We start from the raw sequence: 287,456 nt of genomic DNA on the forward strand, positions 1-287,456 counted from the left end.
CCAGGTGAGCTTGCCAAGGCCAAGAGCAGACTCTAACTGTTTGTGGGAGTAAGAGTAGGTTAGGAGAATATGTTATAGTGATTATATTAATGAATCAGTCCCTGGCTCGCAGGTCAGCAGAACTCCAAGGCTCTGAGGAGGTAACTTTCAAACTACAGCAAAACGTTGTTAGGCTATTTTCCCCTCATTTTGTGGTGCTCCTTCTGGCTGATCCTTGTCTTGAAGAGAGAAGGTGAAAATCATCTTCCAGGCCAAAATGAGAAAGATGTGGAGCTTTGAACTTGCTGGATCAAAAACCCAAACAAGTAATGAATACCACTAAAATAGCTTTTACTTGCAAACTAAACTACTTTGTAAGTGGCAGATCATAGTTGTTTTGAGCAGAAATTTTGTGCAGGCTAACATTTCACTACTACTACTAATAGTAGTATCTCAATGTGTGCCATTGTCCATTAGGGCAGAGTTTGGAAGGGAAATTCCCAAGGGTGAGGACAGTCCGATATGCAGATCGTATGTGTTAGAGAGTGGGCTGTCTCCTTTGGCGTCTCCAGTAGCTCTAAGTCAAAGGCTACGTACCCACAGCTGATGGGCATTCCGCTGCTTCGGCCAGTATAAGCGGTATTACTTTTCAGTGGAGGAAAAAATACAGGATCCATTGCTTTCATTAAGACTTCATTGGTAGGGAGGCTTAATTGTTTGGAAACAAGGAGATTGCTGATAACTAAAATATCAAGATAGAAGATAAATCTTCCTTTTAGTGCTTCTAATGATCAGGAGAAGTGGGAACTGCTGTTTGGTACACGATCGCCTGCCAAACATTCTTTCCAGTTTGGATGGTTTCCATTTCTTTTTTTTTAAGCCAGAGATTCCCTGGGCAGTGGACTTTGCTTCCACCGAGCTTTTAACAGCAGACAGGCAAGACAGGAGATGGTTCTGCTGTGATGGAGATGACACATTTGGGTGGAGAAGCAGAGGAGAGCAAAGGAGGAGGCAGGCTGCTTTTGTGAAATTGAGGCTGAAAGATGGTACTACAGCTTCCAGAAGAACATGTCAAACCCTTTGGTAGAAAGATTTAGTTCTTTCACTAAGATTGGAGAGTTTAGAGAAAAAGAACATGCATGGGACTGCAAGGAGCTGCTCAAGATGGGAAGCAGGGAGGGAATTCCAGGCATCTGCCCAGCTGGGGAGGGCCTGAGGTCAAGGAGCTGCCGGGCTTGCCAGAGTGCCCTCTCCTGACCTGCCACCGAAATCATCCTTTGTACACGACCATGTTGATACCTTTTCTTTGCAGCAGAGAAAAGCTAAAGCTAAACAGCTTTCCTCTGTTCACATGCACAGAGGTGAACAGAGAAATGCAAAGCTCTTAGGGCATGTGCAGGAGGGAAGAGAGAAGATGACCATCCCCTCCCTCTGCAGTAGGCCGCAGATTGTCTGAACACTCTTGGGTCTGAGTGGCAGAAGATAGTTTGGGTGTGCACACCTGCATCTTTAAACTCCTGTGTGGCCTAATGTTTTTATTCGTCCAGGATGAGCTTCGTTGCAGCTCCTCAGAGAAGGTATGTTTCGTGGCTGCCTCTTTGTTTGGGGTCTTGAGGTGACAAGATCTGTCCTTGGCATAAGGTCTTTCCCTACTGTGGTATTTCTTCGTGTCCTTCTGGCTTCTGGGCTACTAGTGCTGTAAAGGCTGTCTTTCCACGTGTATATGGTGAAAACACGGTTTAAGCTGGGTTTTTCTTCCAGATCTGAAGCGCAACATCTCTCCCAGTCCTGGGAAGATGGGTTCGTGGCTGGCGTGTGCGGAGGTGTGTGAATGACAATGCGTCTGCTTGCTTCCACCAGAGAGTGCGTGTAGTCATTTCAAATGCCTAATCTATCTCCCCGAGCCTGGCAGTGCCTATGATGTGATCTCATATAGGTGTGTGATGCCCCTCTCCCCGGGTGGTGCTGTATCAGTAGCAGTAGTTGGCAATGGTATTGTCTGGCTAAAAGAGAGAGAGGGGGAGAAACAGCCTTACCTCATTGATTGCAGTTTATTGACATTAGGAAATTCATTGTCTGCGAAAGAAGTTAGTAATAATTAAGTGAGTTAATAAATAAGGAATGTGTGTGTGCAGATTAGACAGTAAATAACTTACTGGCTTCTTGATTGCCCCGGCATTTTGCTTCTCTCTTCCTACAAGGTGTGAAGTGGGCTGATGGTGGGTAGAGCGTAGTAGGGGACTCTCGATACTCACCTGGGGAGGAGACGGTCCCCATGAACCTTGGCTTTCCCTCGGGTGCTGGCGTGTGTGTCTGAGCCTGTCCCCAGGGGCGGGGAGGTTGTTGAATGCTTTTAGTGCCATTTTCCAACAAATGAGGGATGTGTTTAAAAATAGCAACAGCCCTTTGCGCTTGCCTTTTTTTAGGCATTTTAAGAAAGAGCTGCGTCCCTTTGTCTGGGAGGCGGCGAAGGCGACCTGCTCTTCAAGGTCCTCATTAGCTCCTCTGGGACCGTGGAAGGGCTGCTGGTGGCCCCCCTCCCCTCCCCGGCTGCATGTGTTAATTGTCCCCTCTTCACACACTTAGTGGCAAGCGAGGTCGTTTCAGAGATGTGTTTTGCTTAATGGGAGCTGGGAAAGGTGTGGTGCATAAAGGAAATACCTCTCTTGGCCAGATAAACCCCGCATTTGTCAGCAAGACAATTCTCTTTTGTCTGGTTGCTATTGATGCCTGGGTTTGGGGCAGGGGGCTCGGGGGTGCGAGTGTGTGTCTGTGTGTGCCACTGTGCAAGCTCAGATTTAGCCATTTGCGTACAGACTATAGCAGCATTATAATTTTTAATTGCAATTTCATTTGTTATTCTCTCCCTTTCCCCCACCCCTCTCTCTGTATAATCTGGATCATTGCTCTCTGTAGCTGATTCCGTGGGAGACCAAGCAGAGTGCGTGGGTGCAGAATATAGAAAACCAGAGCCATAGAATCTGTTATTTGCGTCATTCTAGGAGACGGGGCTGTTTGCCTGACAAATATACAGAATTAATCCTGGTTTTATCAATATCTGTCTTTTGCTACAGTAGCCAAATACAAGTGTAAGATGGTAGGGGGACTAGCTGCTGCTGTTGTTGGTCGGATTGGGGGGGGGGGGGCAGGGGGAGTGAGAGGGGGAGAGAGAAAGAAAGGATGCTAATATATATTCAGCTACCCCCATGCTGTTTGCCTTAAAAATGTTCAAAAACCTGAGATTTTTGTTCAAACTGCTTTTTGTTAAAATTGCTAACCACGAGAAGGGGATGGGTGGGGAGGGGGGTGAGGTGTTCTTGCAAGGTCTGGCTATGCAGATTGCTCTCCCTGCCTGTGCTTCTGCATGGGATATGTGTGTGTTTTTTAAGAAATATCTCCCTATCCCCAGCGCATATTCTTTTTTTTTCCCCTCTCCCTCTCTTACAAACACACATATGCACACCCCTCAGGATTTTTGTGCAACTGTACAGAGAGCTGCACAACACAAATTATGGGGCTTGCTAATTAACTCTTTTCCTCGAATTGAAGTGCCTTACTGCAAGCACAAAGCTCCAAGCACAGACATCTTTTATGATGAACTAGAGCCTCTGAAGAGGAGAATCTGAACGTGACGTCAATAGCTGATAACTGACGCAGCCTTGCAAAGGAGTCTCAGGCTGGCTCCTTGCAGCCTGCAAGCCCTAATGATTCTATTTTTTCCCCAGTCCCCCCTCGTAGTGAATTACTAGAACGCAAACACACACACACCCTTTTTTTTCGTATATATATTTATAGATACTTTATTCTCCAAACAAAGGATTTTTGAAGGGGGGAATGGCACTGGGCGGGGAGGAGAGAATTTAAAAAAAAAAAAAGACCCTTCTTTGTGCTGGGTGCAATTCACTATATGAAACCATCTCTGTCTCTCGGCAAAGCAAGCATCCCTGCCTGAAATCCACATTTGTGCATGATGGCAAACTGGTGCATGGTGGTTGCTGTGTTTTTTCCAAAGCCCACTTTATAAAGACACTGCAAGAAGACAGACACAATAATGCTTGCAAGGCAACAGGCAGAGAGGCACAGAGACAGACTCAATACAACTGTGGATTAGGGGTTTGTGCAATAGGACAGCATGGAAGGCGGTCAGTTTGGGTTGTTTGGTGTGGGTTTTGTTGCTTGGTTTTTTTTTTTTAATTCTCTGCAATGATGCACCTAAAGCAACTGTGGATGGAGGTGCAGAAAGAAGCTGGGGTAGGGGGGTGCGTGGTTGGGGGTGGTTGTGTTGTAGGGGGGCAGATTTAATGCACATTTAATGTTTTGGACGTAGCGTTCCAGCGAAATGCCTTTGTGTGTGGATTTTTTTCCCCAGTACCTGCTAAAAATAGCATCAGGGTTTTGATCGCGTTCCAGAAATAGACAGAGGGTTGCACTTGTATAAAAAGCGAGCGCGGGTGGAAGGAAACCTGGACATCACCGCAGTATTTTTTTCCAACTCCTGTCTGGAAATTAATTGTTGGATCCCCCCCCCCCCGCCTTTCCTCGCCCCCCCCTCCCCCCTCCCTCCCCTAACCGAGGAGTTCCCGTTCGGGTAAGTAGTGATCTTTCCTGTGCATGGTGCAGAGAGTGGCTGTGAGTCTTGTCTTTATTTTATGCATGCCTGGATTAATTTTTTTCCTTCCTTTCTACTTTTCCTCTAAAGCGAGAGGGGCATACTCGTCTACATAATGAATGTGGTGCATGCACGGAGCCCAGAGACAGGGAATTCTTGCAGAAAGGGGAATCACCCTGTCGGTAAATCTCTGAATCAATAGCGAGCTGCAACTCTCTCTCTCTCTCTGTCGGCGCTATTGAGCCCCTCTCCCTACCCGCCCCCCTCCCTACCTTCGCCTTCCGAGGGGGGGAGGCAGGGCCGGCGGCGGCGGCGGCGGCGGGGCCGGGGGGCGAGGGCCGGGCGCTCCCCGCAGGGCGGCCGCCGGGAGCTGTCCGCGCCCCGGTGCTGAACCCGCCGCCGCCGCCGCCGCCGCCGCGGGCGGGGGTCGGCCCCAGCCCGGTGCCCGCCGGGCGGGGGCCGCGCAGCGCCGCCCGGGAGCGCCTCTCCCGCGGAGGCTTCCCCGCCGCCGCGCCTCCGCGCGGCACCGCCTGCCCTTCCCGCCCGTGCGTTTGAAAGAGCCTGTACCTGATGATGGTGCTCCGCAAAATAAGAGGCTATAGGTTGCTTTATTTGGACTCACCCCTTCTCCTCCCACCTCGTTTCTCCCCTCCAAGTGCTCACACCTTCCGTGTGTGTGCGAGTGCCTGTTTTTATTATTGCCCGTCCTTCGCGTCCTTAGTCATCTCCTCACCAGATGAGTTGGTGGAATGACTGAATTAGAGGCCAAGGAGCGGGGGATTGTTGTGGTGTGTACGGAGTAGATACGCAGGGTTACCTCGGTGCTGCAAATACCCGTCACCCCCTCACCGCTTCTGGGAGTCGGGGAAGTTCTCGCTAGGCTATGAGCATGCAGGTTCGCAGGCATTCCGGCTAGCAAAGGCATGTCATCAGATTGCATTGAAAGAGACACGGCAGCACCGTCCGGCACTCACATGCACACCCCGGTATCCCGCACGATGGTATCCCTCCGAAACTGCCGTGGAGGGGGGCTTAGCCGCAGACTCGGACCTGCAAGGGGTGGAAAATGCACAAGGCAGACAATAGCCAAGGAAGCAGCTTTCCCCTAAGCACGTTTAGCCATAGCCTCGCACTAAAAGCAAGCTTAGAAAATGGTGCACCTACCACACAAAGCCCAGCAACAATTGCGGATCCTGCAGACAATGGCATGATGCAGCCATGAACATCAGTATAGCACAGCACAGTGGGTTGGGGGGTGAGAGCACCTCCGGCCAAGACCGCATGCAATGGCTCTAATCTAGGCGTACAAAAGACATCATTTCTTGCAATTAATCAAACACCAGCGCCTGAATTCACAGCACGGTACTCCACCCACGGCCGCCCTTAATGTCTAAACCGTCCCTTCCCCGAGCTTGCGTGGTCGTATTTACAAGCGGACCCGATATCTAGTTTGTTTGTTTGGTTTTTTAAAGAAAAAAAAAAAACCCTTACAACACGTGTAGCCAATCATTGCAACTCTTAATATATCTCTATAAAAACAGTCATTAGAAACAAGAAATGCCCTCCTTCCTCGCCCCCTCCCTCGCCTTCCCAGCCCTCCCCTCCTAGATCGTTGCCTCTCTTGGCACAATGCATAAGATTACCCTTAACTGGATCCTATTAAATAATTCAATGGTGGCGGTGTAATTTTGGTTGGAAACTGCACGGATTTCCAAGTCGTGACTGTAAAAGTGAGTAATGTGCTCTGGCTGCGTCATGGCTCCAGTCACAGATGGTTCCAAACTGAGGAGAAATCGTGACTTCGACTTGAGACGTCCCCTCTCCATGAAAAGACCATCCAATCACAACGGCGTCGGGGGGCAGCCGGACTCCGCGGAGCTCGCTGTCTCCTTGCTCTCCCGTCCGTGTGTGTGTGTGTGTGCGCGCGTGTGCCCGTGTGTGTGCCTGCGCGCGTGTGTGTATAAAATCCTCAACAAGTTGCAGAAGGGGAAGGGAGAGGAGGGGTTAATCCCGGGGAATCTGCACCTAGTGAGATCGTGACCCTCCCACACAGTACAGTAACTTATATACATACCTGGAGGAAGGGACGCTTTGCTTTTGGGCTTTCTAAAAAAAAAATCAAAACACTCTTGGTGATGGTTGCACCCCGCGCGGGACTCCCCGGAGCGGCCAGGGACGCGCCCCGCCAGGTAAGTGCTGGGGGTTTTCAAACTTCTGCTGCCTGCGCTGCCCCGGCCGCCCTGCCCGCCCTGCCCGCGCCCCGCTCCGCTCCGCCGCGCCGCTGCCGCCGCCGCTGCCGCTGGGCTCGCCGGGGGCTTGGGAGGCGCGGGGCGTCGTGCCGCCCGGCGGGCAGGAGCGTCGGTGCGAGCGAGGGGAGGGAGCCGCGGCGGTGCGGGCTGGGACTCGTGCGGAGGTGTCTCGCGTGGGTTTCCCTCGCCGCTCGCGCGGGACCCTTTGCCGCCGCGGGGCAGCGGTGGACTCGCAAGTTCTGGAGTCTGGGCCGAGGCGCGAGTCTCCTCCGGTCCCCCGCGGGTCTCTGCCCCAACTCGCGCGGGAGCCCGGCGGGCGGGCGGGACGCGGCGTGGACGTGTGTTTGCCTTGCTCCTGCTGCCGCCGGGCGCTGGCGGGGCCGCTGGTTCCCCGCAGGCTGGCAGCAGAAGGCCTCCGGAGTTCAGTGACATGTCCTGGAAACTTTTACCAAGCGGGTGTCCCCGCCGGCGGCGGTGGCCGGGTGGCTCAGCGCCCAGGACGCTGTTACGGCGCTAAGGAGCGGGAGGGGGGCGCGTCCCGCGTCCCCCGCCGCCCCGGGAGGGCCGCCCCTCGGGGCTGGCAGGCTCCCCGCCCTGGGGGGGAAGGCAGCGGCGGGTCCCCCATGTATGTCCCCGGCTGCCCGCCGGGAGGTGGCGGGCGGCCCGGGGCGCCCCCGGCGGGGAGAGCAGCGGCTCCGCGCCCGGGGGCCCCCGCGGCGGGGCTGGTCCTTCGCTTCGCGGCGCCCCTTTGGCAGCGGCGTACCGGAGAGGGGCCTGGGGGGCGGCAGGGGCGAGGAGGGGACTGGGCTGGCCCGGCCGCGCTCTCGGACGTGCTCTTGTCGCGGGTTTGGTGACTAATTAGACGTGGAGAGGGCTTTTCCCCCCCCCCCTTCTTTTGCCTTTTTTTTTCTTCCCCCCTTCCTTCCCTTCTTCCCTCCGTCCTTCCATCCCTCCCGCTCTCCTCTCCTCTCCTCTCCTCTCCTCTCCTCTCCTCTCCTCTCCTCTCCTCTCTCCCCTCCTCTCTCCTCTCTCCTCTCCCCATTTCGGGAAGGAAAAAAAAAAAAAAAGGAAAAAAAAGCCGAACCAGGCACTGTGAGGCGCCGCCTGATTGGTGGGTGACGATTTTAGCCCGCACCAATGAGCTGCCCGCCTGCTCTCTATTTATTTAGCGCTCAGGGGGGAGAGTTTTCTCTTTACGCAGCGCCCGTGCCCAGCGCCGGAGCCTCCGCGCGGAGCGGGGCCGCGGACACGCCGCGCTCCGCCACGCTCCCGCGGCCCCGCGCCGCCGGCCCCGGCCCCGCCGGGGGGGGTGGGGGTGGCGGCGGGACCCCCCCCCCCCCCTCCGCACCGCCGCCTCGCCCTGGCGGGGTCCCGGGTTTTCGGAGCGGGACTTGGTGGGGATGGGGGGTGGGGACCCGGCGTGGCGGGGTATGGCGGAGCCGATCGCCCGTGGGTCCTGTGGATGTTGTGGTGGCAGCCGGATGGATGGATGGATGTAGGAAGCCGCGGGAGACTTTGTCCTTCGCGAATCTTTTTGCGGTCTGGGCTTGCTGTACATAACTACCTACCCGGGAAGCCCTTACCCCAAAAAGCATTCGCGGAGGGCGCATTCGCCGAAGGAGCAGCAGCTGCGATCGCCGAGCCTTGGACTTATCTAGACTCTGTGGGCTTCTATTATTAATTCCTGGCACCTTTCCCTTTCCCCGGCCCAGCCCCCCCCCCCCCCCCCCCCCATGCTGTGAGTGTATATATGTGTCTCTCTAGATGTATATGTAGTGAGAGAAATAAACACCCCTTTCCCCCTTTCCTACTCCGCTTGGTCCCCGAGACGTTCAAATATTCACCGTTGCCTACTAGCCTAACTTTTTAATCGACTTTTGCCTAACGGAGCAGATCAGACGTTTATTCGGATAACTGTATGGTGGTTTTTATTTCATTAATGGAAAAATAAAAATAGAATAAAACTTCCTAAAAGTTCTCCGCCCCTCACCTTTCTCCCCCTCCCCTCCTTCCAGGGCATAGCCGTGTTTAAAAAATATGGGTGTCCTACTTGATCGAGATTAATTCATAAAAAAAAATATCTTCGGAGCGATTCATTAAATGCTCTGTAACCGGGAGCCTCGGCTTATTTCGAGGTGGGGAGGGTGGGATTTACTGGGATCACCCCATAAATAATAGGGAGGGAGGAGGAGGGGGAGGCGCACGGAGCCGCGGCGGTTTGGGGGAGACCCCAGTTAGCAGGAGATGCACCATGGAAGCGTTTGCCAAAGGCGCCTCCCTCCCCCCTGCCCACTTCCAACCTGATTTTAAGCAACTTGCAGTCCAGCGATCTCTCCGATCACTCTTTCCCCAAAAGCTAGTGCCCCCAAAAAGGGTAAAAAAGGCAGAATCCGGGGGAAAACCCAGCCGAGGCGATGCTTTTGGACGAGGTGATTGCAAGCGAGCAAAGCAGCATCAGCACCAGCTCTCTGGTTCTGAAACTGCCTTGTACATGCACACAGCACTGAGAGCATCTCAGGCAGGAGTTGGAGAAGCTGCATTTTCCCTCTCTTTGCAGTAATTACCAGCCCGGATTCCGTGGGCAAGAAATAAATAGCAAAGAGAAATCCTCCCTGCTTGCCGCCCCCCAAAAGAAGGAGCGATTAAGAGCAGATCTGTCCGTGCAGATCAGCCTCGTGAAAGAGACAAGATCTCAGCAGCAAGTTGGTAGCAGAGTGGCCGCTTGACGCAACACAGGGGCCTATGGTTCGCCCGGCTGTAAAATAAAAAGGGAGGGGGGGGGCGATCTGATGTCTCAACTGTTAGAAACTAGAAGGGTTCTCCCTTCTGCTCCCCCGACAGCGGCACGGAGGGAGATCCGGCTGTGAAAGGGCTGATCTTGCATTTCAGGGAAGCCTGCATTGGAGAGATCAGGCGAGGACCACAGTCGAGGCTAAGAGTTAGTATTTCTCGAGAGATAAAAGAGATTTTGAACACCTGCTTGCACTTTAGAAAAGAGTAAAAGGCCGGCTAAGGGATAAGCGAGGAAAGAAGGCAAAGGAAAAGCACCTCGTTGCTCCCCTCCCTCCTTCCCTTCTTGCTCAGGACACGTAGCTTGAGCACTAGCTGGCTTGTTGAAAACAAAGGTGGAAGGGTCACAATATCTTTCAAGTGGACTCGCATTTTCATAATTACTTATCCTCTTCTATTTAGAGAAAAAAAAGTGTTTGTCCTTTCCGGTCGCCAGCAAACCTCTTTACGGGGGTTTTATTCATGTAAGCATATTTTAAAGGGAGAGACAAGGTACTAGAGGGAACTTGGAAAAAAAGAAAAGAGAAGTGATAAGAGGCATCAGCCAAGCTAAGGCTAAAAAAGCATCCTCTCTCTTCCCTGCCTACCGTCGTCCCTCAAGAGGACTGAAACCAGGAGTGATTTGGGGGGGGCAGCTCAGGCGCGAGTGGAAATCCTAGCCACGGTGGTGCAGCTCCACGTCTCTTTACCTTGCCAGCCAACTGTTGCTGCCATGCTAAGGGCTGCTGCTGCTGCGGGCGGGAGCGGGAACCGCTCCTCACTGCTCGGGGGCTACCCCCAGCCGGGCTCCGCAGCCGCTGCAGCTCCACGGGCCATCTCCCACCCCCCCGCCCAGCCCCACTCCGCCCTTCCCCTCTCCCTTCCCTCCGGCCTCAAAGGTTTCTATCCGCAGCAGGAAGGTTAGACACGTCGGGCGATCCGGGCCGCTGCCGCGCCTGCCCCTACCGACGAGGCACCCACCCCCGGCAGCCTCCTCCGGCTCGTCCCGGGGGAGGCCCCGGCCCTCTCCTTGTCCCGCCGGGCCCCCGGCCGGCCCTGCCGGTGCGCGCCCCGGGCTGGCCTCGCCTCGCCTCCCCTGAGGTGCTGGGCCGGGGCCGGGCCGCTCGTCCATCTGCTGCGGGCCTGGGGCAGCTGGGGAGGGGGGGTCCTCCATGCTGGGGCTCTGTGTGTATGCCTGTGTGTCCCCACGGGTGAAGGGACCCCTGGGTGGGGCCGCGGGCAGGTCTCCGCTCTCCTCTAGGCGTCAGGGCAAGCCGCAGCCAGGTGAGTCGGGGAGGAGCGGAGACCCCAGCGGGAGCAGGCAGCGGCTCCGCCACCCCCGACCCGCTTAACCCTCCTTTCCCTCTGCCTTTCCCCTCAGGTGCGGCCGTGCCGTCGAGGCCGGAGGTGCCGCGGGAGCAGCGAGGGCCGCAGCCAGGTGAGAGCAGCGACCCAACGGGCTTCCCCCACGCCCCCGGGGCTCCCTCAGGCTGAGGCGGGTCGTCACACAGACCGGGGAGCCGGGACGGGGGCTGCGGCCCCCGGTAGGGTGCCCGGGGAGGGGGCCGCAGCCCCCGTCCCGGCTCCCTGGCTGCTGCCCTCCCCTTTGACCCCGGCGGTGGCTACAGCCAGGCCCGGCCTAACGCAGCGCTAGGCCGCGGCCGCCCCGGGGCCCCCAGCCCAGGCAGGACCCAGGGTAGCATCTGCCGCCCCCGGGTACAGGCAGCCACCTCTCGTCCACACAGGGGAAAGCCCGGGTTGGCAGAGTGTAGCTCAGGGCATTGGAAGAGGTGGAAAAATCTGCTTAAAGTTTATATAAATTATATATAAATAGGCCATCGCATTGATTTTGAGTGAAACCTGTCGTCGTAAGAAGGTGGGGAAGGAAAATAGTGTGCGTTGCCTAAAAATCTCCTTTACCTCATCTCTCCTTCTTTATTCACTAGTTAACGCTCTCTTCCCCTTAATAGTTAAATGCATTGTCCGACATCTGCAGTTCTTGTAGTTTTTTGTCTCGTAGGTTTCTTTTTTTTTCTTTTTTTTTTTTTTTAGTCCATGATTCTTGAGACAGCTAGTAAAATTTTCTGCCTACCACTGTAATCGTGAGGTAGAAAATTGAGAGGCAAATTAATGAATAGCACGTGTTTTAAAAGTAAAGGACCCCCTCCCAGTAAAACAACAAAGCATATTGTTGTTTTCAGTCATGTTTAGTGATCATCCCCTACTCTGTTTCCAGACCTGTCAGTTTTGGAGAAAGAGGAAATATATTCCAGCTACAAAATTAAAAGTTTATAGATAAGTAACTACAGCAAAGTCCCTTTACGTTTACTGTATTTTGAATTTTAAATTCAATTTATGAGTAAATAAAATACATAGGAAGGCTTTTTGCAAGACGTCCATTTTTGTCCTTTCATTTTGGCATCTAATTTCTTGACGGCCGTTACCTGCTCATGAATTGCTATGTACGATTTGCTGTAAAACAACAAAAACGTCTTCCTTCAGAAAGCTGCCATTACAGGCAGATGTCTTCAGAGGTTAGGGGCTCCGTTGCCACCTGACTTAGGTTAAACACTTTGTTAGGACCCATAAAGCTTAGCAGTGCTTTACTGGTATCAGCTAGTTTACCACCAAAATAGACAAACTCTGTTTATTTAAAGATAGGAAAGAAAAGCAGAACCTTGTAGCCAAAGATGGAAAAGGCCTGTTAGAGCCTCAAGTACATACACCTCCTAGACCAGCGTTTAATCTCCCCCAAAAGAGGACGTATCAAATATTAAACTAGTACTACTCTTGAGGTTTTTTAAAAGGTCAGGGCATACATTGCTAGGAGCATGGGGTCAGTGCATGTTAATTTACGTCTGTTACTGCACTTAATACAATTATATAAAGGCTAAGGGCCTATGAATAGAATTGCTGCTTAAGGCCTCTGAGCCTCCTGTATTCTTGTCAGTTAAGGGCTGAGAAATACCTCCAACCATCTGTAAAAAATTGCTTTGTGAATACGGGCTTCATGAAATAATGATTAACGCTCTTACCCTCCCCTCCTTCTACCCTCCCTCCCCCCAATTTTTATTAGTATTAGAATCTTTTACAGATCATCTGCACATCAGTTCTCATTCTTTCTCTTTTAAATCTGTTACCACAAATACATTTGGCTATAATATTTGCATTAGCTGTGGTATGCTGCCATCTCATTTCTGGCTATAGAGATTGCTCTAATAAAGGACACACCTAAATTAACTCTTATTTTTATGATTATATTTTCAGGCAAGTTTTGTGGTGGTGGTTGTTTGTGTAGCTTTCAATAACTATCAACTCTTGCTGAAATGCTGGTAGTTTTTAAATATACTTTTGGAGGGCCTGTTTCTAGAAATTAAAATAAATACCTTCTGGCTTTTGTACTACTAGATACGCCCCAGGTTCGGGGGGGGCAGGTTAATTTGGTTGTCGTCATGTCGTGTCGTGTTCCCCCCCACCCCCAAAAAAAAAAAAAGGACAAACAGATTATTTGTCTTTCTTTCTCTGAAATATTTTATGGGAACTACTTGGGGAATGATAAGTAGGGTTTGTTGAGTCGCTGGCAGTGTCCACACAAGTCTGTTTTGCCAAAATAGTCCCACTGTTATTATCACCTGTTTAGCATGGTGGAACTGCTCTGATAACCAGTAATGCAGTTAGCAGTTCTTACAGCATGCTTAGCTGCCACTGCATTTATCTAACGTAGGGAGCGTAAGAGTGAAAACCCTGATGAAGCCTAATTAGCAGAAGTGGTAGGAAAGGTTAGCAGATTTATGGTACTGCAGACGTGATAAGCAGTCTGGGGGAAAATACAGTGTGTAGACTTATCAAACTTCAGAGACGAGGACTACAGCAGCCAAACTTTGTCTGAAATGAGACTATGCTGTTTCACTTCAATTTCTGTTTGTAAAAATAATCAATTTCCATTTGTAAATATAACCAGGAAAGAGATGCATTTGGACCTGCAGCAGTGTCCATGGATGCTGTTTGGAGCAGGGAGAAGTTGTTGCACCTTATTTAAATACAGGCAATTTTCTGTATAAGTGACCTAGTATTGTTCAGAACAATACACAGCAGCACAGGGTTGGCTGCACACATGCGTGCACACATGCACACAAAATACTTATGTATGTGAATATAAAGTGGATTTTTTTTTTCTATAATTTTGTTTTAATTCTGGATAGTCAAGCTTCCTAATTTGTAGAAGAGAGTTACAAAACTTGTCCCTGTGAAACTCAAAGTTTCCACTTAAAAATAAGAAGTGACACCTGTGTTTTACAGCATATTCGATGCTGTTGTTCGGATGGGTTTGGAAGGACGATGGATGATGCTTTACTAATTATTATATTTGCACATGGAGAAATGCATCACGGTAGCAGCATGACATGAGTCTCATTTCTAATACAGCCCTAGTCTCTGTAGAACCTCCCCAGGGTTGGTACACACCGTCCACTCCTCATGGCCACAGTACGGCCTCCAGCACAGCTCAGATGCTTTCTGTGACCAGCATTCCTGTCCCTGTGCAGATAGCCACGGGCTGAGCTATAAGCATGGACGAGGGCATGCATTCCTGTACTGATGGTACCCACCCTGGTCACCAGGATGCAGCATTAACCTCCTCAGGAGAAAAGGGACAATTCCCTCAAGTCCAGCCAGAGGCAAAGCGTGACCCCTGTGTATGTGTAATGTTGCTGAGTTGTGACATTATTAGTCCTAACATCTAGGCACCATGTTGTTCTCTCCCAAGCAGGCACAGATGGGAGACATGTGGGAGGAAAAGGGAGGTGAATTTAATTTTCTGTTTATTTTTTTAGAGGATTCCCCCATCCCCAAAGCTCGTTCTCTGAATTTGGCAAATCCCTGTTTTCCTCCTGTTCTCCTTGCTCTGCCATTGCAGCAGCTCTGTCTCCCAGGAGGTGGCCAAACTATCTTCCAAAGTCGTCCCTTTTGCTAGCCAGTTGAGGTACTGAAAGGGTTATTGTCAACTTCTCCCCACAGCTGAAAGTGGCTGCTCCAGTTGGGCATGTTTTTTAAAAAGGGCTTGGAGTAACCTGAGTTTCTAGGCCAAGAATATAGTAAACAATTTACTAAGAATAAAGTCAGGGTGTGCCCAGGAAAATGTGTTCCATCATCCCTTATTTTCAGCTAGCTGTAAGTAAACAGTATGGGATAATGCCATGCTAAATAACTTAAGCTATCATGGGCTTCTGCCCGAGCGGACAAGGTTCAACTGCCTGGGAAACCTGAACATTTTCAGTTTGCGTGCAAACCTTTATGAAAAAGGGAATCTCAAAAAAATTTTCTTCTGAGAATTTGATTGTTTCAAATGATGCATTTTCAAAATGAGTGCATGGTTGAAGGAAAAAAATGGAAAGCAGTGGGAAACTGCCATGGAGAAATTACATCTAGTTTTTAAAGGACGCGATTCTTCCATTTTTCCTCCTTGAATTATCTGCCCTCACGTGAACAGTTCTACCAGATCGGTGTGGGAGGCAGAAAGCACTGCCAAATCAGGGCCCACTGCACTCTTGAGCTTATAGCTTTACTGAAGCAAATTAGGTTATTTTCCAACAGAGGAATCGGGACAAGCACTGAAAAAACATGTGCTGTTGTGCAGCCCGTCGCATTACAGTCCCAACTGTACGGATGTAAGTCAGTGCCCATGTTGGTGTTCACCCTCAGTACAAGCAAAAGGAGGGAAAGGAGGAAGCGGCCTAGAAGAGAGCGCGTTTGTGAACTTGCGCTGAGTGAATGGCACATAGTGTGCACTCTGGAAAAAATGTCAGCATTTCCTGGGAGAGGAGTAAAGATGAAAAAGGCCGGTTAATTAGGAGAAAGGTTGGGGAGAAGTGGCCAGCAGCCATGACACTATCAGTTATTTAACCTCAATATACAGAGTATATAGTCAGCAATATTAATTTAACATAAGTACCGTGAGCTGCGAGCATCCAAAGAAAGACACAAAAGCCAACACAGAAATATCTCAATGCCCTTGCCTTTCTCTGTCTGGAAAGCCTGGCTGGGTGACTTGCTAAAATTCTGCATGTCTGGCATAGCTGCCCATGTCCTTAGTGGCAAGCTGATGCCAGGTCTCTATCACTTTCTGGTTTCCTTTCTAAATCTCTTCAATTATGTTGTTATACTTTAGTTAATTTTCAGCATGTGTTCTTACGCTCTGTTTCGTCCCATTAGAAATGGCCAGTGACCTAAGTGAAAACCGGTAGGAGTGGGGGTGGGGGGAGAGGGGAAATGTGCATAAGCTATTTATTTGCTATGAGAATGTGAAAAATCCTGATATACCTGTTAGAAATTCCTGGCTGTGCCAATACATTTGCCAGTTTTGATGCAAACAGATACTCATTGTTAATTTGCTGTTTGTTGGTACATCTCCAGTGCAGGGATGGTGCAGTGAGGGGTTCCCTGCCTGGGCACAGTTCTCAGCCCTTGCTGTAGATCTGCTCGTGTGGCCTCTTGCTCCTCAGAGAGGCTCCAGCCCATGCATCCCAAACGTAGGGCCAGGTAGAATTCCTGGTTGGAAGAGGAATTGCATTTCCTCTCAAGGAGGAAGAAAGAGAGGGACATCCTAAAGTACGGGGAGAGATGACATGGCTTTGGAGAGTGTTGATTTTTTGGCAATGTATTTGGTAACTTTCTTTTCCTTCCAAATCAGGATGTAAGAAGCCAAAAAAAGAGAAATGAATTAGCAGAGTGACACATAGGCTTTTAAAAAAATCTGTCCACTGTTGCTTCCCCGACTCAACCTCGTCAAAGCAACGCTTCTCAGTCACCCTTCTTACCCTCATGGAAACATCTGCTGGGGAAGTATGATACGGCACAGGTAGAGAAATGACTGAATGCAACTCATGATGTGAACGTGGCAAGACAGTTCCTACTTCTCCTCTTTCAATCCCCCCGCCTTTAAAAAAAAAAAAAAGTCATGTTTTGCCCTTATTTCTGTTTCATTTTTCCTCCTTCTCCTTTGTCCTGACTCAGGCACACGCGCACAGTCTCTCTGTTTTCCTTCCATCGTGTCTCCCAGATTTTCACCCACCTCTATGGACACCTATCTCTGGAAAGGGCCCTCAGCTGATTCCCCTGCTACACTGCTCCTCCCGCCTTGTTTCCTATGATGCACAAGACGAGCGCTCTTGGTGAACACAGGAGTAGAAAACTGGGAGGCAGGGCAGAAGGCAGAGGAGTGAGCCTGAGTCTGAGCAGCCAGTTCAGCAGACATGATCACTAGCTGGGTTAGCCACTGTCTTCTGGCACTTGGACGATCACAAAGTTCATCATGGAGCAGAGGAAGCACACTTATATAGATAAGTGTGAGAAATCTCCCCCTTGGCTGCTGAGTTTGGTGTTAAGGTTCCTTGCCTTAATTGCTTTGTAGGTAAATTAGAGGTGTGTACTGCTGTGCCTGTTGCACAGGGCTGATGTGGATTTTGCAGGCAGTGTGGCTAGATTAGAAATGGATTACCCGTCTGCAGTATGTTGCAGATGATGATGGAAATTGCAAGGCATAGAGGGGAGCATGTGCTCCCTGTTTTATGATAAGTTGAGGCAAGCAAGGTTGGGAAGGAAGAATCTACTACACAAAAATAGGATTTAGTAACATTTATTCCACATTTTTATAGAGAGTTTTGTAAATAATTGGTTTTTGTGTGTGTGTATGTTCATATGCATGCGTTTTTATAACGCAGTTGTAGCAAAAGGCCAACCTAACTGAACTAAATAAGAAAAACAGGAGCAAGAAAAAATTCCCAACTTTATGATACTGATTTGTACGCTGAACTGTTCTAGTCCATATACTGGCAGGTCACCCACACCTTCATCTCTAGGCTTTATTAAGAGGTTGAAGTACTTGGTATAGTGTGACATGAAAGAACAGGGTGCCAATTCACTAAACCAAAACATTTGGGAGCTCTGCTTAGCAGACTTGCAGTATAAGGGATGTTATGTTGAAGTGTGACCCTAAAAGTCATCTTGAAGGACCTATGGCAATGACTTCTTACAGCCCCATGTTTTTCTTAAAAAAAAAAAAAAAAAAGTATGTTTGTGAGAAGGAACAGAAAAAAAAATTATTTCTTGTTTTTAAATTAAATTAAAGACTTTATATTTAATGTCAAAAAGCAAAATGCAACTGATTCGTGTTAGTACATGACAGCAAGGAGGTAAAATGGCTAGGACGGGAAGATAAAAAATTGATTTTTTAGTATTTTTTTTTTTTACTGGCCAAACTGAATGAAATACAACAATAAAGAGCCTATAAAATGGGAAATCAGCATTGCCTGCTCGTTTTATTTTTTTTAGTTTCTCCAAGTGCTTTCTGGTTTTGCTTTTTAAAATAAAATTATTACCAGAAACCATGACATTTTTTACATAATAATTTTAAATTTACGCAATAGTTTTAACTTATCATAACAATTATACAAGGTGCATTTTTTAGTTCTTCTTTAGTTTTTCTTACCCGGTATTTGTGAGTATACAAGCCTTTGTATGTGCGTGCAGACTATTTTATGGGTGCGTGGACGGATGTGTATGTGCACGTGTGAACACATCCACAAATACATGTGCATGCAAATTCATAGTATAAATAATAAAGGCAAAATGTGATCCTTTTCTTGATATGTATAAGTTTTACAAAAATTTAAAGATAGTTTACTGATTCACAGGTTTTACTGTACACTAAGAAAATTATGGTTCATTTCATAAATACTTACTAACTTTTTAAAGGCCTATTAAGTATTAATTATACTGAAGTACAGGGCAGACTATTTTATTGTATCACAGTTTATGGAGTCGAGGACATTTAAAAACAAAATACTTATTGACCTGTGATTGCCTGCATTTCTGCAACTTCCATTCAGTTTTTTAACCATATAGTCAGGAAAATATTTTATGTCTGTCTGTATTCACCAGCAGTCTGTTGTAATGTACAAAGCTTTGTACATTATTTGCAAACCCAGCAGCTATTTCTTGAGTAAAGTAACTACATCCTGATCCAGCAAGGGCTTTCCTCTTCCAAGCAGGCTTCTAACAGGACTTAGCCTGACCACAATAGGGCTCCTCACAGCAGTAAGCGTGGCTCAGAGAAGCAGGTGCTTGCAGGGAAAGGCCTTTTGCCTTGCACTACTGCATCTGAGATTTTTCCCCTTCCGTTTCACATTGGGTAAAAATACCTTGATTGTGTTGAAAATCAAGCTCTTGCTGAATTTTGCTTTACTTTCAGTTGCCTAGTCTCAGAAGTGACATAAAGACCTTACAGCCCTCCCTGAAGAATCCTGGTTTCTGTGAATTTCTATTTGTTGTTACTTTGAACAGTTTCCATAGGATGTGGTTCTGGCACTGTGTGACTGGTTCTCTGTTCACATGCTTAGTAAACCCATTAGCAATAGATATTCTGGCTTTATTAATTCACTGCCCCATGCTACATCTACTCCAGGGCAGAGGGACAATTCAAAGCCTGAGAGGAATATTTGGTTTTCCAGGTCCTCTCTGCTCAGGTTGTCAAAAGATGAGAGTGGGGGTATTTTTTTTTTTTAGCACTAACAATTTTTGCCTGGCAACTGAACAGAGACCTTCCAAATTTGTGTCACACAAACCATTGGTCCCTTGTTTGTTAGCTTGCTTGCTTGTTTCCTTCTCTGATTATTCATAGTCAAACTAGGCCTTTCTCAATGTAATGGGTTTTAAAAATATATGTATAATACAGCTGCCAAAGTGAGAATGGAGATCCTGCAGTTTAGCACTCAGTGAACAAAATGTGACGAAGTACTTCCATGCCAATAGGTTTAAAGATTCCCAAATGAACATGAGTGCTGAAACCCTTGTAACCTGCTATACTATATCTTTTTGCATAAGACCTTCATTTACTCTCCTATATGGTTCATGGGATTATGGAGTCAGTTCTATTCCTACAGTGAGGCCTTCAGCAAAACTCCTTTAGACTTATATACAAAAAGTACTGGTTCAAGAGTGATAATTTTTTATTCTGAAGTTGTTGTTTGACCTCTTCTTTTGAGGCATATTCATCCCTTTCATTTGTTTTGTTCAGTTGATATATATTTATATACAGTAGAAACATCACGATTTAGATATTTTATTTGCTGCCCAAATTTAAGCAGATATTGCATGCAAGAAAACTAATCTTAGAAAAAAATCAGGAAAATCTGATGAGACTGAAATGGAAGAAAACATTGTTCTGCATAAAGTAACATTGCATTTCATCTTTATTTTTTGTTTTCACATTAATTTGTGTATTCTGATCTACAAAAGACCACAGTCTGTCCATCGTGCCTGCCCCCCAATCATGTAACACCCATTAAACACTACTGAACTCACTGGTACCACATAAGCATGCCCCCCTCATATTCCCCACACTCCATATGTGAAATTTTAGCTAACACTGTCCCAATTAAATAATGGTCATTGCTTTTCACTCTTAGTTTAAACTAAATCAGTCTCTTGATTCATTCCCGTTAAGGGAATTTCTTGTATGAATTTGAACTAGTATAGTAGGACCCTCTATGTATGTGGGGGACTGGGTATATGTGCGTATATCCAGGCATATGTGCATTAAAAAACCAGGAAAAGTATAGTAACTGAAAATAATAAATAGAATCAAATGAATCTGTTCTCAGTTCATTTGTTTGTAAGGCATTTGGGTAGATTAATAGAATTTTAAGTTGTTCATGAAACTGCAGTATGGTTCTCCTATACAGTGAAACAGTTATGCTGGAGAGGGATTTCACAAATTCATTGCTGTTCCAATAGTTGCTTTGAAAATGTGTTTGAACATATGTGTCGATAAGGTGCATACTGTTCACCTAGTTTAACCGAATCTGATCCAAACCCCACTGAAATTAAGGGCTATTTTTTCACTGAATAGGAATTATATCAGTCCCTTCAGGAGCCTCATTTATTTGAGGGAAACAGCTGTCATGATTTCTCTGTGTGTGTATGTGTGTACGTGTAGCCATGTATATGTTATCCGTCTATCTGTCCCTATACAAAACGCACATGTTCTGTGTAGTTCTTACTGTGGCTTTGTGCATACATTAGGTAGACACATGTGCGTGAGGTGGTACATGAGAAGAATTGTGTAACAGTGGTCTCCGCTTTATGCACAAGTATATATTTTTTTATATCTAGGGGAATAGGCATCATCTAGACTTCAGTGGGAAAAACAGCAGATTAATTTTTGCTGCTTTTTTCCATTTTAATTTGTCCTTGAAGGTCAAAATTATTTTGGTGATCACTTCATGTCACGATTTTTATTTGGAAACAGACTGTAATGTCTCTGGCACAGGGACTCAGAAGTCATGAACACGTATCATCTGAAGTGTCTAACACACCAAAGGAGATTTTTTTTTTTTCTCCATAGTGATAACACAACTGTGGGCCAAATCCTGCTTACTTTATTACCCAAATTTTCCTAACAAAGTCCACTTACTTAATTACAGAGCTAAAAATACTGGTTGCTTTCATAGGTGGACTTTTGCATCTGTATGTATCATAGACATTACATCAAATAGTTGTTCCTTGATTTAAAATGCTTTTATTTATTGGCTTGCCTTTCCCTGCTGCCTAGTTTAGGAGCCTAACCTCAGACAAGCAAGTTTGAAATTTTAGGCGATTGTTTTTTAACCTTATGGATAGTCTCCAACCTATAAAGCACTTATTTCTGTATCAGCTTTAAGAATAAATGCATATAGAATCTAACAGTTATGAGATATTACTTTCTGGTATCCAAAAGGTAACCACAGTTAGGTCTAATGGAGTTTTGTCAAAAGATGTCAAGAAGTAAACCAGTCAGCTTGCTCTCCGTCATTTCTAGCAGCCCTGAACAGTATGGGATTTGAATAACAGAATTTCAGTGGAGCAAATACAAGATCTTGGATCTAAGGGAATTCTGAAAGGTGCTAATTGTGTTAACAAAGCACGGTGAAACGTGCCCGTTTGGTCATCTGGGCATCAGCCTCGGGTGAAACCGATCTGTTCAGTCAGTCCCCCACCCTCTCAGGCCAGCAGACGCGTAAGGCTGTGGGATCATGTCCTACCGGATGAGTGGGCAGGAGAGGCGACGTGCACCATCATGCCAAGGCCACCTGCTTGCTGTGCGGGCCCTGCTGTAACTGCCACACCAGGTCTACCCACTGCCCTGCCACAACACTAGCTCAGCCTGTTGGAACATCTGGGTCAAAATAAAAATGGAATCTAATTGGTCCTGACCTTTAGTCCCAAATAGTTTTTAACTTTAGTGGGCTTTTGTCTTGTAAACCGGTAGGTCTGTAACATGTGTGAAGTTCCTTGGAGTTGCGGTGGCAGGTACGAATCAGCTGAGCCAGCAGCCTGCCTCAATGCCTGCAGTGTCAAGGCTCGAGCTAATCTGTCTATTGAGGAGGAGCAAAAATGAAGCAAACTGAATGCTAAAAATGTAAGAAGGAAACTTAAACATCAAAAAGTTACCAAAAATAGTTGGGGGCTCTTTTTGAAATTAGAAGTTCTGGATGCACGACGAATGCAGGCTTGGCTTCTTATTTGAAGGAATATTTGTAATAGCTTTGTTTTATTTATTCTAAAGTTAGGCAGCATTGTAATGGAGACCTTGAGGATGTTTTAAAATAGTTGCTTAAGAAGCACATTTGCCTAGTAGAAATAAGCCTTAATGAAAGTTTTAATTTGTATATGCTTATTCAAGGGTCTGGTATGTGAGTAAGAGAATGTTTTGTAAGAAAAAAAAAAAGATAAGTGTGTCTGTTAGGCATGATACAGATTCCAAGCCCATATGTGTAAAGGCCAAATGCAGCTCACTTTCTGTACATTATTTACCATGGTCCTGTTTCCAGTAAATGAAACTATTTATCTGAGTGGCCAGATCAGAAACTGGCATTAAAAATTAGCCATGAGTGTTATTCCTTTGCATCCTGTGGAAAAAAAAATAATCCAAATTTATAATGAAGCAGAGAACAAACAAAAAATTAAAACTTCACTCTGTCGTTCTTGCTATAGCTAGTCAGGGGGCAATTGATATAAAGTGCATAATGACTGCTACAGCTAATAAAACAAAAACTAATTGCATGTGTAGATAACAGTCAAATCCATATTGCTCTGTCCCATGAATCTTAGTATACGTAATACACATATACTAAGAATACACGTAAGCAGGATCTAGCCCATTGGCTTCATAAGGGCAATTCAGATGCATAAAGAAAGCATGTTTTGGCTCCGTCATATGCAAACAAAAGTCTCCTGCACATTTAGAACCAACAAAGCAGGTTTAGGATGAATTTTTTATATGAATGTAACCCAAAGTAGGAAGGAAAAATAATTCCATTGAGGTAGTAGTGGAAGCTAAATGTTAAACAAGCTTGGATCAGAAAAAAAAATTGTCAGAGCAGCATACTGCCATTTTATCACTCTGTCATCTGTTAATATAAATGTTATTAAATAAATATGAATATTAAAAATAAATGTTAATCCTCTTTTCATATTTACTCCATAGTAACAGTAATATTTTCCTTTTTTTTAATTTTGACATTAAAAATATAAAAAATTTTTGCTGTGGAGAACAAAGGCTGGAAATTTTTTTTTTCCCCTCCATTTAAACTACTGATTAACACTTTATTTACTTGTCACTTATTGTAGACCATCCCAGTCATTGCTTTTTATTTGATATTTTACTTGATATTTCTTTCTGGGTGGTATATGAGGCAGGTTTTAATTTCTATATGACTCTAATCCTCTATTTCTACATATATTACTAATATTTTCCTTAGAAATATCTTGTCTTTCAAATGAGAATTTCCCCTCTGTAACTTTACATTTATATTTCAAAATACTAAATACTCTGTACTGAAGTTTTCTTATTTTGAGCAGTCACTGTTTGGGATAGTCTTTCTTGCAAGCTTAGGGATTCAGGTTTGAGGCTATAAACACTTCCGTACGTATGAGTAAGTCTCATTTTGTGAGTAGTCTAGGCCAGCAGGGCTCCTCAAACAAGTACATGTTTGCAGGCTTGGGACCTGCAGATATTTGGATGGAGGAGAGGACAGGGAAGGGCTACATATACTAAGTTTTATTTTTAATTACATATGCCTGCCAGGATCATCAAGAAATATGACTGTATAGTTCATGAAATTGGCTGGATTGTTTGGGACATGTAATGCATAGATGAAACTGTTTGCTTAATTTGGTGCCATAAGATAAAGTTAACTCAAATACCTGATATCTTAATCAAATCTCATCTTTGTGATTGCTGAAACATTTGGTCCTGATTTAGTTAAATTTGTAGGTAACATTGTAACATCTAGAAATCTTCCCATCCGATGATACCTGGTTGAAAAATTTGCAAAAACAGGAATCAGTCTCTAAAATTTGTGGGGGGTCAAAAGGCTTATTGAAGATGCTATTAGATTAACAGCTTTTTATTTTATATATATAAGTTGTTATAGTTGCTGTGTTTTTTCACTAAGAATTTTGTTTGGGTTGGTTAGGCTTTTTTTCCCCTTCACCCCATCCCTTCCAAACTGCAGCCACAAATTTAAAACCAGCTAAGAAAAAGATACATGTCTGGTTCTTGGTACTGCTCCTACTGAATTTAATGGGATCAGTATCAGTTTTAGAGATGAGGGGCATGGTGTAAAAGCAGCAGGACAGAGGTGCATAAAAAGAGTATTTCACAACTCGGAGAATATTTATAACATAGTCAGAAGCTTGTGCAATGAGAGAAAAGGGATCTGAGGAAATAGTCAATGGTAAATAAGGAGGCCAGAAAAATCAATGTTTTAGAAGCCATGTTTGCAAGTGTGACAAATGTACTACCTGGGAAATGGCAATTAAGTTTTTAAACAATACTGTTTTTACAGCAGTGAAAATTAAGGAAAACTATGAGGGTCAAATTCTGCCCTTAGATATACTCATATATTGCCTGTTGACATTGAGAGGGAAGATTTTAACATTTCACATCTGACTTGGAACCAAAACAAAAAGACTATTTTCAGATGACTCTGGAGTGACTTCCAGATCAGAGGATCCCAAATTGATCTGTCGATGTATAGAAATATGATTCCATCAGGCAGTGAGAGCAGTCTCTTTGGAGTCAAATGTGATAGCTATTTAACTGTACATAGCAATGACAAATGGCAATTTTGGCTTTTCCAAGAAAGAGGGAATTTCCTCATATGTAGAGCTTCATACTACAGACGACTGTCTCTGCTAAAAGGAGTGACAGCAATACTGGCCATCAGTCCCTCTTCAAACTACTTCGTAATGGCTTTGCTCCTCCATCCTGTAAATATGACTAGCCCAAATGAATTGCTAGGTTCTGTGATTAAAATAGACCATTAATAAGCAGGACTTCCACATCCTCCTCCAAGCTCCGCCAGCTTTTCAGTATAACCACAGACAGGCATCTGTTTTTCAAATGGTATGTAGTATTTACATGAGACATGTTTCAGCAAAATGGAGGCTTCAACAAGCAGACCCAGTTTTGGGTAGACTGATCCTAGGCAGCTGGTTACTGAACTGCGGAGATTGGTGTACGCTCCTTTATTCTACTTTGTTCACTTCTCTTACGAGTGCAGCTTGGTGGTCCCATCTGAATGGCCTGGTTGCTGATAGTTTCTGAAGGTTCTTGTCTGGAATAGTCATTTGCTCCCTCTCCACTGTTAAAAATGACTCAGAAGAAGAAAGGCGGCAGCCTGCGGTATCGGAAAGCTATGTACAAAGATAGGTAGAAAGGTTTTGGTGCGCCTTCCCAAACCATGCTGAGCAGAAATTAACTGTCCTTGTTATCTGGCAGACCTCAGCAATGTCAATCCTTAGTTTTTCCTAGCTGTCTTTAGAAGACCCAGCTAAGCTGCCTATGATGTTTCTTGGCCCTTTGTTGAAGGCAGTCATCAAATCCTTGATTCTCATTTGTCTTGCCAAACATTTTATTTATGTGGCTATTGACAGATACAAGTCTTAAAAAAATTTCTGAATTAAAAGTTCTTGTCTCCTTGATGTCAATCAGGATCAGCTTCCTGAAGACCATCAATGGGGATTTCCCTGTTAACTCTCACCAGGAAAAATAGGGAAAGGAATGTCGCCTGAATGTCTTGCATATTGTAGCACCAGAACTGACAAAGCTGATTTCCTAAGGTTGTTTCATGCTTTTCTGCAAGTTTTGATGGATGCCTCTCCTGCAGTTGGGACATTCGTAACTGCCCTCTCCTGTGTGAATTCTCCAGTGCCTAATAAGGCATGTATTCACATTGCAGCCTTTCCCTCCAACCTGGGAAATTTACAGGTTTCTGTAGTCTTGGTGGCCACCTGCTTCCACAAACCTTGTAGGAACTTAATTATAATTGAGACCTGTATCTGAGTGCCAGGTCTGACTACAAACTAGCAATGCCTTCAACAGTTATTGAACACCCTGATGGTCACTTTGTGTCTGTCTTTTACATGCACGCATATGCACACATACACATGGACACACAGAGCATGATCACAAGCCTTGTTGCCATAGGAAACCAGGCTAAAAACAAGCAAGGTCAGAAGGCATGAGCTCATTGTTTTTCCTTTGCAGCTCCTTTTTAAAACTGCTAGCACAGGCTTTTTTTCTTGATTAGATCAGATGTGTTCTTGGATGCTAGGTAATGGAAATCATACTTGCTGTATGCTAAGCTCTGTTCTGCATGACACTGTGGTGTCCGCTGTGGAGTTTGTCCGGATGCCATCTTTGTCAGGCCTCAGCTCATTCCCTAGTCATTCTCTACTTGATTTGGTAGTCATACTTAGTGCTTTGGCTTGCAGGTTTCCTTTCTGGTACCCTGCTTATTGTTGAGAATATCTCCCATAAGCACTTTGATCTCACTGCAGAGTCTTGCCCACCTTGAAAAAAGTAGCAGCTTCACAGGAACAAGGAATATTCTCAAATGGATTTCAGTGGGCTGCACATAAAAGTCCAAAGCGGGGTCATCAGTGGTTAAATATTGAGGAAATCTCTAGTCTGTTTAGGACTAACTCAACCACTATCATCTTTGCTTTAGCATAAATATGTATAGTGCATTATGGCTAAGCCTTTATAATACAGAGGTGCTTATGCTGCCTAGCATTTGTGGATGTGAGCCACATTGATCCTGTGACCAAGGTGATGGCCAGCCACCCCTCCAAACTGATGAGTTGGTGACAGATGGAGAAGCAGTCTCTGCTGTCAGTTTGAGCAGCTGCTGTAAGTGCCACCAGCTGGCAAACCCTCCCTTTCCTCACCGTAGACCATGTTCTCTACCTTTGAGGGTATTGTATGCTGCAGAACTAACCCTGGGCAGGAGATCAGATGGATACCAGAGGCCCCTTATCTGCAGACATTAATTACCTTTCTGGTCTTTTATATACATATGGGTACTTTTAACTTCTTGCATGGGTGGGGTGACTGTGACCAGAGGAATGTGAGGGGAGTGAAAACAGAGGCACAGAGCTGCAAAATTTGAAGAACTTCCCTCCATCGGGGACATGAAAGCCATACTTTTGGTAGCTTTTCATGTATAACCCTTCTTTCTTTGGCCCCCCTAGTACAGCAGCACAAATGTCTGCTGTTTTTACCAACATGATTACTTGCGGAGACTTATTTGCCTTTTCAGCATGAATTGTTGCATTCTCTTCCATCTTCTTCTTCTAGCAAATACAATTACAAACTATAAACGATAGGAGCAGGAATTCATCTGGGTATGAATGTGTAAAACAGCTTAATTAGTGATAAAGTGTAGTACATATCCCTCTATCTATCTCATGTAAACATTAAATTAAAGTGCCTACAAATGGGCACAGTTATTTGGACATATATTTATCATGTAAGAATAAATCCAACTTCTTGTTTTCCTTATAACTGTCTTAGAAATTCAGAAACTGTAGACCTATTTGGTTACGTTTCCACACTTTCACCCATACTTGCTTTTGCAGAAGTTCTGTTCTTGGGTAAAATCAGAGAAATTTCAGCCTTGGAAAATACTTCCTCTTGTCCTGTCTGGATGGTCTTTCACTTTGGTGGATGGAAATTATATCTTAACTGTACATATTGTTTATTAGTGATTACTTTGCCTTCCAACTCCTTACTTGGATTGGCTGGCCTTTTGACCTAGTGACGATTAGTAAATCCCAGTGGCACATAGGTCACCCAGATCCTATCTGCATTTCTATGTCTTCTCTCCCTGGGTTTGTCAGTGCTGCAGAGACAGAGTACCTGAAGTCACTCAGCGGCCTCTAACCACCTCAGTTTTGTCAGGCCTTCTAGGGACAAAAGCTCTTCTCAGCAGCAAGGGTTTAATGGGGAGTGGGAAGCCTGCTAGAGTAATGATGGAAATTGTAAAACTTGGAGTACTTCTGGCCACCAACAAGGGCACGAAAAACCTGTTTTCTGAAACTCTCTTTCACCACTCCGTCCCCAACTTCCCTAGAACCATATTGCTGTCTTTACTGGTCGCGTACACGCAGTTTGGGCTGTTCCTGGTGCCAAGCCATGAAACGTTTGTAGTCTGGGAGCTGTGCTGATGTTCTGGTTGATGTTATCGTATCAGCAGAGAAAGGAACTACTAGAATGCAGTTATTTTCAAGAGCCATCTAGGACATTAAAGTTGCCACAGAGTGTGTGCCTGTCTCCCTGCATGTCTCAAATCCTGGGCACATAGCTTTAAAATCCTTAAAGAAAAGGGATCTGGCAGCTCACTGAGAGATATCTCAGAGCTGGCACCACGTATCTTGAGGCTCACATCACTGGCTGTGTCCATGCTAGTAAATTAAATGCATCCTGGACCACTCTCTGGCACCAAATAGCCAGCGTCCATGCTATTAAGCTGTCTTGAACTCCAAGACAGGACAGCCATATGCAAAATGGCTATGGAGAACAGTCCCTGGCTTGTGGTAACTCCCAGCCCACACCCAGGAGCCGTTTGGGAGAGTGCTCTTTGGCCCTGCCTCGGCCATGCCAGGGATCTTCTAGAAACTGGAGAAGAGGTGCCAGTGGTAGTGTCCCTGGCACCATTTAATGTTTCAGAGGAGGTGTAGCTAGCACTTGTGCACGTGACTGAGCCTTTGCCGCAGCAACAAGATGGAAGGGTCGATCCTTTTCACGAGGGCTGCAATTCCCTCTCTTTGTCAATCCCTTTGCCTTCTCTCTCAAACTTGAGATTTTATTCTGATTAATGCTGGAATGGCTTACTATTTTCAGCTGTTTAATAGTTTGCTGTTGTGATTGTATTTGATTGTGTTTGAATTTCTATCTCCCCAAGGATAGGGAAAGGGATTCTATAAATATTATTAATTTAATTAATAAATGTCAGCTTCTTTTGTAATGTAGTAGGGGACTTGAGGATGTACACTGGGAGAATGACCGGTAAGGCAGAAGGGCATTTCTGTTTTTATTCCTGTGCCACCTTCACCATAGTCCCTGTGCCACTGTTGCCAGAAACTCTTAGTGCCACTGCAAAGGACATTATCTATTATAAAAACCCTTGCTAATGCCCCAAAGTATCAAAGGCAGATAATAAATCACTTAATACCTTCTCAGGTATTTCTTTGTAACTCATAGTTTGCTGCCATGATCCGTAGAAACCCCATAGTACAGATCCTACTGAAAGGATGCACGGTCAACATGTTTTTCTTCATTTGGGCATTCAGATTCTTTTGATCTCTTGTAGGCTCTTCAGCAGAAGAAGATCATGATTATTTTGTGTCAGTATAATCTTCCAAGGTACATCTTCTTTCTGAAATGTCCTCTGTAGCCTGATGTAAGCCCTGATTGACTTTGGCCAGGCGTGTTGATAGGACTTCTGCGCACTGAGTCCGACCTTTTGTCGGCAGTGGTCTAGGAGGCATACTGTTAGCCAGGGAGAAGTGGTTTCCTTTTGCTGATTATTTGGTTAACTGAGAAGACTTTAAATTTCTTGTTAATAATATTTTACAAATCTACAGGTAAAACTATAAATTAAAATATTTTAATCAGATGCTGATATGTCTTGGGGCAAATTAGTGACAATACAGTGCCATGTGGATTCATGGTAGTCTATTAAGGTTGTGCTTACATTCTTAAACTGGTGTATCTATTCCTAGAGCTGTGTTGGATAAGTAAATAAAATGTCTTTGGTATTTTTGCTGCTCTGGGGCACTGTTAGACTGATAGTTGGGTGAAATATTCTGTGGGCCAAATGCTGTTTGCTTAACTCATGGGAGCTAGTCTGCTTATTTCAACGAGTTAGCAAAGCAAACTGGCTTTTGCTGTTCGGAAACTATTCAGAAAGCTGCACTATATTTTTACTGAGGATCCTCCACTAGTGTGGATGCCACTATATGCTTAGATCAATGGGAAACCTTTGGGAAGGTCAGAAGGTGTGGCACTGAATTTGCAATGTTTTAGGATTTACAAACAAATCCTTGGTGGGGGGGGCATGCTCGGGGCAGATGAAACCAAAGTCCAATACACTCCAAATGGCATTAAGTAATATCCATGGCTATTTCTTACCCTGTAATGGATATATGGGGCTTCTGTGGATAGAAGGAGTCATGCATATACAGCGCTGGAATTATTATGTTCTAAACTAGGAATTTTAGAGTAGTTTTAACAAATGTTCTATTCAGCTGTAAAATCTGGAAATGTGTTCTGTCAATGGAGGTTAGTACATAAAGACTGATGACTGTTGAAAAAAAATTGTGAACTTTTGTTTGAATATAACTATTTGTTTTGATGGTAATTGAGGCAATTCCTTCACTTTCCACAAACATTCATTAGAGTGATATTCTCTAGAAATGATGCATTTCTGTATCCATATGAATGCCTGAACTGGAAGTCTGTGTGCAGTTCTTAGGGAAGCCTTTGATGGGTTGTAAATTTACCAACCAAGGGTAAAAGAATGATGTCAGGTGATTCGGGTGACCAACAACCCCTTATAAATACTAATCTATGAGTGGTGAATTCCTAAAATACACAAAGCAGTCATTTTAGTGAATAGCTTGTGAGCAATCTCATGGGCAGAAATATGTTGGCAATTACTCATTCAATAATTTGTGAAAAATATGTCTGCTCGTTGACATTTTGGAAAAAAACCCATAAATCTCATAAATGCATTGCAGGAAATATCTTGCCAGCTAACAACACAAAACACATGACTCCACTTACAATATTTAACCTTCTGAACTTCTGATATTCCTTATCGGAAGAGGTCTATCTAGATGTACAGACCCCACCAGTTCCCTAAACAGCAGAAATGTAACCCCAGAGTTGTGACACAATTTGAAAAAAACCCCAAACCTATATGGGTGGCTTGGTCCCACTCTGAAATTTGCAGCTGGCTGGTTTTCGTAAACAAAATTTCAAATTCTTGTACTTAGATATATTAAAAAAATGGATTGCGATTTGAGCTTTGAAACAAAATTCACTTCTAAAGGCTGTTATGCATGTGCGTTAGGGATCCAAGTATGTACTTGAAAAAGCAGTTATTGGCAGTCATTAGTTTAAACACCTCTGCTGACCACGTAAGGCGTGGAGGTAGATCCAGAACAGTTTATAGCTCATGAACTGTGATCTGCTGCGGCTATAACATTTATGAAGGCCCATTCCTGCATCATTCCCTTCTCATGGGCCATCAGGAATATCAGTTCTCCCACACTGCTCCTCTGTGACATGCTTTAGAGGTTCAAAGGAGGTTGATTTTCTGTGGCTCCTTCTTCCTTTTATGTCTTTGCCGAAACTCCCAACAAGGAAGGTCATTTTTAAGGGTGTATTTTTGTCACATGAACATGGGACATGAATTGAGACTGACAGATTCATTTCATGCAGGATACATGAACAGTGCTCGCAACTTGTGGTCCGTATGTGCCTGCACTGATTTCAGATTGGTAGCTTAGCTGGCATAGCTACTTCCAATTTCTTTTTTTCAAGGTTATTTGTAGCATTTCAGCCTTAGCTCAGTAGTGACTGGACAACAGATCCCATTATGTATAGATTTGGAGCTGTTCAGATATTCCTTTTCTGTTTTTTTTAAATATAGTTTGCTGACACAATTGTTTATTTTTTACAATTTTCTAATAAAATCCAGTTCCTAAAGCACTCATATTACTAAAATAATTTCATACTTCACTAAAATTTCTTCTGGTTCTCAAGTATACAACTACCCTAGCATAGTCAAACCAATATCCTTCCATTATAATTTGATGGTACATCAGCATTAAAATGACTTTGTGTTGTCTGCCCATCTATCAAAATATTCCAAAAGCAATTTATGATGTTAAAAAATTTTGGTTTTGTATTTTAGACAGTTAAAAAGTATGGAGAATTTTGAAACCCTTCACATTTAAGGCCAGTTAAACAAAAATACAGCAAAAACCACATTCCACAATAGGTACCTCACAAATAATTTGTTTATCTGTCAGTTGCATCTGTCTTGCCATGGAAATAATAGTTAAAAGGGGCAAATGAATGAAGTTGTTTCTAGTTTTAGATTTTGTTTAGAAATAAAACAACTGAAGATGGGTAGAGATATTTAATTGAACTTTTTCCTGAAATATACAATGCTTTTTTTTATATTTTTAGATTTCAGATTTCCTCTGAATGATTTTCTATCCAAAACCAAAACAGGGCTTTTCTAGTACACAGTAATTAAAAAATGAAAACTAACAAGTACTAGAAAATGAATCTTGTTCATTGTAGATTGCTGACCTGTACTGCAATGCGGAAAGCAGACGATGACCCGAAAGTCAGAGAGACTGAAAAGAGTGACAAAATTTATAACAAAATGATTACTGAAATTACTAAGGAATCTGTGTTTTGAGACAGCCATGTGCCTTTAAGCCTGTCACGATTCAATTCAACTTCTTTTTTTTTTTTAAGCGTTCAGTGATGAGACTGAAGTAAGCATTCCCAGCAACTCTGGTAACGTTGATGTTGCTGGCCTGAAATACCCAACCTTTTGTCCCAGCCCTTCTCCCTGCATGGCATGCGTTAGTACACCTAGCCCTATTATCAAGTGTCCCCCTCGTTCTGGCCCCATTCTTCTTTCAGTCAATGGGAATTACAGTATAGGTTTTTGTGAGAACAGGGGCTGGCCCTCTTTCTCAGGATTTCTTTCCTCAACAAAACAATAACTTTGCACAATGCCTGATTGGTTTGGGGGGGCTGTTTATCGTAACTACTTGAGTTCAACAGTGTTTTTGTATTTTCTTTTATTGTTGCTAATTTGAATTTATTTTAAAAAGGGGAATTAAATTACCCAGACAGGAAGATGTTGATGCAAATTTCCTAGCTGCTAAGATAATAAGATTGAAATTAGGAGCCTGTACATATCTTCAAGAAGCATCAAAAATACATAACTACAATTTAGGGACCTTAGAAAGATTTCAGTTTTAACAGAAAAGTGATTCCTTGACTTGCTTAGTTCAAGTCTGTTTTTTAAATGCCATGGCCAAGACTGAAAAGCTCTTTGCTTCCTCAGTGATTCATCAGGATTGTCGAACCTTTCCCGAGAACAACGTCCTGCAAGAGACTTCTCCCCATTTTCTCCAGATGATCTCAAAGACTCCCCAAACCAAGCACTGTGAGAATTACACTTTACAGTCCATTCCACCATATATCTTCTTTATAATTTTACCTGGAAATTTTGTGGGGGAGTTAAAACAGCAAAACTTATGCTATGGAAGAGTTGTAACATGTACTACCTACCACACACATACATGCGTGCAATTATTTTACAGCTCAAGAAGCCTAAAGTCCATCTCCGAGACTAGCACTTTTTAACCAATCAAATGCTACAAAAATATAGCACATCTATTATTTATTTCTCCTTGTGTGTACAACTAACAGTGCATATTCAACTCAAAGGATCACACAGTGCCTTACAAATGACATATGTACAGGAATTCCTTCCACACTGAAATGCCCAGGCTTAGAGGGTGGGCTGCAGCCAAGAAAATAATCAGCTTATAGCACACTGCATAATGTGTGTGAACTGCACAATGTGTGTAAGGATAATTCTGGCCAAGGGCATATCAGACAGTACATCTCACCAGTCCATCCTACTGGAAAAGACTAATATTTAAAAGCTATATTAAAAATAAAAAAACACCAACAACATTGTTCATTGACAGTCAATATGATCCACTAAGTTTTTATTTACATATGTATATATTTTTTTAATATACATACATAAAATTAAAGTGTTGATTTATCATTGGCATCCCTAAAACTTGTCTGTTTTCACAACTAAGTTTCTTTAAGCACCCGGTTTTAATAACTGATGATAAAGGGAACTAGAAGAAACTTGACTTACACATCTGAGAGGACAGTATACGTCTATATTGACTAATGATATTGATTTACAGCTCAAAGTACCAGCCCATACACAGATTGTCTAGTATAAACTGTGAGCTAGACAGTGAAATGTGTGTGTGCACTTATTTTTTAAATACTACAGCACCTACTGCCTGGTTCTTGTACTTATATGCTGCAGCCAGCTTGGAGATCCCCAAACATTTTACCAAGATTAACTGAGGAATAATCCCATTTAAATGAAAAAAAAGAAGGAAGAGAAACTCTTAACAAAAACCTAAAGCTTTTTTCTCCATTTAACAAATGAGAAGCCATCAAACAGTTATATGATATGGATTTACCAATAATGCATGGTGAGCCATGAGTTAATACTTACTATCAAAACAGAGTGCCATAAGTACATGTGCCAGGCTCTTTCTCTGGCTGGGCTTATCCTTCAGATTGCTTTTGGGGTAGAGGCAGCCAGTTGTTGTGGGACTGTACAACCCTACCACAGTGGGACTAAATGTGGTTGTCCCATAGCACCCGTGGCAGTTTTAGTGTTGGCAAGTAATTATAAGGACAGCAATGCTCATAACCACTCCAGTGGTACCAGTCTTCTATTAGAGAAGTCTTTTCACAGGAGACCTTCAATAAATGTTCCAGTCTCTCGGGGAGAAAAATATGTTGACTGCTACCTTGACCTTCCTACCAGCGTGAGGAGAAGGGCCATTGTTAACCTTCATCTTCACCATAGTTATTGCTTTCTAGATAATTTAAGTTAGCTTCTCTAAGGTGTTTCCCTTGATTTCTCTTCTTCTTTCATTCTCCCCATCTCCACACTGACTCCCAGGATGCCTCTATTCTCAAAATGATTACACCAACTCTCAGTTAATTTTGCTACTCAGGTACTGTCTTTTTCTGCAGATTCCTCAGGACAGATTTCTTCTGCAAGTCCTTTCAGAGGAGATCTACCAGTGAAATGCCAATGATAACAGGTTGAAAAGGATGATAAAATAAAATGGCAAGGAATATGTGGAACCAAACAGCAACCACTGTCAGAAAACCCTTGCACTGCCCAAGCATCCCCACTCTATTTCTCCCTTTTCCTCATGCCTCCTAAGGTATGTTTTGGATTAGTCTGATTTAGAACATTAGCTTCTCAGCAACAGATTTTTTTATATTTTTGCCTGTACTGGGATATATGTATGTATGGCACCGTATCAGTAACAACAGGAAAGGCATCAGCACAGTTCCTTTAGCTCAGATTTGTGCGTACTAACCAAGGGATTCATTATTTCTGCTCCTCCATACTTTGATTTTCAAGTCAGATCATTCATGACAAGGCTGCAGGTGGAAAGCCGTACTTCGGAATGAAACTTGAAGAAGTAGAGTAAAGTGAGTGAAGAAGATCTTTATAAATGTAATCCAAGCAGTTATTATTTAATAGCTGATATTTTTGCTTCTCTACTGCTGAAGAACGCAAGCAGCTCATAAAGAGAAAGAGGCATACTTGATGGGGAAATATAGCTGATTTTTTTTCCTGAAAAGTAGGGACTTCTCTCTGGAATGTACGTAAGTGGTGGTATGTACACATTAAAGTGTGCCTGCATTTATTGTAATTGGTGTGTTGGAAACATTATGTGTACACAGTCTCTCTGTGCAAGAAAAAAAAAGGAAAAAAAAGATAAGTCAAGCTCAAATAAAATTCTAGACTGATTTGGGCAGACAGTAATATCAGAATGTGTACACAAGATGCAAATGCCTACATAATGTATATGCTGAGTGTAACTGTGCACATGTTCTCTCTGTGTGTGTCTGTGCATGTGCACTTAGCTTTTTTAATATTTGCATGTGTTTATGTCAAATAGTTGATTACGTATTTTTGTACTTATTTTTATATGTGTCTGTCTGGACATACATACAATCCATTTTAAAGGTTCTCCCAAGTCAGTATAAGGCATAAGTATATCCATTTAGCTGTGTCTGTCAATGCTGTAATGAAAGGATGAACATACTTGAGTTCACACTGCATATACTAGTCAGGACCTGTGCTCATCCATAATATATGTATGCATGCACTCATGTAGACATGGTTAACCTGGTTTTGCCTGATCTGGAAAGGAAGTATATCTCTGTGCAGTAATGTGTGTGCAAGGGAAGTGCGTTTGTGCTAGTTTGCAGACATTTAACATATTCTCAGTGTAGAGAATGCTGATCACTGAGTACTTATGATAACATCAGGGTCAGTAATAATTGCTAATGTTAAAGATATTTTAATGTATCAAGTCAATAATGTCCATATTCTTGCACAAAACTGACTTTATTTTCTCTCATCCACAAAAAATATTAGATTTACAACACTGTGAGAGAGGTGACCTTTGTTTTTTAAGGGAATGCAGAATATGGCCAAGACTGGTTTTGATAGGTTTTTTGAATTTTTGCCTCATGCTTAGAAATACAAATCTTTAGATTTCTGGTCCCAGGTTTGGAAATTGCATCCCTAGTAAATGTTTTAGAGGCTATCTGTAGCTGTCTGGTGAGCCAAAGCAAAGGACTGTATCCATCAGTTGTTCTGTCTAGTTAATTTGTTAAGTGAAGAAACCTTCCTGAAGATCTCCTTGGGAGAATTTCATACAGTTTTCATACAGAACCAGGAATTATTTTTTTATGGTAACAGAAAAAAAGTATTTCAGTCTCCAGCACCTTGAATAGAAATAAGGACCTGATTTTTCACTGCTTCATCTAATAATTCAAGCCCATACAAAGTAAGTACAACACAGGTGTAGATGCTCTGTTTTGCACTTAGTTTTCTTGAAACATGATTCCCTAATATGACACAGAGTACCAGTGTGGTGAAACAGGTCCACTTTGCTTCTGCAGAACTGAGTATACAAGGGGCAAGACAGCAAAATATTAGGGCATAGGCCTATCCCAATTCCCCTGAAGCAAATGGGAGCTGGATTAAACCTAAATCTCTAATTACATAGGGGTAATAGTCTATCAGAACTCTCACTGAAGCAAAAGGGAGTTGGATCAAGCCCAAGACTCTAATTGCATTTTTCCTTGACATTTTTGTTCATATATTTTGTTTACTCTGGCTCATCATTACATTATTTTGTAATTATTATGATGGGATTAGTGGCCATTAAATATCTGATTTCTGAATGGTATGACTTGTTCCTAGTTACTGATGTCATTGACGTATGTTAGAAAGCTTTGTATATTCTGGTGGGTATGGCAAGAGACAGATGAGTTTATCTAATGATTGAAATGGATCGAGGCTTATACATTTCCTACCAGCACTTCAAAGAGCCATACTACTTTTCTGTGTGCAGAAAACTGTATAGTGCAAGGCCACACCAGGATTTTTTTCTCCCCTTCTTTCATCCTGGTGTTCATACCAATACCTTTGAATTTTGACTGTGAGGACTGGATTTATCTAAGGAATTTGCTAAGAACAGAGCATTACTGACTATGTGATAGATAGCTATTATTTGGGGAAAGTTTCCATGATACCTGTTGTTTTGGAGCGCCCCAGTACATTTGTTCAGTTTGTTCAATAGCAGATTTCCTCCTGCTTTTCTGAGATTAAGTCTGCAGTGGTATCAACATGGCATCTACAGTATAGATGTTTGGGGGTTTTTCTCATCTTGAATCCCATCCCTGAACATCACAGTTCTAGAGTAAGAGAGTTACAATGCATACCAGGCAAGGAGAAGTGTACTCATCCTTCCAGAGGTATACTGACTGCGCTGTACTGGCAGTATTAAAACTAAACGGCTGTATAGAGGCCCTGGTACACGATGGGAATTCTCACTGATGACAGTAGAAACTGCATGCGTCGATCTAGGCAGGACTCCAGGTAGATGACGTCAATGTGGCTTGGAAAACATCAAAGTAGGAAATATATGCTGGAGCAAGGGGCATTTCTGCAGTCATTCTTCACGACATAATTCTACTTAGTCACCCATTAATAATGTCCTGAGACAGATGGGCACTGCTTTATTTTGGAGATTTTCTTGATTTGTCCTAATTTGTACTTCTAATTTGTGACCCTTAAATATAAGCTCAAAATTAGGGAAGGGCTTTACCCAACACAGGTGTAGAGTTCTGGAACAGCTTTCTTACAGGAGCAGTGGAAACAGGCAAGCAAATTAGCTATGGATTTTTATCAATTAATGAAAGGGATTATATAACCAGGTTGTCCAAAATAGGAGGGTTTTACTCATCAACATAGGAGATCCCATGCACTGTAAGCTCCACTGTATCTATCTGGGGAGCTGTGAAGGAGATAATTATCAATACACTGTGGTAGGACATGGTGAATCATTGATACATATATTCATTGCTTTCTGGGACAGAAGGACTTTGACCAATTTGGAGGTGTTTTGTTGCCAATTAATATATTTTTGGCTACAGCAGAGGTACAGAAACTTTGAACCAAATAGTAGAAGACATGTCTGTCAATTAAACTATCCAGGAGATGTATTGGTAAGCGACCTTCAGTTACAGAGATATAAAGTCTAAGTAACCTCAGTCACTTCACTGGAGTCATTCAAGACTAAAACTGACAGAAAAGAGGAAGGAATGTCTTCCTGGTTGCATCCCTTTTATCCTGGTTAGAATAACACAGAGTCAACTTGTATCTCCTATCTGCAGTAGTAAATATGGTTTTCTTTCAAACTGAACAGTGTTTTGGTGTTTAGCTCACTTGACATAGTCTCTGTCAAAGAAGAACATTTTTTCTTTTTGAACTTAGAAGCCTGCTTTGCAATGTTTGCAATATGCACATTAAAATCCATAGGGCCACATCACATTGTAGTCCTAGCATGCCGCGATAATATCGAGAGGGACATTTGCTTAAGAACAAACAGGGTGAAGTAATTCATGATAAACAACAAAATGTTTCAAAATAGATCTGACTGTCTAGCTTAAAACTGATTTGTTTCTTACATTTGTAATGAAGATTAGTTAGAAAAGTTTACATGATTTTTAAAAAATAGTATCGCGAGGCCATTTTGGCCACTCGGTACTTGCTGCCGTGGGCTGTGTAGAGCCTGGGTACTTGAGGAGGCGGAGGAGTAAGCTGGCCACTCCATCTTCACCGTACAACATGACCAAAGTGTGCTGACAAACAGATACTACAAGCTGTGAAATGCAAGTGAACTTGTAAAAATTGCTCTCTTTAGCAGTTCAGTGTGCTATTGGTAACAAAGGTAAGAAGCTATTTAAAACATATACCTTAACTAAAACATTTACCTTAACATTGCTTTTGAAAAAAGCAATATAAAAATACCTGTCAAATCCATTTTAAAAGATAGGTTCTGTTTTGCCATGAGAGAGGAAACCAGGTACTGGATGGGGAGACAGTTTCACCAGTGGGGACTGACACAAAGGTAAGCAGGTCTTCTCTGTATAACTTTAATTACAAGGTTCCCCCCTGCCCATTACCAACAGATGCAAAGGGCGATACACCTCCAACCAGTGAAGTTAGTGGAGTTTTGGGTGGGTTCAGAGGGGCAGAATTCTGCTAGAAAGGGAAAACGTGCAGGTTCTGTGACACAGCTTTTGTAAATAAATACCTAAATTATGTGTAATTAGGCAGCTAAGCATTTCCTTAAACACTAACATCAAGATGCAGGCTAAACAGTAAATAATATGAAAAAATTGTGTTAGTAAAAAACTTCTCTTTCCTAATACAAAAAAATGAAGAAAATCTATTGTAATGTACATGCAAAATGTTTTTTGCTTTTTTCAAGGAAAGAGCGTGTATGAAGAAAACTATTTGACCTAAGTTTAAAAAAAGGATTTCTGAATGTAGTAATGGTCAAAAAAATGACTGTACAAGATTTTGCATACCTCTCTAGTTCATTCTAACTAGGGAAAAACTGATTTCTTCTGCAGAGCGCAGACAGACAGATGGCACTCTGCAGGTTTGGGCTGGGGCTCTGTGTAGGTGACCTACCTGTTGGCCCTCAGCACCGAGAGTGATTTCACAGAGTTAGGTGGTAACTTTTTAAACAGGTTATTACCCACATTTCAGCCCCCAAGATCTGAAAATCAAGGTACATCTTACTGCCTCTCATAATGTTTATTGCAGATCTCTCTGCTCCAGTCGTAAGAGGTCATGATGCATTACCAGGCAGACTGAAGTCCCGCTCCATGTAACCCGTACAGGTAGTTTGGCAGTGTTAGAGTGATAAAAGTACATGCAATGGACCTGAATCCTTACTGGCATACATGAGAGAAACTGCTAAAATTGTTGCAGCTGCAGATGTTCACATCAGTAACTTTGGCTTTGGTTTGTCAGTAAAATGTGGAGATCTTTGCTCTTAAAATGTCTGGAAGTTTTCCACCATGGGTCAGTACTGTGTACCATGTAACTCTAGTTTAACAGATTGCATTTATATGTAGGTAACTGAATGCATGTGCTAGGAAATGGGTGGTTTTTTGCAGTCACTTTTCTGGAAGTCACATGCCATAAACCTGCAGCAAAGAGTTAACAGTACTGGGGGCTAATCACAGAACAGTTGCTGACCTCAGTGGATTTCAATAGATCAGACCCCAAGAGGCTTTTGTGAGCAGACCCCAAGAGGACAGTGCAGACGTCATGCATTGGGGTTTCAGTTGTGTTTTTTTAAAAACTAGTTAACGGCTGTTGACTTTAGTGGAAAAAGCGTAATGAAAAGGATATTTGCTGCTTAGTGCAGAATGTTTTAACTTTTCAGAAGGTAGTTCTTACTCCTCTCTTACCCATCTGGTCCTCTGGGCTGGCCACTTGCATGATAGGCTTTTTTGCAGCTGAGGATGCAAGAGCACAGCAAAGACGACATACCTGAGACTGTGCAGTCAGTGGGAGAGCTAGGCAAAAGAGCCTTGCAACTGGCAGCAGACCAAACTGTGACCATTAGCTTCCAGTTAAGTTACAGACCTTTTAAAAAATAAAATCTGGGATTAAGGTGTTTGGTTAACCCTTTGGAAGTGGGGACTTTTAAAAGGGAGGGTGGTTTGTCTAGGAAAGCACTAATGTAAGATGATCTACCATGAAAGGGCTAATAAAGGGTAAAATCAGTAACTCCATGGGTCCTGTGGAGCAGGCATTCTTTTAAAGCAGACTAACTCTTTTCATAGCTTGTAATAGTTACATTCCATGTATAAAAGCACCTTTTCTAGTTTAAATAATTGTCTTTATTAATGATTAATGGGCTCAGAACTTGAACTTGCTTTGTTTGCAATTACAGAAATATTCAAAATCACCTGAATAGCACTAATTTCTATTTATTAGTAATGCCTTTTTTATTTTTTAGAACTTAAAAATAAGACAACTTACTAATTACATTTTAAGTAAGTTTCATATCTTGTTTAAATAAAAGTTTGTTACACATCCAGACTGAAATTTTAGATGTCCTGTTTTAATTTAGTGAGACAGATTTTGGCTCAAAGAAGGGTAATTCTGAATGGAAATGTTATCAAAGCTTTATTTTTGGCAACAGCTTTACAAAACGACACAAGGTGTAGTGTAGTCTCCTATACCTTGTGTAGTTTCAAGCTCTTTCTCCGCTGAAAGTGCTCCCGATTTCCTTGGATCAGGCCCATAACTATCTTTGTCACCTCAGATGGAGCCATCAGTGTCTCTCCATTACAAAAACCTTGTTAACCCTTCCCTGCCCGGCACTTCCTCAAAGACTTGCTTCAATTCCAGCAATTCGAAGAACCAGCAGTGGAAAGCTTTGCTGCTTGGTTTGGTTAGTCGTTACCAGACCATCCTGATTTAACTCCTTTTTTTTAGAGAAAGTAAAAGAATTTTCACCAATTCTACCTCTCCCCTTCCAGTTCAACACTTTCTGTATTTGCTGGGAAAATCTGTTGCCAGTTTGCTTCTTTTCTGGGGGGGAGAGGGGAAGCCTATGGCTTAACAGCCTATAGACCAGAGACATCAAGATCACAGGTAAAATAGATGGCACTACTAATTTTTCACAACTATATACTAGCAAGAGCGTGCACCACAAAGGCCTGATCCTGACTAACCTTCCGTGCCTTTCTGTTGCCCTCTCTATTTGACACCTGCAGGTTTGTGGATTGGAAGCCGACTTGCAGCCCTGCTTTTGCTAGTGCCCCAAGTCCTGAGCCTGCAGGGGACTTGTGTGCCTGGGACCACACAGGGCTGGGGGGCTTGTGAGTGTCCTGCTCTGTCTCTGCACCATACTCTCCTTCTTGGGTTCAGAGTAATTTTTACATGAGGCTCAACTGCACTGCTTGCTGAAGGAGTTTATAAATCCTGGGGGCTAAATCTAAACAATGATTTCCAAAATTATTTTGTCCTGTTAGAATAGCTTCTATAAACATGAGAACTAAATATGCTTTCTGCTCTTTACTGAAAAAGTAAGGAATCTCTGCTGGCTATTTGGAGGCTAAATCCTACAACCTCTAGTGAATATTCATGCATATTCATGAAAATAATCTCAAGGAACTCAAAAGGAACATTTCTGTGGATCAGGATTATTCCTAGGAGTGCAGGTTAGCATAATACAGCCCCAGTAGAACCTCCAGTTGATAATGCTGCAGTGCTTCCTCTCATAGTACCAGGCTTTTAGAGCTAAGTTTTGAAAGCAGTAAATCAAAAGTAAAAGTTAAAACTTTTTACTGCATGTTTCCAAATGCAGTATACCTCAAACAACATTCAGTATTTCAAATGAATTAAAAAACAAGTAATCAAAAAAGGCCTTTAGCTGTAGTTTTGTTTGAGTTTCTTTTCTTGGACATTTGGGATCTGCTATAATCAGTTCTAAAAAAATTAAAATCTCCAGGACAAGCAGCTTGAATCTTTAACTAAATAAACAAAATGTTGCACAGTACTAGAGTTTTTAAAGGAAAGAAATTGGTGATTAGATTTGTAACAAGAATTTGAAAATTTAACTTGGAAACCAGCTTTTTCTTCCAGATGAGGGAGAACCAGAAGTAGCCAGAACATTCAGAAAAGGTAACTGTATAAGCTTTCAAAACTGCTTTGATACCATACTGTCTACCACAAACGTTATTTTCACATAATCATAAAAAACATATTTTTGATATTAAGAGAAATTTCATACAGGTCTTTTGACCTCCATAGTTAACTTAGGCAAAATACCTACTGCCTTTAAATGTACTCCCTGAAATTACTTTTGTCTGGTGAAAAAAAAAAGGGGGGCTGAGCTTTATAGAGCCTTTGTTTGTATGTATTACATATTGTGAAAGACTGACATATAGAGACAGGTTCTGTTAATTATCTAGAATTCAGACTTGAAGGAAATTAAAAATTAGAATAGATTAAAATTTAGGGAAAACACTATAGGACGACAGCCATCAGCCAGATAATTTCAGTGGGCAGCTTTTTTTTAAGTTAATATTTATACTAAATGGCATCCAGTTGAAAAATCATTTTCAAGGAAGATATTTTCTTTTCTTATATTCTGGGAAGTTAGACTCATAATAGCCAGAGTACTACGCAGTATGCAGCTAAATATAAAACAAAGTAAGCTCAGTTACCTAATATAGATATAAATATAAGTATTTGTGAAATGTATTTAGAGCAAGGGTGGGGTGTTTTGTACCTTAATATACAGAGGCAAAAGCTGAAGTGGGAATACTGTATACTTTAGCCAAAATATCAGCTAAATATTTTTTCGTTTTGCTGGATTTATTTCCTAACAGTTATAAAAAAGTTTTAAATTATCAAATACATTCAAAGAGTAAGCATACCTAATTATTACCAAATTCATATGGTAAAAGTTAGGAGACAGTTGGATTTTAAATTCCTGTGGACTGATCCTGCTCTCCTGAAATCAGTGGTAAAATTCCCTTTGGCTTCAAAGGGAGCTGATTTTCATGTCAGCTTTTTAAATATGGTTTATTAAATCCTCAGTATTTTGCTAAAGAATAAAACTTCACTGTTTCTTTAAAATCAAAGTAACAAAAATTTTAGATTAAAATTAAGCAAACAGGAGTAGCAAATACTGTAAAAAAAGCTTTGAGGTAGTTGCTATTATAAGCCTATCAGCTGATAATTTGATAAAAAGAATTCGGTCTTATTTATTTACTGGTTTTCAGTGTTTTGTAGGACTTAGATGTTTTACATTCTCCATTTAAAATATATAGGGTCCGAAACTTATAAAGCCCTGCCCTTGCAGAATAAAGGCAGAAATATGTTTTGGCAATTAGAACAATTTGATATAGCTGCTGAATCTAAAACTTAGTTACTTAAGTATTGACATTTTAATGTTAACAGTAGAAAATAAAGCAGAGAGTTCTTTGCATCAAGAAAGAACTTCTTTTAATAAAATATAGAAATTTGGTCTTTCAGACATTAAAAAAATCTTTATTTGTATTTGTGAGTTTAAATTGTAGTTTAGTAAATACATTGTTTAAATAGCAGGCAGAGACAACCTTTGAAGAGGGGTAATTGGTAGTATTGAAACTTAGAATTTGTACAAAGACAAAATACTTTGATAAGGGCAGACAATAAACAGAAGTCAGTTTGGGGTTCATTACTATCCTATGGATTCCTATAGTTCATACTAATTCACATGACTTAAAGACTAAAATATTAGAACCATTACTCATCCTTACTGAATATATTTCTGCTAAAAAGATATATTTTTCTTTTGCAAAAATTGCTGTTGACTTTTCTACAGAGAAACAAAAAAAAAAGTCAGTAAATTCGATCATAATTCACAAATGCTCCTTCTCTTGAAGCAGATTTTTTACTTTGAAATGGCTAATAGGAAATTATTTGAACAGTTTTTAAAAGTTAATTTATGTAAGAAGCTTTTTGAAAGTTACAGTATTATCTTTCTTATAACTGACTGCAGCTGGAATACAGCCTTTTTTCAAATTGAATACTGTACTTAATAATTAACAAAACATGTGGATGTAGATACAGTTACAATTATTAGGAACATTAATTTGCATTGTTGAATCTTAGTGGGGGGTTTGTTCTTTCTTAAGGCTTTTAAGCAGTTAGCAATGAAAATAAATTGAGAATAAAAAAATCTGTTTCAAATCTTCCTTAAAACCTTTAAAAATGTTTCTAAACCTTTAAATGTAGTTTGATACATTTTTGCCTATTATGTATAGGTTATTTATAAATCTTCTTACGATAAAAGATTTCTATTTATAGATAGTTCATATCTCATTAAACCAACTGAGCAGACAGGGTTACATCAGACTTGTTTGTAAGTTTAACTGAGACTTATTTAATAGAACAATGAGCTATATAAATATTCTACATGAAGTTTTATCCAAATAAAAGCATTTGTAATAATTAATATATGTCAACAGTCCCATATTGATCATGTGTCTGGAAGCTATCTTTTCAGTTTCTACTTAATATTCTTGGAGTTTTTTTCCTTTTATGGCTTCCAGAATAATAAACACAATATCCCTGTTGTTTTTAAAATTTATAATAAAGAATAAATATTGATTTTGTTTTGACATCGAAAGAAATTACTGACAGAAGGAGATATACAGCAATTTTGCACAAGTAACTTTATGCAATTTAAGTTTTAAAGTCCTTGAAGTAAGGGAAGGAGTTTAAAAGAACAAAAGCAAACAATCCCCCCTCCCCCCCCCATTTGAATAAAAACGTTTTTAAATGTCTGCTGCAATTTTTTTAAGAGGGGAAAACAGCTTTCTCGCTTTGGTAATGTATTCAAATTCAAAGAATGCCATTAAAACTCATGATGAGAGTTCTACCACAGAACTTAGCTTTTCAAAAGACTGGTCAGCTCCTTAAATTTAATTGAAACTACATTAAAAAAATGATGTTTTCATGTCCTAAGTAAATGTAAATGTTTACCTTGGAAAAGAATAACTGCATATGTCTGATCGATGGAGACATGAACACCACAAAAGTGATTTTTTCAAGGAAAATAATTATTTCCACATAACTTTTAAATCAATGGGCATCTGTTTATGGCCATATTAGTGCTATAATCAGTACAATAAGCTAGACTTTACAAACTAAATGGAAGGTAGGAACAGTGTGATCTGAAGTGGGAGCGAGCTCAGAGTCGGCTCAATGTAATGGCAGCACATAAATATAAATGTCAGGAACAAAGTCCAACTTCTTTGACTACAATTTCCAGTGAAATACTACCTTAAATTTGAGTTTGCTAATTGTATGTGCTTCAATGAAAGAATGTGCTTTTAAAAGACATATTAATAAGCTTAAATATGATTATGTTGTTAAATATTTCATTAATTAGAAAGTGAGCTCTGTAAGCCATACTGTAAGCCCAATATGGAAAATAGAATTGATGTATTAGTAATATGCTTTATTCTTTATTTATTAATGAACAGTTTTAGAGGTGAATAGTAAATTCTCCAGAATAAATTCACAAATGCATAACTGTTACTTTTTTTGAAAATGTTTTCTTCTCCTGTCACACAAATTATGTATTCTTTTTGCTCTCTAGAAATAATGCCAAAGTTGCTGAAAGGGTCAAACGTATTACCAGTTTGTTTTAAGTCCCAAAAAAAGTTTTCCAAGATTTTTATATTTCACATTAAAATAAGGCAGATGTGGAAGATGATTCAATGGAATCCATTAATTCAAAAATTCCCAATGATGAAGATTCAGCTATAAATTATTATTACAGTAAACCATTATTATGTAATTTGATATTAATTTCTTCTGTAGGACACCATAAATATAAAACAAAGTCCTGCAGTCAGAACTCCTACTGATGATAGTATAAGATTAGGCAAGGCAGATGCTGCAGGATTTGGAATGCAGTATCCTCATTTGTGTCTGTAATCTTATAACAGAGGAATATCTATATTAGAGGTTCAAATTTCAATCCTTTTTTCTACTACAGCTATCTAGATTTCTATTCTATTTACTAATACTAGTATTTTTGCCACAGTTTTCATTGTTAATGTATTTCAAACAAGAAGACCCAATTGCTTGGTCTCTGGTCTCTAAAAATCCATCCTGTCAGGATGAGAATTAATTAATATAGCTTTAATTAACTTTAAGTTTTCCCTTTCCCTTTTTCTCCCTGATTTATTTGGGAGAGGGGAAAAATAGGACTCAGATTAGTATAATTTCCCAACTCACATCAAATCCTGTGTTTCTATAAGATAAATTCATGGGGTAGTGATGACATGATATTTTTTAACCTAAAATATACCTTTAGTTAGATTTATTTCACTGAAAAAAAAAAGCATTTAATTGGCCTCAATGTTTATCAGAGGTTGCAAATTGTGGCTTTAGTTATTAACTCTTAGTTTTAATGGTCATTATACTTACGATATAGAATGCTATTTAAACAACCAGGCCTCACGCTTTTAAGATTTAAAGCAACTATTCAAATCATCTTCACCACTCTTCTGTACAATAATGCAGCAAATCTGTATTTCATGACATAGGGATATAAGATGAGATGGCACTGTGTGCACAAGGGCATCTAATGGGAACCAAAAGGAAAGCGGTCAGAATACAAGGATGCCTTGTACAAAGTGGGTTAACACCAAACTTCTTTGTAAATTGCTGAACTGAAGATACAGAATTTCAATTCATATAAAATCATAGGTGTGAAGATGTGAAATTATATAGACTACCTGATCTATATAAATCCAGCCAAAAGCTTGTCAGTGATCATTGGGCTTATGTGATAGTAGTGACTAGTTGTACTGCAGTCTGACTCCACATTGAAAATGGAATTTGGACTCATGTGGATGAGTTGGAGGTACAGGCTAAGCTTCATAGCTGGGAGACAGGCCTGCCTACCCTCAGAGCTTCGCAGCTCCGGGACAGGGACCGTTCCAGCTCTGTGGTACCTGACTGCATTTGCTCAGTCCTCCAGAAATTTTGAGTCAGGCCTGTTTTTGTAAAAATTATTTGGCTACATTCTAGTGCACAGTGCAGTTGGTTTTAATCCGGTTGTATTTGTCAGAATATTTCTGTGTATGGTATTCTCTATTTATGGGTTGGACTTTGTGATTATTCTATCTGCTTGCTTAAATAGAACTGAAGCTTTTGGAATAGAGAGCTACTATTTTTTTTCCAAAGAAAAAATATTGTTATGTAGAACAGACTCCATATAAAATAGATGATATGTCACCTAGCTGCTGGTGCATTTATCCCTTACCCATATGAGATGGAAAGTAACACGAAGCTAGAAGGTATTAATGGCTGCCTTAAACTAACAACTGGTAAAAAGCAGGTGGATGCTGAAGGATTCACTTGCCATCCGTGGGGGCTCTACATGTGCCTCATTTTCCAAATTTAATTAAGAATTTTTCCTGTATATGAAGGTCATTCTCTGGAATTTCAGAGTTCACTGGTTGCACACAGATGTGCAGCAATAGTGCAGTATGGGCCATATTCTTCAACTGCATGGTATGTGAGTGATATATAAGCTCTGAAGGTTCAAAAGGGGGAAAAAATCTTAGCTAGGTTGTGTCAATTAAGAGAGTTCTCCCCCTGTTTAGTTTATTTGAGAAGAGTAACAGTGAAGTTTGAATTAGTCTGCTTGAACCTTCTCTTTTGTTTGACTTTATACTCTGGCAGCTAGCTGGGTCCCTTTACAAAACACAGTAAGACCAGCTTCAATACCATTATTGTGAGACACAAAATCTGAGCAGAAGTATCTTACCTTAACCTATATGAAGTGGCCACTTCATACTGCTTTGATCAGGAATAATTACTTGGGCCCACAACCATTGTTTACAGATAGGTCTGTAATTAATTGACAATGTGTGGATAAATATCAGGCCCAAATGTTCTTCTTCTGTGCCCTTGTCAAATTCGTGATTATTTTAACTATGTTTGGGCAGCTGGAGAAGACTAGGTTGCTATTAGCCATGGCTGAAAGCCCTACAGTATTTAGACAAATAATGTAAACCTTTTAATGAAATGTTCAATCATTAATATTGAGGGACTGCAAAATCATATAGGACAGTAAAAAATGTCCATGGGAAAGACTGGCAGGGCCTCATTTTTCATAAACATCTGTAGGATCATTGGTGTAATTTTTATAAAACACGTTAATTTTTTTTTTTTTAAAAAAGATCAAAAGTCACACCCAGAATATTTCTGAAACCAGAACACTTAATTTTCTTTTTATGGAAATCTGTTGGATTTTGTTTCACTCCATTTAAATTGTCATGTCATGCTCATCACTGCACTATTGGAAGGCCCCTCACTTGTTCATTGCTAACAAGTGTGCTTTGCTATTTGGGAATGGCTAGACTTGGTGTCCAGGAAAGGGATGGCTGTACCATATGTCCAAATTTACTTGGTCACAGCTTGGTTTACAACCCATGAATATGCATTCTTGAGGACTAGATATAGTATGCTTTTGGATGGTCCTCCTGAGGATAAAAATGGATGTTCTGGTCATCGTCTGTTAGTAGATGGTTTCTGACCTTCGTTATGATACAAAGCAAAAATTTCTAGCCAACCTTTTTTGACCAGAGGGTGTTATTTATTATGCTAGCTTGTTAAGAGAGCAGGAGAAATAAGGGGTATTTTATCTTTTGCAAGCAGTTTAATTTAATATGGTGAGTTGAATATATGCCATTTGCCTAGGTGCCCTGGAATGTCAAATAAAATGTAGAAATAAGTAAAATATATTATTGTCAGATTTGCTGTAGGAGAAATGGCATACCATCTTCCCCAAGCTACAGTTGGGGAAGGACCTTGGGAGTGTAGAAAACTGGTCTAAGCACAAGAAAATGGAAGGGCTGTTTGGCAATAAGTTGTTTTCATAGCTGAAGCCCTTCAAAAAGGCAGAGGGAAATAAAGCAAGCTCATCAGCTGTCTCCTTACAAGCCAAAATAAATGACAGGTACCAAGGTCACAATACATTTTGAGACAATCGGAGTCCGCAGGATTTTTAGGCATGCTGAGCACTTCTTCCAACTGAGACGAGTGGTGTGTAGTTCCTTCCCATTCTTCCACTAATAACTCATTCAGAAGGACTAATGCTTTTGGACTATGAGGATCATGCCCTGCTTTTTAATTGTAGAAGGATACTGAATATATGGCAAAAAGGTAGTCACTAAATGAAGCGCTGTTAATTGATCAAGCCTGATAAATCTTATGTCAGTCAGCCCATCACTTTTTTAATCTCATAGGGATCAAGTGCTCGGTACCTGTGGTGCGGTTCCTTTTCCCGTTAGCAGGAAATATATGTACTTCCTTTTTTGCTGTCTACTATATGCGATGTCATTATGTCCATTAGTGCAGTATTTATCAAACTTTCTGAATCTGTGACCTCCTTTTGATTCACCTCTCTCCCTGTTATTGTCTTGAATTCTTCCCTTTTTCAGCAATAGAGACTAAGACTGTAATCTCTGCCTGAAAACTCACTCACTGTTCCAGGGAGACTGGACTTGCTGCCAGCAAGCCGAGGTAGTTAGCAGCCTAGTGGCTACCCTAGATACTAGCAGGAACTTCTCAGTCCCCTGCTGTCAAAAACTGAGCTACTGCTGACAAACTTTTTTTTTCTAACACTGTGAATATCGTTATGTCCTTTTGCAACCCATAGTTTGAGAAATGCTTCTTTAGCAGAGGTGAAGTTCCCGTCTAGCGATTAATTCCAGAGCACCACAGTTTTAGGAAGTGACAGAAACCAGGTTTGTTGAACCTGGATGCAGCGAAGGTCTATTGATAGTGGCAGAGGACCTACATAATTCCATGACAGCGCAAAGTCCATACGATCATCTGAGTTACGGCCATCTTTCTCTCATGTTCCTCTTCAAAAAAAATTATTCTTGGTAAAGGGGTATGGGCGAGAGAAAGAGGTTTTGGTGTTGGTATATTTGCTTTAAATTTAAGGAAAAAATGAAAGTAATTTTTTCCCTATGTTGTGTGTATATTGTTTGAGATGTCTAGATCAGCTGGTCTTTAGTTAGAAGTTGGAAAAGATTGTACTGGAAATCTATGGGGTTGCATTACATTGGTTGTTTAAAATAGGGCCAGATGACATTTATAATACCTGTGTTGTAATATTCACTGTATCTCTGTCAACCCCCTTGTGCAAACAGTAAGATGCTGTTCTCAATGCAATTGGGATGCTCTCCACAGGTCCCCATCCCCAGCAGCTAGCCCGGCTATTGCTGTGCTCATCTTGGACTCTCCCGTGTGAATGCCCCATAGAGTTAGGATCAGGGCACTGCTTAAGAGATCCAGAAGAAGTAAAGACAGCTAGCGTCTGGTGTTTTTGAGACTGAACTAGAGTGAAAAAGAGGTGAAAAGTCAGCGATCCTAGGTTGTGCTCTCTACACCTGTCACAGATGCTGTTTGACCTGTTCACATATCTGTTCCTCAGTTTAACCTACCTGTCATGACAGTTACTCTCTGCTACAATTACTATTAATAATGTGACTATTACATAGGACCAGGAGTGACGCCTGATGCCTTCCAAAACAAATACATTAATGAGTATTTGTTAATAGTTGCTCCACTCCTTGTTTCCAGATGGGAAAAGGAGAGAGGAGCAGGCTGCCCCTGTGATAACCTCTTGTACTGCAGCAGGACCTGTCAGGAGAGGGCTGCAGACTATTGGGAACGCCTAGGAGAGACTGCAGAGCCCTTCAAGACTGCTGGCGTGGCTAGGCAAGGCACCTCGTGGGGAGTTCCCTTCTTTGCGCTGCAGGAATTAGTATAACATTAAGTATCTTTGAAAGAACACCAACCCTCTTTCCATTGTCTTTCCCATGTAACTGTCTTCTGCCCCTCTGCCACAGTCATAATATTTCGAAGGGTTCATTGATAATACTTGCTGTGAGGCCTTAATATCCTTAATATCGGAAGACAAAAGACAAATAGCAATTGCACAGCTAAAATTATCTGGTTAGTTTAAGTAACACAAAAATGTATAGTAAATATTTATATACAAACCAGTTAAAATACAGGGCAGAATGCTCCAGAAGGAAATAACTTCGACGAGTGCACCAAGAGCAGCATTTAAGAGCAAGGCTAAGTTATGAAGCACGTCCTTTAAAGGAAACATTTTGAAACAGGCCGTTGTATTTCCCTGTAATTATTTCTCTCATTGGTAATGATCCAACAATATTAATTGATGGATATTTACTGATTTCATGAGTGTCTGCTTAAGTTAAGCTTCATCATATCTTAAAGAAATTGATACAATTCCGGGTCTTTGCCCTAAAAGCTAATGCAGTGAAAGCTAGTGGTAGCAAAGTCCTTCTCCCAGGACACTTTATCACTGGTGGAGATGCAGCCCTGGGTTAAAGCCTGATGCAAAATCTGTGTATCAACAGCTCTGTTGCAAATTAGGAAATTAGGGACAAACAAGTCTTCGACACTGCAGTTAGGAAAGAGTGAATTTCGGCACTTACGAGGAATGTGGCTACACTGGGACATTGAGGTAGCGTGTTGTGAGTCTGTGAAAGTCAGTTTTGTGATCATGCTTTCTGGTAAACAGAGTTTTCTGTGACCCAGGTGATTATAGTGGTCTGTCTTGGTATGGCACTGAAGCACTTTAAGGTGTGGTTGACCTAGGCGAGTGAATAACCCCACTGAACACAGGGGCTGTATTTGTATGCTTGAAATTAAGTGTATGTGTAAGTCTCACGTTGAATTGGCCTTGGAAACACAAAAAATGTCTTCTGGGGAAAGGAGAGGAGAGGTGGAGGTAGAGAAGGAAGGCAGAGAGAAATTCTTTGCGAGAGCAGTTACTCCTCTGCTGTGTGGTGGCATCCAGGAAAAGAGAGAATGGCAACATGTGCTACATCGTGCTGTGGAAGCTGATCGTGTCTAGATGCATGACGTGATAATATAAGTCAAATATATAGTACCACAGTCTACTCAGGTAGAAAAGTGTGTGTCTGTGAAGCGGATGGGTACATGGTCACAGTGCAATTCCCCATTTTTATTCACGTTTCATATGGTGAAATAAAACAGTAGGGTAAATAAAACTGAGATATAAGTATTCTCACAGAAGTTGCGTACGTGAGCTTTTAAGATTTAACTTTTGGTATGTAAACAGGACAATAATTTCTGTAAGCAGCTAGTGACAGTTTCTGTGTGTGCTTGTGGGACACAGAATTTCCAGGAAAGAAGTTGAAGAAGTGAATGTTGCACGGCTCCTATAAACCCTTAAGTCTTTCCATTAAGTCTCAATGTCTCAGAAACCCTTATGTCTACAAAGACAGAAACTGCAGTGCTTTGGTAGCTTGAGGAAGATTTCATTGTATGTATATGCGCCTGCCTACACGTACATGTGAGTTCACGGCTGCATTTTGGAGTCTGCATCATAGAGAGGGCAAGGTAATATAGAAGGGAAGATACAGGTTTTGAAAATGTAAATGGAAGCCATTTTTTTTTCTGCTGTTGATAGTTGTTTCTGAAAACATTGTGGTTTATCCTGAAAAAAATGAGGGTTACACAAGTATATGCTTTGGAAACTGATTAAACAAGGTCCTGGTGCAAGACAGTCATGGTTCTGTATCGGTTGGAATGTTTCATATAGCTTGCGCTCGGCACACGGAGGAGAAATAGTTATTCGCAATTGGTAGCAGGGAGGTACAGTGTTTCCCTCCCCATGCAAACCGAAGTGGATAGATGCCCTCTAATTTCCTCTGGCCTATGTCAAGAACGGTATTTATCACTAATTTAAAAGCATACAGAAAGGTACATGCAAGGGCTGTTTTTTTCCCTTGAGTTTGCATAGGAAAATAATTGAAGGCAAACATTGTATGTTATAAGGAATATATTGGTCTGCATATGGCATTCTTTTGTTGCAGATTATAGACCCAGAGGCCTGATCCTGCTGTCAGTGAAGTTAATGGCACATTTCCTATTGATTTCAGGGAAAGAAGGGGCAGACCACAACCTAACATGAGACAGGTGAAAGCTGCTCCGTTAGAAGGATGCTGCTCATTACATTTAGGCCCCCAAATTATTTTTTCTTAGTGTCCTGGGAAAGAGATGGACATGAATTGTTCATATTATAAGTGTAATGAGGATTGTTTAAAAATGTAAATGTCGTTTTTAACATTGCTGAACCAAAAATATAAAAGATTCTGCCAGTGCATGAAAGTGAAACTGGCTGAGAACAAAAGTGAAACCAACAGGTGACTTTCACTCCCCAGGCTGAGTGAAATGCAGCAAAGTAAATCCTAAACAGGTGATGCTGAAGAGTAAATTTGAATTGTAAAATTTTCTTTACTTTTATTAGCATAGAAAAGTGTTGCTAGTGATCTAGATAAAGATTGCCCCTAAGATAGGTGTTTTCTCTTGATAGTATCTCTTTAAAAAGACAGAATCAGTTAAAAATGTCTATTTTTTTCTTTATGATGTTAAGGGGCATCTCTACATGTTACCCCCTTTTCCTTTTTCATGCTTTGCATCACAGGCTTGCAAGTCACTTACACTTAGTACGCTGACAGGAGCATGTACTAGAGCAGGACTGGGCTCACCTTGCTTTGCAAAAGTATGGGTGACTGTAATTGGCAAGTTCCTAGAGAAGGAAAAAAAAAGTATCTTTAAAAATATATGAAAATGATGGTAGAATGTGTTTAATCTGTAAAACACTAAAAAATGACAGACAGTATAGCAAATGGGGGAGAGAGACATTCAGTTCTTCCTGCCCAGTCTAATAGGATCTGCAGGAGACAAATGTACAGAAAAGTGGGCAAAGACCAAACAAAGCAACAGCAGAGGGTAAAAAAAAGCATAGGGTGCCATGGAGGAAAAGAGAGAATGAAGGAAAGAAATGGTTTAGATCAGTTAACATTGTGCAAAATGCTTCCTTGGCTCACATTTGTCAATGTCTAGGAAATTGGGTGGAAAAATACATGTGCGGCAACAGTCTGCTAGAATCTAAGGAGTATGAGGAGAGTAAAATACGCGGAAGGAGAAGAGTAAAAGATGGAAGACAAGATTTCAACACAGGCAGATCCTTTTTTTTTTCCAAAAAAAAAAAAAAAGGCAGTTTAGTCATAAATACTACACCCTATAGTGCCGAGGCTTTCTGACCATGACTTACATTGATAATGCTTATTAAATGACAAATTGAAACAAGGGTTTTTTTGGAAATGTAGTATACCGTGAATTTGTACTCATTATCTTAACTTTTTTTCCTCTCGCATTTGTTTGAAAAAGTGTAGAGGGAAAGAGGGCATAAAAATGGTGTATAGACAGTGATTTTAGCTGGTATCTTCCTCGCAGGTGAAGGGAAGAGATAGAAGTCTCAAAACTACAGGCCTGTGTAAATTCTGCAGCGTCACAAATAGGTACACAATAACACAAATCACAGAAAAACGGGTAAAGCAAACACCATATTTACCTGAGAAGGTATTCAGCTTTTAAAACGGGGGAGGGAAAAGTTGCCATGGGAAGGAATATCTCAGGACTCTGTCCCTCATGTAAATGGCTTTAAAAAAAAATTAGATTTCAATATATGTAAAATAAATTATTTTTTTCTTTTTTAATATAAGATCATGCCATTTGCAGATTAAATGTTGCTAATGAGATGGAGCATGCAACAGTATATAGGCCTCAGAACTGAAAACCAGGTCTGGAGAATCCTGTACTTCAATTGACCATGTATGGAGCTAATTTTTGACATGTGTACCTGACTTATCAAAAACGATTTTGAGAACTCTAATCAGAATGTAATGGGAGTTTTAAAAATGCTTTTCAGACCAAGAAATACAAAGCCTTGTGAGGGCCAGATAATTTGAATGTGCAGAAATGGATCTAAGCATATAATAATTTTAATCTATTCTCTCTTATGTTACAGGGAGCACGGCACAGCCCCTGTTCTGGACAGGATGGCCGTCCAAGGGAAGCAAGCATCACTTCTCAGGTAACGTGCTGTTACTGATGGCTTTCTACATAGGGAGAAAATAACTTTTCTGCTTGGATTAAATAATACCTGACCTTTTGGCCTTTTCAGTGTTGGAGTTTATTGACATTTCAGACTGAAATATTTTTGTTTTATTTTGAGCGAGGTGAGGAGGCAAAGTGTTGTGAGGGAGGGAAGTTAATGTCAAGTCCTTCTGAAGTCGGGTCGGTTGCAGAACAGCAGTGCTGACAGTAGTATACTGGATTTTCCCATTAAAAGATGCAAATGATAGGATGTTATAGAAAGATAGATGTATTTGTGAGCTGTGGTGTGTGTTTCAGTTCACCTCACTTTAGAACAGCAAATAAATTGGAAGTGGATGCTGTAATTTATGCTTGGTCAAAGACAGGGGTAAAAAAATTAGTTCTTTCTAATTGTATGTGGCTTTATTGTATTGACAAATATATTTGATGTGGTAGCAATTAAAAATAGTCTGTTTTGATTAAGTTGAAGGAATGGTACTTGTTTTTAAAGCATGCTGGTTAATTAAGCAAGAGTCAGTAAATGGCATAAAGCTATAGATAGGATGCTTTTTGAGAAAATGCAATTCCTTGAGGTCAAATTAGTCAATAAGTAAAATTTTCTGATCAGGAAAGAGGCTATATTTCTGAGATATTTTATACTTTGTGTAAGCTTGTTATACACCAATAGAGAGAGGAGCTGTGTTTAAGTGTTGGACTTGCTGTTGTATTATGGTACATCACTTGTTCTTTCTGTTTTGAATTGTTGATTCAACTCTGATAATTTAGACAAGAGAGAAATGTAAATTCCATTTACCAAATGGGATGTTTGTAGCATTTAAAAAAGAGAGAGATTAAAAATGGTTAGAAGTCTCTAAAATCTGTAATGTTGTTCTGTAGCCTTTTAAAAGGCAAAAATCCAAATAATGATATTTCCAGTGGCAAAATAATATACAATATCTAAATCCAATGTAAACTGCTGTTAGAAGAGCTTTGAGATAAACAATATGTGAAGATAGGAAGCTAGGATTTTGCAGTATTTTTCTTCCCCTAGTCTCCCTCCTTTTTGGCAAGGAAAATTGGAAGATTTCTTTTAAATATAAAAGGAATAAACAAAGAAAATTGGAATGAAACATTATGCTTGATATTTGCTGAAATTTGTTGTCTTAGAAGTATTTTGGGTTTTAAATGTAAGTGCTGTGAAATAGTTCAGATCTCAAAGTTTGTGGGGAAAAAATGTTTCAGCATCTTTGTTCATACCTGAGGAATCCATTTTAGAAGTCCATTTTCCCTGTTTGCAAAATACATTTTTATTAGATCTATGTATTTGGGTTAAGACTTACTTAAAATTACTTAATTAGGTTATACTGAAATTCTAAGTGATTTAAAAAGAAGGATTATGGTAATATGACAAAACATAACACTATTTTCATTGAAATCCTTAAATAAAGCCCTTTTAACATGCCAATTTTAAAAATCTATAAATTTGGGGTGTTAAAATAGTACAAAATATAAAAAGGCCAAACTCATAATGGAATGTATAATCCTGTACCAGTGAGCAGGGATTTTGTAGGTACGTCTGGAACATGGGAGGAGGTCATTTACACCTTCAGTTTGTTTTGGAGCAGTTCCCTTGTGATATTGTCCTTTTTAAGACTTCATTATATATATGTAAAATAATTCTAAAATGTTTGTGGTTTATTTGTAAAGAGAAAATATAGAGAAAGAGGTAACAGTGTAGGTGCGCTAAGCTAGATGGCAATTGATTGTGTTTTCCCAGGAAATTTTGAAAAATATACCAAAGTAAAAATTGCCACAGTAAGGAATAAATTCTAAATAATTGTATTTGTGCCGTTTGGAATAGCATGGCTGTGAATTGTCTTTAAAAACCTCCTGTAAGTGTCTGAAAAACAGTACAACATAAAAAGGCTTTCCAATTGTGTTTTCTCTAGATAAAGCTATTGGCTTGTAGGCTGATTTAAGGGACAAGGTATTAAAAAATAAACTTTAAAAAAAGAGCTAGATATGTGCTTTTCTTATCAATAAGTTTTTTTTTTTTAAAAAGGAAAACGTATATGTGTTTCTTTCCTCTGTGTTGTTTATGGTCTGAAATAAATAATACATTTGTAGTGATTTATTTTTTAAAAAGAAGTATTTGTGTGAAAGATCTGGCAGTAGGTTTGTCTTACTTAGTATTTTAATTTTGGAGAAATAGCAGAATGTTTCTGGATATTTGCATTTGTTTCAGAGGTTGGAGCATAAGCCAGATTTCTGTGTAGTCTGTCAGGCAGTTACACGTCTGAGCATGTTACAGTTTGTAGCACTACAAATTAGAGCTATTTGACTTGTATTTGCTGCACAAGGCTTTCATAAAGAATACCGCAAATAAAATATATAGGGGATGAGTTCTGCATGCGCACGGGAGGCATCTCGGGGCACGGATGCTGAGCTGCAGAGGGGGGTCGGGTGAGACCCAGTGAATTTTACTCTGAGGTGCTGCTTCTGCATGAACTTGTGCTATCTGCCCCCATCCCTCACTTACTTTGAAAATGGATTCTGACTCTCTGGGTTATTTTGTAGTTCACAGTGGGTTAGCTGTATGCACATCATTCACTACGTATTTTAAGAGAGGAGCTGAAAAAGTGCTGTATGTGTTAGTCATATGTATACTGAGTGCCTATATGAAGATTATATGGGAAGGAGGACAAAACATGATAACGTGACTTGAGTTTTCACATTACTTTCACTGCAGGGTAACACAGCATTTCCTGGTAACTTTGTCCCAAAGTTTTGGGGTTGTAAGGCTATTTTTGAGTTAATTTACTTACTACAATTTGTATTTTGAAACAAAAATTGAAAAAACCCCAAACAGTTGGAAGAAGGTATTTCACCTGCTTTTTATTAATTGGCAGGGAGCGGGCAAATAATACCACCGCCGCCAGTAAACAAGCAGCAGTAGTTGGGACCAGAAACCACACTGCAGGAGCACAGAGACCTGCCACAGCGGACCGGGGCCAGGGCTGGGGCTGGGCCGGGCCGGGCCGCTCGGAGCAAGCACTGCCGCCGGGCCGGGCCGGCGGCGGCTCTTCTTCCACGGGCCGTGGAGGAGCCGGGCCGAGGCCCCGGGCGGCCTGGCGGCGGAGGGCCCGCCGCGAGGAAGTGGTGGCGACGGGCGGGGGGGAGCCGGGCGGGCGGCGAGGGGCCGGCGGCTTGCGGAGGCGCCTCGGCGCCGCAGAGGGTTAACGGCGGCGGGGCCGGGCAGGCTGGGAGTTGTAGGCGCCGCGGCATGCCGGGAGCTGTCGTAAACGCCGCCGCGGCGCCCGCCCGGCATGGCGGACCAGCTCTCTCCCGCCAGGCGGGAGCGCGGCCGGGCCGGGCGCCCCAGGCCTGCCTGCCCTCAGCCGCCACGCTGGGGCGGCCCGTGCCCGGCCGGCGCCGCTCGAGGAGCGCTGGCTTTATTCCCCGCTCCGTGAGGACCAGCCCCGGGGCGTCGGCACGGCGCGGCCTGGCCCGTGTGCCCGCCTCAGGCGCCGGCAGGTCAGTGGCGGATTTGCCCCTTTCCCCCGGGGCCGGCCAGGCCGGGCGTGTCCGGCCAGCCCTGGCCTGCCCTGGTGCCGGCGGAGGCACTGGCCCGCCGTGCCCGCTGGGGAGCGGGCGGGGGCTGGGGCCGGGGCCTCCTTCTCTCACTTTCTGCCCGCGAGTGAGCTCCCCGCGGCGGTGCCGGCCGTGCGCTGCGGGGCGCCCCGGGGCACGGGCACCGGCCGGGCGGGCGAGGGCCCGTCGGTGGTGGGGGCGGAGGATCAGGCCGAAAGCCGGCCCCGGCGGCCGCGACGCGCTGGGCCTGGCCTGGCTTGGCGGGCAGCCGCACTCCGCCGCGGCGCCGTGCCGCAGGGCGGCGGGGCACTGGCCGGGCCCGGCCCGGCAGGGCCTCCCTGTGGGCTCGCCCAAAGCCTCTTCCAAGCGGGAGGTTGCTTTTTTTAAACAACATGTTGGGCTCATCTGCATGGCTCCCGCTCAGGGCTCTGCGCCCCTGGCGTCCCGCCACACCTGTGGCTGCTCGGGGCCCCGGCCGAGAGGCTGGCTCACAGCGTGTGCTGAGTTTTGCTTCCACTTTCTGGTGAGGTCTGCATCGAAACGAACAGCCCTGCCTTCCTGCGGCCTCCTCCGGGAGTCAGCTTGCTCGGATAGCAAACGCTTGCACGTGGCAGGAGGAGATCTCAGTTTTTATCTACAAGTTTGTTTGTTTTGGGGTTTTTTTAATGTGAAACGGAAGAATTAAGATGCATGAAAGTGCTGAAGTGTGTTGAAGTTATGGAGGGGCAAACCCAGGAAGCAAACAGGACTTGGTCGTCTTCCTGATAGCAAGGTATTTTCTCTGAGGACAAAGCAGGGAGGGAAGAAAAAGAAGGAAAAATATTACATGTTAATTTAATTTATGCTAATAGTGGGCCTAAAGTGCAAAATCAGCTTCTTGTTAAACATTCTGATATTTTAAAGAAATTTGTTGATTAGCTGGAGGTACCTTATTTTATGTATGAAAGGAATGACAAATAGTAGTACGTGAAGTAAATCAGTCTGAAGTGAATTTGGTAAATTTTGTTGTGGGTTGTTTTTTTTTTTTCCCCTCCTTACTTTTTGAAGGCAAATCTTGAAAGATAGTGGTGCCACACATGAGCAGTTAGCTGAACTTCTTGGGGCTGAGCATGCTTAAACTTCTCATGTGAATGGAATGGGAAAGATTCTTGTTAGGTAGTTTCTTTTTCTTGGTAATAGTAATCCTCTTGATATGCAGAAGAAAACAATTTTTTTGTTAACTAATAAATGCAGATGTGCAAAGAAGATAACGCTGTTGAGATCAAACAAAAAAGGGAAATGTGCTGTAATAGCTTTGTTTCCTATTGCACATGTTACACTTCAGTTCTGAGAGGAGGTCTACAAACTTTTTTGTATTTGTGTCAGAAAGCATATCGGATTTTGCCAATGATCATCACCTGAAGTACAGTCCCTGAAGTATATGCAGATGACTGTGATTCTCGGAAGAAAGATAACAAAGAAATTAAATTTATTTTCTTTTTTTTTTAGGGAAGGTGTTGTTCTAGTGGAGGAAAAAAACGTTTTGCTTAGAAGAGAAACTCTTGGGTAGACACAAAAAAGTGATAAGTGTCTAAGTGCCTGCTTTATAACCCCTGGTGGTTTGGACTTAGAGAATTAAGCTGTTGAAGATGACTTGAGATACAAAATCAGCAAGTCCAGAACAAAATAAAATATGAAAGTTCAAGACAGGGAAAATGTGAATAATGTATTGTAATGTGTTTTAAACTTATTAGCGTATGACCCAGTCTATTCCCATCTGAAAAGAGCCATTGCTTTTCTAGTTCTTCAATAGGAAATTAATTTTACTGGATTCTGTGTTCTTATTTCAGCGGTCATGGAAGTGCATTAGCACAATAAATACAATATATCCCCTTTCAAAAAATGTACAATGTAGCTTTAAATACTATGTAAGCAGTGGAAGCTATATGTAAAGGGGGCCAAATAATTGAGGGTACCCAATGGAAAGACAAGATTTGTAATACAGATGATCTAATCTGACAGCCATAGTACACTTGGCTGTAGAACAGTTTTTGAAGGGCAAAATAAAAGACAGAGAAAAATGAAAGGTGGGATGAAATGCAACATATTTTTAGCAAAAACAGACTGTGCCAGACTAACTTGTTACCTTATGCTTGGATTTTCTAGGCGGAGGAAATACACTAGATCTAATACATTTCATTGTCAGGAAAGTATTTAATATTGTACTATGTGAGGAAATTATGTAGAATGGAGAAAATTTGGATTAATAACATTTTAAGGTGACTTGGGAATGCACTGACAGATAATAGGTGGAAAGAGAATGTACGGATGAAAAGGAGGCTGCAAACTGGATTTTTCAAAGACTATATTGGAAATAATTTAATTTTTTCCTTAGTGATACTAGTGAAAACTAGTGAAGACACAGTAGAACTGTGGTGATAAAATCTTACGACACAGAATTGGTGGACTATATCGATAGAGAGGAGGATTGGAATATCCATGTACCAACAAGATCAATCAAAACTGAGATTAATAGAATTAGTTGAGATTTAGTGATGCAAATAGAAGCTAATCACAATTTTTTCTAGAAGAGCTCATCACTTTAGTGGTGAATTGGTAGTCGGTGTAGTCAGCAGCAGAATGATAGCATACTGCTATGTGATGTGGCTGAGAAAATACTTTCTAGGACATAATTTTTTTTTTATTAGGGGAGGGATTTCCTGTATATATAGAAAATATTAATGTCAAATTATATGGCATTAGTGAGACCTTTTCTGGAGCCCAGCTGTCACCCACATTCAGATAAATGGATTCAAACAGACGGATGGAACAGATGCAGAAAAGGACCACATGGATGTTAAGAGGAACAGAGAGACTGTTAATGGAAAGACACAAAAGTGACAATTACACAGTTTTTATACAGGGGAGGAAAATAATTATGTGAGCTCAAGATTAGAGTAAACAAGCCAAACAAATGCGTATAAAGGGGATAATGAGCACAGTTTGCTGGAAACTACAGGAAGAGTTCTAACTATCAGACCACCGATATTCTGGAGCGGTTTCAAATAAGAAGTTTAAATTTCTTTTAAAATGAAGTTTGATAAATCCAGAAAAGAACATCAGCGTTTGGTTCTGCCTGGTAGTGGAGAATTAGACTCGGGAAACCTGGATATTCCCTCCCTTAATTCTGCATTCTTGTGTATCAGTAAAATGGATTCTGAGATTGATATGTACATTTACAGTGGGTCCATTTTGAAAGTGCTGCTGTTTTTTTGTCATCTTAATTTCCTTTTCCATTAATCAAGTTCTTTTCTTTGGGCCCCTTACTAGAAGCAGAGTAGTTTGGTTATATTTGCTATCAACTGCTTATCACCTGCACACTCTGAATTGTGCTGGCAGAAGAGAAGCAATGTTCTTTACCTCACTGACTTCGACACTGGGAGTAGACAAACCGTATGGTTTGGATGCCATGGTTGAAGGTATACTCGCATAGTGCTGCCTGACTTCTTGTCCCTGGATGGGCTATTTGTAGAAGTCTTCATGGAACAATTCTTAGGAAAGTATTTAAATGAAAAACTTAGTCATCTAGGGCAAGACAATACTGCACTCTGAAACGTATGCGTAATCAGCTCCCTTGGGATGTTACCTGAGACCTTGTATCTTTTTTTCTAGCTTTTAGACTGTATTGTTTTTACATACAGCACTTAGTGCAGCACTGAAGAATTAACAGAAGAACCTTAAAATTAAAGAACATTGTTTTTCATCAAGGATACCATACTCTAGGCAGACTTTGTAGGTTTTTACTTGGCATTTTTGCTATTTGGGAAATCTCCACAAAGAGGGAGTTAAGCAATCATTGCTCAGCCATCCATTTTAATTTTATTTTTCAGTCCACAACTGTCGCAGGTAATTCAAAGAGAAATAATTTATTTTAAGGAGGTAACTTCCCATTCAGTGGTCAATAGAAAATTAAATGATGGAATCAATCTAATCATCAGTGTATGCATGAGGTGCTACCAGTGGCACTTCCACTAGTTGTTGAAGCAGAGGAGTGAATGGATTATAAGGATTAAACTTGCTTCATCCCTCTAGAGGTGAACAAGTCGTGAAAATGGAAGGCTCATTTGGTAGGAGACAGTATGAAAGACTTGGAAGACAAAATAGAAATATGTGTTATCTCCAAATGGTTTCTTGCACATTTTTTCTATAATAGGTGGTGGGATGTGAGCTACAGAATCTTGAAGCTTACAGGGCAGAAATGTGACCGTTAAAGTGATTCTATGAGTATGGAATGAAACATGCGTGGTCGTTATTTAACCTGGATTCCTGAATAATATTTTTCTCTTCCATCATAAGTCTGATTCTTTAAAGAAAATTATTCCTATTCATAGCAGATGCTGTCTCTTTTTCTTTTCTTGACCTTTTTGAATTGGAAGGAAGTAATGGACTTTCCCACTGAAATGGTGGGAACACAGTGTTAGGACTACAGCAAAGGAAAATTTTCTGACCTGATTTGCCCATGTCATCAAACAAGGCTTTCCACCACAAAAAGAGGCACTTCCACTAGTGTCACCAGTTTTTTGTTCTCTTGTGCTGTATTACGCCTCTTGAAATACTACTGATTGGAGGAGCACGTTTATGGAAGTGAGAAGCATTCATGTGATAAGGTTGATAATTACATTTGTATGATTCAATAATAAAAGCAAAATAGCTAATATTTTTATATTAAACAAAAATAAGGTGTTAGTGCTGTTATTAAGAGTAGGACAAATCTATTATTTTGCTGGTTTTATATAAAAAGTCTGGGAGGAATGTGTACACGTGTATACTCACAGACACACATATGTATATACCCCTGCTTTGCTGCATATGCTGGCTGATGAGTAAAAATAGCAGAGGATCAATATAGAAAAGTATTGGGAACTTACTGAACAAAATCAAAGTATGCCAGAGCGTGGTTTAGTAGCAGTAGACTGGGAAAGGGATGGCTCATTGCAGCCTGCAACAGTATTTTTGTGGGGTTTTTTATTGTTGTTTGTTTGGTTTAATTATTATTTGTAGGAATGCTTTGGAGCCAGGTCATCGCTGCTGTAAATCTTCAGATTTTCATTGATGTCTCCAGAGGGATAGTGATTTACACCCCTGAATGGGTGGCCTTCTGAGTGGGGACATTACTATGGTGTCTTTGGTCTTACATCATTTACTTTCTCTTATTCCCAGAAAGAAAAAACAGTCAAAGGAGAGGTGATAAGCTCCTCGATAAGCTCCTCCCATAGGGGGGAAAAAAGAAAGCTCAGTACCTCTACAATGGTCATACAGTTGGTACAAAAGCTGTTGGATGTTGTTGTTATAGCAGCATCTGTAGGAATAGAAATAGCAAGAGGAGAAATAGGAATTTTGGCATTCCCCTGGTCTCTCTCCAACTTGTGAAAATCCTGGGATGGAGAGAAATGCCATCTTTTGGAGCTACTTATTTTGTTTTCTGCAGTGCCTTCATATACAGAAACTTCTCTCAAAATTTAATCAAAGCAGAATAGCTAATAAGGAAGTAGGAGAAAGCTCTTGTTGGTATTTGTTTCAGAGTGGCGGTGGTCATTTCTGTCTCAAGTCTTTCTATGGAAAGAGAGTCCAAATAATTGCAACTATTCTTATTGCAGTATTCAGGTAGATGACAGCTTGGTTTAAATTACTAAGGCGAAATGAGTTTTGCTCTCCCACCATCAAGCACAAAGAAGCATCGAGTTAGAGAAGCCAGACCTTACCTGTTTGAGCAAGGCAATATTCTACTACCATAAATTCCCCAACATAATATCGACCTTTAATACTTCTTTTCCTATTACCATCCAGAACACCTAGTTGCCTTCTCGGCATCTAAAGATAAAGCTTAGGCCCCCCAAATCATTTGCTCAGGTGCCATCCAACTGTGAGAGGACCCCAGTTCCTGCCCCTAGATTTCTCTGCCTGCCAAGGTCACAGTGACCTTAGTGCTTGTGAGCAGTGCAGGTGTGCTGGGCTGTACCAGCATGGCACTCCCCCTCCAGTGTTAGCGAGGTCCTGCTTCTGTCCTGCCAGGTCTCCTAAAGCAGGTCTGCTGTGGTTGGGCCTCACAAAGTGAGACACACTGTGCATCAGTGGTCTGCCAGTTCAAGTGTGTGAGACATGGAAGTTCAAATCCCATGCCTACCTCAGCAGATATATCTCCTAAGAGCTCATGCTTTGTTCCCCCCAGGACCTCTGAGGTGTTCAGAGAAGACAGGTATGGGATGAGTGTGCATGTTGGAAGAACTGTTACTATTTGGGCAGGAGAGAGTGCAGTGCCAAATCGCTGAAGCCGATGGTTAGGGCAACCATCTGCAATGATGTATACTTGGGATCCAAATCTGTGTTGTAATGGGGAGCAGTATACAATCCTGGGAATGACTGAATCTCCCAGGGTATTTTTAAAATGCCAGCTTTAATAGTTAAAACTTCAATGGTAGAACTCTTTAGGAAGTCTGGAAGCTGGACATTTTAAAGAATTATGGAGAATTTGAAGAATAAAATACAGAAGCATAATTGGATGTTAAAGATAGGAAACAGATTTTTTTGCTCTCAACTTCTGTCCCTGGTAGGGGGGGACAGCTAGTTCCTGGTTGAAGTCTCTGCCCCCACGTTTCCTCATGTGCAAACTAGGAGTGATACATAGTACTTAACAGGCATTCTTCAAAGCGTAATTCATGTTCGTGAAATACTGGGAGCGGCCAAGACAAAGTCTTCTAGAAGTACCAGGTTATGGCAGGGGCACCAGAACTGTCTGGCAAGTGGATCTTTAAGGAGATGCTCAAGGAAGATGGATTTTTTTTAAAGGATATGATGGCAAAGCTAGTCACCTGGGATATGGAAGGGGTGAAGTAGTTATGTGGAAGAGAGGAAATTTCACATAATTCTCTGCTATGGATATGAACCAGCTCGTGCTAGGCAGACTCTCTCAGGGACAATAGATGCATTGGGGGGGGTGTGTGGAGGGAGGGCTAGAGACACAATCTCACATTCGATATACTCCAGAAAAGGATTCAGTGAAAGAGGGTTCAGTGTATATAATACAGTGCAGGGGATGAACAGTAGGTTATAGATGAGGAGACAAAGGTTTATTATCCAATGTAGTCCATCATCTGGGTCTGAAAGTGAATGCATCATGCAAGGTGACACTGTGAGTTGGCAGTGGCGTGAGGAACATGCATTCCTGAACTTTGTTCATTTTATGTGGACAAGTATCTGTATCGCTTATCTACAGTTACGAAACTAGGTAGCAGAGACATCAAGGATTAAACAATGAGAACACAGTATTTCATTTCTACAGATGATATTTTCAGCTCAAAAGCAATACATTTCAGTGGGCTTTAGGATTGAAGAAGGTTAATCTTCTGTTGCCACGGCCCCATATTATGTCTCTCCACTAAACACATGCTGCAGTTGGATTTGCAGCATGCACAAATACTAGAATTTTTTTGGAGAAGTACTTGATTCCCAGCGTTGCTGGGGATTAAAAAAAACCCCAAACTTTATATGCATGTCCTACTTGAGCCTTTCCTTGGTTTGCGTGATGAGAGGATCTGGAGCTCCCCATTGTAATCACTTCTGAGAACTCTAAATGGGGAATGGCAACAAAAAGAGGAATTTTGAGATTTTACAAGAGACTGGCCTGTTAATCCCTAGTCGGTAAAAGTGAAAAATCCCTGTATAAAGTACTAGAAGTCTGTAGTGCCATTTGCATTGTTTCCTATTCTTCTTAAGGAGAATTGAACGGACCTTCTCATAAAGAGCAGTGTGCGTCTGCGTGGCATGTTAAATTTACAGTCTGTAGACTCAACTAGTTAATGTGCCAACTACTGTCTTGCTTTGAGTTCTGTTTAGCTTCCATTGCTACATTTTCCTGGAGTGATTTGTTGTTGAGAACTTTGGGACTTCAGTCCCTGAAGCAGAAGGACAGGTTGCTGACGCCCAAGGTTTATTTAAGAAACAAGAAGGAGTGTATAGCTGTTACACAGTGTGGTAACCTAAAATGCCTGGATGACTCAGTTTCAAAGCTGACTTGTGTTTCAAAGCTGACTTGTGTTTGCAGGTTCCTGTCCTCATAGAAACTATCGTCAAAAGTGTGCAGTTGCAGCATGAGAGACACGCAAATCAAAATTTGGGCTTGCTCACTTATTTACTATGGCACTCAGTGGTACCAGTTCCATCCCTGTCTCTCAACCTGCTGCTGTCTGGCTCACTCGCACCTGTAAGGTCTGCAGAGCAGGGACGAGCGGCTCTTCTGTGGTTGTTCAGTGCCTGGGTGAGTTGGGTGCCCCTTCTTCATGAGTGCTGAGGTGCCTTGTGTTAGGCCCACAGGAGTACTGGAGGGGCTGAGAGTGAGAGCCAGCTAGCTGCTGCCGACAAGGCCCGAGTCTAAAATGTAGATCCCCAAGCCCCTGCTTACTGGGGAGCATGCCAGGAGTGAGGAGGGTTATACAAATACCTGCTTCCAGAGTTGCCCAGATACACTGCTTTAACACATGCTTAAGATTTATGCACGGGATGGGGCTGAGAATGTCTGCTTCAGTGCCCCAGCCCCTCCAGTCCCACTGGCCTTCCTTCCCATCATTGCAGCTGATGGACAACCTGGAAATTCTGTGTGCTGTGTAACAGCTTCAACCTAGAGCACCTCACCCAGCACACATCTGTGCCATGCTGGTAAGACACTTTGCTGGTACAAGCCATTTCAGGCAGAGCAGGGAAAACAGTTCCTGGGTGAGTGCTAAATAGCGTGTGGGCTTGGAGGGGTACCATGACCCCTGCAAGGGGATGGAGTAGGTGCCTAAGAAAAGGCTCAGGATTGGGAATTCCAAACAAGGTATCTTGCCTCACCCCAGCTGCTGTTTGAGGTGTCTTGTGAGATTTATTGGCATGTCCGACTGGTTCCTGTAGAGCTCTTCACTTAACAGTATGGACAGTGTAGATCCCATTCTTAGGTATTCTGCTTTTTGCCTTCAGTGTGCACCGAGGCAGGGTGTCTTAATTTGGGGCTGTGGATTTAGGCTAAGACACACTGCAGTGCTCAGCAGTGCAACAGCCAGGCCCTTTATTGAATCTGGCCTTGCTGCAATAAGTGTGAGTAATGGTAAGAGAGGCATGAGAGCAGAATGACTGTACAAGAGGGAGAGCTGCACTTGACTTGCTAGAATGAAAAACATATTTGTAAAGGGATAAAATTAGCGCTGGGTACAAGAATGCCATTTAATGAAACAAATGACTACACCTCTTCTCAGTGTCAGGAAAAAAGTGACACATCACAGATAACCAGCAGTCCCCCATCCTGCTCTCAGGGTTGCTGCAGAGTAGACGGCACTGCTGGCTGGGCTAGCCAGGCTGGGGTGAGGAGTGGATCCCAGTGCTGAGGGCTCCCAAGTGCCAAGACCCCCTGGCCACATGCCTCGCTGCATGTACAGTGAGTGACTGACTTTGGTTCTCATCTGTGGGCTTGTAGTAAGAGGTGTCTTCCTCAGGTACTGGGAGAGCAGGGCAGGAGGGAGGGTGTACGTGTGAGACATGGGAATGTGGTCTCACTGAGATGCATGATTGCTTGTGAGGTACTTGTGGCAGCAAAGTCACAGAAAAAAATAATAAAAATGGAATGTCTCTTCTTATTGGATGCTCTTTTATCCCCTATTCGTTGTAGTTTGTTTCTCCTTTCTGCTATATTTTTGCTTTCTTTATGTCTCCTTTTGATGTCTTCCTCTCTGTAATTCTACATCCTTATTTTTTGTTCATTTTTATTTACTGTTGCTTTTTTACTCATGCATGTCTTTACTCCTTTAGCTTTCCTAAATACTTTCTCTTTTGTCTCCCTTGTGATCTGCCATACAGTTTGGCCACTTTCCATGCAATGGAGCAATGTAGCTGAGTTGTGAGTTGACTTAGGCTTGCATCACCACCCTGAACCAGATTGCATCTGCAGTCATCTAGAACTGACTACCTGCCTGAACTGATAAAAAATGCTGTGGAAGCGTGGATCTCTGAGGCCTTGGCAAGGTATCGTCATACACATGTTTGTGCATGTTGATGTGCGAGTACATTGCCTGTCTGTTCCGTCAGCTCAGCTGACTGGATGCTCCTTTAGGCTTTGCAGCAGCTTATGGGAACAGACCTGCAAAGCTTGTGGGAAGACTGGGATTAACCCTGAAAAGGGGGATATGCCTGTTGCCCAGGAATGCGTGATGACCGTGAGCAAGAGATCCAAAACCCCTCACTTGACCTTTGTATAATTCTTTCCCTTCCAGTGAGTCCCTTTCCCTGCCTGTGACTCATCATCTTCTAAATGTAGACTGTAAGCCTCTCAGAGGACTGCCTTTCTCTCTGAACAGAGTAGCATAAAAAATAGCAATGCTGTTGAATAACCAGTATTATTTTTTAACACAAAAAACTTGAGGACTGCCTTGCTGTATCTGTGCTTCTCTGTCAAGGGATTTATCGGTTCCCTGAGAGAACAGCAGAGCAGGTTCTGTTGTGACCTGCAACAAGAAGGTTGTTCAGACAAAAGGTATCAGGAGCAGCACAGCTGCAGTACAGTGGGCAGTAGATGTTACAATAAAAGATAGGTAGGCTCTGACAAAGGCCAACGAATCTTTCATAGCACCCATGTACTTCCTTCCCTATTTCTGACCTATTTGTAATTGGCAGCATGCTCGTGGTAACTGCAGTGTGGCTTGCATGGACATCCAGTAGGAAGTTGCCTGCTCCCTTCAGCAGGCTGCCCAATAACTATCTCCTTTCTTCCAGCCTCTACATATATGCTGTCCAGCTGCCCAGTCCACTTCTGTTCTCGACACTTAGTGACCCTGGTGATCATACTGTTACCTTCCATCCCTCACTTCAGCTCTTGTTTTGTCTTTGACTTGTAGCAGATCTCTTAGTAGAGCCAAACTGGTTCCTTTTCTCTTTTCAGATGCTTTTGCTGTATCCTGTCTCTTCATTGCCTGGTCCTCTGGAAGACAAGAGTGAGAATCAGCGGTGTGTCATTATCCTGCAAACAGTTTGAGAACTGCATTGACAGCCAATAGAATAAAACAGTGTGGTGTGGCCACAGCAAGTGCATGCTCTTTCTAACAATTTACAACTGCGCTATGATCCCAACGAGGAGTGATGCTTGAACCTCCCTCTGATTACCTGTGTTCTTTTCTCTTACTGTAACAACATTGTTTCTTTCCAACACACAACTGTTCGTGCAAAAATGCCAAGATTCTCCATGCAGGTTTACAAATCAAGGAAAGGCTGGTATGGAACAAAAGGGAAATTTAAATTATCCCAGCAGTTTTGCACTTCCTTGCAATCAAAGTCCTGTCTTTGGTGGATGTTATGTAGGATACACACTTGGTGAGGCCTATGAGAATTTTCCTTGTGTGAAGACTGCAGGGGTTATCCCTGGCAAATCACACTATTCTAAAAATGGTGGCCAGTAAGCAATAGGTGGGCAGTAAGCAATAGGTGGCCAGTAAGCAATTGGGGAAAAAAACGGGAAGAAAACTTGGTGAGAGGTTGATGCTCTGTGGTGTCACCTTTCACAATTCAGTGACTGACAAACAAAAGAAGAAAAAAGGTGAGCTAAATCACCGTGGCGATGGATGCCTCCTGTTGTGGAATAGAATGAAATCCACTCATGTGCTCCCTCCCACTAGATCTGATACAACTGCTATATGATAAAGATTAATTTCTCAAAATGAACCATAAACATGTAGGTCAGCCAGTAAGACGGTGACTTGACAAATTTTTCATTGCAAAGTGTATGATAGTTTCATGCCTTTAATCTGCATTGCTGCAGACAGTGTATAGTTGAATCCAATGGAGTTTGAATCCCATATGAATTTAATTGTTTTCCACAAGTAGATTATGAACAGAAACCTTTGATTTCTTTGAGTGAAAAGCTATTGTGTGTGTATATATATTTAATAACAGGGAATGTAACAAACATTTATTTTTATTAAACTAATAAAACAGATAAACCTATTAAAGCACGTTTTCATTTAATTTCTTTGGTCTTGTTTCCCTTAGTATAAATGCAGGATCATTAAGTGCAATCTCATGTATCTCAGGACACACAGTTCATTGCATCAGATAGTTGATGTCATACCAAAGTGTCTTTTTCGAAGTAAGAGCTTTGAGATTGCAATAGTCTTTGTAACTGCATCCACATGGCACCATAATCCGATCCGGGCCTCAAGGTGCAATGGTCAGGGTACTACTTAACTGTTGTATTTAGAGTAGCACCTAATACAAGATCTTTCCAAACTCTGAAAAGTGTAATCCCTGCACTGAGGACCTCTTGCCCTGTGAACAACAAGCAGGTAAAGGGTAGGGAACGTGGAATGGGACAAGGAGAGATACATTGTAGGTAGCTTGTAAATCCATTTGGTTTACAGTAAGCAGTCTGCAGGAGTGGGATCTGTAAAAGGAAGCTGGATCTGAAGCGTGCCAGGGTTTGGCAGATGACCTCCTGGAGGCTGCATCCAGCATCAGCGTGGCATGTGGAGAATCACGCAAAGGAGCGGGTGAGGGAAACCGGCAAATGGCTGCAGCCTGGCAGCAGTGCTTTAGCAGAGGCAGAGCGGGCACAGAAAGCTGGAGGTTCCTGAAAACTGGCTGGTGGCAAAGCTACGTGTGGAGACCCATGAGCATGAGTGCCACCAGCTTGAGTGGCTGCAGCAGCAGCTGGAGAGCCAGCAGGTGAGTGAGGGAAAGAGCGATGTAACAAAATTTGGTGGACAAGGAAGATCAACTCTGACTGTTTTGGGTTCAGCTGGGGTTGTTGGTGGGTATCTGGGAAGGCTGAAGCAGGCTCTCCTAGGTATCAGAGCAGCACGGAAAGAGGATGAAGTCTGAAGCAGAGTGGTGCTTTGGTAGAGCTTGGAGATGACTTCAGTAGTAGTGGCTGGATTTGGGTATGACCTGTTTTCCAAGGCGGGGGAGAAAGAAAAGGCAACATATATAACTACCCTCTATGCTACCTGTCATTAACAACTCAGATGGATGTGGACTTCTGAAAAACCTCATCTAGAGAGGTTTCTTGCTGCTTGTAATGAGATCATTGTCAAATCATATAAAAGGCTTGCTTTCTAGAAAAAGATTTTGACAGTGAGAGTTGCAAAAGTCCACCTTTAAAAGCAGCAGTCTCCTCCACCTCTGCCGCCGCTGGACTTCTCTGGCTGACCCACACATGGCACCAAGTCGCCGTTGATTTTCCATCTTCCTCAGCTGCTCCCGTCCTTCCAGCCCATTCGGGCAGTGCACCTCAACCACGGGCTATTGCCGGGCTTCAGCCTCCCACAGCCTCCCGTGTCCCACCCCCCCGGCCCCAGGCTGGTGTCCGTGAGGAGGAAGGAGAAGCCCCAGGCCTGTGCATGGGGTACCGGTGGCATGGCCCTAGCAGGTGGCTGGAGGCGGGGCAGAAGGCAGCGGAGCTTTGTGCTCTTCTCCGCCACCACCACGGGAAGAGCCGCGGAGGGAGGGTGATTGCGGAGGTGTCTCCTACACTCCTCCCGAGTCCAGGGGCTCCCAACCCATCGTGTGTGGGGCTGTGGGAGCGAGGTCGTGCCTAACGGCCGGTGAAGGGCAGCGGGGAAGAGCAAGCCCCGGCGTGGCGCAGCGAGCGGCCAGCTCAGGGCGGTATCTCCGGAGGCCTCCGCTGCCCCTGGATCCCGCCGGGGGAGGCAGAGCGAGGCCGGTCGGACAGGAAGGCGCTGCCAGCCCCACGGTGCGGAGGGGGTAACGGCAGTTGGGCTGTGACGCCCGGCCGCGCCTTCCCCGGGATGGACCCTCCCCGGTGCCAGGCTCCCTGGTTTGGGGGCACACGCCTCCGCCCGCGGGGTCACTGCTCCTACGGCCCCTCCGCCCCGGCCGGGTCAGGCCAGGCCCCGGCCCCCCCGCCCCCCGCTGTAGCGATCGCAGCGCGGGGGCGCCCCGTGGGGGAGTGCGGCGGGGGGCAGGGGGGAACCGAGAGACGTATTCGGGTGCGAGGCGGAGCCTGAGCATTTTATGAATGGGCTCATATGACGTCAGTGGGGGCGGGAAGAGGGGCCCCGTCTTCCACCAATCCTGCGAGATCCCCGGGCGGCAGGGCCAATCGGAGAACGGCCGCTTGTTGACGGCCATCCTCGTCGGCCAGTGGCGGTAAGAGAGCCGTGCCGACCACGTGGGGCGCAGGCCCCAAGTAGTACGGGGGCGTGTGGCCGCTCGCTCCCTGCCCCCTCCTTCGCGGCGCGGCAGCAGCGTGGCGGGGCCGCGCGGCCCGAGGGCGGGCGGGGCCGGCCGCGTTGCCGGGTTACCCGGTGGCTGAGCCGCCCCTCAGCCAATCGCGGCGGAGCGGGGGCGGGCGCCGTGACGGCTGCGGGTCGGCGGTGGCCGGGAGGGCTCAGTTCGGCCGCGGCCGCCTCCGCAGCATGGTGGCTGTCGCCGCGCTCCCGGCCGCTGGCCTCCTCTACTGGGTGGGCGCGCTGGGCGCCCTCTACGCGGCGGTGCTGGCCTCCTACCGCCTGCTGGCCGGCCTCCGCGTCTGGGTGCTGGGCAGCGGCGCCGCCGCCGTGGGGCCGGCGCTGGGCGCCTGGGCAGGTGAGTGCGCGTCCCGGCCGGCCGCGCCGCCCCCGCGCCGCTCTCCCCCGCCTCCCCCGCCGGGGCCGGGGCAGGGCTCCCCGGGGGAGCGCGGCGGCGGCGGCCCGGCGGGGAGGGGGGCGGGGTGCGCTCCTCTCGGGGGGAGCGGGAGGGCCCTCGGGGGAGCCGGGGCGGCCTGGCGGGGCGGCACCCCGCGGCCGGGCTGGCGGCAGCCGGTTCCCCGGGCGGGCCGGCCTGGGGTAGCGGCTGAAGGGCCGGCGGGTGCTGCCGCTCCGCTGGGCGCGGCCCCGCGGAGCCGGGCTCAGGCTCCCCGCGGAAGGGCGCCGGTCAGAGCGGGTCCTGAGGGAAGCGCTGTTTGTTGGGACTTGTGGGCGTCGGGCGGGCACGGCTTGCTTGAACTTCGGCTCGGGCGGCCGGGCACGCAGCGCGGCTCGGGCAGCACGCAGCCCGGCTCGGGGTCCGCGCTCCGCAGAGCGGTGCCTGCCCGAGGGGAGGCCGCGGGGAGCGGTGCCGGTGCCGGCGGCAGTTTCCAGCGCGGCCGGTCGGTGCGCGCCCGCCCCCTCCGTGCCGGCCTCGCACCTCATCGCTGACGTCACGTCAGCCCCGTCCCCCGCCGCCCCCGGAGGAGCGGGCTCTTCCCCCCGCCTGCCCGGCTGCCCGCGCGGGAGGCGGGAAGAACCGCGGGGATGCGGCTGCCTCGGGACGGAGCAGCCCCGTGCCCGGGCGCGGCAGCGTGGGGAGGAGCGGCGCTGTCCCGCCGCCTCGGGGGCCGGTGCGCGGCCCAACGGCGTCTGCTGCCAGCCGCTCCGCAGCGCCAGGGCCGAAGGGCGAGGGAACAGGCGCGCTAAGAACGACTTCCCACAGAGCGGCTGTGCGACACTTGTGCCAGCCCCCGTTCTCCTGCAGACCGTCCCCTCTTGAATCCTGGGACGTGGTTGCCTGCAGCTCCGGGCCCTTCAGGAAAGGGCCGCAGCACGAGTGGCCGTCCCTGGTGAAAGGGGTGGCAGTAGCCATGGCCAGGAGGAGTGGCCACAGCACTTAACTGGCATCCCAGAAATACAGGAGCACCGTGGAAGTATAGCAGAGGTTATTACCGGGGGACTATCGGTGCTACGTTGTGCTAACTTCACAGTTCCCCCATTCCTAGTCACAGGAGCCGTGCTGGGGAAAGACCATTTCTTCTGTCTTAGTCTGACACTGCTGCAGTGGCTTTTGAGTAATGATGAGGAGTTAGAAAGGGCTTCTCTGCCAGTGGAACAGATCAGGCCAAGAGAATTTTCAAATCCATTCCTGCTGAAGGCAGTGGGAAGGGAAAGTCCTGTGTCTGGTTGGGAACTGGTAAGGTGGGCCACAAAAATAATTCCAGACTCTAAGAGCTGTGAGTTTGAGATGATAGTTTAAAAGGCTGCAAAAGGTATTTCTTTCCCTGAAGGGGAGCAGGAGGGCATCAGGTGCTTAGACTCTGCAGCTGCTTCTAGGTGGCAGACCTGTAGGTACAGCAGCCCCACAACAAGCTGCTAGGTTGCAGGGCTAATGAATGTGGTTCCCCGTAACCTCTGCAAGAGCCAACACAGAACTCGTATGTGAAGACATGGTTGGGTAATTGAACATCTGCTTGTGTGGGACACCAGTAAACCAGCAATGCTACTGGCAGCATACGTAATCCCAGAGCATGTCATGGGGTCCTGCATGCACAGGCTTGAAATACAGCAGCAGTGCTTTGGACAAGTTATAGCATTACGTACGGATGATTAAGGCCCATGTCTTCCTTCCAGTTAGAGAAATGGTATGCCTGTTAAAGATATGGTTGGCACAGGAGACCCAAAGCTTCTTTGACTTTCTAAGGTTGGTTTTGAATATATTACTACATTATCAGTTGCCTGCTGACCTGTGGTGCATCACAGAAGTCTTGGTGGTTACTTTAGCTTGATCTGCATTGTTTCAAACATGGAAATTTGCAGTGGTTGAGCCAAATGCCAGCTTATCAGCTGGAACCACAAACTGTAGAAAACAGATCTTTCCTCAGTCACATCCTCGAACATCCTGTGAACAGAGAGCTGGGATGTGAATATAATCTGTCACTGTTTCGTACAAGCGCAGGCAGCAGCAGGCCATTGTATGTGGCCAAGGGCTGCTCACAAGAATTATTCCTTCTCTTTGCCGTGATCATGATCTTCAAGGCATGGAGAAAGAGGAGCATTGGCAGTACAGCTAAATTCCCTGTGTTTATTACTCCCGCTCAGAAGCAGGGACACTGCTGCAACATCAAGGAGGAGGGAGAAATAGGATGATGGTGCCTGCTAACTTGGACCTGAGCTGTCACTGTAGAAAGACACGTGGCCATCATCAGCTAGCTGTTGTACGTCCTCTGTGTGCTGCTGATGCGGGTGAGATGCAGCTTTACTGGGGCAGCTGCTGTAGTCTCCAGCTGAAATAGGAGAGGTTTTCTTAGTCTGAATAAGCACTGGGGTGGTTTGCCCTGAAGTGCATTGTGGCACCAGCCATAGGCTGGGGAGGCTCTCCGGTTTCTTTCCTCCTGGAATGGAGGATGAAGGCACAGCTGCAGATATATTGGGTCACCTTGAGAATTAGTGAATTACGAAGTCATACTGTGGGAAGAACTGTGTTTCCTCCTTTCCTGGTCTTTTAAAAACCAATGGGTTTGATGCTAATTAGCTGCTGTGATTACTGTAACAATGCATTCTTTCTACTGCACAACTAGAAAGCAACTTTACAAAAACTAGAAAGCCCTTACAAGCCTTTTTGTAAGGGCTCTTTACTGCCTTTAACTCTTCTACACATCTGAAATTGAGTTGCAAAATCTTTCCTTGCTTTCTTAGTGGGTTTTTGGTTGCATATATGCAATTGCTTCTGTCTAATTTGCTGGTATTTAGAAATAACAGACGTGAGGAGGAGGAACTATGTGAACTGGTAATGTACTCTGAGAAAATTAGGTTTGTACTACTTTAAATAACTTTTTGTCAAAACAGCTGCTAATTTTTCTATGGTCACGCTTATGTGTGAAGGTCTGTATGCAGCTTTTCTGGTATTTTCTCCCCATAACTCACATCTTGCCTGGTTTTTGCTACTGTGCAGTGATGGAGGTTGGTTGGATGTTGTCTCGATGTGGGGTTTCTGGGTGCATCATGAGAGAGAACACAAGGAAAATTCCTGGGTCAGCTGCTCTGTACCTTTAGTATGCCTCATAGATTGGTAACAGAAGATGAGAATAACAGCCTCCTTGCTTGGAAAACAGTTTAGCTAAATAAACCACAGACTCGACAGGCGCAGAGTGCCAAGGAGTCATTCTGAAATCACCAAGAATACAGCAAAGACGTGGCTATTCCCCTGCCTTCCTCTAGACAGGCAGATCTGTTGGCAGCGCTGGTACTTGTGATCCATAATGGTATTTCCTTAGGTTGGATGAGAGTGTCCCATTGATGGTGGTGGCAGGCAGCCACCTCGCTTCTCTGCCATTGACAGTTGGGTGTATCCTGGAGTGCAGAGTGTCTGGAGCAGGGAGCTGTCTGCTGCTGTCATAGCTCCTGCTTGGAGAGTTGCCGTATCTCCTATTTTAGGAAGCTGCCTCTTTTTTTGGAAAAGTTTAAATCGTTTTTCTGCCCCTTCCCTTCAGTAACTTGGTGAAATGAAGTCAAAATCCTATGGTAATTCAGACTGGGAGGGGGCCTCAGGAGGCCTCTAATCCAACCTCCTGCTCAGAGCAGGGTCAGCTGTGAGATCAGACCAGTTTGGTATATGCAAATAATCAACTTTGTGTATTCAAAATACACTGGCACTACAAGTCGGAGTGATCTGATGCTCTAAAACTTCTAACATCTTGGTCATGTTGGATAATTAAACTTTTCTTCCTTTTTTCCTGGCTCAAAATTGCAAATATTTTAATGAGAAATATTTTTTTTTTCCAGTTTGCTGTAACTGAAGTGATGTGTTAACTGGAAACAAAGTTTATTTTGACACTGTAATTTGCCATATGACACTCAGGAGTCCTGTTTTCTTTCAAGGCTCACAGTGGCTTAGAAAAGGGTCCACTTCTTCCCCCAGTGCCTTTGATACAAGCATGGTTGAATAATTGCACATTTAGTGATTACAAAATGTCTGATAGTGATGATGCTTTCTCATGTGGTGAATACAGCTGTACAGTTGTATTGGGGCCAACAAATGTTTGTGAAGATGAGCTTGCCTTAATTAAGCTGCTTGGATTTTATTCACTAATGTGAATAAAAATAACTCACAAAAATAACTAAACACTCACAAAAATAACTAAATGTGGGCAATTTGCTCTAAGTTTCTTAAAAAAGAATCTGTAAGAGGTCATTAATCAGGATGGTGCTCTCAAGTGCCTCTAACTTTCTGTAATTTGATTTTAGACAAAACCCCTTATTCAGTCTTAAACTGTTCTTTTCCTGTGTAAATGTTTAACAATAAGTTCTTTCGGCAGCAGCAAAGCTGGGTGAGGCGCTCTGCCTGTTCCTCTTGGCTTCTTTTACTTAACATTGGACGATGCATAGTCCAGCATCTAAAAATAGCGATTTTTACCAGGGCCACTAAGGGAGGCATGAAAAATGTATGTAACTGGGTACAAGAGCAGTGGAGTAGATACTTGTGTCTTTACAGTCAGGTCTTTTAAAAACTAAGAATATGCAGGGTGATTCCCAAACTCTTATTGACTAGGAAGTTGGGGTAGTAACAAGCTGTAAATCAGACCTTAACAATAATCTTGTTAGATTAATAAGATGTGATGCTTATATGAAGAAGCGACAAGCTGGATTTTGTGCTTGTAAATGGTTTGAATTAGATTCTATCTATAAGATTATGCTTCCTGTGGCCCCTGGAAACAGCGTCTTATAAAACAGACCCTGACCCTTATGAAGTTCTTAGGACAACCTTAATGAAATAAGTCAGATGATAAATTATTTTAATGACAATTTAAGAACTCTGTACAAAGGGCATTCACTTTAGTGCTGACCAGGTGGTAACTTGCTGATAATTTTGAGCAACTTTCACAAGCAACATCGTTTTTCAAGCTTCTCAGCATCAAGTGAAATAGTTGTTACCTGAAGGCTTTTTTGTTTTCTGCAAGTTTCAATCCCTGTTGCACAAATGAGTGCAATCTTGCTTTGCAGGTGTTTGGCAATGTGCAGTGATAGTTGACAGACCATGTCACAAATCACTGTTGCACATGAAAACAGCCAACCTAGTGCAATGTGTGCCGAGGGTCTAGTTAGTGGGGAAATGGAGGGAGTTTCAACCTCTCTTAGCACCGCTCCCTCTGCAGGATGTGAGAGGAGAGGCTCTGTGCAACTCCCTGTTTTCCCTGCACCTGAGTGCTTGGCCGGTGTGTGCGGAGCTTTGGGGAGAGCTTTTGGTTATCTCTCGTTCTTTAGCAGAATCACTTCTTATTCAGGGATTTATAATCTTCAGCACTTTGGATCTGTGGTGAGGGTTTTCTGGTTTTTTTTGTGTAGCGCCCAGAATTGAGAACACTTCTACCCTTGTATGAAATAAAGCGTGGCACTTGTCAACCCAAAAAGTAACATTAAGAACATGTGAAAATATGCCACCTTGTTTATAACTCTTGATCGTGACAGCTCAAGTCAAACTTGCAGCCTGAAATTGGAGCATGTATTGTTTTCTTGTATGGCCATTTGCAAAGTGCTTCTGAAGGGTTACTGCACTGAAATGTGGCTCTGGGAACAATCTGGTGCAAGTGTCCTAATCCTGTCTGAACTTCCCAGAAGTGCTGTGCTCCAGTGTGTATGGCTTTTCCCATTTACCATGTAATGCTTCCCAGTATCCATCCTAAACTTTCTCTGGTAAAATAATTAGCTGTCTTCCTTTAGTCATCAATCCTGTTCATAGCTTGTAATTTAGAAGACTCCTGTCAGTGTCTCCCTCCAGCCTGCTCTTTGTTGGACTAAGCAAGCGCTGCTCTTCCAGAGCAGCCCAGGAGAGGTGGGATCTCTGACCCTGTTGCTCTAGGCTCAAAAGCTTGCACTGCGTGGTACTTCAGTGGGCTGCAACTCCTTTTGAGACCTTGCAGCTCTTAGTGAGTCAGGGAGGTTCTCTAGTATTTTTTATGTAGGCTACTGCTACTAACATATCCTAAAATCAGTTTTGCTTCCTGGACAGTATAAAGGAGTGAACCATACTCTACTGTTTTCTACAATTTTGCTGTCTTTCTGCTTCTTGATTGCTTCTTTTACTTGTTTTCCTTTGCACATGACGTTATGGTTTAAAATGTCTGCTTAGCAGGATTGCTCAACACTTGTTGCATTAAGTGCTCCTTCTAGCACTCTCTGGTCAGAAGAGGAGAGGGAGAGCAAATGCTTAGAGCCCAGAAGTCCAGAGTTCCATCTCCGGTTCTGCTGCATCCCTGCTGATGGGCTTCAGCACTTCACTTCTGGATCGTGTCAGCACTTGTTGAGGCTAAATGTGTACATGCAGGCACCACCAACCTCAGCCTCAACCAGACGCATAATCTCCAGCTCTAGAGTTTGATTGGGTGTGAACACTTCCATTCTCTTGTGTTTTTGAGAGATGCTTTTCATTTTTCAAGTGAAATTCTGGGTGGAAGTGTTCAGTAACACAGAGCTAATGTCACTGGGGAACTTGAATCAGAATATGAACAGGCTTTGCCATGTTTAACTGCAGGAACAGAGATGCATGTGAAGGAGAGTTAAATGCTGTAGTACGGTCTCTCCACCTCCAAAAAAACCCCAACCTAATGGTGAGTGGAGGACAGATGCTGTTTGCATTAAGGTGAAAGGAATACCCATCTCTGATAAGCAGAGAGAAATGCTTGAAAATTTATTAGCCCAAGGGATGAATAGCTGTGTTATTTTAAGCTAGCTTGGTCTCTCAACCTTCTGTGTATTTTAAAGTAGGAATACTTGTAATGGAAACTGGTTACTTAAAACTAGGGAATTTATGCAAGGATGTAATCTAGACTAGTATATTGCTCCAGTGTCTTTATATCACTTTTTTGGCCAGTGTACTTCCCTCCACTTTGGGAAGGTTACCTGTGAAGCGCCCTGGTGAAAGTGAGGAAAGATCTTGTGTCGGAGTGGGGAGCACAGAAGTGTCTCCAGCAAAGAAGTCCAACTGGAACTGTGCCGGGTGTTGGAGCCAGTTGGGTAAATGCACTCCTGTGTAAGTAACAAGTGAGCTAGCAGGAGGTCCTGAGGGTGTGAGGGCAGAGCTGAGAGTGGAGTTTGGGGAAAACTGCAGTAGTTTACCACTTGGGAATTATTTTTTGGTAGGTGGGTGAAATACTTTGTTGTTCTTGGTTTTATGAATATTTTCATTCCTAATCCACAGGGTTGGGACGACCATCTCTGCTACAGAAGGGATGATAGTAAGAAAATATCTTTCCTAATTATTCTAACAGAAATGCCAAGTGCTGATTCTTTAGGCTTGTATATGAACACAAATGTGGGATAAACAGTGTAGCTAGTGGGTAAAGCATCTCATGTTGTGTTGGGCTTGCATGGTTTAATCACTGCCTAATTAGATTTTTAGGGTTGCTGCTTGTAACTTCAGATGACTTCTGTTGCTCACTTATTGATAGGCTTTAGGAAACCTAGGTTCCTAGAGTAAAGCAAACACTTTCCAGACTGAGTACATTGATATCTGAAAATGCTAGAATGAGGGCTATTTGACTTCCTTCCCCTGTAGTACATTTAATTGCAGAAAAGGATTCTACCTTAAATCTGCTATTTTTTTACTCCTGATTATTTACCTCAATGTATTTTTTTTTCCAAATCTGTGCAACTTCCCAGATTCCTGGAGTTGAAGTCTAGAGCAATACACCATCACCCACTGGGTGAGTCATTAGCAGAGCTGAAATCCAGATCCACAACATAAGCTTCTCCAGCTAACACTGGAAAAGAGCTATATGCAAAAATTCCTACTGAGCTTTTAATTTACTCCCCTGCCCTCAGCAACAGATGGTGACACCTAAAATCCTGGGGTTTGGTTGTAGGTTTTGAGAGAAACCTCTTGTGTAGCAGTTCTTAAAACTGGAGATCACAGGATCGTATAGGTTGGAAAAGACCTTTAAGATCAAGTCCAACCGTAAACCTAACACTACCGAGACCACCACTACACCATGTCCCTAAGCACCTCATCCAAACGTCTTTTAAATACTTCCAGGGATGGCGACTCAACCACTTCCCTGGGCAGCCTGTTCCAATGCTTGATAACCCTTTCAGTGAAGTAAAATGTCCTAATATCCAGTCTAAACCTCCCCTGGCACAACTTGAGGCCACTTCCTCTTGTCCTATCACTTGCTACCTGGGAGAAGAGACCGACCCCCACCTCTCTTCAACCTCCTTTCAGGTATTTGTGGAGAGCAATAAGGTCTCCCCTCAGCCTCCTTTTCTCCAGACTAAACAATCCCAGTTCCCTCAGCCGCTCCTCATAAGACTTGTTCTCCAGACCCTTCACCAGCTTTGTTGCCCTTCTCTGGACACGCTCCAGCACCTCAATGTCCCTCTTGTAGTGAGGGGCCCAAAACTGAACACAGGATTCGAGATGTGGTCTCACCAGTGCTGAGTACAGCGGCATGATCACTTCCCTGTTCCTGCTGGCCATGTTATTTCTGATACAAGCCAGGATGCCATTGGCTTTCTTGGCCACCTGGGCACACTGCTGGCTCATATTCAGGCGGCTGTTAACCAGCACCCTCAGGTCCTTTTCTGCTGGGCAGCTTTCCAGCCACTCTTCCCCAAGCCTGTAGCGTTGCATGGGGTTGCTGGAGATGAGAAGTCCAGAAGCTGAGCCTCAGGGAAAATGGTGCCTGACCCTTTGTTTCTCATACTTTTTCCATTTTTATGTCACCTTCCCTGCTACTTTCTCTCCTGAGGGGCTTCTCTTGTGTTTCTCTCATGACTCAGTTGCTTGTCCCAAAGAGGGTGGGAGACAGCTCTGTGGCTCAGGTTGAGGCATGGTCTGTGTATGTGCAGTACTTACTGTCTAGCTGACTGTACAGGATTTGGTTTTGGTTGCTTGGGTTTTTTTCTTCTGTTTTTTTTTCTACCTCCCTATTTTTTCCTCTTAAGTAATCGTGAGCCACTGTGTCCTAGGAGGGTGTATTACATCAGTCATGCTGGTACCCGAGGGACAGCTGCACTTCCACTTCTTGTGAAGCTCTATACTTACTGGACAAGGAAGAGCAGGGGTGAGGAGCCCAGCTCTAGGGATGTTAATCACAAAGACTTTCCATAGGATTTTCATGTATGTTAGAAGACTACCACTGAAGCAGAAAGGGAGAAAAGCTGTAGTGAGAGAAGGGGAATGGGAGGTGTGGGATAAGCTCAGTGGGGCAAAGGTTTTTGTTGTTGAGGGGGAGAAAATCTTTTGCAGAGACTAAAGAGTCTGGTCTCCTTCCAAAGTCTCCAGTCCTTACTTTTAGATGGAGAGGTGTGCAAGGGTGTGCGTAGGTATGGAAAGCAGAAGGCAGAGAACTGTGTGACTGCTGCTACCCAACCAACAATTGCTTAAGCTTGCATGCTGCTTTTCTCCATACTCTACTTCACCACTGGATCCTTGTTGCAGCAAGGATCCTTGTCCAGCCAATCTGCTCCTCCAAAACTCTTCTTCCCCTTGTATCTCTTCTGAAGCCTCTGGTTGACCTGTTTCCCATGGGCTTTGGCCCCTCTGCTTCCTTCCCCAGGATTCTTATCCTGCCAGCAAAGGCATTTGATCTCATTATTCACTAATAGTTTTCACAATTTTTATTTTCTTGAAGAGGTGTATATGCCCAGTATTCCTGGTGTCTGAGTCCCATCTGCCACAGGAGCTTTCTGTCTCCAGAGTGTGACTGAGTAGAGGTGATTCAGCACAGCTCATGAGTCAGATCCCTTAACAGAAGGGAGAAGAAGCAACCAACCAGGAGAAGGATAGGGCAGTAAAGGATCACTGCACTGCTGGAAGAAGCTGCTACCCTGTCAGCAGTTGAACAAGGGATTAGAGTTAGGGTTTCCTGGTGTTTGTTCCTGCCCTCAGATGTCCTGCATGTCCAACCCAGTGTTTGTTGGCCATGGCAGAAAGGGTTGTGTGTTCTGATCAACTTACAGTTGTGCTTAAAGGCAAGTTACCTATCCTAATACAAATTCTTTACCTCAGTCTCCTTGTCCCCGTAGCCCCAGTTCTGTCTTCAGATCTATGCTAAAACTTTTGGTGCCCTGCAGCTTTGTGTTGGTTCCTAGATTCAGATCTAAGATCCTCCATTTGCTGGACTGGTTCTTCAGCTTTGCTATTTTTTGCCAATTCTATTCATGGTCTGGGTGTTCACTCCAACCTCCAGGGCCTGGTTGATGTTCCTTTCCACTGGAATCAGTTTACTGCCTCTCTCAAATGATGTAAGTTTATAAATGAGATGTTGTCAGGCACAAGGAGACTGATTGCGTGGCTTTACATCATGGCTTTCTGATCTAATTGTTTGGTGTGGGGACAGAAGAAGGTAGATAGAGAGCTCTTCTGCTGTTCTCCTTGTGGTGGCACTGGTGTTTGTCTTGTTCTGCAGTGATCTGGTTAAGGAGTCTGCCCTGCAGAAGATTGATCAGTTTTGGTTATTTATGCTCCTTAGACTGCTTTGCTGTGGGTCAAATGAGTTCCAGTGCTGGTGCAACAGGAGGGAAACTTGGCAGTATCATGAAACTGTATGTTGAGGATACAGTTAAGCCCAGTGGCCAGCTTGAGTTGCTCCAAGACCAGACTGCTGCCAAAAGAATTGCTTTTGCTCTAGTCACTGGCTGTGAGCTCTCACTGCTTCCCTTATGTTGCCTGTAGTCGATGCGTGGTGGTGTGGGTGAGGCCTGCTCGCTAGCATGGCTGACAACTAACTGCAAGAAAGACCAGCTGTGGGGTTAGCTGGATCAGCTTGCTGATTTGCCTGAAAAGCAATTGGTGAACAGATGCTGGGGAAACAGGTAGGAGTGGATGGTTGGGTGACATCCTGCAGCTATTTTGGCTTAAACTGAGCCTAAAACTGCAGGAGGATCCTGTTGTCACTTCTGTTGCTTGGCCCCAACTTGACAGGCCATTCCAAAGTCTTGTTTTGCTTGGTTCCATGTGGGTCAAGGTGGGTGGCATGTACGTGGTCCTCTTGTGGGTATGCAGAGAGGCTTGTTTGTGAGTTGCAGAGTACAGTTTTGGAGATCCTTGCTAACAACTTCTAACAAGCTCCTTTCCTTTTCAAAGACTAGGATAATGGTCTTGTATTGATTTGCTAGTTATGGAATTAAGAAAACTTTAAGTAACTCCTTACACAGTAGTTTTAGTACTCTGTTCTTTCTGTGGCCACTTATCCTTAGGGACAGACCAGTTGTATTTGGCTATATTTAAAACTCTAATTCTGGGAACTAAAATCTTGATGTTTTACAGTGTTTGAAAATGTCAGGGGGGTGGGAAATCTGTTCATCCGGAAGTCATTTTGACTAAACTTTCTTGGCTTACAAAGAAAGAGGTAGATTTTCAAGCTGCCAGCTATGCAGAATTGTGGTAGGATCTCATCCCAGCTGGATTCCTCACTTGTATGCTGTTGCTGGTTGTGGTTAAAATCGAAGTGTAGAAGTTCTGATATGAAACATTGCCTTGCCAACATATGAAAATAATGCATTTGTTCAGAGAAATGTTAGTGTGACGTACCAGTATAGACTAGCTTGTTTCAGTCACTGTTAGTAAGCTTTGGATTGAAACCATGTCTGTTATAAACTAACCTAGAATTTGTCTCCTTGCAGCTTTGCTTTTTTTTTTTTTGCCTCTCAAACTTACTTTCAGCACAAATTCTTACAAATAGAGGAAGTAGAGCTGAGTAAGAATATATTTTATAAGTGGATATTGTTTTAAAATAGCCTTTTCTGTAGAAGTTGATTTATTTTCATTTTTAAAGGCTTACTTTTGGGGGGATAAAGTAGTAGGGCATGCATCTAAGCAAGGGATGCTGATCATAACTTTTAATGCTCAGTCCTGTCCTGCATATAGTCTTACTAGTGGTGGATTTGCTGCACTCTGAAGTTTTGTCCTTATTCCTAAATCATGGAGCAGTCATGGGTGTTTTGTTTTTGTTTTTTCTTAAGGTGTCTTGGTAACTTTGGTAACTTGGCAAGCTACTTCCACAGTGGCAATTTTTAGTGTGACTGATGTTCCTAAATTCAGTAGTGCATTAGTTTGTAGGAGGGGTGGGCTGCTCTGCCTCTAATGGTGACCTGACCAGACTGTGCTGTGCCCCACTTGGCCTGTATTCAGAGTGCTGATGTCCATGTACATGTCCTTTTGCTTTTGGGACAGTAGTATTTTGGTGAGGTGACACTGGCTGTCTGACCATGCTGTAGGAAAGGTCTGTGGGACCTGAAGGAGAGCAGCAGAAAGCAGAATTTCTGGAACAGTTCCCGCTGGCAGTGGGGGAGCTCTGTGTTGTTTTGAGGGGGTCTCTTGAGAAAGAGGTTAGCAGGACCTGGGGATAATGAAGCTGTTTTGGCAGGCTGGTTCTGGCCAGTGGACTAAAGGTACCAAGATCCAGTCTATGCTGAGGTGGTAAGAGCAACCTCCTTTGCTCTTCCCAAGTGTCTGACTTCTAAAGGAGGGTTTTCTCTTGGACCAGAAAGAGAAGTCCAATAGCAGGCCCCCAGTCCCAGTCAGAGAGGAGTGGGGGGAACGCTACTGGAAACCTTTTCTCTTGTTTGTTGGAAGTGGAAGCTGTAACCTTCCACTTGTCTAGTGGAAGCTGTAAACCTTTCTAAATCAAAAAGTCCTTGAGAAGTAGGGATAGGAGAGCTGCAAGGATGGGATGTCAAAAAGGGGGGAGGGCAGCAAATAGAAAAAGAGGGATGGGGCAGGAGGTTCATAACGTCAAACAGGGAGCCAGAGGGGTGCAACCTATTGTGGGTGCTGCTTTCCAGAGCATCCAGGCAGTTGGTGGATGCTCTTCTCCCTTTATAGCATTACATCTCCGGACAAAGGGTGTTGCTGGAAAATCTTGAGCTTCCTTTTTTCTGAGCCGTGGCTGGTCAGCTTGCTTGGGATGAGCTGAAGAGTCCTGTCACCACTTACTTGAGTGGAAGACCCTAAATGAAAAGGGCACTGGGGAGATTGCAATGAAGACCTTGGAAGGAGGTTGTGGTGGAGCTTGATGGGGGGTGCTGCATTCTTGGTCTAAATACCCATAGAAGTCTCAACCTTGCCAGGAACAGGGTATGTGTTGAGGACATGGTGAATAGTGCTGTGTCTGTGCCCATGCTCCCTGATGGAGCCAAGGCTCAACAGGACCTGAAATTCATGGGGAGTGAGGGCTGGCCCAGGGGTCCTCCCCTCTGCTGGGGGTGTGTGCCCTGCTGCCTGGGGTATGGGACAGGGAGCACATAAGGCTGTTGGCATCAAGTCAAGGGTGAATGCTCTGCTGCATCCTCTGTGAAAGCCAACTGGGGAGACTCATGGGGCAGGGTGGTGAGGTGCAGGAAACTCTCTCAGTTGTGTCATTTCTGTCTGCTGCTGCAGCTGAGCATGACGTGGGCTGGGCTGTGAAGAAAGTGCTGCTAGCCCCAAGCTGGTCCTGCTGGAAGCCAGGCTCTCTGCAAGTGCCAGCCGCTGGCCTGGAGCGGGGCTCCGGCACCTCGATAATGCGCATTTTAAGTGTCCGTGTATCGATCACATTGCGTGCCATGGTACGGACGTACTGGGACGAATGCGTAAGGATACAAGGCGCTCCTCGCGCCTGCTGACCCCCGGGCCTCACGTGAGACTTGCCTGCTGAATGCTGCTTCCCTCCGGCCGCCTCCGCCCCTCTCCTCGCGGAGCGGCACCGCCGGGCACGCCTGCTTCCCAGCTGCCGCTGCCGCGGGACAGCGCAGAGCCCCACGGGCTGGGGCGGAGGCATCACGCGTGGGCGCGGGGAAATGGCCGCACGGCGCGGCCGCGGGCCGCCGGGCCCTGCCCGCCTCCGTCCCCTTCCCGCCCCGTCGCGGCGCCGCAGCGCCCCCTGCCGGCCCCGCCCGGCGGGCGGGGGGGGGAGGCGCGGGCGTTCGGCGCCGTCGGTCGGAGCCGGTGCCGCCGCGCCGCTCGCTGGGAGCCGGCCTCGCTCCCCGCTGGCTCCGGGGGGTGGCGGGGGGAACCCGCCCCGCTGCCGGGGGATCCGTTCCCCGCGGGCGCCGCGGGTGAAGGCCGCTCTCGCCCCCGCGAAGGGTTAACGCCGCCTCACCTCATCCGCGCTGGGAGGGAGGGAAGGAGGGAGGAGGAGGAGTGCCGTCACTGCGGCGGCTCCCGCGCCCGTTACCTAACCGGTGACATAACGCGCTCCCTCCGCTCCGCTTACGAAACGCCCGGGGCCAGCGCTGGGGCAGATCCGCAGACCCTGCAGGGAGGTGGCGGGGCCCTCTCGAGCCCGGCCGGGGTGCGGCCGGCTTCCCCCTCCCGGATTCCCGTTATTCCCGGGCGCGGGATGCCCTCGCCCCCGGCCCACCCGCCCCGAGGGGCTGCGGGCCGCCCCGTTCGTCAGCCGGGCGGAGGAGGAGTTCTCCCCCCGACGTTTCTTTAGCGGTTTGCAGCCGCCCGCCCGGGTTGTGAATGGACGGCGCCCGCCGCTGTGAATCGGCAGGGGCGCCATTCATCCCCGGGGCCCCGCGGCCGCGGCACTCGTCAGCCCGAGCCGTGCCTGGACGTGACCGCGCCGCGGAGCGGGGTCCGCAAGCCGCCCCGCGTGACGGGGACGCTGTCTGGTCCACGTGCGGCCGGGGGGGCCGGGGGCCGCCGAAGGCAGCCTGCGCCGGCCCATGCAGCGCCCACAGGCGCTTCCTCTGCCTCCCTGCTCTGCCAGGGAGAAGAAAGTGCATCGAATCAATTGCAGCTGAAACATTTAAGGAGGCTTGATGTGAGCCTCGTTTCCGTAGGAGAATCTGGGGAGTTTTCCACCGGGGAAAACACTGCAAGTTTTCGAGGGCTCGGAGTGAAATGTAGAAGGCATCTGTGGCCGTTTCTTTATTTAGAAATGGGAAGGGAAAGGCAGCGTTGCCTGAGCTTTTCTGTCAATCTTTAACGCAAACACCTATTGCAGAACAGTGCCGATACAAATAAAACAGTCAAGGATTTCTAAGTCGCTTTAACATAAGAGTCTCCCTAATGCCTGATGGTAATTAATTGAGGGCATTTCTCATGAGACAACTGTAACCTTCCAAAGTGATTAACTTGGGTGTGTTAACATCATTCACACCCTCCTCCCCCCCCCCCCCCCCCCCGGTAGAAATACTCAATTAAAGCAAATGTAATTAAGAGCGTGGGATGGAAGGGGACCTTTGTGGAACAATAATTACCAAATCTTCTCATTTTAGCTAAAACAATATATATATATTTTAGGGCCAAAAAAATGAACAATAGTCTTCAGATTTGATCGGTTTCTAGCACTGCATCGTTGTATTTCAGCACTAAGCGACCCCCTTTTTATGAATGGTGGGTTTTTCTCAATTGAAGAGACTAGTCTGTTCTCTGTTCCTTCTTAAAGTCTGTGGGCTAGAGGGTGCTGCTGAGCACTTGAGTAATCTTCCTGACAATGCGGAGAAGAAAGCCTTTTTAGAAAGGTGTGGTTTGAGCTTGGTTAAGGTTCTGTTCGAGAACTGCAGTGCACAAAAGCAAGATAATCAAATGACTTCTAATTTAAACAAAGTTGCGCTCGTGTATCTATTTCCAGTGCATAGGCTAGAATGTAAAATATTTAAATAAAATATTGCAGAGTACCTTACACTTGTTATAGGCAGGGTATCTTTTGAAGATAAGTTTAATGGCTTTTCAGCAACTTTAGACTTTGTCTTTTTTTGTATGAACCATCTATTTGAGTAGATTGCTCCTCATTGTAATTAGGTAACTTCCAAAGACTCTAGAAATTTAAATTCTTCTTGTGCTACTCCTCTATGTTTTTAAGAGTTGCCTTTATAAAATCTCGGCAGCTGAATAAAGACTTGCCAGCTACATCAGCTTTTATCTGTGCTTGTCTTTGGATCTTTTTAACAGCACATTATCTACTAAATATACTCCTAAAGCCATCTTTGACAATGCATGAGAAGCTGTTTCCAGTACGACTGAGAGGGCTCTGCTTTTAACAGAAATAACGGTCTTATTTAGAGTGAGAGGTTATAAAAGCTTTAGAGCCATTCCTAGCATAGTATAAACATGCTCACCAGCTTCTCGTGGATCCTGGAGTGCACGCAATCATGCTTGAACCTGTGAGAGGGGACACCCTGAGGGGTGTTTTCTTCTCTCCCCTGAAGTGCTACTTTAGCAATGGGTTCAAGCAAGGTTGCACAGATTCAAGCTAGTGAGGGGGAAGGGAGGAAGGGTCATATTTGATGTTTTGTATCTTGGGTAGCAACAGGCAGCTTAAACTGTCTAGTCTACTTTTTTTTGTACTTGGGAACTGAAGATTTGGGTGACCTGGAATTTTGTATCTTTCCATTTGGCGGGAATAGAAACATAACCTTTTACTAGGATATACAATAATATCTCTAAACAAAGATATCATGTCTCACTTAATGTATACTACTTTAAGAAGCCATCTAGGCTAATTAGTGTTCTAAACCCTTTAATTTTATTACCTAATTAAAGTGCTGGAGACTTTCACCTGTAGCAGTCACATTAGTTTCAGTCCACACTTATCCTAGACAGGCTGCACACAGATGTGATAAGGATCTGATAGATTGACCTGCTCACTTAAAATTGTGAATGTCCTGCAGTCCCATGGTTCTGCAGCCTCACGTGAGGAGCGATGGGCTGGGTGAATGGGAGCAGCTCTTTCAGGCTCTCCTGACAGTGGTGAATGTTTCTTACTTCTGTGTCTAGCACGACACATCTTCTGTTGCTGCTGTGCTCTTCCTTTGTCTCGGTAAAACCATCAGGAACTGGCTACGGGAACTGGTCCGGTCTCCTGGCTTATCATTGCTCCTGTGGCACAGGAGTGAAGCAGACACATGCTTGTACTCTTGCTTTCTGCTGTGTATACTTTAAAGGGCCTGAGCTTGCTTTCCACAGTTGTCATCCTCCTGCCACCTTCCCAAGGCCTTGTAAAATTCCCTGTGTGACGCTCCCCATACTGCTGTTTTGGGGCTTCAGGTATGGAAATCTCTGTGCTTCAACTTCCCTACTTTTGAGCAGGTTACGTGGTTTGGGCATGAGTCTTGTTGCCACTTCAGCTGTTCTGCAGAATTCTTATTTTCATACCTCTGTGTCCCTAGAGCAAATGCTAACTTCTCAGTGTACAGCTTGTTTTAATGTTGCTTCTAGCCAAAATGAATAAAATATCACTGGGTGTCTTCCTGCCTCAATTTCTGTTCTACTTCTGAGCAGTCAGGATCTCTAAGAGAGTTTAATTCCTTGTTCTATATATAGCTTCTGAATGAAATCTTTCCAAGTCTCACTGCTTTGCAGCCGGATTCCTTTTTCCCCAGATAGCCTGTGGATGTTACAAATTCTGCCTACATCGGTTTCCCCACGCTTGTGTTGGAGGGGAAGTAAATCTGTTGCGTGGGTGGTGGGGAGGCAGAACTTGACTGCTCCAAACAAGTAGTAAAGAGTTGTCAAGCTTTTCTACTTCTGTCTGTCTTGTGTAGTACCTGACATGATGAGAACTCATGAAGAGGGGAAGATCTTGGAAATATCCCAAAACAAAGCAGATGCTTTTGCTGTGCTCAGATCCATCTTTACACCTGCTCTCTCCTGATCTGTTATGCACTGTAGGAGCTGAGGTGTAAAACTTGAAACAAATGTTAATGCTACTAATGCTAACTGCAAGCTGGCTTGTGAAGTAAGATGCGAATTGACTCGTGCTCAAGTTGGTTTTTGGTTTATGGCTGCTTAAAAAAAAATATATCTAAGCCCGGAACATAATCAGGATGTTAATGTAGAGTTTAAATAGATAATGTAGAGTTTAAATAGATGAGAGCAAAGGTTTGGAAACACAAAAACAACAAAACCCAAGACAAATGTGGGTTATACATACCTGATACGTGCAGGGGAATTCCTCCTGAGCCCTAAATGCTGGGCATGACTGATAATTGGATGGTCTGAAATAGTAAGTAAGAGCTGCTATATGTACCCTGCATGTGTTAAGCAAAGGAATCGAACTCTGCATGGCAGCAGATTGGACTCATGGATTTATTAATATGTTGTGTCCATGACCACACATTCAAAACAGTAAGTGTATTTTTTTTTTTATGGCCCTTGCATGTCTTCCTCCCCTGTAGGCCCCTGGAGATCTGAAGTCAAACAAAAGTAGTTTCTTGGGTAGTTCTGACTTCAGGAATACCTCTTTTATTTTTGGGGAGGGGGTAGGTGGAATTTGAATTTATAAGGGGTCAGTGGAAAACTTAACAGTAAGCTTGAATCTGTTACATGGAGGTCCACATGACTGTTGCAAAACCTAAAGCGTCCACCAATCCAAAGGGCTGAAAAATCCCTATTCTATTTTAAAAATCATTAATAAAAGCCCTAGCATCTCTGGAACTCTTCTCATTTTTAGAATTTTTAGGTGTTGAAACAGTCACATAGCAGAAGTGTGTCTTAACAGTTGTCAGTTATACACAAGAACTTTTAAAAAGATCTCCAAGAATGGAAATAGCTTTGGGGAGGATTAGCTGTTGTATTAGCTTTGTGGGCTTTTCAAAGTCTTCACAGAAATGCAGCAAGGAAACCAAGCTGCTTCATATTCCAATAGAAAATCAAGAGGTCAGGAAATCCCTGTACAGTGTTGTGTAACTTTCTTGTCACATACAGTGTAGGGCAGGTGTATTTGCTGATGGATGTATATATACACTTTTTCTCTTCATGTATAAAATCTGACTATTTCTTGGAAGATACAACTTTAAAAAGGGTGACTTCTGTGGGTAATGTGCTGGTGCAGAGAATGGGAAGGTGACAATGCAGGCTTATTAGGCATCTTGTAATACATTTTAATATGGCTTGAGCTCTTAAATGAAAGGTTCTGGGAGAGCCCTTGCAGCTATTGCATCACTTGCCAAAAATAGCATCTTTACTGCATAAGGCAGCCTGTCTGCAGTGTGGATAGGCTTGAGAAATTAGTGCTTCTTGTGAATCATGTTCAGTCATTTTTGCTTCTCAGTTAAGCAGGTTTTTAGTCTAAATTTTGAGGCAGAATGAAGTAAAAGGTTTTATTTTCTGTGTCTGGGGGTGGGGTGAGTTTGAAAATAGCAGTGTCCACAGTTCTGTCTGCAGCATAATTCTAAAAATACATTTTTAACCTTACTGAAATTACAGTTTAAAGACATTGATAAATATGTTCTTATATTGTAATTGTCTGGGGAAGGGAAGAAAAAAATTTGCTTTGTGCAGCATAAGGTAGTCTGCTATTCTCATCAATCACCTAAAATTTAGGAGTGTTTTTTTTTAAATTGCAATTATACAGTGCAAGCAAAGTATAATGCTAATCTAAATTGTTGTTAAAAAAAAAAACAAACCACAAAACCCAAATCCCTTCCCTTGAAAATAGAAATATGTTCTACAGTGGTGTGTTTTTTTCCTTCTCTTATTCTGAAATCTTAGTCAAGATGTACCGGCAAGGGAGTGTGTTTGTATTCCAGTGGTGTTGCTGAACCAGACAGGTCTGCAGCACAGCATTTTATTTTTAGACTCTAGGTTGCCATTTTTATCCTGTAAAAAATATTCATCAGCGTCTGGGTGACAGGCCATCAGTTTTTATAAATGTGTCAGACCACGTTTTTTTCCACCTCTCTCTCTCTTATTCTCCTTTTATGTCCTGCTGTATACATTTCTTTTTTGGGGGAAAGGGAGAGGGGGAACGAGGGTGCAGATTTTAATTCATGCATTAGATTTTTTTCAATTCACAGATCTTTAGCGTCACACGGTTCATTCATCTTCTGTACTTGGCTGCTTACGCAGCTTTGCTTATTGTCTGCAATGGGTAAACTGTTCTGGTGCATAGAGCTGAAGGCACGGGAAGGGGCTAAACGGGTTTGCTGCTGGACTGATTGCCTCAGCTGCCCTCTCTCTGCTTGCCCCAAAATACCCTGATGTGGCAGTGCTATTGAGAAATAGTTTCATGTGTGGTTTCAGGGTACTTGTCAGGTATAAAATTACTTCCTGGAGAAGCTATTGAAGATCTCTTTGAGATAAATTTATATAGGTCATCTGACTTCTAAAAATAGAAGTGGGGAGATCTCTTCTGGTCAGGGATATTGAGAAGTGGCTAGTGCATGGCACCAGGGGCTCCAAGCAAAGTGGTTTTAGGATGGTGAGGCAGTAACTCTCACTAAGTGTGAATCTACAGCACAAATTTCTCTTCATGGCAGGAGTGCCACATGTTACAGTTGCTTTCTAGGGTGCTGGACTTCTGAACCTCCATAATGCAGCTGCCCTGTATATGTGTGGAAAGCCTGAGGCTTTCATAAAGAGTTGCTCCTTGAGTCCTTGAAGAGCCACCTAGGCTGGCAGGGAACTCAGCATGGACTGCTGTCACCAGAGCAATTGGTACTGCTGCTGGCCCCTTCCTTTTTCCCCTGAATCCAAAGATGAGGATCTTGCTGTAACAGTGATAGGAGCTTGCTTTTGAGTGACTCTTAGCTGCTTTTGCTGGTGTTGGGAAAGAGTTGTCACTTGAGAGGTGACAACCAGGAGCAGCTTGCTGCTGGAGCTGAGTTAGCTCATGGCCCAAGGGCCAGCTGCCTAGGAGGGTGGTGGGTCGCATAACAGTCTAGCTTCTGTCTGGCTGTGTACTTAGGTTTTACCTGAATGATGGGAGATGTAGCATCTCATGCTAAAAGTGGACTGAGAGAAACAAGTGAAAATGGTGCAAATACTCTATCAGTAGTTGAAGGTCTAAGTCAACTCTGTCCTGAGTAGTTTTGGTTTATTTATAATTTTAAAAACATGAAGTCTTGGGAGCGCTAGTACCCAAGATGGCTTGTTGGGGCAGGGCCAAACATAAGTGTTATGACAAGTAATGGTAGGTATTCACAAATGTAAGAGCAACAAAATTATTAGGATGGTTGGTTACTGATACTTTTTGGGTTAGAAATGGAGATTCAGTATGCTTAGACTGCATATACAAATGTGTTAAGCCATCTTTAAGGGGGAAAAATGGATTGGACTTTGATCTTATTTGAAGAGGCACTGTAGATTGAGACCTTCCTAAGGAGGGTTCTCAGGTACAATTGTGCACCTTTTGTGTGTGGGATTAAAATGTACTGAGCATGTGGTGTGACTTAACTAGTAACCTCCCTAAGTGTGTTTAATTAAAAAGTAGCATATCGAAGATACACTTTATCAGTCGTATTTCTGCTGCACACGATAACGTAACACTAGGCTTTTCTCAGGGTTAAAACTTGTTTTTCCTTCTACACAGATAGGTAGCTGTCCTGATTTATAACATTACTTCCTAAAAATGGAACTCTTTCATTTTTGCATATTAGGGTTTGTAAATTCTAGGAAAGTGTCCTTGTGGAAAAAAGCACAGTGGTAGGTGGTATTCCAGAAGAAATCAAGTAACCCATGTATTTCATTTTTTTTGTTTTGACCACGATGAATTTGAAATCACATTGTAAATAAGGATGGGGAGCTGGACCTACAATGGTTTACTGTCGTGAAGGGTAATGATATCTAGGTTGGATAAATGTTACAGGAGAAAGCAGGCAATGTAGAAACATGCTAGTGACTGCATGAAGTGAGCACAGGCCTGGTGTGGCTGGTCTGAGCTAGAGCGAAAAGGCTTGTCCCCATGTGAGGCTGCTCCTGTGCAGCCTCAGGTGTGCCTTCAGCAGGAAGGTGCAACGGTAGCCAAGTTCATCTCTGCAGACCTAGGTTAGCTAGTAAGTCCTGTTCTGTCAAAAAAAAAAAATGCTGAGGAGCGCAGTGCTGGTACGTGGTTCCAACACAGCCAGCCTGCGCCTGGCTGGGCTATTGGTACCAATTCGGCAGCAGCAAGTAGGGTGAACCCAGCCTGGCTCCCACCTGGGACTGTCTTGGCTGTCTGCTCTCCTTCCCAGGGGCTGTGCTGCAAGGAGGTTTGTCGCTTGGGTGCAGTGCTGGGTGAATGCGTGAGTCCAAGGCGTTTCTCAGCTCTCTGGGAGGCTGAAAGGCTCCGTATGGAGGCACCCAGTGATTCTGTGGGAGATGACTTGGGTCTGGATGGGCTCATGAGCTGAAAGCTGGCAGGGTGCGTTATGTGAGAATATACTCCTGAGAGTATCTGTAGCATTCTTCTCAGAGACCATCTACCTGTCTTTCCCAGAGAATGTATTATCTTGGGTACAGTGATCCTTGTGGCAGACTGAGATGCTGCAAGTGTTTGTTATCTTTGGCACAAGGCAGGGTGCTGATGAGGGTGGTGAAGAAATGTCCGAGCAGTTCTGTGGCTTGGGGTTCATTGGAGCTGGAAGTCAAGAAGAAAAATCAGTTTCTACAGTGTCAGCTTTCTTTGTCTGTGCTTCCCAGTTTGCCTATTTTTGGTGTATTGTTGACGCACTGAAATTCTACTCTGTAACTTGCATTCAAAATGAAGATTTTAATTCTGGAGATACGGAAGGAGCATGATTTTTCTAATAGATGGAATATATTTAGATCATTTGGGTATTTTAAATGTACTTAATTTTTTAATTAATTTGCTATCTACAAACCTGTAGTCCAAAGAGATTCTGACAGAGGCTCCCATCAAAGGGTTGCCTGAATGTCTAATCTCATAAATTTTGTTATATCCATTAGATTTACCTGTTTAATAAATATATAAAATAACTTGAAAATCCACAACTTCAATTTAAAGGACAGAGAGAAAGTTAAGCAAAGCGATCAGCGTCATTGCTTACCGTGATCAGGAGATGGTGGAGAAAGCACCAAATCCCAAACTAGCAGATCAGTTTCAAAAAGAACAGAAGGAGATGATACTATCCCATGCAGGATGTAGTTCAGCTGTGTAGCTTCCTGTTACAGTCTGTATTAGATGCTAAAAGTTTACATGGATTTAAAAAAAATTACTGTAAAAGATCTTGATAGCTTTTTCTCCTGTAAACTTGTCCAAAATCACCAGTTGTAGTCCACCAAATCGCAGAGCTGCAAGCTGGAGACAGGAAGAGTATCCTGGAGAGGATCACGATGTGCTTGGCTGCTTCTTAAATTCTCCCCTCAGTACCTGTTACTTGACCACTGCCAGAGACCAAGTCTTGGGTTAGCTGGATCTCTGTTCTGAGGTGGAAGGTCTATTCTTGTGATAAAACTGTTACGCTATGAGAGAGCTTGTCTTCACTATGGTTTCTTTTTTTCCCCTCGCTTCCAATATAGATAGTTGGATATGTGCAAATGGAAGGAACAGGTGAATGATGACAGGATGGTTTTTATTAAGTTACGTGGGTTTTTTTCTAATGACCTGATGCGTTGGGATGTGCCATGCCCATACTGAATGATGCATTATGCTTGAAATGTACCCAAACCTTCATTTAAAGATTTCTTCAAGACTTTGTGTTTTGTATAATTCTAAAGTTAAGGTCCTAGTCATGAAGCTGTGAAAAGTCAACCAATGTTTCAAAGGTGTAGAGAAAAGGTTGTATTTAGCACTGCATTCTAGGGTCTCTTGACATGTATAGCAAAAAATTACAGAATTTCATGCCCATAGTCTGATCTTAAAAAGCTGTTACAAGGTGCTGTTGCTTCTTTTTATGCCCCAAATGTTTTTGGAGACTTGTGTCCTCACTTGGCATATGGAGATGCATGAGTAAGATGATTTGAGTTATTGCCAGCACAACAGGGGGTTCCAGAAGGAACCCCTTCCTGGTTCAGATCCTCTTCATGAAACCACAGCCTCTATTCTGTTAGGACCGCTGTGCATTTGTCTCATATAATTTATGTCTCATATCTCTGCTGCAACTAGCCTCTCTTTCATTGAAGACATGAGCAGAGACACTCTGGAAGTCAAATTGTGTGTTGAGATGGGGAGGGGAAAAAAGGAGAATTTCCCTGATGCCCTCTGACAACCTGAGGAAGCCTAGAAGCATGTGATTAATAGAATGTATCAAAAACAATTAAAAAATCATGGTCAGGCTTATTTTGTTTCTCATTTTCCTTCTGATCCATTAAATGTATAGTAATGACCAGATTCTTGTTGCAAGTTTGTAGTTCTGTTTCCAGAGTTATGTCTGTCTTGTCCTGCACTACTGTCTTGCATCTTGGAGCTCCTCCAGCAGGTCAGGTTCCTTACCCTTACTGTGCTCTTCGAAGTCAGAAACAAATTGTTTTTCTCCTTTGAGAGATCCTAATTTCCAGTCTTAATTGTGACCAACTTATATTTTCTTACCAATGTTAACCTGAGCTTTTCCTTTTCTGGTGGTTACACTACATGAGCTTATGAAGAGCAAACAAAACCCTTTTAAATTCATCTCCCAAAACAGGTAACTCTTAATCATCTTAGCAGCCCTTTTTTTATTCAGCTGTTCCCATTTAAATTACTTAATGTATTACTGCTTTCTATTACTATGGGAAGCACCTCAGTGGATGCAATCAGGTTATATAAGTTGTCTTTATAGCTGCATCAGAATGGCAATTTATAGTCCATTTTATATTCAGCCACTGCACCCCAGGTACCTTTCTTCCATTGCTTACAATGATCACCTCAACTCTAAGCAAAGTTTAGTCTCAAGTGCGTGTCTTGACATCTGGTACTGCCATGTTACCACATAATATCTGGCAATATTATGTTTTTATTACTCTGGTCTATAAAACCATCTAATTCTTTGCAGTGTGACACTGTGATCCTTTTCAGTAGCTAGGTTGTGAAGCTCATAAGGCATTCCCTTCTTTGTGTGGTGGTCACTAGTAACAGTGCTGAACAGGATTTGTGCTGAGATCAGTCCCTGAGGAGTGTAACTAGTAATTTCTTTTTATCCTGATAAAGTTCCTTTTTTTTTTTTTTTTGTCTGAACCATTGTAGATGCCTCCCCAGGTAGCTCCTGATGATATTCTAAGATTCTTATGTTTGGTCTCAGTCACCTTCACAGTCATAGTTTCTTATGGTCATCATACAAAATTATTTTCTTTTGCCTCATAGGTCTGGAGCATTATTCTTGTCTAAACTGATCACACTTTTTAAAAGTTTGGCACAATTTGCCTTTTTTTAATTAAAAATGGATCTAGCGCTGCATTTTATCCCAATCTCCACTTTTTTTCTATGCTTATGATTATTCTGACACCTTGCATAGCTTTGACTTGAAACAAATATGCCCATAGCTTGCCAAGATCACTTGTTATCGTCTTCTGTTCGCAGGTGTTGGTTTTGTGTTGCCATGTCGCTGATTTCGTTTTATTTTTCTGCCTGTTACAAATATACAGTGAAAGAGAAATTCTCAAATTTCTTCTAGTGACTTCTTACATAGAGCCTTTTTTCAGCTTTGCACGCTCCAAACCCAGAGGCCCTTCTACTTTCTGCTTAGTTCTTTCTCAGAAAAGCAACTTATCTATGCATGTTTCCAGTGGCAAACACTAAAAACCTTCAGATGGTGCCAGTCCCAAGCAATCTGATCTTCAAAACTTTCCTGCTGTATTCACCCTCTCCTAGAGGCAGGAAGAACCAGAAACGGTAATTTGAACAACCTCCATGCATGTGCCTCCTTGGCCTGGTCGTGCTTGCAGTGACAGTCAGCATCTGTCATGTATTTCACAATGATGAACAAATGAGAGCTTGTTTTTGCTGAATATTAATACTATGCAGTAACTCTTATGGTAGTGTCTTACTGAGCACAAGACTTTTGTAGCATGGCTTTTGCGTACGCTTAACTCAAACAGACTTGAGCAGATGATCTGAACAACTTCCTTGCTATTGCAGAAGTTAAATTCAGGGCACTCTTGGGTTCACCTGGCATTTTCTGGATCAAAAGCCTTGAAAGCAGCAAAGTTCTTAAATTTGTAACAGGATGGGATGGGGGCTTCTGAATGCAGGAGACAGGATGACAAAGTTCCCTCTCTCCTCCCAGACTCTCATATTCATAACACAGCAGCCCATGACCAACAGGAGAAAAAGACCTCATGGCAAAGATTTGAGTGTGAGCAGGTAAAAGAAGGCCACCCTGGAACTGGGAGAGCTCACATAGAAGCAATTGGAACTGATATTGCAATAAGCATTGCCTGTGACTTTCATTAACTCTTCCGTATGGTTTTCTTGTTGGGATTTCTAGATTGCTTCTAGCTCTTAAGTCTAAAGAAATCTTGAGAGTGCACGGCCCAAAACCCTTTCTTGCTGTAGTTCTGGATGAAATGGGAACTCGTCAGTGCTGCGATATTTATAGAATATTTTTCTACCCACAATCCTAGCTCCTAGACACAAGCTGTTAGCAAGTAAGTGTTTGGTTCTGGGAATTGAACCTTTTTCTGTAGCCTGTCTTTTCAAAGCCTGACCATTAGGTGTTAGCTCCTTTGTGCAGAAAAAAACATGTATGTGAAAAAAAAATATACAGAATTTCTAGGATTTCAGCTCAGGTACAGATGATCTTTCTGATGAGGCTTCCTATTTCATCAAGTTAAATAGAGAATAGAAGTGAAGTTTGTCTTATTTTTGCACAGAGTTTTCTGTTTTTATTTAATAAAAATGCAGGGAGTTACTGCTGTCTTATTAACTTGCAGCCGGTATGCTTATCTTCTTTGTTCTTTGTTAAATATGAGCTGGCATGTGTTAGACTGCGTTAGCGTTCACTCTTTGGGACTTCAGTGGTTTCTAAATTTGGCATTGCTAAGCTGGTGCCCTGTTTGCTTGAATCAATTGGGGCTGCTATTTTTAGCAACAAAAGGGAATTGAAATAGCAATTTTCTTTCCATGTAATAGATCCCCAAGAGGAATACTGATGCAAGCTCTCTGTCATCCCATATTCTCCCCCTCCCCAAAAGCACTCAGACGAAAGGCAGCTGTCACGGTTTGCGGCTGTATTAATCTTTAATCAATCGAGTGTTTTCTGCATTCAGGTGTTCAGGGAAAAAAAGGGTCACGACGAGGATCTGCCTAGAATAACTAAGCACTTGTGCATGGTCTGTGCAGTCAGAATTTGTGGGTAACGGCAGGGATAGACAGAGCAGCTAAAAATAGTGTTTGCTTCCAGTGTTTCTCCAGTCTATTTTTGATGCTTGATTTTGATAAGGTTGATTGGGCTCTTACTAAAAATAGCCATTCCTAGCAAGCTGAGGACAAAAAGTAGAATATTTTTAACTAGCACAGACTAAAGTACTTTTGTTGGCTGGAGATAATCTAGAAGCTTGGTATTGGCCAAATGCCAGGGATTTATATAAATCTGTAATAAATGAAGCACTGCTTGATGCCAAGCAGGGATAGTCTTTTCTCCCCTTGCCAGCTTTTGTTTTCCCCAGGAGCTGTCATAGTCTTAATATAGCCTTCGTGTTTCGTAGCAGAAGAATCTCGAGTCTTCAGTTATTTATGTGTTGTACTTTAAACCTATGCTAAGGTTAGTTGTGCTATGAAGTTTCTCTCAACTGTATTGCTTTAACAAGACACACTAGGTTCCTAGTTTATTCTTTATGTTGATGTCTGCTACAGCTGGGTGTCGTGCCATTGCAGACCCTTACTCATATCTGGGTTCAGTCTTGCAGGACAGGGATGGCTCTTCTGTGTGAATGGAGGATGTAGCTGAGACTAGCTCTGCAGTGGCCATTTTGACAACAAATTTGAATACCTCTCAGGGGATTGGAAATGTAGCTGAGCTGCCCTCCTTGAGATCTGTTTGTTAGCTTAATTTTTTGGCAGGAAGAGTATAGGTATTCCCAAATCGCTGGACCCACATCTTTCTAGGGGGAATAACATTGTTAGTGGCTTGAGTTCTCCTTCCTAGGTAATGACGTGCATGAGTGCATCTGCAGTACTTTGAAAGATTGCGTAAAAACTCACGCTTTTCTTAATGACAACAGGAAAATGGCTAAACTGAAATGAATTTGTAGTTTGAAGAGACTAGTAGAGAACATGAATAATAGTTGTTAGCTTCGTTGTGCAGGTAGTCAAAGCAGTGCAATGAGTATGCCTGGTGCTGTTTGCTAGCACCAACATGGATAAAAGTATGCCATGCTTTATCTCCATTAGGCATCTCAAAAGCATATTCTGCTGTGGAAAACCTGTGTTTGTATCTGAAGGCAGGCTTGATCTCTTTAAGCTTTGTCTTCGCTGTAGTCTAACCTTGAATTGGGGAGTCATGAATCTATAATCTTATTTCAGCGTGATTGCTCTGCAGAACTGCAGTAGAATTTTCTATGCTTGCTGTTGCTCCCTCTCCCTGTGTCAATGCTGGTCCTTGCTCCTGTCGTGAGACCAGGCAATTTCTACACACCTGCCTCATGCTTTACTGCACCGTTCTTTGCTTTTGTTTTAAGATGTCCTGGCTGCATAACAAGCAGATAAAAATGTTCTTTCTGGGCCTTGAATATTCACTTCATTCACAAAACAGACTGCCTTGATCTGCTGGGTGCTATTTTTGCCTGGCTGTAGAATGGTAGTCCCCTTTTTAACAGCAGGTAGTGTTTATCCAATATACCTCTTAGGAGGTGGTGGATGTTTTCTAGGTGACCTCTTATTTGGGAAGGCAGTGGCTGTTACTTCTTACAAGCAGAAAGAACACATGAGCTCCTTGTACTGTTGGTGGTACCTTATATCCCATGCATGTTTGGCTGTGGGATTTCTGAAAGATGCAGGTGCTATTGGAAGCATTTGCATATTCACCCTTCTGTAAGCCTTCTGGAGAAGAGTCTACATTTTTAGCCCCTTGAAGTCACGTACCACTGGGCATATTAATAGAATCATAGCGTCGTTAAGGTTGGAAGAGACCTCTAAGGTCATCTAGTCCAACCCTCAACCCAGCAGCTCCATGCCTACTAAGCCATGTCCTGAAGTGCCACATCTACACGTTTTTTGAACTCCTCCAGGGATGGTGACTCCACCACCTCTCTGGGCAGCCTGTTCCAATGCTTGACCACCCTTTCAGTAAAGAAATTTTTCCTAACATCCAATCTAAACCTCCCCTGGCACAACTTAAGGCCATTTCTTCTTGTCCTGTTGCTAGTTACTTGGGAGAAGAGACTGACACCCACCTCACTACAACCTCCTTTCAGGTATTTGTGGAGAGCAATAAGGTCTCCCCTCAGCCTCCTTTTCTCCAGACTAAACAATCCCAGTTCCCTCAGCCGCTCCTCATAAGACTTGTTCTCCAGACCCTTCACCAGCTTTGTTGCCCTTCTCTGGACACGCTCCAGCACCTCAATGTCCCTCTTGTAGTGAGGGGCCCAAAACTGAACACAGGATTCGAGATGTGGTCTCACCAGTGCTGAGTACAGCGGCATGATCACTTCCCTGTTCCTGCTGGCCATGTTATTTCTGATACAAGCCAGGATGCCATTGGCTTTCTTGGCCACCTGGGCACAGTGCTGGCTCATGTTCAGCCAACTGTCAGCCAGCACCCTCAGGTCCTTTTCTGCTGGGCAGCTTTCCAGCCACTCTTCCCCAAGCCTGTAGCGTTGCATGGGGTTGTTGTGACCAAAGTGCAGGACCTGGCACTTGGCCTTGTTAAACCTCATACAATTGACCTCGGCCCATCAATCCAGCCTGTCCAGATCCCTCTGCAGAGCCTTCTTACCCTCGAGCAGATCGACACTCCCGCCCAATTTGGTGTCATCTGCAAACTTACTGAGGGTGCACTCAATCCCCTTGTCCAGATCGTTGATAAAGATATTAAACAGGACTGGCCCCAAAACTGAGCCCTGTGGAACACTGCTTGTGACCGGCCTCCAACTGGATTTAACTCCGTTCACCACAATTCTCTGGGCTCGGCCATCCAGCCAGTTTTTTACCCAGCGAAGAGTACACCCACCTAAGCCATGAGCTACCAGCTTCTCTAGGAGAATGCTGTGGGAGACAATGTCAAAGGCTTTACTAAAGTCCAGGTAGATAACATCTACAGCCTTTCCCTCATCCACTAGGTGGGTCACCTGGTCGTAGAAGGAGATCAGGTTGGTTGAGCAGGACCTGCCTTTCATGCACCCATGCTGGCTGGGCCTGATCCCCTGGTTGGCCTGCACATGCCTGTTGAGCGCACTCAAGATGAACCGCTCCATAATTTTCCCCGGTACCGAGGTCAGGCTGACAGGTCTGTAGTTCCCCAGATCCTCCTTCCGGCCCTTCTTGTAGATGGGCGTCATATTGGCAAGCCTCCAGTTGTCTGGGACCTCCCCTGTTAAGCAGGACTGTTGATAAATGATGGAGAGTGGCTTGGCAAGCTCCTCTGCCAGCTCCCTCAGTACTCTCGGGTGGATCCCATCCGGCCTCATAGACTTGTGAGTGTCCAGGGGCATAGCAGGTCGTTAACTGCTTCCTCCTGGATTATGGGGGTTTATTCTGCTCTCCGTCCCTGTCTTCCAGCTCAGGGGGCTGAATATGCTGGGGATAACTGGTCAGACTATTAAAGACTGAGGCAAAGAAGGCATTAAGTACCTCAGCCTTTTCCTCATCCTTGGTGGCAATGTTACCCCCCACCCCCCCCAATAAAGGAGGAAGATTCTCTTTGGCTCTCTTTTTGTTGTTAATGTATTTGTAAAAACCTTTTTTATTGTCTCTTACAACAGCAGCCAGATTGAGTTCTAGCTGGGCTTTTGCATTTCTAATTTTCTCTCTGCATGACTTGACGGGATCCCTGTACTCTTCTTGAGTTGCCTGCCCCTTCTTCCAAAAGTGGTAATCTTCTAGACTAAAGTCACTGGCTGGTTACACAATGTGTTTCATAGGCTTGGTCTGTGGCTTTTTAATAACAGGAAAGCTGTTCCTGTTTAGTGTAAGACCATGCATCTCACTGACTGCTGAGTTCATTTAACTTTGCCCTGTGTTTGTCAAGGGTTGCCTTGAGTTTGGTACTGGACAGGAAATGATGCTGATGCTTATGAACTGCGTCATACCTGTTGTATATGTGACAAAAGCTGTGAAGCACACCATGTGAAACATTAGGAGGTGAAGTGTCTAGGCAGTATTAAGGTTTAGAGAATTGATGAGTTGTGTCTATCAATAACTAGTCCAGTAGTAGAGGCTATGGTGGATTCCTGTGTACGTGCTATGGTGGATTCCTGTGTAACTGTACGTTAAATTGCATAGATCATTGTAAGAGGTCAAAGATGTATAAATAAACTCAAAGCAGGGGTTGAAAAGGTTTTTTCTTTTTTCCTTTCCCTCCCACCCCCCCACTTCCCTCCCCACACCATATAGGAAGCAAAATTCTGACACTTTAGGGCAAAGACGCTATACTGTTCGAAGGTGGAGATTTTGGTGATTTGTGGAAATGATTGCATGATGTGTTAAGGATAATACTGTAATTAAAAGTTTAACTGCTGATCTGAGTTCTTGTGCAGATGACTTGTATATATACAATGGCAGTTGAAAGATCTACAGTCTACATAAGGCACAACCTCCTCCAGTGGTGTGAGCAGATGATGCCCCATACTGCTTTCTTTGTTCGAAGAGCTTGATACTACATTGGAAGTTTCTCTTTGCACACTTACACTTTAGTAAGGCTGTATCCAAAGCACTGGTGGGTTCAAAGTCACTTATACTTATGTGGTATACACTAGTAGCTAGCATGAATGGTGATTTTAAGTGTTTTACCAGCTTTCCCACTTCGTGTCTACTGTTTTGAACAGTATAGGGTCAGTTGGAATATAAGACTGTTCATGCACAACTGAAATGAAAGCTGGGAGTAGAGGATAAAACCCATGCGTACATCTGTAACCCATTATAACAATGATTATGCCAGTCTTACCCAGTCAAGAAAGTGTCATTACATAGAAGAGCAAGAGGTGTTCCTTTCACTGTGCTGGACTCACTAAGGCCTGGCTGTGTGGATTCTGACTCGGAACAGGAATCGTTGGGCAGGTTTTTCAGAACTGAGAAAAGATGTTGTAGTCTTGCACGTGTCAGCTCTGTACTTATACATATGCTAGTTTCAAAAAACCACGTATTGAGATGGCAATCTGTTCCGGATGCAGTCTCATTATTTTGTGAAACACCTTGTGTCCAGAGCTGCTGAACTCTGGCTAATGGTATCTTCCTGGGGTATAACATCTGCAGGCCAATGTGAGTGCATGTATTGATTTATTAAGAGTGAGCTGTTTTCGGAGTATGTCATGTTGCTGGGTACCTTTCCATATTTTTCTTCCCCTTTTCCTCTATAGTCCCAAAAGTCAGGGGAAGATGGATGTTGACTTCTTTGCCTAAAATCAGCCATTGCTTCCATACAAGCTTCCATTCAGGCAAACTTTTATTTGGTGGGCTCACACACGAGCTGCCTGGGCACTATTCTCGCTTCTCTTCTGGAGATGGCAGATGGCTGAGGTGGGAAGCTACTACAGTTAGTCTGACTACTGAGTAAACATGTATAATCACACTTAGGAGCTGGTGCAGCTTTCTTGTACAGACAATAACTTATTCCTACCGTACTGGCTTTTGCCTCCTTTAAGCTCTGCCAACTGCAGTCAGTTTGTAACTTTTGTTGGAAGGCAGTCTGTAGAAGAAACATAATTTAAAAGCTTAATCCACACTTGGAGTTAAACTGGCTTTGGCACATCAAGTTAATAGTAAAAATTTAGTTAAACTGCCACAGCTTTGGAGTGGTTAGAACTACAACATTGGGCTCCAGAGTGGAAACTAGAGATTAACGTAATCAATATGAAAATTATAAGTGCCTTGCTAATGCACAAGTCTTACCAAAGCCTCTTTTTTCTATTGCTCTCCCCTTCCCCATAGGGTAATCCAAAATGTGAAGGAAGATAAGGTGGCTGAGTCTTGACTTTTGTGACATTGGTCCAATCGGTTGCCTTTACCCTACCTCTTTTCCTTGCTTTTACAACATAGGGTCTAAGTACTGCTCTCTGCTCTGGCAGGCATCTGTCTGGGCAGCCTTTCTGACCCACCACATTGCTCACTAGGATCCCATAAATGGGCAGTAACCGCAGCTCCCTGGCTGAACTGGGTGCTACTGGTCAGCAGCAGGACAGGTCTGTATTAGTGCATGTTTCCCATCTCAGTCCTCTGGTGCCAACCTTGACGGCCTCTGCACCAGTGCAGCCGTTGATGGGAAATCTATTTGCTTAGAATGGGTGAGAGCTGAGCCAGGTGGCTTCTCTTGAAGGGCCTTAGGAAGAGAAGTGTGGCCTGAAAAAGGTGTTTTTTAGGTTATATGTTGGAAAGCAGTCCTTGTACTGTGTGTGTTCTTCAAGATGGTGTGGGAGCACAGAGCAGGAGACAGTTATCCTTCTCAAAGTGGAGCCGCTAATAAAATGATGGTATTGGTGCCTTCTTGTGAGAAGAGGATTTCCCGTATTGCTAAGAAAAACTAGCTGCGTACTTTATTCTGATGCCTATGTCTTTACCTGCAGCAGAAGCAAAACAATAATGTGTATCAGCTAGGTGCCCATTTATGTAGGTGATGGCTCAAGCACTTTTTTCCCTGGTGGGATTTTGTAATGTTTTTCATCATTTATCTATATCAGATCTGTTTAAATTTCTCAAGTTCTGTTCTGGAGGGTACTTTAACCTCTGGACTACAGGTTATTTTAATCTGAAGTAGGGCCTAAAAAGTGAGGAACTGTCCTGTTACTCATACTTCAGTTAGAAATCCCTGATCTTCAGCTTCTTAAGTCTAATGCTCCTGCCAATTCTATTACAATTTACCTAAGCAATGGATTCAATAAATGAGGTAAATATCCTTGACTGAAATTGTACTTGCACTTTACTAAGCCTTTAAAGTGCTACAGATGCTTTCTGGAGTCCCTGCCTTACGGAGCATGCACTCTCAGCTGTAGTTGCTAGAAGCTGAACAACTCGCAGTGTCAGAAAACAGTATTTTAAAATGCTGAGCTTGTTATCTGGGAATAAAACCATTAAGTCCATAAATTTTGAGTTGGAAGGAGGAGAAACAATCTATAAGCATTATAGGGAATGGCTGTTCTTTAGGTACCTCACTAACTATAACGAAGGAAACAACCCCTTTCACGGACTCACTGAAGTTGAATGTTTTCCAGATTGGGTCAACTTAGAACATGTCCAACTACTGTTGTAAGCCTAACAGGGAGTGGTACAGGTACAGGTTTTCACTGTGCTCTTGGTTGTTTTGTTGTTTTGTGGAAACAATAATGAATTGTGTGATAATGTGTAATGTGAAACCGAAGATCAGCAAGGCTGAAACTGAAGCTTGTTAGTCCTTGGACTAAAGGGATGGTGCCATCCTGCAGGACTGTAATGCTTTCTGGCTAAATGGGTAACAATATTGGTACAAGTTTGGTTGCAGGCACGCGGATTCCTGGGACTTACTCTTGATTTCTTCCCCAAGGTCTGCTTTTTTCGTCATTTGGACCCTTGCTCAACCTTTCTGTATGTGGATTTGTTTCTGTAACAAAACTGTTACTCACACTTCCCTAATCATGGCTGGATAGGAAGTGGCAAAATGGCATGACACAGATACCTGGCTTTCTCAATAAAATTCACTGGGGCTGACAGTGCAGCAGCTAGAACTCTGTTTACTAGCCAGAGCATCCTGTGTGCATTATGTGTTAGTATGCTAACAGTACAGTCCTGCATATCCTTATCACACTGGAGCTGTAGCATTTTTCAAATAAACCTTAAAACCAGGGAAGGGATAAATGTATGTGTATGTACCTTCACCTGTGGTCATCTGTACATCTAGCTTGAGTCAGGGGCATGATTGGATCTTTCATTCTTAGCCTGTTGTTGCATTGTTGGCTGGCCATTCGAGCAGAAATAGGACCTTCGCTGGTGGCTTCTTCGCTTGTTATTATGTCCACTTATTTATAGCTAGCAGGCACAGAAACTGAAATAGTTACAGCATTTCCTAGCGGTTATTGCTCAAACAGAAATATTCTGGCTGCTGTTTGCATGCCAACTGTTATGGGTGATCTGTAAGCAGTGACTAATCAAATCATGGAATCATAGAATGGTTTGGGTTGGAAGCGACCTTAAAGATCATATAGTTCCAACCTCCCTGCCATGGGCGGGGACACCTGCCACTAGACCAGGTTGCTCAAAGCCCCATCTAACCTGTCCTTGAACAATTCCAGGGAATGGGGCATCCACAACTTCTCTGGGCAACCTGTTCCAGTGCCTCACCACCCTCATAGTGAAGAATTTCTTCCTTATATCTGGTCTAAATCTACCCTCTTTTAGTTTAAAACCATTACCCCTTGTCCTATCACTACATGCCCTTGTAAAAAGTCCCTCTCCAGGTACTTATAGGCCCCCTTCAGGTACTGGAAGGCTGCTATAAGGTCTCCCCAGAGCCGCCTCTTCTCCAGGCTGAAGAGCCTCAAGCCTCAGCCTGAGGCTCCAGCCCTCTGAGCATCTTTGTGGCCCTCCTCTGGCCTTGCTCCAACAGGTCCATGTCCTTCTTATGTTGGGGGCTCCAGAGCTGAATGCAGTACTCCAGGTGGGGTCTCAGGAGAGCAGAGTAGAGGGGGAGAATCACCCTCTTTTGCTTCTTTTGATGCAGCCCAAGATACAGTTGACTTTCTGGGCTGCAAGCACACATTGCTGGCTCACGTCCAGCTTTTTGTCCATCAGTACCCACAAGTCCTTCTCCTCAGGGCTGCTCTCAATCCATTGTCCACCCATCCTGTGTTTGTGCTTGGGATTGCCCCAACCCAGGTGCAAGGACCTTGCACTTGGCCTTGTTGAACTTCATGAGGTTTGCACGGGCCCACCTCAAGCCTGTCAAGGTTGCTCTGGATGGCATCCCTTCCCTCCAGCGTGTCAACTGCACCACACAGCTTGGTGGTGTTGGCAAACTTGCTGAAGGTGCACTTAATCCCACTGTCCATGTTGCCAACAAAGATGTTAAACAGTGCCAGTCCCAGTGCCAACCCCTGAGGAACGCCAGTTGTCACTGGTCTCCACTTGGACATCGAGCCGTTGACCACAACTCTGAGTGCAACCATCCAGCCAATTCCACAGAGGGGTCCTTCCATCAAATCCATGTCTGTCCAGTTTAGAGACATGCAAACACGTCTCCTTCTGGTGCCCTGAAGGGAAGTTATTGCTGAATCCCAGTGCCGGGTAACACCTCCATCTGCTGTGAGTTTCATTCAGGTAGAGAGGTTGACCTGAGAGTTGAACCAACGCTGTCAGTTCAGTTTTCTGAAACGTTAAACAAGCCCAATTATTTGGGCATGCCTATGTTCAAGGATAAGCAGTGAAAGCACAAACCAAGCTGTTCTGATCTGACATGAGGACAAACAGAAAAATCCTGTATATTCTGTAGCCACTTGGAGAGTGAGAGCAGAGACAGATGAATGAGTGGATGCGAGTAAGGATGTTGAGGTGTAGGCATTGGGTTTGATGAGAAGGAAGAGCTGAGAGAAAAAGGAAGTAGTGCTGAATGTGCTTGCTTAAAAAGTAGTTGGAGAAGCAGATTCTGGATGGAAGAATTGCTATTTAGTGAGCAAACTGAGATGATCAGCTACTGGTGTGGTGAGAGCGCTGGAATAATCTGTCAAACTAATGGCATGTTGAGTCACTCAGAGCTTCTCAGCATGTGGAAAAGAATCCTAGAAAGACTTGAGGCTTGACACAGATCTCACTCACCTGCGGGTGAAAAAGTTTAAGCTCTAGAAGTCCAGCTTGCAACTGATGGCTGCATCAGTCACTCATACTTGCAGCTGGTAAGCACAATGGTCACAGTGATCTGAAATCTATTGGAGAGTCACTGAGAGACATGTTGCCCGCGTCCTGAAATGTTTGTTTTGTTGGATGCTTACAGGCTTTAAGATACTTTTTATTTTACTATATACTTAAAACTAAGTTGAGAGATGGTTTAATAGTCATAACTGAGATTTTTTTAGTTAAATGACTTAGAAATCTCTCCTTGTCTGCAAAGCTTCTGAAGAAGCATAGTGGGCCAGAGGACTGGCATGAGAAGGGGTGCTGAACATAATTCTTAAAATAACTGTTAGGCTCATAACTCCTTCTCTTCCTGTCCTTTCTTACATATGGAAAGATTTTAGTGTGAGTTCCCTAAGAGATTTAATAAGTTGTACACCTATTCCCGAAACTTTGATGTGTCTCTTGGCTGGAATGAGTACTTTAATGGCCTACTAATGAGCACCTATTGGAGTTATTTCTGTGAAGCAACTAATGTATGTCTGTCTGTCTGTCTCTTTTTCAGTGGTCACAGGAGCTACTGATGGGATTGGAAAAGCCTATGCAGAAGAGGTAAGAATTCTTATCACTTGAAAATGTATCTTGATCCTTGGCAAGACATCATGCTGTCTCAACTCTGTCAAGCAGCATGTCATACCTTCTCACCTTATCTTAACATAGATATCTGTGGAGCAAGGTCTCTTGCCTTGCCTCCCTCAGGTGACCAGCCAAAAGTTGTATCCCTTTTTGTTAGTCTCCTTTATTTGTGAATTCTATTTTCAGCCCTTACCTTGTCCTTCAATTTTTATTTTTAACTTTTTTTAGTTGTTACAATTATTTTAACTTTCTCAACCCTTGGTATTTCCTTTAGGTATTTCCAGGCATTGACTAAATGGCATTTCTAGCTGCCTGCAGTATGTTCCAATTATTCCCTACAGTTCATGAAGTCTCTGAAGCTGGGTTTTATCTCTGTCTCTCTTACTGTACTTTTGCTCTTGATGGATATGTGGGCTCCAAATATGGTACTGGAATGTATTGCTTAAGACAGAAAGTGCCTGTTAGTGTGGGGCAATTTAGCCTATAAGCCCAGAGAACATCATGACAAATAGTTGCTGACTACAACAATTTATAGCAAAAATAACTTTCAACTCCAGGATCAGTACCAAAGTGAGCCTGTCTGTACTCATTTTTGTGTTCTCTGAAACACCAGCATGACTTTGTGTGAGGAGATCAGCAGTGAGAGATTCCCTTTTCCTGGAATATTTTGTTCTGCGGAGCCCATGGGGAAAGTAGCATTCATCTTTACGGGTAGTCCTCACCCTTCAGATCTCACTTCCATCCCTGTGTGCCCTGTCATCTGCACCCCTAGCCCCCAAATTCCTTTCTGCTTTGCAGAAAGTAGCACCTTGTCCTACTCGGTCAAGATAGGGGGAGTTGGCTGCAAAGGGAATTAAGCCAGATGCCAACAGCGCCTGATTCTGGCGTAGAGCTGACAGCTCATACATGCCAAATAGTCCAGTTACACGGCCCTGAAGCAAATGATGCAACACTTAAATTTAACTGCCTAGAGCAAGTGGAAGGGGGTCATTTTGCCCAGGTCATAGCAGGAGGAAGTCTTCTCCTGTGGGAGACACTCTCTGAACATCATGGGAGATTAGTTTCGGGATCTGTAAGTTAGGTTAATGGGTGAGAAACTACAGCTTGCTTTATGTTCTGCTGGTGTCTCTGAAAACCAGGTTGCCTTCAAACACAAATGTGTGCTGCTGGCCGGCCCCTGTATATGAACCCCTGTTAGGAAAGCTGATCACAAGTATGAGATCCAGCTGGGAAACACTTGACTGTTACAGCTTTCTCTGCTGTAGGCATAGAGCACCCCAAAAGTACCCCAAACGGTACAAATATTCATTCTTGGGCTATAGAATAAAACACACTTCTATTCTTAAAATTTTATTATTGTTATTTATTTATTTAGAATAAAACACACATCTACCCTTTGACAGTTTACGTGGATGAAGAATACTTGATGAAGTCAAGTATGAATGCAGGGTGAAATGTGGAATACCTGAAAAGACTTCTCAATCTTTCAATTAATTCTAGAGAACTCTTCATAAGACTGCCAGTGGAGGCTTGACTTTCTACCAGAAATTCCCATCAGGTTACTATAAATGCCACGGGCATATAGCTGCCTGGGCACTGATGGCTGTGATTATAATCATGCAGATTACTTCCTTCTCCTTGGAGGAGTTTGTGAGAAATGTAATGGTGTGTTGAGAATTGCCTCTTCAGAAGTTTGACGTGGTCACCAGTAAGGGATGGAAGAATGTTATGAGTTTGTGGATTCTCTGGTTATACTCTGCTCTGCTGGTTACTTTCCTTCCTTTCCAAGCAAAGAGCCATTTTTACACTTTTCACTCTTGCAGTATTAAGATCTTTATTCCTTGCTCAGCACTGATATCCTTTTCATCACTAGACCACCCCTCCACGAAAGGTAGTGCCATAGTAAATGCAAGTTTTCTTTTCTGTTTGGGTAATGCTCGCCCAGTCTTTGATTCCAAAGCAGCACACTTTTTTTTTCTCCCCTGTGCTGCCCGTCCTTCCCCCTCCCCCCGCCCCGGATATGGTCAGGAGTCGCTATTTGTTGTCTCTCTCTTGCTTTCTGCTGTTTGCTTTTGCAAATCATGAGTTTAAATTTAATCTCAGATGTATTTGTATGCTAGTGATAAACTAGAGGTTGTGATCCCATTGCATACTCTGCAGTACTCTGCTATGCACACCTGCTTAGTATTGCTTCTTGTAGATCCTCTTGCTATACCTACTCTAACAAGCTTTAGCTCTGCTTTGGTGGGCTGTCAATGACATTCCTTTCCCTCTTGGAGAGAAAGGGCTTTAACAGCAACTGTGTTTTGCTACCAAAGTGGAAAATCTGGTAGTTACTAACATGGGATTTAAGGAAATCAGACACCTACATCCACCAACTCTGTTAGAATGGTGACTCTTGCTTGCATCAATCCTTAGGCTACAAGAGCATCTTCCCAATGTTTGCTACTCTGAGTGAGTTTTTGTGATTTGTTTTGAGGTCTTCTCATTCAGCCTTTTCATGACCCTAGGGATATTGGCCAAAGATCCAAGTCTAATGGCAGGTTATCTACAAAGCAATGGGATCTTCCTTGTTCCTTATATAAAATAGTAATTAGTTACTGGGATCTCAGAGGATCATTACTGCTCTTTGGACTATTGTAGTTCTTTTCAACTCACAAGGCCTCTACCAGTGAATTCAGAATCCTCAGCAGAAACTGATCTGGTTTCATCAGACTCAAACTGAACTTGCTGTTAAGCACTGTATCTTTTCCAAGTTTGATTACTTCTCTTAAGTGGTATTTGTTCCTACTTACAGGCTCTTTCCTCAGCCATTTTGTGTGCTCTGTACTCAGAGAATTCCTCTTGCAAATGGGTTTCCATTTCCAGATTTCAGATGCACTTCTCAGAGTGTGTCCCTTTAGCATCAACATAGCAGCAGTTTCTCTCAAGCTCACTCTTGTGGTGGAAGTTCTACAAATGAGCTGAGGTTCCACTAACAGGGTGTGTTGGCATGGCTTTGCTTCCTTGGCTTTTGAGACAAGTACAGTTGGATGCTTTTCCATAAAGCTCAAGTACCTACTTAAGCAATCTGGGAGCCCAGAAGTTATGACTGCTGAAAGAAAGCAAACTGCATGTCAACGGTCTGGAGCTTGCACCCATGAGGAACATCTCTGGGGCTGTTTTGCCACATGGGACCACAGCTGTTTCAGACTCTGAGTAGATTACTTTCAGGTTGTCCTTGGTGTCACAGGCTGAGATACTTCTAGGTAAAGTATTTGCCTTCACAGCCTTGATCCTGTGGAATGAGAATGCTATGTTATTCCCTTCTCCCCCTTGCCCTCCAAGCCTACTGCTTGGCTTTATGAAAAGTTTATTCCAGTGAGCTAGGTGCTTATCTGGAGGTGGATGTGTTCATCCCTTTTAGACAATTGTCCTCATAACACTAGATCATTTCCTTGAGCAGAAAGTGTAAGTTACCCATAAGCCTGAACTTGGTGGCGGTTTGTTAGCAGTTCCTAGTGTGAGTGTCTTTGGTTTCATCACACCTCGCTCTAAGTTCATGAGGGATCTAGTATGAGATTTCTTCTGCTTAGAGATCACACATGGGAGTGAAGTACAGAGTTTGCTGATGAACTCTGTCATATTTCTCTCTGAAAGAAGCTTTCTTGGTTTGCCTACTGCTAGAAAGGTAGATGAGATTAAGTCACTTTAGGTTGTTGCTATACTATGCTGTGGGGCTTTTTTTGTTTGGGTTTTTTTGTTTGTTGTTTTTTTTTTTTGTTTTTTGGTTTTTTAGATTTCCTTTAAGACCCATTCTCATCTGCTTCCTAAGGCAGTGAAGGAGTTTTACTGGAGCAATGAGAACTTACCTGTTTTTTATATGTAGGTGTTAAGTGTCTGAAGGGCAGTGTCACTATGAACTGTGGATATATTGTTTTTACTTTTCACTAGAATAGGGACTTATAGTAGTCACAAACATTGTTTGTTTTCATTGCAGAGTAATTCAGATATGTAGCTGTCTTTCTGTAGACAGTTTTAAATGGAGTTAGACCACATTACAAACCTGCAGCGGTAGGTCTGATTTGATGACCAGGATATGTTCTGGCCACAGCTTAAGTTACACAGCTTCCCTAAAAGAACTGCATGAGTAAATTAACCTTTATACCTATGATTAGTACAAAGTAAGAGTGGAGCCTGGGTAAAGGAAGCAAGTATTGAGTGCTGGGGTAATTTTGCAACATGGTGGTTCAAGTGACCATGAATATCTTAACTTGGCATGTTGAACTTAATTGTGGGTAATAATTTGCTCTGACTTGCAGAGGTGTTGTAAAAGTTCTGTAAAATATCTGCTGTTGGTTTTCTGTTTTATAAATGTGCCTATACACCTGTATTGGATGACTGAGAAGATAATGAATTTGTTGTGAAGGGAATCAAGTAAGAAGTAGCATGGAAGTATGTGTCCTGGTTTACTCCTTCAAGTAATTTTTTTCAAACTTGCTGGTCATATATTGTTGTGATGTTTGACAAATTATGCAATTCCTTTAACTAGGAGACTAACTTGAAAGCAATTTATGATTGTTCTTATGTCTCCTGTTTTGTTTTGTTGCAGTTAGCAAGACGTGGAATGAAGGTGGCTCTAATCAGTAGGTCAAAAGAAAAACTGGACCAGGTTGCTAGTGAAATAAGTGAGTTGAAAACTTCTTGCCTAAACTTCACAGGCATGCTTATAAATAAATGCAATTGCACCTGAATTTCATACATGCTAATATATACAGCTTTAATTTTGAAAAAGGTTTGCTCTTGTGCACAGTGCAAATGTTAGAGATATAAGTGATAAAGACCTTACAGATTAATTTTACAGGTGTTCATATTTAACTTCTGAGAACAATAGAGCTTAATTCTGGAATAAGGACTTCTAAAACTGTTCGTCTTCCATAAGAACAGCTTACTAGGTCAGACCAAAATACCACCAATCCCCATAGTAGCTGTCTAAAATCATAATAGGGAGAAAAACGTGTAGCCATTACTTCCATCAGAATATTCCCTCAGCTTGAAGCAAGTTTGATTTCATGAGCTTCAGCCATAAGGGTGGTTTCTTTGTAACACAAAGTTGTTGAAAACATGTTCTTTATGTTACTCATTGTATTACCAAGTATACAAATTTATTGTGGGTGGCTTCCCCCTCTTCCCCCCTTTTTTGTTTTGTGTAGATAAACTACTCAAAGATCAGATTAGAGAGCTGTAAGTGTTTTTGGGTGACAAGTGTGCATAGTCATAGGAATATAGAGAATGAGTTAATGTGTTTAAGAACCTGTGTGAGGGATTGTTTCTTCAGTAAGTGTGTAGTAAATGGCTGTAATGCAAAAATAAAGGAGCAAGTTAAGTATTCTATCAAAAATATAAAATGGATATTTGTACGGGGTCAGTTAGGAGAAAGCTTCCTCAAGTCTCATGCTGACAAATGATTTTTCCAATCAGAGCAATGTATGACTATAACATGCAAGAATTCCTCTTGTAATCTATATCTTTTTTATTAAGGCAGATTTCATGCCAGGTTATTAGTTCATGCAGAGTATGTCAAGATAAAGTGAAAACTGTAGCCTTGTGTGTAGAGGTTTTTGATAAGCAGGAGTGGGAGTTGTGTATTAAAAAGCAAGTTTCTCAGCATAATGGTGTTGTGTAAAGAAACCTTTAAGATTATGCTTCTGTCTTACCCTTCCTTGTCTTGCTTAGACTTCCCTAAAATGATGTACATAATGCAGATAATTGTATGAGCTGCTCCCTTTCAGAGGTCATAAATGTATTATCTTGTCTTGAGTTTGTTAAAACTTTTAATCAATTTGCTAGTGGCACCGCTTTACTGTAAAGCATAATCTGTAAGTCAAGCCTCAACAAACTGTCCTATACCAAGTTGTAAGGGACTGCTCAGTGAATGTAAGGATGACTGAAAGACTCAAGGACTTCAACTTGCTTAATGGTAACTGTTTTACTAGTTTACTGAAAGACAGAGGGCATACAATTCTGTTGATGCAAATGGCATACAATTCTGTTGATGTAAATGCTGCTGTCTCTGACTTTTAGTGTCCAACGTAAGATGGCATATGAAACTGTTTTCTAGACAGAAAAGTCTTCCTTTCTATGTGTATGTTTAGGTGGTAGAGAGCATTCCTTCTTAGAGCAAAGATGTCATCAAGTCCTATCTTCAGCTGGTTTGGAAGTAATTGGCATTGTTCGTTAGTATCCTGCATGTAAGGATGTCGCTGCAGTGTCTAGATGTACCTGTGATACTCTAGTCAATACAGTCACAGTGTAAATGAAACAGTGTAGGTGTCACTGCTCGGGTAACCTGCGGGACTACTGAAGCTTACTGCAAAGACATACAGAATTTGCAACAAGGTGGGTCTTTTTGGTGGTTCACTGCAGTGGCTGGATGGTAGTTTGCTGCGTATGTGGGCATATGTAGTCACGTTTCTTACTGTGCTGTATAAAGTTGTCTTGCTAAGTAAAAGTGTAACTGATAGAAGTATCTACAAATATCTTGTTCTGGAATTAAACACTTAAGGATGAAGCGACAAGCTTCCTGAAAGTGCTCATAGCCCTTTCTGTACCAGTCTAGAAATCTCTTTCTCCTTGGGAATTAAGCATGATGCTGACAAGACAGATAAATCTACTGCTTTGAGCTTTCGGCACTTACATGATAGCTGCTGGGAGAGTTTTTCAGCTTTAAAAAATAGGTACATGTACCTATGTAGAGCAGCCTGTAATACATAATTACTGTTAGGCCTCACCCAAACATTTTTCTGCTTTCTTTCCTAAACCATTCTATAATGAGGTGACTCACGTTGGGTTTTCAGAACATTTCTTTTGACAACACTGAGCTGCTGAAATGTACACCTTGTTCACTGTGGCATATGCTGAAGGATTAAGATAGTCTGCATAATCAAGCAAGCCTGAGTCGCCCTTTCAGATCCTGCTAGGTTTTAGCTGGACAGAATTTTCTTGTATTCAGGTTCATGTGGTCTTTGCAGTCTATTCAGATGTTGTCATATATAAGTTGGGTGACTTTTTTAGAGGTAGGGCTGTAACTACTAGGGTGTTTCCCTTGCAGTCTCCTAAGGTTGCTTTAAACTTCTTTATGGTGGTCCCACAATTGTTCTTCAAATAGAGGTGAGTTTGCTCCTCTTGAGTAATGACCTTTAATCACTTTAAGGAAGAATGACTGTTTAACTAATTCCAGTTCTTTGAATTGTGTGAGCCGTGCATGTTTTCTGTTCCTTCCTCATTTTCACTGATCAGTCCTGCTCATCCTAGTGAATGGATAGATGCACTCTGCCACAAATAACAAGAGGGCTTTTGAGGATCAGGTATGTTCATTCTATTTCAGAAGAATATTTTCGTATGCTCTTACAATATACTTGTATTAGGAGTGATATCTATGTACGAAATGCAAGTTGCATAACCACCATAATAAGGGAAGTACTGATACATCTTTCTGAACGTTAAATGCCAGCTGACCTGGATCTGATATTTTTGTGTGTGTATGCACATCCAACTGTCTGTACTGATGTTACAGGAAGGCCAGATGTTCTGAACTTGCGGCTCAGTTTGAACAACGAAAATTAGTGGATTAATTACAAGTAGTTAAAGACTTTAGAAGACTTTCCAATGTGTCTTCAAGCATGTTGTAAAGCTGAATTTTTTTGCAGAGTACTTAGATGTTGTAGGATTTGCCACAGAAGGGAAATTCTGCTTTGTGCTCACTAAGAAATAGAGCACAGGCCACAGACTGAAGAAGAAAAACATATGAATTTCCTCTTCAGTGGTCATGGACCACCTTTGCATGGAATTACATAGGTTTTATGGAAACATATTTGATCTTTTAATGAAGTTTTCATACACAAACACTGACTGCTAGGGTCATTATACAAAATCCTTGGTCTAGTTTAGTTCATGCTACATCACTGTTCCAGCACTTTTTAAAAGTGTCTGTTGTATTACATCGTTAAACACTTTCAAAGGTTCAGGGAGGATCAGAAAGAAAACTTCTCTGTGAATGGAGACAATTATTTGAACTCCATGTAATGAGGCTGTTCCCTGATTTGCTTTATTTAATAATGAGTATGGTCCAAGACATCTCGGGCCCTCTGTGCCAGCAGTTGGTTCAAGAGCCATGGATTTGCAAGCAGAAAAGCTTCAGTTATTGCACTGCTGCCGATAGGTATGTTCTGAGCAGACTTGAGAAGAACTTTGCTGTAGAAACTAATTTCCTAGGGGCTGCAATATGAAGAATGTAGTGAGAACCAGTCAAGCAGGGAAAACACTTTAAGGAGAGCTTGCCTGTAAATAAATTGTCAAAAGAAGAATTTCGTATTGGAGTACGTTATTAGCTGGTGGCTTCACAAGACAGGTGGTGGGGTTGTGCATGAGCTGTGGGAGGCAAGAAAAAGCAGTTGTAGCTAAGTATTGTTCCTACTTGCAAGTGTAAGTACCTGCTTACTTGTAGGTAAGTGCATATAAATGTAACATGGGAGATTTTGAGTTTGTCATCAGTTACTATATAATTCAAAACTTTTTTAAAGGAAATTCCTATTTGCTGCTTTAAAGTTGGTGGTTGTTACTATTACACCCAGGTGATATTAGCTCCTAAGAAATTGTTTGGACTGAAAAATAAAAATTTTTCCAATGTATTATCACAAATGATCGTTTAACTGGAATACATTGTCTTTTAAGCCTTTAATACTGTTTAAGAACTAGTGTCCAAAACTTTAATTTGATTCTGCTACATGTCTTTCTTTAAGAAAATACAGGATTTTGCAATTAAAATCTGTGTGGCTGACTATTTACTTCCAATAAGTTTCCTGAGCTCAGTGTGTAGTGTTCCTGAAGTTGCTTGGTCTTGGTAGTTTCCTCTTGAGCTATTCTCTAACCCTAAGATTTCAGGTACATCATAAACTGATAACTGTCATGTTTAGACTTGGGATCGATCGTGTTCTCACTACTCTGGCATGATTTGTGAGTACAAGAAAGGAATGGGATGTGGTGCCAAAACCAGAAATGTTCTTTCTCCATTTCCTAGGCAGGTGGATTTTACAGCTTTCTGCTGCTTTCTTGGTAACAAGATAGCGGGGAGCATTCTGAAGCAGACCTGATGCCGACCACTGTGCTCGTGCCTCAGCTGCTACTGTGACCTACTGCTACAAATGGCCGATGCCCGCCATGGCAAATCTGTGCCCTGCAGACGCTCAGCCGCTTCTACCTGGGAGCACTTTGCCCCTTAATCTCTGCCCTGTCACTTGGCATTCCCCGACCCCTGCGCCCCGGTAAATCCTCCTCGCATCTTGGGGTTGGCAGGTTAGGAATATTTGCATTTAATAGAGGAGGTTGAAATGCAGACAAACTCGGTGAGGAAAGGGACATCATCTTTGTACATTTCTTGCACAGAAATGACAAGGTTCACTTTCCTGAGCTTAACTTGAAGACTAACTGAATGCGGCAGTTATTTTGACCTTTTGTGATCTATTTCAAGGTAAATTAATGTGTTTGCAGCCTTCCATCATCTGAGCCAGGTTCAGCTTGACATACTTGAAATCCCCCTATATTTCTTGGACTTGACAAAATGGCTTCAAATATCTTGGACTTGTTTTGATGCACTGAAGTCATCTGTCACATAAAGCTCCTTATGCTACAACTTTGATTCAAAGATCAGCTTTCATCTCTGAATAAAGTTTCTCTTGGATGAAGTGAAGAACATTCCCATGGTTTTGCCTTGAATGGTGTCAGTCACTTACTAAAGGAGCAGTTGTCAGACACTGTAGAGAGCTGATGGAGGATTCAAGCCAAATTCATTTTTATTAATTTGTCAATAAATTAATTAGATGAACCCTGAATACAATCAATAGAGCATGTAAAAGACATAGAGCAATTGGGAAGGGAGCTTTTTTTTTTTTAAGAAGCATCCCGCTTTTGTGGTTTGGGGTTTTTTCCCCTGTGGTCCGTCCTCTGTCTATCCCCCCTTATCATCTTCTCTTGCATTTTCTCAGTGAAGTTTTGTCTGGATTAATTTGAAGAAACTGAACAGAATGCTTAGAGAGAAACACTTGACACACTTGACAGATGTCCTGAAAGCTATAAGATGCATGGTATAGTGGTGGTCTTGGAAGTGTTAGGTGTACGGTTGGACTCGATGATCTTAAAGGTTTTTTCCAACCTATACGATTCTGTTATTCTGTGAGTCTGTGACTATTTCACCCTTTAGGAGAATTTTGAGGCAGCAACAAGGTAGGACGAGCCACCAGTAAAATGTTCTGCAGGTGACTAGTGACATCCTTGCAAAAGGACTTTGTTCACATATCAGCTGTCAGCATATGGAGTAACAGACCACATTGTCATAGTTGCTTTTAAGGATGAAAACCAGTTTAAGAAAGTTTAGTAGTCGGTGTCATGGGTTACACACAGCAGTAAGTGATCTGGCAAGTTCTAGCAGACAGGGCTTTCTCACACCTGGCTGGACTGAGTTAGCCTCTTCCAGAAAGGAGGATCGGAAGTGTGCTTGCTGAGAACCTCACTGCCAGAGTGCTTTGATGCAGTATTTGTTGTGTTGATAGCTTGTAAACCCATAAAATCCAGGAGAATAAATGTGTAAAGGTTATTTAAATGTGAATTAGGTGCTTTGGTTTTCCTTTTCTGAATATAAACTACAGCAGAAGCGGCCTCTTCCACACCTCAGATACTCTGTATATTGTGTCTATAGGTTCAGGACTAACTCTGGGACCTAATGGTGCTTGAGTCTTAATGTTTTACATGCTAGGTAATTGGATCAATGGGGCAGATGACTTACTCGGTACTTTTGAAACCTGGACTGAAGAACCAGGCATTAGTCATCCCTGCAAACATTCAGGGCCACTGCTGCCTCCGCCTGGCAGTAGCTGGGTGGGGGAATGGGTTGCATTTTCTTTAATACGCAGAAACTTAATGCCTGTCTCTGCTAACAACCTATTTGTAACATAAGCTTTTGTGGATGCCAAAACCAAGAGCCCTTGTGCTAGTCTCTGGGCCATTAAACACCTTTTGTTAACACAAAAGCTCCAATATATTGCTTATCACTTTCAGTATAAAACAAACTGAATATTACATGAAAAATGAGTATTGTATTGTTTTCACTGAGTGAAAGTCTGCTTTGCAAATCTGGTTTAAGGCAGTTGGTGGAAGCTCTATTGCCAAGAGACCTACAATTAGGCCTTTTAAGAGGCTCTACAGGTAACTGTCTCTCTCTGGCACAAGGAAAGGACTGGATGATGCAAAAAGTGCTGTCCGCCTTCTACAACTTCAGTCTATGAATGTGTATTTTAGTCTCTTGTCACTTTTTTAGCAGGTTGAGTTCCATGACACCAAGCCCTTTTTATCTGTCAAAGCTGTAAAAATCCCCAGCAGACTTCTCTGCTGAGGAAATGCTGATAATAGCTTTTATGTTTTTTTCAGGAATATGTTGTGGTGAGGAAAATAACTAATGCTAGTTAGTAGCTCTTCATAGAGAAAGGAAACTCAGTTGATCTGTTTTTTCACAACAAATTATTTAGAAAAAATACATGAATATGAAAAATAAACAATTTTTAAAGTGGTGTAACTAATGGATACAAGTATGCTTGCTGTGTAACTCCTTAAGCATGTGCAACACTTCCAGTGCTGAACTGGATACTCTACTACTTTGTGCATTAGATGCGGACTAATTAGCAGTATTCCCTTACAAGTAACGCTTCAGAGAACCCTGAAAACTGCTTTTAAGTGTCTGTCTTCTGACGACAGTAAACACTTTTCTGTGGATGTTGAATGCAGATGAAACTATCAGGGACATCAAAAATAATGCTGAATTAGCCTAGAAGCTTGTTTCACTTTTAAAATTTGTTTTAATTCATATAGAGTGAGTGACTTAAATGTCTTGAAATTGACTTGAGAGTAAGGGCACAACTTTTTGTTAATCCATGCTATAATACCTTTCAGTCTCTGTGAGTGACTCTTATTCTTCTTACGAAATAATTTTCCTGGTCATTCTGGAATTCACTCTGTTGAACTTAAATCTGAAAAAAAAGTGTGGTTTTTTAAATCATTACTGTTCTAATAATTATAGGACTGAAGAATTTAGACTTTATTTTCAAAAAGTGATGAAACATTTGTGTTTACATGTGTGTGTATATATATATATATATCATGTATACACATTGTCACAGTCAGGCAATAATAATGACATTAAGGAAAACTAAATATTACAGGACGTATTGGAAATAGTCCATATGCCCTTTGTAAAATGAGTTAGTAAACTAAATAGCTTTCTTCATGTTGTGTAAAAACCAGTACCACCAATGAATATAAAAAAAAGCTTTTGTGAGGTTTGAAAATAGCGTCAGGGAAAGAGGAGAGAAAGAACAGGAGTTTGAGATGCTGCCTGTCACACAACACTAACCATCCCACACCTCACATTGCACTTATCTCTGAAACTGCTTGGGATTGCATCCTAACAAACTCTTTGTGCAGCTCCAGTCATAGTGGACATTTTGAGGTAGCAATGAGGAAAACCACACACGGGCAAAGCGATGCTATTCTTGGAAGGCAGGATGCCTGACCTGCACGAGGACGGTCGCATGTGCAGTGTCTGTTGGTCTCTCGTGCCTGGCCCCGTTGCAGCGTGCTGGAGTGAGGGGGTGTGCGTGGTGAGCATCAAAGCTGTGCTTGCCTTACTGCCTGAAATAATGTCAACGTTTGGAAACATTGCGATGACTTGACTGTGCAGCCCCCCTGGCTGTCAGCCTCTGCAGCTGTTTTTACAGGCTGTGTGATTTTGTGTTTTTAGTTAGCTTTGTAATTAGGACAAGCTTGATTTAGGAAAGCTTACAGTGTTGAGCGTAATATTTGGGTGAATGGGCTTATTGATTGATCCTGTGTGTTGCTAAGAATGTTTTTCTGACTTGGAAAGTGTATCTTAGAAGCTGTAATATATTTTGACATAATGGGAGTCAGAGAGGAGCAAATGGAGGCAAGTATTAAAAAAAGTGTGTTTTCTTCCTATGTTTTGTAGTAACAGTACTGCTTATACACATTAGAAACTTAAATGTCCCCTGTGGCTCAAGGGTTTGTGGACTTTGGCTTTGAGATCCATCTTCTGCTGTGTTGTCTTTGAAAGCCAAGAAGTGAGGAATTGACTTGTGTATGTGTGTCCATATTGAAACTTAAAGCTATTTAACAGAATGGTAACATTTTAAATAAGGTCTGGCATTTTTTTACCCGTTCTATACTTCTATGTGATTAGATTTTTTAAAAAATATTCACTATTTTTAAGGAAGCTGTATCTATGAAATTACACGTGCAACTAGTGCAGTATGTAAGGAATTCCCTGGCAGTGTTGCATGTGTAGTTCAATGAAAGGAATCTGAACCTATTTGTTAGTGCTTGACCAAATGTGCATACACACGAGCTTTTAAAAATGTGTTGAAACATAGCAAGTTCTGTTAAATTGTAGGCAGGCATCTCATTATGCTATGCAGAAACTGATACAATATAGCATTCCTACCTGGAGACTTCTTTTGCAAACTAGGTGCAAACAGAGCTTTCTTTTAGCTACAACTTCTTTCAACTTTTGTTATTCCTTAGGTTACTGGTACTCTGCTTCAGAGTTTTATAGAATTCTCTATAACTTACATATCATAATAAAAATCCTACTGTATCTGTTGCTGCATATCTGCTCTTCTGAACACTGGTGTTCTCTTGCATGGGGTCTCTGCTGTGCAGCATCCCTCTGGATGAGGGTTCAGCACTGACCCTCCTTTATCTTCTGTGCTGCTCTCCAGGCCCTGGTCTCTCTTGTTTCCTCTTTTGCAGAAATGGGAAGTGTGATCTGTCATTTGGGACAAGGACTGATGCAGCTACACAAATGGGAACTCTCATCCCCTCAGAAAGACTAGCCTTTTTAGATATTGAGTTTCTCTTTGGACTTGGTAATCAAAATATGAATATAATGCATGGTGGCAAAAGAGTCCAAAGGTTTTGCTTTAGATCGCCTTTTCTCCTTCTGTTACCTGTGCTACTGGGATCTGATTCCTGAAAAATATTGCAGGTTCTCCAGGGTTTCTGCTCTTTTTCCTAATAAGTACCCATATGCTCCTCTGATAATTCTGTATTTCACTGTGACTGATTTTGGGGGGGAGGTTTGTATCTCATTTTACATGTCTTTCTCAATATCTTGGACTTCATTGAGTAACTTAGAACTGTAATTAACAGCTGGTCTCTATTCTGCTGAAAGGCAAAGCTCATTGCTTGCATTCTTAAGTCCCTACAAAATTATGAGAAAAAGCTAGCTCTTGTTATACCCAGTTGACTTTAGCACACTTTTATATGGTGAATATTATCAGTGTGTAATAACAATCTGCTATCACCAGTCTGAAAGTATTTGATCCTTCTGGAAAACAGATTCTAGCCATACATGACACTCGCTGTGCTACTTCCGTGAACTCTGAAAGTCCCAAATTGGATATGTTCCCCAAATGGATGGCTCTCCCTTAAAAAACCCCAAAGACTTGTAGAGCTATCTGCAGCCACTCTATAGTCTTAAATTCTTCATCTCTGCCCTGCACAGATACAGTACTAAAAAGCAGGAGGTTTTCCTGTTTTGCTTTCATCTCTCAGCTTCTTACCCTTTATTGAAAGGTTACAAACTCTTTTCTGGAGACTGGGTACTGGATTAGGGTGAGTTTTGCCACTGCAGTGATACTGAAAAGATGACATCTCTATTTGTGGATGTAGTTGAATCTCCTTACTTAAACAAATTTTTCCCTTCCTGTATGATGAAGAACGGAGAGCTATTTTTCTACTGCTTTGCTTGCATCTCTGGCCATCCTGAAGCTAAAGACCAAGTGAGACTTTTTTATGTTTTCACAAGCAATTGCTTTATACCAAATACTGACATCACAGTGATGTATATGAGGCTTTGAATGTAAAGTGGTCAGATGCTTCAGTTCTAGCAAGAGGTTTTTAACATACTTTCCCTGAGCTTGAAATAACTGTTCCCGGTACCTGCTTACAATGTGGGCCTCGTATCCTGAACCTCTCTGTTGCAAAGTTGGCTGGATTTGTTTCAACATACTTGGTGCAAATTCAAGCTGCTGTAGCAAACTGCTTTGAAACAGGTGGTGCAAGTACTAATGTGATTTTATTAGGGACAATGATCTTCTAGTTTTCCTGTTTCCCAGCCAGACTTTGTACCACAGGCCCCTTTAACACTAATATTGCTTCTGTCAGGTAAACTGAGCTGCTTCTCCTGACCACCAGGCTAGTGTCTGTTTGCTTTTGAATCGAAGTACACAAGGTTACTCCTCTGGGGGAACCTTCTTTCAAGCCCAGTTTATTTGTGTCTAAAAACTTCACTTCCTTAGCATTTTCTTAGCCTGTCAACAAAGAATTCAGTTTAGGGGGGCTGCTGCTTTGAATTATTTGCAAGCTTCAAAAAAAAAAAAAAAAAAAAAATTGAAGATGCTTACCTCCTAGCCACTTTACAATTCTTTGTTAGTCTTTATTTAGGATGTACCTCTCTGTAGTTTCTAACTTTCCGCTTTTATTTTTTAATTCCAGTGTGATGCTTTTTTCTGGTGTTCTAGGTAATGCAGTGCTATTTTGCACCTGAATCTTTTTAGTAGCAAAGGTGTGCCCTAGTTTGCCTTATAGTTTAGATTAGTGTTTTCCTTGCATAGCAAGGCACCGGATAAATTTCCTGCAAGTCAGACATCTCTCTGGCCTTTGGAGTTAATTAAGCTTTTGCTTCACCTAGTGAGGTTGTAACTAACTATCTTATAGATGAGAAATCAGGTAAGTGTTGTGTCTTTTTGGCTGTTGCTCAGGTCGGTGGTGGTGTGCCTTCTGCCACTGAGTTGCCCTTTCGCTGCCTTTGTCTTCAGTTCTCTGCTGCCTCAGTTGTGCCTGTTCCATGGCTGTCTGCTTGCTGAAATGCATGGTTTCCAGCTCCACCAGTCTGTCTTCCTTGAGTATTACTTGCCACCTTCCCCCCCCCCCCCCCCCCAGTGCTGCAGCAGTTTTCACTTACGATCTTGCTGGCTACAAACTAGCTTCATTTGGCATCTGGAGGGACTGCTTCAATAGTAGGGTAGAACTGGAGGTCTCCTCTGGGCCTCTTAGGCTTAAGCTGCTCTTTAGTGCCTTCGTTCTTGCATTTGTAAGTAAACACTAATGTCACATCTGTGTAAAAGTAGATAGATACTCTTTTTCTGTGGACTATTGATGACTTTACTCATGTATTCATACATTATTTACCTTTTAATAAAGATTCTGGACTTGACAATTTAGTTTCTGATTATTAGAGACTCAGTTTGACATTTTAAAAAGTTTGTTTGCAAGAACTTCCATGAACATTAGACAATGTATGTATAAAAATTAAAAAACTTTAGGAAGACTATTGAGATCTGGACATATAATATGATGCATCATTTCTTTGCAAAGCGTGAGTGTAGTTAAAAGTTTATCATAGTGGAGACCCCTTAGAAGGAAGGTATAGGATAGATGTGGCTTTTGGTTTTGATGTCACCATTCCACCTTCCTTGTGCTTGTGAAATTCAATAATGTTAGATTTGTAAAAGCTGAAAGGGGCAGGTTCAAATTCTGAAAGATCTAGAAGATGCATAGGAGAAGTCTGACATGCACAGGAAAGTGAAAAGATGGACATGAAGACAAGTAAATGTTAACATCTTAATGTCCTCTGGCTCAAAATTGAGAAATAATGAAAGTAAGTTACCACTTCAGTGTTAGCAACCAAATGTCAGTGCAGTATCAACCAATGCATAGTGACAGGAATGGGAAAGAAAAAAAATCATTATGAGATATGACTGAGGAAGAAGAGATGGCAGTTCAAAAACCTAATATCAGCTGGAGCAATCAGAATGGATCCAGGCACACCAATTTGAAATTTGGTCAATTCTGCTCTTGGCAGGTTCAAAAGCAAAAAAACATGGCAGTGGTGAGGTGGTGTGGGTGCTGAAAATGTGTAAGGATTTGTAGTGATTGGGCAAACAGCTGTAGGAAGAATTGGCAGAAGGCCATCAGGGTAGACATACCCAGCTCAGGAAGTTTCTGAGCAACAAACTGTTGGAGCTTGGGATAATAAATTGAGGAAACACTACTATGTACTTTCCTTATTCTTTATACCATTTTCCTCTTCATCTGCTACAGAATACCAAACACTTGCATAGATGGACTTCTGGACAGACCTGGAATGACTGCTTAAATGTCTTTATGCTTATTTTGAATAGTGGCACCTTAACCAAGTTTGAGACACTATTTTCAGTCCTCTTCTGAGGATACCTGAGGAGGAATTAGGCATTGTGGGAGTGAAAGGGTTAACAAGATTGAAGTACTGAGGGTCCAGGTCATGTCCGAAAAAAGGAGACAGTCTAGAACACCTTTGTTGTGGGGGCAGGAACTGCAGGGTTGCAGGGAGATAGCCAATGGTATTTATTAGCTGAAGGGACGCATGGGGGGCTCGTGGACAAGACATGTAGACCAGTAGGAGTTCTCTCAGTAGCGCATGTGTAAACAAATAGAAAGTATATAGGCCGTGGAAGATTTCAATAAAGGGTCTTCGATTTACCCCTCGATCGGAGTCCGTGCATCAATCTGCTACAGATACCAAAGGTAGTGTTTTCTTCAAGGGATTATCCATGAAAGTGTTTGTGTTTCTGATGGTGTGTATGTGAAGAGCGTGGTTAAATAGCCTATTTGTGTCCAGACAGTCTCATCCTGTGTTGTGCAAGAATGTGTAGGATGGGAACATGTCTCAGGAGGTCAGTTCTTCCTTACCACTCGTGAAAAAAGTGGCACTTTTTCAGTTATATTATGTTCCCCTTCTAATGTGTATTTTTTTTTTTATACTGCCTTTGTTTGCATGACAACTGTTTTTCTATAGTTATTGGTCTGGGACATGCCTATGTCTCTGCAGTCTGACTGTGTTCTTGGGTTGCTATCTGGATCTTCAAAAGAATCCATCCCAGTATCTTCTAAAAAAAGTTCACTTTGCCTTTTTGTCTTGTACCATTCTGCTCTGTCACCATTATGACTATTGGTTTGTTCAGCCTTCCCACAGCTGTGAAGATGTCTTGTCAAGGCTTTGTTTGTGGTCAACAACTTATTTTTCAAATGCTGGTGTGGTTGCAGAAGATCATGTCTGCTTTTATTAGATTACCAGGATACTGTTGTGCATAGTTGGTCTCTTGCTAAATTACCAGAAGTCTTGGCTACGGTCATACAGGCCCTGTAAATTAACTGGACATGTGCAAGTTTAGGTTAAAACTTATTTATAGGGTCAGTATTGATCTCACCTGAGATTTTTAGTAAATGAGATGATTAAAACACTGGTGTGTCAGAGTCGAGAAATGTGGAGGAGGTCTGCTGAACTTCCTTTTCCATCCTTGAGACCTTATGGGTAGGCGATGACTGACTGCTGCACAACTGTTGATAACATGGTGGTGTAATATTCATTTCCCTGCTAAGAAGCATTTGAAGTACCAGTTCCAAAGACAAAACATCAGAGTTTCTTTTCAATGTATCATCAGGAATGCTGGACGTGCTGGGAGATAATATCAGCTCTTTTGGATCCTCTAGCTGCTGACTGCAAAAGCTGGCTGATACCCTTCTTTTGCTCCCTGTGTCTCCCGAGTACCTCATGGTCTTCAAGCTGAAAGCTCCATTAAGGAGTTTAAGGTTTTCTCTTCATGGACAGCAAGAACCCAGTCACTGCTAGATATCCTGGATTAGGACATAGCCTGCTTGCTTCTTTCTCTATTACACTACATCTCAGTCTTTTTAGCAGATAAAACAAGGACGTGTGCTACTCTCTCTTCTAGCCCATCCATTTGAGAACATCTTAATCCTTCTCAAGATCAAGGAAATTCCCTTTTCCATTGTTCATACAGAGCAGAGCACATCCGTTCTCCTCTGCACCTTGTGCTCTGACTACTAGGATGAGCTTACGCAGAAGTGATTAAATGCTATTTGCATCGTCGTTTTACATGGAACCATTTTATCAGGTGTATCTACTGCTCTTTTCTCTGATGTAGTGGATCATCCCACCTATCACAGGTTCTGGGACAGAGCACAGGGTACGCAGAAGTTACAGGATACCTGAACAGTGGTGTGAAATGGGGAGGGAGGGTTCGGTCAGCAGGTGGCATCTGCCAGGGCAAGGCAGTCTCGCATGTTTGCAGTGAGCAACCACACAAAGACTCTGTTCTCTGGCCATACCGGTAGGCAGTCTTCTGCTTTTCATGTGTTTTTATATAGCATACTACCCACCCTCTGTTTACAAAGGGTGCTGCATCTTTTTATAGGTGTATTGCTTATCTACCTTAAATGTAATGGCTCTTTGCTAATTTTCTAAAGGCTCGAAGAAGTGTCTTATATGAACAGTGGTGTGAGGAGTTTTTATTTTTTTTTTCTATTTATAGTATTAGATCTTCAGATTTTTTTTTTTTCCTCACCTTGTCCTCTCAGTATCCCTGTAGTGATTTCAAAAGGCTTTGAAGATAGATCGGTAACAATCCTAATGAGTGTTTAGTATAAAAGGGCCAGTACCAATTGAGCAGATTTGTGAGGATGGTGTTTGGGTTCTTTAAACAACTCGCATTTCATGAGGCATCTGAGTGGCAGTGAAGACAGCTGCAGATCCCACAAAACAGTTAAAAATGGCATGTGTGTAGAAGTGTGCGACTTGGGCTTTGCCCGCCCAGTCCACTTGCACATATTAGATGTGCCTCTAACACTGCCTTTAATTCAGTGTCCTGTAAGAACTTGAATGTGTATGCTAAATATTAGAACAGCTGTGTTCAGAAATAGACTGTTTCTACCCTCCCCAATGTTGAACTTGATTTTCTTCTGACGCGATCACAAGACTGCTGCTGCAGCAGGGGCTTAATGCTATTTACGTCGTCATTTGACATAGCAACGTCTCTCAGGGGATTTTTTAAACAATGCAGCTGTTCAGGAGAGATGAAGAGGTTGAGGGTGGGGAGAGGGAAAAGGAGGAGAAATAATTTCATCTGCCATTAGGGCTATTGCGGGGGGGGGGGGTGGCGGCCAGCAAACCAGCGAGTTCAGTAGATTCATGATTCTGCATGAATGGATGGCAGGATCATGGGAGTCGCAGCTTTCCCTTGAATGGGAAGGAGCATCATGGGAATCTGGCTGCTTCTAATCTTTTTGTGAATGATTCTTTTCCTTTAACATGGCACTGCTTTTATGAATGGCTCTGGGGGCAAAGTGCTGCAAAGTCCTTCTTGAGCTCTCTACAGGTTCCTTAAGGAACACGAGGGTGGGAGTCAGGTGCAGCAAAACAGAGATGCTGTGATGTTAAGCTACTGTTCTGCTCTTTTGAAGTCTGAGAGGACGTTGTACTGATTTTAATTCATTGTAACTAATTTAGCTTGATGGAAGCAGAATTGCTTTTTATATGAAGTATTTTTAATACTTGCTTGCTTTTTCTATTTCAAAATGTAGTTGTCTACGTGTATTTTTCCTGTTCTGTTAAGGATGGAGATGACAGCATATCAGAATGGTTTTGGAATGATTAAACTTTAAGTTCAGCTCTTCTTGTTCACCCACATGTTCCCTTTTTGATTTATGTTCAAAATACTAAATATTCAAAAAGTTTCATGGCACCAGAAGTGAGAATGGAAATGGAGGGCAATAAAGAATTGTTTTGCTTGGTCTGAAGCAACTCATTTACCATGTAGCTTAAGTTGGAAAAAAGTGTTCTTCTCAAGTTGTACTTGAACACTGTTGTGTGCGTGCATTTTCCAGTTTCTGCATTTTTTTGATTCTGTGCAAACCTGTATAACTTGTTTTCTTGCCATCTTCATTGTCCCTTACAAAGAAAATGCTGAATCATTTGAAAATTTATGTTCTCACCAGAAGTAGCTTAATGGCGCAAACTTCTTATGCAGGTTATGTGTAAAATTCAAGGATTCCTATTGCAGAGGTGAAAATGTTAATGTGTAATATTAGCTACTTAACATAATGTTTTGTGAAACCATAACTGATATATTCTTAATACCTGCATGGTAATTCAACTATTTCAAACTTAAACTTTTAAAAACTTTTTTTTTCCTAGAGGAGAAGTACAAAGTGGAAACAAAAGTCATTGTAGCAGACTTTGGAGAGAGAGAAGATATTTACAGTAGAATCAAAGTGGGATTGGAAGGCCTGGAGATCGGTGTTTTAGGTTTGTATCTGATCTTTCTACATCTTCCATAGTAGTGTTTCATCTTCACATGCCTACTAACTTTTTCCCATATTGAAGTTTATTGAAAACCAGTTCACAAAAGCTAACGTTTGCCTGACTACAACTATGTTGCTGCATGCTCGATATGTTTTTTAGCTTCCTGTTGATACACTACATGAGATGGTGCTTGCACATGTGCTTAGGTTCCAGGGATTGTGATGCTTATTGAATGTTTTCGATGTATTATATTGTGATGGCTAAAGGCTCTTTAGCTTATGGCTGCGTGCACAGTGACTTGACCTAATGCTGTCTTAGAACCTAAGCAAGCTCCAGATGCTTAGATTCAGCTTAGCAGTAGAGCCCTGTGACAGAACCATTAACTTTTAATTATAGAGCTGTTGAAATTAATCATTACAATATAGCATCAAGTAACCGGCTCCCGCTTCAAAAGTTTTAAGCGTGTTCTGGTCATGTTGGTGAGCTGTGGTTCTTTTGCTGGTAGCAGCACAATATGCTTGAGTATGGTTTGTGATACTGCAGGAGTGTAGGTGGTGTGGTAGTCCTTGAAAAAACAAGGTGATCCATCCAGTTACTTTGTTGAATGTAGAATTAAGGTGATTTCAAGAAGGTGTTTATCACAAGTTAAGAAGAGTTTAAACGTAACAGCAGCTTACCTGAATCTTTTCTGAACAGTGGTGTAAAGGCAGTTTCTTATCAGTTTTCTGGTTCTTTCCTTAGAAGCACATATACCTGTGCATATCCTATATTTCTACAGTTACTCAGTATGGGGATGAGAACCTGTCGTGGTTAAACATAAGGCATGAAATTTTATAAAGTCGCATGGCTCAGTCATCTACTGGTATATGTAATCTGATAAATTCATTTTACTAACTTGAAGTGCAGTAATTGGAGCTAGAACTGTTTTTTTTTTTAAAAAGCATATTTCAAAATAAATTTGTTACACACATGATGATATACAATATGAACTTCATTGCTAATAGATGAATCTTGTTGTACAATGTCTGCAAATAATGCTAAAGAAAATAGTGTATATAAAAACTCAATTAAAAAATAACATTAAAGGATAAAGCCCCGAATGTTCCCTAATATTTCTGACAGATATGAGTACATGCAACTCATGACATCCAATATTTAATTGCTATAAAAATTCAAATCCATTGGCCTAACTGCAATTGCCAACAATGTGTTTTGTGTAAAGAGTAGTTATGACAAAGCTGTGGATTCCTTGTTTCTGAAGGAAATAAGTTCCAAAGAAACTTTGAAGATTAGAACAGACATTAATTTTAATCTGTCCTGTCAAAATCAACTCAGGGAACGTAAGGCTTGCAAGCTGCTTGTCACGTAGCAATTGCTGCAGAATGGTGTATCACTTAAATGTCTCAAAACACCAGCAAACCTTTTACTGTGTGAGGTACATGTCCACACTGGAAGGGTTTTTATTATTTCTTAGGCTGTGATAAGGTTATAGTGATGCACGAAATAATGAAAATCTGACTCTTTATAGTCTTGCTCAAAAGTGGGCACTAAAGCAGTGAATGTGTCTCAAATTTTGTGTAAGCTTATTACAGGAAAACAAGCATGTTCCTCAAACAGAGCCTGGTTCTTGCTTTTATTTGCGTGAGCACCGTGACTAAAAACATGGTAAAAATAGCAACTAAATGCTCTAGAGTTGTGTATTCTCTAGCTGAGTTCCTCCGCCTTTTTTTCTTGCAGCCATTGCCAGTGCAGGTTTACAGAAATTTCCCTTCTAACTAATTGCTAGCAGTTTTAGAAGATCTCATGCTTGGGCTCATCAGATTACCTGATATGTAGGTTTTTTCTTTTCCCCAGATATGGCTGTATTAATAGAAACCGCTTCCCAGTGTAATTTTTCAACACAGATGATGGCTACTCCAGAAAGACCGTATCTTAATTTTATGGCAATTAACTTCATGCTTTAGTGCCTTATATTTTAAATCCTGTAGCATTTTTTGCAATCTGGAATATAGCTTTTGCTGATCTGTGTTTTTCATGTTTGTGTGAGGGAAAACATGGGTTTAAATGAGAACAGCCATAAGGGATGAATTATCAGGTTCCAGTGTATTTTCTTCTTTCAGGTCTCATCTGGAGCGGTAGGTATGAGAAGCGTTGGTAGCACAGCATAGTTGTCAGTGATCAATGCTGATTACTTTTTAGCCTTTTACTTAGGGACATGGAAGCCTCCATGTATACTGCTCAAGACTGAGCTTCTGATTATATAGTTGCACAGAGTCTAACTAAAGTACTTACAGATTGAAATCCTTGTAAACTTCTTATTTGGAAGCTTCTTCTCACCCACGTATGAAGGCTAAAAGAGTTTGCATAATGTTTTGCTGTGTATTCAAAACAGCGTCTGTCAGTGACTTTGAACATGTGCTAGCTACAGCAATATGTTAAACAAGCAGAGTTGGGAAATCTTTCGTTTGCTGCTCTTAAATTGCTGTGATTCTTGAAAGGAGTTTGAGCTGGACAGTATCTTACCCTGTTGTTATCCAGATTTCTCTAGGTAAAATATGCCTGTACAAGCTGAAAACTAATTTTTTTAATGTTCTGTTCCAAATTGCAGTAAAGTATGATCTGGTAGAAAACGCTGGAAGTGGAAGGGTACATATCTGGGACTCAGTCTGCAGTAAAGGGTGTGAATTTTGTGTGACTGTAGCATGAATCATATAAATATTCTAAATTTGGAGACAATAACCAAGGTTAGTCCCAAAACCCTGCCACAGTTCATAGCCAAAATCCTTTCCAGAGAGGTGGACTGAAAAATAGTTTATTCTAGGATGAAAAGAAGGAAAAAATCTGGCTCACTCTTGCAATAGCAAGATTGGACCTTCTTCCTTTTTAAAACTTTTTTTTCTCTTGCTAAATATAGCAAATGTCTGCTGGGAATTTGCCAACTCCCTGTTCTCCTCAATTCCTGTATTTTTAAAGGTTATCTAAAAGTCAAAAATGTGAAACACACAACATGACTAAGGAACTAAGGGTTTCCGTAAATACACGAAGATCTGGAATGCAAGAGCTGTCATTCAAGGGAATCCCTGAATGAAGTTTGTGCACTTTGCCAGAATCTCTCTTGCGTGTTTCCTGCATCCCTATTGATACTTAAATATATTTCAGGTTGGATGTTGAAGTGGTAGCTTTTGGCACAGATGTAGGGGCTATTTTATTTCATTTAATTTTTTTTTTAAAAAGGCATCAGTACCTTTTGATGGTGTTTCTTACCCTCGTGTAGACTCCTGCCCTGGAGCTGCACAGTTGAGCCGTTGAGCATACATAGCACTTTGGCATTCTCTGGGGTGTAAGACACTATATAAATGTAAAATGTTGCCACAGCAACCAAATGTCACACGATTCACTTGTGTAAGATGAACAACAGATACTTAGGAAATGGAGATCCCATTTTCTTGCCTTTTTTTGGTCTCCATATCAATATGCTTTATTAAGTGTGAGGCAACCGAGGCTGCAGAGCAGCATTGTTTTCTAACGGTATTAGAAGTGTTCCCCTACTTGTGTTGGGATTTGAGAATGAATATTGGTTTCATGTCTGAGAATAAAACCTTGCCAGTCTGAAGTGTTGAAAAAAATTAGGTTTAAGTAATTAATACATTCTCTTGGTTAATTTTAAGTGCTGCCAACGGGGAAAGATTTTGCAGACGTGGGGGTGACTGGGAGAACAGTTTGCTGTGATGAATCTCCAGCTAACGAGTCCCTGACTACGCAGCGAAAGCAAACCAGAAACCCTTTCTAAAGGCAGATAATCTACGTCGAAAACGCAGGCTGCTCGGTGCAGGGAGCTCGCCCTGACAGTGATGCCTCCCGCCCCGAGCCAGCGGAGCGCTGCGGACGGCGGCTGCTGCCTGGGCTCCTGCTGCCACCTCCCGCTCCCTGTGCCCCGCTTCCCGTGCCCCGCTCCCCTCCCCACGCCGGGGTGCCCCAGAGCGCGGCAACCCGCGAGCCTGTCGCTTTCCTCCGTGGGAATCCGGGGCTGAGGAAGGTCATGGTGCGTGTCCCGACCCAATCGCTGACCTGCAGCCCTTGGGACAGCCGGGGAAGGGAGTGACTGGCCGGAGAAGTACTGGGGAGACTTATCAGGAGACTTTTTTTGTAACTTATTTCACTTTTTATTTCACTTTTTATTTATTTATTTATTAAAAAAAAAGATGTTAAACAGTTTCACTTAATGTCCTGCCAAGCCCTGAGAGCTTTTCTTTGGCTTGAAACTCCATTTCTGCGACTGCATTCCGTGTTGCAGCAATGTCACTCGTGTACTTGCACAGTGCACGCTGACATTTCTAAAAGAAGAAACGTTCTTGTCCTGCACTGTGAAAAGCGGTGGAAGATGGGTACAATGTGCTAAATATGCCAGCTTTTAAACAATTAGAGAATTAACACTTACGTATTTAAAATGGCTTGCATATTCACTCTCACATTCCACTTGTGTGTGTACAAGTATATTTACAGTTAAGGAAACTTGGCTAAAGGGGTTAGAATGTTTTAAATGTAACGCTTTAAAAGTATGGCTTGAAAATTGTCATTAATCAGAGCATGAAAAATTGGATGGCATCCAAGCAATCTAATTAAAACTTCATGCTTTCGTTTCAGTCAACAATGTGGGAATTTCATATGTTTATCCTGAATATTTTCTTGATGTTCCAGACCTGGATAAAGTAAGTGCTTTTGTGGTACCTTCTAGTGTACTCATTTTTAGCGCTAAATGCTTAATGGATATGGCAAAAGTATTTAGGTTTGGTTAAGGTACTCGCATAACAAGGTTTTCTGATGAGAATTAAGGGTTCAAAAAGCTAAGAGATTTACATAAGCAACACAATACAATTCAGATGATGGCAGCCTCAGTTTTTTTGTGTTGTTTTTTACTTACACTCTTCCCTGCTTCTTTATTTCGTATTTCTATTTCAAACAGATGCTCTGGGGTCAGTATCTGAATTCCACTCCTGTCTGTGGTCTCATCTGGTGGCTGTTATTGAGCTGCTTTAGCTTGTGGGGAGGTTCTTAAGTGACTGAAGGGAAGGGAAGCAAGCAACTTCATTAATGGAAGCTGCATATTCCATAACGCTATTATGAAACTTAAATATGACAGTTCTAGACATTTTGTAATGTAGGGACAATCTTGGTTGCATTGAGTAGTTTGAAAACTCTGGCTATGAACACCTCTACTGGTGTATGATTTTGTTTCCAAAACCCCTGTAGCTAACTGTATTCACTGTGGGTTTCTGCTTTCTGCTTAAGTATTGTTAAATGCTTCTGGTTTTTGGTTCACCTTCAATTAAGCTTCAAAATATTTAGCAAAAAACCCCATTTTTTTACCTGATGAATAAACTTTAAGTCACTAAAACACTGTTATGAAATGGTGAAGACCAAAGTACAGACATTAATTTATGAACATGTCTAAAATATCAGAATTTATTAAAGTTCATAAATATTGCAAATAGTGCTAGGAAGTACCGTGTCAATGTGATATATCTGTGTTGTTCTTTCTTGGTATGAGTCCCTAATCAGAGATAAAACTTGACCAAGAGCAATTCACAGACTTTGCTTTGAAAGTCTCTCACTGCTCCTGATACTTAAGCAGGAAGGCAAGGAGTAAAGGTGGATGTGTAAGTGTAAGGTTTAATTTATCCTGGCACTTATAACCCAGAGGGTGTGTAAATATTGATCAAATAACTTGAAACAACAAACCCCAAAACTTTGTTTTCTTGCAGACAATTGACAAAATGATCAATGTTAACATCATGGCTGTTTGTAAGGTAAGTGCCCCGTTACCAACACTTGTTCTTCATGTCTTAATTCAAAACTAGTAAACAATTAAAATTCAGTTGTCTGAAGCAATTACTTTCACCTTTTGGACCACAGGTTCATTTTTCATCTTGGAGTAACCCAGAGGTTATGATTGTTGTATCAGACTGTTCTGATTGTTGTGTGAAATATAATTTGTTGTAAAGATACCTATTAGCTATTTAGAAGAGCAAGGTATGTACACAAAACAACACTTAATGCTTCTTGGTGCTTGTCATTCTAGTCCTTCTTGTAAATTGTTCATTCTTCTCTCCCTGAATTTGTGTTTCTTGGGGTAGGCAACCCTTATCTCTGCATCCCTAAGGCTTTTTGTACACTGTAGCGAGAAGGCACTTAAATTTTCTGTGACGTATATGAGCAAGAAGGAAAACCAAGTTCACAGAAGTGTGCATTAACTTTTGAAGTAAAGTTACCTTCCCGTTTTGATATTTAAACTGAAGTTTTTATTGGGAAGAAATCAACCTGACTTCAGGTTAAAACGTGTGGCTGTTCCCTTGTTTATTAACGAGGCCCATTCAAAAATCAGACTTTCATCCTAGTATTTCAAAGCTTAAAAGGGGCAGAGGGAATAGCACCTGTTTACATGACACAGGGAGTCAATTAACGTATTACCAGCACGTGCGGAAGAAACTCCTTGTGATTATTGACTGCTAAACCTTAACTTTCTCTTCTTATGCATAATAAAACTTGCATCTCCATTAGCTGAGGGTTAATCTTTTGCCACAAAGCCAAAATATTAGGTGTTTCAAAGCTTGCTTGAAAGATTTGACTTGCAGCTGTTCTGATTAGGTTAAGTATTAATTTAAATCTAGTATGGTGCTCTCAGGGAGTCTAAACAGTAGGTGGTTTGTTTCCGTGTGAGGAGGCACAGGGCATCTTAAAACAATGTAAGATTTTCCCACCTTATTAAAACATAGACAAACAGTGAAAATGCAACCCTTGCATGACTGAATGGGATTGTTAATGTCAGCTTGCTGCTGCTAACACTCACTTTTGTGTGTGTTTTATTTGACATCTTAGAACTACTTGTTGCAAAGTTAGAAATGCTACAACAGTGAGTCTTCAGAAACTTTTCACCTTGAAAATGACTGCTAACCTGACAAGCAGTGATTTTAGTTGACCGAGGATCGTGGCCCATGGTGTCTTGTTGCACTCCTGCAAGATTTTCATCAGAGTAGTCAGTTATTAATGGGCACCTTTGAAAGTTTCTCTTATGGAAGTCATTTAGCAGACTTTTTTTAATGTTAGCACAGCTACAGCAGGTGTAAATAAAAACAAATGTTGTAATGCATAGACCTCTTCGCTAGACATTAGCATAATCAGAACAATCCCTCTGCTAGGGTGTGACATCCATGCTATGCCAGCAGAGGGAGCACACTATTCAGCGATTAAAGAATTTGGGGTGTCAGTCTTCCTGGAAGCATTTTGTTAGAATAGAAAAGTTATAGATGAACTACTTTAATATGTATTTCTGAAGATGGTAGGCTAGAATAATAGTTGAAGTCTACTTTAACTTAATATACACCTAAAATTCCAGAGATGCAACCAGATTATATTGGTTTCCAGAGTAAACTAGCGCTGTTTTGTGGCTTGAGTCTTCGTGTTTATGATCAGTGGTGGTCAACAATTTAACAAAATTGTCATACAGTTTCCTGTAAAATTTGCATTGTGTCAGCCTCCTCACATTCTAATGTGGTTGTCTTCACATGTATAAAAACTTAATATCTACTTGCTGTGTGTTAATAGTGTTTTTCCTTCTGTTTGAAAACTTTTTTCTTGACCGTGAACAGCTCCTGCTACTGGGTATAATCAGAGTTTGAACATAAGCTTCCAGGCTTGAAAATGTTTCCTCCTGCATGAGCCTGTTGTGTAATTAAACAGTAGGCATGCCAGATGCTTACTGTTTTGGGGAGAGGAGCACATTAGAGATATGTACCATCTGTAAGTCATTTTTTCAGGAGAACGCATAGAACTAGAGAATCATGGTAGGAAAAAATAATTTTAGGAGAAGTTTGTATATCCTTTCACTTAGATCTTTGGGATGTAATCATGTAATATTTAGTTCAGTGTTTTAGGTTGATACCATCTCTTATCCAGGGGTATAAGTGTGTTTAAAAAAAAAATAATCAGGCAAGACAGGAGAATTTTATTAAAAACATGAAGTTTGGGATGGAAGAGAGCACTGAGTTGTTAAGCAAGGAGATGAAGGTCTGCTGAAAAGATGAAGGTACAGGAGAGACAAAGCAGGTTTTGCTGGTACCCATTCAGGCTCTGCTCACAGTATCTCCAGATTCTTGTCAGAGGTGTCGCATAACCTGTCTACTGTTATATTCTGGAGCATTGCCATCCACTTCCTTGCCTTTGGGACACAACTTCCTCGGTGCTTAAAAGGTAATCATCTCTCTTGTCTTCTCAGTAATCTGCACCATGTGCCATCAGCAGTGCCTCTGTTGGACACCATAACTCTTCTGGCACACATGTCAGATCACTTCAGTTCTGCCTGAAACACTCCTTAGGCTTGAAGTGGGAAAGTCGAGATATTCAGCACAGTTTGATTCTGCAGAAATGTTAAGGTCTGTTTTCTTGCCACAAGTGTTAGGCGTTTTTGAAGGGTAATGCCCATCCCTTAGCTTTTGACCCATCTTTTTCTTTGTTGGGCAGCTCATTGGACTTCCTAGGGGATATGCAGCATGTAGGAAGGGGTATGCTGAGAGATAAGACCCCATCTTCACCTCACAGGATAAATTATCAGCCTAGTTGGTCCTGCTGTTTAATACTTTTCCCAACTGATCTAATACTATGAAATTTTGACTCTGACTTGATTCCTGTCAGAGCTTTTGAGCACGTTTCTTTCCCAAATCCTATTCCATGCTGTCTGCCCCCATCATGTCCTTCAGGCAGTGTTGGGTTAGGTCACCCATGAACCCCACAGTGGTGCAATTTTGGGGCTCAATCAGTCTGGCATGAAGCGTTGTGATTACTGTGATCTGCCTTCAAAGCACCCTGTACACCACTGAAGACAAGCTATGTACAACTATGTAAAACATGTTGGAAATCTCACATCTTGTAAAATACTGGTTAAAAAACCCAACCAAACACCACCCTGCCCCCCCAGCCACAGTAGGTTCTTTTCAGGCTCTCTGGAAAATGTCAAATTTTTATGGTGATGTGCAGTGCAGGAGTCACTCCATTCTTCATATAATATACAAAACAAGAAGTGCCTTGGGTCTTGATGATACCATAAATAGAATGAAGGATCTTTGTTTGTGGTATTTTCTCAGGAAAGCTTGAGACTTAATGCAGCCTTATACAAGGATTGAGTTGACAGATATATGAGGAAGAAGACAGGGTAGTATGCGAAGTTTCATGGTTCCTGTCATAATCTCATCTCAAGCTTCTGGGGGGATTTAAAAAGCAGAACTTTAATGATTGTTGGTGGCAGTTCAGGTAACATGGGTTTGTATTATAATTTTTTGATGTCTCATTGCATTTTGAAACACAAACTGAACATATTTCTGACATTGAATAAAATACCAGGTCAAAAGCCCTGGGGTTTTTCACTAACCAGCAAGTGTTGAAGAGCCAAAATTATAGTTGTTCTGTATAGTTTTCATCTATAGTTCCTTTGTATCGACTGCATCTTCTTGTATCAATTCACCTTTGCATGCTACAGCCTTTGATTTCACCTGTTGTGGTTTAACCCTAGTCGGCAACTAAGCACCACACAGCTGCTTGCTCACCCTCTTCCCCTGCTCACCCACCCCATGCTGTGGGATGGGGGAGAGAATCAGAAAAAAAAAAAAAAAGTAAAACCTGTGGGGTGAGATAAAGACAGTTTAATAGGACAGCAGAGGAAGATAAAATAATAATGATAAAAGTATATACAAAACAAGTGATCCACAATGCAATTGCTCACCACGCGCTGACCAATGCCCAGCCTGGCCCCGAGCACCAATCGCTGCTCCCTGGCCAACTCCCCCCAGTTTATATACTGAGTATGATGTCCTATGGTATGGAATATCCCTTTGGTCAGTTGGGGTCAGCTGTCTTGGCTGTGCCCCCTCCCAGCTTCTTGTGCACCTGGCAGAGCATGGGAAGCTGAAAGCCCTTGACTAGTATAAGCACTACTTAGCAACCACTAAAACGTCAGTGTGTTATCAACATTATTCTCATACTAAATCCAAAACATAGCACTATACCAGCTACTAGGAAGAAAATTAACTCTATCTCAGCTGAAACCAGGACAACCTGGCAAAACAGTTAAACTTGATTTGGCTGTTGGATTAGTGTACTGAAAGCTAAGGATGCCAGACTTGCTGTCCAGTGGAAAAAGTGGGTAGGTAATGAGCATAGACAATAGTTTCCTATACTTCAAGGAGCCCTTCTTTCTCGTTTGGAAGCTGCAAGAGATACTTAGTATGTGAGGAAAAGCAAGTATGTTATTTCTGTTTGCAGCATCGCACTATGCTAATTGCACTGGGAGTGAGGCATAAACTTGTGTTCTCTTGAAAAATTAGTAGGACTAAATAGTTGAGGGAGTGCTGGCTTAGCGGTTGATTAAGCAAGGAGCTGAAATGGTTTGCAAGCTATTATGTTGTGGGGGAATGTAAATTTTAGGCTTGCAGGCCAGGCTTCGGTTGGAAACTGGCATTAACAGAGGAAGGGGAAGAGTAAATTACATATGTGTACATGCCTTGGTGTCTGTGCTTATCTTCGCCTTGATCACCTTACTTATGTTTTATACTGAGTGTCAAATACAAAGGCATAATAGGCCTACAAGATCGAGGATTTTTATCATCGCCATATTTGAGAAGCTTATAATTTGCTTAAGACTTCAAAATACATAAATACTCTGTGTTGAACTGAGACATGTAGTGTCAGCTGCCCTCTTAATGGAAGAGGAGTGAGAGGTGAATTATACCAGGTTGTGAATCCCAGGCAGGACAACAGAACAACTCTACCTACAAAGGCTGAAACTGTGAGTTTAGTAAACAAAACCCACAACCGTTATAAAATTGAAAGGGGGAGAAGAAGCTAGTGTATTTGAGAAAGGGGAAATATTATTTTGCAGAACTGTGCGTGGAAAGAAGAAAAGCCTGGGGAGCAATAATCCTGAAAGACAGTAGGAAATGACATCTCTCTCTCCCATGAGTGTTCAGATGGGCTAGTGCAGCCGAATACTGCATCTGTAAAGGTACTTTACCAGAAATCAGATGATAGTTGCTTGTGCCCTGCTAGAACCTTATGTGAATTTTTGTATTTGGTGTGTATTGGAGAGGATCACAGAAAGTGGAACATAATTCTGAGGGAAGTCGCAACACTGACTTGTGAGGAGAGATCACTGTGTATGTGTGTATTCTAGTCTAGTCAAGAGATTTCTTTAAATTTATATTCAAAGTCATAATCAAAGAGGGGGATGATGATTTAGCCAAGTACATAATACAAGTGTATAACAGAGAGGGACAGTTGCCAACACCTGGAAGAGGAGCAAGTGTTCTGTGAAGGTGGTCACGAATATCATTCAGATGGTCCAGAGGGAGAAATTAGATGCTGTGGTTTCCCACCTTGCTGACTTTGAACCTGAGCGCATGATACACAGGAAGCTGGAACAAGGGAAATGTAGCTGTGATAAATACTTCTCAGCAACAGTCAGGGAAGCACTTGGGATTTTTCTTCAAAGTACAAGTAACTTGGGGAAATTTAGGAAATCCTGGAGTTCTGTGGCTTTTTGTAGATTTGGGGTTGAGACAAATACGTATTCCACATCTTGAAAAGAGAAAGTTCAGCCTTATTATTTGAGTAGTCTTTTCCCTATGTAAAGCAGGGGGAAAAGATGCTTATTTTGAGAGCTTTCCCTTGTAAACTAGACTCCAAAAGTTTGTGGCTCTAAAAGAGGGAAAACTTTCTCTCCTGAAAATTTTACTCAAAGGAAAGTCACTGACAATGAACAGGGCTTGGAGCATGTTAAGTTTGTAGTTCCTTTTGTATGTCCCATGCCCCTCTCTGGTTACTGACCTTGCCACATGGGTTATTGCATGGTTTTCTGTTGAATTGACATCAGGTTTACTTACCAGTTTTTGCAAATATAAATCATTCTTGTTCAGCTTGGAGCATGAGCTGCGTTAAGAAGTTATTGTTTCAAAAGAGATACATTATAAAAACTTAATAGTAGATGCTGAGAATAGGTTTCACAATCAATTTGACTACCAGTGCACGAGTACAATTCCTTAGTTCTTTCAGTGCAAGGTCTGCAGATGAGAGTTGCGTAGGCACGGTGTCAGTTAACTATTTCTTAACCAGCTAGTGCATTTGTTGAACTTGTGTGAATCCTCTACCCAGGCACCGTGAATTATCTTATGGTAGCAATGATAGCTTTTACATGTGTGAGTGCACCACAGGGAACTGCCCAACTTTAAAAAGTTATTTTGCTTTGAGTTGTTATCATTTCACCCCAGATTCGTGAATGAGATCTGAAGGAAGCTTCTGAGCTGCATAACAAAGTAGAAATGTTGTCCAAGTTCTTGAGCTTCATCCTTTGTTGTACTTGCATAGGCTTAATTACAAATCATTGTACCTTTTTGGAAGTGGAAAGAGTGACTTGCAGTCGTAACATCTTACTATAGAATGATTTTTCTCTGAATATACAACTGTGGTATTAGGTTTCTGGCTTTGGATAACAATTATGTGGCCCATAATTGTGGAGGATGACTGAATATTTACCTCAGTTTTTCTTACTGTATTTCAGCAGTCTGAGTGAATATCACTTGAAAGGTATTCAAAACTTTACAAATTATTGTTCTTTCCCTAAGCTCTATTCCTGAGCTATTGGTTGGATCAGAGTGAGAAGAGACTACAACTTGGTGATCACTAAGACTGGGAGATTTTTTTTCTGAAATAAAAGCACTGGAAATATATGGTTATAACGTTGTGCTGGTTTTGGCTGGGATAGAGTTAATTTTCTTCATAGTAGCTAGTATGGGGCTATGTTTTGGATTTGTGCTGGAAACAGTGTTGATAACACAGGGATGTTTTAGTTACTGCTGAGCAGTGCTTACACAGAGTCAAGGCCTTTTCTGCTTCTCACCCCACCCCACCAGCGAGGAGGCTGGGGGTGCACAAGGAGTTGGGAGGGGGCACGGCTGGGACAGCTGACCCCAACTGACCAAAGGGATATTCCATACCATATAACGTCATGCTCAGCATATAAAGCTGGGAGAAGAAGAAGGAAGGGGGGGAACATTTGGAGTTATGGCATTTTGTCTTCCCAAGTAACCATTAAACATGATGGAGCCCTGCTTTCCTGGAGATGGCTGAACACCTGCCTGCCGATGGGAAGTAGTGCATGAATTCTTTGTTTTGCTTTGCTTGCATGCACAGCTTTTGCTTTCCCTATTAAACTGTCTTTATCTCAACCCCTGAGTTTTCTCACTTTTGCTCTTCCAATTCTCTCCCCCATCCCGCTGCGGGGGGCAGTGAGCGAGGGGCTGTGTGGGGCTTAGTTGCCGTCTGGCGTTAAACCATGACAAACTTCTAACTATTTGTTAATCCTCTAATAGGAGCTTTTAAATGTAGCACCTGTTTTAGAACATAAATCTAGCCATATGGCTGTGCATTTTTGTATCTGCAAGTAGGAATCCCTGCTTCTTTAGACTAAAAGTGGTGTTCCTTTTTCCAAAATTAGAAGGTAGAAGACAGGTCTGGTGAGGAATAGTGGACAATACAACCAGTGCTTGCCAGGCATGTAATAAATGCAGTTGCAGATAAATGGACATCAAGAAATGATAGCTGCCTGTAAAAGATAATGAAATGGTCTGCAATGAATCTGTACCTTAAGTTAGCCATTTGCTTTGAGCATCCTGGAATTTAGGAGCTGGAGGGTTAGGTGTGAAAGAAGTTGACTTAAAAATAATGCAGCCCTCCAAACCAAAGGAACTGTACCTCATACTGTATGATAGCATTATGTGTATATGTGAAATAATTGAAAAACAAATAAGCAAAAACCCCTCAATAACTATTGCTTCATGGTTGTGTGCTAAACATAAGTCTTTGCCAGACTATATAAAAGATTAACAGCTTCTGATGTCAAGGAGACTGGCCTGAGCAAATTTCTCAGACGCACATACATGCATGCACATTCTCACTCTGCTCTAATGCAGACTTTCAGAAAGAAAAAACAGTTTTCTTTGGGTGAGCTGGCAGTTTTCATATAGCCTAGTGTCTGGCTACTCTGTCTGAAATTACCTGAGCCTTCAGAGTCTTGGGAACATTCATGTTTTCAACTGCTGCACTGGCATTTCTGTGAACAGTAGTATTCGTTCAGAAAAATGGTTATGTGAAGGAAGCCTAAGTGAGTTTAGTAACCACTAACTGAAGGCACTCCTCTTAAGGAGAGGCTGGGAACTACCCTTAGATTGCCTGCCACTTTCTTTTTCCTTTATTAGATTGCGTTCAGAGAAAGAAACACTGTCGTAGAGTTCTCCAGCATCCTACATGCTAATTCTTACAGGCTCAGACTTGCAATGCTTTGGCATTTATGATATACACCCCATTACACAACTGGCTATCTCTAAATAAGACCTAGCTAAAATGTGGATTCTTTATCTGGGAAACATTTATTCAATTCTAGATGCTTATTGTTAAGCTGTCTGTTTTATAATGGCATGTCTGAGATTACAGCTATTGAAGACAAAAGTGTTAGCCAGTCTGGCTATTTTGGATAAAGATCATGCAAGCACGTATGGACACTGTTATTAGTGGCAAAACTATGTTTCTGCTATAGATTGTTTAATTTGAATTAATGCTGGGAATATTTTACGTGTGTGTATAATGCATAAATTTGCCAGACCTGAATACGGCTGCAGAATGCCCTGCCAACATTTTTCTGATAGTGCTCTTGCACTGCTGGAACAGTGTGAGTGTGGACTTGGCTGGGTGAGGTGAGACTGACTTGGAAAGCTGCCTTCTGTTATTTAATTCTTTAAAAAAAACAGGGGTTTTTTTCTGTACGTAAAGATACTGAATATACTTATATCTCTCTTCACATACCACAAGATGTAAAAACACAGATAGGAAAAACAGTTTTGCCCTATTTCAGAGTTTTTAAATTCCCTCAAAATATTAACTTTAATGGAAACAAGTGGAAGTGATCTTTAGTATGAAATCCAGTTTTTCCATCCGTGTTTTTCTGTGGGGAATAAAAAATGATTCCCTGTCCAGCTGAACTTTAGAAACAGACTATTTAACACAGCTGGTGGTGAGAGACTTCTTGATTTCTACCTGAATTGTGTACCTATTGTTATATCTCAGCTCTCAATGGCTTCGTAGTTTTTTTTTTTAATCTCTGTAAGTCAAACAGTTATTGTAGCATGTTTTTCTGTGCTTTTGTTTGGATATCAATAGTAACCCTCAGGTTTGTGATACACTAAGTTAGAGCTGCTTGGTGGGTTGGAGTTTTGATTCAGACCATGAATGCATTTTTGTGGATTTATGACAGTTTCAAACATGGGATCCCCTCTGCATTATGATGGGAGATCCTGTACTGGTTTTTTTGGTAGTTTTTTTTGAAGTTGCATCAGATCTGTTTAGCTTGGTGATGTTACCAACTCTGAACACTTAGCTTGACTTCTGGGGCAGTACTGAGAGTTAAATATGTCAACAGCCAACTTCATGAAAGGTCTGTTCAGCTCCTGCCTGTACAGTCCCTTATCGAAGCGTCATGCAGCATGGCTGATGGCAGAATCTATTCTAAGTGAGAAATGCCAAAAAAATACAAACCACAGCCCTTCTCTACCATTTTCTTTGTGTGTCAACTGCAATCAACTGAATTTTGTTTTCTTTTGTGATTTTTCTCCTTTATTCCTGAAAGGGTATGTTTTATAATTTTAAAATAAAAACAAACAAAAACCCCCAAACCCAGATTTAGTCATATGTAAGGGCTAATGAAGTGGTGCTAGTAATATCAATAGCTTGCTACAATAAGATCTGTTTCTTTGTAATATAAGTGCTTACAGGTGTGTTGTGCTCCTGTATATGCTGATTTCTTTTTTGTGTGTGTTTTTCTTCCCATACTACTCCAATGTTTCATATTTTAAGCTATCAGGGTAGCTTGGTATCAGTGGGACTGCCATTACATTTTGGTGCCATTAGTATTTTATTACCCCCTCCTCACTGTGTTTTCAGTAACTTTTTTGGAACACCTTTTAAAGATGTGAAAAGTGGTAACAACTTATATTTCTTGTCTGCTCTGTTGGTGGTGTCAGTGACGTGACATTTATTAACAGGGTTGGTTGGAGGCAGGGTGGTATTTTGGCCCAAGCTCAACTTTGACGTTATTTCTTAAAGACAGAAATTTTGGATTTAGATCGTATTTTAGGATGTCAGTAATTAGTAGTAGGAAAATTAACTATTTCGCACTAATTAAAAATTTGTCAAAGTTTGGATCAATGCTTGATTTGTTTCCCTTGCCAGAGCTGCTCTGTCTGCTGGAAGCTTGTTTTAGGATTATTGCTCTGGAGAATCCTTCAGCCAGATTGTGAATAGATTGCTCGGAATCATAATGAAGGCAGGAGCTTCCAGAGCAGTGGGGAGGTTTGCCAGGCTACTTTCCTTGTGGGGGGTGTAGGTTCTTCAGTGTGAAAACATCTGTGTAATCAGCAAAAAATGTTTTGGGGTCTTAAATGTTTTCTGTAGGTAGATATATATATAATGTAGGAAATATAATGTAGGAAACTTATCTTCACTAGTTCTGTCCAGTGCTCTTGCTGCTCCACAATTTATTTTTAACTTAAAACCAGCAGTTCAGTAAGCCTAGCTAAAATGCATTGGATATTGTCTTGAGTCTTGGCATAGGTGGTAAATTTAGTTAGTCTTGAGGAAGACAGATGCTTTTTGTGGGGAGAGAAAGATCGTACATGTACTGTAGTACTCTGGTGTTTTAATGATCTTTAGAGGCCACGGATGCTGCAGAGCGGTGAGGACATTTTTTTATTTACTTTTATTGTACTTATGCTACTAGCTGGATGGGTTCACCAGATTCAGTGCACACACTACTTGACAGAGCCAAGATATCCAGGTAGAATAAAAACAAACTGCCTACGCAAAGTATTGTCTCTGCTTCCCTGAGCCTTGGTTGGGGTGGAGGGGGTGGCAGCTGCTTCTGGGAGGAAGGGAGGCTTCCCTCAGTCTCTGGCTGTCTGGTGTCTGCATTCTCAGCCATCACGAATGTTTTCTTTTTGCAGATGACACGATTGGTGCTGCCCGGCATGCTGGAAAGGTGAGTCACACTAACACTATCCAGACAAAGTCATCATTATTTATAGGGGAGAATCCTTTCTTGAAAAATTCATTACTGTGACTAATCAGCCTAGTCTCCATGTTTTAAAGGCAGAGTAATGCTGGGTGAGTCACGCTGATGGTGCATGAATCATCAGACGGTGGAAGCCTTTTCCACTCGATTCCCTTCTTATTTTTCCTCTCCCTTCTCCACTATTGTGGTGATTCCTTTTAGAACAGAATTAAAAAGCCCGTCTGACTCATCAGCACTAACTCAACAACCTGCTATTCTGAGGGGGTGGTTACAGTTCCTGGGAATAACCTTCTTAAGGCTATTTCTCTAAGTCATTGGAAGTAAAATGGATGCAAAGAATATGTTCTCATTATACAGTAGGAGGTATATTGAGGAAAGTCTGTGATCATTTGGAAACGTGGAATTGGAGACCAGCTCTTTAAAATAAGAGTTAACGCACACCACTGTTGCCGCAGAAGACATGTACTGACTTCCTAGCTAGCTCCCAGGTGAAACTAAAAGGTGCATAGTTTCTGTGTAGTCCCTCCAGGCTGTTTTCTAGCTGATGTTGACTGTCCCAGGCTGTTTGCCATCTCTGTTGAGGTACTAACCCTGGCTTGCTGGGGGTTGCCCTAGGTCAGGTCTGAGCTACGCTCGCAATACTGAGGAAGGCTGTGTAGAACCGTGCGTGACAGTCACCATGGTATTGCCTCCAAATGAATACCGTAGGAGGAGCATATATATGGGGCAAACCTCCAAATCTGACAAAAGATTAAGAAAAAAATTGGTATTTCTTGTATCATCCCACTATCTGGGAGTCTTCATTGCAGATCAGGATTCAATTACTCAAGTGTTGCACAGATGCAGAGCAATGTTTCACATCTAAACCAAAATTTCTTCGTGGGTACAAACTGTCAGAGCTAGTGGCCAGTATGGGAGTCAGTATCCAGGGTGATGGCAAGCCTTAGATTTTTAGTTAAACAGTCAGGAGATAAGAAAGAGTTTATTTCACGTAAAGAAACTTGAATTAGAAAAGAAGACCCAAGACAGAGCTCTGGGGTGGGGGTGTAATATTTCCCAATAAAGCTGGAGTAGGGTATGAGGATTATAGTACAGTGGTGGTAGCTATTCAGGGTTTGTAAGTCAAAAGTTACTCCTTGCCCATATACTATTATTGATAGATAAAGGGACCTGCCTTTTGTGAAACTACTGCCCTCTGAAGATGCCAACATGACCAAAGCCATTCTGCTCTCCAAGGATTTAATGTTGTTTTGTTATACATTTTTGGACCTTTGAAGCTCTAACAATTTCTTGCCTCAGTTTCTTCTTTGTCTAAATAAATGTCGTAGTTATCCATTTGGCAGAGTTGGTCTCTTCAGCTTCTTAGGACAGAATGGTGTATACTCTACTTATAGAATATCCTGTGTATGTTTTTCTGTTACGTATTAACCTGGGTAAGAAGATTTGAATGAAAGGCAGCAAACCAGGATCCTGCTGACTTCTGGTTCTGACTACCCTTGAGCACACCATGTCATGTTTCTTCTCACTTTTCCTAACTACCTCGGGAGTCTCAAGGATAAATGTTCATGAAGAATCTTGGAAAGAAAAGGTTAATAGTGGTTAAAAAATATAAAAGTACACACCTTGAACTTTCTCCTGTGTGTGAGCAGCCACTTTGAATGACTGCTCCACATGAACGAAGGCCTTGGTTTCTGTCCCAGGGAAAAATATGTTAAAAAGCTTCCATTTTCTGTTTGGTTTTGTGAAGTCAATTGGGTTTGCAGTGCACAAAAGCAATGTCTGCAGCTGCTGACTCCTGCATAGTCATAGCTCACAGGCCATTAACACTGCTAAGAGTCTGTAACCACAGGAGGACACGCCTGTCCAGCAAATCCAAGAGCATGAACGAATGGTAGCTGTACTTTGCTGCTCTTTGGGCCAACCATAAATTTCTCGCATGGGACCGTGGGTTAGGAAAAAGGGCTCCAGGCTCTAAGAATAAAACTAGACTAGGAATCCCATCGTTATTCCTCACTTGTTCAAGGAGGATAGCTTGTTGAGTAGATAGATGTGACGTAGTACGCTATAGTATCTTGGAGCTATAGTGCGTACTTTTACGTATTTGAGTGTTTTATGGCAATATATTACAAGATAAATACAGAAATAGAGCAGGCTTTACATGCTTTGCACCCAGGTCTGTAAGGAGAAAACACAACTGCATCTTGGTGTGTCTGTTACTTTTTATTTATAATAAACATAGCATTAGATGAATGCCTCTTCTGGTAATGGCATTTAGATTCTCTGCTGTGGCTCCTCTCCTGTGCTCTGAACACTTAAAGTGACAATTTATAATCTGCAGCTTCCTATTACACTTAAATGAGCAGTTCCTCTGTAAATTTTCAGGCAACTGTCTAAGGTGGGAGACTCATAGAACTGAAAATCGAGGCTTGATGTCTTTAGGAACAAAAACAACAACAACAAAAATCAGTTGACTGTTTCTAGACAAATATCAAACTATGGTATTTATTGCCAGGGAAGTAGCAAGTGCATAATTACATTACAGAGGAAGCTTGCTCTTTCCACTTGGTGTGCAGCTGGAGCAGGCGCTGGTTGCCACAGCAACAGGGAGATGGCTAAATATAGCCTCCCTGGCGCTGGACCACTTAAGGTAGAATGATGGGGAGGTGTGAGGGTGTGGGCCTGGCTCTCTTCGTCTTGACCAACTTTTTTTTATTTAAGTGCACAGTTGAGTTGGATGGAGCCAAAAATTCTTTTTGCTGCACCAATGTTCACGTAGTTCTTCAGATCCCTCCCTAAAAACATTTCTTCTGCAATTCCTCTAAGAAGCAATATTGTAAGTGGAGTAATTGGAAGTGTTCCCCCTACACGCATGCTTTTCTCAGTTTCCTTTTATCTGGAGTTTTTGAGTTATGAGCTTTTAAGGCTAGGACTGTTTTCTTTAGAAAGAAAAAACACAAACCACAAAACCCACAGTGGCATTGACTGCTTCAAAGAGACCAATACATGGAGCTTCTGCAAAGGGCTGCTATTAATTTGTTGTGTTTCCAAGAGGGTTTCTTCACTGGGTCAGACCATTAATTCACTGCACCTAGATGATGGTCACTACTGCTGGAAAGTTGCAGTCTAGCCAGATGCTGCGAGACCTGTGCTTTACACCCTGAATGCCAACCTCTCCTCTAAAGCTTGTTTGTTTTATAAGCATGAGGCTTGTGTTTATCCCTATAAATGCTTACCTCTTTTTGAATCCTGTTAAGCTTTTGTCCTCAACTAAGTTCTGTTGCAAGTACTCCCATAGTCTGAATATGGGAAGAGCACTTACTTTTATCAGATCTAAATTTTAGTCTTTCATTTAAATAAATGTCATCTTTCTTTTGTATTCTGAGAGGATAAATCAAGATCTTGATCTTTGTCATTCATTAGTCTTTATACTCTTATCATGACTGCTCTTAATAGTCTCTTAAGTAGCTAAATTGAACCGATCTTTTCACCTCATCAATGTATCAGGGTTTTTTTTTCTCCTTTTCCCCTTTCTTAAATCACCAGGTTCTTAATATTTCTGTCCTATATATGAAGGGATAAAAGTGTTCCATAGACTGTAATACAAGATTTCAGTGGTGGTGGATCTGTCCATGCCATTCCCACCATTCTGTTCCTTGTCTGGTTTTGGTGACTGCTGCACAAAAGAGAACTCCTTGTGGACTTTGTTCAGGTTTTCCAGGCAGCGGATGGTTGATTTAGAGTCCTGCAAGGTTTGTGATTAATTCACGTTATTTTCTTTAGTATGCATTGTTGGTTTTGTTAATATTGATTTTTTTTTTTCATCTGCCATTCTGTAGTCTGTTCACATAGCAGTCTGAGCTCTTTAAAAAGTTCCTTATAGCATTCTCCAATCTGGTAATCTCTTAAAAACTGCATGAATACTCATTTCACTGCTAATCCCCATTTGAGCTCATGAATAAATATCACAAGCACCACCTGTCTTGATATGAAAAACTTCTGGCATCCACTGTTAACCTTTTGCTGTCGTGAAAATTCATGATTAATTTGTGGACTTATTTTCTCCATAATACATATTTTGATTCACGTTATTACTTTATTTCACCAGCCAAGCCTTGCAGATAACTCCTGAAAAATGCAATGAACTTTGCCAAAGGTGTTTGAAATCCTGAATGACTGAAATGATTCTTTTCTGTCATGTTAGCCATCTCATTTCTAGAGGTGAATCAATCACAGATTTAATTCACACTTGTATCATGGCAGAAACCATGTTGGTTTGAATCTATTGTCACAATTTTCAGAGTTACATCGTTTTAATTTTTAAGGGTCACTTAAGCTCAGCTGTTTGTTTTCAAGATGGCTACTTAAATCATTGTGGCAGCAGCAGCATAGGGTATACGTGGATGAACAAATATGACGAGAAACTCTTACGTGAATCTGCAGGAGTTGAGCTGTGTGATGCTGACCTGTGTGAATGTTCTCACTCTGCACTAAACACGGCATACTTAGTACATTCAGGTAAACTGGCTTGAATTTACTACAGGGTAAGAAGAAGCTGAGTTGCATCTTTCACTGTGTTGGACTGCCTGGTAGCACCTTCTAACAGCATACTTGCCCTAATTTGCCTGAAGCTTTTAAAACTAATTCTTCTTTCTACCTAGCACTAAATAATGTGTCTGGTTTTGTAGGTAAAACTAGTTACAGAAATAAACATGCTCAAAATCAGTCAGCAGGTTGGGAAATCCAGGAGTCTTACTTTCTGTCCTACATGCTTTAGAAGTGCTTGGCAGAGCAGGTGGTAGTTAATTTCAGACTGGTACCCTTACCTAAATATTTTTGTGGAATACTTTCAGTGTTACTGTAATACAGCTGTAAAACAACTCTTATTTTCTGTAGTCATCCACTGAATATCTTCCACACTATATTAAAACACTTCTGTATTTGAGCAGTAGATTCAGATACTTCCTGTCTTGAAGATCCATCATGAAGTAACATTTAGAAGATGAAAGGGATTATCAAAGTGTAACTTATACAACAAACTTGTGTTGCCATTTCTGCCACCCTAGCCCGACATTTAGAAGTTGCCTTTTGGACTTGTGCCAGCTTCACTCAATCGGTTTAGCACAGTTTAGCCCAGTGCATGTGTATATAAATATATATGTATGGAGCTTGATTCTCTTGCTGTATTGACCTTGGAGTTGTTCCTGATTTATACCAGCTGCTTGAATACTTACATTGTGCTTAAAGTCATATTAGTAAATTCAATTTAGGATTTGGTTGGGGTTTTTAAACAGATCTTAATTGCATCCTGAAGGTTTTTTCTTTAGGCTTGCAATAATTTTCTGAAACATGAAAGATATTTCCTTTATTTCACAATAATATATCTTCACTGTCTTTCAGATCAAAAGGTGTAGTCCTGAATATCTCCTCAGCTGCTGGGATGTATCCAGCTCCGCTGCTGACTCTTTACTCCGCAACCAAGGTAAGTGTTCTTTTCCACACTGAAATCAAGTGTCAAACATAAGCCAACACTACAGGAATAAGTGTTTTGGTGTCCATCTAGTGGTGCTTTCATGAAGTAAAAGTCCTGAGTTTCTAACTTGAATTTTTCCGATAGTGGAAGCTGGAAGGTCGAGAGAAAAATTGCGAGGGTTTACTGGCATGGAAACGACTATTTTATATATTTCATCACGCATTCTACTTTTACATGGAAAAGGATGCTAGTGTACCAAGCAAGCTAAGCCTAGTGTGAGGTTGAGAAAGGACATTGACCAAGTTTAACACTTTCTTATTTTGTCTTCAAAACTTTTTTCCCTAATCTTACTGAAGATTATATATATGTATATATTGAAGATGCATATTTATTTAAGTAGGGCTCTTCTGGTGCTTGCTGGAAGCAAACATTTGTCCTCCTTTTTTATTAGTTGCCTTAACTTTAGCATTTTAGGTAAGAGGAAGGGTAGAGCTCTAAGGCCTTGCCATTACCAAATAGTCAACTTCCCTTGATCTGCTGACCATACGTCCTGCTAATGTAGCCCAGTATGTCATTTGATGTTCTTGCAGTGAGTGGATTATTGGCTTATCCTTCTCCCTGGCAGCCACCATAAATTGCAGGTTCTTTGCAGCAGGGCTGCTACTCGACCAAAATTAAGGGATGACATGATCCCACTCTGTATGCAGAACTTCGCACTTCACTCTGTGCCAGTCAAGAAATCTCATGATATTTAACAATAATCAAGTTTAGCAGGGTCTCTCTGGCCTGAAGCTCTGTCATGTCAGGTGCTCCATCTAATGTTGTCATCTGCAAATTCACTGAGGGCATGGTCTGTGTCATCGTCTAGGTCACTGGTAGGAGATACTGAAGAATATGGGCCTCTGTATTGATCTGTAGGGTTCTCTGTTTGTTATCAGCCAGATGTCAAGCTATTGATCATGGCCCTTTGAGTCTGGTGGTCCAGCCAATTTTCAGTCTGGCCAGCAGTTTGTCGTTGCAGCACACATCTGCTTGACTTCCAAATGAGAATGCTGTAGAAGATGGTGTCAAAAGCTTTACCAAAGTGAAAATATATCTCTCTACACACACACATATAGTTTATATATATTAAAAACCTGTTTCCCTCATCTACAAAGCTAGTTCACTCCATTGTAGAAAGCAGTTTAGTTGGCTGAACATGATTTGCTGTTGATAAATCTGCGTTGACTGTTTCTGATGTATCTTCTTGTCCTTTATGTGCTTGGAAATGAATTCCGAGAGGAGGGCTCCATGACCTTTCCATGAACTGAGTTAAAGCTGATGGGATCATTCTTGCCTTTTCAAGGAGGGATATATTAGCCCTCTTCCAGTTGTCAAAGACCTCCCCCACTTTCCATAGTTTTTCAGATATCGTAGGCAGCAGACTTGTATACATACAGACTAGTTCTTTCAACTCTCTTGGGTGAATCCATGGTGGCTCCATGGATTTGAATACATCGAGCTTCTCTGAGGAGTCCCTAAATAGTTGCTGCCTCTGCCTGTTTCATTAAACAAAGCTGGTGCATGTAGAGGCATGTGAGCAGGCTTTGGCTGTGCAAAGGCCAGAGAAATGTTGAATACCTTAACCTTTTTCTATCCCTTATCTGTAGGTTGTCTCCCTCATCCATCAACAGACCCCCATTTCTCTGAAATTCCTCTTAAAACTAGTGTACCTGTAGGATCCTTTACTGCTACCCTTAATGTCCTTTGCTAGTCTTTGCCTACCTTGGGTTTTATTCCGAAGTACCCAATAATGTTTTATGTTTCTTTTGTTACTTCTACTTGTTTCTGTCTCTCATATGCTCATTTTTAGTTCGTCAAGAAGCTCCCTGCTTAGCCAAACACTCCTTTTACTGAAATTTCCTGTCTTCTTCCACAGTAGGCTAGTTTATTTCACCAGTTCATAAATTAATACTCTAAATCTACATTTCATGTTAAATTTATCTGCTTTGGTTTCTCTTTGTGTCACCGGGACAGTTTTGTCTTTCTGCAGCTGGTCTTATTTTTTTTCTGAAGATACTTATAGGTGTTTCTAAAATGTTCACCTAAAAGGTCTCCAGTTAATGCCGTAAAGACAGAATATGGGTAAACAGTATGGAACTGAAGTATATGTGATAAAACTAAATGCAAGAGACATTTACACTGGTATTAAGGCAGTATGGCACTACAGCTTTTTCAGGTGCACCTGGTAATTACCTTAAATACTTCAAGGATTTCAGAGTCTAAGCAGAACCTTGACAGGATGAAGAAAAACCTTCAGTATGTCATTCATGTCAGAACAGACCTATGTTATGTTTCCTCTAGAGTCTTGGTAACATCTTCATATTTCCAGAAAGGAATTGATGCACACTATTTTATTCATACTAAAGGAGGAGATATTTAAGTTTAGAAATTATGAAAGCCTGAATTAGTTTTAGCTGATAAAATTTGCTCTTGAAATAGCTGTTTCCTGAGAGCGCAGTTCTTTGTTTCAATACGAAAGGTCACTTTCGTTGTGGCAGTGCCTTCAGCTTTATGGAATGAATTGAGCTTCTGATTTTAGTGAAAATACACCTTACACTGCTTTGGTTAGTCTTTTTTCAATGAGAATCTCAAATATTTCCTCCCCTCCCCCTAAAACTCAATTACAGGTTAAGTAATCTGCCTATTCTCAGCACTGCTCATCTTCTACCACAGCAAGATTAGTAAGCATGAAAGTGACTCCCCTAATGTAGCTATAGAAAGACTGTATCTGCAATTTCTAGGAGGTTTTTTCCTCATCTATATAGCAGGGGTTTAAAGCATAGTATCCTTCAGGTCTAAGTCAATGGCTTTGGCTAATTATCAGGAACAGACGCAGTCCAACTCTTTAACCTTCCCGTGGAGAATTCCCTATTTTACAATGAAACAAGACACTTTTAAAGGAGTCATAGTCCTATTTGACAGGCTTACCTATCTACCTGCATTAATACTAATGAGAAGTGAAATACAATTTCCGCGCCCCCCATGTCTTTAGTATTTGGGTTTGTTACTGGACATCCAAGGAGAAGAAGTTTGCTTAATGCAGTTTTTATCTGTTCATTCAGGGGATGCTTAATTAGGTGACATTCTTAAGACTGTTTTAAGTTAGAGGTGGCTGGGGGGCTTGAGGATCTGGAGGTAGAAAACCCACCTTGTCTTGGAATACATTCTTCAAGAAGAAAAACTCCAAAGTTTATTTGGATACTGGAAGTTGCTTTTTCTTCTCATGTAAAATGAACATTATGTTTATTGCAAGCTCTTTGCAACCAGTAGAGATGACACTGTCATCTCTTTATACTCTCTCTCCATATTTGGAGCAGTAGCTGATTTCAGGACTCTGTCATGTAGAAATAGTTAGAAATTTGAATGATCAAAGCCCTTTGATTAACACAATATAGTTTTTTATTTATTTTTAATAGATTATTGATATATTCTGTGCAGTTATCACATATACATCTGGCAACTGTGTTTAGGGACTGCACTGAATTATTTGCAAGTCTATGCAAGTGCCTTATTGTTGCAATAGCACGACTAGGTCACTTGAACCCTTGCTGCTAGGCCTGATTTTCAGAGACTTGTTGAGTACTGGATTTAATTAAGTACTTGTACTTGGAGGAAAGGGAGAAAGAAAGAACAGTTGGGCAGAAGATAAACTTTTTTGGTTTAATGAGCCTCCTTCTAGCTTGTGCATACAACTTGAAGATGAAGAATAAAAGCACCTATCTGCTACACAGCAAAATCTAGTTTTCTTTCAGATCTTGTTTATGCTCAGAAAAGTGTCTATAGAAATAGCCCAGTAGCGTGGGAGTGTTTCTTTTGCTTCTTGTATAGGCTCAGTTCAGTAGGATGACCTTAATAGGAAAAACACTGGGCGCTGCAAGCTTTAGCACTGGTTCCAGTTAGCACTTCTGTTAATCCAATGGTGACATGGTCAGCAAAGGAAGACTGTAAAGCAGGTGCAATACTAGAGCTTTGCTGTTTGTTTTGAAACTGGTCTGAAGCAACTTGAATTAATTTATTTAGTATTTATTTTAGCTTCAAGCATGGATAAGATAGTTTAGTTCCTTCAGTTGAAGGTACTCCATTCATCCTCCTTGGCTGTATTGTTTCACTAAAACAAGAAACCATAGCAGAACCTGATATTTCATCTCAGTGGACTGCAGGAGGGAAAAGTGGAAAGGTGGTTTAGAAGAACTGTGGGAGGGGCAATCTATGCTGCTTTGAACTGCTGAGTAGCCTTGGCTTATTAGGACAATACTTTCTCGGCATGGTTATGGAGGCAGCTCTATCAGATGTGAGGGCATCTTGAAGGCAGGTACTAGCATCCACCATTTAAGCCCTTTCACTTCTTTCTTTAAACTTTTAGTCTTGTAATTTCTAAAACTTCCAGAAGTTTGGAAGAGAATCTGTGGAGGTGGACTTCAGGACTAGGAAGAAGTATCACCATAGGGTGGCATTTCTTAAAAGTGTAAAGGCAGAAGACTGAGTATTTACACACTGTGTTTAAAAAAAAAAAAAATGCACAAGAGAAACCTACCTAAACCACTCAAAGTCTAAGGAGATTACATACGTAGTGAACAATGTGAATGTACAAAGTCTTATTTTCTTTTTTTAACTAGGCTTTATGTAACAAATCTAGTTTCTTTTTCTTCTAAATTAAAAAGGGTTTTATTTGTTTGGATTGAGCCTCACTTCTGTAAAAGTGCTTCGTAAGCATAGGGTTTCTATTCAGATGGCATTGCTCTAATATGCAAAGTTTATTTGAAAACCTAAGGTTTTTCACTTTGAAAACAGGAACTATAAATAGTAATTCAAATATGCTTACAAAAACCTGCAAACTGTAGTTTCCATTTTAATGTGTAGCATGCTGCATGTTTCCCTTCTTTTCTCTCTAGGCTTTTGTGGATTATTTCTCCCGAGGCCTCCATGCAGAATACAAGAGCAAGGGCATCATTGTGCAGGTGAGTAGAGTTTGTTTCATGTAAGTGTGGTTACCACAGCAACATTGGTGTCTTGGTAACAAAAGGAAATCAGCATATTCTCTTATTCGTGAATATGTGACGCAGATTAAGGATAAGGATTTCCTTTGATCCCATTAGCAGCTTTCTTAAGTTACTCTGAAACAATGCATCTTGAAGCAAGAAAAAACATGGGGGTATTTTTTTTTTGTTGGTGTGTTGTTTTTTTTTTAGCTGATGATGGTAATTGAACCTTTAAGTACAAAACATTCCATAAAACTGTGTGCAACTCTGTAGAATACATCTTTATACAACTTAGTCTACTGGAATGCGCTTTTGGAGTGCATTTGTACAGAGATTCAATGGGTAGCTGCTCAAAAGACTAGAATAGTTGCAGTCCATTCCCTGCAGTGTCAGTGAATCAACTGCTAGTGTAAGCATAGTAGCAAGAACAAACAAAAGCCTCAAAGACCCTTTGTATGGAATAGACTGATTTAATTTTCTTTAGTACTGGCTTTCCACGTTACTAATGAGTCTTGCTTTTTCCCCCCATTTTTTTACCTTCCATGGTTTTAATTATTTTTGATGGGGCATAAAAGCAAACCAAACCAGTCTCTCACCACTTCATGTGATTTTGCTTTAATATCACTTCCCACATACTCTTAGTGTTTGATTCCAAAACGTAGCTGGAATTTCCAGCTTTGGTTGCAAACACTGAGTTTTTCATTACTTATTACACCTGTTGCTCTCCAGAGCAATAGTCAGTTTGATAAAGGTGGTATAAGAGCTTACCTGTACTGTGAAGACAGTGGTGTATCTTTTTTTTAAATTCAGTTAGGGATCTTCTTACAAACAGGATTAGCTTATGTCCATTCCCGTCATTCCCCTATTCTGTATAGTGGTTCTCAAAACCATCTGAACTCCAAAGGTCCTATGAGGAGTAAGGCACAAAGTTGCCTGCCTTATTTGTGTAATCATTAAGCGTGAGAACACAACTTTTATTACTGGCTAAAACCATAGAGAAGTTGGTAACAACTTAGGGCTATGTTACCTTTTTGACGTGCTAGATTTTTTTTTTCCCCCTTTAAGCATACTTAGCAAAACAAGAACTTATCACCAGGAAATGTCCTGCAGTTTAGTATCCAGATGTTTAGTCCCAGATGTTTAGTATAATGTGCTGTCCCAGTTCCTGAGGGAGAATTGTGTTAAGAAAAAAGACAATTGCTGGGTGAGCTATTCCCACACAGTCACTGACCCTTTAATGGGAACCTAATTTAAACCTAGATTTAAACCTTATACTAAACATCTTAAGGGATGCTGTTTATTTTGGGGTCTGTTAGCAGTGGAGAGGAAGCTAGCAACAGTGGTCACTGAAAGCATTCTAGCTACTGTTATAGACCTTCTCAAGGACAGACTAAATTACATCAGTTTTATGCTGGTAACAGATTATAACTTGCTGTAGAGTTCCCAAAGCAAAACTTCTCAGAGTGCTTCATGCTGTGTCCTAGCACCCTGGGATGTACCTTCAGCTAAACCAATGTGCAGCAATGAAGGATGCATAAAAAGGTAGCACTCTGAACAGGTACACGTTCAGCGTACAGGGTGGTTTGTGTGTGCTCTCAGTTCTTGAAGTGGATTAAGCTGGAGCAACTTTTAGTGGTTTATGTCTCCTTGTTACTTTCTCTTCTCACAGGGCTTTCCAAGCCTTTCCCTGGCTTCAGCCCCAAACTGTCCAGCAATGGGTCAGTTTTTACCATACTGCAAGTTCCTTACAGCTTTCTTGTCACTTTTACCCTTCTATATTACTTCTATCTCCGCAGTGTGGTTCAAGTTGTATTACTTGCAGATTTAGCTTCATTATCAGACAGCTGTTCTGCCGATCCATTTCATCTACATGCAATGTGTCCCTTTAATCTGTGGTCAGAGTCTCCAAATGAGACTGAAGGAACTGGTAGAGTATTTCTCTTTTCTACGTCAATAATATGAAGTCTTCCAGTAGAATTTCTTTCCTGCTCAAGCCTACCTAGAGACTGTGAGGTACGGGCTCCTTCGACACACAGCTTCACTGCCAAAATAGCTGAGTGTGATTATTTTTTTGTGTGTGTTGGTTGCAGTATGATGTCTAAGCTCTTTCTCTGTTTTCTGGTGTTTTCTCAGGTAAAGCTGCTGATAGTTACCTCAGTGTGAGGGTATTTAGAGGCAGATGCTTGCAGGAGAAAGAAGTGTTACATCTTTGAGATGTGTTGTTCCTATGTGCATTTGTAACCAGGCATTCTCCTCCTCCCCAAATTTTGCTTAAGTAGTACTCTGTCAGTTTGAGAGGAAAACGAAGAAGGAGCAGGTACTGCTCATTTATGACTATGGAGTACCTATTGAAACTGAAAAGGTAAATAACCTAGTAACTCATGCTTGGCTAAAGGCATTAAACACAGTATGAATGTAGATAGTATGGGAAAGATTTTCTACCTTTTGGATATGGAAAAGCTAGAAAAAAAGTTTTTAGTGTCTTACATTTTTAACACTATAAACAAATGGCTTTTCTGTATCAACAATTATGTTTTCCTGTACAAGAATTAACAGGTTGCGGTAAGCTGTCTTTTTGTCACTCCCATGTTGGCTAAGGGTGCTGAATTCCTGACAGCACTGCTTTTTTGCCCCTAAATATAGACAGTGAATTGCCATTCTGAGTGATGTGGGCCTGATGACCAATAGCTGTCACAGCTTCAATTTGTTATGCTAATTTTATTGCAGTCCATGTCCTTGTCGTTTTGTTCCAGCCTAAGTCACTATAAACCACTAATGAATATTACAGGTACCTTCCTGTGAAGACTAGCTGACGTATCTTCTTCAAGCCCTTTGGAAGACTGCATCTCCTTTTAGATTTTTTGAAGTTCATCTCTCTGGCCTTCAGAAATGTAGCACTTTTAAAAGTTTTTTCCAAACTTGCACTTCCAGTTGAGATCACCATTTAAAACAGTTAACTTTTACCATGCCAATACCTGCAGAGTACCACTGTGTGAAAAGCAGAAACAAAGTGCAGGTGGGATTTTACCAATTTCTGAAGTTCAACCTAAGGTAATCAGTTTTGCTCCAGTGAATTGCCTTCTCTGTGGAAGCTTAGTTTTGATAGTATATAGTGCTTTCATTGCAATGCAGACATCTTTAGATTAAAAATATACTCTTTCTGGCTGACAGGCCTGCTTAATTTTACAGAAGCAGCACAGTTATAGCATAGGTTAAAATTCTGTGTGTGTTTACATAAAGAGAAAGAGATAAGCAAAAAGAAAAGTAATGAGGAAGACGACAACAAGGACTTCTCTCAAGACTTTTTTGGAAAAATCTCTCCCTGAAAGGTTTCTGCAGACTCTTTTGAAACTTTTGCTCTTTGAATATATTTAAAAATATTGCTTGGTTCTTTACCCCTTTCTCTTACTCCCATTTTTTTAAAGTTCAGTCAGTATTGGCATTTTCCCTCTATACTTCGTTACTATCTATAGTAAAAGTGGAACAGTGAAAACTTCCACTACCTGTTTTCTTCTACCATATCCACTATATGAAATATCAGATCACAGAATCATGGAAGTGTTTGTTTGAAGGGATCTCTAGGAATTTTTCTAGTCTAACCTCCTGCTCTCCTAGTGTTAGCAGTGGGATTGCTGCTAATACAAGGTCATGGGCTAGTCATGGCTTTATCCAGCCAAATCTTGAAAACCTTCAAGGGCCGGGATGCCGTGACCTCTCTGGACAATCTGTTAGTGTTGCACTGCTCTCCCAGCAAATGTTTTTTTCCTTAGTGTCCAGTCTGAAAGTTCACGGCCAAAATTGACAGTTTTGCCTCTTGTTATTTTATTCGGCTCTCATCTTCATAACTGCCCTTGAAATAATTATAAGCAGGTATTGGGTCACCACCAGCCTCCTTTTCACCACACCGAAGAAGCCCATCTCTCTCTCCAGGTATTCACAAAAGTGTGCCATCAACAGACTAATGGTATTGCCTTCTGCCAAAGCTGTTTAACTTTGCTCTTTAGCTTTCTGTACAGGTCAGCTGTGGTTGCTGCCATTCTTCCATTTCCCCTTTATGTCCCCCACCCTCCTTTTCCCCAGAGAAATGGAAAGAGATTTCTTTGGAATTGCTCAAGAGTTCAGGTCTTTTTTTAAAAGTAAGGTAAAACAGGTGATAAAATTGTGTAAACAAGGTATTCTGACTTTTTGGGGCTTATTTTCATGTGAATGTAGCATAATTAATAGAGGCTTCTGTTCAGGACTTAATATCAGTTCTTGCATCCATACAACATTCAAGACCCCAATTCTGAGTGCCGGCCAATTTTAATAAGCATCAGAGCTGTAAGCACTAGTAAATGTTTTAAGAGAGCAAGAGACATTGTATTGATATAAGCTCCTTTTAAGGCATGTTTTGAAACTGGAGAGCAGGCTAAGCTTTCTCTGGATAAAGACAAGGAATTTTCTATACAGTTCCTTGCCTGGGTAGTGTGGGTTTATATCTGCCTGAATACAAAATGCTTAGGCAGTGAAAGATATATATATATATATTTAATCTGTCATGCTAGTTTTAGATATGGTTCATGAATGTCTGAGATCCTTGTGGGGAGGAAGAAGGAGGGAAAACTAACTTAATGGATTCAACAGGTCTCTTCATAGCTGTCAAAATATGGCACAGTTAATGGGAAGATGGTAAATCTGATGTTTCTGAAATTAAATACCTGTCTCTGTTTTCTAGAGAGCATTTGGGAGGAAAAAAAATGTTGGAGTGTAATCCTATGTTTCTATGTGCCTTGAAGTCTGTGGATCAATAGCTAACCAGTAGTGCCTATTGTATGCTTGCTTTTTCAAGTATCCTCATGCACAATTGTCTGCCCCTTCATGCTATCCAGTGGCTTAACTGGGTAGTGCAGTTCACTTAAGTCTGTTTTGCGCAGAGGAAGACAGAAAATAAATCTTAACTATTACCATCGTGCCACTCTGTGTGGGGAAGTTGAAGATGTAATTTGGTGGTGAATAAGAAGCTTAGAATTTTCTCTTTTTTTAAAACACCAAACTAGTGATTCAGTTTAGAAACATAATCTGAAAAATGGTTCACATTCTGGAGCTGAAACTAGGTACCTGTGCTGTTATGGTAACAGAATGAGTAGTTTTCTTATCCAAGCATTTGTAGCTTTTGGCAATTTTAAAGGCAATGGTAACCGCTTACACTTCTGAAATTCAGGTCTCCAAGTTTTTCCTCTCCATTTGAAAGTGGACTCATGCAGTATATTTTTGAAAGTCCTATTTATAGACAGAAGTGCACAGTTTTAACATTCTAATGTGAAGGAATGAGCAGACATACCACTGCTTCCTGTTTGTGAGTTGAATTCCTGTTGACATGTGCACAGCCATGGCATGGATAAATAGTCAATGAGAGTTCAAGAGGTCCTTTCCCGCCTGTGCTATGCTTCTGAGAGTGTGATAGTAAAGCTAATGTTTCTGAGGTCAAGCATGTGTGGTCATTGTTCTTTAAGAGACTATACTGAGTTTTGAACTATACTGAGTTTTGAACCCAAATATACTGAGTTTTGAAATGGTATTCTCATTTTGAGATCCATTAGTGCAGCATAAGTGGATGCACGCTTTTCGGATATCTGCTGTAAAGGTACACGAATCATAGCACTCACTACTGTGATGGGTAGTAGTGACTGTATGTACTGAATCACTACTATATCCACAAACTGTCAGTGCTTTAGGAGGTCCTTGTCAGAGTGATAAGGTTCCAACCTTTCAAATCTTGTGAGATCTGGTATCTCAACATCTGATTGAGTGGCTGTAGATCAGGGCTTTTTGATTACTTGGTTTTTTTAGAGGTCTAGATTGAGGACAAGTTGAAAGCAATGCCAAAACCGTGACCATGGGGAAAGAGGGTTGCTTCCTAGTGTGCAAGTGTACATGCATTTCCCGTTCCTTCTCCAGTAGCAGGAGCTGGGGATAGGTGGAATGTGGTTTTGGATCCCCCAGGTCTATCTTGCCCCACCACAGACATGCCTCTGTGGTACCAGTGTCCCTCTGTCAACCACATACTCGTGCCGCTTCCTCTTGCTTTTCCATTATGCCAGCGCTGGGTAGTTCTGAGACACACCGTCACTTTTTCTGTTTCTTCCAAACATTGCTATAAAAGCCCATTAACTGTGCTCCACTTATTGATCCTTCCTTCTGTCCTTGAGGTCTTCCACTCCATTACCGATATCTCCTCCTTCCTCCAAGCCCTCCTGTGGAGTTACAAGCTCAACGTTCCGAGTTCCCTGACGTTTCCTTTCCTCCTTCTTCCTCCTGCATTTGTGTTTCTCTCTGTACAGGTGCCAAACTGAGGATCTGTTACTCAAGCATAAAATCCCTGTCTTGGGTTCTGCTCCTCCTTCCCAAGCAAACGTTGGGGGTTTACTACAGAGAAGCAACACTGCAGTATTTTCTGTTAAACAGATGGAATGAAGTTTTGCACTCACAAATTTTAAGAAAGGCTTTTCAGCCATAGGCTTGCAAGAGTAGTTTTTCTAGGGCCCCAACTGGGGATGCTGACTGTCAACAGACCACTAAGCTATCTATCCTTCATATGCCAAATGTGGCCCACAAGGTATCTGATTAAAAATGTTTTTGATATTGTACATTGTGATCTTATAACGAGAATCACAAAGAAGGCTAGCTTAAGCTAGAATTCAGTATACAGGTTACCTAATTTCCAATTATTTTAGTTCCTTGATGGATCTGTAAGTCAATCTGAAAGTATTCTCTGCTTAACACGCTCTTTCCTACATGCAGAGTGTTCTACCGTATTATGTGGCAACAAAAATGTCCAAAATTCGCAAGCCGACCTTCGATAAGCCCAGTCCTGAAACGTATGTCAGAGCTGCCTTAGGCACGGTAGGCCTGCAGTCCCGGACCAACGGGTGCCTACCCCATGCACTCATGGTAAGTCACCTTGGAAAACGTAAGGATCTGGAACGTCCTTTGTATGTGTTTATTATGGAAGAACAGTAAAGAATAATTTTGAATATTAAATATTTTTGTTCTTCAACTTCTAATCGTAACTTGCTAATATTTGTGTGTGCTCGTAACTGATGATTTCACTTAGTACAGGCTATAAAAAGCTGAGACTTCCTCCCCCCCTTTTTTTTTTTTAGGGATGGATTGTCTCTCTTCTACCTACACCGGCTGCCATTAATTTACTCATGAAAACAAACAAACAAGTACGGGCTCGTTATTTGAAAAAAATGAAGGAGAAGTAAGTTGGATGCAACTTGATCTCGGAAGCCTGGGGCTCCTGCAGGTTCCTTACCCATGCTGCAGCACCAAGTAAACCTAATGTTTTAAACATCTTCAATCGTAGGTGTACTTTCTAACAAGAAAAACAGTCTTGTTTTGAGGATACAGGTGAAACAAGACTGTTGACTTCTACTATTGATTTAAAAATAGGCTTTATTTGTTTATAGATATGAGGGGGGAAGCACTTTGGACTAAAATTGCACTGTGCTTTAAGAAATACTTACATGGACTTGATCAGACCTTGTGCTGTTGAGGAACAGCTTGGTTATATAGCATCCATCACATCTATGTATTGTGTATGTATAGGTGAAGGGCAGAATAATAGTAGTTCTCACATATTCCTGGACAGGTGGGGAGGATTGGGAAGGGAACATATTTATTTAAAAAGGTAACCTAGCACTATTGACAGAGTATAACTTTTTATCAGCTTAGGGTACTTGCAAGGACTCTGCATTGTCAGCCATCTTGTGAGCGCTCCCCTGCTTACACAGTCCAGTGTGATTTTTGGTTATGAACTGGAGGGAAACAGGGCAAAAACCAAAATGAGTGTAATCGCTATAAATATATACATAAAATAACATTGCAAAAAGTATTTAAATTCTTGGTTCTTGAATATGGATTCTAACTTTTCAGTAATATGTAATCTTTACGATTTGTAATAACATTTTTAAAAGTTCAGTGCCTGCTCTTTGTAATAGGTGGTGATAACACAATGTAGATAAATGTCACAAGTTATGTGTTGCGTGCTGGTTGCTATGTAAAAGATTATGGGCACTTTAAATGCAGAGCTTGAAATGGGTTACTCTCCTTGTTAGCAATGATGGCTAAATTCTTTTTGAAGTATGTATCAGTCTGTCTTTTTGGTGAGGGCCTTTGAAATGTGAATCCTGCATATTTGAGACAGCTTTAAAAATGAGAACCAGTAAACTTCTTTAAATGCAGAACATTTTTAATTTAATTGTGTTTAACGGATTTGTTTCATGGTTCTATTCTGAAATGGAGTGCTCCAGTGAGGCTGAAGTTACCCAACTCCAGGAGACAGGGATCAGAGTATATGAGAAGTCTGCACTGCTGTTGTCTGTATTTACCTACTCTTTAAATAAAGATTTTGGTCTCTAACATTCCTTTCCATAAACATAAAATGTACTGAAACTTACAAGGCAAATCGAATTGTAAGCAGCTACCAGTGTTTTCTGTGGTGACTTCATACGGTTGAAGAGTGGAGGTTGTTTTCTGTCCTTGAAAGAATAATTTCAAGCTCTGATTTTGAAGTAAATTATGTTGTACTGAGACATGGTTTGGGGCTAACATTTCTGTACATTGAAAAAACCTGAATACCGATGCAATGGTGCTGATCAAATCTGAGATGCAGATCCTATCCCATAGTTTTCTTAATTTTTTGAACAGGGATGGTGAAGTCAGTGGTATTAGTTCTGTAAGAGCACATGACTTGGTTTGCTCTGGATCTGATGTGGAAGCATTGGACTTAACAATCTGTATGTTTTTGACTTTGTAAAACAAATAAAATGGAATTTACTCTGAATCTTTAATGTGTTGGTTTTTTCCATAAAGTGTTTGCCTGTACATTCAAATGCCTGATTGTCCTTTATCATATATAATAATGCAGTGAAAATGAGTGTACTTTTACATGCCAAAACCAAAGCTTTTATTAATCTGTTTTCCTGGCTGTTATCTATTTTACAGTGCTGATATTTTAAAATCACTGGAACACAAAATAAACTGTTAATTAGGACTTAATTAAGCTATTAATAAGAAACAATTATTTCCAAGTAACAATTTTCTAACTATTGAAGGTGTTTGGAAAGATATTCCCCTCAGACGGAGCACGCATACCCCGGTGGCAGTGAAGCTGTGGTGGCCGGGCAAGGCACTATCTGGCAGCGGGGTTGCCGGAGCCTGTGCTCACCTTGCGCGCTGCCCTGGGCGTGGTGCTAGCAGCCACAGTTCGGCTTCCCGCTCTCGTGCTTCCGCCGAGGTCGTCTTTTGTTTTCCGGACGGCAGCAAGGAATCACGTTAACCTGAACTGCCGTGACTTTGCTTTTGAACGTCTGCCCACCTCGGCGGTTGAGATGATGTGTGTATTCACTAGCTTCCGAGGTATCCTGGGCACGTGCCAGAAAACAGGACGGGTTTTCCTGTGGTGCTGTGACCGTCTCCTGGCGCCTCCGCTCCGAAGGGTGTGTTTGCCACTGATGCAGTGCAAGCGCTGGAGTGGGTTTTCGCTCCCTTGTTTGAACGGGGAAGAGAGGGTGGCAGCTGAGTAACGTGTCTGCCCTCTCTCCGCAGGGAGCCGCCCCGGCCGGCGCACGCTGCCCGGCGGCACAGGCCCGTTCCCGAGAGCCGGCCTGCGGCCAGCGGAGGCAACCGCCGCCCGGCCCTGCACCCTGTGCCGCAGCCGCGAGAGGGCGGCCAGGCCTCGGAACTGAAACCTGTGTGCGGGGCGGTAGTGCCTCTGCCCCGCGGTGCCACGGGCAGGCTCCGGGGGCAGCCGGCCGGCTGAATGCCGGGCGGGCTGCCTACACCCGGGAAGAAACGCAGGCTCAGCCCGGGAGGCAGCCGCCCCTGCGGTCTCGTCTCGGGGGGATCTCGGCGGGCGGCGGCGGAGCGGAACCCCCGGAGCGGGCTGCGGCGCCGGCGGAGGCGGGCGGGCGGCGCACCGGGCGGAGCGGCGGGCTGGGCCGGGCCGGGCCGGGCCGAGATCGGCGCGGGCGCTGCCGGGGCTTGCTCCCGGCGCTGAGGCGGCGGCATGACGGAGAGGCGGCAGCGAGCCCGCGTGCAGGGCGGCTGGGCCGGTGCCCCGGCGGGACGGCTCGCAGGCAAGGCCCGGCTCGCAGGTAAGGACCGGGCGCGCACCCGAGGGCGCGGCGGCGGCCCCCGGGCTCTGGTGCGCAGGTGCCCGGCCCGGCGCAGCGCCCCGCGGCCGCTGCCGTCGGCCTCGCAGGGCTGCGGGCGGCTGGCTGCGGCTTGTCAGGGCCCTTCTGTCCGGGCCGCGGCGTTGCGGAGAGGCCGGTGCCGGCGGGCCCCATCGCCGGCCGCGCCCGCCGCAGTAAGAGCCAGCTCGCCGGCGGCGTGCAGCGCCGGAGCGCGTCCGCCGCTGGAGGGAAGCGCTGGGGCTGCCTTGCCCTTGTCCTTGCCGTGTAGATGGCGCGGAGAAAGCTGCTGTCCTAGGCGTGATGTGGGCTGAGGCGAAAAATAATCGGCAAAGCTTTGAAAGCCTCTAGACGTACGGTTGGAAGTTTGCATCGCTTTCTTGGCTGGGCAGAACAGCGTGAGTTCGGGTCTCCAAACACACCTGCGTAAAAATTACACAGTAACTAGCAGAATCTCATATTTTATTAAACTTCAAAGAATATGAAACTGTCTGGACGTGTCTCCCGGTTGCTTTTTCTGACCGTGCTGCGTGACACGGAGCATGAGGCCTTGAGTGGTGGTCTGGCTTTTATAGGTAACTAAAGTTCAGGTGTTTAAACCCGGTTTTTAAGTAAAATTTTTATGTATGTCACAGATATGTTGGAGCAATTTTGGACACAGAACACAGGGTCAGCTACATATGTGCATAGATGTGTTTCTAATGCACACGCTTAAGTAAGCGTACTGCTCTCATCTTTGGGCATGTGGAATGACACAAATAGAGTTTGGTAGAGCTAACTTCTGTAATAATGATTAGTCACTTTTTATTCATAAAACTTATTATGTGTCTTTCTTTATCTTTTTACAGTGAAAACATTGCAAATAAAGAGTGCTAGTTGAAAGGGCTGGAGTTAATGTCACTGTTTCGTATCAAACATTTAAACCAAAGAGCGCAGAGGCAGGAGAGCGCTGTGTGGGTTTCCAGTCTTGCAAGAAGGACTGGTTTGTTTTGTGAATGTGGTCAAAACACCACGTTCCACTTGCCTGATTACAGTACCTAGTAAAGCTCCCATTTCTCTGCAGACTGAGTGACCTAAGCAAGCTGATTTTTTTTAATCCTGAAAAAAATTAGTCAACTGTTTTGACTTGTGCATGTAGTCTGTAAGTTTTCTGTCACAGATGCATTTCATTCCAGCTATCCATAAGGGGACATTTTAAAATTACTTTTCCCATCTTTTGAATTATGCAGAGCGAAAACTTTTACTTTGTCTCTCTTTCAGGCCTGTTTTTAAGCCTTTTTGTATGTGTAAATAAAATACATGAAGTGGTATGCCTGAGTTGCTCTTCCATACCTTCTCCCTAGTTTCAAAATCTTCTTTTAATGAAAGTATTTTTCTCAGAGAAATGTCTTTTTGTTTCCCAAAAAAAATTGCAGAGGGAAGCAGTTTAGCTGCTGGGGAAAATTTCTGCTGGCATTTGATAGGGGTTTGTGGTAGAATTGAAAGGTTCTAGATGTTATCCTTTCTGATAAAAGGATGTTTTCATTTTTGTTTGTTTATGAATAACAAATATATATAAAAAAATTCCGGTTTCTGTGCAGTTTTGATTCTTATGTAATGTAGGTTTGGCTGTTCCCTGGAGTCTCTGCCAAGCAGAGAATACTTCAAAGAATGATTCTGTAAGTTCTTCCAAACTGTACTTTTTGTATGGTGAAATTCTATTGCATGTGATCCTTTTTTTTTTTTTTCCCCTCTTTGCTTTAGCAGCTAAGGCACCTGTGGCCAGCAACCTTGCCCCTGCAGGCACTAGACCAGCATGGATAAGGAAAGATCAGCCTCACACTCAAAAGCAATTTGTCTTCGAAAAGCCATCAGAGGTAAAAATTACACAGTAACTAGCAGAATCTCATATTTTATTAAACTTCAAATGATAAAAATTATCGGACTTTGAGATTATAGTCTCATGTTTAAAAACTAATTAAAAACTCAGCTGAGCTGAACTTTGGGCTTTTACCAAGCAGAGTTTGCAACCATGTTGCATATATGGCAAACAGAAAGTTACGGTCCCTCTGTTTAGCCTCAGACTTTCATTACGTACTTGTTCATAACTGCTTTTTTTTGGAGAGCCAGAAGAACATATTCTCCTAAATATTCAGAATGGTGCAATGTCTTAAACATGATTTGAGCTCTGTTTTTTCCCTCAGTTGGGATAGCTGTCTTATTTGTTACAGGGGAAGAGTGTGGTATTTGTTTTGTAGACTTTGGTTTATGTCCTGTCAGCAGATGAAGGATATTGTGCTCTGTGCAGTGGGAGGGCAGTTCCTTCCTTGGGGAAAAAAAAAATCTTGAACCCTTCTTTCTAAGCCAGAAGTGTTTGAAAGGCTGTCTTCTTGGCTTGGAAGGATTGGAGATGATCTGGGAAGATTCTCTTTTCTCTGTGGCAGAGCCCTGGTATCTATATAGTACTATATTTTGACCTTCTTGCTTGCTCAACTCAGTACCCTCCTTGCGTCTCAGCACTCCACTGAACTCAGAGAAGAGAAGCATAAATCCCTGAGAGAACCAGAATATTAATCCAGGCTGGACCAGGCTGGATTAAACACTGTGTTTGGTTTTTTTGTTTTAACAAAAACCAGCTATCTCAAGCGGTGCAGACAATTTTAAAGTGTCAGCTCCTGCTGTGTCTGGTCTGTCTTGTGTTTTGCTCATTGTCTGGGGCCTGGGATTTGTTCATCCCTCCTATAGTTGCTGTAGATTTTTACTTCCAAATGTAAGGATAAGAATTTTTTTGTTGCAGTTGATAAATGGCAAGTACTGTAATAATCCAAATAATTTAGAAATGAATGTCTTTTAGGGGGCAGTTGATTGTTAAAAACCACCTGCAGTGGTAGCTGCCTTTGAGAGTTTCTGGGGTATGGAGAGAGTGGATGGGTTGTTACTCCTTACCAATTCTCCAGAGGTATGTTTTTCTCACTGACATATCAGTATGCAGCTATGTAGAGTCACTAGAGATGGCAATTAGTTCTGTTTGACTAGAGCATGCCAGGTACTTAAATGTTTAATATTCACCATGTATTGTCTTGTTACCTTTCAGGTGGAGCGCAAAGTTCCTGAGGCAGGTGTGATAGAGTGAGTTTACTGCTGACTGTCCTTCGTGCAGTTTTTCTGTCTTGTTGGTCAGTGAGTCAACTGACCAACTGAGTTGGTCAGTGTTGGTCAGTGAAAAAGAGTTCCTTCTCCACTTACAACTGCCATGCCTTTGGCAGAAATTTCCGTACAAAATGTGGACTTTCAGCCCTTTTATCCTGAACTGAATTTATAAACAGGAGAGTCCAAGTCTGTGTTAACTAGTTTTTATAGCTTTGGTGTAGTTGTATAAGCCAGGAAAAGCAAACAATTGAACATTCTGGATCAGCAGAACTGCAAATAGGTCTCCTCTGGTTAGCAATGTACATTTTCCTAGAACAGTCCCTGTGTAAACTATGCTGAAAATTACATACCGTTATACAGGAATATAGCTGGTATGGCAACTCAAGCAGTGCTTCCTTTGAAGGTTCAACAAAGTAGCTGCTAGTAAGTGTTGTGGTGAAGCTAGATATTCATACACTGTAGATCACTTACCCTTTGTGTTGAAATGGGGATCTTCTCAGAATAACCTTGGCATGAAATGTGACAAGTCGTGGTGGTGTATGGTGAAGTTAAAGATTTTGAAAATTACATTTGCTTCAGTTTGGTCATCTTGGTAGAATTTTCTTACTAAGTGGTTCCAAAGAGGCAAGCTACAGATTCAGCTTTTGACTCACTGTATGTTGTTTTTACTTTGAGGCATCCGGGCTTAGTTTTGTGTAGCAACTTCAGATTTGATGCTAGGTGGGTATTTGTGCAGAGCAGGCATAATTCAGATGAGATGTTCAGCTGCCCTCCCACTGCTAGCGTGGTAGTGAACAGTTCATTAAGTAGAACTACTCTGTGAGAGGTGTTTCTGTCAAGAGTCATGAAAAATATTGCTGGAAATAGTTACAGAATTTCCCAGAAGCACTTACAGATTGTAACAGATTTGCTTATGTTTTAACTTTCCATTTCAGTATGAATGACACAGCCATATGTTCTTTGCATACTGTTTATGATTAGTAGTAATAACATAGTATCTAGGTATTAAGTAAATTCAGTGTGTTAAAAGTGTTCTAAAGGTTCACTGACCTTTCATTTGTTACACTTATTTACAAATAAAAAAAATATAGAGGAAACAAAACTGAGATGCTGTTCTCATCACAGCAATGTGCTGTAGGTAATAGAGTACAGTTTATGCTCTGCATGTTTGGTATAGAAGAGAGCAGAAATTTCTGTTTATTTAACTTTCTTAAATACAGCACAGCACAAAACACAGTATGTGATCATCTCATGAGTTGGTGAACTGTTTTGAGGGAGAAGCAATGCTGGAGAGCGATTAACTCCTGGAGCACTCTAGGCAGAAAGAGCAGTATAAAGTTGGGAGCTGGCTTAGGAGAAAATGAGATAGTACGTGAAACAAGCAGTTCGTACAAGAATAAATAATACTTTATGACAATGCAACTCGTAACAGGGAAGAACTGTTTACCCTCTATACCAGCTACAATAGTTAAAATACTGCTCACGTACCTGTAACTTGGTTTCGCTGTGTCACAAGGTTGATGAACACTTTGCTGTTAGCAGAATGGTGGTATTAGTCATCTGACTGAAAACTGGATTTTGTATCTTCAGTTACACTCGTCATCTTTGTATACTTATAAATGCAAACATAACGGTCAGGGTGCAGTCTTGTATGGTTGTCTCCTTTAGATTCCCCGTGACATCCCTCGTTTATGTATCTCTAGAGCCTTAAAAATGTGTGTTGAGCCTTTGGTGAAACGAGAGTGAGAGGCAGGAAGTACACACAAACTCATTTGCTTCTGCAACACCCCTTGCTGCCTTACTCTGACCTCTGACTGTCTCCAGAACATTATTGCTTCCCTTAGTAGTGCAAAACTTTTTTTCTTTTCCTTTTTAAAGAATACTCTCTCTAGCCATGTTTACAGCAATTCTAGTCCCTGCTGCTCAGTGTAAGATAATTTATTGTTATTTGTCCATCTGATGGCTCTTTCCTTTCTTACATCCTCAGCAAGCCTGGTGTGTATGAGCTCAGCAAAGTACCAACTGGCATTTCTAGGTAAGTGAATTGCATGTTTTTTGAAACTTGTAATTTGCTGTTGTGGAACAACGTGGTGATACTCAGCTTTCTGAAGGCTGGTCTCTGTAGAATGTTTTGACTCTAGCAGGTGCACATTGCCCTTCCTGCGTATCTTCTGTTTAGAGTACTTATGGAAATACTTTGAGTATCAGGTAGCAGAGACTTAGGCAGTTCTGAGCAGCACTGAAGAGAAGAAAAATGAACCTCTTAACATCTAGCGCTTACTGTATCTAGTGTTCTTGTCCAGAATAAGGAGAACGGGCTATGTCCATTTGTTTCACGATCCAGAGTAAGTTGCTGCTTGAAATTTGGATCAGTATTCCTGTGTTAGCAAGTGCGTGATGTCTGTGTTGTATCATTAAGAGCTACATTAAATTCATTAAATGTTGTATCATTAAGAGCTACATTAAATTCATCTAATAAAAGTATTTAACTTTAGGCAGGTTTGGTAACTTTAGGGTTGTCCCTTTTGCTTACATGCTATGCTTTAATTATTTCAGCTTCAGGACACTTCAAAACAAAACCTACTTGTTCTGTGATTCCTACTAACTAAAATGCATTTTGTTTTACCTTGCTGACTTAGCTGCAATATCAGTATTAATCCTTTTCTTCTGAATTCGATAAGTTTTATTAATACTGGAAAAAATGCCAAGGACATAGTAACTTTTTGTGCATTTATTTCAAAGCTTTCATCTTGGTTTCTTCTAAAACTGTGTATAAAGTTTTATACCAATTTTAAAAGTAAAAGGTTTGACCAGCTGGAAAGAGAAAAGATACACAGCCAGCTGGGTTATTCTGTCATTTTCTGGAGTTTGTTTTCATAATGTGTTGGAATATATGCATTTCTGGAAAGTTAATGATCGGATTTTGCATCTCTTTTAGTACCTTTACTATATATATTGTTGTTGTGATGTCTTTGGAGCATTGAATATTTGTGAGAGTAATCTCTTGTGAACAGCATTCCTACTCTGCAGCCCACCACAGTGGCTGGAATTTTTGAATGCTGCTGTTAGTACAGTCAAAATATAAAATGTACGTACAAAAATGTAAAAATAGGAGAGGTTAAATACTCTAGGGTTCTTGTGCTTGGAAAAGAGAGGATAGGATGGCAGTAGTGATAAAGGGCTATCAAATTCTGAGTGGCATGGAGATGGTGAATAAAGGGCAATTATTTACTTATGTTGATTGTAGCACCATAAGCAGGGCTATCTAATTTATCAAATGGGAAGTTAATAACAAGCAGAAGGATGCCATTTTTCACACAGTATATGGCTGATTGTGGGACTCATAGAATATTGTTGGTGTCATATGTTTTCATAGGTTTTACAAAGCAATTAGATTTGTAAAACCTAAGCATTTGGTGAGGGGAAGACTCATCAGGAGCTCCTGCTGCCTTCTGTCCTTTCCTTCACACCTGCTTTTGGCCGTGGTCAGAAATAGGGTACTGGGCTTTGACTTTTGGTCTGATGCATTACAGCCATTCTTATCTCCTTTGGGAATCCTGGAAATTAGTATATTTTATCAAAGTACATATAGAAGTGTATATTCCTTCCATTTTTTCTTTATATTTTTCTTCCTTAGGATTCATTTGATTCCTGGCTTTATTGACTCAGAACAAGCAGACTGGATGTTTGAACAGCTCCTCCAAGACATACCCTGGGGTCAGAGAACTCACATCAGACAGGGTAAGGCATGTGTAGACCAACTTTTCAGGTCATTCCCAGGTCATTTCCATACCAAAATCCATGCGTTGTTTATAATTGTTTTTAATTTTACATATTACCACCCCTTCACATATTTCCTTCCAGGTTTTCCATGCATATCTGAAGATTACTGCTGCTTATTTTTCAGCCTCTATCACCACGTTCCTATTGCCAACGAAATGAGATCTTTCCAACTTAAAATTCCCTGTCTTAAAATTCTTTGAATTTTACTGCATCCTCTGTCAACTCCAGTTCTTTTTCCCACTCTCTTTTTAGATTAAGTCTGTGCTCCATCCCTCCATACTGTCTCCCAGTGATGCTGCAAAAACTGTGTTCTTTGAGGTTTCTGTCACCAGGAATATTTTTTGCCTCTCTCACTTAAAATCCCAGCAGCGCATGTTTCTTTTCCCTTGTCTTTGCTTATTAGTTCCGGTATGTAGTAAGTGAGGAGACTGCTATTCTGGTTTTATTCACTAGGGGGCACCTGTTCTAGCTAAATTTCTCTTCAGTCAGAAACAGATATAAGTTAATATATCGGAGTGGTTACTGGACAGGGCTGGGAAGTGTCTTCAACATCTGTGTTTATTAGCTTGCAATACAAGTACAGTATAACAGAGAATATTACGTGTCAAGCATGAGAAATAGCTACCAAGATAGTCTTTTCAGAAGTTGAAAGTACTTTTAACTTGATGTTTGTATTACACCACAGAAGACACATGTATTTGACAAAATATTACTTGTCCAGTCTTGCTACATTCTGCTTCTGTAATGTCCCATTGATGCTGCAGTCCTTCCCACTTCATCCTTTCCAGTGGATACATCTTGCAACTTATGCCAGTGGATTGGGCACTGGAACCAGGAGAATACAAAACAAGACAGAATTATAAATAAAATTTCAGTTTCATTTTGCTCTCTTTAACTTGTCTAGTCCCTGCCCTGTCTGGCATCGGGATGAGAAAATTGATGTGGTTCCAAGATTTTGGCAAGGTAGTTCCTCTTGCACAGACAGGCCTGCTTTTGAATAATCTCTTTCCTTCATTTGAGTTCATTATGTAAGGCTGAAGATTTTAAGGGGCTGCTTTCTAACTTTAGTTGAGTGGACAGTCCCTTTTTGATCAAGGTTCTTGGCAAAATTGCATCATCTTTCCATTTTCAAGCCCTTTGATAAGGCAACTGAGAAAGTCTTCCTATTTTTCTTTTTTTAGAAGTATCTTTTGAGGAGCCAAGGCTTACCTCGTGGTATGGGGAACTTCCTTACACGTACTCCAGGATAACAATGCAGCCAAACCCAAATGTATGTATATGTTTACAGTTTTCTTTTATTATCGTCTATGAAGAAATCCTTTGCAGAGATTGAGACACAAAAATTCCCTCTATCCTCTGTTTTTATCTAGAGTATCTATCAGCATTTCATTTGTGATCAGCAACAGATACTAGTGGAATGTGGATGGCTTCATAAAACAAGCATTATGAGTGGATTGACTGAGAGGAGCGTGATTTAGTTGCTAAACATTGGCAAAAGGAAACTCCAGAGTTTAATGTTCTGCTTTTGGGTCACTGTAGCTTTGGACAAAACTCTAAATTCTTCTGTGTGACTTACTCTATGCATCTTTATATTGGAGATTATGTAGTGTACACAGTCATACTGAGTTTTTTGTTGTAAAGATATAGTAATATCAATTACTGAAATAGTTATTTTCAGAAACACTTAGATTCAATACTGCTTAAATGAGAATTTAGGCATATTGTTGATTCCTATGTGAGTGCTATGAAATTCACACATACAACCTGCTGGCTCAGGAACTCCAGATTGTATGATGTAATTTCCCGTGCTATTTTGGAAGGGTTAAAAACCTTCTGAGTGACTCGTTGATGTTTTGTTCATGTTCAGTCTCTCTCTCTGGCTTCCAGCCTGTTGTCCCATCAGCCTGTCTCTTGGTATTGCTTTGTTTGAAATTTCCATGGCAGTAGGCTGCAATGTTCTGAACCATGAATTAAGTGTGACTGTTGAAGGCTGGATAGGATGAGAGAGAAGTGTCCCAAGTCCCAGAACTGCTGCCAAAGGCTGTACCTCCTAGCAAAGTTCAGTTGGGGAAAAGTGGAAAGGCGTTATTCAACAAGATGAATTGTGAGATTTTGTAGTCTCAAAAATACCATAGTTCAAAAATTCCATAACCTATGGAATTTGTGGTGGAAAAATTGGCTTTTTTTTTTTTTACTCGTTTGTGGAATATTATTTTAAATGGACTTTCCTAGAAGCTGAGTGGCTTTAGGGATTGGAAGTGCCTCTCCAAAATCATTCTGCTGTACACTAATGATTTAAATCCAGTTCAGAATTGCCTGTTGTGGAAGCCGTTGCTGCTCAGAGGTTGGATAGAGCCTATATACCCTGAATTGACGGTTTCAGTTCAGTTTGCATAAAGTTCAGAGTTAGCACTCATTGGGCCACTGGTTTGTTTTTCTCACCCAAGAGGTACAAGGCTTAAATCAGTCACGCATGCTGATCCAGTCTTTCATCCCTGATTAACTCTCCTTTTTACTGAGAGAAAGAAACTCCAGCAGAAAGTGAGATGCACTGGCAGACTTGCATATCTGGGAGCCAGCCCTGCCACTGTCTGGAAACTGCCCATAGGCAGATACATGGGTAGGCTGCATATGGATACTCTGACATTTCACTCAGCTTTGTAGGTGGGAGTTCCTGCAGCCTAGAAGAAGCAGTGGATGGTGTAAAGAGCACAGTTCTTACCTGTAGAATAGGGTTTATATAACAAAAATATCCCAAGTAAAATGTAATTTAGTGCACAGCTTGGCCAAAACCAATTACCTGCCTTGAACACTTGGTTTGTAGGAGTAATTAGCTTTGTACCCTTACTCTTTTGTTTGGTAAGACTGGGTGTGATTGCAGCACTGCTAGGTATAATGCAGTGCTTGTGCCTAAATGAATTTTAGTATTAGAAAAATGTTTCTTTATAAGCAGTGATGTAGTTGGTGACACAATAACGTTTCAACAGAATTACTTCCAACGCTGCAGGTTTGTAGTGGGGTTTCCACTGAACCGTAAAATTCACCATATGGTAACATTTTTAATAATAAATACTTTTGTGGTAGGAATTGAAGGAATCTGGTCCTAGTTGGTCACTGAAAAGTGCTTTCAGTAATTCTTGTTGGACTCTTCTGTCATTGCATTGTATGTCCTGCACATACTGCACATTCAGGCAGCCCAATTACAAGCTATAGCTTTTTTTGGGTGGTGTAACTGATTTCCCTGCATGTCCCATGGCTGCAAGCTATGTTTATGTATAATTAATTATTCACATGATGCTTAGTCATTGAAGGGGTGACTTAGCTAGAAATACCCCTAACAGAGAAAGATGCTATGTTGAGGCTCCTGCAGTGTAGCCAATAGGTTAAAAACCCCTTAAACACGGGTGAGCATGAAAAGAAGGTGGTGCAGACTTGATTATTAGAGGTGAATATTAGGAACTAATTCCTGCTGTCTGTTCTTCCTTCTGCCAGTGATGCACTGGAAGGTTTGGAATCAGTGCTTAATCCTCTCTTGATCTGTGTTTCTGCTTATATAATGTGCAAAAATTCTGGCCTACATTGCTTTGGCTTTTTTTTTTTTAACTTATGTAGTGCTTAAAAGCACTCTGACAGATGAAAGTCATGATGTAAGTTTATAACATTAAATGATGATTCACTGGACTGAGTTGTAATAGAATGTGCAGCGCTGCCATGGGCTATGGGCTCAGCAACATGTTAGCAAAGGGAAGGATGAAATTCAGGGCCTGTGACACTGGTTTTGTGAACCACTGAAAAGTTACAGTGTTGAAGTCAAAATCCCAGGAGGTGATGAGTTGGGCTCAACAAGCTGTACTAACAGAGCGGGGACAGAGGGCCATGCTGTGACAGTGTTAGACCAACCGTTGTCTCGTTGTCTCGTGTTCTGTGTCAACAGCTGCAGGCAATTGAGAGCGTGTCATTTAGTCACTGACTGAAACTTTCTGGATGCACTATGCCCACCAGCAATGGCCAGATAACTCAGATGTTATCACAGCCCTGTGTTAAACTCCTCTAGCTTGGCCAGGAGGTTAAAAAAACAGGTATGCATGGGAGAAGTTGCACACTTTTTGTCTTAGCTAAGAACTCTCAATGTTTATCCATGGTCAGTTCAAGCAGATTTTACTCTGTCTACTTTCTCACCTTTCAAGTTAATTGGTGTGGCTGGCTACATTAGTATGAAAGGCAGACTGGCTTCATAGTTTTAAGAGATGGTTTAGTATTGAGCAATAGGTAACATACGCATATTTCACAGAAAGCCCATTCCTCAGCTTTATTAAAAATATAATCAGATTTGTTCAGAGGCATTTGTTTGATTTCAAGTTTATTGCGACTAAAGTGGAGTATATTTTGTTTCTGAGTAGTTTTCCCCTTGTGTCTTGATGTTATCTGCTGCTGGCCAGCTTTCATTGTATTTACCCTAATCCTGCTGTGCTGATTACAGTGGCATCCTCTGCTGACCATGCTAAAGGAGCACATTGAAGAGTTCACTGGCTATACCTTCAACTCTCTTCTCTGCAACCTCTACCGAAATGAGAAGGATAGCGTAGACTGGCACAGTGACGATGAACCATCACTGGGAAAAAATCCTGTCATTGCCTCACTCAGCTTTGGTGCTACCCGGACCTTTGAGATGAGGAAGAAACCCTCCACTGTGAGTGTTCATACCACATTGAGAGAGTCTTATAGTTACTAATATGTTTAGTATTTTCCCTCTGTTTCGAGAACTTAATTACTAAAAGCATTTAATAGTAGTTAATGAAAGCACAACTCGTAAAGTTCTGTGGAATAAGCATAGGGATCAAGAAATCAGTCACATGGAACGTGACATCTTGAGGATGGGAATGGGACCACTTCAATAACGTGCAGCAGTGTAGCAGTGCAGTGAAATTGCAACCTGGGCACTCTTCTGCCCAAGTAAGGGCCTTTCCCGTTAAAATGAAATCAGTGATGGTGGAAGGGGACTTTCACTGTGTAAATGAACCAAGGAGTTGATACCATTTTCTTAAATTCAGGCAAACATTGTGTAATTCATAGTGTATGTGGGATGAAGAGTGGCTCTGACTGCTCTTGTAAGTAAAAATCCTCTTAATAATGTTTGCATTTTGACTTGTATGTGTTCAGATTGAGGGACAGTGAACAGAAGGAAGGAGCTAATTTCTTTTCCATAAAATACCAAACTGTTGCATCATACTTCACAGACTAAACAGACATCTTTACTTGATAAGGAGGCACGTGTGGAACATCCTTTCAAGAATTAGTTGGTGATTCAGTAGTGAATACTCTTTCTAGGTAAAATGCTGTGCTTGGAAATGCTGTGTTTACAAGCCAACGTAAGTTTTGCAATTCGTATTTATCCAAGTAAAGGAATCACACATTCCTGTGTTGAGAATACAGGACTCATTTTGGGGTATCCTGCTTCAGATGTCTTTTCTGCATGTGTAATCTTTGAGAACTTTGAGAAAAAGTCTTCTGTCTGCTTAAGTTGCTATTTATTCTGAATAAGTAATGCAGAAAGCAAAGGTGATGATTATCAGCCTATTAGAAAACTGTGTGCTGATGTACTGAAGTCTGCCCATCAAGAGTCACCTTGGGTCACTAGTCATGAACAACAAAGGTCAGAATTTGAACCAGAAAACAAATAAATAATTTGTATTTTTCACCAGTTTTCTAATTTGTAAATTCTTTGTTGTCTGAAGTGAATTTAATCTTGGTCCCTGAGCGTGAGATCACATTACCAGTGCATTATATCAGTGGGCATAGCATGGGTAAGTATCTCTGATGCTATGATGATAACAAAATGTCAGCTGGAAAGTTCATTCCTCTGGGAAACTGTAAATGGTGCTTGGATTAATTTCTAGAAGTGCATGTGTTCCCCTTTGATGGATCAGAATCAAAGCCACTTAGATTTCAGTATAAACTTTGCAGTTTCCCCTCTTAAAAATCAAACCCAGTTCTTGAGCAAGCCGTCTTTTTGTTCTGTTTTCTATTTTCTGAAAAGACACCCACTATGAGCAAAGAGGGAAATTCAGTCCGTGCCATTCATAATTGGCCGCCTTCTTTGATCTGTACTGCACTATTTCTTCCCTTTTCTTCCCAAGATGGATGATTTTGTATAGATGTACTCCTCAAGCTCTTCTCATTTTTTTTCTTCAGTGCCTCTGACCTGATATTTCTGACTAGCTGAGTCTTGTTACCTATGAAGTGTATTCCTTTTGGAAGTGTGACATACCTGTTTCTAAGGTATGATCCCCATGTGCAGAGTGATCTTTGAATAAGTTGCTATTAACTGCATCCTGTGCCTAAGGGCACTCATACTAAGGAACTCGTACTTAATAATTATATGGCACACATTATGTATTCTTTGCACATTCCCAAAGCCTGCAATTTTCTGAGAGCATCCTATGACGCTAGATGCTTTGCCAAGTGGGAGTTACAAGAAGCTCTGATGGAAATTACCACCTTTCAGGCTGTACCACCAAAGAAGTAATTTTCATACTCTATTGTAATGTAGTATTCTCTCTTTCATTAAGAGAAAGTTAAAGTTGATTGTAGATATTTGAAGTTTGATCATTACTTTGTTCAAAGTTGCAGGAAGAGGAATGTAGTCTAGGGAAAAAGAATTCAGACTAACAGTCATCACAGGCATTCAGGCTCTTCCTGGTCTGTAATCTGCTGGTATCAGTACATCGGGTTTTCCAGAGTTAGTCTTCATTGAGGAGGGAAAGAGAAAGTAAATCCTTTTCCTTCCAAAATTAAACCTCTTCGAGGGCCAATATTCTAGTATTTCAGATTCCAGAGTTTCAAAGGCTTTCATTTCCCTCTCTTCTTGTAAATGCTTTTAAGTATTTTGAGATGAAAGATGTGATGAAAATACAAGATGAGAAATACTATGGTAGAAGCTCACTGTGGATAAATGGTACTGGAAAAAAAATATTAAAGCGGTTGCCTTTGTGTGATCATGTACTGGGTACAAAACAGTATGTACCACAAGTCACGTAACATCTTGTAATGCTATTGAATACTACATCAGAGCCTTCAGAGACTTCAGTTTATGTTAGTATCTGTGCAAATATTTTCCATTTTATATATTGAAATGTGGATGAACTTATTATAGAATAAAATCCTATTTTTCTAACTGCAAAGAAGACCAGTAAAGTTGGTGGGTTGGGTTTTTTTGTGCATGTTTGTGTGAATTTTGACATTTGTCTGGTAGGAATTTGATGGCGTTTGTATAGGCCATTCTCAAACTGCCATAAAAGGAAATCTTTTTATCCTTTCTCTGCATTTTTCCTTGGCAAAAAATGGAAAAAAAAGTTATTTAGGCCCAAGTGCTATTTTTTTCCTGAAAATTGTTCTAGGGTGAGGGGAGGGAAAGGTTCAATCCTCTGTTTTTCTTTTTGGTCAGTACTGTACTGGATGAGTAAGTGTTCATCATACGTAATAGGTGGTAAAAGAGTATAGAGACATGCATAGTCTATTTGAATCTGCATCAACAAGCATCCCTTGTGGATAAGTAGAAATAATTCCTACTCAGATTTCAGCCCAGTGCGTGTAAAAAAAAAAAAAGCTACAAATACATTTCAGGAGCAAATTCCCCACTGGAATTAAGGAGACTTTTCATGGAAATTAACATGATGCCAGAAGCTGTTTTACTTTACCCACTGGAGTTTTTCTTTTTAAGCATTCTTTCTTCTAAATACTGCATTTTCTGTTTATTTGGACCAGTTGTGTGGTTGTAGCTGGTATTTTGTCTTTGCTTTAAATGGTTTCTAGGGTTTTTTGGATGCCTACTTGGTAGTTCAAAGTCTACAGTGATCTGGTTTCTTTTATTTTCTACTTCTACTTCCAGTAAATTACTTAAACTTTTTCTTGCCTCCTTGTTCCCCCCATTGTTGTAGCTCCTGCCTACACCGAAACGAAGAGGCAAATGCTTTGGTTTAGAGCTGTGATTCATATGCAATTCACACACAAGTTATTGGTTTAGCCAACAAGTCCTCTCGTACTTGCCCACATCATACCTGTCGCCTCTGCACCACGGTGAGCTCCTCCTGTTCTCCACACAGCCTCAAGGCCCCTGTCCCACTCATACATGACTTAAATTGTCCTACTCAAGAGGAATTGATTTCTCTGTGTTAGATGGGTCTTTCTGATACAGTCTCACTAACACTTTTACTGTTGCTTATCACTGCTCCTCTCAGTGAGACAATGCCAGGTTATCTGATTAGGTCTTTTTGGAAGCTTAGTGTGAAATGCTAGGTCAAGGGTGAAGGGTGATATTTAATGTTCCACTAAGCTCCCATGTCCCACTGGGAGCTGCTCTGTAGCAGGCGTCTGGGTGCCATAAGGACCAGTTGGGTGCAGGTGTCCAAGAAACTGCCATGTGAACTGTGGAAGGAGTTAGAAAGCCAGCTGTCAGGTTGCTCTTCTTCCATCTGTAACCAAGGAGACTGACGCATGCTGGGGAAGGGAGGGAGCTTCACGTCTGTTAGATAATAGCAGGATGTTTGTGGTGTTCTCAGAATCAGCCTTCAAATGGGTCTGTCCTTCAAATGAAACACTAAATCATGGTCCTTTTCTTCTGTCCTTGAGTAGCTGTTCTAGCAGAAGATCTCCTAGTACTTTTGAAAACAGCAGAAAAATAACCCTTCATGTCCTAGCAGGCCTAATTGAAGACTAACATGGGAATATATGGAGCACAGTAGAAACTGAGGCTTGGATCAGGACGAGGAGGATTGAACTTTTAGATTGGCATGAAGGAGACTTGCAGGCAGCAGTGGCTGCAGAGGAGGAGGTGTTGTCCACCAGTATTGGCAGGACTCGAGCAGCTATAGACAAGCAGAAAGGAAGATGCGAGTGCAGTCTGCAAGGTCAGCTGCAGAAAGACTGAGGGAGTTTAAAGATAGTCCTATGTAGGCGGGCAAGTGGATTACGTGAGGAAAGGGCAATAAGACTGATATTCATTCTTACTGAATCCGTAAAGACAAGAGCTGCAGTGAGGATTTCATCAGAGGTAGTGAGAATAAACAGGTTAAAATGCCAGAAGTATTGATAGATGAGACCAGTTTGGAGGAGGAGGAGGGTGTTTCCACAGCTGGTGGTAGAGGAGTAAACTGGAAAAGAGGGATACAAGCAAGATGGAAGTCTGAAAAAATAGGAGATTAGGAGTTTTATAAGGAAGATTCTCTTGGTAATAGGTAAATAGGTAAAGCAGAAGACTAGAAGCCAGCACTCTCCATGAGGGCTGCTGACTTTAGCCTTTGAAAATAATTTTGCATCATTTGCATGTATAACTGCATTATTATTTATACATTCTTCTATGGGATGTTTCCCTTTACTTTTCCTTATAATCGAAGATGCTTCCACACTATCCAGAACCCATTTCCTACTACTATCTCAATAAACTTGCCTGAGTCTTAAGAAACAAACTTAGGTGATTTATATAGATTTATACTAGATCTTTTCTTTTTCTTACCTTTTTGATTTTGATACCATTTGAAGAAAAAACCCTTTTTTTCCGGTTACATACAGACTTCCAGTTACATACAGACTTTCCAGTTACATTACATACAGAGTCCCGGAATACATACAGACTTTATATTCACAGCTTCCCATCAACTCATGCTGAGATTTCCTCACTTACTAACTGTAGTACCTTGAATTAAGGAAAAAAAAAAGTTTTAGCCAGTGTACTTGGATAATGTAAAGCTTGGATTTGTATTAAATGTGCATATCAAGACTATGAAAATTCTAATACACTGAGATGCAAAACAGTTGCTTTACTAGACCTGTTCTTGGAAGCAGCTGGTTTTGTAATATATATATAGTTAGGAAGTGACCATATAAAAGTTACCTGATGCATTTCTTTCAATGTTTGTTATCAGTATTTTAAAAAAGTATTTTCCTCCTTAGATGTCAAGAATAAATTTCCTTCATAAAATTACTGACCCGTGAAAGTCAACTGAGTTTTCTGTATATCTAACATCAGCTCTAGAAATAAAAGTTCTGAAATGAGGTTTGGTGGACAGTGTTAGTAATGACATGTAAGACAGTAAAAACTTTTTGTCTAACTTCACCGGCTCTGCAAAACCAATTGATATAAAAATTTCTTTTTCTATGTAAAAGTAGGCTCCGGAATGTCCCTTTTAAAACAGAAAGTAACTGCTGCTTTTACATACTGACTTTTCTAAGCCAAAAGGATGTTTTCTTCTGAATCATTTATCTTAGAAGAATTCATTTTTAATCAAGATGAGCAAGAGATAAAAATAAGTCCACTGTTGTCCATCCACAAACTGAAATGATGTAATCCTGTGAAATGGAAAACAGCCATGCAATCTTATTTCTCTGCTTTTCATCAGCAGTCATGTTTATAATACCTGTTCTTGAAATTTTTTCCTTGTTTCCCCTGAAGTTTAAGAAAACATTTTTGTCATTACACCTTACTTTTAATAGAGCAAGATAAATGGCTAATCATTCTAGAAGCTTAAAAATAAGTTTTCATTTTCCTTACAAAGAATACATATTACAGGTGATTCTGAGTGCCTTCAGCACTCCCTGATTTCAGGGGTTTAGTGAGCTTAATTAATCACTGGCAGAGGCTTGGGCCTTTAGGTACCCCAAGAAATTCACAAATCCAGAATTGCCAGCCAGTGCTGCCAGTATTAAATAGCCTTGTTCTGTCACACTGCAACTTCTAGTCCCAGACATGAACAGAAAGTGGCAAAGGTGTGAATATATAGTCAATTATATCAAGTGATGCTTTTTATTATTGGGAATTGATTTGATCCCAACCAAGCTCTTCCGTGTTTTAGAGGATTTGCAGTCTTCTTTCTATCTGCATCTTTTTTATACCACCCCCCTCCCCGAGTTGTTCTTTTGAAAATTGGACTGTGTTTTAAGTCCAAGACATAATTTTCCCAGTAGTTGAGACTTCACCTCATTATTTTGAGCTAAAGTTCAAGCCATGAACTTTAAAAAGACAAACGTGCATCAAGTTGGGCTACTGCAGAATTAAGCTTCAAGGAAGTTAGTTAAGATTTTTGAAAATGTGAGGTTTTGTAAAAGCAGTAAAAGGGGTTGGATGAGAAGTGTTAGGTCCGTTTAATGGATCTCAAAAGGCTATATCTGCCTCTTTATGACCCATTAATGTTTTCTTCTAACCGTCGCGTCTGTGCAGAGCCCTGTTAGTTTTCCTGAATAATTCAACGTACAGCTGAAGCCTGGAGGTATTGTAACGTTTGTTCCTGCTTCAGAAACGTGGGACTTTTGTCCGTGTGAGGTAACTATACCTGTGCCTCAAACTGCGTTAAATCTTACTGTGATAATTCCATTTTCAAAGTCTCCGTTGTCCTGTACTGTTTCCAGCTTCTTTGTGATCTGCTTCTGTTACAAGTGACATAAGTTGTGACCTCTCATATCTTCCCCTCCCTCCCCACCTCCAAAGTACAGTTTCATTTTACATGGCAAATATGACAAATGCCACTCTGGTAGTAACAGGTTTTGTGGAGTCTCAAGTAATTGCTGCCTTCAGCTGGGTCTGAAGTAATTGAGCATTGCCTCCTCCTAAACACTGAGCAAGTTTGATTTTAGGAGTCCACCAACCATTATAAGAAACTGGAAGAGAAGATACTGCCTAACTAATTAAAAAATAAAAAAACTGAAGCGTTTGTTCAGCAACTATCTAAGATGTATAGTCCCTTACAGGAACACTGTCATGCTTTAGAAGCTCAGACCTGGCCTAATTATTTTTTTCTCATCTCTTTGTAGTAATTGTGTATTTCTGGCTTTTCTTTCAAGAACAAATAACTGCTTTGGTGATGTCTTTGGAAAAAAGCCAGTATCTCTGCTTCTAGAGGCAGTGGAACAATAACAAATACGCATTCAGGCTATCTGTTTGCTATATGCAGTATACTCAGAACAAGGTTAACCCTGTACTCGTACAATGTAGAGACTGAGAACCTGTCATACTCTTTCTTTCAGTGGAGGACATTTATTATCTACTTTACACTTTCAAGCTACCTGTGGCTTTCTATAACTTAATAATAAAAGACCTCTTGAGTACCTCCCTTTCGACACTAATTACAATATTTCCCTAACTCCCCTTCTCTCTGAAATAACCTCTGTATTTTGCAGGTGATTTCCTATCTGAAACTTCCCTGAATTCCTCATTTCAGAGAGTTGCTTTCCACTCTTCCTAGACAGCTTGCAAAGTTGGCAATAGAGATCTGTAAAAGGCAAAATATATATTGCCATTCTGTATTTGGAGGAAATCCTGGTTTTCCTATTCACATTTCAATATTAATGAAATAATCAAAGTGCCAGCATTAAGTAGGCAAGATGTTAAATGGAAGTTGTTCAAGGTTTGCAGCAATTTTTTCTGCAGCTATTGAAGGCTAAAATCTGAAAATATTAAAGGAGTACATAGAGCGTTACAATACCTGCCCATGTGGCATTCTGGAAGATAGTTCATGTCAGGCATAGTATCATTTCATGAGGAGGTTACTGTCGTGATTGACAAAGAGAACTGTGTTGGCATAATAGACTTCCCTGAGCAATTTGACTTAGCAGTGTATTAGTCTGATTTAAAATTGGAAGGGATAGTGCAAAGCGATAGAGACTGATTCTCACTGATGCGGCATGTGTGAGACTAATACTGTGGGGTTACTATGTCCAGTTGTTGTATTTGTGCTTTAAAAAAGTTGTACATAAGCTGAAGGCTTAACAAGAGTTTGCAAATTATTTGTCTTATAGTTTAGCAGTCTGTTTTGCTTAATGATGATAAAATTTAAGACAACTAGTTTTACAAGGTACTATAGGAAAAGGAGATTTTTTTGGATAGGAAAAGTTATTCATCTAGCAGATAATACTATACCAACATGTAATGTCCAAAACAATTCAGAATAGAAGGAAGATGTGTATTTTTAATGAAGTAGTTAACCGTTGGAATCAGGGTGGCTATTGCAGAATGTCTCCACACAGAACTGTTTATTTCAAGAGTGGATGTTTCCAAAAGGTTCGCAGCCTTGCTCCAGAATTTTGTGCTAGATGTAGGAACTGATTGTTGAACTTTACCTGTGTTGTACAGGCAGTGAGACGCAATGGCTTCTTTCATCCTTAAAATGCTCGGCTCCTGAACTCTTTATGAAATAGGGTAACAGAGAGGTTTAGCTAGACTTCTTGATCTTGTAAGAGCTTCCTTTCCTCCTCTCCCCTCCCAGCTTTTTAAGCTCTGCTGTAGAGGACTGGCTTTCTACCAAATGCACATGCCCACTTCTTCAGTGTCTAATGTTTCTTTTTAGGAAGAGAATAGAGACTATACTTATGTAGAAAGACTAAGAATCCCACTTGATCACGGGACTCTGCTGATGATGGAAGGAGCTACCCAGCAGGATTGGCAGGTAAGAACTCCTTGACACCGTTTGTGTGCTTTACATGTGATGCAGTTTTCTAAATATGCATGAGGCACTCCCGTAAAGGTATGGGACATTCTGCTTCCAGTCACACAATTGTTTCCCAGCGCATTAATATTGCTTTCTGCCTCAGAATTTCAAAGCACCCACAGAAACAATGGGTTTTCTTTCAATTGCTAAGTGATGTAATAGGAATCAGCTCAGATGTTCCAGCATTAAACTTCAGCAATGAAGGTTGCAGCCTGCAGCTGAAAGAGCAAAATCAGGTTAGGAACTTGGAATATTAAAAAGTTGCAACTTAATTTAACAAGTGTGCAGTAATCCACAAAGACCTTTTGTTTTCAATGGCCCTGAGCAGTCAGAGCCATGAACATGAATTTTTTGCCCTACCTAAATGTTTAGAAATGTTAATAAAAAGCCATCACAGGAAATGGATTTTTTTACATTGTTTGATTACCTGTATTTTAAATCACAAGCTCATGCTTTTGTTTTTTTGTTTTGTTTTGGTTTTTTTGCTAATGCCACTTACAGCATCGAGTGCCTAAGGAATATCATTCTAGAGATGCACGGATAAACTTGACGTTTAGGATCATTTATCCAGAACCTCATGGAGTTTGGAAGTGAAGAGGCACTTTGAGCATTGTTGGTTATAAACCCACAGCAGATCCAGAGCTTCAGTTTGCTACAGTTTTAAAGGAAGCCTTACAGGAACAGAGTTCTGTGAAAAACTCTCATCTGATGAGGAAAAGAATCGATGTAATGAAGATCTTTGACAATCACAAGCTGCCTGTGTTATGTGGACAGTGCTGTTTTGTTTTCAGAAATGATATGCTATTAAATGATACTAAATCACAGGCTTTAAGTTTGTGAAAAAACAATGATCGTTCTTAAAAGAACACAAAGCACATGAAAGATCTGAGAGGTACCGACTGGAGCAGAAAAATTCAGTGAGCAGTTATTTTTGCACCTTCCCTTGTCTCTGCTTTCCCCCCAAGTAGTGGTCTATGTTCCAAGTAACGACAAGACAGGATTCTTTTATGTAAGCCAGCTGTATGTGTGCTGTGTGTACAGAAATGAGAAAGCTGCACTTCATGATGATCTCGTGAGTATTACTCACTTCACCAAGGGGTAGTGCATTGCTTTTTATTTGTAGGTTGCAAAGTCTTTTCCAATGAAGCAATCAGTTTCATTATTTATATAACTACTTGAATTATACTAGTGTCTAGTAGAACAGAGGGTCAAGGCTCCCTTCTCCTATGCACTCTGTAGTCAGACTTTATCCTAGCTGTTTATCCGTGTAGACAAGACAGACAAAGGCAAGCAACAGAGACACCTTAGCCACAAGCCTTATCAGCCAGATCAAAGCTGCCTGTTGCTTGAGTATTAGCAGTCCTCCATCCCTGCTGGCTTAAAACTGTTACCTGTGTGTCATAGGCAGGAAAATAGACACAAAGAGATGAAAAACATTACTTTCAGAATTTGCTAATAAATTCTTTGTTTCTTTTTTATGTTTCTTTTTAGCACAACTAAGTTGTGGCTTCCAGTGATTTCAGGTGGGTCAGGAAATGTCAGCATCTCTAAAAATCTGGCTTGTGCTGCCAAATTTGATACCCAGAAAAATGGGTCCAAAGATTCGGACCCAAATTATTATAATCACAATCTAAGTCAGCTGCAAAGCTACACTAAGTAGAGTGTAGTAGCACCAGGTGTAGCACTCACTCTGGTGCTACTGCTGCTAGGTCAATGCATATTGCATTGAAGAATATTGCTTGGAGGGGTTCTCTCTTGAACCTCTGCTGTTACAGAGAAGCAGTCAGCAGCTCAGACCTCATTCTAGGTTGACTGAATTCTTCAAGTTTGCCTGCCCTGGGTACATGTCACCTGTTGGTAGGAACCAGTGAGCTGATGACCGGTGTCTGGATCTTAAGTCAGGTATGCTGCCTACGTGGTTAAGTTCTCACTGCAGCTAAATGGCATCCACTGTACTGGATCAAAACATAGATTTGGTATGTCTTCACTTTCTGCCTGAAGTAGGATCTAAGCACAGGATCTATGCCTTGTAACACGTTAACATGTTAAGCAAGACAGCATCCCTCTTCAGTGCAAGAATAAGCTGGCGTTTAGAAAATGTCTATCTTTTCTTAGCCAGCATTTGATGTAGTTTAAAATTCCTATTTGATGAGAGCAGTCAAGTTATTAATACTCAATTATGCCTATGTTTTAATGTTATTGATGACCTAAAGGACAGACTGTTGAGCCATTTCAATCCCTGTGCTCTGATATTGGGCAGAATAATTTTCTTTGTATGTCAAACAACTCTAGAAGCAGCTTCTCTACCTAAAGCACCATACAGCTTTTGAAATAGCTTATTCTTCTAAAATGATTGAATGTTACTAGAAAACTTACTTGGTGATCTAATAATGTCTTTACTTTCATCCCAGTTTGTATAGAAATATGTTTTTGGAGTATATTTAATGTTAATTCCTTGCATTTGAATCTAAGATCTGGCCTCTGTGATGTATCTCCTGAGAATTAGTGTTGAAGGAGGCAGGCGCTTACTCTCTCGTTTACTTTCTTTGGGTAACTGGAGCTTTGTGCACATCCCTGTATGTGTGCCCAGGTTTGGCAGTCCTGACAGAGAGTGGTTTTCCTTAACCCCGAGGGGCAGTGCTAATTTCTCCATGTATTCTGACAAGGCAACACTTGAGCCTTTATCAGTTCATACAAGCTACATCTATTTACACTGTGTTAAGAGCAGTCATGCTGCAAGAGAGAGTAGATGGGACTAGAGGGAAACTTTTAAACACCCAAACCTCAGCCTATGGAAATTGTGACTCATTTGAATTCAGTGAAGCTATGACACATAACTGATGGTAGGGCCCTGGAGACTGATACTGTTGCGGAAGAACAGTTTTTCACTTACTTCCTCGGTTTCAATTTATAATGTTAGAAAATTGTGTTTTAGTTTCTTTACTTCCTTTGATCTGGGAGAAGGCCAAGGTTTCCTCCCCAACAATAAAATGATTTATAAGAGAAATGCTGTATCCCATGGAGCTCTCTTGGGGCAATACCCTTTTGTTGCTGGTGTCTACTGTGTTCTTCTCTCTCTCATGTGTTGACTGTGCTGCCGCTTATATCCAAATCTGGTCGACAGTGGAGAGAAGGCACATGGCATCATTCCTCCCCCTGTCCTGAGTGCCCTGGCTGCAAAGGGAACAGTTGGCATAGAGGTCAAGTTTCTTTGTCAGCTGGGAACTTGTGGGTCCTCCTTCCTTCCTCCCCCCACCTCCTCCCAAAAAAGTCACCTAGCCAGGTGGCAGTGGATTGCAATCTCCTGCCTGCCGGGGCAGCAGGAAATGGCTTCGAGCAGAGGAGATTCCAGCCCACATCTCAGGAGAGCTTTCTGCAGGGACATTTTTCCTGTAGGTAGAAATTTGTTCCTGAATGCTGCAAACACTCTTACAGTTCTCAAAACGGATGCGCACAAAAGTGAGATTTAAGAAGTCTTGAGCCTGGTGGTGTTCTTGTGGCACCTAAAGATTTTTCACTAGAGACTAGGGCAACTTGAAAATTTTTTAGTGCTAGTATTCAGCTGTTTCTGCTGTTGGAGTCAAGTGCCAGAGGGTAACGTATTTAGAATGGTAAATATATAGTTAGGTTCTATTCTTTAACTTAAAGATAGCTGGAGGAACCTTCCCCCTAGTTATGTGGATTTGAAAACAATATTTCTAAAAATGCTACCCAAAAGATTTGTTTTCCAGTTATAAGGCTTTCTTCCTTCCAGGACTGTTTTGACAGTACAATGTTCCCAGCCAACAGCTTTTTTAAAAAAGGTTTAAACTCAGGATTCATTACATTAATTTAAAGTAAAATACATTGTTTATCTGAAAACAAAGGTTTATATGTACACAAAGGGGTTGGGGGGGGTGTTACCTGGGAGTTTTGTTTTTGCTGTTATCGCCAGATTCACCAATCTAAGCACGGAGTAGTCCATCCATATGAGGTAGTGGAGCAGATGCTAAGAGCTGCTTTGCCTACAGAGCACTTCTGAATTTTATTTTACATATTCCCTGTATTCTTCCTTTGTCTCCCAAACTGCCTCTCATAGTCTTTTCCTTTGCCCCTCTTACTCTCATTGTCATTTATTCATATTTATCTGTAGTTAACTCTCGTATGCTCCCTGCTGCAGGTGTGACGATATTTTTTTATGGAGAAGATATAAACTGTGGCTTTACTTTTTTCCTGTTTCTTCATTCCAAAATGTTATTTTTCAGCAGAGTATGTGTGTGTCTTCCAAGAAAAGATTAAAAACTGCATTCCTCAAAACTGTTCATTGTCTGTGGCTTTCAAACAGATTGAGTCTACTAGTTACCCCAGTTAAGATTCCCTTTTCCAAAATAGCCATCACCTTTTCCAAAATATAATGTTCCTCAGGCTTGATGATAAGCAGCAGATGAATGGAAGCTGTCTTTGGTAAGGATGGATGGTGGCCTGCCACCCTGAGGGAATGTGCAGGATGGAGCTGTTCTGAAAAAAGGGCAACTGGTTCCAACAACAATATGTAACCATTCAATTATTTAACACCTATATAAACAATAACATTATTAATTAACCATACTGGTGTCAAGAATCGCTCTGTCTCCATGCTACTTGCAAGAATCATTTAATCACAGAATACTTGAATATTCAAGCACAAACTCTTGGTGAGGTTAGAGTATAACTGACTGAATACTATGCTGTTGGGCCACACCAGGTTGATTGAGCACACGCCATTTAAAATTGATTGCAAAGTTCCATAATTTCTCTGCTGTATTTCTTTTTTTAGGAAAAAACCCCCCTCTTTAGGATTTTCAGTTTTGATTAGTTTTAAAGCCATAGATAATGTTATTCCTCCTGCGTCAGATTCATTCTAGCTATATATTTTCCACTTGTCATGACTGATGGGCTTAGTATAGCTACATATAGTAATTTATAGCTACAATAGTAACGTAGAAGGAGATGGGGTGCCAGGAAGGGGTTAAGACACCAGAATTTTCATACCATAATATTAGCAAAGTACAGAAGACTGTTCTGGGTTTTGGGATAGAAGAGGTATGATGGGTGCTGCGAATCCATAATGCCTCCTTCTCAAGTGCTGCTACTGTTGACTTAGCTAAAAAGCATTTAACACCCACTTTGCCTTTTCTGGTCATAAACCTTTTCAGAGTGGATACGAAATCTGCCTCACTATGTTTTGTTTTCGAAGTGCTGCTTTTCCATCCTTGAGGTTTCCATAGCAACCTGGGCCATTTGTTTAAATTGGAGCTCTCTGGCCTGTCCTCCCTGCACCTAACTTCTGCTGAGATCTTGCAGGTATCATCTCCTCTTCTTGGCATGCCTGAGGGTGGCTTGTAAGGGTTATATAGGGGCTCAGCAGCAGTTGGCTATAAAAGCGCTGGCCCTTCCCAGAGGGCCATTCACTCAGCAAGATGACAGATGTGTGCTTTTCTCCCCTGTTGCCCTATTTGATTTACCTCATTCTTCTTCTGTGTAATGTTCAGTATGGCTTTGTGGAGTTATTACAAGCTCCTTTGAAGAACAGGTTAGCTGGCAGGCCTTCAGCAGCTCACACTGGGAAGGCACATCTCGGGAGAGCTAGGAGGCCTTGTTTTAAGTAAAGAAAGTGGGGACCATATTGAAGAATGTTAATCAGAATAAGGAGCAAGAAGGTCTATCGCATGGCCTCCATTGTTTGTTTTAGGTTCCCCAATGTTCTGATCACTTGAGATTTTTGCCGGCTGAACAAGACTTAGAGCAGAGTCTTCACATCACAGGGGATCATCCAGACAGATGGTGCTCACTAGATCCAGAATGATGCTCAACCGAAAGTTGTTTCTGCTTGTAGCTGCGTGTGTGCAGCTGCTTTGTTGTTCACATGAGGGTGGTGTTTACTCTTTCTCTACTCCCATGGTGGAGACACCACGCAGACCCATGCTGAAGAGTGAGTTGACATTACAGCTGATCTCTGAGTTACCTCTGCCAGTCCTGTGCCCCTGGGCACGTTTCCAGCCATGCCCTTGCACCAGGGCAGGCTGCCATGCAGCCCTGCAGTGGCTGACCCTAGGAGGTAAGCTGGTCAAGCCTGATCCCTTAAAGCAGGAAAGAGCAGAAAACAGGCCACTTGGCAGAAGCCACAGGCTAGAAAGAGCCCCAGCATTGCATGGGACGGGGGAGTTGTGGCTGTGACTCGTCGCTGGCCACTGGGTTCTCGTCATCGTTAGGGAGGGCTGTGGGAGGAATTCCTGCCCTGAAGATCTTATGATTCAGGGAGCAAAAGATGAAGCAGGAGCGAACAGAGACATGACTTGCCAGAGGGCGTACTGGCCTAGATGTACAACCTGTGATCCCAGTTTGGTGCTCAGTTTGTTAGGCTGCAGAGCTTACGTGGTTCCCAGTATCCCCCCTCCCCATGTCCTGCTTTCTGGAGGCAGATCTGTGCCAGGTTTCTGCAATGTGCCAAGGAGGAGACAGCCTGCCCAACCGGCATGGCATGCCTTTAGCTTGGAATAGCTGGGTGGTCTGGGGAAGGAGGGGGGCTACAAGACACATGCTCCTTGGTTATTTGGGAGAAGCAAGTGAGAGTGATGCAAGAGGGATTTAAAATTGTCCAGTGGTGGTGGTTTCTGTCAGGAAGCGGTGGGTGGCTACAGACTCTCTGGGTTACAGGGCCAGGATGTGGCACCGGTACCCACCTGCCCACCCCAGCACAGGGGAGGGGAGGGGAGGCGGCGGGCATGTCAGTAGGAAAGTTTCTGACAAACTGTGTGTAAGGCAAAATTTGCCAATATCTGCACTTCCCCAGCAGCGATGAAACCTTCACAGCTTGCGCCAGAGAAGAGATTGCTTCCCTGGGACAGGCTGACAAGCCAGCATGAAGAAATCCTCCCAGGCCTCAGGGCAAGGAGAGCGATGGAGCGAGGCACTGCGTGCTGGACACAGGGGACAGCGTCTTGGTGCTGCAGTGGCAGCAGGTAGAATAAAATGGTCTGAACATTAGCTGCTTCTCTGTGACAGCTCTGTATTTTGCACTGATCAGTCTTGTCTTTGGTCGCCTCATCAGTTAACTGCTGGCTTCACTTCCCTTGCAGGGACCAAAGTGGCTCAATTTTGTCTTAGAAAAGCTAAGTGTTACAAAACCCAGTGTTACAAAGATCATTCCTCAGCTTTGGGTGCTATGGGCTTTCATCTGACAGGGATGGAGTTACGCTTTTTTTCTTCTGCTTGGCAGCATTAGCGTCATGCTGGATCCCCTCCTCAAGGCAGGGCTTCGGTTGCTGGAACCAGTGTCACTCACCTATTTACTGATGCGGTTGTAGTAATTTTTGTCTAAAGTCCCCGAAAAGGTTTAGAGACTGAGTAAAAAACAGTCTGCAGGATTTGGTTACTTAAAGTCTCATAGTTCATTGTTAAGAAACTTCTGTTTTAACTTCTAGACTACAGTTGATGTATTTCTTGATTACTTACAAATAAGCTTAAAAAGAGATGAAAAAAGGAAATTTGTTCTGCTGAAATACTTGGATGTTCTGTAGTGTTTTTAGCTGCAGAAGATAAAACCCTTCAGAAGTGCTAAGATCCTATTTGTGGCACCAACTTAAGATTTTTAATCTCGACTCACGTAAGAAAGGTTTCCCTTTTGCCCGACCTCCAAAGCAGCCAGAGCCTTTGTGGCCGTGCTGTCTGCTGGTCAGCCCTTCCTTGCTAGTTTTGAGGTTTGCGGTCTGTTTTGTCCAAATCCAAGAGAGGATAGGAAAAGTCTCAGAAATAATTCAGTTTCTTCAGCTCTTGCAAAAATCAGCAGTTGGGTACAGAAGAGAAACCAAGATAAGCATCCTATGCTCAGACAGCTATGTATTACGCTGGGCCACCCCGACAAGGAGCGGGGGAATCCTCCTCTCCTCTCACCCTTGCCAATAGCATTTCTGCTCCTGCAGCTGACACGTTGCTTGGGAGGCAGCACAGCCCGTGTGACCCCAGCACTGTCCTGGCCACCAGCTTGGCATGGTCATGTGGAGGGACAGAAATGCCCAGGATTCATCAGCAAAGTCCTCCCCTGCACGCGCAAAGATTTTTTTTTTTCCCCAAAACTTTTTCTATTTATTTATTTTGTGGGGGAAAAACATTTTTTAAAGCTTTTCAACCTGAGACAGGATGTGTTTTATTAATTGCAAAAGGTATTACTGAAATAGAAATCCTGATTTCTGCACTGCTGAATTGATAGGATCACAGTAACTAGATACAGTAGTACCTCGACAGTTAAAGCCGTGGAAGGTTAATTTTGCTCCAAGTGGCAGCAACTTGTACTAGCAGGAATATTCAAAGCAATCAGTCTCTTAATTTGTTAAAAGTACAGTTTCATTCTTTAAACAGCTGAGTTTTCTGCAATCACTGGTATCCAGTTGTCTAAACCGCACTCTTATCTTGTATCCTTGTAGCACCATGTCCTGATACGTCAGCAGCAGCACTGGGAAAAGCTGCCATCCCTTCTGACGCCTGCCAGGCCAAACAAGGGAAATTTAATGTAGCTGTTTCCATCAGGGAACATTTTGCAGCTCTCTTTGAAAACAAAGAGTTTTATTACCACATTTATTGTTAGTGGTATGATGACAGCCAAATGCCGTTATCCTGTGATGTGCTACTGAAACACTGACTTTTCACTTCAGCTATCACTTTACGATGCAGAGAATAAAATAATATATTTCTGTGAGGAGCATTAATACATTCAAACATTTTAGTACCTTGTCCTAGTGGCAGTGGGCAGAAGCTTTATGGGATTAATTGCAGCTCATAAAAAGTCAGGCAAGACTGAAAGTAAGGTATTTGAAGAAGTAGGAGCTTTGAATACCCATACTTTGTGTTAACCATGTTGTATAAGGAGCTCGTCACAAGTATTAATGAGTGTTTGTCACAACCTACAGTCATGCTCTGGGTACATCCTCACCTTGCAGTGCTGGCTGCTGTGCTTGACGGAAATGGACCCACTCCCAGATCTCATAACAGGCTGGCAGGGAGAAGTGAGGTTTGAAAAGGGCTAAATGCCGTGTACCCTACAGACAGTGTGTTGTACGGCCCCCTCCTGGGTTTTCCATCCTAGTCATTGACCCCAGACTTTGTCACGTGCTCTTATTAATCCAGCTTTGGTTCTGCTTTTGATTGTCCCACGTGGCCCCGCTGTTCCTCCTGCTCCCTCCTGCCTCGACCTTCACTGCACTCCTGCCTTTGGCTGGCTCCTCTGCTTCTGGAGGGTTCCTCATTTCAACTCATTCTTCCTACCAAACCTGACTTTGATCTTTATGGTCTTCTTTTTAAAGTGGCCCAAGCCTGACCTGACTGCCCTTGGCCAAGTTACAACAGCACTCTTCTCACACACCTCGCTGGGAAGCTGAAACCTAGGTTTCGGTGACTTACGTTGCAGTGAAAATCTGTGGCAGGCTTACATCTCCAGTGTCCTAGGCCTATGACTGCACCCCTGAAATGATGCAGCATTGCACTGATTTATATTTTATAAATATATGTATAGATTATATAGTTATACTAATGGAAGTAACAATGCTCAGTTTGTATGGCTAACACTGTGTAGTGGAATACCTTCTCTTCCAGGGCGGTTCCCAGCTAGTGAGAGGTGCTGGGGGGATGGTGAACAGCACCCCGTCCCGGTGCTGGTAAGCATTGCTGGGCTGGTGGGCTTGGGCGCACACGGGTGTTGCTAAAACCATAGTGGCTGTGACTGAGGAAGAGGGAGCAGGAGATGCAGCTGGAGGACAGGGAAAAGGAGGAGCCAGGTTTCAGGGACAGGTGAGGAAGGGAGGATCATGCTGTGAAGCTATCTGTAAAAAGAAAAAGTTGGAATTGCCAACTTATCTGAATTTAATTTTTAAACAGACTTATTACTTTAGGTTGACTTAGACGGAAATGTTTCAGCTAAAATGGCCAAGTCTCTATAAAAATGAGAACCGTTTTCTCTTAAAAAGTTATTTTGTCTAGAGAAGTATCTTAAAACCTCAGTATGTAGCAAGGTAGCACCATTTCTGTGGCAGATTGCCTAGGGAGATGTAAAAATCCTTCCATGCACCTACAATTCATGCATTGAACACATCCAGTTCGAAGCATCCCTCAGAGAACTTGCCCATCCTAGCAACTCCCTGGTACATCAGCAAGAGCTTCCCTGTGGAAAGGTCTTGTGGAAATAATTTTTCGTAAGCTGCCTGCAAACACCCCAGCAGGGGCCTGAGCCTCCCGGTGCCACTCACTGATGCCTTGCTGAATGTATCTGCTCTCCAAGATACGGTAAATGCCATAGGGGAGTTTCCTCACGCCTTATAGCCTAAGGCTTCTGCCTTGTCTCACGCTGCAGGGGACAAAATCGCGGTGCTCAGGGTGTGAAGGAGAGCCCGCGGGAGGCTGGAGTCGGGGTGTGCTGCAGAACAAGCCCAGTCTTCCCTTGCCTGTGGAGATTTCCAGTCCTGCAGCTAAATCCCTGCAGAGACCTGCCTGCTGCAGAGGGGAGAAGTGCTTATCCCTCACCTGTGCTGCTGGCTGCAGGGCTCCCCACGGCTGCCACCAAGTGCTGCCAGGTGGGATTCCCCTCGGCATGGCCCAGGGAATGTGAGGCACCCGTCTTTAGGAAAATATTTCCAGGGACATGTATGTCAAGCATTTAAAATGCTGGCTGTGTGTTGCTCTGTTGGCTGCCTGACGGTGAGCATGCGAGTGTGTGATCCTTACTGTAGGATCACCCTCAGGCAGTCAGCTGCTGGGCTGGCTTTGCTTTTATTTATTGTTTTAAAAGGAAGAAAAATGTTAAAAGACTGCTGAAGTCCTGTCTGGAAACACTGGAAAGGAAGACAAAGGATATCCAAGCAAATTCATAAGGAAAGGGATAGGGCAACCTTGAGTGTATAGCCCTTGCAAGTAATTAGTCAAACAATTCCCTAGTGTAAATGCATTTATGTGTGCTTGAGAGAGGCTTGGCTGTTGCGTTAAGGTGCACTCAGTGGTGCTGCTATTTTGTTATGATAGTTAGAAAGTACCAACAGTTTGCTTTTTTCCAGGCGGCAGACTCAGAGTGGGTTTCAGTTGGGCCTTGTTGAGTAACTCTGGTTCCCCTGTCAGAAAGGTACCATTTCAAGTTCAAATCAAATGTGTGTGCACACAGAGAAAAAGATGAGAAGATTTATCTTCTGCTTTCAGAAGTAGCTTGTATTGATTTCCTGTTTATTTTGTCCTTTCCTGTTTGTAAGCCGGTATCTGTTACGTTGCAGTTAGCTGAACGTTTTTATTATTATTTTTAAAATGGTTGTTTCAGGATGTGAACTCTACTGGAGAAGGAACTGCAACTCCTTCCCACTTCCTCATGGAAATTATATTTTATTCACGGAGCAGAATGCTGAGGAGACGATGTGCACGACGAGGCGCTGCGTTGGGGCTGACAGAGTACAAAGCGTGAGTGGAAATGCTGCCTGGCAGGACAGCAAGAGGCAGGTTTTACTCTCTAGTATGTTTTGAGAGGAGATTTGAAGCCCACCTGTTGGGGATGGATTGAAGGCATCCCGCTGGGAAGCAGCTTAACCCGCTGACTCACGAGGGAGGCCCCATCAGCTCCAACACGGGGTTACAGCACTGCTCCATTTCGGGGCACTAACCACGGTGTTCAGGGTGTCTGCACTGGGATTGCCTAACTGCAGGTAGTTTCTGTGGAAGCCCTGGCCTTTGAAAAGTTTCTTTTTCTACAGAAAGAGGCTGATGTCTCTCTCTCTCTTATCTTCTTACTCCTTCCTTTCCTTTCGGTGGCATTTAGTCTGATAGCCAACAGGAGGAATAATAATTAATAGGCTGTGTGTATTTCCTATAATCGCATTGTTAAATGAGTGACCTGATGATATAAACTGATTTCCATGGTGCTGTTTCAGCAGCATTAGCTGTTTCTCCTCCTATGAAACTGGCATTTTAACTTCCCAAGGCCCCACAACTGTCAAGTGGGTATTTTATATAAAATACGCAGCATTTGAAACATTCCCAGCCCCCGGTAAAGGTCCCCTCCAGCCCCTGTGCAGTGCCCTGGCATACAATGTGACTTCAGCCCTGTACTATGCAGGAAAGAAATCCGCTCTGATGATCCACATGGCAGAGAGTTTCTGTAATCTATACCACGAGGTCACATTTCAATACCGGGAGCAACCAAGATTAAAGTCATGATTTAAACCACTGGAGTAAATATAGTTTTTACATTAGCGCATTGCAGACCTAACTTGGGGGATTATGTCACAGGATATTTTTTCTGAATTGTCTCAAATAAAATCTTAAGGCCTCCCAGTTATTACCATGGTGATGTTGCTCCAACTCAGCATTGAAATTTCCCACAGCATTTTATAATCAGAATTGTGAGGGAATTAAATGGTCGCTCTACCTGAAGCAAACCCAGTTTGCCCTCATACTGAACTTTCTGTATGAAACCAGACAGTCTGGACTGGGGATGCGTGTGTTGAATTTCAGCTATCAAGTCAACCGGCCTTTTTTCTGCAGAGCGTTGGATCCTCTTGTGTTAAGGCTGTTGCTAGAGCAGATTAAATTCACCTTGCTTCGTATGAATGTGAGATGCTTTTCTCCACTGCCAGAACAAGGCTCCTATGTCAACCCACAGCTTGCTTCTGCAGGGTAGACAAGCTCAGCCCCAGGAGTCCAAACTGTTCCGCAGACTCAGCCTCTTGGAGTGCTGTGCTAAGGAAACACAGCTTGGCCCTCGCTGTGCTGCGGGACCAAGTTGTCAGGAATAAAAACTGTTGTAAATGGGGCTCTGGGAGAGGGAGTCGTCGTACTGCAGTAAGGGCTTTATGGGCTAAATTTAGGCATTAAAATCAACAGTAAAAAACACACCCTTCTGCAAGCTGGAATAATTCAATTTGACCAAACAGAAAATTGTTCCCTTATTAAGCAAATTGTATCTCCCAATAAAAAGGCTTCAAACTGAACCTGGCCCTACAGCTGCCTTGGGGAGCCAAGGAGCAGAGAGATTGCAGCCAGGTGCTTCATAAAGCCAAGGCTCTTAATGTTTTCTTTTACGCTGGCAAAAGGCAAAGCAGCCAGCCTTCTGGAAATGCACTAGCAAGTGCCTCCGGTCCCCTCTCTCCCAAAGCTGTATTCTTGTTTTGTTTTATCCCGTTTGAGACAGGGCTGTAATTACAATGGTTTGTTTCCAGTACAGGTCCTGAAACATCGCCACTGCTAAGGCAGTTTGAAACAAGGAGGGATCAGTCCTGAGTCTTACTGAAAGATGAAGTTAAGACTTTCTGATGGTGAACTCACAAAAGCAAGTCCCTTTCTGTATGGGACTGTGGCACAGGACGTGTGTGCTGCGTCTAAGTTTCTGTTTTTTCTCAGGGCACTTGTCTACCTCTGCACAAAGAACACGTTTTATGGCAAAATGCAATAAACTCAAGCTAGCTGCAGATGTGCTGGCTTGGGCACAGGACCCCGGGCTGCTGGGGTGAGCACAGATGTCTCTGTGGGCTAATTTACCGGCTGGTGCTGGAGGTGCCCTGGGTACCTCTACACTGCGCTGCTGTGCCGCGTGTGCACACCAAGCACAGGGGTACTGGCTGCTCGGCAAGGCTCAGGGGCCCTGAGCGTGCTGTCCCTGTCCCCTCGCCAGCACAGACCAGGATTCCCGATGCCGTTGCTAAGCCTCTGCTTCCTTCCCGGTTCCTAACCAAGCTTCAAAAATATCCTCGAGTGGGTGAAGCTATACTGGAGAATGTCTTTATGGGAATAGTCTAACATTAGCCCTGAAGAGGGGACAGACTAACCATTTCAGGCTCTTCCTCCCTCCCTCATGCTTTTATACTCTGCTTCCTTCTAGCTCCTCTCCTATTCCTATCGTATGTTTTTCTTACGCTGTTGGGTTTTTCCATCACTGAGACTCCTTGGCACGCACAGCTTTAAAGCGTGGTCCCAGCCGTCACTAATTTGCAAGCTTTTGTTTCAGCTCAGTAATACTTGTATGCCCTTTTTTTTGCCTGAGTATCTGATTCTGCATTGTATCAAAGAAGTATTATGGAGCCCACAGGGGAATGGAAAATTTTAGGACCCCTTCTAAAAGGAAAAAAATGGAGTCACACTGCAGCAGGCTTTTAAACTACATTAGAGGTGGCAGAATTGGGAACGAGATCCCAGTGTCCTGAGTCCTGCTTAACCCTCTGTTGCTGATGGTTTCTTGTCTGGGACCATCCCGCGTGATCTCTGTAGTTTACATCTGGGCCATTGTAGCATTAGGGTATTCAGATGTGGGCTTGCCTCGGGGTTTCCTTTAACCATGTGTATGTTACTCTGACGGCAGCGATCCCTGCTGAAAGCTGACGTGACAAGTCTGTCAGTGTAAGTTACAGCCACAGAAATCACGGCATTGGGAAAAGCGCTGCGAGGTGAGCCGTAGAAAGCCGAACTGCCGCTGTGGCTCTCCGGGATGTAGCGAGGCCTCAGTAACCCGCCTGACGCTCCCCTGGGCGCGGCGGGGCAGGCAGGGGATGCCCTGGGGAGTCGGCCTCTGCGGCGGCGGTGCCCGGGGGAGAGGAGACGGGTGAGTGGAGCCTCGGGGCCGGCGGTCGGAGGGGGAGAGGGGCCGGGAAGGGGCGACGGGACCGAGGGCGAAGCCTCCGCAGGGGCAGCGGCGAGGCTCCCCCGCCCCGGGCCCTGCCTCGCCTCCCGAGGGGACGCGGCGGGCGGGGGGGCCGGGGGCGGCGGCGCGGTGACAGCGGTGCCGGGGCGACGTCAGGCGGAAGGGAAGCGCCCGGCGGGCTGCGAGTGGGCTCCGCTGCTGTCTGAGCATGCTCCCGCGGGGGCAGCGCCGGGCTATATAACGGCGCCGAGGCACGGGCGGCAGCAGCAGCGGCGGCTCCGCTGAGGCAGGCGGGACGCGCCGCGCTCCGACCCGCTCCGCGCCGTACCGCGCCTCGCCGCTCCGACCCGACCCGACCCGACCCGACCCGCACCGTACCGCGCCGATCCGATCCCCACGGCACCGCGCCTCTGCGATCCGCTCCGCTCCGCTCCGCTCCGTTCCGATCCGCACGGTACCGCGCCTCTCCGATCCGCTCCGCTCCGTTCCGATCCGCACGGTACCGCGCCTCTCCGCACCGTTCCGACCCGATCCGCACCGCTCCGGACAGCACCGCTCCGCACCGTACCGCACTTCTCCGCGCGGTACCGCCCCGCTCCGCGGGGTCCCGTCCCTGCCCGGCCGCAGCTGCCCGCCGGAGCCTCGGCGCCCGGCACGGCCGAAGCAGCGCGCCCCGCTCCGCCAGCCCCGGCCCCCGCGGCGGGCGCTCCCGCGGGCGCCAGGATGGCCGCGAAGCCGGCCGAGCTGATGGGCATCTGCTCCAGCTACCAGGCGGTGATGCCCCACTTCGTCTGCGTGGCCGAGGAGTTCCCCCCGCCCGCCCGCCCCGCCAAGGCCCCCAAGGGCAAGCTGCGGCGGCCGCGGCAGTCGCGCTTCAAGACGCAGCCGGTGACTTTCGACGAGATCCAGGAGGTGGAGGAGGAGGGGGTGTCCCCCATGGAGGAGGAGAAGGCCAAGAAGTCCTTCCTGCAGTCGCTGGAGTGCCTGCGGCGGAGCACCCAAAACCTCAGCCTCCAGCGGGACCGCCTCGGCAGCTGCCGCCTCCGCAACAGCCTCGACTCCAGCGACTCGGACTCGGCCCTCTGAGGGCGGCGGGGCTCGGCCCGGCTCGGCGGGGCCCGGCGGGAGCGCAGCCGGCGGCGGCGGCGGCACGGACTGGGCTGCAGGGAGCCGCCCCGCCGCCGGCCGAGGAGCGCCCGGGGCGGGCAGCCGGGTCGGGATGTTTTCTGAGAAAGCGCTTGTACCCTCGTTTCTATTTGATTGTATGAAACTCTCCGTTTAAAAGACAAAAAAAAATCTTTTCTATTCGTTAGAAGAAATGAGCTGTTTTAGATGCATTGAGCTGCTGGACTTTATATTTATTTTTGCATTTAAACTGTTGACTGCATTAATTTAATATGTTTCTACCTGAATGTCTGTTATTATTTCCATAAAAGAGTAATAAAATCTGATATATTTGCACAGTACATATTGGACTGTCCTTATTTCAGGGGTCTAACTGTCGTCTTTCAGCTTCCTTTACCCCTCTGAAGGCTAAAGGGATTTAAAGGCTGTTGACAGCTAATGCAGAAGCAGTAATGCTTTCCTCGGGGATGCTGCTCGAAGAGATTCTGCAGTCCGTACGGCCAGGTACATTCTAATGAAACAAGAGCCAAGTTAGACTGATTTTGGACAACTTTATTTGCTTGTTTGAGATCTTCGTGTTAACCTGAATTGACGTTTAAGGAATGTTTATAACTGATTGTGTCCTAGAGCCGTAATGCAACCGGGCAAGCCTTGTGCATTCGCAGAAGTGCATATATACTTTCTGTTCTCATCTAAGTTGTTTTTGCCTCTTCTCCCCTTCCCCTGCTGAGCCGTAAATTCTTCAGCACTGTGGAGAGGTTTGGTAGTTGGATATAATGCAGTTTAATTTACTAGAGCAAGTGGTATTATGTGGACATGCTTTTCCTGGAGTTGAAAAGCAAGGGTATTTTGATGTGGTATAGGAGTGAAGTTACGTGGGGCTTCTCTGTGTGTGTGCAGGCATGTGTAAGATATTGTAAGATTTTCTGTGTCCATGGTGCATGTGTCAAGGAGCATCTGAAGCTCCCTACAGAAGGAAGAGCAAATTCCTGGACTGTGAATCTTTTCCCTGTATTTTCTCCATTCTCTTGAAATATTCCTATGCTAATAGTGTAATCCCATGGGAGCATCTTCCTTCAAGGCAAGCCTCAGGCAGCTGAAACTTCCCAGTTATTAGGTATTATTAAGATAACGAGCTGTAGCCTCTAACTAACATTTCTGTGCTAAGATTTTCTGGGGAGTTACAGCTTTCCTTATGTCCTGGCTTGAAGTGCGATCATACTGATAAGTAGGGATAAACAGCATGCTGTGAGCTTATCAGGGGAGGTAAGGGCTGGGGCAGAGGAAAAAGATGAACATGATACAGATGGAGAAGAGGGTGCCTAGTTAGAGCTGGCAACCACGGACTTGTACCTGCTCGGCACTGATGTACAGCAGATGACCTGTGTGAGGAGCCCGGTGGTGGCTCCAAGCACAACTGAAGCCTGTCTGTCTCTAGCTTAAAGCTGAGGAAAATCCGGGGCGGGGGGCTTGGTTTTGGACAGGTCCTTCCCCAACTTTCATAAGTACAGGAAGAGCTTTAAAAAAATCCCTTGCAGTAGGAGAGCCAGCTGACCTCCAGCACCAGGAGAGGGTCACGCACGCAATTCGGCAGAGAAGGAAACTGGTCTGGGCTCTGACCTGACCTCCTTGTAAAAAAGCATTTAAACCACTCCACCTGTCCCCCTGCACGCAGTCTGTGAAACAGCTTATCTCCCTTTGCCGTTAGGCCCTGATGGCTGCTTTCTGTGTAGGCACAGTACATATACAACATCTACGTACAAGGCAAAGCAACTTGACCTCCAGAACAGCTTTCAGCCATGCAAACTGGACTTGGTAAGAAATAATCAATTACTAGCAGCTGGGCTAATTTTCCTCAACAAATTCCTAACACTGTTACAAATCTGGGAGTTTTGAGTTTGTGAAAGGGTTTGGAACAGCTACGGGAACTCTATAGCCATGTTACTAAATGTTGCATAATGTTCACAGAGGGCTAATGAGCTCTGTAAGATTTCCAGGGGTTGTACAGCATCCTCCCCATACTGCCGGTTTCAGACTACTTTTCAGTCTTGCTTTGCTTTCAGCTTTGCTTTGCTTTCAACAAATCCCTGTCATACACGAAGCGTGTGGTAGCTTCAAGAGGCTGTGAGCACATGATCCTCTTCCCCACTCATCATTTCTGTTTAGCAGCTGGGATTAATAGCAGGCCATTTACCATCACCCTTCCCATCCCTGCTTTAGTGTGCAGCTGTGCTGCCATCATGCAGGAGGCACAGGAGGCTGTGCTGCGCCAGCCAGCAGCAGAGCATTGGGTACCCACTTCCTGGAAGGGGGAAAATAGCCATATTCCCTTTTCTGTTTCAAGAGACAAATGTGGATGTTAACACAGAGAATAAAGAGGGTTTGAGAATCCATTGTAGCATAATATTTGAGAAAAAGCCATATTTCAGTGGTTAGGCTGAATAAGTAAGTTTCTCTTCAGCTATTCTTTGTTAACATTTTTCTGCTCTATCTCAAAGTGAATAACATGGGAGATGCCAGTGCTAAAGATAGGCTAGCGTTTATCTTCCAAAGAGTTACGATCGAGGCAAAAGGGTGAAAAGGCAGGGTGCTTTAGCTCTGTACTGGAGAGGCCCTCCTGAACGCAGCTAGAAAAATAAACCTCCCTTCCAGCCTTCCTGCGCTGCTAATTTTGAAGGTTTGTCTTGCAATGTTTTTTAGCATCATGGATATCTGTCCTGTAGAGATTGCAGGAAGACCTATTACATTCACTTTACTGAGGGTAATGACTATATCAAAGGGTTCTGAGTCTGTCACCCACTACCCAGGCTTGAGATGTGGGTTGTACATTTCCCTTCAGCAATTCACAGCTTAAAAGCATCCAGCAGACACCACTTATGGTGATGCTCAGGATGGCAGCGAGTAGGCACGAGCATCCTATGTCTGCACAGGAAGGAGCTGGGAGCCAAACGCTCACAGCGCAGCAGGATGGGTCTCAGGGTGGAGGCGAGACTGAGCACCCCAGGGGTGCCTTCAGCCCTATTTCTCCAAATCACAGGAAATCACACAGCAGAATTTGTCTTTAATAGGACCTGCGTTTTATTCTTGTATCGCTCATGTGTAAGTCATCCTGTTCTCTGCGGCAAGAAGAATGCCCGGTGGGGTGAGTAAAAGCTTGAACTTGAAATAAATTCTTTTATTCTCTTCCTGGTTTGTGTCCAGTCCCCTTCGAGTTTGTCAGTATTTTTCCCCTGTGCTCATGTTGAAATGCTGCATTAGTGTCAAGCTACTCGTGCTGGTGTGGTGGACATGTACCTCCATGCCTTACATTGGCCGGACAAGTGTAGAGGGGATCTGGATGGTGCAGTATCATTGCTCTCCTGGCACCAGGACAAAAAAAAATCCTCTCTGTGCATCTTATGGACAAGCTTTTTCTGCTTTTTTTCCAAAAAGTTTTAGTTAAATTTGAATCAGTAATTCATGGAGGATTTCTAGTTGCAATTTGGTGTTCACCTCAAGGGGCTGAGGACAGTCTCCTCTCCTGGCTGTGTGTGCACCGTTTCTGCTGTTGGGTAACTTCTCTCATCTGTGGGTTTCCAGTGACTCACTGAGGACATTTCAGAGCGGAGCTGCTATCAGGAACAAATATGAGGTGTTTGTAATTCCTGCAGGTTTCTGTGCCAGGATCCCGAGAATGCATTTGCTTTAGGAGCTGGTTAATGATGACATGACTCCTGACCCTTACCAGTGCTGTGGGTCTGATCCTGCAGGACCGCGGTGGACGGACTGTGGGGCACTGCCCTGGGTAAGAAACACCACATGACTGTTGCTATCTAACCACTGAAGTAACAGCGGAGCCGTGGGACAAAGCACAAACCGAGGCATCTATTTAATTGTCAGGCTAACAGCAAACAAATTGCTGTGTAACAAGGCTGACAGACAAGCTCTAGCAAATCTGGTTGCTGTGGTTTTTCAAATGTTAACAGGGCCGGTGGTTTGCTGGCTGCCCTCCGAGGGGCTGTAGCTCCCTGGCAGCGTTAGCAGAGCACAGTGTGTGCAGGGACCTCAGGCCCCACGGCCCTTGGTCTTAGGTGCAGGGTATTGAAGCCACCACCGGAGAGGACATCAGCACGCTTCTCCAAGCTGCATCTAGCCTTGTTTGAACCTCAGCTCCCGTGGCATGGCTCAGTCCAAGCTGTCTTTTGTATATGTGCAAAATGCACATGGGGCTTGCATTTCAGTGGGGGAAAAAATACCTCGGGGAGGTGCAGATAGCCTGAAATCCCTGAGCAGAGCTCAGGCTGCCTGTGCAGTGATGCACGGATGCCCTGGATTTGCGGTTTAGCTTCTCACAGCCATCTTAAATAGAGCATGCGAGCTGTGCACAGTGCTTCAGCAAGCCTGGCTCCAAACTTTAGGGGTATTTTTTAAGCTGTAAAGATGCAAGATTACATCCTGAGAAGAAAATAATCAGGTGTCCAGTAATAACACATGCAAGGGGAGCTCACCTTCTCCTGAACTAGGAGGCCATTGCACAGTATGGGGAGGTGGCCAGCTCAACCCTGCAGGCTTCATCAAGAAGTAGTACATGGTCTTTCACTTCCCATTGAGCAGCCACCTGAACTCAGGTGGCTGAACTTGGGGGAATTAATTAATTGTGGGAACGAATTAATTAATTCCCAAACAGCATCTCATCACACATACACACGTGTGCATCCCACTAGACACGTGTGTGTCTAGTCTAGAGTGAGTGCTGCTAACAGAGCAGCCCAGCTCTTGACTGTAGAGAAAAGCACCTCCAGGTATTTAATTGACAGTGCAATTAGTTTAACTGGGACCAGGGGAGAAGGAAATACTTCCTGCAAAACCAATAACTGCGGTGTCAGAGTCGTGTGACCGTTTCTTGTGCCAGAGCGTCAGCTTTAAGGCTATTAAATGTGTGAACTTGGTAATTATGCACTTATTAATACTGTGTTAGCAAATGTCATGGTAAGTTATAAATAGTATAGAGTCAGATCCTGATTTTGGCTGCAATGGTGTCAGACTGGCTTTGGTCCAGCAGTACTCTGGAGTTGATCTGGATTTGCCCCTTGGGAATTCATGCTATTCGCTGATGTTCCTGAGCATGTTTCTGGACGGGCTTGAAATGTCCAAGCCATTGCTCCCCTGCTCCGTCACACCCAGGATACTGTGAGGCTTCACACAACCTTTCAGAAAGGTAACCATCGTTGTGCTTTCTGAGAAGTGTGGATGATGCGCACCCACCTGGCTGGGACATCTGTTCCCTGCTCCCAGATGGACCGGGAGCCAGTGGCGATGATGGGGAGAGGCTGGGGGAACAGGGGCAAGAGGGGAGGGGGCTTTCCTTCGGGTCCTCCATGAGTCCATACTGATGAAACTGCAGAAGACTTTCTTTGAAACCAAACCGAGGTTTGCCTGGGTCCAATTTCAAACAAAACAAGATCTACCATAATTTATGACTCTGTCTGGAACAGAGATTCTTTGTTTGGAAATATTTGCATTGAAGAGGTTGAAGTTATTTATTAGGAACTGGTGAAAGGGAAGTTTTCTTCCTTGGCTTGATTTAAGACCCTGTTGTTGTGGAAGATTTTTTTTTTCCCTGTGAAGAAAATGACCTTTCTTGGGCAGGAGGGAAGGGGACTGGCGAGAAGGCAAAGAGGGAGGGAGAGAACACAGCTCGCTTGTGAAATGGCTCTTGGCTAATACAAAAACATGTGAAGGATGTTTATGTACTTGTTACTTTTAATCTTGGGTTCTGGCAAGTCAGTGTTTTCCCTTTGAGAAGTATTTGGAGGTCCTGACCGTGATCATTAAAGATCCATTTCGGTCTCTTTTCACAACAACTTCTAATGTCTGAGGGAGCCTGCACTCCCCTGACTCGAATCTTTCAGGGGACATTCAGCAAGGTAATATGTTTTCTCCACTGTTCCTTAAGTAAAAGCAAACAGAAGTAAAGCAGTATCGGAAACATAGGTTATCACTCGTGCTTACTGTTAAACATTTGCTGTTAAGCTGAGTTGGATGCATTTCAACCATGTGGCAGCAGTGCATATGTGGCTGGCATTTATTGGCTGGGAATGCATGCAGGGGGGTTTCACAGAGGCATGGATGTGGTATCATGGTGACCTGCACAGCTCCAAGGTACTCTGCACTTTGGAGGCAGGCTGGATGGTCAGCTTTTGAAGGGGTGGAAAGATGGAGAAGCACTGAAACCTGGAAGGACACAGCTCTGTCACTTTGCAGAGAGGCAGCTAAAGCAGAGTTGTCTGGGAATGGAGACGCTGGAGCAAAACCAAATGTTGCAGGGAGAGGGGAGAGGCAGGAAGGAAAAAAAGAAAGAAGACAAAAATACCCAACCTCAGAGCGAAATTGGATGTGGCCCGCCTGCCTAAGAAGGCAAACAAGAGAGCCTGTTTTTAATCAACTTCCATTAGTAGCACCCCTGAGTTTACGCACCCTTGGGATCCAATGAAATGCAATGAAGTTTTGCCTGCTTTTTCTAATTCTGAAGCATATTGACATTTTCATGTAACATTTTTATTTGTTTCCCAAAATAAATGTGAGAGTTATCAACCAGCTCCTCCTTTTCCCAGAAAATCAACCCAAAATAACCAATCCCGTAGCTTTAGGAGTTTAGTTATTAATTTTATGACTGTGTCTATGTGTGTGTTTACTCCTGGATGAAGTGCCCCTATGTGTTTTTACCATACAGATGAAGTAAGCAAGTGGGCAGAGCAGGGGAGGTGGCGGGATCGCTGAGATTTGTGCTTAGCTTTAGGTTCGAAGGTGCTCCAGGGCTCAGAGCAGGGGTGCTGGCGGTTGGGGCTCCCAGGGTTTACTGTGTGTTTGGGGACAGAAAATGGTCTCATGCTCGCAGGGAGAGATGGAGAGTTAGGGGAGAGAGTGCTGTTCCCGATCCTCCTGTTGGTGCACTGCGTGGCCCTGAGCAAGCTGCTTCTCTCTGGACCCCAGTTTCCCTGTAGGAGACTGGGAACTGATGAGGCTCGATTTGTTAATCCCTGCAGATGGAGGTCTGTTGCTTTGCAGCCACGGGAGATGCGTTTGGTTGGTGAATGGAGAGGACTTGGATTTATTCAGAGGACAAAAGCCCAGCAATGTGATGTCATGGTTTACAAAACTCACAGCTGTGTGGTGAGATCACCTGTGCCAAAGAAGGAGGCTTTACTTTGCCAGGGAGCCCCATGCAGGCCCCAAGCCCCTCTGGTCCAGACTCCCCATGTCACCCGTCGGAGGCTGCGTGCAGCCCCTGGCTGACCAGAGGCACCTGCCCTTTGGGGACACACACACACTTTCTACTGCTTAGCAGATACTTTTGGGAACTGGGGAGAAAAAAGTGTCCTGCTACTTGCTGGTGAACTGTGCTAGGATTTCAGGCTGAGAAAGCTGATGAATGGTATTTGCACATTACCAGGCTTGCATGTGGCCTGCTCAGGTGTCCCATCCTCTTGCTCGGGGACCTGAGCCTAGTGGCTGTCCTCCTTCTGCTATGCAGGGATCCCATGGTGTTTCTACATTAGGAAAGGGTTTATTTTGTCAGCATGAATGTAAGTCTGGATCAGGAAGGAAGGAGGGCTTCATGTGAGCATCTGAGAGAAGAGGGTGGCATCGTGTGTGAGCCGAAATGTGGTTGCTTCAGGAGCTTAGTGGAAAGGAGCTGACCAGAAGGACATGCAAGGAACGTGATGGCTGAGGAGGTCAACCAGGAGAGGAGTAATGCTTTATGTGAAAGAAAACCTGAGCTAAACAACATAGCTAAGTAAACAGTGCAAGCAAGTACCATAGAGTCCTTGTGGATGGAGATGTCATGCTTCCATAGGATCAGTATATGACTAGGGTGGTGATACGGAGCACCCAGAGGGGATGCTGCAATGGATGAGCTATTCTGTGTGCAAAGGTAGCCAATAAAGCAATAACAAGAAATTTCACCTAACCTCAAACAGACCGGGTAAATATTACAAAAGGGCATGATGGTGATGCTACATTTTGGTACTATAAGCAGTGCTTCCTGGAGCAACAAGTCTGAGCACCTACAAGCCTCAAGGAGCTCTTGATTTAGCTCAAGGAATATACAGTTACAGTGAGGAGGCACTTTGCAATAGAGATAATCAAGCATTCACATTTCACAGCTCTGTAGGGTGAAACTTCCTCCCCCCATCCTCTACAGTAAAGCCTTAGCTTCAAGGATGAAAATTAAAAGAAGTCAAAAGAGTAAAAAAGGCTTGCAGATATCTAGGCTCTGGATATTAGGAGTCCATGATAAATTTAACTACCAGAAAGGCTTTTCGAAAAGAATAAAAATAGCTACCATAGTTAAATAGTAGATTAAAGAATATTATTAGAAGTAAAAAGAGATCCTGCAAAAAGCATAAGTCATGTCCAAAGCGGGAAAACAGAAAGGATCATAAATGCTGGGATGTTAAATGTGAAATCATAATAAGACATGCTTAAAAAAAGATTTTGAAGAATGGCTTGTAAAAGGCTAGAAGCTTCTGCTATAAACTTTTGCAAACACATTGAAAGAAGGAAGCTCGCTAGAAAGTCTTTGGCCCACTGGCTGAACAGAGACTAAAGTGAACACTCAGGGAGGATAAGGCAATATCAGAAAAGCTAAGTCTATTCCCTGCAACACTGTAAACTACCTATACTTGGCTATATATTCAATACAAAGTACTCTAAAGCAGCAAGTATTGATGCTGAAAGAGATGCTGGAGTCATTGGGGATAGTCTTCAGTCAACTTGCTACTTAGTAATGATTAAGTCACAAGAATGTTGACAATTACTAGGAAAGAAATCAAGAGCAAAACAAAAATCCTCATCTGGCAACTGTCTAAAATGACAGTGCTCTGGTATCTTGAATATTTTGTTGAGGTCAAGTTATTTAAAAAAAATTTTTCAAAGGAATGCTGTTGAACAGAAATTTAATAAGTAGGACCTTTCGGTTTGGAAAAAAAAAAAAGGAAGATAGGAGGGAGATGCAGGAGTTCATGAATAGTTTGCGAAGATCAGTGAGGAACTTCTTAATTATTTCTGACAATACAGGAGCTGGAGCAGCATATAAGTTATTGGACAGCAGGTTTAGGACGAACGAAAGGAAATACTTTTCTTGCACAATGAATAACAGAGTCACACAATTCAATGTCAAAGGATGTTTTGGATGCCAAAAGGACAAGCCTGCTCAAAAAGCCATTAGGCAAATTCCTAGGAGAAAGGTTTATGCAGAGCTAGTAGCGATCACATGGGGACGGGGGACAGATGCTTCCCAAACCACCGGTGGCCAGAAGTTTGGCGGGCGCTCCCGGGCGATGTACCGGTGCTTCCCTGCAGCCTGTGCACGTGGCTGTGGTTGCAGCCTGGACAAGGGACCTTTATCCGACCAGCAGCAGCCTCCGGACACCCCTGGGCTGCCGTCCAGCTGTGCTGGCTGCCTGCGCTGCTCTGGGGCAAAGTCCAGCTGCCCGCTCTGTCCCGGGTGCGACCCCGCAGCTGCCTGTCTGGGCAAAGCACGGGCAGGTCAGGGGTGCCGATGCCCAGCCAACACTCCCCAGGCAGTGGGCAGCTCTTGGCCGGGAGCAGTCCCCATGGCCATGGTGGAGCAACAGCCCCTTCCCCACGTGGCATCAGGTCTCCGGTGGGAAGCGAGTGCCAGCATGGTCCCTCCGAGAATGTTATTGATACCTGCCTTGGAGGGAGGTGTTCAAGGCTGTGGTGTTTGCCGCACAATCGTTGTATTAAGCCCAAGACTGGGGGAAATTTTTGGTAGGAGCCAGGCAGGACCCCCCGAGGCTTGTTGCACTGAGCCACCCAGCTGGCCGGGCACTGCAGGTGGGCGGGCTGAGGCGAGGGGCTGAGTGTCCCTGTGCAGCCCCTCTCTGCCCCACAGCAATGCCATGCCTGGTGCTGCAGTGCATGCGTCTGTGTGTGTGTGCTTTAGGTTTGGTTGCTTTCAAGCAATAGGAAATTCAGCTTTATAAGCAGAAAGCAAAGGTTTCTGTGCTTGTCCTCCTGTATCTGTGTCCCGATGGACGTGTGCTTTATCTCCTACCCTGTGCTTAATTCCTGCGTAGGCGCTTGGAGACTGATCTTAAAGTGAGCATCAGCACCACCTCCAGAACATATCTAAATAAAGCAGAAGTCAAGTGCCAGCATATGGTTCCTTTCCAAATGCCATGTTGATCCTGCTAGAGAAAATGGTAATTTTTATAGGCTGTAGGGTTAACATTTCAGGGGGCATGATTACAAAAATGAAATAAAGGTCCAAATAAAAAGAATTGGGCCACATTTTGCAATGACTAAGTAACTCCACTCAATAAATGGAATTATACTGAGCGAGGAATAAATCACCCCAGAATTTGGCTCAGGGTTCGTTGCTGGAGCACAGACAATAATAACAGGTAGACTGGGATTGTATGTGAAAAGCTGGGATTCTGCTTTTCCCTGCTGTTACCAAATGTGCAGTGCCTATTTTTACTGAGTATGTTCCTAGCTCACGTACAATGGGCTGAAAGCTCTTGTCACCGTGTGATGCCCCTGCTTCCTACACAAACACACTCATACACGCGTGCAAGGTCTTGGCTGATCCTCGTAGCCTGGCTTGACGTGTTTCCTGCTGCTTATCTGCTAGGCTTGGACAAGGCCAGTGAAACTCTGGAGAGGGTCCCGGTGTTGCTGAGTGTATTGGACCCTCCCGCTCAGGGCTTTCCAAGTCCGCCCCTTTCTTGGCTCCCCCAGGAGACCTGTGCCTGCGGTTTCCTTGCGCTTTAGCAGAGACGTGCAGCCTCAGAGGAGCGGGACAGGTGGTCACCCGCCGTGGGTAAGCTGGGCCATCTGAGTGGGAGGCAGGCTGAAGAGGAAGGCTGCCACTGTCACAGGGGTCCCTGGTGTACTGTGGGCAGGGGCAGGGGCAGGATTCCCTACGGAAACCACTGGGGCCGGGAGGTCTTGCTGGCTTTCAGCCTGTAGCTGTTTCTGCAAATCTGTTTGTTCTCCTCTGACAGGGCTTTCAGGTTTTGTATTTTTTAAAAACACTCTTCAGATTTGAAAAAAAAACCCCAAATGCTGTTAAAGCAAGGAAGTGTCAGGTCTCCCTTGTCCATCCACTGGCTCTTGGGAGCCCTCTGGATCCTGCCTATCCTTAAGGCTTCTGGGGCCTGAAGCCTGCAACTTGCTGCCATTTCCTCTGTGAACATCTTAAGACCATGCTGGACCTGAGGGGCATAAGGAAAACCCACCAGGTCAGACTGCAGCGAGCTGGCTCCTCTGGGCTTCTCGGGGCTCGCTGCAGACCGGGAGCTACGTGCCCACCTCCTCCCGGGCTGTTCTGGTTCATTCCCTGCACGTCGGCAGGGCCGTGTGGAAAAGGAGGGCAGGACTCGGGACCTTTGGGGACTATTCTCTTGCACCTCCTGCAGTCACGTCCCTGTGAAACATCAGTTGCGTGTTGTTAAAGGAGTATATGCTGTCTGGCCCACAGGAAGCTACCTCTTTCGGCCATGTTCCTCAAAATATAAATAGGGTTGACATAAGGTTTAGCTCAGCCTTCCCCAAGTACATTTTGTTTTGTGAAGCTCTGGTTTGTTAGTGTTCCCGGCTGAATAAAACCTGCCCCGAGGAAGCAGTGCTGAGGTCGCAGAGCAGAGCACCTCTTCCCACCACCGCACGCCCCATCCATCACACAATGTTCTGCTCTTTCTTGCCATCATCCTGAAGCGAACAAACTTCACGGAAAGCCGTACTCTACTTAATGTTTGTGCTGCCTGCCTGCTGTTCCACAGTCTTCCCTGTGCTCGCAACTCTGATTTACAGCCCCGTGACTGCTTGTCTCTGTAACCCCACCAGATTCACATTTTCCATTTTGCTATCTCTCCCTCGGCCTGATGTGTGCTCAAGTGGGACAGCACGTCAGACTCGGCCTCCTTAGCAGCTTGTAAAGTACATCACGGTTCTCAAAGCAAGTGTTATTTTTACCCTCTCCCTCTGCTTGTTGGTGGCACTGATCTGAAAGCAGCTCTCACAGCCGTGTCCCAGCCACCACACGCTTTGGCCAACAGCTTCCATCATATCTAACGAGGTGGGAGCATCACGTAGGCTGCCTGGGTGAGGGATGCCTGTGCCCTGGAGCAGGGCGAGGCTTCTCTCCCCATCCCCAGCCTCGTTTCACAGTTCCTCGGACACAGCCCCAGCCAGAATCAGGCCTTCCACGGGCTTCACTTTGTGCATGCCTGCGAAAACCTCTGCATTGTGCTGGATTCATTATGGAGATCTCTCCTCCTATCTCCGAGTGCCACAGCACAGAGAAGAATTAATTAAAGATATTAATAAGCAAATATTTCCTGTCAAAATGCTGTGGGGTTTTTTTTGGCCAGGAAATCACTTGTTTATTTTTTCCGCTGTGTTGATTTTTCTTTGCCCAGCTTAAATACTTGCTTTTGATTAAAACTGGAAAAAAATCTAATTTTGCCTCTCCTGCAGCGATGCCTCGTGGGAGGCGCAGCTCAGCAGCCTGACGCTGCCCTTCTCTCGGCTGCGGTGGGTGAGGGCATCTCTCTCCTCGCGCCGGGGCCGCGCCAGCCCCGTGAGGCAGCGCTGCCGGGAAGGGCGCTGGCGAGGCAGGGAGGCTGGCGGACCATTTTGGGGGGACTCAGGCAGAAGGGCAGCAGGAGATGCCCAAGCGACAGCTAAAGTCAAATTTTCAAAATGCTCTGCGTTTATTTCTTTCACCAGAGAGAGAGCTATTTTCAGGTGGGGATTGCTTTTGCCTCTTTTTCTGTCTAACTCTAAGAGCTGCCATTGATTTCAGGCCCAGCAAACAGAGCCAGGTGTGAAGGCAGAGGGCTGGAAGAAAACGTGTGCTGCCGCACATCAGCAGAGACAGCGGGCTGAGGTAACATTTTCAATTGCTCCTGTAAAAATTGTTCAAGTGCCTCTGTCAGAGTCTTCAGATTTAAAAAAACATTGTTAAGACTTTTATTTAATGCTGCTATAATAGGAAAGCGTTAGGGCTCCCTTGCTGTTGGCAAAAGGCAGCAGGACCTGACTTCTTGAGGAAGGCTGCGTGTGAGCACGGGAGCAGCCCGCGGTGCAGGCACAGGCACTCGCCTCTCCTGAGGGTGCACGTTGCTCGCTCACGAGCCGTGGGGCCATGGCTCTGGTTAAAGTCTTCCAGTGCAGACATCTAAGTCCAGTGTGCCTCAGCCCTGCCTGCCTTTGGGGATGCTTTAACCTGATTAAAACTCAGGAAAAGCTCTGACCTTTTTGTGTTGCTCATCTAGCATGGTTAATACAGCCCCAGCCCCAGCTGCTCTCACTGCGTTACAGCTCCTTGGAGATCCTCCAGCCACCTGCGAACACGCCCAAACACCCACACAAACACGCAACTTGTAAAACATGGCATACAACCTACCCGTGGTTACACAAAGCGCTCTCATTTTATCCACGATTTACAGATGTGTGCGCTAAACACAAACCCAGCACATCATGTGCACCTCCTGCTCGAGTGCACCGAACACAAACCCACAGCTTTGTTTACCCTGGCACTATGTCTGTATACCGAATGCAAAATGTGTCCTCATGGCATAGGGTTTGTCTTTCAAAGAATACAACTGTCCTATGTATGCAGTAAAAGACAAGCTGGACAAGTAGCTCTGTGAGAGAAGTTGCAGAGGCCGAGAGCTGCCTCCAGCCCAGCTTTGCTGCTGGGTGGCTGTGCTGCTGGAGCTGATTCAGCTGGCCCCTGCCACAGCGAGAGCTGCCAGCTCAACACAAGGACTCCTTGTAGTCTGGGGCTGCTGTGGCCAGACCGAACTGTGGAGAAAACCGTTCCGTCAATATTTACCCGAAACACACGCACAGCTCCGCATGCCGTCCAGAAACACGTGCGCTTAGCATGTGCCCTGCACACAGATTTCCATGTGTTTCTGTATGTAAGTCTGTAAGAGCACGCACGCCCTATGCAGCACCCATAAAGCCATGTGCAAGTGCTGACATGCCTTGCACTCCTGTGTGCTTGCACTACACATCGCATTGAAAACCTCTCTGTGTGGAGGAAATCGCAGTCTCTGGCACTGGCTGAAATGCAGGAGTGGGCAAAGCTCTTAGGAATGGCCAGTGTATAGAAGGCAGACCGCAAACTGAAATGCCACCAGGATTTTAGAGGTGGGACTTTATGACACTTTGCCGGCAAACAAGTGTGTGGAAAATAGCCTCTGGTTTCTCAGTATCTGAATACTGTATACACATCCACTAGTAAGTGACAATCGGCATAGGATATTAGCTGGCCAGCAGTGGTGAAGTGACAACCAGAGGGAAAGGGTGGTTGCCATTAATGGCAGTGGCACTGAGAGCCACTTCTGCCAAATGAAAACCAGCCCTTGGCTTGCTGAGAAGGGGCCTATGGATAACACACAATGCGAGTGCTTGCTGTCCTTAAAACTGAAAGCCATAAACAGAGCACAAATAGCCTTCAAATGATGACTGCTTGTTCTTGGATTGCGTTCACTGTGTTTCACCTGCAGTCTCACAAGGACTTAACCTAAGGCTTTGGTTTAATATCTCTCCAGGCTGGGGGAGAAGGGAGTTACTGGGGTCTCCTCTTGCCCCAGGAGTTTGCAGTGACCATGATATGCAATAAACTGAGGGATTCAAGTGGGTTTTGCTGAGGTGCAGCATCCCGAGCGGGCTGAGCTCCTGCTGGCTCAGCTGCTATCATGGTTATGCCCAAGAAGGCTGAGGCAGGAGGGTAGGGCTCCTCTTGGCTCACAGAGCCACTGTCACAGCACGCCTGTGAGCCAAGGTTCCACTCCAGGCTTCTCATACTTCACATACGTGCTGGAGCAGGGGAACAACAAGCAAGTCCAGGACAAGGCTGAGTGTGCAGGGGGCTGTTAGTAGCCCTCCCAGTCCTTGGAGGAAAACCGGAGGTGTGAGTAAATGCATGTAAGGTTCTTGAGCTGGAAAATAAAGAACAGGAACCTCAAATGTGTTGTTCTTAGCATAATTACCTGTGTAACGCTCTGCTCCTCTCCCGCAAAACAAAATCAGAGCAGCATTACCTTATGGTATTTTGGGGTACTGACTGTTCGTGCTCAAATATTTAAGGTTGGAAGAACCGAGTGAGGTAAGTGCTATTTGTTCCCAAAAAACTTGAACATTTTGAGAAGGATTCTTGCTGGAGGCAACATGAAGGTATCAGAGCTGTCTTTTCCTTTCTGTCTCCCATCAGGAAGACCAAGTGAGGCAGAAAAAATAGTGTAGGATTAGAGGAAAAAAGGGATGAATGTTACAAAGATTTGGATGCTGTGGGAATCTTTGTTGACACTTGATATCCAGTAATGCTGAGCCTGTGACAAGCTGTGGAAGCTGGTACTGCTCTGGATTCTAGGGAAGCCACAGGTGACACTGTGAAAAAAGATCATGCCTGATAGCATCAAGCTGTGGAAGAACTAGGAGGGGCAGGTTGGGCCCTGGGAGTCTTGCAGATGGGCAGCATGGTAATACACATGAAAAAGTGTCCTCTGTTATCTGTTTCGCCCTCGGTCGTACCACTGAGCCTGCTTCAAGCCCCCTTTTGTGTTCCCCACGCTTTCTGTGGGGCCATATCTGAGCTGAGGTCAGGCTTCCTTTGCAGTTAGCTGTCCTGGACAAGGAAATGGTAAATAAAATCCAAAAGATAAACGGTGCCTGTTAATCCTTTCTGTGTGTCCCAGCGACCTGGCTTTGTTGTTTAACGGCCAGCAGCTCTCCCTCTGTGCAATGTTCCCTGGAGACCAAATGCATAAACCCTCAGCTCCTCACATATCAGGTTCCAGCAGACGGGGATCCAAAAAGGCTTTTAGAAGAGGGATTTCTGCTTGCTCGCTGATTATCAATCGATGCAAAGAACAAAATGCTCTTCATGCAGTGGAAGCCCACATATCTTTGTAACTTTAGCAATAAAACCAAATACTGGCTTCTGAAGTGCAAAGTACAGCCAGGGCACTGCATGGCAGACCTAAAGCTGCTGCTTCTCACTGGGGCCTTGCTTCTGACTTCTGCTTCTGACAAGGGGGGTCAGCAGAGAGGATTTTGTGATGAGGTGAGGGATGTGGTTAATGGTTTTTTCTTGATTCTGCCAGAGTCTCTGCATGAGTGGGAAGCATAGTTCCCCCTCCATGCCTGCACACTCCCTTTCCCAAGAGCCTCGTGCCTGACCATAGCAATGTGCGCACTTGATGCACCTCGGTGTCCTGTCTGCAGGGCATGAACCTGGGGGAGGAGGCTGGGGCTGGGTGTAACTCTTCTTCCACGAGTCTGATCCAGGGCCTTTCTCCTGGGTGGGAAGCCAATCGTGGGAAACAGCTCCCAGGAGGTGCTGATATTTAGCAAGGAGGCGATGAGGTTTGAAGCACATTGGACTCCCCATGGGGGACCGTCTTGCAGCAGAAGAGCTTTGGTCTGGACTCGTGTGACAGGGCGTCCAAGCTCAGACAGGATGGATCTATCCATGGACCAGTACAACCTTCAGGTAAGAAAGTCATCTGTCTGGGTCAGTTGACCTTACCTATATAACCAAGAAAGGGGAATTGTACTGAGCATTAGGGACATATTCTGTATTATCCTGGCAAGCTCCCCTACACATGAACATGTGGTACATGAGGGTGCAGCAGCTGTGTGCACAGCTGTACAGAGTGGCAGAAGCTTTCAATGTGGCCCTGGGGCTCCCACAGACCACTTGGGGCTACTATGGTCAAAGGTCTCAGCCAGGTCTGGTCTCAGCCAACAGAGGTCTATGGTACACATGGGCAATGTGGTATTGAGGAATTGTACAGGGCTTTGAATAGCTCTTTGAGATTAGTAATCCTGTTGGTTTTTAAAAGCAATTCTTCTGGTGCGTTTAATACCATGGGCACATGGAGGGCTCAAGATGCCTAAGGCAAGGGAGATTACTCTTTATATATGGGCTCAGCAGAGCGGTATCCTGATGTAACAGGATCAGACACCTGGTTCACTTCTGCATAGAGGACTTGGAGGCAATCTGCCCCACTCACCCCTGCCTGCTCAGGCATGACTCCAGGCTGTGAAAAGCATGAATTATGTGCAGAAGTTTTGAGACTAAACAAATAATGCATTTTTGTTCCTTTTCCTTGCTTCCAGATACAGCTTGTATCCTGTTGGGTACAACTAGGTCAATAGTCTCAAGCACTTTTCTGTATACAGGAGGACTAGAAACGTGTTTTCTTTCCTGAGCAGAAACTGAGAGTCTTGTGCAAAACCAAAGGCTGGGATTTAAAGATAGTGATAAATGTGTCTTGAGAGATCATGATAAAATCCCAAGCAACAGGGGGTTGGCTGAAGTGCCAGACTGGAGTGCGAGTGTTTGGGGGCAGTGGGGTGAAAGGAAAGGGTTTGCTCTTGGGCAGCCCAGCTGTTAGCCACGAGCCAGAAGTCTGGCGCTTGCAGTTTACACCCCTGTTGCAAGGCCTATAGCTTCCACATTTTTTGCTGCACAGCACCGTGCCTTCTTTCCCACTCTGCAACTGCTCCCAAGAGACCCCCAAGGATGCCCCAAGTCCTGGCAGAAGTCCTCCAGCTGCAGCCCTGAGCTGGTGTCGCTCCCCCACGTTGTGGATTTGTCCCCTGTTGGGCACCTTAACGCGGCCCCATCTGATGTCCTGGAGAAGAAGGCAACTGCAGGGCTGTTGATGTGGGAGTGATGTGTGCCGTGACTCTGTGCTCTGTGCCAGGGGCTGCCGCCTCTGCCTGTGGGGTGGCCGTGCTTGCTGCCCCTCTGCCCTTGGGAGCCACTGTTTCGGGGCCGCCTGGCAGCTGCGCCCAGCAATTTTGCTCTTTCAGCCTTCCCCTCTCTGCGCACGTCGCAGGGACATCGTTACCCCTACGTTGACTTACTGCCAGCAAGCACACGTATAGACCTCTCTATATATAAACGAGCAGGGTCAGAGCTCTATTTTTAGCCTATCTCAAAATATTTCCCTTGCTGTGCATTTCTTGCCACCAATTTCTAGTCCTGTCTCCTTGCTGCAAAAAGCCCCATGAAGTGAGTGAGGTCTCTCAGCCCTGGGATCAGACTGGGGGGGACCAGGGAGAAAACAGTGCTATGGGACATCCCCAGCACCAGGCCCTGCCACAACCACAAGCTGAGGTGAGCACGTCTGCTAAAACGTCCCTTTGACATTTCAGGTGAGGAAGTCTCCAGGACAATTTTTAGCATTTACAGTCAACCACCCTGTAAAATGAAAGCCCAGCAGCTCACCTGTACCAGAGCCAGCTGCGGGTGCAGGCAGGGAGTGTCGGGATGAATTGGGCACCATGGGACACTTGTCCCATCACCGTAAGCCTCTCCTGCGGTACCGGGTAGGTATAGTTTTGTCCTCTCTAGGGCTGAGCTTTGCTTTCTCTTATAGCTGGTAGGGCTGGGGAGTACAGGGGAAGAGGAGCTCATTTATCTTGTGCCAGTATGTGATGTGTTTGGTGGTGTGCAACAGCTCCTGTCATGCCCCAAACATTTTCTGAGAGCCATCACGGCAGTAACAAATGAAGTGCTGCTTCTGGGCTGTGGATCAGGGGGATTTTGGGGAATTTGCTTTCTGCATTGGCTTTCCAACTTCCTGAAGCCAGGCTGCCTTTGGAGGCATTTGCAGTACAGCTGGTGTGTCACTGCTGCTGTTTAGCTTGGCTGCATGGGGACAGGAGGTGGCTGACCTAAAGCTGGAGAGTGAATATTTTTGTAGAGGGAAACAAGCATAAAAGGGAGGGCATGGCTGCGGGTGGCATGGGAAGGGGATGGAGGGGACATGTGAGAGGGCAGAGGGAGCGAACCCTGGGGCTGTGACTACTCCTCTTGCAGTGACAGCTCTTTTCCTTGGCTGCACGCTCTGCCTGCTGCCACAGCCCCTTTCCCCTGGCTCCCGGGGTGCCGGTTTGAGGGCCGCACACCCAGCCTCCTCTGGGAAGACACAGCAGTGCCACTCAGTCGTCGCTCCTGCTTCTGTTGCTTGCTCTGGCCCTCAGTGACAAAGACATCCCTAAGGGACAGTTTGCTTTCAAGGGCTCCAGGTTGCAAAGCTCTCCCATGCTCCATCACTTTGCCATGCCATTGCAAGTTAGAGTGAAGCTGCTGAGCTGGGGCATCTGCCTGCGTGTACGTGCTGCAGCCCAGGATGAGCTGATCATCTTACCCTCTTTCATCACGGGCTGAGCTTAATTTCATTTGCCTTGCAATAGTCCTGGCTCATCCTGTGTGCGGGCCGGTTACTCACGGTAACTCATGTCACCGTAACTCAGCTCTGAGTCCCAGCTCTTGCAATTTGACCGTAAATCTGCTATTTGAGGATTTTTTTTCTTACTGTCTTGGCTCCTGGAAGCCTCTGGTCTGGCAAAAATCTCTGCTTTTGCTTTTATAACACTTTCCACACTTCCTGTCTATGGAAAGAAAAAGCTTGAAAATGGGATTCCAGTATTCTCAGTAGGCTGGGAAAAGAGAGGGGAAATGCATCAACTATTAAAAAATACTCACGACTTTCTAGCAGCTTCATATCAGAAGGAGTCGATTTGGGAACACAGAGGCCTCACTGAAAGAGAAACATGACAGCTTTTTTCTCACGGTGGTGGCTGATGGTCTGCGGGCTGGAAGGGTAACTAATCTGTGTCAGTTGAAGCTTGGGAGAGTTATTTGTTGTAGGGGTTTTTTTAATGCATGATAATCTTGTCCTTGAGAAGCTTTTCCTAGAAGCTCCATCATGAAAATCAGGTGCCGCAATATAATTTTAGTTTGTCTGCCTATTACTACTGTTCTTATTTACATGACTTCAGCTATTTTTAGTGCCAGTTGCAACATGAAGTTTATTAGTGGTGATGTGAAGCCATAGTGTCACTTTTTTCCCAGCTAAACAGTAAGGAGAAGCAGCAGGAAATGTTCTCCCCCAGGAGCGGAACATGTACGTGGAAATCATGGTCCTGGTAGATCCAACAGCCGTGGCAGCATCCCTTAAGAAAGGAAGTTTGTGGACTGCTCTAAGAGCTGCCCAGGTCCACAGTCACACACCAGCTTTAGGAGTCAACAAAAATGTCAATGAGGATGATATACCACAGAGCAAATGTTAAAAATGCTGCAGCTTGTTCACAACCAGAAAAATTGTGGATGTTAGTGTGATATGAAAGCATGACAGCAATAATAGTGCCAAGGGAGAAATCTCTAGGTCAACACTCCAGGGGTTTGAAACATCTGAGGCAGGAAATACCTTCTGTCAGGTGAAAAACTTTTGATTACGGCCCCTCTTGAAGACATGTTGCAGTGTTTCATCAATATTTATGACAATGGGTGTCAAGCAGGTTTTGAAACAACCCTTTATATTTGCCCATTCTATGAACCATGCCTCTTTGTAAGTTTATTCCAGTTAACTGAAAGGCAATGGAAAATGAATGGCATTTTGTATTTCTTATTCTTTATGCAGGGATTTACGTGGATTTCTAAGCAGGGAAACTGGATGTTGCATCTGCTTTTCATCTGGGCCATGATCCCCTGGACTTTGAGTACATGGATGTCAATATATAGTTTTACTGCTCACCTGCCTGTGAGAAAAAAAAAAAGAAAGGAGATTTCAGTTCAGAAGGCCTGTTTGGAAGGATCCTAGTAGATCAGTCAATGGAGCAGAGGAGCGTGAACTCCAGTACAGAGAGCCACAAGCTGCAAATCTATATCAAAAGGAGGACTGTGCACAGGATCATTTCAGCAAATATCTGAAGGAGGAAGGTAAGAATTATGATGATGTGTGAAATGAACATCTAATGTATTACAAGTTCCTTACAGTAACCCATGATGCTTTCAAGGGATAATATTGTACATTCATTTGTGATTCATTACATACACAGGTATAATTTGTTAATTCCTTATTTGTAATATGAATCTCTTTTTAACTAATTAATGTGTAAAGCAGAAGTCTTTTACAATGCAAAAATATATTTACATGGAGGGAGGAGGCTGTTGCTATTACTCAGTAATAAGCTTGCCACCTTAGGTGCAGTATTAGTACCAGCCATAACTGAAATTTTTGTTCATGGCTTGCTGATTATCAGAATATCAGCTGGGAGAAGAAAAGGCTGGTCATGTAGGCTTGCTACAGTCCTGTGTAGCCTAGAAAGAGAATGGAGACTGTAGAAACCTGGGAAAGACGCAAAGCTCTTGAGTCATGGTGCACCTTAAAGAAGGCTTCTCATTGAGTAGGCTACTCTAACGTCTGGAAGGGCACAGGAGAATTTCCCACCTGCACCCTGCATCCTTCCCACCAAGGATCACGGAGCACCTTCTGCCCTCAGTGCTTTTGTTTCAAACCAGCTTCAGACCTATAGCACAGAGGACCAACAGCTGCAACAGCTTTGAGGTGCCGCAGGAACAGGACGCGAGAAATTAAGAGCATCCCCGGTGTCCTAGGTCCCTGCTGCAGCGGGAAATTTCTTAGTACCAAACTCTGAGATGATTCTAAGAAACAGACTGTAACCCATCTCACTGTGAAGTGCGAATATTGCTCTGTGCAACGATGCTGTGACCTCTGACAAGGTACACTAACCTAACCCCAGGAGGTCGGGAAGAGTTAACTAGCAGTTTGTTGAGGTTGTAATGAGCGCCTGGTCTATGGGCTGGGGAGACTCGTGGTGGTGACAAGGTGGGGGTACAGACCAACCATCTCAGCAGACGAAGGCAGGATCCCCATCTTCCTCTTTTTAGGCTTATCTGGGATCTGGTGGGGTTGTCCCATCTGAGCAGCATTAATTTGGAGAGCTAAGCTGTGAGAGCTAACCCTGGCAACAGCGAAAGCTCCTGCATTTGGGGTGGACATTGGGCCCAGACACTTGCTCTGCTCCCAGTGCAATGCACGGCAAAACTCCCACCGCTGTTGTCAGCTGCTATCTTACAGCAGTGGGATGAGCTTTTGGAAATCCTGCCCTACCACTCCAGCACTGCCACCCAGCTTGTCTTCTAAGACCACAGGCTCTGTTTTTTTTCACTCTGCACCTGGCTCCTAGCAGCCGTAGCTCACCTCTCCCTCCTTGTTTGACCATTTAATTGCATACGGATATTTAGTGATTAAAAATGGTAGCGGGAAATTGGCACTTTGTGTCTGTTAACCCTTAAAACTCTGGCATCTCCCTCACTTCCAGCTAGCTGTGAAGGGAAGATTTGGATTTCCGAAAGACCGAGAGCAGGATCATGTGGGCAAAAAAGATGGCCAGCACCTAGCTCCTGATGTATCACCTTTTTGTGGTCAGTGGAGAATCCATGCTCTCTGATGGACACAGTAGCCAAAGCCTCAGATTTCCTGGGTCTGTATCATGGGGAGGGGAATGGATGAAGAACCAGAGGAACCATGAGTTTGAATTTTGGCCAGGGCCTGTTTGCTGCTCCCATTGACAGTGCCCCAAGTGCTAATTATAATCTCCTTATTCTGCTTTGGTCAGGGCAAATGACAAAGTGGGGTGAAACCCAAAAATAAGCAGCCCTCAGAATAGCCCTCTCCACATCTTCCTGCTAATGGCATCTCTGAACAAGACTGCTTGTTCCCCTTCAGACAAGCTTTCAGAGGCTATTTTAATCCATTTTTAGTTGCAAATAGCATTTATCAGAATACGAGTGGGCTGGTCGCCAGCTCCTTCAGATCCTTGACAGCCCAGAGGGGAAAGTCTCTGAAAAATAACTGAGTGTGCTTCTACTGCATGTTCCGCTGCCCAGGGGATTTTGGGGACATAATAAGGAAACATTCATCTGGTGGAGCAGAGCCCGGGAATCAGTGCTTTGCTAAACCCAGCAATTCCCCTGTCATTAACACTTGTTCCCAGGAATCAGAGCTCTTATTCCTGTCATCAGTGTGGATGTTTTCAGACTCAATTTAGCAATCATTAGGAGGCAAGAAGCAAGGCTGGCAAAAAGGTTAGAGAGCCACTCATTTCTGAGTCACTGCTTAGAACGTGACCCCGACTAATTGTGTCCAAAAATCCTTGCTGACAGTCATCTCATGGCCACTCGGTGGTCTCCAGTGAGTTCGCGATCTTCACCAAGTTCGTAAACTGTTCAAAGTTATATTTTAGAAAATGCCACATTGAACACTAATTGGCATTCCCAGGGAAGTAAACATGGAGCAGGCCATGAAGATTAAATTCCCCCTTTCCCTGAAGGCATTTTGATAATGGGCAGTATCTGGGCAGCTTGCCTTACTGCTCTGTCTCAGTGATCTGTCTTGGGCTCTGGGGCTGTCATCTTTCACCAGTTCTAAATCAATTTTACCTTAGGAATAATACGTGTGGTGGCCTACTGCCTGATTTCCCTGGGCAAGGGGTGACAGGCAAGGGAGAAAGAGCCGACAGAAGGATGGAGGGTGGCACGAGAGATCTTGGGGCCTGATAGAGGTTGACATAGGAGAAATTTAGGAAAATATTGCTACATTTGTGATGTCTTGCTGTCCTCCAGCATTTGTCAGAGTGACTTTGAAGACCACTTGATCCGGTCTTGATCTATTGATATCTCCTGTATTCAAAAACCAGGCATCTGAAATGCAGATCAGAAGGGGTTCATGAGCAAGTACTACGCAGAAGGCCTGTTGAGCGTGTGACACCTGAGGCAGTTTTGGATCCATGATCCTGTCCAAACTTCAGCATAATAATGATAAATTCTTTGCTATGCTGAGGGAAATTGTTGCACCTCACCACAAATACAGTGGTACCCGTTCATTTTTCTCTCTCTCCTGCCACCTGAGACCCAATTATATATTTTCCAATGTGCAAAATTCATGTGTTTTGCCAGTCATTATAAACATTTCAGGGTGATATGGGAAATGACATAATTCTGCTAAGCTCTGGTTTCTTTATTATTTAAAAGGGTAAAGCCCGGTAGTAACAGAACTGATCGGATATGTTAACGTGTAGATGGAAACAAGCCTTTAGGGAATATTAGCCCATCTTATTCTCTCTATTTAATTTCACTGGCTCTGCAAGAGGAAAGGAGACTCAGCTGGAGGCAAGCAGGTAGCACATGTTTCTATTTATTACAAGTTTGAAGGCTGACTAGACCATCCTCGTGGCTTTTGTTGACCTCCATCAGTGCACTGTCAGGGTCTTGTGACCTGTGCATTTGTTGCCTGAAAAATGCCAATAAACGTGACTTACCAGTCGTGTGGCATCCTCTCAACACCAGTAGGGCAGTCACACTTTTCCAATGAAATACAGCTCCTTTAACTAGTTTGTGTAAGGGTCCCAGCAAAAAACAAATGGCAGCCCTTACCTACCAGTTCCTGTCAATTCTGTTTCACCCTCTGTTTCCACAGGCATGTTTGGCTGTCGAGTGGGCACATCTTTAGATTTTGCTGTGGGAAGAGTATAGGATGACTCACTCTATTGCAGGGAGCTGGGATGCTTCTGCTCACTGCCTCCAGACAAATTCATTTATCATGAAGGTGGAGAGTTTTTGTGCACTGAATGTCACCATGCTTGTTTTCCCTGCCTGGGCTTCCCCCATTATTTTTAGGTGGATCTTTAATGGAAAAATCTGATCTGCCTCCTGTAAATGCACCCGGCTTTGTGACGAGGCTGCAGTCCCAGGTGGGAAACCCCAGCAGCATCTTCCCTTGCACGCCTTGAGGCACTGCACCACGGCAGCATGCCCAGGCCACGATAGGGCCCAGGCTGCCAAGAGCAAGTTGGGTAGTGGGGCCGGTACCTGCAGTCCCATAGAGGGGGCAGCCGCTCCTGGCTCACTGCCCTGCTGCCTTGGCTGCTTCCCGCCTTGGTGCCTTGCCTGTTGTGGCAGCTGGAGCCTTGGGGAAGCTGCTGCTGATTTATTAGTTCAATAAATATCCCTGGTGCGAATGGAGATGAAAGTGTCTCCATCTCAGGTAGGGCTGGTGCCAAGAGTGCCAGAGAGCAGTCCAAATGGTTGCAGGGAAAGCTGGAAGGGTCATTTAATGGTCCTAGCAACAGGTTTGAGTCACAGAGACACCCTTCCACCCATGTACTCCTGCATTCACAACCTGAAGTGCCAACTGCCTTGTCACAGCCATTCCTCCTCGCTACAGAGAGGGATTTACTCTGATGCAGGTTTGCCATGGAGGTCAGTTTTGATGCGTGTGTTCTTTTTGATATGTGTGCCCAAGTAAAGCTTGGGCACCCTCATGACTACTAAAAGCGCCGCAGTGCTTTCGACTGGAGAATAAACCCATCTTTTTCATCTTGGCTCAGCTGTATTCTCTCATCTATATTTTCAGGTATAGGTGCTGCTCCTCACCTTGCGATGAGGGCATTTAAGACATTGAATTTATGTAGTGTATTTACCATTTGGAGTTAAAGGAGGTTTGTGTCTCTGCGCATCTGAAAGCGGTAGTTGATGAATTAAAACCGAGTACTTGTGGGGAAACTCTTTATAGGCCAAAAGAGAAGGCAATGAGCTTTGCCAGAGTTCAGCTTTGACTACATCATCTTCTGCAGAAGGTCACTGCCAGTGTTGTTGCGTTGAGGAAATGCTGAGAGCAGACTGTGAGAAGGAAGGAGGAAGCAAGCAGGGGCTTAAGGAATAAAGGGAGAGAAAACCAGAAATGAGGCTTGAAGACAAGAGACTAATGGAGAATGTCAACTCTTTACACCCACAGGGTTACAGAAACAAAGGGGAGGTCTTACCTGAGCAACCAGAGGAGACATGTCTGTGTATCTGGGGGTTGTATTTGGGGGTTTTTTTGCAAATGCACTTAAGGTTTGGTTTTGTCTTTGGACACTTGCATAAAACCAGGGGTAGAACTTCTCTTAAAAGGCTTGCACTGCAGTCTGGCAAGCAAAGATTCCTCATCATTTCCCGCAGTTCCCTTGGTAGAAGTCAATTCCCAAGGCAGAGGCAGTACACGGTGTGTGCGTGTACTGGGGGTGGCAGTACAGAAATGAGTAAGCAAAGGACTGCCTCTTGCCCTGAGCCCAGAGCACTCGAACATGCTGTCCCGGCGGTAGGCACAGCTCAGAGGTGGGGGGGGGCAAACTTTCCTCTTTCTCTGCCAGGCCAGAACTGCCTTTAGCATCTGCTTTCCCACCCTTTCCTCCTCCGCCCTCTTGTACAGGGCACTTGGACAGAACACCATTTTGGATGGGCTTCAAGAGACCTTTTAAGGCTGTTCGGTTTTTCCTTTATAGCTGCAATTTACTGTAAAACTTGTCTGAATTATGCAGGCTTTTTACAGTGAAACAGGTTCAAGAACCTCTATTTTTAGTCCAGCTCTAAACAAGTGCAAGAATTACTGCCTGCTCCTCCCACATTCCTCCGTGACCCTCTCCCTCACCAGGGTTGTCAGCTTTCTATGCCAGGTAGCTGTTCAGTGGCAGGAGCAGTCAGAGAAACGGAACTATTTAGTCTCAAAGAAACCATAACCTTCTTTTCCAGAATCATAAAAAGTTAATCAATCCTCTTGATTTGTCACAACAAGCTGATGTGCCATTAACTAGCAAATCCAGGCAGCTCTTGGAACAGGGTAGCTGAAAAGTGTGCAGGGTTTTACAAGATTGTTGACCATGAGAGAGCATGAGGTAAATGTAACCATGTAATACAGGAGTATCGAGGGTGTGTGCGTGTGTGTGTGTACTGTTTACATAGTGATGTATTCGTGCATGATACATTACAGATATTTAAAATGCACATTCCTTGATGTGAAGAACCGTACTTGACAAATAATTTGCAATCATAACAAGACCTCTAGTTGACCTGTGGATATGTTAGCCATGGCAGAGTTCCCTACTCTGATATCTGTTTATATAAAGCACATATGTGCTCTTCCTCTGTTTTATATACAAATTCACGTGGCGCTCATCCCAGGAAGCTTATGATCTAAGCTTAGCACTAAAGGATGCTGACTGTGGCATGGGTGGGAAAGGCTGGAAAGCACACAGGAGCCCACCCTCATGAGAGACGGTGATTGCCACAAACCCACTGTGCTAATCCCTACCCACATTGCCTCTCCTTGTTTGACCCCAGCTCCATCAGGTATCAAACAACCCTGCAGCACCCCTAGAGCCAGCTGCCCCAGGAAGAGTCCCATGAAGTAGGAATGGTGGGCTAGACTTCAGAAAAGACAAGGTTACCTCTGTAGCACACACGTGCCCCGTCCCAACCTCAACCCACCTGTTGCCTCCTCCTCAAGGGCTGAAGGAAACAAAGGTCCTGCTGCAACTAATTGGCCGGTACAGCTTCCTTATATACACCCCCTTGGAGAGAGGATTTTGCAGACTCTGTGAAAGCCATAAAAGCAGCTCCAGCTGCCAGGGCCCCTTCTCGGTGCAGGGATGGTCCTTGGACGTGCAGGAAATGTGCAGCCATCTTGCAAAACTAATTCACTTCTTGCTTGGCTTCCTGCTGCTGGTTTCACAGCTGAAGCTGCCCAGGCTGCTGCTGCTCCACCGGGCAGACCCCCATGGCTGAGGATAGCGGCTTGAGAAGCGGTAAGTCCCAAGCAGGGGGTGCTTGGCTTTGGCTGGCTGGACTGTGTCCAGGGCTCCTGCATGTCATTGTCACTTCATGTAACTTGAACCCTCATGGTCTAAAAAGTTTTGAAGACCAAGTGGAGAGGGCCTCAGAGTGAGTATAGCAGGGCCTGTGCAGAGCTGGTCTCAGGGGGCACTCCCTCCCTTTGCTGAGACAGGGAGCTTTTAGCACATAGAGGAAGGTGCATGTGGAGATGGCTGCACATGGAGGAAGGTGACATACTTCCTGAGAGCCTACAGCCCTCAGCCTTTTCCCTTATGTGTAAGTTGTGAAAAACTCCATGGAGTTGAGTAGGTAAAACCTGTAACTGGCAGACCAGCTTTGCTTTCTGTCCCCAAAAGACTGCTGAGAGCCCAGCACAGGTCCCATCCTCCTTTCTGTAGGGGACCTGTGAAAGGCTTGCCTCCTGTGGCCGTCCCAAGCCAGCTCTCTTCTTGTGCCTCCCTCTGCCCTTGTTGGGCTGGTGAGCAACTCCAAGGGTGTGAAAGGAAGGGACAGCCTTTTCTTTCAGCTCCCACAGCCCAACCATGTCCTGTGCCTCCTCAGCGGGATGCACCTGGGGGCTGGGAAAGAAGCAGCAACAGGCATCAGCAGGGTGCAGCTCCCCTGCCCCAGGCCAGCTTGACGTGACGCAGCCTCCTGGGTCAGAAATCCCAGGGATGAGTCCAGTGCAGACAGTTGCCTCTGCTTCCTGCAGAGCAGCATCAAGGCATCTGTTGCTTCTTTTCTGCTTGAAATCTATTCATCTGCAGGCTGAAATGAGAACCAGCTGGTGGTTGTTTGGGATTTATTTTAGAAAAAAACATCTTCTGTAAAGCATTATTCTGTTTTGAGTTCCTGTTTCCTTTCCCATCTGTCCGAGGAGCTGGGTTTGTAAATCTCCCACTGTCTGCATGTCCTCGCTCATGGCATGGCTCCTCTGGGCCAAAGGGCTCTGGGTCCCAATGAGGCTCCAGTGGGCAGGCACAAGGGTATGTTTCTCCCCAGACTGTATGCAGGAGGGCTTGTGCAAACTCTTTGTTTGTTAGTTGGGTATGTTTTCATCTGCTTATGGTTTCCCTCCTCCTAAGTTTCCTAGATTTGAGTGAACCCAGAAATCTCAAAGCAAAACACCACTGAAACACCATCTGGTTTCACATCAAAACAGCATGCTTCCCAACTATTTCTCTGCCAGCCCACTTGACTCTCCCTTGCAGCCTGCAACTGTGAGTTATCACTGGCACCAGCACAAAGTGGCTGGTTTGGTGGTATTCTGCACCCACAAAGCCTCTGCAAAGATGCAAAAACACAAGGCCAGCTCTCAAAAACTGGGCAGAGCATACCCAAAGACACTTAGCAATCTCTAGATTGTAATTTTTACACCTTTCTTTGTTTTCTGTGTTTGATTTTATGGGAGTACAAAACTCTGCCTTATTTGTTTAAAAGGAGAGGCCAGATGGTGCTCTCAGTTGCACCAAAATTAATCTGGATTGAATTCATTTTGGATTTATGCTCAGGTAGTGCAGAAAAGGAATACTGTTCTGTGTCCTCTTTTTTTGTTTTCTATGAATGTCTTTTTTTTTCCTTCAGTTGTTGCCAGCTACATGAAGGATTTTCTCACTGGATTTTTTGTCTTTATTAAAGAAATTGTGGCTTTTAAAAATAAGATTTTACTTGCTTTTGTAAATTCTAATAGTAATTAAAATCTCTTCCATAACACAGCACAATTTGCTCTGATGTCTTTCAGCGTTTTCAGAGGTCTTCGCCATTCTTCCTGGGCACTTCTCATATTTTTAAGACCAGAGGGAACTTTATGATTATCTGTTCTGACAATGAATCTCAACCAATAATTTCTGCCTCAACTTTTCTTGAAATACAACGTATCTTTGAAAAAAGTCTGTTTAGTTTTCAGTTCAAGGCCTCAAATTGTGGAAGCTCTACCCCATCCCTAGGTAAATTGTTCTAATGGTTAATGGCTTTGTTAAATAGTGCTCCCTATAGTTCACCTGAATTTGCTTGGCTTCTGTTTCCAACCACTGCATCAAATTATATTCCTGTTTTTTTCTCTCTGTCTGATTAAAGAGCCCAAATATTAATCATTTCTTCTTGTGCTGGTAATTGTAGACAGTGCTCAAGTCATCTTTTGACCTTCTGTTGGATAAACTTGGATTGACCTTCTTAAGGTTCTTGCTAGAGGTATGTTTTCCAGATGCTGAATCTTTCTTGAAGCTCTTTCCTGAACTCTTGACAATTTCTGTGTTGTTGTTAAACTGTGAACGCTGACATACAACCACACATTTCTCTTTTGATGTAGTGTAGTAGTTTCTGCTGCTGTCTGAACAGCACTGTATATTGAGGTAATGCCACCTCTCTGGTATTACATGATACTCTCGTGCTTGTATGTCCAAGAATCACATTTGTCCTAGGAACAGTATCATATTAAGGGGATTGTGTTTAACTGACTGTGTACCATGACCCTTGGGTCGAGTCAGATTTGTAATCATCCTTTACGGAGATGCTACTTTGCAAGAGACTGTCTTCCACTGTACACATGTAACCATCACCATCTTTTGCTATCTTATGAATGATCCCAGTTTGGATGTATTAACCACTGCATTGCACAAATGAATTTCTCATGCTGGAAGTCTTCTAGGTGGGCCTGTACAGCTGAGCATGTTTGTTGTCTTTCCAAGCCCACCATTTTTGTATCATTCTTAATGCTACCTGCTTCCTATGAGCAATGCTAATTTTGCAGATTGCTGTTTTTATATGAGAATGCCAAGTGAGGCTGTAAAATGCCTCCTGATGTAAACATACTGATACAGTTATCTACATTAAACAAACTAGTAATCTCACCAAATATGGGACCAAGTATGTTTTAATAAGGTCTGTTCTCATAAAAAGATATGCACATTTCCCAGAGAGAAAGGGGAATCTCCGTCTCTGGAGATACTAAAAACTGAGCCAGACAAGTCCCTGAGCAACCTGACCACTGAATCACCTGTTTTGGGCAGGAGCTTGGATCAGGTGACTTCCAGAGGTTCTTTCCAACCCCAATTTTTCTGTAATTATATAATTATGTGACTAATTAGGTTACTATTTTTAATAATTGTCACGGTTCTCTACAGTCACCTTTCTGCATTTCACCCTGTTCCAATGACAGGTTGGAACAGGCCCTGCAGATTTAAATATCTTTTATGCAAACATCTGCTTAAAGAACTCTGTATTTATGGATGAAATAGAGAGCACTTCATTATCAGGTAATCCTGCTCATGCCAAGTATAAAACAAGCGTGCTTGCAAAAGACGTCTTTCTCCATAGGCTGACAATGTTACCGAGGGTCTCTGCTGTGAGGTGTGTTTCTTGGGGGACATGGCTGGCACTGGGGTGCCTGCAGAGATTTGCTGGGGGCCCCTCTCTCATGCTGTGGCCAAACGGAGGCAACCAAAGCCTGTGGCTGGGCTCCTGCCATCCCTGGAGCAGGACTACCGGGCTGGCAGTCTCCAGGAGAGGTCACTCCTGTCTGCCAGAACCTGCTGGTGCTGGACAGGGAGCCGCCTCCTCCCAGAGCCGGTCCTTAACCTCGCCTCTGCGACTGCGGCAGGACTGTAGGAAGGAAAGTCATCTCTTGAAGGTGGAGGAAGGTGCTGCTCCATTTCTCCCCAGTCTGCCTTTCCCATCCTGGATGCATCCAGCAATATGAAGAATGTCAGGCATGTGACTGGCCTGCAAGTTCAATAAAATGTATTTGATCATGTTTATTTTAATAACGGAATATTTCCAAATCTTCCTGCTTTTGATTTCTTAACCCTGATCAGAGTTCCCTTCCTAAATACTGTAAATAGCCATTCTCAAGCTCCTGTTTTATCCCAATGCTTAATGGTAACTTGTGATCAAACACCGTTGTGGAATCTAACTTACGTTGGAACAGATCTCTGAAGATCACCTGGTCCTTCCACCCACTCAAAGCAGGGCCAACTTCAAAGCCACATTGGGTTGCCTGGGGCCATAGCTCATCAATTACTGAGTATCTCCATGAATGGTGATTCCACAGCCCCTCCAGGCACCTGTTGCACTGCTTGACCACTGTCATCAGGGTTTGGTTTTTGGCTTAATACCTAAGGGAAATTCCCTTGCTCTGGCCTGTGTCAGTTGCATGTAATCCTGTTGTACCCTTTATTGAGATCTTCTATCCCATTCCTGTCCAAGCTTTCCCTTCCATTTCCCAGACCAGTCTTGCTGCCCTTCCTGAAGTGCCTAAATTAACAGCGGCCAAGTATGGACTTGCTGGACTTGAGGGAGTCTGGGGGCACTGCAGCTCCGCAAGCGTGCTTCATGTTGAGAAATGTGCTCTGGTGCTAGAGAAGAGAAGCACAGTAGAGGCAGGAGGCAGCTGGGACCCCTGGCATCTCCCAGAGGGGCCTCCGGGGTGGTGCGGGGGACCACATGCCTGGGGCTGTGTTTGTGCAGCCCTTCGCCCACCTCCGTGATACAGCTGCCGCTTTGCCGCTGCCGCCTAAGCCAGGCACTGTGCGCTGGCTGCCTTCTCTGGTTGTTTTCCTCCTTGTGGGTTCAGTTGTTTTGCATCTGCAAGGTTGAGTGGGTGGCTTGTAGTTTCTGTACGCTCTGTTCTTTTGGTGGTTTAGTTTAGTCTGTGTGTTTAAATGCAGGTTGTACTTTGCAAAAGGGACATTACTGTCATTGAATGGCATCATCCATCTAAATACCTGGTTTGGCTTTTACACCAGAAAATATGATGCGATACAAGCTGACATCTTTTTTTCATCTGGTTAGACTAAGTCACGATGTTTTTTCAGGGAAATCTTTATCTGAAGATCTGAAAATGTATAAACAAGGAGATACTTCCTCTGCTTTCCTTTGTCAGACTGTCAAAATTTTCCCAGGCCACCCCAGTTTGTGGTTTTCAGTTGTTATTCCTTCTTTCAGATGACAACAGAGAAATGAGTTGACAGGCACTGGTGTATGAGGCAGGGAGTTGCTCTGGGGAGAGGAGCACTCATCTTTAAAGAAAACTTTGCTGTGGTTTTGGCAAGGCTGGGTCAGTGACCCTGCTGCAGAGCGATGGTGACTTTTGTCCAAGGGTATTCATATTGCTAAAAGACACAAAATGCCTGAAATAGCTGCTCTCTGGGACTGTCCTTTGTGGCTGGGAAGGTGTGCATGGCTTTTATCCAAGGCATATAGGCTATGCTCAAACCCATAAACATGAGCACGTGCTGACTTATTTATAAAGTCAGTGTTCTGCCAACAGTACAAATAGCTAGCATATAGCTTTCCAGACACCTAAGTGTAGGTTCATACTTTTATTCTGCTCTCATTTACTCTTCTATTTCAGCACTGTAAAATGTCGCATCAGTAAAAGGGCAGACTCAAGCCCAAGGTTGCTCATCAGTTAGTTTTGTTTGGACCCAGTCAGCAGTTTGTAGGCTGGGTGCAGGGGGACGACTGGGAGAGCTGAGGTCTGTCTGGTCTTTGTCTTTCAGGGTCAGGCCTTAGCTAATCACAGCACCTAACAAGAGGGGAGCAGGAGAGTATGCCTCGGACTTGCATGGTTATATTGCGTTAGCTTGAGCTTAAAACAGCGAAGGGTGAGGAGCAGTGGCTGGCAGTGGTTGTACTGGTGTGCAATGTGTCCATGTTGGCTGGAGCTGGGGGCTGGAGACAGCAGTCAGCAGGTAAAGGGGCTTCTCTGGGTTCACAAGAGAGGAGCAGGGATAGCCTTAGCCATGAGATGGGGAGTGCTTGGCTGAGGTGTAACTGGTCCCTACATTTCAAGAGTCCATGTGGTGAGTTGGAATAGATACAGGCTGTGAAAAGGGAGTGGGACAGTGGGGAGCAGCAGATATATGAGGACAACAAAAATGGGGTGGGAAAGTAGGAAGGGAAAAGCTGGAGCAGTGTGGACCCCCTGCAAAGGGAGATGTCAGGTCAGTGACAGATTCCCCGTGTCGCATGTTGAAACTTGTGACAACATCTGAGTTCTTTTAAATATTAGTTGTGCATTCAGACACAAGGGCACATGCAAGGAAGCTCAGGTTTGAGAGTTTTTCCTTGTCCGCTTTCCTTGTCTCTTCTACTTGTCCTCCCTTCATCTGTCAGCCTCATGCTGCGGCTGAACAAAGCTGGATGTTTCCAAACTGCTGCACATGAGTCCCGTGTAGAGTAGAGAGTGGAGGCAGAGCCATGCTACTGGCAGCCACTTTGCCTGCTGCCTCCCCTCCTTGTTCCTGTGGAAGGACGCATCATTGCCGTGAGGCACATGAGAACGCAGGCACGCTGGAGCATGCCAGGCATCCTCTGATCCAGGCAGTGGTGGATCAGTTATGTGCGTGAGAAACTCAGTGACTGAGAGGGTGGGAGAGTTGTGGGGACTGATATCAGGAGTGGGGGGAGGGAGGGGTGCACTGAGTGGTTCTTGGTGGCTTGAGGTAGCATGGAAGTGCTCAGCAAGATGCTACCTGCACTGCCTTGCCGACATCCACAACAGATGCTAGTGTTGCCTGGGGATCATAGGCATGGCCATTCCTCTGTCAACCTTTGATATACGTTATGGGACTATGTATAGGAGGGAATAAAAGCCAAAGATGTATGTGTTCTCCTGTGGTGGATGCGAAGCCATGGGTAAATGTTCTGTTGTCTCATACGAAGGTTACCTGGCAGCTGTCAGACAGCATTTTGTCCCTGTGGAGGCAGGTGTCGGGCTGAAACTCCAGAGGCAGAGTAATGCTCTGTTAAGCACCTCCCCATGGAGCTGCCTTGCCTGTCCTGGAGGTCCTGGGTATGCCATGGTCTGCTGAGCCCAGGCATGGGGAGTCCAGTGTGTCCTGTCTAATGTCCCTCTGGAGTCTGTACAGAGAACCTAGTATTGGGCCCCGGGTGTAGTGGCAGCTATCTAGTAGGGGGTCTTTTAAAGTGTCACCCCTGCTCCCTTGGGCCCACTATCAAACAGCACTGGCTTCCTGTAACACCCAGGTGAATTTCTCACAGGCTTTATTCCTTCTGTGCATGAAGAGACACCCTCCTGGTGCAGACTCACAGCCAGTTGCAGTTCACAGCATGCATCAGCCTGTTATTGTTGTGACACTGCTCATGTATTTCCTCCTCTCACCCACCGCCTTTCCAAGGGGAAGCTGTGATAATGACAGGACTTCTCGTTCTTTGTCACAGAAATTGGGTATAATTGCTCCATTTCAGCAGCTTTAAGAAGTGCAGCAAGGGAACAGGCTGGATTCTTTCTTAAGACATCAGTCATTTGAAGCATTTGGTAGATGGCACATCAGGGCCGGGAAATGACTCAACTGTCTTTGTTAAAAGCAATCTTTGAGCTCTGGGAATAAAATTAGAGGGAGAGAGCTGAGGGGGTGCAGGAGAGGAAAGGAGACTTGAGCAGCAAACAGAGATGCTGTGTTCTGTGCTGCTGTCATAGCATGAGAGTCTCCTCTCGCCAGAGCTGTATCTGAATCATCCCTTCAGTCAAGAAGCTATTCATCAGCCAGCCTCCCCACAGCGTAAAGGCCAAGGTGTCCCAGAGGGGAAAGGTGGCTGGTGGGGGTAGCTGGGCTCAGCACAGCCATGCTGCCACTGTCAGCAGTACAAGGCTGCCAGGCTGCAGCTTCTCCATGCGTGGCTGCGAATAGTGTTATTTCTGCAAGGGTGCTGGGGAGAGCACAGACCTCTGTCCTAGACCTCTAGGATCCCTTAGGGAGGTGTGGGGAGGTAAGTGCTCTGACATCTGCCTAGGTCCCATATACCTCTTGCTTTCAGCTTAGTGTTGAGATCTCAGCAGAAGAACCCAAGCTTCCCACCGCCTGAGCCCAAGATGGGCTGTTATTAGAGAAAAGCCTCTTTGAGAGGAGTGAGGATTGCCATGAATTTGCATGGTCTGATTAAACTAGCTCCCTGTTCTCAGCTAGCATGGTACACAGGAACCAGGGTGGCCTTCAGGTGAGCCTTCTGCCCAGGGCCAGGAACGTCTCCCTGCTAGTGTGCTGCTGAGCTGCCTGGACCGGCTGCAGCCTTGCCCTCCTGTCATGTCACTGGGAACATCCAGCTTGAGGTAATCCTATCCAGGAGCCGTTTCTCCTTCTGGCTGGGCTCACAGAAACCTTGTTGAGTTGGTCTTGCCTGCCTGTGAGTCTTTGCAGGTCTTGTGTGACAAACTGCTGATGGCAAAACAAGCTGCTTCTCAGCAGGCGTAGCAGGGACTGGCTTTGTTTGTTTTTCCTGCTGCCAAGGCCTTGCTTATCTAACCTCCATTTCAGTCCTGTTCTGAGTGGAAATATTCTTATTTATGCAGCTGGGGCAGAGGCCCTTTTTGTTTTAACTCTTCTAAGTTTGAACTTGTGGAAGAGAAAATCTCTCATGGTGGCTGTCTTCCTTCTGCTGCATGAAATGTGGTGCCTGACACAGGAATTGTACTGATGAGTGCAGGTAAAGCTGGCTGTTCTCTGTTCAGTGATAAGCCACGGTAATGTCTTCAGTGCATTTACACATCTACTCAAATGCATCTAGTACAGCTAACCCAGGCCTTCCTGGTCCAAGAATCACCACCATGACAGTAACATCCAGAGGCTTAAAGCCTGAAACAAGACAATAGCAAGAAGCAATCCCTGCTCCAAAGAGCACTCAGAGGTGTCAGTGCCACCCATCTGGAGGACTCTTTCAAGAGCACCCCTGTCTGATCTCAGAGTGAGGCCATCTCCTGGGACGTCATGTTCTTGGGCAGACTTTTTAGGCTACTCTGCAGTCAGGCTGGAGGCTGACCATGAGGGGGCAGTTCATCGAGCAGGCTGTGCTTGTAGCTGCTCTCATACCATATATGAAGATGTAGCCATGTATCTAGGAGGCCCTATCACTTTGTCCTGCTGTTTCTGCCTTTACCCTGGGTACCAGCATCCCTGATTGCCTGCAATGACTTGGCAATGACTATTGTGACAGTGGGGACCTGATGGTCTTCACGCACTGATGTGACCTCTTTGATCGTGGGAACCAAGGTGACTGTTTTTTCTGTTAATAGAGAATTCAGTCATTTGCAGAGCATTTTATGCCTCTTAGTATGTCTACTGCAGTGTGAGAGCTCAACAGCCCCGATACTGTGGCTGTACCAAGTACTGTGCATTCCTAGATGGTACTGTAAAAGGATGCAGAAATGAGATTTCTTATATATTGCTTCCTTTTATAGTCTCTCAATGCACTGCTTCGTGTTTTCGTTTAAATACTCCAGGCTCTAGGTTTGCTTTGTTCAGCACAGTCTGTCTGACACAAAGGAAAGTCAGTCATTAGTGGTTAATTGGAATGTGTTTTTCTTTCTTAGCTGTCCTGTGCTTTTATGGACTATCCAGGTGCCTGTTTCCAAAACAAAGTTGATCTCTGTGGCTCCCCTCTGAAAAGCATCTACCTATGCTAGGTTTTGACTCCACAGTAATTAATGAAGACTTGCAGAGCTGGCCAATGCTGTCTATTTAGTGTGGCCCAGTGTGTTTCTAAGTACCATGACAAATTGGTTAAGGGAGCATGTGTGCATGATTTGCTACAGCTGATGCTACCAGTGACAGAATTAGACTGTCCATCTGTATGCTCAAAGGATCTGCATTGATAAGGTCCTAATGACAGCTCTCATGTAGCCTGTATGAGGAGAAATTGTAATTCTGGGAGCAAGCAGAACTGAATAGAGCTTGTTAGGAATGTTTCAACAAAGATGATGTGGTTAGAAAATGTGTATGTGCTGAAGCAGAAACATTTCATGGAAACATATGTGGCTTGACAAACTTTAATTGTCAGTCTTCTGTTGGGTAACTTGCCTGTTGTATCATATGTTCAACCTCAGCTCTGCACAGAAACACAGCTTCCAAGGTTTGCCCCTGAATTACTGCCCTGTAGTCACAGCCCTGGCATCCTCTGGCTGGCTGAGATGGGACTTCTCTTGTCCCATAGAACCTGGAAACTTGCCTCTTGAGTGAAGTTGATGTGACTCTTCAGTTCTGGTGTTGCTCACTCCCAAATACACTTGCTGTCCCTAATCAGTGTTCAGCAGCAGTGATATTGGGGAAAAAATAACTATAGTAATTTTATTCAAGAGCTACTGAAGTCTTGGGCTACATCTAATAGCTACATCTTCAACCACCCTGATATCTGTTGAAGGGACAACACAGCAGGCCATAAGCAATCCAGGAGGTTCCTGGAATGTGTTGATGATAACTTCCTTCTCCAAGTGATAGAGAAGCCAGCGAGGAGAAGTGCTATGCTGGACCTTGTTCTCACCAACAAGGAGGGGCTGGTGGGGAAAGTGAAGCTCAAGGGCAGCCTTGGCTGCAGTGACCAAGAAATGGTGGAGTTCAAGATCTGTAGGGCACCGAGGTGGGTGCACAGCAAGTTCACTACCCTGGACTTCAGGAGATCAGACTTTGGCCTCTTCAGGGATAAAGCCCTAGAGGGAAGAGGAGCCCAAGAAAGCTGGTTAATATTCAAGGATCACCTCCTCCGAGCTCAGAAGCGATGCATCCCAATAAAGAGGAAGTCAGGCAAAAATTCCAGGAGGCCTGCATGGATGAACAAGGAGCTTCTGGACAAACTCAAACACAAAAAGGAAGCCTACAGAGGGTGGAAGCAAGGACAAGTAGCCTGGGAGGAATACAGAGAAATTGTCCAAGCAGCCAGGGATCAGGTTAGGAAAGCTAAAGCCCTGATAGAATTAAATCTGGCCAGGGACATCAAGGGCAACAAGAAAAGCTTCCATAGGTACATCGGTGATAAAAGGAAGACTAGGGAAAATGTGGGCCCTCTCCAGAAGGAAACACGAGACCTGGTTACCTGGGATGGAGAAGGCCAAGATACTCAACAGCTTTTTTGCCTCAGTCTTCACTGGCAAGTGCTCAAGCCACACTGCCCAAGTCGTGGAAGGCAAAGGCAGGGACTTGGGAGAATGAAGAACCGCCCATTCTCCCCAGAAGAACTCCCCAGAACCGTAAGAGAAGATCAGGTTTGAGACCATCTAAGGAACCTGAGGGTGCACAAGTCCATGGGACCTGATGAGATACATCTGCAGGTCCTGAGGGAACAGGTGGATGAAGTTGCTAAGCCACTATCCATCATATTTGAGAAGCTGTGGCAGTCCAGTCAAGTTCCCACTGACTGGAAAAGGGGAAACATAACCCTCATTTTTAAAAAGGGAAAAAAGGAAGACCTGGGGAACTACAGGACAGTCAGTCCCACCTCTGTGCCCGGCAAGATCATGGAGCAGATCCTCCTGGAAACTATGCTAAGGCACATGGAAAATGAGGAGGTGATTGGTGACAGCCAATGTGGCTTCACTAAGGGCAAATCATGCCTGACAAATTTGGTGGTCTTCTACGATGCGGTTACAGCGTTGGTGGATAAGGGGGGAGCAACTGACATCATCTACCTTGACTTGTGCAAAGCATTTGACACTGTCCTGCATGACATCCTTGTCTCTAAATTGGAGAGACATGGATTTGATGGATGGACCACTCTGTGGATAAGGAATTGGCTGGATGGTCGCACTCAGAGTTGTGGTCAACGGCTCGATGTCCAAGTGGAGACCAGTGACAACTGGCGTTCCTCAGGGGTTGGCACTGGGACTGGCACTGTTTAACATCTTTGTTGGCAACATGGACAGTGGGATTAAGTGCACCTTCAGCAAGTTTGCCAACACCACCAAGCTGTGTGGTGCAGTTGACACGCTGGAGGGAAGGGATGCCATCCAGAGCGACCTTGACAGGCTTGAGGTGGGCCCGTGCAAACCTCATGAAGTTCAACAAGGCCAAGTGCAAGGTCCTTGCACCTGGGTTGGGGCAATCCCAAGCACAAACACAGGATGGGTGGACAATGGATTGAGAGCAGCCCTGAGGAGAAGGACTTGTGGGTACTGATGGACAAAAAGCTGGACGTGAGCCAGCAATGTGTGCTTGCAGCCCAGAAAGTCAACTGTATCTTGGGCTGCATCAAAAGAAGCAAAAGAGGGTGATTCTCCCCCTCTACTCTGCTCTCCTGAGACCCCACCTGGAGTACTGCATTCAGCTCTGGAGCCCCCAACGTAAGAAGGACATGGACCTGTTGGAGCAAGGCCAGAGGAGGGCCACAAAGATGCTCAGAGGGCTGGAGCCTCAGGCTGAGGCTTGAGGCTCTTCAGCCTGGAGAAGAGGCGGCTCTGGGGAGACCTTATAGCAGCCTTCCAGTACCTGAAGGGGGCCTATAAGTACCTGGAGAGGGACTTTTTACAAGGGCATGTAGTGATAGGACAAGGGGTAATGGTTTTAAACTAAAAGAGGGTAGATTTAGACCAGATATAAGGAAGAAATTCTTCACTATGAGGGTGGTGAGGCACTGGAACAGGTTGCCCAGAGAAGTTGTGGATGCCCCATTCCCTGGAATTGTTCAAGGACAGGTTAGATGGGGCTTTGAGCAACCTGGTCTAGTGGCAGGTGTCCCCGCCCATGGCAGGGAGGTTGGAACTATATGATCTTTAAGGTCGCTTCCAACCCAAACCATTCTATGATTCTATGATAATATTTTGGAAACACCATGTATCAGTGTTTCTGAAATTAAATTTTACAGAATTTCTGTTTCACAGGAAACTTGCAAACCTTTTTAATGCCTATTTGAAATTATATTTCAAGCTACTGAAAATTTCTGCAGAAGGGGAATCCTATTATTCATCTAGCCTGAGATCTGACTTCTACCTTATTGTAACTGAGATTTTGAGTGGATGTGGCTGGAGATGTTGTGACAATCACCATACTCCTAGACAGCAGTTGCTTTTATTGCTGTATAAAATACAACATATACTGAGGTTTACTTGCACATGGGCTCTGGAGGCTTGTCCAGTGGAGACTAAGCGCAGAACGTATTTGGCCATTTCTAAAACTCTTTGCAAGAAAGAAAATTGTTTTACAGGCTCTGATAAGATATTGCTGTGTCCTGTCTCTACAGAATGAGTTTGGAGGTCAACAGCAAGCAAAAAAAGTTAGTATTTTAAACATTCAGGAGCTGTTACTTTCTTGGGAATTTGGTCACAGGTATATTTACTGCTTAAAAAAACCCCCACCCTGGAGAACTGAAACCCCTAGAGAGGTTTGACTATTGCCTGAAGACATCCTATGACCCAATTCTATGCAGTTTTATCCTATTACAGGCTGAAATCAAAGATGAAATATTATGACTCTAAAGCCATGGCGTGCCTACCACCTTCATTTCCAAGTGGCTTCACAGGATATTGAAATTGCACTAGCTGTGGGATGCTTAGTTTCTCTGTGTAGCAATTTTGCTGCCCATAAGTAAACAGAGACTGAGATCTTAATGAGGTGAATTCCAAGAACTGCAATCCTGCAAGATAAATGAAAAACTCACCCACATCCCTCAGTATTTACCTTCTAGATCAAATCTCAGGTCAGTCTGGGAGGAGAGTATTAAAGATTAAAGTCCTGACCTAGGGACAGGCCAACTGGGTTGGACTCAGCTGCTCTGCCATTGGTTTTATGTGCAAATTTGGACAAATAGTCTTATTTCACCTATTCTTCGCTCTTCATTTTCAAAGTGGGGGCGGTAGTACCTTTCTGTCTCACAGCGGTGGCAATACAGTACAACTTGAGGCACTCGGTCATTACTGGTTTGGAAGTACAATAAATCCACCTGTTTTCCTGATTATACAGATGGCAAAGGCAACACAGGGAGTCAGCTTTGTCTGAGGCTGTGCTAGAAATGATGGACTAGTCGATCTAGTCTGGGAATAACATGTTCTGATGCCAGATCCCTGCTTTGGCCATCCTGTTGCTGTCTGTGCTATGCTTGGCTTTGTATCTGGGGTGCTGAGGAATTCCACCTAGGGGAGTAACTGGAGGTAAAAAGCTCTAGTTTCTCTCCTTTACCAGCTGCAGTTTCTTCTGGAAGTCTTTCAGATTAGCTCAGTCATTAGACTCTCTAATTCCTTTTAAAAAGTTTGGTTTTGCTTTCATATACTGACAACATGCTGATGCTTGTCACTTGACTTGGCTGCATAGCACTTCCCATGACCCCAGTAAGATATTTTGGAAATAATATTAAAACAAGCATAAATTAGCCCTGAAGGAGAGCGTGTTCAGTAAGCATGTGTTGCAAGCACTTACGTCAAGGAAGCTAGAAAGCTGTGCAGAACTATTCTCTCCCTGAAAACCTTGTCATGAGGCAGTTTTCTGAGGTGCTGACTGCTGACACAAAAGGACCTTGATGCTGTTTATGCAAGATCTGGTTGGCCTTCCCTCTAGTATTTACAGCACCCTCGTTGATCCCACATATCAGTGGAACAGAGGAGGCTTTGCTCCCATCTCTTTGGGAGCATTGCCCGGTACTGCACAACTTACGGTTCTGCTGCACAGTTGATTTGCCATCTTCAAAGGTTACTGACAAAGTTGCATGTGGTCAACAAAATGTGTGTCCATCTTGGTCACTGACCAAAGGAAAGAATAATTAATGCAACGCTATGAGAGAAAGAAAACCCAGAAATATGTGCATGTTCCTTTTTTGCTCCATCTTAGCAGATTTTGTTTTCTTTTTTTGCCAAAGATTGCAGTACCTGATTGCTCAAAATGATTGATTGGCTTAGGTAAAAAATAAACAGATTGTTTCAGCTATCTATGGCTGAAATGTAGACCAACCTATTTTTTGATGCTTCTGTAACAAGATTTTTCAGATTGTTCAGGCTGGGATCCTAAGTGGAACTGGCTACCAGTTACTGTTGGGGTTTCCAGTCCCCTCACTTAGGGTAGAAAACCCTTTGGTGTGAGAGACCCATGTCCAAGTCGTTGTCTTCAAAGACTGACGCCCAGGTGCTTCAGTCACCAGGCTGTTGTGCTATGCTGTCTCCATTATGTTTTGTTGTAGAAATGGTGGGATTGCTTCAAAAGAGAAGCCTGGAAGACGTATGTAGCATATCTGACAGTTTGGTGATTGGGACCCTCTAATGGGAAGGGTAATGAGGGTAACTTTTATCTGCGATAAAAGTACATGTTCTGGTTCACATACGTGAGGTTCGAACTTGGGATTCCCTTGTACATGATGGACAACCAGTACTGGGGCTACTCTGCCCTGTGTAATAGGGCCCTCTAACCGTCTCCTCTACCTCACTACTTCACAGCTACTCTACTTCATTTCCAATAACTCCTGAGGTCAGAGTAAGCGCGGTTCCACAGCCAGCTCCTTAGTGCAGCCCATGCAGTACCACCTCTCTTCTGAACCCCCAGGAGCAGTCTCCACTCCCTTGGGAATCCAGCCACTCATCTGATTCCTTTGGTTTTTGTAGAAAATGCCCCCCAAGGGAAATTATTTGTTTTCCACCTCATAAAACATTTCACTTAATCTGAAGTCAAATGTTTTCAATTTGCCGGATATTCCAAAATATGTCAGTCTCAGGGGGACACGCAACAACACTTCCTTTTTTTTTTTCCTGTTCCATGACAAGACAAAATTAATTAATTAGTGCCTCAGCCCACCTCCTCTCATGCTAAAGGCAAGGTGGAGAAAGTATGGCAGCGCTATCTCCCCTTTTCATTGCAGAGCTGTGCAAAACAGGCTCAGGCTGAGGGAAGCACTGTGTCTGGGGGGAGCGATACAGGGGCACCCACTGACCCTGAGAGCTAGCTCATGTTTGAGAGGGTGAGTCACACCTGCCTGTTTGCTCCCCAGTGAAAAAGAGTTGCCCTGCAAAAGGAGAGGTGAGCGAGCGGTTCATAAGTTCAGGGCTGTCCTCAGGCAAAGGGGTGAATTTCGCAATATCGTCTGTCCTTCGGGCACCTTCCTCTTTACGCACCAAAACAGCCAAACCTCTCACTTCACGCACCTTGGGGCCACTGAAGTGCTGCTTATTGCGAGTTATCTGTCTTGAACAGTATCGCAGTTCCTGCTGTCATGACAGTGACCTTCCTCCAGGCACCAAAGAAAGTGTCCAAGGAAGGACATGGTTATGCTGTGGCCTCAGTTACTTTCCTCCCCCTGTAGCCACTGCCTCTGGCTCTCTTGTTTCCCAGCAACTCAGCCTGCAGGTGTGATGCCTGTGTGTTATGGAGATACCTTCACCTCTGCTTCCAATGTCAAATCTGTGATTTTACTCATTGGTCTTTTCTCTCCTCATCTGTTATTTGTCCCATGATAATGCTCCTATCCTCCTCATGAAGGCTAGATGAGGGGAAGGAGGAACAAGCTGTCTTCTTGCAATGCAGGAACATAAAGCTGCAGCCGCAATTGCAGTTACCAAGTGCATAAAAGCCGTAATTTCTTTGCCAGTGCACAGTCCCCATCCAGAGACAAAGCCTCTGCAAAGCCCTGCTGGCAACCATCCCAGCCAGAGACATCTGCGTGGCACATCCCTACAGGGGTGTAGAGCAGAGGGGATGATACATCTCTACTCTGCAATTAAGGCTCTCGTTTTGTCATTTTTATTCCTTTCTTGTGGAAACCAGCAAAGCACTTTGCTTCTTCCCATCTCCCACCCCCAGTGCAGTGCTTTATGGTGCTTGGGTGCTCCCTCCCTGCTCTGCGGAGCGGCTGCCACCGTGTCCCCCTGTCCCCAGCTGCTCTAGCAGGGCTGGGTGACCTGCCACCCTGCCTGTCTTCAGATGAATGACGCACTTCTTGCTTTCCCAACCACTGCTGGGAGGCACTGTTTGGCACAGGACCCTGCTGCTGGGAAACCTGTGCGTGCAGCCCTGCTCTGAGACATAATGCAAAGGCTTAAGTGTGTTTGTTTGCTTCATGGGTTCGGAAGGGCTGCCCAGGCCTTTCCCTACTTTTTGGGGGGGGTTTATTATTTTGTTTTTATGAATCCTCTCTTTCCATGTCTGTGATTTAAAATACTCTGCTGCAGATCCCACACTGTAATCACTTGACTGCCCAGCTCTCCTCTTCCACCTAATGCTGTGCTGCCAGGGCACTCTGAAGTGCTAAACTCTGAGCAGGTGGACTGAACTGCTCAGCTGTATGGATATATGCACAGGATGCTTTTGGGATGGTACTGATCTGGTGTGATTCAAAGATTTCACAGAGACTGAAATCTGGACAGACCCTGGGAAGAAGTCAGACCTGCTGTACTTCACTGTCCCATTACGCCGACGTGTGTTGCAGGTTTTCTCTGTTCTCATCTGAGAGATGGTGTCATACATCCTTCATCCTTCCTCCTAGTGCACTCGCATACAAAGATCATCTCCAAGCAGAGCTGTATTTCTCAGTGTCCTAAATGAGGAGTCACCAGGCAGAATGAATCACTACCGCAATTTTTCATAGTTTAATCTAAACTTTTAGGGCCTGATTTCATTATTGTTGCTTACATTGAGTGGTTTCTTCCTGCATGCTAAAATCAGCAGGATTACTTGTGTCACTTGGGTGGAAAGTTTTTTAAAAACACAGGTTGTTTTAGGTCAGGATTCAATTAGGGGAGTGAAGTACAGGAAGAAGTGCTGGACAGGTAAACAGAGCTGGTGATGAAAGATGCCTTCATGCAACCTTTCCTCTGTCATGTGTACTTCTATGTTACTTAAGCACTTGAGCGGTTTAGTAACTTCTGTGAGCTCTAGGCTGGAGCAGAGGGGCTGGCACGGAGTGGGCTGGAGAGGTGGGATTCAGTGGGCAACTAAGAAATGCTGTGTCTCTTGTGGAAACATGCATTTTTTTCGAGAGCAGGGAGTTGGATGCAGTGCTGTTCTTTACATTTTCTTTCCCAATAAATCCTCGCTCAAGAAATTGAATAACTTCCCCAGACCATCAGAGCTGAGTACTTCAGGAAAAGCATTTAGGTCTTTGAAATTATCCAAGGACCTGACGCCCTTTCCTCACATGCCACGAAACAGATCTCTGCTATTTCCCAGAATCACAGATCATTCCTTTTCCCTGCTGTCCCTTCTGCTAAAACAAACCCAGTCCCTCTGCAGGATTTCTTAGTATCTTGGCCAGTCTAACTTGAAAAATACTCTTGTACTGAAGCTTTCAGACCTACTGTATTACATTATTTTTCTTTAGTCATGTCTTTTTTTTCTTTCTAGTTAAGTCCTTTTCACATGCATAAAGAAATCTGCTTATTTTTGCCATATTTGAAGACTTACTAGAATATCTGTTTTGTGTCTCACCCAAATGCGAGAGACAGCTCAGTTCTGACAGTCTAGCTCAGTCCTCTCTCTCCTGTTTGTTTCTCTTCTCTGAATTCCCACTTTGACAATGTCTTACTGGTAACGTGCTACCCCTAACTGAGCAAGAGTATCCCAGAGGACATTACCCACAGATCTTAACCAGGATTGTCCCTTCTTTCCTTCAGGACATGATGTATTTTCTCAGATTCTGTCAAAATAATCTTTGGCAGAATAGCATCCCTTCCCCCACTACTGCAGATTTGACTTTTTCAGGATTAGCTGAGGAAGGCTTTGACCCTGCTAGATTTAGGGCAAGAGACCCCCGGGACAGCAAGTCAGGCCCTGGACCCCGACTTGTGCCAGAGTACTGGCAAGTCAGGTTGGCTACTGTGCTCCCCAGTGAGCTCTGTCCTACTTCCTTTCCTTCCTTTATCCCTTTTTCTCTGTTCCTTTTCTCATGGCAAAAGCAGTTCAGACCCTTTTTCTTGAGTCAGTAACTTTTTTTTTTTAATTCCGTTCAATCTTCCCACGCTGCAGAGAGTTTTTTTCCATGCTGGCTGTGATATCACTCTGTGTGGAGGCCTTTCTTCTCCTGTAACCCCTGGAAGTGTGGGTGAAAACTATAGTATATATTCTAATATTTTGAGAAAGCATATAATAATAAAAAAACCTAACAAATTATTAACCAGAGGCTTCAATGTTCTAATTTTCAAAGCAATTAGATAATAGAGTAGGTCAAGAATATGCCTGCCCCACTTTTTCATTTTCCACTTTCCTTATGTCCTATTTCTGTAGGTTTTGGTCCTCATAACAGCTAATCCTTTGGGAGTAAGGATGAATCCCTTGAAACTAGTGTACTTGAAAGGCCTGGAGTAGCTTTTCCCTTTGCAAGCACTAGCTTTACCTAACTGCATAATCTGTGTGAATATTCTCTCTGGCAGCCCATGTAACCCATAGGACCTCTCAGATTGTTATTTGCAGTAGAAATTGTTGAGTTTAAAGCCTGTGTTTCAGATTGAATGAGTCCTGGTTGTTAGGTTGTTAAGCTGAGGCACATGCGTGATGAATAAGAATTGCCCTTGCACATCATCCCAGCTACTTACAAGCACTGATTGGTATTTTCTGTGAGGCAGAAGCAACACATAAGTGAAATCCAGAGCAGAGGAGAAGGGAAGGAGAGCAGGAGTTGAACAGAGGACAGGCTGGATCATGAAGAATAGACTAGAAACAGGAAAGCTTTTCCCACCCAGTTTAGCACAAAGTGAACGAGGGATGAGAGGTGGATGAGCACAGCCAGCTGAACTCCTCTTTGCAGGTCTATGGGTGGTGCCTGGGGTTTTGGCAGGTCCCCTGGGGTAAAGCAGCTGTCACTGCTTCCTCTTTGGCTCTCTGTAGACTCACAGCTGGAAAAGTCTCATGGGCTACTCAGGCTCCATCTGCTCTCTGTTGATACTGTGATATGCTCCACAGGGCCGTACATGCAATGCACTCATCGAAACACAGAGTCTCTGCAGAGCAAATGTCCCTTGTGACTCGGTGTGCTATGCTACACGGGACGGGCATAAAGCTGCTGTCTCCTGCCAGAACCTCCTCTGTCTCAGACCTCCCCTGAAAATGCAAAAAGCTCAGGTCAGGGGTTTGTTGTTGCCATAGGTTTGAAAAACCTTTGTTCTTCTCAGTGTCTGGCGTCTTTGGGGATCTGAGACAGAGCTATGAGACTGTGCATGATGTACCATCTTCTACAATATTTACCAGGCTATAGAAAGCTAAAACTCTTGGATGGAAGGTTGCCCTTACAGAGTGAGTGCCCCAGGCCAGGCAGGTCCCAGACATGGGGCTGAGCTTGCCAAGTTCAAACCCTCATCCGGGGCTTTGTTTGACTTCATTATCACTCTGATGCAGTTGTATCTGGAAGAGGGCTTTGGGCAGGTCCTCCTTGCTTGTTCTTATCAAGTTCAAGACTTTCAGGTGCCTGTCCAAACTGTGACCTGAAATTCCAGGTCAGAGCCTGCCTCGCAACCCCAGACCACCCATGGAAATGGGAGTGAAATTCCCGACACCTCTGGCTGCCAGAGCTGCCTGGATATTTACTGAGTTCTCCCACACAAAGTCCTCTGAGAAAAAACCTGGCTCCGGATCTCTCTGCTCTGCACGTTTTTTCCTCTCAAAACAGTCAGACTTGATCAAAGCATAACACAGTTTGACAAAGCATTTGTGAACTTGAGCAGACCTGGCCTTCACTGCAGTTTGTAATGAAACCCCAAACCAGCGGCGCCTTGCCTGGTTCCAGGCTGGGTTTCGCTCAGCTGCTGGGTTCAAAGCAGCCTAAGCCAGTTGGGTTTAATTGCTACAGACGCCGTACTCTGTGCAGTGGAACGTGAAGTGGAAAACAGGCTTTCACCCCCTTGTACTCTTGACAGACAAACACAAGAGGGGTCCAGTGTCTCCAAAGGGCAGAGGGTTTGGATGGGAGTCACAGGGAATTTGCAGGGGGAATTCTGGTGGAGTTGGGTTTGCACAGGGGCCAAACACATTCCTGGTGCAACACTGTTGACGTCAGCACCCCATGCCTCGTTCAACGTCGGATCCTCATTCGTATTTTCTCCTGAGCTCGTATGGCCTGGCATCTGGTCTTTGCTTTTGTTACTGCAGCTGTTTTGCCGGTCTGGCTGCTTCAATAATTCCCCCGGCCCCTGGAAAACCCACCCGCGAGCCCATCTCTAGAGCTCTGTGATTGCTCTGTTAAACACACGCTTCCCAGATTGGCTCCCTCTTCCCAGACTTATTCATCTGACTAATTATCCCCTTCATTGGTGCTGGTTTGTCGTGAATGCAGAAATTTGGTCATTACAATTTGTTCTATTCTTGAAAATTCCAAAGTTGTTGAATAACGATGAATAGAAAAAGCCTTTTGTTAATTCAAATTCAGCAGTGAATAGTGGCAGCCCCTCTGATGGACCTGGCATGTGAGGCTGTCTCTCCCGAAAACGTGAGGCTGTGGCAGCAGAAATCCAGCTGCTTCAGGGAAGTTGGGCAGGAGGCTGCCCCGTTGTCCAGTGCTGCAGCAGGTACTGCTCACACGCGCTTTCCTGAGCAAAATACTGGTGAATTCTTGGGAGATTTTCCAGTGGGAAAGATGAAGGAAAACCACTGGGACCTAGAAAGGAAAAACAGATTTCCCTTAGTGGAAGTGTTTTAGAAAACAAAATGTCTACCAGCACCTTCTCAGAGCAGTGTCAGTCTAGCGGGACTCAAGCACAGGAACTGCCACGCTGGCTTAGACCAAGGGCTCATCACTGTCTCCAGCCTTCATGGCTTCAGAGGACAGCATAAAAGGCTATTAAAATGGACACTGGGTAGCAGCATGTTAATAACCATATTTAACTATGGAGAGTACTTCTGCTGTTTGCATAACTCTCTGATGGCTTTTTGCATTCCTGCGAGTACTTTGTGTCAAGCAAGTTCTCGAGACAAGGGCCGTGTCTTTCAGATTCCTGTGGAGCCATCTGTGCAGCTGTGCTCTGCACAGCATAACTCAAAATACTTTGCTTCAGCTCTATCTGTTTCACTAGTGACTGGCCAGCTCTGTGGGTGGGTGGGACAGTTTTACACTTGGCGCTGCTCTAACTGGGTGCTCTCTGGGTCTTACATCTTGAAGTGAGGTCATTAGGTATGCCTAAATGATCTCTTCCACAGTTATGCTTATGTCTGACTCTCATATCCCTGCTCACCTGCTTTCTTTCTCTACTAAAAGAACCATTTCTTTGGAGATCCCTTTCTGTGATTTTATATGGATAATTTTCCAGTCTTCCTAGTGCCTCCTTCATCATTTTCTATTTTACTTTGGCTGTTTCTTTTGAAAAAGAAAACTGAACACAGCTATTTCAGAGGATGGACTACTATCATTCCTATAATTCCATTATATTTTCAGTATTATCTTTGTGATCTTTTCAGTATGCCTTAGGATTGATTGGTTTTGACCACTGCTGAAACTTGAGCAATATTTTTACTGAATCATTTGTAAGTGGTTTAATTTTGTTTTTAAAACACCAGTGAAGGCAGTTTGCCTAGTCTCCCATTGCCCGGTTCTCTCTGCAAGTAAGGACCTTCTGAGACTCTTACAGTTACCTTTTCTTGATGTCAGGGGTAAATGATGCAAACCCTAGTTCAGATACTTCTATGCCGAAAATGACTGCCTATGCCAGATTTCCACCTGCTGCATTTTTTCTGAAATGGGTATTTTGAATTCATCTGGATGAGCATTCCTATCCCAATATCACCTAATTATGGGGAAACTGAAAAAAATTATCAGCACCTGTTTATGCATCTCTGAGAGCAACTCGTAGACATTCCTGCTTTCTAAAAGGAATATGGCTATAGGGATGTTTTGGTTTCATGGAAAGTAAGTTAAACCTATAATTCCCTGATGAACATAACACATTGACTGAAAGTCCATGAAAACATTGTTATCTTAGGACGCCTTTGGAATGAAAGCAGATCCTTTTGCTTCTGTCATCTCCTTGACTCTTTCTTGAGGCTGTAGCGATCAAGTTCTCACCTGGTGCTGTTTAGTGGCAGATCTTAATCATATTCTTGGGGGGCAGTTCTGTTCCACCCAGAAACCACCACCATAGCTGCCGTCTCATTGACCACATCAGAAAGAAAAGTGGAGTTTGAAAGAGAGATGGAGTTAATTGCCATCTGGCCTGTAGATTAAAGGTTGCATCCTTTTCCACTTGCCTTACACATGCTGGTTTAAGAGAGATCATTTTATTACTAAAGTAAATCTATTAGCTCTGGGGCTTCTCTTGGTAGGTCTCTGTTAGGTCTCTTCTCCAATATTGTGTGAGATGCAAAGTGATTTTTGCTCAAAATATTTGCTGTCGTTAACTGTAGAGAGGACCTGTGAATCCAGAATCAGCCAATGGTGGGGAAAAAAGACCAGTGAGACATGGTCAGAAATGAAGAAAATGCAGAAATGAAGAGAATTCCTATGAATGGAAGATTTCCCATAAAAGGCTGCATGCTGTTACCTGCTTATTCCCATTTGTCTCCCTGGCAGGTTTGAGATTGAGCTGGAACATACAGCTTTTTCACATTCTTTTCTGTGTATCACTTTTTCCTCTTCCTCTGCCCCCTTCTCCCCATCTCTAATATTTGTGTTTGAGTTAAAGCTGGACACAGTGGGAGAGAGATTTTGGTTCTCCCCTTCTCTTCCCCTCTGATCTCTCATATTTTATTTATATCTGTAAATGTTTTGTTTTATTTGATGTACGTTTGCCAGAGAAATGCTGGGCCCAGCTCCAGGCAGTCTCATTTTCCTCTTCCATCTTGAGACATTCCAGACCTGAAGAGCACAGCTAAATATTTAGAAGAAAGCAATGAAGCTGTGTCACCAAAAAGCTCTGAAAATCCCTCAGAATAAAATGACATTATTTAGTATGCGCAGAAAAAGATGTATCACACCTTTTCTACAAAAAGGTCTTGGAGCAGACTGGGAAAGGCCTATACTTAAACTATCAACCATTGTGATCAACATAGCATCTCACTTGAGTCTCATACCAGAGGTAAGGTACCACCATACTCAACTAACTTCTAATGCCAGACCACTGAAAGATCACAGCGTGGTGGTGACTTCTCAATCCAGTAGGGTCCCAGACACCTCCTAGCACAGAAAAACTTCTTTCACTCAAGATCAGTGTCTTTGTGTTTCTTCATCTCATTCCTCTTTTAATCTTTCAGTACTTTCTATGAACATGGAGATAAATTATGGCAAAGTACGCTTCACTTGGAGCACAGGCACTGTACTGCTTGTTTTTGTTGAGACAAATGTCACCTACTGCTATGAGTTCTGAATCTGTACCAGTGACTTTGTCTGCAAACGTTTCAGAGATTTCTAAACCCCTCTTAAGAAGCTGATGCAGAAGTTTGCCAGAGGTTACCACAACCTGTAGGAGTGAAGATCTTCAGCAGAGGAGTAAAGCAGACAGCTAGGACTCTCTGCCTTACTTATACTGTTGCAGCTAATTTTGACAAAGGCTGTGAACCAGAGCACAAAGTCTGAAAAAAGTACCTCCTTGGAGTAGCTCCTGGACATTAGTGCTTGTATGAATCCAGCTCCAAGCCTTCAGGTTGGACATGTCCATGAAAGCAGCTCTTTCTCCTCCATTGCCACATGCCCTGGATGTGATGGCAGTAGAGGAAATTGAAAGCAAATGGGATTCTGGAGAAAGAGGTCCAATTTATCCCCAGTGATGCTGGAGTAACTCCCCATGGAGGATCCTTCATGTCCAGATGAGCAAGACAAGACAAAGACCAGCTGCCTGTATGCACTTGCCCTGCCTGGTAGTGGCTAGAGCGTGCTGCATCTCCCAGTTGCCTCCTGCCCATCATAAAGGTTTTTAACACTTCTCTAATCAAGTAAGGACAACGCTGTATTTAATCAGTTGCCTGTCAGCTGGCACAAGGCCTTGAAGTGGTTTGGGAGAGGGAGGACAAACACTGCATACCTGCTTCCACCCTCTGCCCAAGACACGCTCAAGCAACATCAAGCGCTACATCAAGCGCTCCCATTCTGTTTGTTTCTGGGTTACAAGCGAGTATTAAAACAGGGCTACTAGTTACACAGACATACAATATCTTTGCACCAGCCTAGGCCCAACATTTTACTTATTAGCTCATCAGTCTTATGGGAAACATCTGAAGCCTTGTCATATATGAATAAATATTCCTAGTGGATGAGGGGGAGGGAAAGGGAAAGAGGGAGAGCTAAGCCAACAGCTTGACTGAATGCAAATGGAAAAGTGAACCAGCTCTGCATTGCCAAAGTCTGGATTTTTCTATCAACCTTGTGATTGTTTTTGGTTTTCTTAATGCCCCAGCTCCATGGAAATCAGTGTTCTTCATATTTAACTAATGCATTCCTAGCTCTTGTGTTTGTAACACGAAGCTAGAAGTGGAGTGAGTCTAAACTCACTAACATCCTGAAAAAACACCAAATTTATTATTATTTCTCAAAAACTGGGGCTTTAAGGCAGGTATCCTGGAAAAGGGGAAGTCAGGATGACTGGTTTTGAATGTTTGCTAACTCAATATATTGATAATAAAATCTTTGGTGGAAAACAGATGCTGATTTTAATTTCTGGTTTTATTAATTGGAATGGGGGATACACAGACCTCAGGGAATTACATATTTTTTGTGTATCTTAATATATACATTTTTCTTTTAACTAAGCAGCTGATGGAGAAAAATCTATGAAAGCTGTAAATAAAACTCCTTTTCTTCCTCCCTTCTTGCAAATTGTTCTGTCAATAACTACAATTGGTTTTGGACCAGAGGCCAGACCTTGACCACTTTATCAGGGGATCACCTGTGCTTTTTCCCCAGCATCACTTGGGAGCATCTGGCGTGTTCTCCACGTGGGACAGGCACGTGGCTTGTACCTGGGTTTGGAAGGGAGACAGCAATGATCTCTCACTCTTCCCCCAATGGTTTCGAGCACAAGAGAGTGCCTGGTGAGACAGCACGGCTAAGAGGTGATTCCTGCTTTGGTGCAGGAGGTCTTCCACGCCAGTGCCTTCTGCTCCTTCTGAGACATGTAAGTGATAGACAATGCTGCCTCCTGGGTACCGAGCAACCACTGCCATTTAACAAAGTCCCTGCCTCAAAGGCTGGTAATGCAGATGAGATTTTAAGTGGTTTAAAACTAGTTACTACTATTAAAGCAGATTAATATTAGCTTAAACAGACTCTGGTGCTTTCTGAAAGAGGTATCCTTCTGTCTGCAAAGAGGTTCAAAGTACGCTAATGAGGAGAGATGGTTTGGAAATCTGTGCTGTCTCTGTGAACACAACTATATTCTGATTTCTCTCTTTTTGCATATTTGAATTTAGTGAAGTTTAAGGAGTTTCACGGAGATAGAGTGAATGAAAACCCATTCATCAGACTGAAGCAGCCTCGGCACAGGCAGAACACAGTTCCGTGTATGCTGCCTCTGCTTGCCAGAATATTTCTTGCTTCCAATTGGAAAGAGACAGGTTTCCTTGTGGGACAAACAGCCTGCTTCAGTCATGACCTCTGGGCCAGCAACAGACTTACTGGTTTTTCTGTGAGGTATTAATAATTTCTAAATAACTGGCTTGAAATGTAACTAATTTACTTCATAAAAGTTACTGTAATTTTGGTCACTTCTGAACCAAAGCAGTTTCAGTCAAACTGAAAAACAGGAAAGCAGAGAGAAGAAAGATGGTGACAATGCACACATTTCAAAGGGAAGGTTTCTGTGTGTCTTCCTTGGTAATTACCCTATTCAGTTGCAATGGATTCAAAACTGCAGAGAAGAAGGGGTAAAGGGACATGAACTAAATCTGGCCAGTAAGATAACTTTTTAAGGGTAGACTCAAATTTGAGTTCAATTAAAGCAAAGTCCCTTAAGGGTGGGGAAGATCCTGGAGTGTACAGTCAGATGATAACAGGACAGACTGAAAGGCTGAGAAATTGGGAATGTGATGTGAAGGCTCTTGTTTGTAAGTCTTTGATAGCACTGCAGGTGTTTCCTCTCTCCCACCTCTCCTTGATTTACAAAGGATGGAGGCTGCTACTACACTCTTCTTATAGACACCTGACTCAAGTTCAAGCCAAGCAGCTCACATTTTTTAATACCGGTGATCACAGTCTCCTTTCCCGTGCCAGCTAGGGTGGTGATGGTCCTGGACACGTTCCAGTAGTCTGGACGGGACCTTTGGGCGGAACTGGTCTCTGCTCAGTTTCTGCTGCATAACTCCCATGCCAAAAAAGCAGTTCCCTTTCTGAAGTCTTGCCAGATGCATTCAAGACTTAATTAGAGACTGAAAAAGTTTCTTTCATCTCTTGCAGTCACCCACCAGTTTCAAGCTGTGCAATGATGGTGGGGCAGCATGGGGAGTTTCCTTTGTCAACTGAGCATGACATGCTCTTCTGGCTGTGTTCAGTTCAGGGCATGAGTACCCTGACTCAGTTCACTGGCACTACACTTACCTACTATTTTTAAAAATTACTTACAAAACCAGAGCAGATTCTTTTGCTCCCACCATGTATCATATTTGGAAAATGACATTAACATGTCAGCAGCAGAGACTGGCTTTCAGCAGGCTTGAGAGACCCTGCAAAGGGTGCTGGGCCTCAATTTGCCAGCGAATTATTAGCTTCGGAAGGAGGGGTCTGAAGTATTCCCTCAGGCTCTGGAATGGGAATTTGCAGTGGCAGCCTCAGGTTAGGAGGTGATCTCTGCAGAAACCCTCTAGTCTTTGCAAATCTGAAGTTATGGGTTGGAAAACATAGTTAGCATTGGCATTCTTCAAGGCACTGACATCTGATTGTTATTGACATCTGGACCAGTGAGTAGCCAAACAGCCTGTCACTTGAAGATCTAGAAGTATTTTCCTAAATGTTTTTAAAACCTTTTATGAAGTTCCCTAGAATGAATCACTGTTTAACAACAGCTCAGTAAACATCATACGGTTAAAATGACTGAGCACAGTACAGTTTGAACTGAGATTGAGTTCTCAAAGAAAAGGTTTGCCAAAAGCAGCAAAATGAACTCTGTTCTTTTCCTTAATGCAATAAAACCCCTGATCAGCCTCCGAGGAATCAGATTTTCAGAAATTTCTAGTAATAGTTGTGATTGCTGAATGTTCTCTTCTGCCCCAGAAGGCTCACACCTGATGATTGATAACCAGTGCACATGCTGCTCCTTAAATACTGCAAGGAAGGCACGTGACCCTAGCCAAGGGTGCAAGGACATGGCCTCTGATTGGGAAAACCTTGCAAGGGAGGGGGGGTGTGATTTTCACACATGCTTTTCTAGGAGCTCCTTGATGCAATCTGAGTCTAATGAACACACCTGACAAAGTAAACAAACACAAAAGAGAGCACTTCCTCAGCATTTTTGCCAGAGTTATAACTGCAGCTGTGCCCAGGATCATAAGGCAAAATCTGACTGACTGTTCACCAGCCCATTTCTATTTCTGCCAGCAAAGTCCACAGGTAAGAACAAGATATTAGTATCTTACTCTAACTGTGTTTTGTTTCAGCTGTAAGGTATGGGGAAATATTTTTGTTTGCTTTAGACAATGGGTATAGTTCATTTCTGGGGTATTCTCATTCTGGATAAGTGATGCTGCTGCTGTTGTGGGGCACTGAACTCAGAGAAGACAGCCAGTATCTCTTGTTGGTACTTCTCCGCATGCATTCTTTTTGACCTGCGACAGGTCACTGAATTGCTCTGTGCCTCTCTTTCTTAGGTGCAAAGTGGGAGCAAGCTGTATAACTGTGTTGTGAGGTTACAGTTATAAACACATGTGAGGCATTTGCCTCTTCTAGAGTAGAAAACAGGATTGGGATGACCAACAGCTATATTTTTAAGAGTAATTTTTTTCCTTCTGACAACTTTTTTGGAACTGGACCAGTGTAGTAGGATGACTTAGTCAACTCACCATTATTTGGCTGGTAGGGGAGAATAAGCTGGATATTGGGATGGAGGAGCTGCATGTTGGACCAAACCAGCCCAGGACCAGCAGATCTAATTAGCTTTGTGGCAGCCTCCTGGATGGATCTGCACCACTGTAATGCACGGAGTGAGAAGAAACAGTGGGGTCTGGCAGAGATAATGAGGTCAGACCCGGCATTGCACAGACATGGTTGTTCTGCTTTGAGTACTGGGTTGGCTCAGGACCAGTGTCAGAGGGAAAAGACCTCTGACAGATTGGAGCTGGCTTTGTGTAGCACCACTCGGTACACAGTGCAATCCTAGGATTGCTCAGGCCCTGCTTAGATACGTGTCTTCGTGTTCACTTGATAAAGTCCAGCATTGAGGGAACCAGCTGAGACAGCTGCAGAATTGTTAGGAATTATTTGTGAGATATGATGATCCCAAAATGTAGGAAAAGGGTGCGTGTAAGGATGGTCTTTGAAGAAAGAATAGAAAGAGGTGAAAAGAACTGGGTAGTAGTCACCCCAGTTCCAATTCCTGGAAAAAGTGGAACAAAAGAGCTGTGTGTAAGCATATAGAAGATAAGAAGGTGATAAGTCACAGGCATGCAGGCCTGTCAAGAAGAAATCCTATCAGAGCAGTCTGCCCTCTTTTTTTTCTGACAGAGTAACCAACCAGGAAAGAAAAAGGAGATGCCCTATATTCGGAGTTGGGTAAGGTTTTCCATGCTCCTTCCCATGATACTCATAAGCCTGCTATGGACATACACCCTAGGTGAAACTCGTGGAATATGGGTGCACAGCCCCATGGAAAAGCCTATTCCCTGAACAGCCCGCGGAGCTTTGCATCAAACGGGGAGGGAGCAATGAGGGGACTGCAGGGTCTCTCCCCAGTCAGTCAGTCTTGTCATTAATGGCTTCATAGGTGCAACAGAGATAATGCTTATCAAACATGATGGCAGTGTCATGCTGGGGGGCATGCAAACACACAGGAGAACAGGGTCAGAATTCAAAGGGGTCTTCAGGCACTGGAGGACCAAATGGAAAAATATTTGATATTGACAGGCACGAAATAGGAATGAATAATCCACTGCACAAATACAAGGTAGGCAACGGCTTGCAGGACAGCAGGTAGGGAAGGTTTTAGTGGTTATAAGGGATCACAAAATGAATGTTTCAAATGCTTTGCTACTGTTAAGAGACCAACATTATCCTAGGACAAAAAGACATGAGCACAGTCTCTGAAACAGTCTCCTTTCTCTGCTTAGCACTGGTGGGGTTTTGGCTCAAGTGTTGTGCCTAATTGTGGATGCCAGATTTCCCAAAAGCTGTAGATCTGTTTAAGAGAGTTGAGAGAAGGAAATCAAAAATAATCAGAAGTCCAGAGAAGATATTCTCTGTATTTTTTGAGTTTGTTGAGAAGAGAAGGCTGTATGCTACCTCTCAGCTTGCTATGAAAGAAAGAAGACAAAGTTTTCTGTGTCAGTGGTAGATAGGACAAGAAATCTCCCTTACAACTTATATTGTACCGGGGAGATAAGGGTTAGGCATTAGGAAACCCTTCTCATGCCAAATGTAGTGAAGCACTAAATAGGTTGCTTAGGGAAGCTGGGAGTCTTTTACAGGAGATTTCAAAAACTTTGCATTTCCAGGAATTATGTTATAGTAGTGCTGCCACAGGCAAAGGTGGAAATAACAGAAAAGAACAACAGAGAACCCAGACAGTATAGCTGTGAAAACCAGACAAACCTTTGGGCAAATAAGTTTCTCTTACAGTCTCAAGCTATTGGTAATCTTGCTGTGGAACAGTGTCCCTGCCAGTCTGTGCCAGAGAAGCAGCAGGGGCAGGAGAAATCACTCAATAAGAAAAGAAGAAAAGAGGTGCTTGGCAGCCCTTTTAGAAACAAAGGTAGAAGCAGCACCTGCACACTTTTGTTGACTGTTTCTACCTTATTTTATTCTCCAAATACTAATGACATGTTGCACAACTGTCAGGACAAGAGGATCCCCTCCCCAGCTTCAGCTTAAGTGTCTGGGGGCCGCTGGCTTTAAAGGGATTTCAGGTTCTGGTTCTGGGTCCATGTGGGAAATTAGAAGGATTTCTAGTCTTGGGAGAACTGACTTCCATCCCGACCACTTCCATGTTTCTTTCCCTAACCAATTTTTTTTCATCCATGCACTACTCCGAACAGAAGATAGACTCTTAGCAGCATTGACATATCTACTTAAAGGTGTCGGATCCTTGTGCTATTCTAACTTCTAGTTATGTCTCCTTTCCAGACAGCAATCAATTCAATGTGGTTGTTTGAATTTAAAAGTTAGCATAAAACTTCTGCTAGCCTTACTTAAAAGCTTATTTCAGGCAGCTCAAAAGCCTCCCTGTCATTCACTCCCTTGCACAGCCAGACAGCGATGATTTCCCCAGCCTATTCTCAGGAAGTTTGCATTAAAATAGTATTTAAAAATTGGAATTTCTTTTCTGGGCCACATCAAGTTCAGATAAACATAGCATAGCTGGATGAGGCACCAAAGAGTTGTACAGCTCAGGCAGCTGGTGTTACGTAGTTCAGCAGGATCGATGTTGTCCCACAGTCTCAGGCTATTTCCTGAGTGTTCTGGTAGTTACAAAAGGACAATCAATGTTCCTGGGAGCAATTACTGACTTTTTAAGGGCAACATCACTAAAGCTCTTGCACAAGATGCGGAGAATGATGGAAGGAGAACAGAAAAGTCTCCAGCTCTCATGAACTGACAGCAAAGGAAAGCTTAAAAAAAAAAAAAGACTATTTATTAGCAGTTACTAACAAAGGATATGCAGCACTGACAATATGTGAGGGGAATGTTCCCTTTTGAGGATTATACTTGGTTCAGGAAAGCAGAAGCTGAGCACAGCTGAGCTGGATGGGTACACTGATGCTGCCTTTGTAGCTCTCTGTTCAAGGCAAGCAGTGATATGAATTTTGTGGCCTCAGCCTCAGACACAAGGCTATCAGTAAATGTTAGCATCATTTGTTATTCTCGGGCCTGGCAGAGCAGAAAAGAAGGTCAGGATGAGGACGATGATCTGCTGTCAGTGCAGCGAGGCTGGAGCAGAATAGCTGCAGGACTCCGGCACATTAGGATTGAGTTGCACTGGCAGAGCCCTGTGAAAACCAAGGACAGTCATAGCAGTGGGTGCTGCAGGCCAGCATTACAGCTCTGTGGGAAAGTCTTCTTTACATACATGGTTTCCCACTGTATATAAATACTTAATTTCTCCTGTAATTGCAAAAAACTATGCTGACCCCCCCTGTTAGAAAAGACTCAGAGTGAATGAACAGGTCTTGCTGGGGGCACGTTAGAAGTATCCTGCTTGGCTTTTAGTCGTGCCACAGGAAACAAGAGCCCAATTTCAGCTCATGGAGTTATTCCAGGCAGAAGCAGTGTAAACTCCTTACTATTATAAATGAAAATACAGAAGAGTTCTCACCCATGGTTTTATCTAGAAATTTAATCCCAACTGTTTTCTGTAGCAAACCAAACATGGAGGTCTCTGTGTCTATCTTTAGCATCAGATAGGGCCAGTTAGCCGGCTCTTTTCCTTGCCTTTGGCTTTTCTGTTTTAAGGCGCAAATGGTGACAGAGCCTGAATATGCCCTACTTAAAACTAGAGGGACAAAAAAACTTACGGCATCTGACGGGCACAGTCCAGCCAGCCACAGAGAGGGAAAGGGGTTGATACCTGGTTTTGTTGTGTCATTACTTGGGGAATTTTATCTCTTGTATTTACCTCAGTGATGCAATTTTGGTGTTAGCGTGTCCTGATTTTGTAGAGCAATATAGCAACACATATATCCCTGCAGGTTGTTGCTGTGTTCCCAAGCATATTAGCTACTGTTTTAACATGTCTTTCAGGATGAAGGATAATACCATCAAAACGCATAACTTTCTGTGATAAAAACAGTAACCTTATCTGAGCTGAGATTTTTATGATCTGCAGATGTGAGTTTGGAGGCCACAAAAGGGGCTGAGGGGTTCTTGGCTTGGTGTCTGTGGGTTCTGAAATGACCCACTTTTTTTCTGGCAGTGGAGAGGGAGAAAACATTTGCATGTCTCCTTGCAAAGAACTCGCAGTACAGAGCCGAGCCAGCCCAAGAAGCAGCAATGGCCAAAAAAGAAAGAAACCAGACAAATAAAAATGCATGACTGGCTAATACAAACAGCATGTCAAGAGGGAAGTAACTTTGAGTGCTCATTTTCCAGCTAGAGCCAGTGCCTCTTCTTTTCCTCTACTCTCTTCAATGTGGTTTTCCTCTGCGGTCCTCTTCCAGTATCAGTGATCATGAAGAATCTGCAAACAGAGGTCACTTCATCAGCTGCCATACCCTGTGTCCTTCACGGTGAAGCCTCTCAGGATTTCTTTCTCTAGGGCAATGCAAAATCTCTGTGTTTAGAAAGGGAAGGTTTCAACCAGCCCTGCAAGGAAATTAAATGTACATGTGAATCTGCAAGTGATGAGTGCCTTTGCTTGCCGTGGCCACAAGGTGCCTGGCAAACCTTAGCAGAGGGATGCACAGGACGTGAAGTACTGCAAGAACTTTCTCTACATATAGTATGACAAGTGTCAGTCATATGGAAAGTTAAATTTATTTGCCCTAATAGACACACTGGGTTTGATTTATTGCCCAGGGCATCAGCCACCGTTACCTCACCCTGAAGAATCAAACACAGACCTCGTCACTCCCTAGTTAACTGTGGTGTGCACATCAGTTTAGCAGAAGTGCAATCCGCTCCTGCCCTGAAATTTGTCACCATTTCGTCTGTAGCATAGACACTTATTCTGTCATGACTGACAGAAATTATAGTATGGCAGCTCAATCTACAGGAATTTAGATATCTTTGAAGAAGAGAATTGGTCTCTCTTCATTTTAGTCCTGTCCAGGCCTGAAATTGCAGAAGTAGGCTTGGTCATAGGAATCTGTATCCATTCCCTTTCTTGAATCTCTCTAACATATGGATTTAGACACTCACGTTCACTTTATCTCTGTCTGTTATTAGTTACAGGGTTAGCCAGTACTTAAAACACCCCCAACCCTGCTCCAGCGAATACCATTAACTAGTTGTGTGGGATGAGTAAGCAGGCCTGGCTCTTATCAAGGTAATTTGCACAGAAAGTAGTAAAAACACAGTTTGTCAGTTGTTTGTGTGGATGTTGCACTGACTGTGAGGGTGGAAAACACTCAGCACTTCAATAGCTCCCTCTGCCCACATTGGGACAGGTCCTGTGGGTCTGTCCAGAGTTTCACAGAAAACGCAACATGCTGTTTAATCAGTTACAAAATTGACACCTAGAAAAAAAATTAGTCCCAGAAAATCTAGGTGCTTGCTAACCAAACTCTTCTTTTCTCCTGCAGTTTTCCTTGTCCAGCTCTGCTTTACAAAAGCTTTTTGAAGACTGTCCTACTGCTCTCTGTGGGCTTTACTGTAAAATACCCCTTTGGGCATGTCTTGGGAGCATGAGTCCCTCAGAAGCTTTTGCTTCTCTTCTCTCGTGTCCATGTGCTGAAGATGCTTATTAAAATGATGTCTTAATTTAACAAGGCCAACTGTACCCCTGCTGTGCCTACCAATGCAATAAGAAGCCTAAGAGAAGGCATCTGTAATGGTTGTCCAGGCTTGCTTGCTCTGAAAGCCAGTGAGATAGAAACTGTTTCCAAAGAAACAGACAGAGATGGAAGAACTAGTAATGAGTAAGGAAGGAAGATCCTGGTACATATGAGACCCTGCCTTAGTTTTGGTTTAGGTGCTTTATTTCAGTCATCATTTTGTGGTTTTCAGGGGTTGGACTGAGGGTTTTTGCAGGAGGATTGAGTGGATATTCAATATTACCAATATTACTAATAATATACATCAAAAACTTTGTGAAGCAGAAAGGGTGTTTTCCACCTCTACAATGGGCACTTTTTAAAGAATGTAAAAATAAATGCTGCTTGATGGCTTCGGCTGCTCAGTGCCCCTTGGCAATCTGTGGAATGAGATGTGCCTGGGGGTTGTCTTCTGCACCATCTCTGGCGAGGGCATCAGCTCAGATCCAGAGAAACTAACAGAATTAAGAGAGTTTCAATTTGTTGTGGTTTGTCCAACAACATGGTAAAATCTTGTATTTATTTATCCTATCTACCAAACTAGGGAGATGTAAGAATGTTTTTGTCTCAGGGGCCTATTTGGACTTTAATTTCTGAGCTGCAGTTATTGCAAAGAATTTTTACCAGTGTCCCCCCTTAGGAACTAGACCTGAGTCTGCTCAACTCAGCTGACTCCAAGTCAGTATGGGAACAGGCATCAGATGGTTGTGGTTTCGGTCACGGTGCTGCTGGGCTTTAAGCAAAGCGCTGCCAGCAGCCACTACACATCTCAGGGGAGTAACCCTCCTCTGATTTACAGCATTGTAAGAGTCAAACCAGCATCCTTTTCCACGTCAGAGGCTGTTGAAGAATGTTGTATTTTACTCAACTGCAGCAGAGACTTCCTTTTATACCGAACCGTGGCAAGCCATGTACTGAACTTCTGGAAAACAGGCCTGCCAGGCACCGGACCCTCCGGTTAAATCTCTCGCTGATGCATTCCCGGCCTGCCAGGGTCCCCCTGCTTGCATGTGCTCCTTCCCACCCGTGGGCTTCCACGAAAATCCGAAGGAGGTTGCACACCCCGTGTGGCCTGCGCCAGCTGGAAGAAGGTAGCCGGGGCTGGAGCACCCTCTGCAGGGACCTTCCTCCCATCACCGCGCCGGCCGCCGAGCTGCCGGCCTGGGCAGGAGGCCGTCCCGCCAGAAACACCTCCGTCCCGCCACGTCTCCTCCCGCAGAGTCGAGGTGGCCCTGAGCTAAAAAGCCAGAGAGGTTTTGCTTTGCAAAGCTCCAGCTCAGGGTGTGTCAGCAGTGGGAAATGCTCAGCGTCCTCTCTGCTGGGAGGGGATGCAAATGACTTTGTGAGAGGGGTAGCGAGCAGAATGATCGTGAAGATGCTAACCCAAACTGCTGCTCGTTATTAGCCGTCCTCTTTGCAGCATGAAGGCCTCTCTAATTTTAAGGCTTTTTTTAATTATTAAAAAAAAGCTGCTGTAGTTGCAACAAAATAATTTGTTACCATCTGACATTTAACTGAGTTGCAAGGCCTCCGTTTGCTTTTGTGAAAGTCTTCCCTACCAAACCCACCATGATGGTTATCGCATTTCCCAGCTGAAGGCCTGATATTCAATGGGCCCCTTCTGCTCAGCTTGCAAATGTGCTGTAAATAAACAGAAATTTCAGCTACCAGGGCTTTCATGTCAGTGCTGTCTGTGACCATGCCATTGAGCTAGACTCCAAATTTCATGAAAATTTATTTTGAATATCATTGCTTACAGGCACTGGCAGGCAAGCACAGTGCCCTGCTGTGATGGCCTGCAATGTGTAGGGCAAACACTGTTGTGTAAGATTTAGCTGATTGTCGAAGTAGTTGCATCAATGACTTGGAGACCTATAATAAACTTAACAAAATAGTGAAGCTTAACACCATTTTTAAAGGGGGTATTTTCAGGATCACGTGTTGTGGCTTGTTAGAAAAGGAGTTGTGGTACGCAGGTTGTTCGGGGAAGGAATACCCTGTAACCACGGCACTCGGCAGTCATCTGCTGAGATGAAACCGAGGCATTAAATTCTCTGAGAATAAGGAAGGTACTCTATGACAGCATTCGGTTTGCATTCCTGAGCTTGCTGCATGAAAAGGAAAGGTAGAGAGGGTTTTTTGTCAGATGAGTGTTAAAAGAATTAGCCTGTCTTAGATCAAATTAGGTGGCACCTACACTTTTGTCACTAAAATAGGTGTATAAAGCAGTTCAGAAAATAAAGTCTTTCTTTTTGGCTTTGCAGTTCTCAGTGGCTTGCACTGTGCACATTTCAACACCATCACTTCTTGCACTTTGGGAACACAGCCCCTGTTAGTCCTCTTCCATCTGAATTGGAAAAGCAGCTCAAAGAACTGGCAGCTCAAACAATTATCTCAGCAATATAATAGCATGTGATATGTTTGTTCTCAATGCCGTGCATGCCTGACACGTGATTGCAAGGGAAGCTCTTAATTTCATTTTAAAAATCAAGTTTCCACTTCACGTGGCATAAAAAGGTGGAAACAACTGAACCATGAACAATAGTTGAAGATTTATTGTTTTATATTGTTAACCTAGGTTCCATCCCTTTTAATGCTTGCATTTTGAAATAGTGGCTCTTTCTGAAGCCAGGGCATATGTTGAGTTACTTTTGAGAATGCTCCACTGCTGCCTGGCTAAGTTATGGCCCTCAGGTGTAACAGGCTGCAGCCAGGCTCTCGGGCTTCTTTGAAAAGCTTTTTAAAAAGACTATTCCATGCTGCCTTTATTTATCTTTACTATTAAACTTCTATCACCAATGGCTCTATTCATTGTTGCCCTGGTCTTTTCATACTCCAGTACACAGTCAATGTAAATGTCCTTACATAATTAAGTCTGTATTCATAGAACATAGAGTGCCATTCCCGTGAAAAACCCTAGGAAAGTAAAAGCACATCTTTCTTATGGGGGTGTCGAAGTACAAACTCTAGTTAAGCAGACCACTGGAAAAAAATCCAAACTACTGTCTGATCCTAAGTTATCAGGAAAGGTAGTATCACTTTTAAAGCTACATCTTGTCTTTTTTTATTCCTCCCCCCCGAGACAGTATTCAAAGTATTTCACAAAATATCATGAAGATCAAGATTTTTATTTCCATTTCACAGACTGAGAAATTGAATAATAGAGGCTGTGAATGATTTATTAAAATCCAGAGGAAAGTTAATAAGAGTTGGATAAAAACCCACAGTGCTGTGATGAAGCAGATCTTTTGTTCTTAAAGGACAATCACAAGCCTAGTATGTGCTTCACAGCCTGTACACTAGTCATGAGAACTGTGATATAGGATACGGACACACTGTGTTTCATTCTGTTTTTCTCATAAATTACTGTTTCTATGTCCATACTCGCTGCCGTAGGGCTCAGTCCTTATCTGGCCAAGCTCAGGTCCGGACTGAAATTTCCAAACCGATGGGCCACAGTGCAACACGCTCCGTCCTGCAGCATGGTTTGAGGCCATCTTCATGGCTGATGTGGCAGGACAGCTCTGTGAAGACTCGAGTTCTGCAATTACAGATCCCTGGAGGGAATTTGACCTGGCAATGTAGAGGTCAAGTAACAAATCCTGCATTTGCTCTCTGCAGTCCTCCACCCCATTCAGGGATGCAGCAGAGGATGGGGGGTACTTGGAAGGATTTGAACCACGCAACTGATGGGGGACGGTAAATAGAGGAGTGAACCCACGTAATGTCTGGTCCTTCCGCACCCACCGCTTGCCAAGCTCTCTGGGCGCGGGAGGGAACACAGCCAAAGGGGACGCACAAGTCCTTCGCTGGTGTCCAGGGACCGCAGGCAGTGACCTGTCCCCGTGCTTGTCCGCAAGCCCTGCCCGAGTGAGCCGGGGGGCTGCCGGGGGCAGCCGCTAACACCGGCTGATGCTGCATACCCCGCCCGCCGCGCAGCTCTAGCCAGGCCGGGCCCGCCACCCGCTCCGCTGCACCGCCACTAAACCGCGCCCGGGGGAGCAGCCCCGCGGGGGCAGCGTGAGCGGGGCCGGCCTCTTCACCGGCGGCTATGGACGCGGGGAGGGGCCCTGCCCCCCAGCACGGCTCCCGAGGGCTCCCGCCTCGCCCCGGGCCAGAGCCCGGGGGGGTGACTGCGGGCGAGGCCGCGCCGAGCCGTGCCTGGCAGCGCCGGGCGGGGCGGGGACGGGCGGGCCAGACGTGCCGGGAGCGGTGAGGGGCAGCGGGGCGCCTCCCCCGGGCGGCGCGGCGGTGGAGCGGCACGGCCCGGTACGGCGCGGCACTGCACAGCACAGCACAGTACAGTACAGTACGGTGCTGCCGGCCGGGGGCGGGGCGGGGGAGGGACCCCGCGGCGCTGCGCGGAGCCCGTCGCGGCCCCGGGAGCGCGGCGAGCGCCTGGCACGGACTAAAGTTATCCCGGAATAGGGCTGCACGCATGTGCGTCACCCCGGATGTGAACATGCCGGCCCGGCTCCCCGCTAGCTCGCTCCGCCCGGCTCTAGCGGATGGGCTAAGCCGAGCCGTGCCGAGCCGAGCCGCGCCGAGCCGGCGGCCGCACAGCCCGCTAGGGGCTGGGGGGAGGCAGGGCCGCCCGGGCGCCCTCGCGGGCCAAGGTGCAAGAGCCCCCTCCCGGCGGGGGGCCCGGCCCCCCGGGCGGGGGCGGGGCGGGGGCAGGGGCAGGGGCAGGGGCAGGGGCAGGGGCAGGTGCACCGCCCGGGCGGGGCCGGGCCGGGCCGAGCGGCGGGCGGGAGCCCCGGCGCAGCCCGCCCCGGGCGCCCCCGCGGTGCCGCCGCCGCCGCCTCCCCCTCCCCGGCGCCCCCGGCCCCCCTCGGCGCCCCTTCCCGCCGCTGGCCCGGCGGGGCTCGGCCCGGGGGGGCTGGGCAGCGCGGGGGCCGAGCCCCCGGCCCGCCGGCACCCCCCCGCGGTCCGCCCCGCCGCTCCGCGGCCGGGGCCCGGGAGCGATGGATTTTCGGGGGAAGAAGTACGAGCGCGGCAGTAACTGGTCGGACCCCGAGGTGGTGGAGCTGCTGCAGCTCTGGGCCGACGAGTCGGTGCAGATGGAGCTGGAGAGCTGCTTGCGCAACCAGCACGTCTTCAACCGCATCGCCGAGGTGCTGCGGGAGAAGGGCATCCACCGGACGGGCGACCAGTGCCGGGAGAAGATCAAGAAGATGAAGCTGGAGTACCGGCGGATCAAGGACAACAGCAAGGCCCCGCGGGGCGGCCGGACGTGGAAGTTCTACGAGGTGATGGACCGGGTGCTGACCAGCCGGCCCGCCCTGGCCTACAGCTCCCTGAGTGGCAGCATGATGGCTCAGCAGGTGCTGCAGGGCGGCATGGTGGAGAGCTACCATCACCAGTTCGGCTCCTCGGCCCTGCCCTTTGGACACTCCCAGCACCCTGAACTGATGGAAATCAAATGTGAGGAGGTGAACTCTGATGAGCACTGCTTGACCCCAGAGCCCCCACCATCCATGTCTTACCAGCAGGGCTCCCCTGAAGAACATGAGATGGAGAGAGCCTTCTTGGAGAGGGCCCAGAACGACTCTCCCATCTCCAGGGTGGAGATTCCCATTGAAACCAGTGTTTCACCTTCAGGTAGGGATAGCCTTTTACATTCCAGCATAAGGTTTCTGCCCGGTTTCCCAGAAAGAGAGATTTTTTTCTGGTGCAGAGATAGACACCTGGTTTTCGCACTGATGTTTGGATCCTTATTTTTCCACATCCCAAAAAGCTTTAAAGTAGAAGGCTGGTATCTGCATTCATAGTCTTCTGGCCATTCCCGAAACGTATCTTGCAGCAGGTAAATAAAATCTAAAATTACTGCACTAGGCTAAATATTGTGTATGAAATCCAAAGGGCTGGCATGTCTGCTGTAAGCCAGGCTAGGAATTTGTGCTAGATTTCTGCATATAATGCTGACAGTACTTACCTTATTTAAAAAAAGAAAAAAAATGCATGCTTTTTGGTATCATTTGAACATCACCAGGGCTGTCTGCAGTCCTCATGCTGAATTGTATCAGGAGACCCTCTTCTGCCATGGCTACACTATAAACCTGCAGGTGAAACTTTCCTTGTGTTCTTTTAAAATATTTTCTGGATCTAATCTTTTAGGACACTCAACAATGAAGAATACTTGGGAATAATCATTGGCTGGCTTTCTAAGCTATTCATTAGGACTTGGAAAGAAGATGTTTTTGAAAGTCACTGGCAGAAACAGCGTATCTGTTTACAGGAGATGAGATCCTGCACTGAAAGTGCAGTTGGCCATTGCTTGGCTGACAGGAAGGGTACAGTCTGGAAATCCGGGGGATTTCAAACCAGTCTAGGACAGGCTGATGGAAGAGCACGGCATAACGGGGCAGAAGAGAGATGATAACCAGTGTGAGGTTAACGTCTGAGATCAGGAAGGAATGCTACGTCCTCTTCGCCATGGTGGTTGCATAGTTAGTCCAGTGGAGGGAACTGATGATCATTCAGGTTAACTCAGAGGCCGAGTATGGGGCTGGGGCTGGCAGCATAATGGGATGCCCAACGTGTGAAGTTAAAAACAAACATCGAAAAAACTCGCAAACTGCAAGATGTACCTGACAGGTTTTACTTTGATCAGGTAAAATCACAGTAGATCAAGGGTGTTTCCTAGGAAGGGTAGGGGAAGGCAGCAAAGCATGTCCATGCCACTTTACTTGCTGCACGTTTAATTTTTCTTCCTTGCTTTTACGTATTCACAGGTTTCAGTGAGCCCAACATGGCAAACTCGTCACGGATCCAGAACGTGGTTCCCCGACCTGGCTTCTCAGCTTTGCATCGGCTGAGAAAAAAGCGGAAAGGCCAGCGCATGAAGGACCCGCTCGATGATCTCTTGCTGAAGACCCTGACATCTCAGCGGGCCATGGAAGAGCGCTTTTTGCAGATGGAAGAACGCCGATTTCAGCGAGATTTGGATGTGGAGGAGCGTCGGATGCAGCTGGAGCAGCGCCGGTTTGAACTAGAGCGGGAACATGAGTTTCGCATGTTCAATGTCTTTGCTCAGATGCTCAGCATCCTAAAGCAGAGCCATAGTGGCGGCTCCTCCTCCGTTGCGATGCCTCGGGGCTTGGACTTCAGCCAGGCGCTGTCCAAAATTGTGGGAATGGGAGGAGGAGGGGGCGACCTGCAAGAGATGAGGGCTCGGCCGCTTACCGAGAAGAAGGTTGACATGCATGGCTTCTGTAACCCCAGTGACTTCCAGAGAAGCCCCTACCTCTCTGCTCGCGGCAACATTGCCAACATTTTTCGTGGCTCCACTGAGGAAGGGTACAAAGCTTATCATGCTGACAAGTATGATGAAGACAAGAACCCCAATGTGAGTGAGAACCTCAAAGTGTTTTCGTGGCTTTCTTGCTAGGAAAAAAACTTTCTTAGAGGTTTGCTGACAGATATGCTGAAAGCGTGGGGGGGTTTTTGATCTCACTAATACATGGTGGGTCAAGCCATTTGTTTGAGGAAGAGAAATAAAAAGTAGCTTTGCAGACCATCTGTATATCAAAGGTGAATGCCATGTTCAGCTCAGGTTTGCACAATCTGATTTCCCTATCAGGGAAATAATAGTAGTAGTAGACCTTGAAAGATGTAAGAAATCTGCAGGAACAAACAGAGCTCCCGTTCCTCCTTTCACCTCATCACCTCTTTTGCCCACTGAAGACCATCTCTGATCATCTGCTTATTTCTGAACATTGCAGGTGATGGGTGCAGGAGATACAGCAACTAGGTAGTGGACTTTCTTTTTTAAATTACTTTTAACTAACTCTCAGCACTTTTTCTGCCTGTTTACACTCTGCTGCTCAGTTGTAAGTAGCTCATCATACCCCCCTTGTGGCACAAAGGCTGAGTGTTAATACTTCATGGCAAATTATTACTGAGTAACAAGTACAGTAAATATAAATCATTATTTATATGTGGATTACTTTTAAATAGATCCCGCATTCAGATACTGAACTACGTGAAACTTTAAAAATGTTTTATTATTAGTCTTGACTTTAGTCACACTGTGTTGGGAGGTGAAAACTAGATTTTTAAGATAGAAAAACAGTGAAGTTTTTGATACAAGGTGCATTATGAGGCGCAAACTGCCTCTTCTACCAACTGTTGTCTATGTAGGAGGTAGCTTTTTAAACAAATACCTAAAATTGGACTTGTACTTTAGTAACATCATAAACATACAGTTGCTTAGATTTCCTTTTGCATTTTTAAAAAATTATTTACCTAACCTCTTCCAATAATGAAAATGTGCTAGTAGATTTGAAATCTTCAAGATCTAATGTAGTGCTAAATAAGCCCGGCCAAATCCTAAACCTGGAAGTGTAGGCTCATCTCTCCAGAGGGGAAAAATGTAGTGTTTTAACCACTTTTCATGACTACATGTTTATGTGGTTTCTGAGAAAATCAGTGGAGTGGAATGGTAATGAGTGATAAACAAATGCTTTTAGATAAAGAAATGTATCCAAAACCTTGCTTAAAACTGCTGCAGAAGGGTAAACCTTGGTTTTCTCAGAATTGTTTTAGGATTTCTTTTGTAGTTAGATATATACCAGTGAGTGAATTCAAGATTAATTTAAACATATTCTGTAAAGAATTATAAACTGTTAGTACATATTCATTTACAAGGCAGTTTATTAACTAAGAAGCTGAGTGCCTGGCATATATATGTAAACACACACACATAGATACGTGTCTTGTGTTATATGTGGTGAAGTTTCTGTGAACTGTGTTTTGACTTTTCCTTGGTAAGCTTTTTGGAGGCAATTTAGTGAAGTGATAGCTAAGGTGATGTATGCATGTGTTTTTTGTGTCTATAAACAATAAATTATTTCTTTTTCTAGGGTATAATAAACTTTGGCACCAGTGAGAATAAACTCTGCTTTGACCTGATGTCTAAGCGGGTAAGTCCTATTCCAAAAAGAAATACTGAATTTGCTGTGTAGTTCCTCCTCGGTGCTTGCACTTTCGTAGAGTTATTGCTGTTGCTCAGGTTTCTCTGGTGAAGTTTTTCGTCGTGAACTTTTGATTTGTTGGAAGTCACTTTTGAATCCATCTATTCGTATATTTATTTTACTTTTCCAGAAGGATAGGAATAAGGGTGTTTTTCTGTTCCTCTTCATGATGGGTTTCCCTTTGGGGATGTACTTGGCTCAGAAAACTAAATGAAAATAAGATGCGTTATGTTTTCTCCTGCTCACAGCAGTTGATTTAATACAGAGGTTTTGAAATTAGTTTTGAACTCTATTTAATTTCCAGGATCTTCACATCTGTCCATTATAAAGTCACACGATTTGGATACCCAGTTCTGAACTTACCTGAAATGTGCGAGGGTGGCAGCAGTGAATGGTGGCAGCTCTTGAAATCTCTCAAAATCAGACTGGGTCTGCTGCTACCTGCTCACTTTGTTCAGTTGCACCAGGGAGAAGCATGAAACACACGGCACAACTCAAAAAGTAGAAAAAGTCAAAAGAAAACAACAGAACCGTGCTGTAGACGAATGTTTCCTGATTTCCGTTAAAATCACTGCCCAGGTGCAGCCCGCGAGGTGTGCAGGTGGCAGTTTCTCCTACCTGAAGTTGTCTGGGGGGAGGGAAGGTGGCTCAGGGTCGGAGTCGGCCTCTGCGGTTTGAAGTTCATGGTTGCTCCCGTTCCACCAGTTCCCACCCTCAAAATGTTCCTTGTTTTATTTCTGCCTGCCACTCCACTGACTCGGGGGGACGCTACCCCACCACTCCGCCTTCCAGCTAAAAGAACAGGTAAGGCAGAGCTGCTGCCTGCACGAAAAAGGTGCCTTCTAGGCTGCATAGGTGGTACCTTCCTTCCTTTGCTGTCCTTTCCCCTTAAAACTAACACCAAGTCTGCAGTAAGTAGCGCAGAGGGAGATGGTAGTCAGCTGCACCTTAATTAGCCTTATTACGAAAATGAGCTAAGACTTTGTTGGCTATAGTGAGATGAGCCATAATGCTTGTGGCAACAAGCTGAACAAAGATACTGTTGCCAGCTTCTCAGTCATTGCAGCCTGGAGTTACGGTATGGATTCACCGAATGCAGCACCAACTGGGATTGTAGGCAAATAATTTGTTGCTATTTGGGACAATAAATACTTACTGTTTCCACTGAATAAAGTAATGTATCAGATTTCTGTCTTCAACTTTTGACCCTTAAATTAGAGAATATTTTGTGGGGTGAGATCTCAGATGGTCTTCCTTTCAGCTGGCCTATCTGGTTTCCTTAGCCCTTAATGCATTACCTTTAAGGGTTCTCCTCTTTATTATTGCATAGTCATTTTTGGCCAAGTCTGCTGATACGTTCTATGTTGCATTCTCTAGATAAGTTTAGGAGAGAGATCTAAGGAGGCACAGTTCTGTGCTACATAGGCTTCAAGAACATCTACAGCTGAATAAAGGAACTTTAATCCTATAATATCAGGTTGTAATTCTGCATGGGATAAGGACAGTGTCTTTAAACTCCAGAGCTTGGCACCAGTTATTAAAACACCAATACAGAATGTTGTGGGTTTGTTATGTGAGAAACTTTCACGCTGCATGTTGAATTTCCTTCCTCCCTTGCACTATCACCTACTTGTCGTGTTGCCCCACCCTCACCTTTGTTAATATTAACTCATAGATTTGGTTGCCATTAAATATTTGGAAGGTACAGTGTACATAACATTTGTTTATTCCCTTTTTGTTTATGTAAAATGTCCTCTTTGCCTATATCACTGCTGTGCTTTCCCTTGCAACTTCATAGAACTGGATTACGCGAAACCCTCATATGTACAACCTTGAAAATATTTAGATAAAAGCAGTGTGCGTACTTTATCTAAATATAAACATTAAAAAGGGCTCCACAATTCAGGTGAATCTGTCTGAGATCAGAATGAACTTCTAATAAGGAACAAAGTGCCTGCCCCGGGGAAGAATTATTAAGAAGATAATTTCATTTTTCTCCTGTCCTTTGAAAGCTCGTGTTACGCTTTAACACTTATCAAAACTTATCAGAATTATAGATCTGAAGGAGCTGCAGTAACTTGGAACTGAGACATAAAGGAAAGCTAGAATTCATTACAAAAATAATATATTGAAAGTTTATTAAAGAAAATACATATCTGACTGTGATTCAGAATCCTTTCTGTCTCTTTCTGACAGTCTAGACCTGAGCGTTCACAATTGGGACTTACTTTCCAGCTGAAAGCTGTTGTCCTCAGAGCTTGGGTGAAACACTCTTTGGGACTCTTTGGGTTGCTTCATTTGCTGAGAAAGTCTTCTGCAGGCATCTTGGTTATGGGCATCGTGTGCATTGCCAGTTCTGCCTCCTTTTTGTAGATCTCTCTGCAGCGAAGTTTTGTCTGCAGTAACTTAGCAGAAGCCCGTACGCCACATAACCTGAAGGTATCACTGATCAGTTTGCTGGTCCTTGCTTCTCCAAGCTGCATTAATTTTGATGGTCAGTGCCTTTCTCAATCCAGTTTTACAACTGTTGAAGTTGCACGTGTGTGTGTGTGTGTGTGCCTATGCAGGTATGCACCTGTACATGGATCCCGTCTATCTCCATGTTTCTGGTATCAGTGATTGTGCTTCTAATGGTTCTTCTCGTTGCTCCCAGCTGACACAGGCCGATATGAATCTGATGGAGCCTCCACTGCTTCAGTATCCTGACTGGAAGGGTCATATGTTGTAAGTCTTCCCTTTTCTGTAACAATTCTCTTTTTGACGACTTCTCTGATAAGCAGAATGGATGAATACAAATCACTTCTGCTACACTCAATAGTTAAAACTTTTCTAGGTCATTTAATCATCTTTTTCTTTGCAAAACTGTAAGTTAGCTGCCCTACCAGTTCATCCAGTTAAAAATCCTTTTATGTGAGAGAAGATGCAAATTTTCTAAAGCAAACACAGTTTTAAAAGCACTGTATACATTAACAAATTAGATAACTCCAAACAGTTCTTTGAAACATAGTGAACACTTGGGACTTCTCTTCTGTGCCTCGATTAAAGCTCATCAGAAATGTATGCACCATTATAGACATTATCTGTGACACCTTTGCTATGTGTAAAAGTCATGTCTGTGGCATGGGCCTGAGCTATCCTGTTTTCTAGCTGTTTTCACCAGACTTTACTGTGCCCTGGCTTTATTTTCCTGAGATGTGGACCTGGGGAAGCCCAGCCTCTTGGAGAATAAGCTGAATCAATATTTGCTTTTGTGTCTTTCTCAGTTTACGGGAGGAAGTGGCTCGATTTTTGACCTATTACTGCAAGGCCCCTGCACCTCTTAAGGCAGAAAATGTGGGTAACCCACTTTCCATTGGTGTCTGTTCTAATGTTTTGCCATTTGTTGTCAGACTGTTTCATCTTCTTTTTTTTAAACAAATTATTTGGTAAGATGACAGCCTTTTATCATGTAAATGAGCTTGATTCATAGCCATTTCAGTAGCTTTTGATGCACACTTCAGCCAAAACACTTCAGGTCTACTGTATATCTGCCTCATGCTTTACTTCTGTGTGCCAACTCCTCATGCCAGTGCTCTCAGTGGGGTTTTATGTGTTCATCTCCTTATTCAGCACTGGGACCTACTGTGCCTGTATCCCTCAGCCTTGACAAAGAGTGCCCATTGTTTCAGTCGAGTTTAATTTTGTCCCTTTCTGCTGTTACACCTCAGAACAAAAATCTGTAATTGAGCCAAGAGTAGTTTTAGCCTGTAAAAACAGACCTTTTCAGAGTTTGTGGCAGTGTTGTAAGGAAGGTGTCAAGACCCAAGTCTCTGCAGGACTTGCTGACTTGGGAGAGATGCAGGCTGGGCACAGGCGCCTGTGGAGATCAGGGACTCCTGCCTCTGCTGAGTGCTGAAGGCAGCAGGAGCTGGTGCAGCCATTGCTTTTCTGGCTGCAGTAATTCAGCAGAAGCCCATACTTCACATGAACGGAAGTTACCAGTGATCAGTTTGCTGATCACTGCTTCTCCAGGGCAGCAGATTCTGCCTGATACTTGGAGTGAAACTCATGGGACCTGTGAGCATCTGTCTTCCAGAAGCAGGAGTCAAACCTGCTCCTGTACGAGACAGTGGTTTCCACTTCTGCACAAATTTGGCAGGAGGTCAGAGCTGCTGTTACCACAAAGAGACGATAACGCATATTACCTGATGAAAAGTAGTTTGCTTTTCTAGCAGTTCAGAACTGCTCCCCAATTTTTTCCCTACTTAAAGCCTACTCTTTTTCTAAATTGCTTCTTAGAATCAAGAATGGCACTGGGACAAAGTGTCTCTGAAGCAAAGAACAGGATTAAAGTTATTTCTGGTAGAAGTGGGATTTCAGCAGGAAAATTCTGGGAACATCCGTGCTAGAGAACTGGGGAGAAAATATATTTCAGTGATATGGTCAGAAATTATTCTTTTATAGTGTTGTCTTTCTATGGACAGATTTATCACTAACCTCTCTCTCTTTCTTCTGTAGGTGATTGTTTTAAATGGTTGTGGCTCTTTATTTTCTGCATTAGCTACAGTCCTTTGTGATCCAGGGGGTAAGTGGATGGTCGGGAGATGTTTTTAATGTTTATTATATTGCCTTTAATGTTTATTATATTGGGAAATAATGCGTTACTCTGTTTAAATATTGTTTGAGAGAAGTGAAGTAGTGGAATTAGCATTGGCCTACTGCAAAGTTCTTGGTTGCTGCAAGATTGTGCTGTGAAGTTCATCACCTCCATGGTCTGCAGATGTCATGCACTCACACTTGGTGTCTTGCCCTGTCTGCCTTCACTGTTTTCGTGGTGCCCTGTTTTAGTTTGTCAGACTAAATGTGGCCTATACTCATGTTTACCTGGGTTCTTGCAGAAGATTAAAGAATTAATGTAAAAATAAAGTGGAGGAAAAGGCAGTAACATTACAGTGTTTCCAGAGGGCACAGCTGTAGAAAAGCTTTCATGTTTAGCTGAACTACATTAGAAGAGAGAGAAGAACTGTGACCTGTTGATGATCAATTTTGTTTTCTTGGTTCCAGAAGCTGTTCTGATTGCTACTCCCTTTTATGGTGGTATTACCCAGAGTGTCTTCCTCTATGGTAATGTCAAGCTGGTGTATGCCTATTTAGACAGTAAGGTAAGATCTGAGGGAAGGGAATATCAACCTCTGTTGTTAAAAAATAATTGATACTGGAAAGTGCCAGGCTTTGGGAACCTCTGGAAGCAGTACTCAGAACAAGGATAGGCTGCAGCCCATGGGCATTTTCCCAATTTATTGCTGGGAAACTGGGCACGTAATTTGCAAGGAAGTTGTTCGAGATCATAAATCTGGATTCCAGTGTTGTCCTTTTCTTGTATCTTACTCCCAATAATGGCTCTTGAGAGGAAAAAAAATGGCCATTTTGAACCTCGGAGACAGAAGTATGTACTGTCCTACTCGAGATGGTCCCAGGGGTGGAAGACCAGATGGAGATCTTGCATTGTTTTAGTTATTCGAGGATGACCAGAGAATTCTCTGTGTGTGGCCAGCCTGTGATGAACATTACTTTGATTTTATTTATTTATTTATTCTCTCTGTAGTATGAAAGGATAAGATGGTTGCTAGGTCATTATTGTTGGGTTTTTATTTTCTTTTGGGGAACATTTTTCAGGGGATTGGCTCAAGGCAGACTCTATTGAAATAACTTGGCCTTTTTTATCTTTGTGATGTCTTTCAGATTACTGGAACAAGCACTCGGCCTTTTCAGCTTACAGTGGAAAAACTGGAAAAAGCCTTGCAGGATGCCCGGGCAGAGGTGAGTTTAGCTGAGCTTCACATTACCAGTTAAGTTTACAATATGAGACAGCATGTCCCAGAACTGGCCTGAAGATCAAAACATTTTCAAAACCTAGCACCTGGCTTTCCGGTTGTCCTTGTAGACCACTTGAGACTAGGCTGCTTGCAAACTCAGGGGCAGTCTTAGGGGGAATCCTCCAGTGTCGTGTCTGTCCAATTTTGGTCACAGCAGAAAGGATAAACTAGGAGTACCAGACCATTCACAAAGCACTGGAACCCATTCATATCACAAAAAAAAATGTACTTGGGCATGCACTAAAAAGTAGGGACTACCCAGGGTTTCTCCTTCAGGAAGGCCAGCTGAGGTACCCCAAAACTGACTGCTCTACACAGTAGTACAGATGACTCCACTAAGAACACTGAGAGTTTTTGCAGGAGGGAGAGAGGTGCAAATCTAGAGGATAAATGCAGATGAGTATCACCTTTCTGAAGAGTTAGTGTGTAAGTTTTGACATTGTCCTAAGCCTTTTATATGTTTAGCTGTATCTTTAGATCATTACTGGCTCTGACATCTTCAGACAAGTGTGCTCTAAATAAGAACAGTTTGCATGCACATAGCTCAAATTCCTATCTTTCTTGCCTCATTCATGGGAAATCTTCAGTAATTTGTTACTTCTCAATTACTGATACAGCTCAGAGAAAGTTCTCTTCCATGCTGAGAACGTGTGACAGCATCTTTCTCATTAATTGGTTGACCAGATGGCAATGGTTGTGGCAGACTCCCGCTTTTCAAAATCATAGATTCATTCTATAATCTTTTCCTCAGATCACTTTGCAAGTGATATAATTGTAAAAATAAAAATCTTAATTTGTGGCTAAAAGTTTTCTCATACAAATCTAGCCTTTAGGCGAAAAGTCATGGTGGAAGCTTAAGGGGAATCTTGTGTCACACTCACTGCTCAAGTAGAGGGACTGAAAATTTATCCCATGATGGGTGCTCTCTCAATATTGCATTATTTGTGTTCTGCAGGGTGTCACTGTAAGGGCCTTAATTCTTCTGAATCCCCAAAATCCCCTCGGGGACATCTACTCCTTGTCAGAGCTACGGGATTACCTGGAATTTGCTAAAAGGTATGTCAGTTTGGAAGGCTGAGGCATCCTGAGTCGGATACGGCTTCCAGTATCTGGTGGACTACTCGCTGTCCCTGAATTTATCTGTGAATATCTTTTAAGTCAGGCAAACAGTCTGTTCTTCACATACAGTGGTGGGCTTAAGAGAGGAGAGAGGAGTGCTGGGGACACGGGAACATGGACCATGCAGTCATCTGGAGTAGCAAAGCAACTTGTATCAACGAATGCAAGTTTTATTTGTTGGTAGTCCTAGCAAACGCTATGGTGCTGTGCTTCTCTGGTAGGAAGCTGAGTTCCTTTCATCTCAGTTTCCCTGTATGTGCAAAGACAAAGAAATGTATGAATGTGGGTTCCCAGCTTCATCATGGATCACAGATACTCTCTGAGATTCAGAATCTGTGAGATTCAAAGTGGATGATGATACAACTTATTCTAGATGGGTAGTACACACAGGAATTAATTTTCACTAGAGCATTGGAAATGACTGAATTTTTATCTCATTATATGGTTGCAGTGGCTGACAGTTAGGTGGATATATCTCAAATCACTTGTACACATGTACACAATGTACACATAATAGACCTTCTGAGTTGTGAAAAATGCTTTACTTCTGCAAAATTTGGTGTCCCTCTTCTTTATATAAAGCAAGTCTTTGCAGGCCTGAATTTATCTCTGCTTCTAAACCAGAAGCAGCCTTTTGTAATCTCCATTTTGTCCTTTTGCAGGCATGAATTGCATGTGATAGTAGATGAGATCTACATGCTGTCAGTTTTTGATGAATCAGCCACGTTTCACAGTGTCCTAGGCATGGACAGGTAAAATCAGCTCCTACTTCCCTGGCCATCTTCCAGTGACAGTTCAACATGATGCCTTGCCGAGAACTTGTGACTGGAAGTTAAGTCATGGGCTAGCAAATTCTGAATCTTATCAGCATAAGATTCTGAATCAGCATTATGCTGATTTCTGATTTTTTTGTAATTTCTGAATGGCAAATGCATTTTGTCAAGTGCAATCTAGCAAGTAAAAAATGGTAGTTAAGTTTTCTGTTGTGGTACACTTTTCAATGTGTGCTTTGGTATTTGCTTGTGACAGTCCCCAAAACTGGAAACAGATGTTTCATTTGTTGAGAGTGAAGCTTTTCTTCCTACCTAAACATTGTTACCTCTTTCCCACGTTTCTTCTGATGCCTGTAAAGACTTTCTGTTGCTGTTTACTTTCTTTTTTTTCATACAGTAGTCATGGATCACAGTGTTATTACAGACTGGAGAATGGGTTTTATTAGGTATCAATTTAATGAGATGAAAAACTTTTCAAATCTCACCTTTTAAAAATATGGTGTAGTTTTTTGTTTGTTTGTTTTTTTAAAATTTCTAGTTTTCACCAGTGGTGCTATCTTTCTTTTTGTTCTCAATTGCAAGGAAATAAAATACACTTGGTTAAGTGTTAGCTCAGTGTTGCTGGGCTTGGATGTACAACATTGCAAAAGAAGAACTTTATCTCCTTCTGCAAAATATTGGGGTTTGAAAGAAAGAAAATTACTTTTAATTCTTGGCAAATACATTAGCACAGCCCTGATTTCTAGCATTATATGTACATGCTTCATATGTGCAGGAAATCTGCACGTAAAATATAGCACTTGCAAGTCTCTGTATCTCTGTAATATTTGAAAATTGTGTCTAAAACTAGTTCCAGAGTGTTCCTAGCTTCTAAAGTTAGGTCGGATTTGAATTTTCTACTTGACTGATGTTCCGTGCTGCACTGTCTGTCATTGTGTAATGCTGCCTCTCTGTTTCTGCAATGCTGCACTGGTGATCCAAAAGCTTCAGCACCTATGACACTAACTGCCCATCTGCATCCTTCTACATACAGATTGCCTGATCCACAGCGGACTCATGTGATGTGGGGAATAAGCAAGGTGAGTGCTGGTTGCCGTCGTGCCGTGGCTTCCTGGCTGGTAGGGTTGGCTGGTGTCTTCAGGTTCCTCATGCTGGAGAGAACAAGGCAGTAGTAATAGGATCCTGGTCTTCCTGTGTAATAAAGTAGTCTCTCTGTGTCTTATGCAGGATTTTGCTGTCTCTGGGATTCGTTTTGGTACTTTATACACAGAGAATCAAGATGTTGCTAATGCAGTGGCTTCTTTGTGTTATTTCCATGGGGTTTGTGGACCTGTCCAGCACAAGGTTGCACAGCTGCTTAGAGACAGAGGTGAGCCAGTAGCTCCATGTATGATCCTCTGCCGTTCTGTGTGTCTTGGTACCTGGGGGATCCCCTCCCCTTACTTTCCCAAGTGGTCTCCTGTTTGTACAGCTTAACTGACAGTCTTCTATAATCCTGAGACTGCCCATGTAACATGAAGCTACAGAAAAGGACCATTTCTGCAGAGCTCCTGATCAGCAGAATTAGAGGAGCAGCTTTGAAGAAGTGTGATAGCTATGTGGATAGAAATAGGCAGTGTTGTTTAGAACCAGCTGAGCAGAAACAAAGAATATGGGCTTGTGGGACGAGGGAAATGGAACTGGATTTCTAGCTTTGCCCTGGATGGAGTGCTAACAGTCCACAACAACTAAGAGCTATGAATGTAGGGAAACTTCCTCAGGAAGGTCAAGAAGATATTCTTCTGCACAGGCATGAAACTGCTAAGTAGTTCTTGTGCCTCTTTTTGCTATTTGAGGAAACAGAAAACAAAAAAAGGAGGTGAAGGGTGACATGGAAAAAGGCACTGTGAGTGTTTTGGAAACTTGAACAGATTGGAATTCTTTCTCAGTTTGTGATTTTTTTCTCTATCTTCTCCTTCTGGTCAGACTGGATCAACCAGGTGTACCTGAGGGCCAACCATGCCCGCCTAAAAGCTGCCCATACATATGTGACAGACGAGCTGAAGACACTTGGGGTTCCTTTTCTCAACCGCAATGCAGGCTTCTTTGTCTGGATTGATTTCCGAAAGGTTGGTAGTCTTAGGAAGGGAGGCTTCTCCTGGGATGACGGCAGGCATGTGGTGCAACTGTGTCTAGAGGAAAGTTTAATATTGTGATAAGCATTTTGTTTTAACAAATCTGTTGTCTGATGAGCAGAGGGAAGGGCTGCCTGGTATTTCTGTCCGTTCTTTTCCTTTCGTCTGTCTGTGCATTTCCCTCCTTGCAGGAATCTTACTGCTCTCAAGCCACTTTCCTCCCCATTTCTTCCTTTATATCACAACTGCTGTACTTCAGAGGTAAAAGGTGTCTCCCCTGGCCTTTGCAGACCTCATGGGAATCACAAATTCATGAGGATCTCAGTGATTTGGCCTATATGTTACTAACCTCGGGCCCTTCTGCTGACTCTCCTAGTACCTTAGGACAGGCACATTTGAGGAGGAGATGCTGCTCTGGAGGCGTTTTCTGGATAACAAGGTCCTCCTGTCCTGCGGTAAAGCCTTTGAATGCAGTGAACCCGGATGGTTCCGCATCATCTTTGCTGACA

The 287,456-nt window shown here is 43.5% G+C and overlaps 4 protein-coding genes and 1 long non-coding RNA gene across 14 annotated transcripts in view; all 5 read left to right on the plus strand.

Moving 5' to 3' along the window:
* The first annotated feature begins 59,005 nt into the window (after positions 1–59,005).
* On the plus strand, positions 59,006–71,317 carry LOC140653203 (uncharacterized). Its single transcript, XR_012043048.1, has 3 exons — positions 59,006–59,258; positions 69,180–69,344; positions 70,258–71,317. It is a non-coding gene; the product is annotated as an uncharacterized lncRNA (long non-coding RNA).
* A 2,310-nt stretch (positions 71,318–73,627) lies between these two features.
* Positions 73,628–168,921, plus strand: HSD17B12 (hydroxysteroid 17-beta dehydrogenase 12). The gene is made up of 11 exons (XM_072866284.1): positions 73,628–73,913; positions 111,128–111,174; positions 115,790–115,865; positions 132,335–132,445; positions 137,087–137,151; positions 138,205–138,249; positions 149,536–149,570; positions 155,001–155,082; positions 160,008–160,073; positions 166,875–167,024; positions 167,237–168,921. Exons 1-11 carry the CDS (start codon positions 73,745–73,747, stop codon positions 167,339–167,341), a joined length of 951 nt encoding a protein of 316 aa, XP_072722385.1. The 5' UTR covers positions 73,628–73,744; the 3' UTR covers positions 167,342–168,921.
* An 881-nt stretch (positions 168,922–169,802) lies between these two features.
* On the plus strand, positions 169,803–205,235 carry ALKBH3 (alkB homolog 3, alpha-ketoglutarate dependent dioxygenase). Of its 9 annotated transcripts, XR_012043213.1 has the most exons (12): positions 170,683–170,844; positions 172,013–172,125; positions 173,343–173,377; positions 175,386–175,433; positions 177,036–177,139; positions 178,363–178,451; positions 181,662–181,871; positions 182,419–182,985; positions 183,374–183,460; positions 185,119–185,257; positions 190,516–190,614; positions 191,158–191,182. XR_012043213.1 is itself a non-coding variant. In XM_072866278.1 (10 exons), exons 1-10 carry the CDS (start codon positions 170,146–170,148, stop codon positions 203,917–203,919), a joined length of 984 nt encoding a protein of 327 aa, XP_072722379.1. In that variant the 5' UTR covers positions 169,803–170,145; the 3' UTR covers positions 203,920–205,235. The 9 variants fall into 9 exon arrangements, 8 of the variants coding, with proteins under 8 accessions (XP_072722379.1, XP_072722380.1, XP_072722383.1 ...); XM_072866278.1 differs by lacking the exons at positions 170,683–170,844; positions 182,419–182,985; positions 183,374–183,460; positions 185,119–185,257; positions 191,158–191,182 and adding exons at positions 169,803–170,233; positions 201,968–202,104; positions 203,859–205,235; XM_072866279.1 differs by lacking the exons at positions 170,683–170,844; positions 182,419–182,985; positions 183,374–183,460; positions 185,119–185,257; positions 191,158–191,182 and adding exons at positions 169,804–170,233; positions 201,968–202,104; positions 203,859–205,235 and having other exon boundaries at positions 172,016–172,125.
* Positions 205,236–205,301: 66 nt separating this feature from the next.
* Positions 205,302–206,712, plus strand: C6H11orf96 (chromosome 6 C11orf96 homolog). Its single transcript, XM_072864795.1, has one exon. The coding sequence runs from the start codon at positions 205,997–205,999 to the stop codon at positions 206,357–206,359; it is 363 nt and encodes a 120-aa protein (XP_072720896.1). The 5' UTR covers positions 205,302–205,996; the 3' UTR covers positions 206,360–206,712.
* Positions 206,713–272,893: 66,181 nt separating this feature from the next.
* The window catches only part of LOC140653241 (1-aminocyclopropane-1-carboxylate synthase-like protein 1), a 15,409-nt gene continuing 846 nt past the window's right edge, over positions 272,894–287,456 (plus strand). Inside the window, exons 1-14 of one of the 2 annotated variants that reach the window (XM_072865115.1) lie at positions 272,894–273,535; positions 274,846–275,459; positions 276,976–277,035; positions 279,740–279,810; positions 280,350–280,419; positions 281,584–281,650; positions 282,130–282,227; positions 282,808–282,885; positions 283,897–283,997; positions 284,723–284,812; positions 285,867–285,912; positions 286,061–286,202; positions 286,799–286,941; positions 287,324–287,456. The exon at positions 287,324–287,456 is cut by the window's right edge and continues 21 nt beyond it. In XM_072865115.1, coding sequence (XP_072721216.1) covers positions 273,076–273,535; positions 274,846–275,459; positions 276,976–277,035; positions 279,740–279,810; positions 280,350–280,419; positions 281,584–281,650; positions 282,130–282,227; positions 282,808–282,885; positions 283,897–283,997; positions 284,723–284,812; positions 285,867–285,912; positions 286,061–286,202; positions 286,799–286,941; positions 287,324–287,456 — 2,173 coding nt within the window. In that variant the 5' untranslated portion in view covers positions 272,894–273,075. Of the gene's footprint in view, positions 273,713–274,845; positions 275,460–276,975; positions 277,036–279,739; positions 279,811–280,349; positions 280,420–281,583; positions 281,651–282,129; positions 282,228–282,807; positions 282,886–283,896; positions 283,998–284,722; positions 284,813–285,866; positions 285,913–286,060; positions 286,203–286,798; positions 286,942–287,323 lie in introns of both variants that reach the window. The other variant, XM_072865114.1, reaches the window with a different exon arrangement.

The sequence above is a fragment of the Ciconia boyciana genome, chromosome 6 (assembly GCF_034638445.1).
Source record: "Ciconia boyciana chromosome 6, ASM3463844v1, whole genome shotgun sequence".
Classification (NCBI taxonomy): Eukaryota; Metazoa; Chordata; class Aves; order Ciconiiformes; family Ciconiidae; genus Ciconia; species Ciconia boyciana.

Coding starts and splice junctions, on each gene's coding strand:
- HSD17B12 (XM_072866284.1), top strand. CDS start 73,745: ATGGTGGCTGTCGCCGCGCTCCCGGCCGCTGGCCTCCTCTACTGGGTG. Junction 115,866..132,334: donor CCAGGTTGCTAGTGAAATAA/GTGAGTTGAAAA, acceptor TTTTTTTCCTAG/AGGAGAAGTACAAAGTGGAA. Junction 155,083..160,007: donor CTCTTTACTCCGCAACCAAG/GTAAGTGTTCTT, acceptor TTTTCTCTCTAG/GCTTTTGTGGATTATTTCTC.
- ALKBH3 (XM_072866275.1), top strand. CDS start 170,751: ATGAAACTGTCTGGACGTGTCTCCCGGTTGCTTTTTCTGACCGTGCTG. Junction 173,378..175,385: donor CCTGAGGCAGGTGTGATAGA/GTGAGTTTACTG, acceptor TTACATCCTCAG/CAAGCCTGGTGTGTATGAGC. Junction 178,452..181,661: donor CAATGCAGCCAAACCCAAAT/GTATGTATATGT, acceptor TGCTGATTACAG/TGGCATCCTCTGCTGACCAT.
- C6H11orf96 (XM_072864795.1), top strand. CDS start 205,997: ATGGCCGCGAAGCCGGCCGAGCTGATGGGCATCTGCTCCAGCTACCAG.